The 288358-nt window shown below is 41.1% G+C and overlaps 13 protein-coding genes across 20 annotated transcripts; 7 read left to right on the plus strand and 6 right to left on the minus strand.

Annotated features, from left to right (window-relative positions):
* The first annotated feature begins 5841 nt into the window (after positions 1 to 5841).
* On the plus strand, positions 5842 to 7932 carry pyyb (peptide YYb). Its single transcript, XM_030755073.1, has 4 exons — positions 5842 to 5924; positions 6135 to 6322; positions 7396 to 7476; positions 7734 to 7932. The coding sequence occupies exons 2-4, from the start codon at positions 6135 to 6137 to the stop codon at positions 7756 to 7758; spliced, it is 294 nt and encodes a 97-aa protein (XP_030610933.1). The 5' UTR covers positions 5842 to 5924; the 3' UTR covers positions 7759 to 7932.
* Positions 7933 to 8236: 304 nt separating this feature from the next.
* mpp2b (MAGUK p55 scaffold protein 2b) lies at positions 8237 to 59609 on the plus strand. Of its 3 annotated transcripts, none has more exons than XM_030754789.1 (13): positions 8237 to 8556; positions 21122 to 21201; positions 35093 to 35193; positions 49764 to 49916; positions 50189 to 50344; positions 51036 to 51263; positions 54351 to 54482; positions 54573 to 54675; positions 55714 to 55782; positions 55873 to 56034; positions 56577 to 56779; positions 57105 to 57233; positions 58200 to 59609. In XM_030754789.1, exons 2-13 carry the CDS (start codon positions 21171 to 21173, stop codon positions 58374 to 58376), a joined length of 1644 nt encoding a protein of 547 aa, XP_030610649.1. In that variant the 5' UTR covers positions 8237 to 8556; positions 21122 to 21170; the 3' UTR covers positions 58377 to 59609. The 3 variants fall into 3 exon arrangements, with proteins under 3 accessions (XP_030610649.1, XP_030610650.1, XP_030610651.1); XM_030754790.1 differs by lacking the exon at positions 8237 to 8556 and adding an exon at positions 20878 to 21017; XM_030754791.1 differs by lacking the exon at positions 8237 to 8556 and adding an exon at positions 22596 to 22675 and having other exon boundaries at positions 21135 to 21201.
* Positions 59610 to 66019: 6410 nt separating this feature from the next.
* Positions 66020 to 70541, minus strand: abi3b (ABI family, member 3b). The gene is made up of 8 exons (XM_030755212.1): positions 70194 to 70541; positions 69895 to 70062; positions 69548 to 69727; positions 69318 to 69388; positions 67453 to 68617; positions 66927 to 66969; positions 66602 to 66848; positions 66020 to 66439 (listed from the first exon to the last, which is right to left on the minus strand). The coding sequence occupies exons 1-5, from the start codon at positions 70335 to 70337 to the stop codon at positions 68008 to 68010; spliced, it is 1173 nt and encodes a 390-aa protein (XP_030611072.1). The 5' UTR covers positions 70338 to 70541; the 3' UTR covers positions 66020 to 66439; positions 66602 to 66848; positions 66927 to 66969; positions 67453 to 68007.
* A 10363-nt stretch (positions 70542 to 80904) lies between these two features.
* Positions 80905 to 99690, plus strand: ace (angiotensin I converting enzyme (peptidyl-dipeptidase A) 1). Of its 2 annotated transcripts, none has more exons than XM_030754421.1 (25): positions 80905 to 80954; positions 86378 to 86542; positions 86634 to 86721; positions 87508 to 87651; positions 87781 to 87972; positions 88159 to 88256; positions 88417 to 88586; positions 88685 to 88908; positions 89190 to 89334; positions 89685 to 89783; positions 91465 to 91587; positions 91685 to 91890; positions 91984 to 92120; positions 92410 to 92568; positions 93208 to 93295; positions 93479 to 93622; positions 94980 to 95171; positions 95613 to 95710; positions 95828 to 96000; positions 96700 to 96923; positions 97016 to 97160; positions 97276 to 97374; positions 97555 to 97677; positions 97947 to 98131; positions 99163 to 99690. In XM_030754421.1, the coding sequence occupies exons 2-25, from the start codon at positions 86423 to 86425 to the stop codon at positions 99351 to 99353; spliced, it is 3567 nt and encodes a 1188-aa protein (XP_030610281.1). In that variant the 5' UTR covers positions 80905 to 80954; positions 86378 to 86422; the 3' UTR covers positions 99354 to 99690. The 2 variants fall into 2 exon arrangements, with proteins under 2 accessions (XP_030610281.1, XP_030610280.1); XM_030754420.1 differs by lacking the exon at positions 80905 to 80954 and adding an exon at positions 83145 to 83378.
* A 45-nt stretch (positions 99691 to 99735) lies between these two features.
* On the minus strand, positions 99736 to 133767 carry itga3b (integrin, alpha 3b). Its single transcript, XM_030754422.1, has 26 exons — positions 133474 to 133767; positions 120595 to 120722; positions 112896 to 112978; positions 112049 to 112298; positions 111782 to 111874; positions 111422 to 111626; positions 111127 to 111320; positions 110754 to 110842; positions 110537 to 110670; positions 109265 to 109351; positions 109110 to 109177; positions 108772 to 108917; positions 108460 to 108606; positions 108239 to 108342; positions 107971 to 108139; positions 107681 to 107755; positions 107499 to 107578; positions 107335 to 107412; positions 106668 to 106770; positions 106211 to 106387; positions 103240 to 103380; positions 103006 to 103119; positions 102552 to 102650; positions 102341 to 102466; positions 102091 to 102245; positions 99736 to 101514 (listed from the first exon to the last, which is right to left on the minus strand). The coding sequence occupies exons 1-25, from the start codon at positions 133647 to 133649 to the stop codon at positions 102135 to 102137; spliced, it is 3177 nt and encodes a 1058-aa protein (XP_030610282.1). The 5' UTR covers positions 133650 to 133767; the 3' UTR covers positions 99736 to 101514; positions 102091 to 102134.
* On the minus strand, positions 112988 to 119842 carry LOC115797880 (uncharacterized). Of its 3 annotated transcripts, none has more exons than XR_004021462.1 (2): positions 113548 to 119842; positions 112988 to 113321 (listed from the first exon to the last, which is right to left on the minus strand). XR_004021462.1 is itself a non-coding variant. In XM_030754418.1 (2 exons), the coding sequence occupies exon 2, from the start codon at positions 118609 to 118611 to the stop codon at positions 114010 to 114012; it is 4602 nt and encodes a 1533-aa protein (XP_030610278.1). In that variant the 5' UTR covers positions 118612 to 119287; positions 119514 to 119842; the 3' UTR covers positions 112988 to 114009. The 3 variants fall into 3 exon arrangements, 2 of the variants coding, with proteins under 2 accessions (XP_030610278.1, XP_030610279.1); XM_030754418.1 differs by having other exon boundaries at positions 112988 to 119287; positions 119514 to 119842; XM_030754419.1 differs by having other exon boundaries at positions 112988 to 113605; positions 114898 to 119842.
* Positions 133768 to 151143: 17376 nt separating the features above from the next.
* dlx3b (distal-less homeobox 3b) lies at positions 151144 to 153857 on the plus strand. Its single transcript, XM_030755208.1, has 3 exons — positions 151144 to 151670; positions 152431 to 152615; positions 152931 to 153857. The coding sequence occupies exons 1-3, from the start codon at positions 151328 to 151330 to the stop codon at positions 153243 to 153245; spliced, it is 843 nt and encodes a 280-aa protein (XP_030611068.1). The 5' UTR covers positions 151144 to 151327; the 3' UTR covers positions 153246 to 153857.
* A 5228-nt stretch (positions 153858 to 159085) lies between these two features.
* On the minus strand, positions 159086 to 162700 carry dlx4b (distal-less homeobox 4b). The gene is made up of 3 exons (XM_030755271.1): positions 162115 to 162700; positions 161046 to 161239; positions 159086 to 159636 (listed from the first exon to the last, which is right to left on the minus strand). The coding sequence occupies exons 1-3, from the start codon at positions 162434 to 162436 to the stop codon at positions 159379 to 159381; spliced, it is 774 nt and encodes a 257-aa protein (XP_030611131.1). The 5' UTR covers positions 162437 to 162700; the 3' UTR covers positions 159086 to 159378.
* A 62346-nt stretch (positions 162701 to 225046) lies between these two features.
* On the minus strand, positions 225047 to 231199 carry kat7b (K(lysine) acetyltransferase 7b). Of its 2 annotated transcripts, XR_004021507.1 has the most exons (15): positions 231018 to 231199; positions 229890 to 230040; positions 229552 to 229800; positions 229338 to 229420; positions 228803 to 228886; positions 228532 to 228630; positions 228330 to 228440; positions 227864 to 228055; positions 227681 to 227770; positions 227425 to 227565; positions 227233 to 227326; positions 226954 to 227100; positions 226237 to 226343; positions 225906 to 226082; positions 225047 to 225788 (listed from the first exon to the last, which is right to left on the minus strand). XR_004021507.1 is itself a non-coding variant. In XM_030755820.1 (14 exons), the coding sequence occupies exons 1-14, from the start codon at positions 231033 to 231035 to the stop codon at positions 225981 to 225983; spliced, it is 1668 nt and encodes a 555-aa protein (XP_030611680.1). In that variant the 5' UTR covers positions 231036 to 231199; the 3' UTR covers positions 225047 to 225980. The 2 variants fall into 2 exon arrangements, 1 of the variants encoding a protein (XP_030611680.1); XM_030755820.1 differs by having other exon boundaries at positions 225047 to 226082.
* A 1192-nt stretch (positions 231200 to 232391) lies between these two features.
* ptges3l (prostaglandin E synthase 3 like) lies at positions 232392 to 234349 on the plus strand. Its single transcript, XM_030754375.1, has 7 exons — positions 232392 to 232585; positions 232696 to 232809; positions 232931 to 232997; positions 233106 to 233204; positions 233675 to 233764; positions 233856 to 233918; positions 234075 to 234349. Exons 1-7 carry the CDS (start codon positions 232551 to 232553, stop codon positions 234081 to 234083), a joined length of 477 nt encoding a protein of 158 aa, XP_030610235.1. The 5' UTR covers positions 232392 to 232550; the 3' UTR covers positions 234084 to 234349.
* Positions 234350 to 235328: 979 nt separating this feature from the next.
* On the plus strand, positions 235329 to 238610 carry aarsd1 (alanyl-tRNA synthetase domain containing 1). The gene is made up of 12 exons (XM_030754374.1): positions 235329 to 235453; positions 235871 to 235999; positions 236154 to 236313; positions 236407 to 236464; positions 236545 to 236701; positions 236787 to 236903; positions 236988 to 237118; positions 237204 to 237270; positions 237441 to 237532; positions 237978 to 238032; positions 238106 to 238200; positions 238282 to 238610. The coding sequence occupies exons 1-12, from the start codon at positions 235415 to 235417 to the stop codon at positions 238418 to 238420; spliced, it is 1239 nt and encodes a 412-aa protein (XP_030610234.1). The 5' UTR covers positions 235329 to 235414; the 3' UTR covers positions 238421 to 238610.
* A 147-nt stretch (positions 238611 to 238757) lies between these two features.
* Positions 238758 to 264353, minus strand: LOC115797850 (myoferlin-like). 2 transcript variants are annotated; one of them, XM_030754372.1, is made up of 54 exons: positions 264104 to 264353; positions 263547 to 263602; positions 263201 to 263292; positions 259140 to 259248; positions 258942 to 259035; positions 258662 to 258819; positions 258193 to 258321; positions 257621 to 257683; positions 257491 to 257541; positions 257355 to 257385; positions 256814 to 256929; positions 256547 to 256673; positions 256266 to 256369; positions 256095 to 256163; positions 255966 to 256009; positions 255224 to 255306; positions 254968 to 255006; positions 254579 to 254703; positions 254345 to 254458; positions 253545 to 253722; positions 253335 to 253459; positions 253059 to 253168; positions 252252 to 252444; positions 251874 to 252029; positions 251617 to 251748; positions 251359 to 251522; positions 250450 to 250564; positions 250114 to 250216; positions 249746 to 249882; positions 249123 to 249293; positions 248753 to 248846; positions 248560 to 248637; positions 248246 to 248427; positions 247827 to 247985; positions 247400 to 247501; positions 247109 to 247270; positions 246769 to 246934; positions 245380 to 245453; positions 243605 to 243616; positions 243401 to 243499; positions 243148 to 243276; positions 242911 to 243066; positions 242741 to 242832; positions 242479 to 242649; positions 241768 to 241916; positions 241348 to 241487; positions 241173 to 241261; positions 240990 to 241085; positions 240669 to 240810; positions 240446 to 240545; positions 240173 to 240366; positions 239761 to 239870; positions 239525 to 239672; positions 238758 to 239395 (listed from the first exon to the last, which is right to left on the minus strand). In XM_030754372.1, the coding sequence occupies exons 1-54, from the start codon at positions 264189 to 264191 to the stop codon at positions 239357 to 239359; spliced, it is 6159 nt and encodes a 2052-aa protein (XP_030610232.1). In that variant the 5' UTR covers positions 264192 to 264353; the 3' UTR covers positions 238758 to 239356. The 2 variants fall into 2 exon arrangements, with proteins under 2 accessions (XP_030610232.1, XP_030610233.1); XM_030754373.1 differs by lacking the exon at positions 254968 to 255006.
* Positions 264354 to 265833: 1480 nt separating this feature from the next.
* Positions 265834 to 285978, plus strand: LOC115797781 (WD repeat-containing protein 49-like). Its single transcript, XM_030754277.1, has 19 exons — positions 265834 to 265904; positions 266891 to 267128; positions 267307 to 267453; positions 272272 to 272394; positions 272482 to 272653; positions 272738 to 272784; positions 272857 to 273009; positions 273154 to 273342; positions 274435 to 274626; positions 274782 to 275255; positions 275373 to 275522; positions 278017 to 278201; positions 279094 to 279233; positions 279942 to 280090; positions 280167 to 280378; positions 283040 to 283167; positions 283707 to 283759; positions 283897 to 284026; positions 285793 to 285978. Exons 1-18 carry the CDS (start codon positions 265834 to 265836, stop codon positions 283984 to 283986), a joined length of 2913 nt encoding a protein of 970 aa, XP_030610137.1. The 3' UTR covers positions 283987 to 284026; positions 285793 to 285978.
* Positions 285979 to 288358: the final 2380 nt, after the last annotated feature.

The raw sequence follows: 288358 nt of genomic DNA on the forward strand, positions 1-288358 counted from the left end.
TTTCATCCTCCTGGAACTGCCTGCATATTATTATACACCAGGAGGAACCCAGGACTCACTGCACCAGTGTAGGGTCTTAAAATGGTTTTAAGGATTTCGTCCTGATACCTAATAGCAGTCAGGGTGCTGTTGCCTAGAGGTCTGTGCGTCCCTCCATGGATACACCTCCCCAGACCATCACTGACCCACCACCAAACCGGTCATGCTGAATGATGTTCCATCAGCACAATGTTCTCCACGGCTTCTCCAGACCCTTTCACGTGTGTCACATGTGCTCAGGGTGAACCTGCTCTCATCTGTGAAAAGCACAGGGCACCAGTGGTGGATCTGCCAAATCTGATATTCTATGTTAAATGCCAGTCAGGCTCCATTGTGCCGGGCAGTGAGCACAGGGCACACTAGAGGATGTTGGACCCTCAGGCCACCCTTCTGATTGTTTGGTCAGAGACATTCACACCAGTGGCTGCTGGAGGTCATTTTGTAGCTCTGGCAGTGCTCATCCTGATCCTCCTTGCACAAAGGAGCAGATATCGGTCCTACTGATGCAGGACAGCCCTGTCCAGCTCTCCTAGAGTAACTGCCTCTCCTGGATCCTCCTCCATGCTCTGAGACTGTGCTGGGAGACACAGCAAACCTTCGGGAAATGGCACTTTTTTTTTTTTTGCCATCCTGTAGGGTCCAGGTATTGCCTTATGCTACCAGTAGTGACACTGACACTAGCCAAATGCAAAACTAGTGAAAAAACAGAAATGATGAAGAGGAAAAAAATGTCAGTGGCCTCCACCTGTAAAACCATTCCTGTTTTCAGGGTTGTCTCATTGTTGCCCCTCTAGTGCACCTGTTGTTAATTTCATTAATGCCAAAGCAGCTGAGACTGATTAACAACCCCCTCTGCTGCTTAACTGACCAGATCAATATCCCACAAGTTTAATTGACTTGATGCTAAACTCTGATTAAAAAGGGTTCCTTTAATTTTTCTGAGCTGCGTATTAATTCAACTGAATTCAATAAGGAATATAATCGCTGAGTAAGCTTTACTCTCTAATGGGACAGAAAGTCTTCCCCACAGCTAATGCTCTCATTCTCTCCTCCTTTAAAAAGGTCTGCTCTCTTTTCTTAGAGCTGCATGCATTTTCATACGGGATTTCCAAATAGAAGTTTACATGCTCTTTGGTCACAAGATGTCTTGGATCATTATTTTTTTTATTGCTATTATCCTTTCATCATCATTTCAACTGCTGTAATGAAAGAACTTCCCAAATATTGGATAAAGTATTTCATATCGTATCATATCATCTTGTATTATATTAGGCATTAACTGAGATGTCTGTACTCTCATTTGTCTATTTTCCCAAGACTTTACATTAATTTCTTACTATGGAAAAGGGATGCTTGAGAAAATTTTCTGAGGCAAATGTATGTGATAATTGTCGTTTCCTGACTGCTGTACCAGCAAAGATAACAAACCAAGTCAGTGTATGTGCAAGCAATGCTCATGAGCTCCAGACTGCTCTAAGTGCTCCATTTCAGGCAATTTTTTTCAATTTTTTGTGCTGAATGATGTCATTGAGAGTGGATCTCAGGCAGGGAGCTCGGGCAGTGGCTACAGCACAAAGCCACTATAATAATGTGAGTGAGATTCCTATCACTGTTGTACAATTAAAAAAAACATAGCAAAATGGATCCCCTTTAAGAAACAGCTCAAAAATGATAATTGTAATAATTAATTAATAATACATGAACTAATCAAGGGCTTTTTAAGGCACCCAAGGAACACATGCAACCCCTGTGAACCAACAATGCACGCATTCATAATAAGACAATAATGACTCTGCCATAGCTCGATTAGTTATCGATGGCCAACTGGTTCCACGTAACTCATTTGATGTAATCACTAAAAGAATTGACTTGGGTATGCATTTGTGCGTGCACCGTGTCTGTTAGACTCCAGAGCCCATTCTTCATTGAGAGTCTCCCATTTTTTGAGTAATTGGTAAGTCCACTGGGAAGATATCCCGAATCAATCCCTCAGAGACTCAAAAGTCTCCACAGCTTTTAGGAAATACTTTGCAGTCAGATGAGTCATATGAGCTCATTTTTCTTTACACCTCACATTATAGAGCATGACAGATTTCAGTGGGACAGCTTTGGTACCTAAATAACAAGAAGACTTCCGTAATTTGTTATATATTTGAGGACATTCACTGAATTAAATCATCAGTCCCACTTGAGCTGTCTAGCCTCTGTGTCATCACCCTTCTGACTGCCGCTGCCAGCTCGTTCATAAACACATCCGTTGGCGGGATATTGATGTAACGCGTCAGCTCTGCTTTCCAAAAAGACGAATGGTTACACTGATGCTGCAGCTGGCAGAGGAGCCCCTCGGGGAGAGGAAATAATAGGAGGCGTCACTGGTTTGGAAACTAAATGAGCAAATGTGAAACCCTGACTTGTGCACCTGTTATTTGACCCTGCTGCAATGAAGAAGCTGATTTTGTGCGCGCACATGTGCCGGTAAGTATGTAACATGAAAGAGAAATGTGACTTACGGTTGGTCTACCATCTACAGTGCTTCAGACCGGCCCCTCGTGGACCCGTTTCGAGCCATTTGTCTGCTCTTGAATTATTGCGCTTTGGTGGCGGGCAGCAATCAACCCACCGTTTTGTCTCCCGAGGTGTGCAAACAGACCTGTCTGCATGAAAAGCACTCTGCTCATATTAGCTGCTGCCCCGTTCGAGAGATAAGGCAAAAATAAAAGGGCCTAATCATTTCCCCCTTTCTGTCTGCAATGACAGGAAGGAGTCAGACTTTCTCCCGGGAGATTGCTCTTTCACCAGAGTGGACGAGGCAGCATATGCGCTGCAAATGGAAATGGAGGTGGTTTTACTATCTAAAGTAAAGACAGACATAGAGGGGGGAAAAGCTTTTAGAGATACATTTGGAGAATACAGGCAGATGCCTACAGTAAGTAGATTTGTTTAAGTTATGCTAATCTAAAGAAGTCTTCTTTTTTTGTGGGTGTGTAATGTATTACCTAACAATGTAACAGACATCAGTGGCACCAATATCACTAAAAAAAAAAAGAAAAGTTGGTAAAACTGAACAAGACAAGAGAGAAAAAGTTTTTTAAATCAGCGGTCCCCTGCAGGTGCCATTATCCTGGCCTTGATGGCAATTCAAACACTTCTCCGCTACGCAGGAGCCCAAACTTCTCTTCAGAAGTGCATTAGCCGTGGCTTATTCAGCCGTGAAAACTTCACTGTCTGCCCTTTCTCTTATCAGGGACCTGTTACATTCTTGGTGTTTACTGACAAACACTGCACCGAGCTAATGAGTTTGCCTTGCGCATATTGTTGTTTCTTGCCATTGACTTTTATGGGCTTTTGAGAGAGTGCAGAGAGGTTGACCACTGGAGTAGAAATAACACGATATGGGTGCTTAAAATGAGCAGGGCAAATATCAGTCTTCTTGAATGGAAGACTACTTATTTGTTATTTGATCAGTGTAATTTAAACACCCCCCCTCCCTCCCTCCCAACTTATCAGGTTGTTAAAAGCCAGGAGTTACCAATTGAAATTCCAGTTTTTGCTATTTTGCGTCAATTTGAACATTTCTGGCTGTAAAAATTGCAATTGGCCCGCGCTATCTGTTTGAATTATTGCACAATAATTGCTTAGAAATGGAGGGTGCAATCAGCGGACAATAACGCAATCCGCTTACAGCGTTTATGGCGTGGCCACATACACTTTAATTTCTTGTTTATTGTCCAAAGCTCTGCAGAGGCTGTCAGGTGGAATTTATGCCTGCATCAAGAGCTTAGGGAGAGACAAAAAAAAAAACTTTCTTTTTTACAACTCTATAAAACACATGTGAAAAGCATTTTCATGACTTCCCTTGGGAGCCCAGTAGGACAACACATACGTAAAACATACTCTTATGTCCTGTTCTACTACGACAGCTCCTCTGATTTATCGAACACAAGCCCTTAAAATGTTATCGTAAATGTTGCCTTTTTGATGTGTATTTTTTAGTTGTGCAGTTTTTTTTTCTTTTAAAGATGATTTGAAAACAATCTCTGGAGAATTACCAAATGGAATATTTATGTGGCTTTGTGTCTAATATTCAAAACATATACTTACAACTAACATCGTTTGGAGAAAGTCTTCATTGCATTTCTGCGTCATGTTTGCTCCTAACTGCTAATGCATGAAAAAGAAGGGATTTGCATGATGAATACTACAGAACTAACGCTATATTGAAGGAGATCCGAGTATCCCCTACACTTTCGTTCCCACACAACATATAAACAATGATAAATGCAGAAAAAAGAAAGTGATTTGCCATCTGCACACCTCTGTCTTGTGCAGACACCATCAACATGCATGCAAACCGTAGAAACAGCACCGAGGGGTGCCTTTGGGCATCATGAACTGAACAGCAGACCGTGAAGATCCAAGATACACAGGGGCTGCTTCAAGGCTCACACATGTCGGTATTTACATGACACTCAGCCTGAGCACTCGATACCTGAAGGGAATTTTGTTAACACAGCGTCTTGGACTGAGTATTCATGACATCCAAGCATTATGAGGGCTAATATTTTTTCTGATGTTTGAGTCACCAACACCTCATCAGATCATTCACAGTAACAGTGAGTGTGTCCAAACTTTTGACTGGTACTGTAATTAAGTTATTGAAAATTGCTTCACTGTAAATGATTGGAAGCGCCCCGCTGCCACGTGAGTGCACTGGTTCACACACTCACGTGTGTGTGATCAGGTGTGGCCTATGACCCTCACCTTAACAAAGGTTTTATGGCCATTTGAATAATGCATACTGGGGTGATGATTCAAAGAAAGCTAAGGGTGTTGAGACTAATGATTACACAAGTTAGGACAATTCTGGCAGTCTCTTGTGTTCAGGGCTTCTTAATGTAAAATCAAAAATTCTCTAATGATTTTAAAGTATTACTGAAGATGTCAGTGACTATTCTGTAAGTGCTGTTATGGCCCTAGATGCAAAACAAAAATGAAAACAAACCTTTAAATGTGTGATTTATGGTAAGAAAATTTCAAAACAAAGCATCAGCTATATATATATATATATATATATATATATATATATATATATATATATATATATATATATATATATATATATGAGCGAAACACCACAGAGTCAGCTATTAAAAAAAACAATTTCTCTTTCTTTACTTGTTTCAAAAAACAAACAATTTTTTCAATCAATTGAATCTCTGAATTACTGAAAGCACACCAGTGTTGGTTTACGGAAAAATTATGCAGTACAGAGGCTTGAAGAAATAACACAAACAGTTGAAAATTATGAGTCATGTACTGGTATTTATAAAGATCATCAGAAACCTTCTGATACAATAGATCACAGTCAGTTATTGGGGAAGTTATGCTCGACTCAAAACTTATTTGGGAAAAATAGACAACAATGTGTACAAACTAACAATAATGTACCAGGATTTAGAAAACTCACACTTTATATTAATGATATTCACAATGTTAGTAATGTATACAAAGTGTGAAGGGCAGTTTGCGTTATTTTCTCAGGGCTGGTTCCCTGGTGCGCTGTTCGTGGTGCTGAACTGACATCAGGTCGTCCGGCAGTGAAATCAACGTCTTTTCCATTAAAACAAAAGAACTTCAGGATTCAGATAAAAGCCAAATATCGGAAAATGGGCAATGAAGTTTATTTCCGAGCGTTTCCTTCAGCTTTTGGGCCAATAATGACCCCTTTACGCACCACTGCTAAAGCTAGGGGGTGTGGTTAACTGTTAACTGAGCGCGCATCAGACGTCCATCCAGACCGTATAAAAACCATGAACTGAGAGGAGAGAAACAGGACAGGTGCACTGCCGAGGTGACAGTCACATCATCAGGAGACAAATCAGACAGTAAGTTCTCTCTTACTCTTCTGTTACTCTGTTGCGTCTCGATTTATTTTCCACTTTGTTGACTAACTTATGCGTAACTTCGTGTCACTTCATGCACTTTCACGTAACGTTTTTGAATACTTTATATCTATGCGAAACACAACCTTAGCATATTTTGTTTTTATGCACCCACGGGGTGATCGTTCCTTGCTATTTCTCCTCTCTCTTCAGATGGCCAACATGCTCAGATCCTGGATGACGCTCGCAGTGCTCGTCGTTTGCGTCCTGGTGTGTCTGAGCAGTTTTGCGGACGCCTACCCTCCCAAACCGGAGAGCCCCGGGAGCGACGCCTCACCGGAGGACTGGGCCAAGTACCACGCAGCCGTCAGGCACTATGTCAACCTCATCACCAGGCAGAGGTGAGTCAGGGAAAGTCACTAAAATAAAGTTAAACTGAAACACTTACTAAACCCAGTAGAGAACACGCACAGAGATACCGGGGTGCATTCGTTTTTGTTTTTTACTTTAACCAGCTAATATGTCAGTTAGAAAAGGGTGAGAAAGAATGGCTAAGAGATGCGGGATAAACTTGTAGTGATGTACCTTTTCATGCTCTGGTTGGGTCAGGTACAGCTCCAACTCCTTTGATGTGAGGGATTAAAGTCTTGGGCTCAAGGACGGGTTTGCAAGGATAGCCAAATGGGGCACTGAAGCCCTCCTGTTGTGGCATGACTCAGTCACATAAGGCCTGTTTAACACTTAAAATCAATCGTTTTCAGATGTTAGTTAAGAGTCCAACTCTTTTTCTGTGATCCAGGCAACACTTGTGGGTAATCGTGCTTAATAATGACATTAATAAAGCAGATGAGCCTGGCTTCAGACCAGAGCAAAGGCTGTGATGCTTCTGTTTTTGCTCCAAATCTTCTGATGTGCATTTTTATTAATTTTCCTCATTCCTTGATAGGTAAACATCAAAACTGAATCAAATATTCAAAATTAGATTCTTACATCTTTTGGTGCATCCTGTCAATGGATGCTGAGCAAAGTCAATAATGCAATTAAAGGTAATTAAAAGGTCTGAATCTGCTATTGAACTCAAAGGGCTGTGCAATGCAGCCCCTCATACCTCAAATAAAAGCAGGTTTACTCTTCAATTGCCAGGTATTGATTTTCAGTAAAGAGACTTCGGTACACGTAGTCAGAGCTGATTGGTATGTTTGCCTTGCTGTACAGTGGGCAGTGAACCTGAAAATCCTCCTTTGCACTCAGATAATTACAGAACTGATATGTAGACTGCAGAGACTGAAAAGAGACTCAGCAGGCTGTATTCAGCTGACCTGCCTTGTTCTTAGATTGAAATTCATAGCGAGGCTCACACCAGAGCACTTGTGAAATGCTAACTCTGGAGAGCAGAGCGGGTTATCCTGTGAGTGAAGAACCTCTAGCTGATATTTAGTGGTACTCATTACATGCTGGTGTGGACTTTCTCCAGATATGGGAAGAGATCAACCCCAGAAGAGGCGGTGGCCTGGCTGCTGTATGGAGGAAATTCGAACCAAGACACAGAGCCACGGTGAGTAACATGTCAGGATGCCTAGAACATAATTTTTTATTTTTTTTTGAAAAAGTGAAATAAGGTGTATCAGATTCTCAGATTTAATGAAGTCCCCATTATCAGAAAATACATTCTGTTTAACTCCACCATGATTTGACTACGAGAAATATTTTTGAGCTTTCATGAACCACTTAGTATGATGCAGCAGACAAAAAAACTCAAGTAATCAAGCTGTTATTTATTTATTTATTAAAAACAAATCTCTTTTCTTACAGCTCTGACTATGTTGACCAGTGGTAAAAGAGTCCAATTTCAAGACACACACACTAACACACTACCAGACCATCCAAAAGAAGCAACCTACCCTGGATTTGGTGATGCTATATGTTTAATTATATGATGCGCATGTATACCTATACCCTGTTTGTTTGCTCTTCTAAGTAAATGTAATAATTCTTCTCCCAAATATGTAAATAATTTGTATAGAAATCAGACTTTACAATAAACACCTCTGTGAATTAAAAGTGTTACACTGACAAACATGTGCTTTTGTATTTCTTGATATAATAGGAATACAGTACTGATATTATTAGTAGTAGTAGTAGTAGTAGGAGGAGGAGGAGGAGTCAGAGTAGTTGTACTGTAACTGCACCGACTCTGGTTGCCACTAGATGTCACTATATAACTAGAAAACGTACCGTTGCAAGTTCTGCTCTCCTATTGCTGATCCTGAATGGGTTCATATCGACGGCAGTAGACAGGCTTTAACTTCACACAGGGGTACGAGCCCAAAGCACGCGTTTGTCCTCACAAAGCCTTCTTGGATGTCCTTTGGGGAAAAAGGGATCAGTGCGTAATATACAGCAGTCTGCTGGCTATTAGTCAATGGATCTATTTCCAACAGCACGTCAGCCCTTTTAGGTGATGTCTCGTTAAAGATAGCAGTTTGTGTGGGTAGCTGGTGGTTTAGTGAAAGTCAGTGCACACACAGAGAGAAAAAGGGCTGCTGCTCTGTAAGGCGACCAGTGTTGATATCTCACACCTTCTTCTTGCTGCATCTCCTATCAAGAGAGCGTCCGGATAAAGGTGACCGGGCAGGTGAGCACCCCGTCCTCTGGCTTATTAATTTTTTATTTTTTCGCGGTGTTTAGTTGTTAATGTAGTGGATAGCGTTATTATAACAAAGCAAAAACCTTTTCCAGAGATGTAGTCTTACCTTCGCCGCTCGCCAGGTGACTACTGGTAGGCTACATGCAGTCATTATTACCCCGTTCCCCTCATTAAAGCGTCCCTACCCTCCATAAAGAAGTCCTGCTATTTCATTCCTTGTCTTTATGAGACCTTCTGGGGAGACGAGACCGTGCTGCCGGTACAAATTCCACTTAAAATCCAGGCAATGCCACGGAGTCGTTTCTCGGCTGGGTGTGTGTGTGTGTGTGTGTGTGTGTACGTATGTGTGGGGGAACTAATGCAATTTTCATTGAGCTAGCCTAATTGGCCTGAGGCTACACGCTGTTTGCTCCTGTGTAAAATCATAAGAGGCAAACACAAATGCACTGCGTTACAACATAAGGCATTTTTTTAAACAATAAAATAATTTGTTGGTTACAAAGACTGGATAGACACCGTGCGCTGTCCGCTGCCACTGCGCATGCCCACGTAGTTGTGGATAGGCACAGATTAGTGGTGCGGGATACTACAAATTTTGGTATCGATCCCATACCAAGGAAATACAGGGCCACTATTGCCAATACTAATAACAATACCAATACTTCTAACTTAGAAAGGTAGCTTATGTAAAGGGGAGCAGTGGTTCATCATTTATGACATAAATGAATATGAACACATTTTAATGACCCCTAAATCACTGTGATTTTTTACTTTCCACAATAATTAGTTATCACAACAAAACACACCTCTCAGCTTTCTATGTATTTTGAAACTGTTTTTTTTTTTGTTTCAGAGACCTGGACTGTAAATGTGTCTAAAGCATTTTGGGTCAGCTTCTGTTGTTTAAATGTGCCCACTGAAAATTTAAAAAATGTTTTCAGTGGGCTGAATATACAATTTGAATATAGTCTATAGGTAATCATTCTGCTAAGGTAACAACTATGATGACCAGTAATACTCTAACATTAACTAATACTGAAGAGCCGACATCAGTCATGACTGAAACACTGTTTTCACCACTATATGAGCTACCTGTCTGTTCTTGGCCTCTCTGACAGGACTGTGACAGTGACTGTGCTGAGGGTCTGGGTCCCTCTGGTACAAAGCTCTCTTTTTCACGGTGTTTCATGTCTTTATATAAGTTGGTGGTGTTTCCATAGTAGATAATTTCTTTCCAAAATGCATCACTGTTTGCAGTGTTTTTATTTACAGCTATAAAGTACGTCTACATGATGCTCCGCTTCTCACTCACTACAGCCTGCATGGCTCTGCTCAGTGCAACCAAGTCATGTGAGGACAACTAAACACAGCAGAGCAGGGAGGAGGGGGCGGAGCAAAATATGCCATCTGTGCAGATATGTCGGGAGAAAAGTACCAAACATACAAGAGACAAACTGAAACATCGATATCATCACGCTAGTATTGATCCGATACCAATACCGATAATATCGATATTTGGATAGATACATCCACCGGTAACACACATCTTTGAGCAACTAGCACTAATGCGCCTGACTTGTAAACAGAAACAGTAATAAGAGAGAAGATATACAATCTAGGGTTTATTTGGGCCTGAAAGTAGGCTTTAATATTAATTATTAGTGTTAAATAATAGCCTAACTTTTTAGGCTGACTTGGATTGACTTAATTTTAAATTGCCTTTGTTTCTGATTTAGCTTATACATTATTATTATTCCTTTAAATATAGAGTCCTTTAAATCCCCATTGCCTGTCAGTGTATCTCTCAATTAAAATTTAACAGCTGAAATATTGAAAAAAAAAAAAAAGACAAAACCGTGACAGAAATGTACAACTGCCATATTATTTTTTTGATACTACTACCTTATTCCAGATTACGGCATCAGTGATTGCTGCCCAACAATTTTTAGTTAACAGATTTTGTTTCATTTTTAGAAATGCTTCTAGACATTTTGCAGCAGTAGCATGACTGCAGCTGAGACAGATTTTAGTCACTTAGAACATGATTTTGCTAGTTCAAGATTTTAAGAGAAAGTGCAGTCGGTGAGATGTTTAACTCAGTTCAGTAAAAAATAACTTTGACGATTGTGTCCAAGAAAAATGAATAATTTTGAATAATAATGAAGCAACAAATAAAAGTGTATTGAGTTTCATGTTGTCAAAGATTGTGGTCTTTATAGATTTTTTTATGCTGTATGAAATATTTCTCCCTCTGGAAGAAAGTGTCTTGTTGATGTCTCGTTTACACAACCAGACCATTATAGCCTGTGAATTTTGCTGTTATTTTTGGAAGAGTCTTTTGAAATCAAAGATTTTATCATGATAAGAATTTATTACAATATTCCCTAGAAGCTCCATGCAACTGTTGGATTTTTATATCAAACCACAGTCAAACAGGTCTCATTCAAAGAGCTTTTTACTGGGATTAAAGAAACTTGTGCCTTCTTATCAGCTTCTGTTTTGGAAGTGAGAGGTTTTCCATAAATCTCCCTGCCTCTGGCAGCTTTGGGGATTGGCTACAAGGCCAGCAGGTCTGGTTCCACCTCAACAGAAACATTTCCTAAGCAGTTCTTTAATCATTTAAGAGCTCGGCATCGAACTTATTTTTTTTTTGGTTGGTTTATTTAGACTGAAAATCTGTCCCCATAAAATAGTTGGTTGTGCAACTCACAACCAAATAAAAAGAAGTTATTTTGTACATATAGAATAATCTTAATCAAAACACCTTCAGCGATTTGCAGCCATAACTCTCTTCAGCTTATTGCTTTCACAGGCCTGGTGATGAATTACTGCATGAAACAGGAATTCTAATCAATTGTAGCAGTCTGAAAGAAAGGCCCCATCCACCCTTGATTCCACAGGGAGATTAATGAGTAGAGGTTCACATAGCCTCAGCATCTTTTCCCAACCTCTATTCATAAAAAATGACCCGCTCATTACTCTTTACCTGCCACCTCAGCCCCTTCGGCACCAGGCGGCAACTTACGGAGGTTAAAAAGGAAGCCAGCATGGAAGTGCCAAAACCTGCAGTCACTAGAATTGGCCAGTTGAGGCTGGTTGTAAGAGTCAACCCCCATAGACTCCCATGTTTAAATGCCTAATTTCACAACAGAAATACACATGTTCACAGCCTAGCATAAAAAAGGTGCACTAGTTGTCTGCTAGACCTCTCTTTCAGGGGGTCAAATTTGTAAAGGGTTTACCTATCAGGATATTTAAAAAGTTAAACTGGTCCTTAGCAGGTCTTTAGATTGGGTAAATACAACCTCATAAGAACAACACAAGAAGAACACACCCTTACTGCTTCCACAGGAATTAAGCGAATCAAATGCATTTGATTAACTGATCGTCAGTGAGTGTGAGCACCTCTATAAAAGCAAAGGTTTTTGCAGTTTGCTGGTCTGGAGCATTCAGGTCAGTGCTAATATAATGCCAAGGAAGAACGATATCAGTCATGAGCTCAGAGAAGCAACTGTTGCTGCCCATCAGGGTTATTAGGCCATTTCCAAACAATCTGAAGTCCATCATTCTCCAGTGAGAAAGATTATTCATGCATGGGAAACATTCAAGATAGTTGCATATCTTCCCTAAAGTGAACATCCCAGCAAATTCACTCTGAGTTCAGCTCGTGCAATGCTCAGAGAACCTGGAAAAAGCCAAGAGCTACATCTCAAGACTCTACTGGCCTCAGTTAGCATGTTAAATGTTAAAGTTCATGACAATTTAAGACCTGCTAAGGACCAAAATATTATTATTATTATTTTATCCTGATATCTAAAAACTTAGAACTGGGAAAGGGTGTGCTTTCTTTTTCACATGACTGTACCTACTCAGTGTTTACTAAACCAGTCATTTTTAATGGAAGCCATATGGAGAGACAAACTGAAATGCTACAAAGCTGTATGCATATCATATTCTAAAAGTATCAATATTGTGCTGTAATTTTAATATTTTTACACACGGCACAGTGTGTTATGTTATACTGGATTAATGCCAGTATTTGTAAGGCTAATGTAAGTTACTTAATGTAAGACATTTGAGTTCACTGAAATACTACAGTTATAGTCCATCACGAGAAAAGAAAAAGAGATCCTTTAATGAAATCCAGCCGGGGTGCTGACTGTTAACGCTCCCCTGGGTAGCTCATCGTACTTTGCCTGAGCCCTTTACCCTCTCGCTGATACATAAATGACATTTAGGCCTAATTACAATCTGTGTCAGCAGAGGGAAAAGAAAGACTTGTAACACTTAGATCACAGGCTATTAAATATATAGTTTTTTAAATGATATGCGGTGATGGTAGTAAATACTGGTCATATTGATTTAAAAATACAAAATTGGTTGTTTTTTGAGGGGGGGGCAATGCAGCATACAGAAAAATACAAAGGAAAAGAAAGAGGAGATAATGAACTTAATTGTATGCCATTTGAGAATCACAGAATACCTCATGGCAGAAACAACCACAGGGTCCAAAAGCTATTAGCTGATGGTTAATCATTTGCCATCTACAATTTGATTTTTAAAGCCCTGTTAAGATAAAGTTTCATTATCGGCCTCGGTCTCTCCAATGGAAAACTACATCTGGTGTCCTTTTCCATCTTGTTTCTTCCTGCAGCCAAACGTTTGTGCACTGGATGTATTAATATGCATGTGGGGAGCAGAGCACACTTTTATTTTCAAATCACTCAACCATTCAGTACTCACTGGCTTTAAACTGCTTTTCAGTTTATCTTCTCCTTCAAGAGACCTCCACGCACTGCAGTGACTGTAGGCGATATCGATTCTTTCATTTTTTTTTAAGAAATGGAAGCATGTTTAAATGTATTATTGTTTCCAACAAGGAAACACAAAGAAACTCAATTTTGATCCATCTACCGTTCACATTTCACAGGAATCTCTACTTCTCCTAGAATGTTGATCAAAATTTAATCAAATGGACATACAGTGATCACCTAATGAGTCTTCACCCAAACTGTACTCAAGGTCAAGGTCACATTTGTTGTTTCACAGGTGCCTTATATAGAGTTATTCATAATTAATAATCGGCTTTTTAAATAATTTATTTCTACTTAATATTTTTATACAAAGAGTTGCAATAATGTATATAGTTTAAGGATCACTACACACCCCATATATATATATATATATTTTTTTTTTTGCCACAGCGGCTTTTCTCGGCAGTGGAGAGAGACAGGAAATGGGGGAAAGATATGCGGGCAAATTGGCGGGGACTCGAACCCGCACCGCAACGCAGCATATGTATGTGGTCGCCGGCTTCACCACTAAGTCACCCAGGCATCCTACACCCCATATTTTGATACATACCAATAATTACATATAAGCTTCAGTGTATCTTGTGCAATTCATATCTGTACTGTTGTCTAATATTTATGCTCATACCTGTATCTTAAATGCTTACAGCTCTCTGTTTTATTTTACTTCATTTATTAAATTTACTGGCAGGCCTGCAGCACCTTTTCAAAATTTTCGTATTTAGTGGAGAGCCGAACAAAGCTCCGTCTCGGATACAAATTTGGCTGATCGATAGCCGTTATGTAACATATGTTAAGGGTCACACATGAAACAAATGCAAGCAGGGAACATAACATCGCATTCACAAGGAGATGATAAAATGAGCCAGATGAGCTGCTACGTCACTGACATTCTGCTTTTTAGTTAAACAGACTGCTGTAAATGGTGTTCCAATGCTACAATTACACAGTAATGGAAACACATGGAAGGTTAAAGCTATTCAAGATCACAGCAAGTTGTTGGCAAAGTGTTGCATGTTTTCTTAGTTCCAAAATATGTGATGGTCTTTTTGCCTTTAAAGTGTGATTTGTGAGTTGTGATGCACATACAATACAGCGACTATATGTGGAAAACACAGACACACGTATTGTTGAAAGTGCACCTATTTTTTCTAAAGATATTGGGAGTTTTTCCATCATCTGTTTTGGAAATGAAAGGCCCATTAATGTGAATGTTTCAAGGATGTGCTTGTACTTATTTACACCAAAAGAAAGGGAACATTTTGGAGTTTATTATTAATATTACTATTATTAGCCCATTTGATAAATATAATTTTCATCATGAAAGAAGTGATTAAACTTAACATTTTTTCTTAAACTGCAGTAAGTTACAGGATCTTCTATCACTTAACTGTAAATGAACTGCTGGAAAGAAATACAAATAATTAAGATTAATTAGCTGCTGTAGCCACCTTTACCTCACATATTTTACCTTTCCAAACAAAAGCAGGTCCAGGTGATGAATATAATAAAACAGCTGCATCATACTTGCATTGTTTTCTGGTATGTTTATAATGTAACAGGACATTGACCCTTTTCTCTGTTTCACTCGTCTCCGTAATTTTGCTCAGAACTACTTTGGTCCGTTGCTCATACCGAGGCTTCTGGCTTCTTTACTCATGGTGAGGAGCTTCCACGCTAACGGCATGTTAGCACATGGGTGTGGATGCGACGATTTATGGGAGGCTGACCGGCGGGTCACCTCTCTGGGAAAACCAGCCGATTCCGGTCTCCTGTCAGGCCGATTGGTGCATTTCTTGTGTGAATCCACTTGCCTACATCTTTACTACATTAACGAGGAGCATTTTCTATTTTGTTGACTGCAATAAACCCGAGTCTTCAGTTTACGCTCTGTGCTTGGAGTCCTGCATTTTGGGTCCAGCCCTGCTCACACACAGCCAGATTTATGACACGCATGTGTCAGTGTGACAACATGATTGTCTCATACAGTATGCTACCTTGTTATGCTGGCTCTTTGTACTAATGGATGTTATGGAATTCTTCCATAGATTTATTCATGATTTGTTTTGGCATCTTTGTCACAACCTTAGTTTTGGCTTGTGAGGTCTGTCAAAATGCATTTCCAGGCTGTTGTGTAAATTCTTGTAAAGCTGATTTGAAATAATTTCCACAGGTAAAGAGCAATGCTTTATTGAAGTGTAGCTCAAACACTGTAATAGACCCAATTTTAGCTCCAACTTATTATTATTTTACGCATTTTCCCTTGTTGCCATGGCAAAGCACCGGGGAAAAGACAAAGAGCTGCTCATGGTTTCCTTGGATACGACAGTTTTCCCTTGTAAAGTAATGAGAGGAGCTGAACCTGTGGGAGCACAGGGTTATTTTTAGGCGTGACGCCAGACTGCATGTGTGGATTAAGACTTGTTTGGTTGCTGGTGCTTGTGTGCTCGCATGTGGATCTGTATGTGTGAGCATGCGTGCATGCTTTAATGCAGCCTCGCTGTGAGAACAGCTCAAGGCGTTTTACACTTGGTATACAAACACCTGAGCCGCTGCTTGTGTCACTGCTCCAGGCCAAAGCATCCTGGAGGATCCAATTTCAAAACAAATTGGACACCAGCTTCCTTTGCTGTTGTGTGTCATATGTCTGCAAGCACTACCTTAAAGGAAATAGAGTTAACAATAAATTTACCACAGTGGATGGGGTTCACGTGAATGTGGGCTTATAGGGCTTGCAAAAAAAAAGAATTCCCTTAATGTCGGCTGTGGCACGTATTCCCTTGAACTTCGGAGATATTTTGAGCACCGTAAAGCTTTGACCTTTGCACTTGTTATTCTGGTATTGCGGCAAACTCCAGAATAACATCATTCCATTAGAAATGTTAAAAATTGATTGAAATATTTGTTTACATCGATCGCAAGAATCAAACCTGCAGGTGGCATCTTGTTTCAGTAAACTGACAGTTGATGTAGAGATGATAGCAGGCTGGAAAATGTGATGTCATGACAGCTGTGCTATGAAGCTGCTCTTTTCCTGCAAAACTGTGAGCAAGATGGAGATTTGTGTGAGCATGTGTGTGTGTGAGCTGACTAATGTAGAGCCAGAGGGAAAATCACTCAGAGAGCAGAGATAGTTTAGATGCTGAGATACAGTGTTACAGTAGAGACATACTGACCCACAAGTTGCATTAATGCAGGGTGTTTTCCATCTGTAGTAGGAAGGCCGTTAGTGAGAAATACTAATTTTGAACAATCTTTTAATGTTATTTTTGAGAATACCTTTTTAATCCTTGATTGTAGAGCTTGATTACTGGTTACATATAACAGGCTATTCTCCCTGAAAATGGCACCAATTACCAAGAAAATACCAGCGCTCGTTATGACCGCACCATTATTATCTCTTGAATAATTTTACTCTATTTATATAACAAAAGGCAGAGTAGGAGAGTAAAAAGCTGAAAAGGTTTGACCCTGTCCTTCCCAACCCTCCTGGTGTGTCAGCTCAGCTCATGCACGGCCAAGCTCTGCTGCAATCGGCTTTGACTTCTTAGCTGCCGTGTGGTCTTTGCATACTTTTAACAAGCTCTGTCATTTCGCAGTGCAAACATGGGATGCCTCGCATAAGCCTGGGGGACTGGTATGTGGTATTAAGGACCTGATCCATACAGATCAGAGTTTTACAGAAGCCCTGGGATCTTTAGTATCTAAGAATGTGTTTTACTGTTAACACTGCTAGAAATGCAGCCTGCAGCTTATCCTATCAGAAGTGCAATATATCAAAAGTGAAATTAAACCATTTAAATAGATATATGAATGAAACTTATCCCACACACACACACACACACACACACATATATATATATATATATATATACATATAAAATTAAAAATGAAAAATTAAAGCAACACTCTAAAAACATCAGATTTCATCAGATATCTACACATGAATTGGAATGAAATGAAGCCACATCGTTTGATGAAAACGATCAATCTACAGAGGGCTGAATTCAAAGACACCTTGAAAATTAAAGTGAAAAAATGATGCAGCAGGCTGGTCCATTTTGAATCCACCATCTGGCCGGGGCTTTCTGTGTGGAGTTTGCATGTTCTCCGTGTGTCTGCGTCGGTTCTCTCCCGGTACACAGGTCAGGTTAATTGGTGATTCTAAATTTCCTGTCTTGCGACATATATTATTATCTTATATATAAGAAAATGGTTTCCCTTATTGAGGTTTTGCAGAAATGTGACTGCTAACTATGTGACGTTAGATGTGTGATAATCATAGTGACAATATAGGATCAAGTGAAGATGGCCCCAGTCACACAGGCCTGAGGACGAGACTGGTAGGAAAAACACGTCCCTGTGCTTGCTTTAGTCACTAGGAGGTTGCTGGAGGGGGAGTCAGCATCCAGTCACAGAATAGATAATTGATAAATTGGGGCTTCTTCCTTAATTCTGTCATTACAGTATTAATACAAATAAAAAATCATGCTGTAAATGCAAAATATAACTTTGTGATGTCAAATATTTGAGGCAAATTGAATTGGAGGCTTAATCCTGTGGTATGAACTGAAGACAGTTTATATGGTTATCTAAAGGTAGAAGAATCTCTCCAGTTTTATTTAAACCTGTATGCTTCCAAAAACAATCTGATTTTAAAGGTTTTCAAGCTTTTATAGATTCATGTAGTTTGATGAAGAATTAGATGAAGAAGAGGCATGTTAGCTGAACTCAGAGCCCTGCTGTTAAAGAAATTAAAAGGCCATCAGTTCACTCCAGTGGCTGCAGACCCCATTGGCCTTTCATTAGACAATTCGTAATTTCATTAAAAAAAAATGAAATTTTGAACACACATAGTTACACAAGATTTTCACTTAATTCTGTGCGGATGGAGTCCTTCTCCTGTTATTGTAAAAACACACAAAAACTGTGGAAACCCAGAAGAAGCCAGCTCCTTTTTTGTCTTATTTTCCTATTCAAACTAGAAAATTGGTCCTTGCATGTCCTTCCTAATAGACCGAGCACATTATTAAGTAATTGGTACAATCAGCTCAGATTGATCTCATACCAAAAAAGTAGTTTTTGTACTGTTTGATGATTATTGGGCACCCTTTTTTCAATGGCCTGTCTCGTTTACCTCTTTGACCCAACTCCACAGATCAAATACTGTCCTCCAGTTATAATTAATCCACATAGAGGAACGAGAGGAGGCCTCTGCCCAAGCAATCAAGCCGCTTGATGAGAGTATCTGCCGTCTGTGGTTCATTATTATCTGTGAAAATGCAGTTAAAATAGTCTCCCCCCAGTGATTAGCAGTTCAACCAAACTGACTTTTGTTGGCACACCAGGCATGTCAACCTCAGTTTGTTGGAGCCGTCCTTCTGTCTCCCTCCAACTGAAAAATTGTCTGTATTTTAAATGTAGTTATTCCCTGTGGTTGTACCCTGCATAATTGGAAGCATTTAAATCACATTTCACTTTAAAACCCCGATTATCTGCTTTCTGAGTTTTACCAGAGATAACACAAAGATGGTGCATTACCAGCAATGTTAGGTTTTAATGTTGCTGTGAATTGATGCTTTAAAGCAGATGACATGTTTTGCCAGAATAAGAATATTAAACTAAAACAATTACTAACCTCAAAAACATAATAAAGTTGCATACACTCAAAATGACTGCACACAGAAAAATGTGAAAGCCTTTCTCTAGAGGCAGTTGCATTTTGTTAGGTTTTATTATTCCAGATATATGATGTGACATGTCTGTGGGCTAAGAGAAGTAGATTCATTACATAAGGCAAACATAAATGACCAAAGATCACAGACAGAATCAAAACACGTGGCCCGATGGAGCCAGTCGAACTAACGAAGGCATAATCATATACAGCACTTTGGTATCATTAGTATATCCAAATGAATCATTCTGACACTTGTTCAGATGGAAGACGTAGGTGTGGTGGTAACACAGTAATCCCAAGCTGCCTTTCTTTTGGTAGATCATAGTTTTTATTCCAGCTTATGCCTTCGAAGTAGGCCAAAAAGCACAGTGGGGTCACATTAATAGTTAATAAGCTGAATCTTCAATCGGTGCCCTGGGACATGTTGATAAAATGCTGAGGCACAAGACTGCAGACTATATCTGAGCAAATAGGATTTGGGAATATTTTGATCTCAGTGCAGAGAATGAAATGAGCGAGATTAGACACCACTGGGCTTAAAGACATCTTTATATTTGTGTTTGCTGACAACTGATAAGCTACAAAAAAAAAAAAACTGCCCAGAGTTTCTTTGTTATTGGAAATTTTAACCTAAAAGGGAGTTAAAAACATAATCTGCTCAGTTGTGGTAAAACATAGATGTAATTCTATGAGCGAGGCATCCAACATCCGTCTGTTCGTCCACCCTCACGTCACAAGAATCGCTAATCCTCTTGGGGTGTATTAGTCGCATTTAGTCAAATTTGCAGACCAATGATCACCTAATGGGCCTCCACCCAAATCACGCTTAAGGTCACAGTCACATTTTTGTTTGACATGCAGTAACCTCTGAATTGTGATGATTGTGAGCCACATGCCAGTGGTATTTATTTCCTAGACTGTAAATAGAAGAGAGATGCAGGTTGTCCATTGGTTTGTGGCCATTTTACTGCCTCAGCTTCAGCACAATGTCCACGCCATCTTGGGTTTTGGGAATCAGAATTAGATGACAGTGTGGAGTGCTCCGTAGACTTATGGATGTGTGTCGCAGACACAGATACCTGTTACTAATAAACTAAAATACCACTCAGCAACACTGGAGCGCAGACTTTTCGGATGGACTTTTAGTACAATTAGTCCAATGAGGCTGAAGTGGGGTTTTTTATGTTGCCACACACACAACACACACACACATTTGCACACAGTGACCCTGTGGTGACATTGCTCGGTTTTGACCACTACAGCCATCCTTTGTTCCACCAAGGATAGCTATTGTCATGACAACCAGGAATTAGCATCCTTGGATACTGCTGCCTGTCTCCTATCAGCTATGCTCTCCTCTTCTTCCTCACCATTGTTTGCTCTCGTTCTCTCTTTAACCCCCCCACAGCTCACGACTCAGATGCTTTCTGCCCTTTCTCGTCCTCTTATATTTTCAGTTTCTTCACAGAACCTTTGCCTTTATGCCCCCCCATTCGCTATGTCGTTTATTTACTTTTCACTGTTTGTGTTCCACAAATTCTCCATGACTCGAGGAGCCAATTTTAGATCCCCGAACAATAGATCATTAATCCCCCAGTCTCCTGCCTGTGATGCTTGTTACGTTTTCCTGACGATAAATGGATCAATTAGAGTCAGCAGAGATCCTCACTAAGCCAGTGATAGCTGGCTTCACTGAACCTGGTCACAAAGTCTTTCCAAGAGTTGCTAATAGTATTCCTAACAGACACAATGGCTAAAATTGTTTACATGTTACCAGGGCAACTAGCTGTTCTGTTTTTAGAGCTTAATAAAGTTAAATACCAATTATCCTGTGTGGGAGCTTGTTAGAGTGAATGTTTAGTCCATTGACTCTGCTTGTGCCAGAAAGGGATTTATACCCTAAGACTTCCCATGATCACTGTGTGTTGAGCTTCTAACCTAGCAGCACAGCGTTACCCTCGGTCACTTATTTTATTCTTAATTCTAACCCAGCAGTGTGATAGCTGAAGGTTTTAGTTTTTTAATGTATCTACTTTCTCTTTTTGCACTCTCTTTTTCATTGCAGTTGACCTAACAAGTCTTGTGGAGGATACTGGGAAGAGCCAATTTCTAAAATGCCCGTGGCAACATCCAGCTCTGACTCGGGTAAGTGTCTTGGGCTCGCTGCGATGAGTGCATGTGTGTGCATGTGTGCGTGCGTGTGTGTGTGTGTGTGTGAAAGTGAGAGAGATATTGAGAGAGAGGGTGGAGATACTGAATGGTTAGTGGTTATTCTTGCAGTCAGTACTTGTATCTCATCTCCAGAGTACTAATGTGACTTAATGAGCTGGCTGACGGAGCGCTAAAATGCCAGTCTTAGATCAGTTGTGCCTTGAAGGATTTGCTATTTTGCAGGCCTCTACCCGTGCTTGTCGAGAGTGCATAACTGTACAGGGTTTTGCATGAATCCACATTTAAAACCTTAAGTGACTCTTTTATTAAAGATGGTCACTGAAATAATAGGATGTGGAAGTGAATGTTTGAATTAACTTTTGAGTGTCCTGAAAGGGTCTCAGTTATTTACTTTGGGAATTAACTTTTTTTTTTTCCCCTGTTCAACTTTTTTGAACTCTGTAGGTGTTTCTTTGATGAAGGCTGTTTAATTTATATTCAGCTGATTAAAAGTTAAGTTAGCCTGTGTCTGTCATAATATAATGTACATCCACTAGACACTCCATTAGTTACTAGGGCTGTAGGGCCCCTGTCTGCCTGCAGAATTGCCTTAATTCCTCATGGATTCAACAAGGTCCATGGTGCAAAACTACTCTTCCACCACATCCTGAAGGTCCTCTGTTTGATCATAGTGGCATATTGCATTGTCCTTGCTGGAAGCAGCCATCAGAAAATGGGCACACTGTGGTCATAAAGGGGTGAACATAGTCAGCAACAATACTCTGTGGCTGTGGCTTTTAAGCAATGCTCAACTGGTACTAGGGAGCTTAGAGCATGCTAAGAAAATGTTTCCCACTCCATTATACCACCAACAGCCTGAATCATTGATCAGGGCACGCTGGATCCACTCTATCATGTTGTTTATGCCAAATTCTGACACTACCATCTGAATGTGGCAACAGAAATCAATACTCATCAGATCAGGCAACATTTTTCCAGTCTTCTACTGCCCAATGTTGGTGAGCCCATGCCAAATGTCGCCTCTTTTTGCCTTAGCTGACAGGAGTGGCACCCGGAGAGGTCTTCTGCTGCTGTAGCCCTTCTGCTTCAAGGTTCAGAGATGCTCTTCTGCATAACTTGGTTGTAACAAGTGGTTATTTGAGTTACTGTTGCCTTCCTATCTAGCTGAATGCAGTCTGGCTATTTTCCTCTGACCTCTGGCATCAACAAGGCATTTTTCCTCTTTTTCTGATCATCCTCTATACACCCCAGAGATGGTTGTGTGGGAAAAACCCCAGAAGATCAGCGGTTTCTGAAATACTCAGCCCATCTGGCACCAACAGCCACATTCAGTCACTTAAATCACCTTTCTTCCCTATTCTGCTCAGTTTGAACTTCAAAAGGAGGCCTTGACTATCTCCATGTGGGTTAACAAGCAGTTGAACAGGTGTACCTGAAAGAGTGGCTGGTAAGTGTAGAATTTCTCTGCTCCTCACAGTGCACCATGTCTTGCACTGAATCTTTCTATAGCTATCAAGCTGATCCCAGGATAATAATTTGTGAGTGTTTTTGATTAACATAACAAAAACATGCATTACATCCTGTGCAAATATTTCCACAGAGAAGTGCTGGAAGACAAATTTAGCATCACATGTTTAATCGTCTCTTGTTGACTCCATCAGAGTAAGCTTTTCCATCGAGATTAAAGTAAAACTGTGATATTTTGACAACAGTCAAATTATCTTGCTTAAATGAGAAAATGTGTCTGCATTAAACAATAATCATGCACATAGCCATGCCTCCATGTATTTGCTTTTCACTCAGTGCTGAGGATAGACACTTAAAGGATTTATAGGCTGAGAGGAGACAAATGCATAAAACTCAGTGTAGATTAACAACTGTGTACATAATAATTTGCATGTTCATTGTTCTCATTAGATTTGTGTGTATGATAAACAGGAGAACACACAGCTAAAGGGGGAAACACAGACGCCACCACAACAAAGAAAAACTGAGGGCTTAAATACACACACTAGGTAATCAGGGCAAGTGGAAACAACAGGTAAAACCAATGAAACTAATAACACAGAGGAAGCAAAACTAAACACAAAACACAGGGAACACAGAACTGTCAAAATAAAACAGGAAGTGACCAAACAAGATGCACGCTGACTTAACACAGAGGACTGGCACAAAGAGGGAAACTAAAGACTAAACACAAGGAAACCATGGGAAAGGGGTCAAGACACAGGGAAGAGAAGAACACGGGGAGAAACAAACACAGGAACACAGAGACACAGGAAGACAAGGACCAGAATGAAAAGCAATAACTAAACCCAAATCCAAAGTCAGAATATAAAACTACAACAAACTGAGAACCTAAACAGTGAGAAAAGCTAAGAAACAAAACCCAAAAAACTGAACTATACAAAAAAGGAACTAACACACCGGGCCAACGGCCCAGGATCATGACAACTCAGTCGTTGTGGAATTTTACCCACATGCACCAGCCTTATTGCCAACCCTAACTTTAGCCATGAACACTCCATTATTTTATTGTTTGCAAATAAAAATGCATTTAAGAAAACAGCAAAGAAGGAGCTGATATTCACTGTGCAAAACTGAGACGTTCACCAGAGAAGTGGAGAAACGGAAATGTGATGTGAATCACGAACAAAAGAAAAACTACTGAAGGAAAAAAAAAAGAGGATGGAGACCGAAAGTTCAGAGGAAAAGATTCTGGCAGAGTTAAAAAAAGAAACAGCTGCACTACAAACAAGAGGAAAAAAAAGTGTATCTGAGTTCACATAAGAGAAGCAGACCATTACACAGCTCATTAGAGTACCCAAAACTACCAGTAAAAAAAAAAAATGATAAGCTAAAATTTAGTACTCAAAATCAGATGCAGTGAAGTTTTTAAAAGGTAAAAAATTTCTGGTAAAAAAAAAAACACTCATAAGAAAATTAAGACCTGTGTTCATTGTATCTTGTTTTGAATAATGCGGGTATGCACGGACTGATTATTTTTGGTAGTGTTTGCATGTGTGCCTGTCATTCTGTCTGTGGGGTCATGTTAACAATCCATTAAAATTAGGCTGACATCCTCCGAGGTCTTCAAGGTCAACTTAATGATTTATTCTTTGAAAATTGACAAAAAGCCTTATAACTTAGAAACTATGATTCTTGCACATGTGGTGTGTATTGTCAACATATAGAAAGTACTGTATAACGATTTAAAATATCATGTCACCTTTGACCTCTGACTTCTCCTTCAAGGTCACTACATTGATCTGAAGGTCAAATTGATAATAATACTATATAGAGCTATTTAAAATTAAGTTTCTTCCTGCCATTGCTGGTATTGACAATATATAAGCATAGAGGGCATGATATATGGGGATTCTAAATATCACATTACGTTGGACCTCTGACCTCTTCTTCAAGGTCAAATAAGGTCAAACTTTCATGAAATGTCTTATTTTTAAAACTCTGCTTAAAGTTCTAGTGCCTTTGTTTTTACTGGTAACATTTAGGAAATGATGTCAGTATATGTTGATTCTTAATATCACATTATAGTTTGCACCCAAATATGATGTCACATATGACCTCTGACCTCAAATCTTACATTTCACATCTGCCTTTCTTTCAAGTTGACCCCAAAATGTGTTATAGCTTTAAAGAACGGGTGTTCGAGAGAAAGAGAATGAATCCACATAAATAAAAAATATTAAAAAAATAATTATAAAATTATGTCAGGTATATTAAAATAGGTTTCAACAGAGAGAGTAACAAAAGCCTGCGCTTTGCACATGTTTTTACTGCACTACAAACTTCTTAAAGTACATTTAAAAAGAACACAAAAATAAATATGCACAAAATACAAAACTGTTCCCTTAAAAGTAAATGCTACCCAGAGAGTGAGCTGGCTTAGCGGACTGCTTCCTGTTCATGTGTGCATTTTAGCCGGCAATATATGTGTGGGGAAAAAACACATCTGTGGGTTTTGTGCATACACATCATTCATACATCCGGCCCCACATGCTTGGGAAAGTCATCCCAGTGTATTTTTTTTAACATGGGGCCAAATCTCAAATCCACAGCCTCAAAGTATTTTGTTATATGATAGTAAATTTCAGCAGTCAGCTGCCAGAAAGAGGGAGAGAAAAGCACTTTCTAAGAAGAATGTGTGTGGAATCTTTTTTTTTTGTAATAAGCTGTCAGTCAGTCTTGATTTGTACACTAGCTGAGGGCTGAGACTGGATGAGTGGCATTTTTAGTAACACGCAGTCGATTGTTTCTCTAAACCAATTCATGTCTTTTTTTAAATTTAAAAAGCAGTATTTCCAGCAGGGCTATTTTTTGCTCAGGTTTGTTGAAGGGTAAGAGAAGGGTCAGCTTTTATCTGAAACTCTGAAACTATATTTGCAAAGTTGTCAGTGATTGTTTCTCTGATGTCAGCAATGTAAAGCCATAACAAATGCACAAGCGCGCTCCCTGAGCCTCACCTCTTTGACCACACCTCCTTCCTACAGGCACACAGCCCTCTGCTACTCTTTCAACCACTTGACCCGCACAAGGAAACCTAGAGGGAAAATCTTCCTGCCTCATTCTTCCCTCCCCTCTTTCTTCCCTCACTTCCGCCACCTTATTCCTTTGCACATGCACCCAGCCCTCTCTCGTCTCCATTCATTCATGCTGAGGAGAACACGCTCGGCCAGGCATAGCTTATACACATTCACGTCAAGAGCAGGTGGAGAGGGAGGGAAAGAGCGAGGCGCCGTTAGTGAGGAGTCGTTTTGGCAGAAAGAGGAGAGAATCAGGGAGCGATAAGGAGAGAGAGGGAGAGGAAGATCTCTCAGACTGCTTCTGATACAGTATTGGGTGTGTTACTGAGAGTGTGTGTTCTGTAGTGAGGTGTTGTTCACCATGGCTGGCAGCCTGTTTGGAAGGCTCTCCCTGGAGGAGGGGGATTCAGCCAACTCCCTAGAGGGCCTGGATATCAAGCTGGAAGGAGAAGGTAAGAACACAGGAACTTGCCTGCTGTTAAGGAATATGGGGATTGTTTATATCAGTTCAGGTGTGTGTGCTGTTACTAGTTACGGATGACCTGCTAGAAAAAAGCTTTAATCAGCGACGGATTCAATTTTAAAATAATGGCAACATGTACTTGTGCTGTTTGTATTCATATTGCACCTGCTCCTGATGCGCTGCTTCATATCTCCAGAGTGTGATGAAGATGAGTAGAGACAGAATGGGACCCAGGGCAAATGTGATGTAGATGAATCTGAGGCAGCAGAATACAGAGACATATATTCACTGGAAGAGGATCTTTTTTATTTCTTTTAATGTCATTTACAGAGAGAAGCCTGATTGTGGAAAGAGGTGGATTAGACTGAGGGAGACCACTTTAGATAAACCAAAAAACGAAAAAAAAAACAAACATATGAAGTGATGACAAGAACGGGACTCTGTGTAAGCGCTAATTTGTTGTACTGGATGATAGTGGCCAGACAATGTTTGCACAGCACTGAGTGACAAGTACCACATAACTCATTCATTATAGATGGAATACATTAATATTGGATAAAGTTGCATGCCTCGTAATATGTTGTGAGTTTGTGTCCATATCTATTCATGTGGCTCCTGTGGTCCATGCATTGGCTGCCTGTCTTGGCAAAACAGTGGATACCAGATGAGGGGTATAAGATCTAAAACAAGCATTTGATGCTGTCATGTTAAATTAGAAGCATCATTACATCATTGCCAAGTCTAATTTGTGTCACACGGTGCACTGTATTATAAGATATCCTTTGCTCTGCAATGTATTTTGACACGACAGCAGTGACAGCCATAATGAATCACATTTTTGGTCAAAGCAATTGCATCCTGTCTATCAGTGCAGAGCGCATGAGACACACAGGAGGATAAAGGGAGAGACCTCCAGTGCATTGTACATTCATGGTGCGTAAGTAGGGGGTCATTCATATGCAATGGTGTTCTGATCAGAGACCGCACGCTTGAAAGTGTCAGACTCACAACCTTCAAATAACTCTCTGGCTCTCTCACTTCCACCCTTTCTCCACGCGTGTGCACGTGCGCGCACACACACACACACACACACAAACTCCACACATATGCTTCACAGTACGCAAACTCTCACACTATCAGAGGAATATTCTGTGTGCCTATCGGACTAATGAAGCAGTGTTCAAACACAGATGATGGATCATTGAGTACAGTGTGTTGGTAGGATTAGACTGTCAAAGATAATCGCTAGGTTTCTACAGAAAGGGACAATTTAATACGGTTCTGGCGGAGGGCATTCGATAATGTGGTGACACTGGCAATTATTTCATCCATATCACACACAGATGATCTCAGTTTGCTCTTTCGTTTACTGTTGCCAACGAAAACAGATGTACAGTCTGAGTCAAACTGCATGCCTCCTTGCAATAAGCTAAGTCAATAAAGTTATTGGTGTTAGTTGCAATGAAAACTTCACACAAAATCATCTCTTTGCTGACACTTCCTGTGGCCTTGGGGGAGGTGGAATGGGAGCTGCCGTCCATTTGCAAAATGTCAACAAATATCACAAGTGTTATCTTCAGTGGTGACCTTCATCCAGCTAATAAGGCGATCTGACCTGCATCCATAGCATGCCAGCTTGTAACAAGCATCACCATGGTGATAGGGAGGATACTTTAAAGTCCCTCGTCCTGCTGATTGGCTATCTAGGACTTGGAAAGAGAGAGAAGGTCATGATTACTTCGCCTGGAAGTGTTGCCTTTTATAGGACATTCACACACACTGTTATAGTTGTTAGACCACTTATATATTTTTTTTTGAGTCAGGCAAGGATAACATACAGTCATTATCCAACTGAGAACAATGGCTTATAATGTGGTGCCTTATTTTTATTTTATTTTATTTTGGAGAACTTGTCATGGGAGTTATTACCCATTACTATTTTTAACTGATGAGGTCAGGCAGGAATTTCCATGATGTTCATAGACAACATTGTGATCTGTAGTGAGAGTAGGGAGCAGGTAGAAGAGAGCCTGGAGAGGTGGCGATATGCGCTGGAGAAAAGAGGAGTGAAAGTCAGTTGAACCAAGACAGAATTCTTATGTGAATAAGAGGGAGGCAGGTGGAAAGCTGAAGGTGCAAGGAGTAGAGGTGGTGAAGGTGGATGAGTTTAGATACCTGGGGTCAACCATCCAAAGCAACAGACAGCGCACAAGAGAGGTGAAGAAGAGAGTGCAGGCAGGGTGGAGCGGGTGGAGATGGTGATTTGTGACAGAAGGATAGCAGCAAGAGTGAAAGGGAAAGTTTACAAGGAGGTAGTGAGATCTGCTATGAGACGGTGGTGCTGACAAAAAGGCAGAAAGCAGAGGTGGAGGTGGCAGAGTTGAAGATGCTAAGATTTTCATTGCAAGTGACCAGGATGGACAAGTTTACAAATGAGTACATCAGAGGGACAGTTCAGGTCAAGCAGTTTGGAGACAAAGTTAGAGAGGCAAGGCTGAGATGGTTTGGACATGCGCAGACGAGAGAGAGTGGATATATCAGACAAAGGAAGCTAAATCTGCTAGGCGGGAAGAAAGGAGGACCACCACAGAGAAGGTTCATGATTGTAATGAAGGAGGACAAGCAGACAGTTGGTGTGACAGAAGAGGATGCTCGGGATATGGTGAGATGGAGGCAGAAGATCTGCTGTGGTGACTCTTAAAGAGAGCAGCCAGAAGAAGAAGAAGAAGAATATTTTTTACAGGAACATAATGTAGAAAAACATGCTTTGGGTAATTTAAAGGTGGCGCCTTCATCTGTTTTCTCCAGTGCACCTCCAACTCCATTAGTTAACGCTCAGCACTGCCTGCAGTACATGTAGCAGAATATCATAACAGCTTCATACTATCTTGCTAGTTAGTTTCTGATACATGGCTGGAAAGTTAATAAATTCAGAATGTTTCCTTTTCAGCATGTGTTTTTTTTTTGTGTGTGTGTAAAGAAAATTAGCAGATATATCAAAATCTGAAAAGTTTACTCTTTTAAAATTCTCTCCGAAATCCAGCTGTTTGGCTCTTCATGGCATAAAATTATATTTATGTGAGGGCAGCAACAGGCCACAGTTTTATTATTTGCGGCTGATGAAACCATCCACTCAAATTTTTATACACTTATGTTTTTGTAGAAGAGCCCTTTCTTTTTTCTGTGGTTCTCCACTTAATCTCTCCTCCATCACCAGGTTATGTGGGCATGCACGCACTGTAGCTGACTCACTGTCCTTTTAGGGTGGGAAAATTACATATTAACCGTATGCATGCTGTGTTTACATCATCTTTCATGTCGGCTTCTGAGTCAGAACTGCAAGATGGAATTTTTGACACTTGTTGGAAAAAAAAAAAACAGGCACACTGTCACTGCAGCATTATTTATACAAAGCATCTGAGGCTTCATGCAGTTCCTATTATAAAGTCACTCCACTTTATCTCAGCCTAAGCAGAGGCATTATCAGCAGCAAGTTAAAACACCTGCGGGAAGGTGCAGGTCCTAAAGCTCCCGTACATAGTTCACTATTTTCTCAGTACCTTCATTTCACATCAAGTTGTCTAAGTCCAAAATTTGGAACTGTGTATTAAATTGCAGCTGTGTTACTAGATTTTGTTTTTGTTTTTACAAGGAGATATATTTCTTTGAAGGCAAGTCTATGCAACACACACGCAGTGATCCACTGTACAAGTGCTTTAGTTGTGTTTTGCATGTTCCGCATTGTTGTCTGAATTTGTGAAGGAATCTCATCAGACTGATTGCACTCAGAGGGCCTCGAGCTGCAACGGTGTGTGCTGTTGGAAAGATTCATAAATCCCACGGCTTTGGGATAAATTAGTTGTCTACTTCAGCCTTAAATGATTCATCAGTTCTAGCACGTACGCGCCACATTGGAATACACTCCAGTCCAATATCATTCTCTACCACTGTCTTAAACATTTATCTTCTGCTACCTGAGGGATTGATAGTAATTATATTTAGCTGGAGAGCCGGGAACAGAATCAAATCTAAGAACAACATTAAAATATTTAATTATGTCTTTCAAGGCCAAATAGTATTTTTTTTTTTTTTATAGAGGTGACTTCCAGCAACTTGCAGCGACTTCTAGCTGCATTTCCATGTGAGACAATGAGAATATCAATGAGCTTTTTAAGGAATCTGTCTGTGTTTCACAGGACAAAGCAGGTGTTGTTACCGACTCTGCAAACTGCAAGTCATCAGTGAGGATGACCTTACCCCTAACTCTGTGCTATTAGAATATATTTTGCTTGTTTTCTTTTCCTGGCTCCCAGGGGGACAAAGAAGATGATCATTCTTATCAAAAGCTATTTTTTTTGTCAAAAAAAAAAAAAAAGAAATCCTCCTAAACATAGGGTTGGGGTTAGTTATCACCACTGATGTCTTAGATCTCACTGGGTTAATTATACTAGAAAATATAAAGATGAAATTATTCCAATTATTAAACAGTAACCCACTGGCTTGCTCAGTACGTGCTGATAAACACGCCTCTTTAACTGACTTTTACTCTCCTGGCTCTGCATCCTAAAACACATTGTTTATCCGACGCATATTAAGCCGACCAGACTGTTTTTATAGCTCAAAACAACTGGGAGTAGAGAGTCAGCTGCACACTGTACTCCTCTGTGAGTACTGTAATACCCCGTGAGAATTCAACATAGAGAAACAACAACACAACTGCATCTCCCACATCTTTTCCTTCTTTTTTCCACCCTCCCATAGTTCCTCCATGTAACCTCTCCCTGCTTCCCCAGCTGCTGTTCCACAGCAACAGAATAACCTTCAACAAGAGGTTCTTGCACCCCGCTGTGCTCCAAACACAAACAATAACAGCCCAGATTGTTTTGCTGCTTCCATGACATTGGGTTTAATTGTAACTCTCCTTGGAGGTGAGCAGGCGCTCAGATGAGACTTTAACAGAAAAAAGCACCTTTAATTTAGTTCCCTTTGATTACACGTCCCCTGCCGTAACAAAGGCGGGGAAGCTGTTATTTTGGTAATCTTTGTTGAGAGGTGATGCAGGGAGCCAAGACAGCATGTTATAATTTTCAATTTTGACTGAGTGACACACTGCTAACTAAAATTATTCCCCCCCCCACCCCCTAAAACTACATTTTATCTTTCTTGAGATCTTCAGATTTCCCCATAATTATCTGCTTCCTCTACTGGCGTCTTCTTCAGGAGTTTATCCTTAAATGCAATAGATGTAAAATAGTGAAATCCTCCAAGGAGAAAATCTACTCAAGTGTGAAACTTTTATACTGGAAGAGCAGGTTGAGTAGAGGGCGTGATGTGCTTGTAGCTGGTTAAGTCTGTCGGCACACCTGAGTCCCTCTTTGTGCGTTTAAGCACTCACCTGCTAAATGAAAGCTCTCTAATGGTATCAAGTTACAGTGTGTGGTAGAGGCAATTCAGATTCAGTGAAGCGAAAAATAACTTTTGCCTGAGTTCTCACCTGTAAAGGCTCACAGGACGGCAGGAAGTATATTAATACGCAAATGTCTACACTCAACTTTGGAGCTGAAATGAATCGTGATACCTTCAGTAATAGTCTGCAGCTATATGGGTAGTTTATGCAGGACTGCTGTGACAGTGGTGGTATACAAGATGAACATTCCACCTGAATGCTAAAGAGGAGGTTATTAGAAGCAGAAACTTGCAGCATAAAAAAAGGGAAGTGAATGTTTTATCCTACGCTGGGCACAGACTAAACGGCTGTCAGGCCGGTTGTGAATACAATTTGGACTCGTTGATGGATTGAGAGTCTAATTTATGTGTTTTTTTTTTCTCCTCAAGAAGTCACTGGAGCCTTTATTCACCTCAGCTGCAGCAGTTAGCAGGGCTTTATTTGAAGCAGGCTTTTATTAGACACTGTCTTTAAAATACAACAAACTCACACAATGTCTGTTTCAAACTAAAAGTCCTGCAGCATCGCAGTGCACCGAACCCTTTCATTTCTTAACAAGGGTTTTATTGTGAAACATTTGCTGGAACTCGCATTGTTACAGCAGTATATCGCTGGGTCATCGGCCAGAGGAGCGTCCAATCACTGGGTAAGCACACTTATAGCAGAAAAGCGGGTCATTTTTTTTGAAGACCAGTGGAGAAGAAAATCACAAAACTCAAAAGGAAAAAGAGCAAAAAGGACAACAACAACAAAAAGCCACTGCTGTCATTTTTAAGAAAAAATAGTTTTCACTGGATGGGTAGATGATTCTTCTGGGTGGGTTGTGTTTATCTCTGAAGACAAGCTTCTGTGGCCAAACCCCTGTGCTTTGATGCACACCATGGAAAATAGGGAAAGCAGTGCTTATTATAGTGTATTAAGTGCATAAACCTGGATAGAGAAGAAAGGCAGCGATACCCAAGGAGGACAAGTTGGATTTTTAATAATTTCTCTGAATGATATATGTATTCCAGTCATACTCAGCACTGTGATGGTTATTAATCTTTGGTCCTTTTCACACCTGCTGATGGTTCCTTTGTATCTAAATGTGAATCAAAACCTTTTCCAATTTGTGATTTTTTGTGTGTGTGTGTGTGTTTAAAATCCATGACACACTTTAGAAAGCTGCCTGTTTTATCAGGACTGTTAGACAAGCCTGTGGCCAATGTGTAAATATATTAAAACAACCAGTGACAAAGTTAGATAAGGGCTAGAAAAGAAGATAAAAAAAGTGGAAATTAAACATGAGAAAAAGAAATAAAAATCCTCACACATGTCTACGTGCAGCAGAGATGAGCTGACATTGGGGAAAGTGCCGATGTGACAACAACAATTGCGTACAGTTGCAGTGATTAAGGGGAATTATGCAGGACCTGTAAACCAAGCCTGCTGGTCTGATATTCTCTGCCAGACACAAACCTGGCAACGCTCCTGCTGGAGCAGAGCTGGTGTTAGAGGAAAAGTGGAAGAGGAACCAAAAAAAAAAAAGACTCTACTGCAGAAGACTTGTGAAATTATGAATTTAATTTACTTATGAAAGTACTGTGCGAGAGGATGGATGTACTGTGTAATCACTGAGGTGGATTTCCTGTGGCACCTTTTCTTTTTTTTATGCCTTTTTTTTCTAGATAAAGGCAAAGATGAGAAGAGTTTGCTCTCTTTATGTTTATTAGTATTTCAAGTGTGCATTTAAAAATACTTTCAAAACCCAACAGAAGCAGACCAGAAATAGTGCTGTGGTCACTCTCTAAATATCTGTTGCCTTATCGTAACAAAAGCTGTCACTGATGAATTGTTTGCTTTTTTTTTTTTTTTCCAAATATGGAACAAAGTTCAATGAATAAGCAAACATGCTGAGCTTCATTTCACTAAAATTGAACTAGGACCCCCTAAACGTTTTATGGGATATTAATAATTAATAAAAAGGGTGCAATGAGGGCATCTTCAGAAAGGGGACATAGCAGAAACATATAGAGAGCCAAGGCCTAATTATACAAGAAGAAATCAGTGCACTTTATACCTGTGACAGAAATCAGACAGCAAAAACATGGATGAAAAAGAGCCAAAAATGTTTAGAATATATTTTTAGGCGCTTTCAATGAGCTTTAATTACCGCATCCATTTGTTTTGGTCTTTTTTAGCCCAACCAATAGTTCGGTGGAGCCGATATATCATCTGATCTTAGCTATGGGAGATATATCAGTATCTGCATTTATAACAGCCGGTAAATGAAAGCGATAGATCAGATTTTTAAATCAGCAGACTTAGAAATCAGTTAGGCTCTAGTTTTCTGATTCCTCATAGTAAGAATACATCCAATCATTTATGTTTGCAGGAAACTGGGGCACAGACTTTTCACACAAAAAGAACTGGCAGCTCTCTCATTGGATCAGTCACATCTTATTACTCTACATGAGCTTTTCAGGAGATGAGACCTTTGAAGTCGGTCGTGTTGTATCTGTGCTGGGCCGTTGGTCTGCCAGCATCTCAAACATTAAGAACGGTGTTGTATTTTTAGCTGAGACAAAGGCCTTAGTGTCTGTTTAGTGACTTAGAACAGTTCTGTTCCCTGTTAATAGAAATGCCCACTCTTCTGACAGTCATATCTGCTGTGATTGATGCCTCCTGGTAGGTGATGTCAGCTTGTTTGTTTCCTTGATGACTCATAAGTCCGGAGAGATGCCATGAGGATAGACTGAACCTTCTCTGACCATCATCGAATTGTTGATGTCTCATTGCAGCTGCTGATCGATTGGTTGTGCTGTATCAGTTTGAGTTTACATTACTGAGAAAGAGGAGCATGTATGCATTTAGGGGTTTCTGCTCCATGAGCCAGAAAGTTCATTTCAAAACTCGACTGCTGACTTATGGCATATTAAAATCTATTCTTATCCAAGTTTTAAAACAGTGCACTGATGGAAAAAAAACATGTTTATTCTCTGAGCAACCTCAGCAGCTGCATTATTGTGAAGCTGGAGTGTGTGTGTGTGTGTGTGTGTGTGTGTGCGCGTGCGTGTGTGTGTCTGTGTGAACTTTTGTGTAGGAGAGAAAAGGAGGAAGCTGGGAGTTGTGGGAGAAAGATACTGTTGCTTGTGATAGACTTAAGAGCAGAATAACTGACAGAGGTGAAATTGCTTGGGAAAGGATGTGAGGCTCCTTCTTCTTCCCCTCTCCCTTCTTCCGTTCTCCCTCCTGCTCACTTTTCCTCCAGACTTCTTTCATTTGGGAATGAAGTATGAGCTACTGTATGTACTCTCTATCTCTTTGAGGTGAGCTCTTCAGTCTGTTTCCCATGGGTAACTGTGGAATACAGTAACTGTTTTTTTTTTCTTTTGTGTTTCCTCTATCTTTTTTTTTGTTTTGTTTGTGCAGCCATGCATCAGGCCCTGGACACACTGAGTGACAGCACAAGCTCCACAACTGCCAACGACCTGGACCTCATCTTCCTCAAGGGCATCATGGAGAGCCCAGTGGTGAGAATGACTTCAATGAAATTATACATGTCTGCTGAAATCTGTGTCTGTGTGACGTGCAGTAACAGAGGTGAGATATATGGAGTTAGATGCAAGTTTGTTTCCAGGAACATCAACAGTATTGTATGGATACATATTTATAATTTGTACTAATGGTAAATGGACTGGTTTTTATGGATTTTCTACTCAAGCACTCATCCATTCATGCTCACATTCATGCAGCCACTTTTTTTCTGCATCTAAGTGCTTTCTATTCAACATTCGCACACATTCAAACTTGCCTTCATAACTGCCTAAATTCTTCGTGGCACTTATTCAACAAGGTGCTGGAAACATTCCTCAGAGATTTTGGTCCATATTGACATGATAGCGTCACACAGTTGCTGCAGACTTGTCGGCTGCACATCTGTGATTGGAATCTCCGGTTCCACCACATCCCAAGAGTGCTCACTTGGACTGAGATCTGGTGACTGTAGAAACCGTTTGAGTGCAGTGAACTAATTGTCATGTTTAAGAAAGCAGTTTGAGGTGATTCGAATTTTGTGATGTGATGTGTTATGCTGCTGGAAGCAGCTGTCAGAAGAGGGGTACACGTGGACAGCAACAATACTCAGGTAGGCTGTGTGGTTTAAACAGTACTTAGTTGGTACTAAGGGACCCAAAGTGTGCCAAGAATATATGCCGAACACCATTACACCACCATCAGCCTAAACTGTTGATACAAGGCATGCTAGTTGTTGCAGCAGAAATCGAGACTCATCAGACCAGGAAACATTTATGAATTGTACCCTCAGTCTCCTGTTCTTAGGGAACTGGAGTGGCTCCAGCTGTTGTAGCCCATCCACTTCAAGATTCAATATGTTGTGCATTCAATGATGCTCTACTGCATAGCTTGGTTGTAACGAGCAGTTATTTGAGTTACTGTTGTACTTCTATCAGCTTGAAAGCAGTCTGGACATCCTCGTCCGACCTCTGGCATCAACAAGGCATTTTCTCCCAGAGAGCTGCTCACTGGATATTTTCTCTTTTTTAGACCATTCTCTGTAAGCCCTAGAGATGGCTGTGTGGGAAAATCTCAGTAGATCAGCAGTTTCTGACATGTCTGGCAGCAGCAACCATGCCACGTTTAGAGTCACTTAAATCACCTTTCTTCCACATTCTGAGACTCGGTTTGAACTGCAGCAGGTCGTTCTGAACTCATCTACATGCCTCAATGCATCAATCGGCTAAACTGATAAACTAAGTACTGGCATACTTAATGAAGTGGCCGATGACTGCAAATGCTATGAAAAGCTTTAATACAATTACATTAAAAAAAAGGACATTTTCCCAGAGCTCTTTGGCACATTCTTTCTGGCAGTTTCCTGATCTATCTGCTTTCAATCTTTAAAATACCGTCATGACATTTTTGAGTGACATTTTTTAAATGAATCCACTTGGAGCCATATTTGGTGTTGTAGACGAGAACAACAGGAATTTCTGCGCAACTAAGGTTAAAATAACAAAATTAGTCACATTATTAGCACAGAAAGTGATTCTGAATTGGAAGAGCCCTCACCCACTGAGAGCTGATACAGCATCTTAAACTTAAGAAGCGAATACTCACTGCACCTGTCTTCTCTGATAAATTTGAGGAAAAACTGGAAACCCTTTGTGGACGACTTTAAATACTAAGCTTTAAGCTTTAATTACCATTTTCCACCATTCCCTCGCTAGTCTGAATGTTATCTAAAATGGATTTAATAAAACCTGCTGATTTTATCGTTTTCATGGGAGTTTTAGAAACCTATTGCAGTGAGACTAGAGAAAAACTTTGTATCTGCATGCGTTATTACACGTAGCTCGTTTTGTGTGTTGTCATGCACTTTGAGTTTTGCAACTCAATACAAACATTCTGATGAAAACCAAATTGTAAAGAGGCACTCGTAGTTTCTCCCCTCATTAATATTACTAACATGATTTTTTTTTTTGTAAATTTGACAATGATGATTTCAAAGGTCTTTGAGTAGTTTTACTACTTCTCTCTGTGGTTTGAAGTGTTTTAAATTTATTCTAGAAAGCTGGAATAAGCATTCATATGTTGAGGAATTTACTTTTGAAGTTTAATCTCATTGCGGATAAAGTTAAAGGATAAATCCATTAAAGTTTGCTCGTTTCATCCACCCTGCCGTTAACAGAGGGTGAGCACGGGGATGCAGAGTACTGTACTCTGCATCCTCTCAGCAACTGATATTGGTGATGTTGTGCAAACTTAAACCCAGCTACTGCACACCTCACGAAGAAGTAGAAGTATTAGCATTTCCACTCTTTCAGACCTGTCAGTCATTCATTCTTGACATGTCAGACAACTTGACAAGTGCAGCTGGAGTAGCAAACCTCAGTAAAAACAGGAAGTGATGATTAGCATACGTAAGTGTTTAAATCGATTTATTTATTCCCGAAAGCTGTGTTAGAGATTTAGATAAGGAACTTCACCCTCTTTATAACTATTGCACTGAAAATGACTCACTTGCACATTTTTCATAAGTTTGACAAGTTCTCTGTGCACTATACTTCATGCGTGGTTTTCTCACATGTTTAGATATATTTTTCCACTGTGAAATGTGACAAAATTATTACATCGGAATTGATTGTAACCAGTGTTGGTTTTAGCTGCTCTAAACAACCCATCAGACTTAGTATAAAGGAGGCAGTCATCAGTTTGTAATGAGACTTCTTGAAATCCAAAATGTAAAAGGTGATTAATGACACCAGGCAACTAATGTGTATCTAAAACTCCTACTGGAACTTCCCTTATAGTGATATGATGTGGTGACAAAGGAAATATATACAATCTCTTGAGCCTTGCACTTTAACATTGTAATACACACTGCTTATAGCAGTAAAATATTTACAGTACCAGTAACATAGTAGCCATTAACTCTTCAGTAACTGAATATTGTTCCATTGGCCTGATTTTACTGACGATCAGCTGTTTCTCCACAGTGCCTTAGTGAGGATCCTTACATTTCTTCAGTCATCACGTATGTGGACTACACAGCTGAATAACCAACCTGATTTCTGAAAACCTACAAACTAGTACACTTCGTGCACACGGTGATAGATGCAATTTCTTAGCTGTTCCCATGTAAAATGCTTCATGGGAAACTAGCCCCAAGTCATTCTTATTCAAATGTAGGAGAGTGATGTCGTGCGGAGTATGGCTTTTTGAAGTGAAGGTGAAGAGTGGAAGAGCCGAGCAGTGCCAGGCAGGTTTTTTTTTTTTTTCACAGTTTCAAATCACTGCGTCTTCCCTTCCCACTTCTTGCCAAGAGCAGAATTTCTCATGCCTTTTAAAAATTTGGACTTTTTTCAAAGCAATAGGAAGATATGGAAAAAGTATCCCGCTGTGCGCTGCAAACATGTGCAAGGAAAAAGTATATGTGTAATTTAAAGCATATACAGAAAGTAAATTTTTTTTTCTTATATTTGTGCTGATAAGAGTCATCAGCAGTGACCTGGAAGCTGTTTGTGGATAAGAGGTTTCTCTGTTCAGGCAGATGCATCGGTCTGTAGGCTACTCCTCCACAGAGGTGGGAAGTAACAAAGTACAACTGCTTCGTTACTGTACTTAAGTAGAATTTTCAGGTATCTGTACGTTACTTGAATTTTTATTTTTCAACAACTTTTTACTTTTACTCCCCTACATTTTTACACAAATATCTGTACTTTCCACTCCTTACATTTCCAGAATAGGCTGGCTACTTTAGGTTTAACATCTGAGGAAAGATTTTCTTTCATATCACTGCGCCTTTAAACATCAAACAGATCTGAGCTTAAATGATAACACATGTAAAGACGTAAAAGACAATCCTATTGCTGTGTCCATCATTGGGGATTACTGTATACAAAAACCGACTGTCAGAAGGTCTTTTTGTAATAAATTTTGTTCCAGGAGCGCTCCTGTGTGCGGACTTTCTTCTCCCACAATTGTTGCATACAAACACATGAAAGAGGTGTTGTGTCAAAAAGTGACCGTCTACCAAAAAGTGATTTCTGATGTTTCTATGTGGTTTTGTCTTATGTTGGTAAATCGACTGTAGTCAACAAGAATCATAAAGGGCTTATTCAGTGCAGGATAAACAGGTCAGCTTATTGTACTGTAGTGAATTTACAGTAAAGCTCTGTGTCAGACTGGTGCACAGCGGCTGTGGTGTTCGTGGTCAGTTTGGTTACATCACGTGTAGCAGAGATCAATTTGAATTGAAGGGGATGATGCTTAGATTCAGTCACTGAATTCCACCTTTATACCAACTTTATACTGTAATTATAAAGAAAAAAATATAAACAGTATACTGGTAGTGAATAAGATACTGGGTTACATCTTGTTGAACTCACCACGCACACACCACAGAGCAGCAGCAGCAGCAGCACAGATCAGCTGATCACAGCCTGTACAGAAAGTTGTGATTTTTTTTTTTCCCTCATGCGGAGCCACTACAACCAATCTCAGGGTTCCCCCACCTGCCGAATCCTGCTTTAACACCTGATTATGCTCATTTTTGTGTAGGTGTAGAAGCAGAGTCACCCTCTACAATGTGGGCAGCAGAAAATAGAGCTGTTTTTAAAATTCTCTTTCACTGTTTGTGTCCTACATGTCAGATTCAAGCTGAGTACATTCATTAGAATTATAATTTAGATTGGAATAACATTTGTATTCTCATTTAATATTATTATATTGGTATATTGCACGAGGTCCAGTTAGCTTTGCAAACAAATGTCCTCCAAAGAGCTACTTTTATTTCCTTACTTTGAATATATTTCAGAGCCTGTACTTTTTCACTTTTACTTGAGTAAAAAAAAAAAAGTTGAATCAGTACCAGAGCATTTTTTAAACACAGGGATCTGCACTTTTACTAAAGCAAAGAGTGTCTGTACTTTTGCCACCTCTGCTCCTCAAACTTGGACAGGGCCTGAGGTAAAAAGCTGTGTAGTATTATAGTATCAGTTAGTACTTTCTGTTTACAAAATTTAGACATGGACTGTTCACAAGAAACAACAGGGTGTACTTCATCAAAAGTCTAAAATATTGCTATAAACAGAGCTTCTTCTGTTTCCTTACATCCTTTCTCTCTCTGTTGCTTACTTTTTAATATGCTTTGAGGTGTGTGTGGCGGCGTGCAAGAGCATGACGCTGCTATTTGTGCTGAGTGTCTTAGAGACATGCAGTCCCGGTGTATTGATGACCACGCTCATAAAAGATTCATCTAATGCAAGCTGTGGGCCTTGGTGTAGGGTTTAAGAAGGATTTCCTAGACAATAGTTTCCTTTGACTCGTGGTGGATCTTTAAACACTTAATGAGCTTTTGCTTGATGTGCTGAGAGACCGAGAAAATACTAACAGAGAGACAGGGCAGCAGAGCGAGGGTTCACGTGTGCATGCTTATGGCAAGGTGGCCACAGTTATGCTAATTGCACAGAACAACGCAATCAGCACAACCCACGGTTCTGTAATGATTCAGAATCGTGATTAGACAGACAATTAGCAGATATTGACAAGAGGTGCTAAAATTCAAAAATGCATTTGCAGTGCTTCATTATTATCAGTTATGTGGCACTGACTCAGCACCTGGCTCTATATCTAACAGAGCAATCACAACTATTAAGGCAGCTAGGGCAGCTAAATGAGCTGACGTTTGCTTTGAGACTTTTAGCTTTGTACCCTGTGCTGTTTAATCTAATTTCTAAGCTATCACATTCTGCCTGTTCAGACTGTTAATGAGACTCAAGTGTCTTTGTAAAACAGTGCCGTGTGGCCTCCAAAAAACTGAACCTTGGTACTGCTCAAAATAGCTCGTGCAAAAATATCTTTCTATAATACACCACATTTCATCAGGAGTTCAGCAACCAATCATGGCACACAGGTAGATCGCTTAAGTCCCTGAAGGTTATTATCTATATCACATATTAAGACAACATTTGCTGCCAGGCAACCACATACTAACAGGCAAAACTGACCAATTTTTAGCATCTATGCACCTATAAGAACTTATGAAAGCATCGTATGAGTTTAATTTTATGATAGTAGCATCTAATTTATATCCACAAAACTTGAATATTATGATATATATTCAATTCAATTCTATTTTTATAGTGCCTCAAGGCACTTTTTATTGTAAGGTAAAGACCATGTAATAACACAGAGAAAATCTATAGATGTGATATATTATGATGCAGTCTTGTTGAGTGGCAGCCACCTAACAATAGACTAAAGCAAATAAATAAAATAAATCATAGCATATATAGAATTATAACTGACATTTCAGGCAAAGTCAAGAAAAGTCCATCCATCCATCCATCCATCCATCCATCCATCCATCCATCCATCCAGGGTTAACACAGACAGACAACCATCCACACTCACATTCACATCAATAGTCCATTTAGAATCAATAGTTTCTGACTTATTAGTCCTGACTTATTATGTTGGTGCTTATTATCCTCCCATGCAAAATAAAGCCGGAGGATATTGCCATCATACCATCTGTCTGTCCAGACATCTGTATGGTTTTACTTTTCTGGTCTATAGACTCCAAAACCGCAAGGATTTGAGCCATGAAATCTCGCATACGTGTTCTTTACTCTTCAGCGATGTGCAGCATGATATTCATATTCCTGGATGTGTTTAGTACCCTTTGTACACTTTGGCTGTATTTATTTATCTGAAGTGGAGAGTAAACAGCATGGAGGATTTCACGCTGCTAATGCTATGATAATATATGCTAAGGATATGCAGCGTCTTTCTCATCCCTGACTGGTTTAGTCCAATCATGTGATCATATTGTGTTGTGTGATTGGCTATACCTATTTGACCATTATTGACTGAAATGGAGAAAGTGGGGATTTCCCATATCTAGCAACTGACCTAGGTCATTGAACTGCTGGCAGGAGCTAGATAGTGAGAAATTGAGGAATCCCAAATTTGTAGGTAAAGAGCCAGTCAGTGTATAGTAACATCAGTTCTAGGCTGCAGCCTTATTGATTAGCCTGTGACGCCAACTTCTGATTGGCTGAGAATTGTCTAGCATGTTGGTCAGGGATGGACTCATGGCCATAAATAGTATAGATTATGAGTCATCATTGAACAATATTAAAGTCATACCTACCGCTCAGCAATATTGCTCAAATGTAAACAGCATGGTTGCATTATATTTTGTACATGGGTGCCTTATGATTATAGTGCTGTTGTACATAATGCATTGATACCAGCAGATTATGTAGTTTGGGTGCATTATGTAGTAATATTCCTGTACACACATGAGTATAATATAATGTGAATAGCTTGTATGCATTATGTCTGGCTTATTGTTATAAATTAGATAAATAGAAATACATTATGCAGTATACACCCTTGTACAGGAGTACAGTACGTACTTTCACTAGTTTGTGGGTCTGTTCTAAGACGTGGTTACCAAAAAAGTATTTTTAGAAACATTAAAGATAATCAGAGAATATCAATCTCTTACAGCATACTTAAAGTTTTGATTTAATAAGTATTGTTAAGATTGAAAAGATGTTTGCTGGAATATGTATTATATCTGTACTATTCCCAGGGGTGACTAAAAGTATTTGGATAAAAGTTGAGGGCAAACCCTCCAAATTAAAAAAAAAGTCATTTTGCAGAAGATAATAAGATGTCTGCTGAAGGGTGGATGGAGCTGTAATTGTTTCAGTCTCTTCCTGACTCCTAGGCACGCAGCTGAGCTAGTGGATATGGTTGTGTTGGTGTGCATGTTAAGGTCAGTTAGTGTGGTGGCAGAGAAGACAGTATTAAGCATTGTTTATACCAGAGGGATAAGAAGGTTGTGGTGGCCCCCCTACGGAGAAGAATGCTGCTGTTGCTGCATCTCTGAAACCGCAATATCCAGCTTTTAGGTCAGCTTGAGCTGTCACTCTGAGGGTAATTAACAGCCCTGTTGCTGATTGAGGAAGTGCTAATGATGACGGCTCACTCTGCAAGGTTAGATGCACAGTAGGATGCACACCCTCTTGACACTGTAACACGTGTAAAGTAATTGCAAATAGGTTTTTTTAAATTTTTGGTGAACGTTTTCTAACATTAGGTAATGTTGTTGTCATGGCCGGGGAGGAAACAGGCGAGGAATGGCTGACACGAAGGACTCCAGAAGTCAGCGTAACTTAAAAGGGATTTATTTAAGCGGGGGAAAAACAAATACAAAAATCTTGGAAGGGAGACGACGGGCAAACACAGGGAACACACGGGCACACAACATCAACGACGCGACAGAGAACAAAAGAAAACTGAGGGCTTAAATACACAATGGGTAATCAGGGCAAGAGGAAACAGCAGGGAACAACAGGTGAGGCAAATGAAACTAATTACACAGGGGAAGCAAAGCTAAACACAAAGCACAAGGAAATCACATTGGCAAAATAAAACAGGAAGTGATAAACCAAGGAACACGCAGACAAGTCACAACACTGGGAACATGACAAACATACAGGGAGGACAAACTCAGGAAATAAACTATTAACACAAAATGCTGGGCCAACGGCCCAGGACATGACAGTACCCCCCCCTCAAAGGCCGGCTCCCGACGGCCAAAACCAGAAACAAAACCAGACAAGGGCGGGAGGCGGGGGACCAGGAAGGAGGGCCCGAAACAAAAACAGACAGGGAGCAAACAAAGTCAGGAACAAACCCAAAAACACAAGGAAGCACTGGAGCAAGGGTAGAGCACAAGGGCAAAAAACAATAAGCACAAGGAACCGAACAAAGAAAAGCAATGGCACAAGCTGAATACAGTCCAAAAACCAGAGCAAAAACACGGGGATGAGAAAACAAAAAAAAAAAACAACCGGATTAAAAAAAAAGCGACAGCACAAGGCCGGAGAGCTCCAATGTCCAAAATAGGGGGTCGAAACAAGGAACAGTCCAGGAGCTATGACAAAACAAAAACAGCAGGGGAAAAAACAGTCCACAGTTCAGGGGAGTCAGTGGGAAATCCAAAACAAAAGACACACAGTTCAGGAGGCCGCAGAGGCCAAGGGGCCACAAAGCAAAGTCCCAACGAGGGAGGCCGACCGCGCTCCCAGCGGCGGCGGCGGCGAGGACGAGAAGGAATCACTGGAGGCCGACCGCGCTCCCAGCGGTGACGACGAGGGGGAGTCACTGGAGGCCGACCGCGCTCCCAGCGGTGACGACGAGGGGGAGTCACTGGAGGCCGACCGCGGGGCATGCGGCGGCGGTGACGGGGAGCAGACACTGGAGGCCGACCGCGGGGCATGCGGCGGCGGAGAAGGGCGACCCCGGGCTCTGGTGGGGAACCCTCGGGTGACGTGGAGCGCTCGGACTGAGCAGAGACCCCCACCGGCTCGGACTGAGCGGGACCCCCTGGCTCGGAGCGCTCGGACTGAGCGGAGACCCCCATCGGCTCGGACTGAGCGGGACCCTCGTGCGCGGAGCGCTCGGACTGAGCGGAGACCCCCATCGGCTCGGACTGAGCGGGACCCTCTGGCGCGGAGTGCTCGGACTGAGCGGGACCCCCTGGCTCGGACTGAGCGGAGACCCCCATCGGCTCGGACTGAGCGGGACCCTCTGGCGCGGAGCGCTCGGACTGAGCGGAGACCCCCATCGGCTCGGACTGAGCGGGACCCTCTGGCGCGGAGCGCTCGGACTGAGCGGGACCCTCTGGCGCGGAGCGCTCGGACTGAGCGGAGACCCCCATCGGCTCGGACTGAGCGGGACCCCCTGGCTCGGACTGAGCGGAGACCCCCATCGGCTCGGACTGAGCGGGGCCCTCTGGCGCGGAGTGCTCGGACTGAGCGGAGACCCCCATCGGCTCGGAATGAGCGGAGACCCCCATCGGCTTGGAGTGAGCTGAGCCCATGGGCTGAACGGGGCCTACATAGTGAGGCACCGGATGCGTAGGCTGGGACCGCGGAACAGGGCACACTGCTGCTTTATTGAGCAGCAGGGGCTGCTCGAGGAATAGCAGAGGTGCAGGGGACTGCGTGGAAGCAGGCCGGGAGACGACTGGCTGCGTGGAAGCAGGCCGGGAGACGACTGGCTGCGTGGAAGCAGGCCGGGAGACGACTGGCTGCGTGGAAGCAGGCCGGGAGACGACTGGCTGCGTGGAAGCAGGCCGGGAGACGACTGGCTGCGTGGAAGCAGGCCGGGAGACGACTGGCTGCGTGGAAGCAGGCCGGGAGACGACTGGCTGCGTGGAAGCAGGCCGGGAGACGACTGGCTGCGTGGAAGCAGGCCGGGAGACGACTGGCTGCGTGGAAGCAGGCCGGGAGCCAGAGAGAGCGGGCTGTGAGCTAGGGAGATCTGGCTGCGTGGAAACAGACCGAGAGCTAGGGAGATCTGGCTGCGTGGAAACAGACCGAGAGCTAGGGAGATCTGGCTGCGTGGAGACAGACCGAGAGCTAGGGAGATCTGGCTGCGTGGAGACAGACCGAGAGCTAGGGAGATCTGGCTGCGTGGAGACAGACCGAGAGCTAGGGAGATCTGGCTGCGTGGAGACAGACCGAGAGCTAGGGAGATCTGGCTGCGTGGAGACAGACCGAGAGCCCGCTGACACTGGGGCCTGAGAGGGAGCTGACACTACTGGAGCTACAGAAGGAGCAGGAGCTGAGGGAACTGGGACCAAAACCGAAGGAACTAAGACAGGGGCTGAGGGAACTGACTGAGAGGGCACTGAAACAGCTGACACTGGGGACCGAGGAAGAGTTACTGGAGCTGACTGAAGGCGAGGGAGAGCGACTGGAGCTAGAGCTGACTGAGACCCTGCTGCTGCAGCTAACACAGAAAACCGATGCGAAGGCTTGGACCTGGTTGCCCCCACCCGCGGAACAGGAACGGGTGCAGAGGTCAGCCCGTCCGTGGCTGCCCCCACCCGCGGAACAGGAACGGGTGCAGAGGTCAGCCCGTCCGTGGCTGCCCCCACCCGCGGAACAGGTACGGGGGCAGAGGTCAGCCCGTCCGTGGCTGCCCCCACCCGCGGAACAGGTACGGGTGCAGAGGTCAGCCCGTCCGTGGCTGCCCCCACCCGCGGAACAGGTACGGGTGCAGAGGTCAGCCCGTCCGTGGCTGCCCCCACCCGCGGAACAGGTACGGGTGCAGGGGGAGCTGGAGCCAAGGGAGCGGGAGCAGGGTGAGCAGAGGGAGCTGGAGCTAACTGAGGGGTCTGAGACTGCGACTGAGGAGGAGCTGGAGCTACAGCTGACTGGGAACACTGCGACTGAGGAGGAGCTGGAGCTACAGCTGACTGGGAACACTGCGACTGAGGAGGAGCTGGAGCTACAGCTGACTGGGAACACTGCGACTGAGGAGGAGCTGGAGCTACAGCTGACTGGGAACACTGCGACTGAGGAGGAGCTGGAGCTACAGCTGACTGGGAACACTGCGACTGAGGAGGAGCTGGAGCTACAGCTGACTGGGAACACTGCGACTGAGGAGGAGCTGACACTGGAGGAACTGACACTGGAGGAACTGACAGAGTGCTAGGGTGAACAGACATTAGGGAAACCGACTGAAGGCTAGAGGGGCCTGAGTACGTCAAAACTGGCCGCGTGGAAGCAGGCCGGGAGACAGAAAGAGCAGACTGCGAGCTAGAGAGAGCAGGAGCTAAGGGCGTTAGAGCTGACTGCGAGGAGACTGACTGCGAGGAGACTGACTGCGAGGAGACTGACTGCGAGGAGACTGACTGCGAGGAGACTGACTGCGAGGAGACTGACTGCGAGGAGACTGACTGTGAGCTAGGGAGAGGAGCTGACTGCGTGGAAGCAGCCTGAGGCACAGCTGACTGGGGAGACTGAGACACAGCTGACACCGGGCACTGAGAATGCGCTGACACTGGGGACTGAGAATGAGCTGACACTGGGGACTGCTGTAGGTGAAGGGTGGAGGTTAAGAAATCCTGCACTAACCCATGCAGAGAGCCAAATAACCAAGGGTAATCATCGACTAGCCCTTGCAGCTGGGCCGTGAGCTGTTGCTGTTCCTGCTCACATGGGTCAGCCAGAAGGTCCATAACCAGTGAATCCACCCAACAGATAATGGTCTGCTTTGCCACCTCAGGGAGGGGAAAGGCAGGGGGGTGACGGGAATAATTGTCCGCAGGCATAGTAGCGTTGAAGCCAGTGTTACTCACGGAAACGGAGGATTGGGTGTGAAGTGGTGAAGCGGTCCGCGGCGTTATACCGCTCGGGTCTCGGGGTGCCTTCCGCCGTTGCTGCCGGGAACTCCCTCTCCTCCGCGGCTGCCGAGGAAGGGAGGGATCAGCGAAAGGGGAGGCAGGTGAGTGACGATGACGGGGACTGTTCAAAGACGCCGGGCCCCCCAGCGCTAGACGAGTGCCGTCGAAAAAATTGGAGCCGGAGGGGGTTTTGTAATGGTCGCGTCGTTCTGTCATGGCCGGGGAGGAAACAGGCGAGGAATGGCTGACACGAAGGACTCCAGAAGTCAGCGTAACTTAAAAGGGATTTATTTAAGCGGGGGAAAAACAAATACAAAAATCTTGGAAGGGAGACGACGGTCAAACACAGGGAACACACGGGCACACAACATCAACGACGCGACAGAGAACAAAAGAAAACTGAGGGCTTAAATACACAATGGGTAATCAGGGCAAGAGGAAACAGCAGGGAACAACAGGTGAGGCAAATGAAACTAATTACACAGGGGAAGCAAAGCTAAACACAAAGCACAAGGAAATCACATTGGCAAAATAAAACAGGAAGTGATAAACCAAGGAACACGCAGACAAGTCACAACACTGGGAACATGACAAACATACAGGGAGGACAAACTCAGGAAATAAACTATTAACACAAAATGCTGGGCCAACGGCCCAGGACATGACAGTTGTAGTGTAATCTTCAGATTTGTCTTGTGTATTATGTGTATTATACTTGTGTATTATAATTATGATTGGCTTGCAATTTATAGAATATTGCAGAATCACTGTATAGTGATAGTATTGCATTGTGTGAGTGACTCCTACCTCTACTCTCTACTAATACTATCTTGATCCATAAGGTTATAAAAGAGCTGCATGTTTGTTTGAATGCTTGAAGATAAAACCTTGTATCCCTCTGTGTGTAGTACCGTGTAGTTAAGTACATAGGATGATTTATGTGTTTGACTGAATATCTGTGAATCTGTTTATGTCTAAGTGTACTGTATCTTGTCCCTGGGCAGGGATTCTTCATCTCTTCGTCAGCAAACAAACATTTTAGCTGCCAGGGTAGTAGTCAGTCCCACCAGACAAATACACTGTGGGATTGCCTAACAATGTGACTCTACAAACACAGTGCTGTGGTTAGTGTGCACTTGCCAATAGTGTTACTGTAAATGACTGCATTTGCATTTTATTTTGAAAAACGATTTACACGTAATTAAGCCCTGTAGCAATTGAATGGTTTGTGCAGTATAGTGCAGTATACCATAGAGCGGTATAACCCTGAGTGAAGATTCACACGATAAGGTTGTTCACCGAGTCAGAGGTGTGGAGGTCTCGTTCGCTTCTATCTTTGGCAGCAGGGGAGCAGAAAGTGAAAATGAATGTTCCCTGAAATATTGATGTCTCACATCATACTGTACCTTGAAAAACCTGCAGGGCACGAAATTTTGCTCAACTTCGTAGCTGTTTTTATTTATTTTTTTGGTTTTTGTAACATGGGGTTATGATTTATGAACACAGGCTGTGTGCTTTTCTCTGCAGGAGCTTGGATGATGTTACTATTTTTTTTTTTTTTTGGTTTGTTATTGTGCTCTTTGCTGCTTCTGTAAGTGAAAACAAGCACACAACCTTTTTTTGTATATGAGAAAATTAACTTTTTAAAACAAAATAAATGTTTGTGTAGTTTTACTCCATCAGTTGAAAACACATACTGGAGGGACTGTCATGGGAAGCTGTGCGGCAGGCACAGTTGGACCCCGGGATTCAGGCTCGCAGAAAGAACTGAACTTAAAGGGTGGTTTATTGGAGAATGGTAGAAAATAATAAACAATAAAACTGGGGCTGGACAGATGCCAGAACTAAACTATGAAACAAGATGACACACAGCATGGTAACAAAGATGACAATGTGACAATGTGAGGACTTAAATACAGACACAGGATAACGAGAGGATCGGGAACAGGTGGAGACACAGCTGGGAATAATTAAACAGGACAAGACCAGGAAGTAAACTAAATATAAGGCAGATGAGACTGACAAGAAAACAGGAAACAAGCAGGCATGGGACAGAGATGCAGACTAGTCACAACACTGGGAATAAAACTCATGACAAAAACACATGAGGCCAGGGACATGACAGAGGGACAAAACAGACACTAGAACACAGACATGCAGGGGAGACAGGAGCACAGGGAGCCGGGGATGCAATATAAATAACCATAACTAACAAAATACAGAACACTAAGCAAACTCAGAAACACAATGAAACAGAACCATAAGAGCAAGAACCATAAGAGCAAAATGCCCAGGACCATGAGAGGGACAGGTAATGCACTGGGAGTAACCTGGAGTAACATCTGTTTTATATTAAATAAATCCTAGGCTCATGAGCGGTTTGAGGAACCCAAGCTTGAAGCTGTGCGTGAGAACAATGTGGAATTGGTCCAGGACATCCTTAAGGAGCTGAGCCCACTCGCACACAGGAGCCAGGCAGCTGATGAGCTTCTCCGCATCCTGAAAGAACCCCACTTCCAGGTCTGTAAAACACGGCACATCCCTCACATCAAACTTTAGTTTTAAAGAACCAACTCTTGTCTAGCTTTTCAAGCATCATGATGCTTTTTCTTCTAACATGGATTTCACTGATTTGGAGCTGCAGTACTTCATGTATTTCAGCCTTTGTAGTGTTGGTAGCTCTGACAGCGGGGCCACACAGACGAGGGCATAGACTAGATCATTTTTACAGTTCAACTAATTTGTGTTACCATCTTCACAAGTGATTTAAACACTTCTCATTATGTTCACAGTCCCTCCTGGAGACCCATGATTCTGTGGCATCCAAAAACTATGAGACTCCTCCTCCCAGCCCCTGTTCATTCATGGACGCAGCCCTCAACAACCAGCCTGTTCCTCCAGATGCAGTCAGGATGGTGGGCATCCGTAAGGTGTCTGGTGAGCACCTGGTAAGTCTGCTCAGTAAAAAAAAAAAAAAAAAACCCTGCACAATGTAGTCTTTAAGGCTGGATTGAGCCTGGCTATAAACTGTAAGCAGATAAAGCTCCCCAGAGAAGTGGATGATTTATGCTTTGGGTGGAACATATGCACTCAGTATAATGAGATCTTTCTATAGCATTGTTGAAAAGAGAAAAAAGTCAGATTTAAATGGCCTTGTAGCAGTAAATTGGTGTGATTTATATCCACAGTGAGTGTGCAGATACAAATAACTCAATGATAACTTTGCCACATGCTCTATTGGCTCACTTTCTACCCACAACCTCGCAGTTGTCTGTGAAGTCATTCAGTGGTGGGTCAGAGGTGAGAAGACACAAGTGGAAGATAAAACAGAAAAATAAGGTGCAATAATACTGAATCAATGTTATAGCAAGCAGCCTGAAACACATCTGTATATAAGCCTAAATGTCTTTCTAAGGAAACAGTAGATATTTTTGTATCCACTGGCTTTCATACTAATTTCAGCTTAAGCCATTTTACCACTGGCTTCATCCCTCACAATTAACTTAAACAGTCACCCCCACTTGTCTCATAAACCACTTTGCAGTAGAGGACATTGCCAGGCTGTACCCCTGGGTCTCCTCCTCTAGTTAGCCCACATGAAAAATAATTATTACATTTAGACTGTGTACATGTGTGCAGGGAGTGACTTTTCGAGTGGAGAGCGGCGAGCTGGTGATTGCCAGGATCCTCCATGGTGGCATGATTGACCAGCAAGGTCTTCTTCATGTTGGCGACATCATCAAAGAGGTGAACGGCAAGGAGGTCGGCAATGACCCCAAAGTCCTCCAGGAGATGCTGAAGGAGGCAAGCGGCAGTGTTGTGCTGAAGATCCTGCCCAGCTACCAGGAGCCGCACACACCTAGACAGGTCAGTCATTTCAAGGGTGAGGGGTGTTTACAAAACAGACCCAATTCAGGCTTTGCTTCAGATCATATTAAATCTGTGCAGCTAAAACTTGTTCTGCAAATTCTGCTGCATCATAACTGTTGCTCTTCGATCTTACACGCTTGAAAGATCCCAAACAACCTCAATGGGTGTAAACTAGAGCTGGAAATTAATATAAAAAGAGACTTTAATGGAACTTCCTGTTAAAAATGTGTCGATCTTCCAAATTTGAACCTCTTTTTGTTTAAGCAGAAAACATTCTCGAATAAATATTGCATAAAAAGTTCAATTTGGTTTAAAAATATAGAGTCATTTTCATCAGTAAGCACCACTTAATGTCCTCCCTGGCATCCACCCTGCTATCTGTAACCTTCTATGCTGTGCCAGGAATCATTATGTAATTCCATAACGGGACTTTCTAGATGACACTGCCTATTTAGCTTTAATATGTGCATTACAGATTTGACACTTATCCAAATGCACAGCAGTTTTCTGCCTATGCATAATGGATCCATAATTGAAGTCCTCATGAGCAAGATAGAGAAAGCTCTCACAGACAGCTTATAACGCTGAGGATCCCCTCTGTATATATGTTTTGCCCTTTTTTTTCATGACACCACAGTTGGTTGAATATTAAATGTTTGTGGGAAAATGCATTGTGTAGTTTTTGTGCCAGTCTTCCAGAGGAGTGTTCTCCTCTGGTTATGCTAGCTGATGAGCATTAGCTTTCTGAGAACCAGAATCTGATCACACTGAATCCCAGATACCCAGTTTAGCATGAGGGGAATCTGAAAGGTTATCTTGCCCGGTAATTTTTTTGCCAGTAGGATGCAAGGATGAGAGGATGCAGTGTATACAACTCTGCTACTGACTGGTCTCTGCAGTAGAGAAAAGGGTCCAGTGGAGCTTCAGAAGCTGTGCCAAATAAATTCTTTACATCAGACCAAAATATGCAAGGACATAATGTACAAGAAAATTATATAGATAGACTGGATACATGTATTTGAAGTTTTTCCTTGTGGGTGAGAATAAATTCTAACTTAAAAATTTCAGAAACTCTAAAGACTCTAAAGATGCCATATTCTAAACTGTTGTGGTGTCCACCACTTTGCAAAATTATACTTGGTGCCGATGTCTGTGATGCAGAGAGTATTTTTTAAAATGCTTTAGTACCAGCAAAGCTGTGATTTTGAGTGAGTTGGATTGCCTAATAAATTGGTTCAGACATGCATGGGCTCAGCGGGATTTTAAATTGTTAAATCTTTGGTTAGATTTTCTTCAAGTTTCATCATCAAGACAAAATTTTAGGATTTCTGTTTATGACTAAATACACGCGAAAATTATACCCAATCTTATTCACAGGATATCAGACGTCAAATACAAGCTATCCTTTGGCCTCAGTGCCGTGATGCATCACGTTATGGTAACATGAAGACAGGTGTCTTGCTCCTAACTTGACGCATACGCATGGACGTTTGTAAAGGACTTATTTGCATCACATTTAAACCATAGAGTGTATAAACTGTTGACGTAGCTCCTGGGTTTTGAAAAATGAAGCCAGTGTGGAAGAGCCTTAAGCCTGCATTCTATTTGAAGGCCATTAATTCAGTTCAATTTTATTTATTATTTACAACAAACAGTCGTCTCAAGGCACTTTATATCGTAAAGTAAAAGCCATACAATAATTAGAGAGAAAACCCAACAGTCAAAACGACCCCCTATGAGCAAGCATGTGGCGACAGTGGGAAGGAAAATCTCCCTTTTAACAGGAAGAGCCAGGCTCAGGGGGGGGCAGCCATCTGCACCTTCTCTAAAGTCCGATGCATCAAGGGACTGACCCCTTGTGCGTGTCTTTGCAGTGCCGGCAGAGTCTTACAGAACAGCAGTATTTCACACTATCAGATGATAGCACCATGCAGCAAAGGCAGCATTCAGTCTGGCAAAATTACTGTAAAAGGGCCTTCATGTAAGAAAAATTGACTCCCTTCCATTTCAGCACTTTCAGCTCTTTCATAGATTTCAAAAGATGCAAACTCCTTTGTTAGAGTACATATCTGCTGTATACATTATGGTCTAAAGACCTTAGCTTTGTGAAAGGAGTGTTCAAGTGCTTAGTTTTCCTTTCCTACTTAAATACTTAAGAGAAATCTGTCTGCAGGAGACATTAAAAAATGATTGGTTGTGCTCATATAGTTAAAGAGATGTGTAGGTGGAAGTGCTGTATGTGGTATTGATGCTATGATTAGAGTTGTACCCAAAAAAAGTCCTTTCTCAGTGTAATCCTGCTGGCTGTGTTCCAGGCCTGGAGCTGTAACATTGGTGACTAAACTCAACTGACAGCTTGCTTTGGCTAGAGGAGAATATGTGACTGGATCTGGCAAAATTAGTCGCAAGTCGCACGGACCAATTCTTAGGCAAATACCATATGAATCAGCGCTGTATTGCGGTCATCATTAAAGAACCCAGAAATGACCCGCAACACAGCGTGCAGATTCACATGTTATTTGCCTAAGAATTCGACCCTGCGACTTGCGACTCCTTTTGCCGGATTGGGTCACGCGTGTTTGTCTGTCTGCCTGTTGTTGTTTGCGTGTGTCCGTACGGAGAAGGACACACACACACACACACAAACGCTGTACAGTAAGGGCTGGTGAGGCTCATTTTATGTTCATGCATCAGTTCAGAAAAGAGACGACGTCAAGCGCATGGGGGGGGGAGGGGATGTTGCCATGGTGACAGATTTTGGCTCTCTCTCTCCCTCTTTCTCCCTGTTTTTGTCTCAGTGTGTCTCTCAGACTCCTTGTCCTATCAGTGGGGGTTGGGATAGATGGTTCGGTTTATGAGCTGAATCCTGTAGCCTTGAGTTGTCAGGGAAGTGAGCTGCGAGATAGAGAAGGCTTTAAATGGGCAGGGCTGTTTCATATTGATGGACACTCACTCATCCAGTCCATCTACAGCAGATCACGTACACCACACAAGAAGCATCACAGTTCTATTCAGTATTTAGTATTCAGTGGAAAAAAGGTTTGACTGACATGTTCCCTCTTTCCAACATAAATATTCATTTAGGCCTTTGTGAAGTGTCACTTTGATTACGACCCATCTCATGATAACCTGATTCCATGTAAGGAGGCGGGGCTTAGCTTCAGCAGCGGAGACATTCTGCAGATCTTTAACCAGGAGGACCTCAACTGGTGGCAGGTTAGTACAGCCACATAAGCATATTTCAGCCACATAAGATGCTTTGATTTGTTAGCAGCTTCACTTTGCATGTGCGTTTCCCCTGCATAGGCCTGTCACATAGAGGGAGGCAGCGCAGGTCTAATTCCAAGCCAGCTCCTTGAGGAGAAAAGGAAGGCTTTTGTGAAGAGAGATCTGGAGCTCGCTACCACAGGTACACCTCTTAGCAGCATGCAGCAGAGCAGAGAAGTGCTTCTCATTATGCAGATTCGACACAGGCTCCACGCTGCACAAACACCCTGGCAACAAAGACAACATCTGTTCCTCTCCGTATCATACAAGTGCTTCATCTGGCGCTGGTTGCTCATCCTCCTCTCACCTCTTCAGTTTGCTCCTCAGTCAGAGAGCACTGAACTGGTAATCATTATCGGAGTGACTCAGGTGGCCTGATCCAATCTGTTGGTTATTAAGCTGCAGGGTCTGACATTCAAACACTGCCCTCCTTGAGAGGGATCCTTGATTGAGGAGCGGTGATAAGACAGTCGACCGTAAAACCTGATCAGTAATGATCTCTCCTCTCATGAGACTTGGCGTGAAAAAAAGTCTGTTTCTTTAGATTTGTCTGCTCTGCTCTGCTTAGTGGTAACAAAACAGGTGGTGAGTCATAGCCAGCTGCATGCCCTTCACTTGTAGAGGAGAGGAAGATGACAGTCCAACTGTACTGCCCTTGGAGCTTGGGAAGGACACAGCTGTCTGTCAGCATATTTCCCACATATACCAGCAGTGAGCATGGTTAGAATAAAACATTTTGAAAAGGAGACGCACATGTTTAACGCACATGATCTATCCAGTTGGGACACAATATTTAATAATTAGAACTCTAGCTCTTATAAGCAAAGTCATAATTATTTATTGCCCCAGCTTGACAAGTTGAATTTTGCTGTCAAGATACTACTGAGCTCATGTTTCCATGCATGACTCTCCTTCTAGAAGATATTCTAACCTATGTCATATAATCTGCCACACAGAACAGACGGTCAGCAGATCCTACAGTCACAGGTGTCCCTGGCATCAAATTGGTTGCATATGCTGATCAGTATTGGTGCACAGTGCCATCTAGTGGTAGCGTTTCCCTAAAATCCTCCAATACTTCAATTTTTTCATCAGTGCTTTAAGTTTGATAGTATTTAATTGTGAGAGGGACTTTGTTGAAGTGGTTGAAGGTTTGATGGTGCTTTTCTCTCTGTCTCAGGTCCTCTCTGTACAGGGGTGGTGGGTAAAAAGAAGAAAAAGATGATGTATTTGACCACCAAGAATGCAGGTAATTTTGCATGAGCTTGTGATTTTTTTTTTTTTTTTTTTTTTTTGTGTGTGTGTGTGTGTGTCAGTCTAATTTTTGGTTTCTGATAAGAATTTGATCGCCACGAGTTGCGGATCTACGAGGAGGTTGCCAAAGTGCCGCCCTTCAGGAGGAAGACTCTGGTTCTTATTGGAGCGCAGGGTGTCGGCCGTCGTAGCCTGAAGAACAAACTGCTGGTGTCAGATCCCCAGCGCTATGGCACCACCATCCCCTGTAAGTACAGCCACTCCTCTTCACATGACACCACCTGCACTGATAAAAGCACCATCAGGTGTTGTATTTATTGCATAATTTTGTCATTTTGCATACTGTTAATGCCTTTCTTTGTCATCTTGGTTTAAAAGTTGAGTTCTTTAAATAATTTTCCTTCCTTTTGCAATTTTTGTTCAATTCTTCATTATTTATGTAGTGGCAGCGGTGCAGTGGGTAGGCGCTCGCCTTGCAGCTGGAGGGTTGCAGGTTCGAGCCCCTGTCCCTGCGCTGCGTTGTGACCTTGGGCAAGACACTTAAACCACATTGCCTAACGGTAGCGCCGGTCTCTGGCTGCATGACTGCAGATGCTCATCTCTGGATGAGTGATCTGGAACAATCATTTCGTTGTGTGCACAATGACAATGAGTTGAATCTAACTTTTAATTAAATTAACTTTAATTTAAAAAACCTGTTATTGTTGAACCTTCAGTGCAATATTTGTTAGATCAGTTTAAAAAAAAAAAACTAACGCAAAGCCATTTCTGCTTATTGTAACAACCCAGTCACCTCTAGAAAACCAAAGGTGGATGAGAGAGATGGCCAGATGTACTCCTTCATGAGCCGCAGCGAAATGGAATGTGACATCAAAAACGGCCGTTTCCTGGAGCATGGCGAGTATGACGGGAATCTTTACGGCACCAAGATCAGCTCCATACACGAGGTGATAGAAACAGGAAAGATCTGCATCCTGGATGTTAACCCACAGGTAGAGAAACCATTTTTTTAACCTATTAATATTTGTCAGTTTTATGCTATAAAATTGTCATGTGCGTTTGTTGCTGCAGAGATGGTTTTAGTGTTTTCATCAGTATTTATCCAGAAGGATCTCTTAATGATCTGCTTCCACTCAGCTAATCTTTTTAACACATCTTATTAACTAATTCAGGGGAAAGTGCTGCAGTTGTTTTTTTTTTTTGATGGTATTCTTAGCTTTTGTATGGGATTTGTGTTTGAGCGTTTACACAGGTTTGTTGGGAAGTGATGCAGTGATTTTAACAACACATCTATTCTATATCTGCTCTTCTCTTAAGGCTATTAAAGTCCTGCGAACATCTGAATTCCTGCCCTACGTTGTGTTCATTGAAGCCCCAGACTTTGAGGTCCTCAAAGCTATGAATAGGTCGGCAATTGAGTCAGGAGTTGTGACAAAACAGTTAACAGTAAGTCTGTGTTCTCATTCATTCTCTGCTAAGATAATTTAAGTCATATGTGATTTAAATTGACCAAACTCCCCTTTAAGGTTCTCTTCATTTGCACCTCTGGTGCTGCTGATATATCTGGATTGCTCTTTGGAAGCCAGGTTTTGAACATTTGCACTGTGTGCACTGCAGTTTCACTTTGGACCTCAAACTTGTTCAGAGACGAAACATCAACCTCTGTATCAAAGTGACTCTTCATGTCAGCTGTCATCGGTGGTATTGCCCAGAGACCAAACAGCAGTCTTCTTCTGAGTGTCCAAGCCTGAAGGCGGGTTGCCTGAGATCAGGAGCAACGAGCAGCACGCTTGTCATTTGGTTCAAACAAATTTGTCCTCCAGGGTCACGTCATCAATGCAGAGGAGGTATCTGAAGCCGGACATTCAGCGGAAACCGTGGTTCACACTGTCACACAGCACATTGAAGATTGTTTGTCCACACCAACGCAATCAATTGGTCACTGCCCACTCTACTCCCCAGATTGAGCCACTTGTGATTTTGTCCGCTCGGACAAAATAACATTCCAGTTGAAGAGTCGCTGCTTTCAACACACCTGCTTCACAGACCCACAAGGGCAAATGGTCACAGCAGGATTTCCAGAGAGCACTCTAAAAATAGAAACCATGCTGGAAGCAGCCCAAAGAGTCAACCTTTAAGGGGAAATTAGTCAGATTTAATTCATACAGGTATAGTTGTGAAAACTTTATGATCTTGACTTATTGTTGCAGATTTTAACAAATGGAATAACATATATTTGATTTTTTTCATTGTGGAGTCATGAAAGAAAGCTGCTTTCTCAACATTATGTTAACTCGTAATCAGTCAGTTTACACTTCCACTGCACTGTTTGTCAGCTCATTGCATTATTTCAAATCAGTTCTCTCCTAAAAGACTAAAGTCCTGCTCTTCTCCCCGACACGCTCCTTACAGGACTCAGAACTAAAGCGGACAGTGGATGAGAGTGAGCGCATCAAGAGAGCCTATGGACATTACTTTGACCTTTGCATCATAAACGACGGCCTTGAAGCGGCGTTCCGAAGTCTACGGCTGGCACTGGAGAAACTTTCAACAGAGCACCAGTGGGTGCCTGTCAGCTGGGTTTTCTGAGGGTCACCAAGAGCTCACCAGCAAGGTGCCAAGGTCACAGGCCAAAGGTTGAAGGACGATATAACATTGGTAGCTCCAGAAGGTGGGGTGGAGTGGGTTGTTTCCACATGCAGCTATTGTTAGTGGAGGTGTGAGGTGAAGGAACGGATACAGCGCGGAAGACCAGCCTCATGTAGAGCATTTTTTTTGTACAAAGTTAGTGTTCCTCAAGTTGTATTTTATTTGTCCGAACTGGATTAAAGCTCTATTGATGTTTGTCAAGAAGGATTTAGAGTTGATTATAAGGTTCAGTGCAATAGTGTGAGTGAGTGTGTGAGTGTGTTATCATAAACGTGGATATAGATTTAGAGTAATGCATATGTTTTGCAAGTAACAGTGCTCTGTTGGAGGTTTTCCTTGAAGGACATTAAACATTTTAGCCTTTACAAATTTTAAATACTTTCTGTAGTGCAATGTTTACATTGGATTGGTAGGACAGATTGGTTAAGGATAAAGGATACCAAATGTCACATTTGTATCAAATTCTCTATATTTTGTTTCTCTATATTTGATCATACAGTATGATTGTATGTGTTCAGAACTGTGCGTAATCTCGTTTGTGTCCACAGGTTTGAGAACTGAACAGCAATAGATAATTTTGAATATACATGCAATACACACAGCGCATTCTAGAGTGCACACACACACCGATGTATACGGAAACAGAGTGAGACATTCTGCAGTATTCCCAAAGTCTGTTTTTTTTTGTTTTTTTTAAATTTCCTTTTTAATGTTGATTACGTTGAAAATTTCCTGCCCTGTGCTGGTGAAGCTCTAGTTTGTTTGACAGTTAGAGGATCCAGCGAGTGAATCACAATGTGTCACCTCTGTCTGCTTGATTCTGTTGGACTTGTATTTGTAGCACTGAGAACATATAACTCTATTAAAAAAAAAACAAGAAAGAAAGAAAGAAAAATACCCAATGAAGTAGCCTAAAATATGCACTGATTGTGTAATGAAGGCAAACATATAACTTAACATTACTGGTTGGCTAGTTGATGGAAGTACTTTTCTGTTGTTTTCATGTACAAACAGTAAAAAATATTTATCAGTGGCTTCGATTTCATGCTTACTTTTGCCTTAACATGGTTGAAAAGCCAAGGAAACGCTCTATTTTTTCATCATGGAACATTTCACTTCTATCATTGTACAATGTTACTTAGAAAATAAAAAAAATAATATTCTGGCAACCAACTCATTATTTGTTATTTTTTCCCTCCAACCTATAAGTTCTAAAGAGTGTTTAACAGTGCATAACTGCACTGTACTTTTAACATCCCTATAAAAATCTATTAAAATTGAAATAATTGAGACTATCATTTTGCTGTCTATAGGTATCGGTCTTGCTGAATTGTAGATATTTACCTGGAATTGCATGAACAACCGATATCAACATATACGTAGAATATAATGTCTTCCTTGCCAATGCTGGCAGTAACGGCAAGCACAAATGGCGCCAACATCAACATCTCCAAGTTACATGAACACATGGTTCTACTGGGAAGCTGCCATCTTGGTTCTGTTGCCCATCCACTATCACTATTATAACCATCAGTCCAAAATACTAAATAAGCACCAACACCCATGAATTTACTTCTCAATGGACTCACACAGGTTCCTATCTGTTCTAAGCAGTACTGGCCAACGACACTGCTTGAAAAAACTAAAGGAACACTTTGAAAACACATTTTCAATGGGAAAAACAAATCTTGCTCAATATCTATACTGATATGGATTGGGTGATGTATTAGAAATGAAATGCCACACCATTTGATGGAAATTAAAATGATGTATGGCTCCCACGTGCTTGTATGCATGCCCTGACACTGTCAGGGCATGTTCCTAATGAGATGAAGGATGGTGTTCTGGGGATCTCCTCCAAGATCTTTACCAGGGCATCTGAGGTAAGGCGAGCATGGGGGCCAGTCAATGGTATCAATTCTTTCATCCTCCAGGAAGTGCCTGCATACTCTCGTCACATGAGACCAGGCATTTTTGTGCACAAGGAGGAACCCAGGACCCACTTCACCAGAGCAGGGTCTGAGAAAGGGTCCAAGGATTTCATCCCGGTACCTAATAGCAGTTAGAGTGCCATTGCCTAGCCTGTAGAGGTCTGTGCGTCACTCCCCTAACCATCACTGACCAATGACATGCTGAACAATGTTACAGGCAGCATAACATTCTCCACAGCTTCTCCAGACCTTTTCTTACAGCTGTTGTTGATTTCATTAACAATAAAGCAGCTGAAACCGATTAACAACCCCCTCTGCTACTTAACTGAAAAGATCACTATCCCACAAGTTTAATTGACTTGATGCTGAATTCTGATTAAAAAGGGTTCCTTTAATTTTTTGGACCAGTATAGATTCACCACTCACGTTAGAACCTGACAGAGCTGATGCGAAACCTCACTTGCAACAATGAACAATGATTGACAGTCTGGCTAACCAATAGGAATAGACAGTGGGTGGGATTTAACAAATACTTTTACAAAGACCCTAAAGGCTGTTCACTTTAACTGCTGTTCTGTCATTGATTTCATTTCGTCTCTATTCTAATAAATCTGCAAACTCGGATGTCCTAAAGTCAGAACTGTGGGAACGATAATAAATCTCCTTTACACTCTTAATTTAGAGGAGGTCGATTTTTCAGCATTTAAAAATGAAAGTGTTGCCTGAAGAACTGTTTTTCTCTTAAAGAAATGTAGCCATTTCAAGACAATGTAGGATATGAGTTAAACTGATTTTATGGCTGCACGGAAAGGAAGAAGTCAAAGCAACACATCCTAAACTGAGGTGGAAGCAGATCTCGCATTTATTTATTTTTTCTTTTTCTTTTTTGGTCACTCTTATCATTTGCTTATGGACAAATGTTTCTCTTTAGAGAAATCTGGAACACTTGTTAAAGGTTTTCTTTTATAATTGTTCATAAAGCTCATAAGATAATCATCAATAGCTGTAAAGAAATATTTCCACAGCAAATTTCTGCTAGAAAAATAGTGCAGTAGTTAAGTGCTTGAAAAGGAGGCAACTGGACTTCTTTTTAATATGTGAAGCTGTTTCTCATCTAAGAGGCTACTTCAGTTCTTAAACAACTGATGGAGAGTTGCAGGTATTTCACCTCGGAAGTGGCCTATGGGGTCAATTGAACCACTATTAATCACCTAAATCATTAAGGGTCACATTAGCTTTGTTTTACATCTTAATGACTCAGATGATTAATAATAGGTCAACGACCCTTGGGGCCACCTCCAAGGAGACAGCACTACTGGAGGGTAAATACCTACACACCAGTGAGTATAGTGGTGTGAGATCCACTGGAGGGTGTCTAAAATAATGCATGTCCACTTCTGCCTGAGCCTCCGACGATGAAATTGTGTGGAGTGCTGAAGAATCGATGTAGTCGTGCATCAGTATGGTGATATCAAAATCTGCTCTTTTCTTTTTTGCATGAATATAGAAGCAGAGGAGAACAAGAGCTATGGAGAGCACTAAGACTGGAAACCTGGGAACCACATTTTCACCATTTTAATATTAAATTATCAGCAATTCCCTTCGTGCATGGAGAGATTCTTTCTTGATGAAATAAGATAAACTTACACATTGAAAGATGTTCAGTACCTCTGTCATTGCTGAGTTTGTATCAATCTGCAGGCATTCCTGCAAGAAAGATAGTGCTTCTCTGTGCTTCTTATTGAAATCAACAACAATGCATTTATGTTGAAGACAGTCTTTTAGTGTGATAAATTACATTAAGTGGGATAAATGCTTGAAGTGCCAGTCAAACAATATGTGTCAGATTTATCATAGCATACCACTCTACGTAATAACACAACAATAAGAAGATATTCCTAAAATAAATCCTGAACATACAATTATCAAATAGGAACATATATAAAATATCTATCTATCTATCTATCTATCTATCTATCTATCTATCTATCTATCTATCTATCTATCTATCTATCTATCTATCTATCTATCTATCTATCTATCTATCTATCTATCTATCTATCTATCTATCTATCTATCTATCTATCTATCTATCTCTTTCTCTTGTTTAGCAGTTCAGAGGAGTCCATTTGGATGCTGGGGTCTGCTGGCATCAAATGAACACAACATGTGCCTTGAAATGTGGCACTATTAAATACAGGAAAGGCGAATTGTGACATACCAAGTGATGTCCCATCATGGGGGATGATGGGAGCCATTTATCTTAAATATGTTGTTAGGAAATTAGACTCAAAATTTCCTAGGGGAGCAACAGATGTTTTATAACCTCATTAACCAGAAACCAGTGACATAAACAACATATGATCGCTGATGTTCTCGCCCAGCAGTAGAATAACAGTTGTTGGTGTTCCGCTAAAGTCTCTGGCTTCAGAGACAACTCCTACTTATAAACAAAAAATGTAATGGCAGAAATAATAATAGAGTTATTTGTAAAGCACTATAGAAGAGTTACAAAGTGTTTCATTCAAAGACACAATACACTATATTGCCAAAAGTATTAACTCATCTGCCTTCACATGCATCTGAATTTCCTATTCTTAATCCATAGGGTTTAATATGATCTCAGCTCTCCTTTTGCTGTTATAGCAGCTTCAGCTCTTCTGGGAAGTCTTTCCATAAGGTTTAGGAGGGTTTACAGGAATTTTTGACTATTCTTCCAGAAGTGCACTGGTGAGGTCAGACACTGATGTTGGACGAGAAGGTCTGGCTCGCAATCTCTGCTCTAGTTCATCCCAAAGGTGTTCTATAGGGTTGAGGTCAGGATGCTGTGCAGGCCAGTCAAGTTCTTCCACACCAAACTCGCTCATCCATGTCTTTATGGACCTGCTTTGTGCACTGGTGTGCAGTCATGCTTCCCACAAAGCTGGAAGTATGAAATTGTCCAAAATGTCTTGGTATGATGAAGCATTAGCATTTCAGGGAAAATAAGGGTTCGAGCCCAACTCCTGAAAAACCACCCCACACTATAATCCCCCCTCCACCAAACTTTACACTTGGCACAATGCAGTCAGATGGAAGTGATTGGAACTCCTGAATTCAATGGTTTGGATGGCAGAATGAATACTTTGTGCAATATGTTTATACAACAAAATACAAAAAAAAAAAAAGCAAGTCAAAGTTCTTCAGGCAAGTCATTCCATAACGCAGATGCCCTCACAGCAAACATTCAGTTTGCCTTTAGCTTGTAGGCACGAGGTGGGACTAGTTAGCAGGTTCCTGTCTGAGGAGCCACGCTGTTCACTGATTGCTCACTTTTGTTGGTTCTTGTAAGAAGCCGTCCTGCTAAAAATTTAAGTAATTTAAATGAAGCTAATTGATTTTAGATTAATACCTGTTAAAACACCACTGCAATACTCTGAGAGAAAATCAAAGCATGAATAATAGAGCGTCACTAAAATTCAGTATTGAGTGTATCCTATCAATACTCCTCAAATGGCAGTAGAAGGATGAGGCGACCTTGTTTGTGTGTTCCTCAAGTGAGGTTTGAGTCACGCAGGACACCCAGGTATACTTAGAAGTCATTTCCCATAAGCTGACACAGTCTAATTTCAGAAAATTTGCAGGCATTCATTTCCTAATAACTGCTTAAACAATTTGTGATCTCAGAGGGGTTTGTTGTGTCTGTGTTTTATTTTTTGTTTTTTTAACTGAGAGATGTTTTATCTCTGTATAATTTAGCTAAGTAGTAGCATATAGGACACGTTCTACTGTATACCCCTAAATGACTTTTTACTCTTGAGTGGAGAGCAACACGATCACCAAAAGAAACAAAAAACAGACGATTAGTCAGATAAGAAGTCCCAGAGACACCAAAGAAGAGCTGCAGTCTCCCAATCAAATATGTTTTTGGTTCACTGTATCAAAGGCTGAACTTGATTCTAACATTACAAGTGTGGAAGATAAATTGTGACTCTAGCAAGCACAGGCTCAGTGCTATGATGCTGTCTAAATGTTGCTCTGTCACAACTCTTTGACAACTTGTAGGGAAACTGTTTTGCCACGAAGGGTAGCTTTGACATTGGCCTGTAATTGCTGTATTCTGACTGAGGCCAAATATTTTGCTGACTGGTTGCACACAAGCTGTCTTCAAATATTCTGGAATGCATTCAAAGGACGGAGAACATTTAATTAGTGAAAGCAACCAAGAATCTGCTTTACCTGAAAACAGCATCCAGTGGTGTCCTGTGTGGAGTACAGGATCCCTGCCAGAAGCTGGTGGGTGATGAGCTTGGAATGAGTCCTGTTTTAGGGAGTTGTGAAAGGGCCAGTTTCTCTCCTGGCTACCCTCTGACTGTGTCTGTGCAATTTACACTTCTGCAATGAAGTGTAAATTGCAGCACTCTAAGTTAAACATTGCCAAGACATATTTATTTTCATTTGACTTGATCAGTCACCGATTTTCGTGGAAAAATGTAATCCTACAAACTTATTAAAAATGTCGCATAAAGACTATTAAGAAGCATTTTTAAACCTTTATAAATAGTTTATTGTTACATTTAAGATAAATTACAGCTTTTATCCCAATTCAAAAAACATGGTAAAAAGTTAATGAAAACAGAATGAAATGATTTATTTAATTCACACACAGAAACCAAATCAAATGTTTAAAGTGACAAAATGCATAATTTAAAGAAAAAAAGGTCATTTTGAATTTAATGACAGCAACATGTCTCAAAAAAGTTGGGACAGGGCCATGTTTACCACTGTGCAGCATCCCCTCTTTTAACAACAATCCATAAACATCTGGGAGCTGAGGAGACCAGCTGCCAGACTTTTGGGAGAGGAATGTCCCTTTGCCCCTGATAGAGGATTCCAGCTGCTCAACAGTCCTGGGTTGTCTTTTAATTTTTTTGTTTCAAGCTGCCCATTCCGTAGGCTTTTGAACTGGATGGTCCTCTCCACTTTAGTCCAGATGATGCGGTGTCCATGTTTTCTAAAAAGAATTCCAATTTGGATTTGTTTGACTACAGAACAGTTTTCCACTTTAAATGAGCTTTGGCCCAGAGAGGAAGCAACGAAACCATAAGATATTCTACATTCTTCTTTGCATGATAGAGCTTTGACCTGCATTTGCGGATGGGATGGTGAACTGTGTTCAAATAGTGATTTCTGGAAGTCCTTCTGAGCCCATGGAGTGATTTCCGCAAAAGAATTGTGCCTGCTTTTAATGCAGTGCTGCCTGAGGGCCCGAAGGTCACAGGCATCCAATTTTGATTTTCAACCTCATCCCTTGCACACAGAGATTTGATATTATCTACTGCAAATGAGATTTTCAAAGTTGTCACAATTTTCAGCTGTGGAACATTATTTATAGCAGTTTTAGTTCAGTTGGTCACTCAAGCTTCTGTCCTCCTTTGAAAGAATTCAGGTCAGATTCGCAGTTGCTGTAAATCTGAATTTGCTGCAACTTGTATAAAAGAATCATAATTCAATTCAATTCAATTCAATTCAATTCAATTTTATTCATATAGCATCAAATCACAACAAACAGTCGCCTTAAGATGCTTTGTAATGTAAGACCCTACAGTAATTACATTGTTATTGCAATCAAAACGACCCCCCCCTATGAGCAGCACTTGGTGACAGTGGGAAGGAAAAACTCCCTTTTAACAGGAAGAAACCTTTGGCAGAACCAGGCTCAAGGGCGGGCAGCCATCTGCCATGTCTGGTTGGGGTTGAGGGGGACAAAAAGACATGCTGTGGAAGAGAGACAGATGAACGACAAAACTTGTTACCAAAACATATTTTGCAGTTTGAACTCAACTATGTGAGTAAACGACTCTTCTTCCCACAATGTGGCGTTTTAACATGTAGATTAATCTTGAGCAGATACTGAATGTCCCAAATGAAACTTATGACTACATATATGCACATATCTGGTAACGGATGGAGGAAGGCGTAAATGGCAATATGTTAAGGTGATGATAGTGGAGCGATGTATGGTGGTGGTGGTACTGCTGACTGGCTGATGCAGGACGATGGTGGTGGGTTGAGGTAGGGTGGTGGTTCGAGCTGAAAAAAGAGAAGACATTTGATAAGAGAGAGTGCAATGTGGTTGTTATATTTGATTTTTTTTTGTGTGTATTTGAGTAAGAACACACTCAGAGAACTATGCACGTGAACAACATGAGCATCATCATCATCATGAAATGTCATAAATGCATGAATATGTACCACATATGGAGGCGGTGGGCTGACATCTCCTGGGCTGTACACGGGAGGCTCTCTGCAAGAAGACTGAAAACACAATTCATATATGCGAATGATTTCCTCCTCATCCTCCTGTTGCTCAAATACAGGGATCGTGTATACAGGTAGAGAACTGTTGGAGCTAGATGAACGTAAGTGTCCTGGTTCTCTATTATAAGTCAGGCAACAAAATATGAACACACAGATGGCGACAATCGAGACAGAAATGACCCTGAAAAAAAAAGAGGCAAAAATTAATAAAATGAGGTGTACACAAAGGCATATCAATCTTGCACTGAGAAATACTTACCCAGGCAGCAGCTCACTAAAGGCCATGAGTTTCTTTTTTAAACCTGAGCAAAGTTTAAAAAAAGAGCACTTGTCACTCAAAAAAAAAAAAAGAAAGCAGAAAAAAATTAATCTCATTTTCAACTTCATAAACTTGTCTTTATAATTGTTATGCAGTCAGACATTCATTACATAACGGTTGCCTAACAAAAAGTTCAAAGTTCAGCTGTCAAACTACAGTGGAAAAAAAAAAGAATCTCTTTAAGGTAAACCTAATTAATATTTGCATTAAAACTTTATTTAACACAGTCGCGCACACAGAGTAGACACTTTACATTACGCCTCGGTAAAAAATTAAAGCCGTACAGTATGTGTACTTAATGTATGAACATAGTGAAAGTAGACAGCAAGGAAACACAACTGCAATTTCTTTTTCATTTTAGAAGACACACAATAACAAGCCATGTTTGACCAGGCTTCTCAACAAAATCCATTACAAAGACTAACAGATTAATTTAATACATTTCCATGCTAAAAATTAGGCTTACCTTCAACTATGGGCAGGCTAAGCAGAGGGCTGACTTACAACAGAGAATTTACAGCCTCATGGACTCGTTTAAGGAGCAGAATTCACCTAGATTGGAACCAACGTCAAAGCAATTTATTATCAGTTATGCACAGCATACTGATATCTGTACTGGGCTAAAGTCCACTGCCATTAGAGGTAACAATATGAAGGTGTGATAAAGAAAGGAAATCACATTTGGGGGGGAAATAAGATGACAGCAGAGAGCAAGTACACCTGTTTCAGCTTGTTTTTAAGGAATGTAGTTGAGGTGCTGTTGAAACATGCTGGAGGAATCTGAACAGCGGCTCTCTGTACCAACAGAATTTACTTGCATAATGGGATTTTGTGTGCCTGAAAAAAATGTTTTCAGGCTCACTTGGCCATTCGACATAGGCTGACTTTGAACCACTAGAAGCTCTCAAGCTTTTTTTTCTTTTTAATACCTAATTTTGCTCTCACGTGCTTTTTCAGTCTGTGAGTAACTGCAAGTAATATAAGAAGTTATTGTACCAAGTACAAATCACAAACTGTAATGTTACAGTCGTGGGGGAGGAGGGGGAGGTGGTGGTGCAATAATAGATGAGCCAGTATTGAAAGGTGGTGGAGGAGGAGGAGGAGGGGTCGGGGCTCCTGATCGAAGAGGAGGTGGAGGAGGAGGAGGGGTCGGGGCTCCTGATCGAAGAGGAGGTGGAGGAGGAGGAGGGGTCGGGGCTCCTGATAGAAGAGGAGGTGGAGGAGGAAGAGGGAAGATGCTGTCTGATGAGCTGATAGGTGGTGGAGGGGGAGGTGGGGTTGGGGCACCTGATAGAAGAGGAGGTGGAGGAGGAAGAGGGAAGATGCCGTCTGATGAGCCGATAGGTGGTGGAGGGGGAGGTGGGGTTGGGGCTCCTGATAGAAGAGGAGGTGGAGGAGGAAGAGGGAAGATGCTGTTTGACGGGCTGATAGGTGGTGGAGGGGGAGGTGGGGGGAGATCTGTGGGTGAGGAGAAGGTGGGCGGAGGGGGAAGGTCAGCGGCCATGGAGAGAGAGGGAGGCGGTGGGGGAGCAGGCAGGTTGGGGTCCACATTGGCTGAAGCAGGAGGAGGAGGAGCAAGGCTGGTGCTGGTGGGGACTGAGGGTAATGGCACAGCGATACCGTGACTGAATCTGTATACAAGACAAAAAACACAATAAGAACTCATGAAATCCTGACAGTGAAACGGTTTTCATAATGGAACAGTCCACATTTGAGAAAAATGAATTAGAGGAATATGGAAAAACTTAATGCCACTCATGACTGTAAAGTATAATAGTGGCACTATCTGGCTAAGGGGGTAGCAAATGAATGTGAAGGCCATCCCCACTGTCACAGGGCAAGAGGTGGGGTACACCCTGGACACCAATCAGTACCGTACCCGAGTACCCGAAGACAAATCACAAGGAGAACAAACTCCATACAGAAAAGCCCCGGACTGGATTTGGATCCAGGACCTTCTTGCTGTGAGGTGACAGTGCTATAATCACCCCACCAACATGCAACAAGCATCATAATAATTAATTTCTATAGCAGGGGTGGCCAACTCCAGGCCTTGAGAGCCGGTGTCCTGCAGGTTTTAGATGTGTCCCTGATCCAACACACCTGAATCACATATAGAAGTCATTAGCAGGAATCTGGAGAACTTGACTGCGTACTGAGGAGGTAATTCAACCATTTGATTCAGGTGTGTTGGATCAGGGACACATCTAAAACCTGCAGGACACCGGCTCTCAAGGCCTGGAGTTGGCCACCCCTGTTCTATACTATAGCGTGTTTAATTATGTCAGTGTTACCAGTATACGCCAGCCACAAAGAGGAAGGTCTACGTACAAAGTGGGCTCTGCAGTGGTCTGTACGCTGTCTGTAGTTCCTGCTCTTTTTCTGGGCTGTGGTTCAATGACCTGCGGAGGGAAGATAAATGACAGTCAAAAAAGAAGGCAATAGTATATCGCCACATGGCACTGGAACCCTACTACAGAAGAGAAGGATTTTTTTTTTCTATAAAGCCTTAATCTAATAAGAAAGAAGACTGTTTTCAAACCTATCAGATTTAGCTTTACCTGAAAACTGTGTCCTATGGTGTCCAGTATGGAGTATGATATTGGCTCCCTTGAGTAGAGTTCCTCCGGCTCCCTGCCTTTAGCTGGTGGGGTCATAGACTGGGAATAAGTCCTGTTTTTGGGAGTAGTGAACATGCCAATCTCTCTCCTGGCCACCTTTTCCAAGTGGAAAGCTGCAGCCTACAGAGAACAGCAGAAACGGCTTCAGTTAAGATGCAAAAACTCTGAATGGCATCACTTGTTCCCTTGAGAGCATCATGCTTTCAAGAGAAAATTTACATTACAGCACACTTACTTGCTCCACACATATGCAGCCAGCAGCATTCTAAAAATGTAAGGTTATTTACCAGTGACATCAGGTTGACGGAAGACTCCATGTCTTTAATCTGCTTGGCCTGTAAATCCAGCAGTCTCAGCACAGAGCTGGCCACAGTGTTTATCTGATAGGTCACACTGGCCAATGCCTGGGTGACCAAAGCCTTGGCCGCTTCAACAGCCTTGGTCGAATCCTCTGCCTGCATTATTAAAAAAATAAATGCTTCAAAAGCTTCTGGTTTCCCCCAAAATACAAACCAATCAAAACTTTATTACCTTAAGACCGTTTTGACCCTTTTTTTTTGCTCCTTTTTTTCTGCTCGTTACTCACCTGAACATAATTGTTATCGCAGTAATCTGCCACTCGGAGGAGGTTGCTGTAGTTATCAACAAGATCCTTCCTGGCAGCTGGCGCCTCTTGCAATATCTGAGTAATAAGCTCCGAAAAATTCTTTTGCTCCGTCATTTCTCCCATGGGTGCTGCGAACAAAACCTTGTAAAACCTCAAAGATTTACTTGTCACTGTCTGATGAAGATGGAAAAAGTTTTTTGGAAAGAGTCACTCGAGGAAGGGAAGTGTACGGTCGACGGCGAAGGCGGAAAAATGCTGCAGGCTACAGAATTTAGAGAAGCAGGTCCCAGGGCAGGGCTAACAAGTGAGACCTCGACTAAGACTGCTTTAGTATCATCTGTCAGTCAAGACAAAAAAAAGAAGAAAAAAAAGGCGCACATCATATACTGTTACATATTGTTTTAGACGTCCCATATTCTGCTTGATAAAATCATTTAATATGATTAACATGACACTGCAGGTATGGGCTGGCTCAGGAGCCCAGAGTGAAGCCACTTGCATTATTTGTAAAATCCACTAGAGGTCAGTGCAGTCTAGATAAAATACCTCGGAGTCTGTCGACGTCCTCAGCAATGATGATGGTGGTGGTAGTTGTGAGGGCGATGACCACCGCTCCAGACATTTTGACTCAAGCTGTGGAAAGCAGGTACAATTTTAGGAGAAATCCACCCGAGTATAAGCTAGACAGCCGATGATGATGTTTGCAATTAGGTTGTTACATAATTGCGAAACGCTTAGCCAAGTCTAAACGCTTTGTATTGTTTCAGATATCCTGTTTAAATAGACTGAATTCCCCAACATCCTTCTTTGTGTTCTGGGTAAAACTGACCTCAACTCCAGTTATTTTGAGGTTGATTACAGCAGAGAGAGAGAGCGAGAGAGAGAAAGAGAGAGAGAAAACAAGTCTTCATAATACTGCAACGTATAGTTAAAAACCACACTTTGGAGATCCAGGCCTCATGGCCACCCATTCACCTCTAATTAGTTGGGATGCTTCAGACATATCTTGCAATATTTCCACAGCTACTAGGTGGACTGCCATGACATTTGCAGATGATCTCCCTGAAGTTGCATCATAATGATCCCCAGACTTTCCCCTAGTGCTACCATGAGTTTGACATTTGGATTTTATTTAAATCTCTTAATCATGATTGATTGCCATAGAGTTTGGTACCATTCCCTGACTTATGTGGGCAGCTGGATTCCACCGAGGAAAGCTGCAGGCCAGCTGGTGATTTATTAATCGCAAGCAAATTACAATTAAATGGACAGAAAAAAATCAGGGTGCCATGGCAAGATGTGTCTGTACCAGCAGCAACTGGAGAATGGAAAACAGGCAGCCTGCAGTCTAGTGCTACCATGACAGGGATGTTTCTTGGTATTGAGAGGCGTAATATTTCTTCATGTTTTAAATATATTATACAATTTCAAAAATGAATTTTTTAAAACATAACTAGCAGTCTCCCATTTAGTCTTCCAGCAGTTCCTGCAAGAGCCTTTACAGTCAACAGCTCTGGCCTGATCTAAGTGTCTTGTGGAGAGACCATGACAGATGTAGATAGAAACCCTTTAGGAGGAAATCTGTTTCGGTGAAGCCATTCACTTCATGATCCTGCCACTCCTGGCTCCAGCTTCAAATCCACACACTTGAGTGCAGAAGTGTTCATTGCTCCAAAAAAGTTGCCTTTCTTTACCATTATCCTCACAGTCATCGGTTCATGATTTTTCTGTCTTTTACTGCACATTGGCTTGTAAATGAAGCCATAAACGCTGACCTCAGTGGCCTTTGTGTTTACATCTGAACAATGGCGTCTGAGAGGGATGTCTTTGTTATTTTGTTTTGCACTTGCAGGTCCGTTCAGGATTAATTGTCCCAGAAATATCTCCTTTTTTTAAAATCTGAAAATTGTTTACTTGAGCCTAGATTTCGTCAAGCCCAGGTCTGGTCTGAGCAATACTTACACTGCACTGTAAGATTTTTGCTAGAGTTCAATTCAGTTCAGTTCTATTTATAAAGTGCCAATTCACAACAAACAGTTGCCTTCAGGTGCTTTATATTGTAAGGTAAAGACCCTACAATAATTACAGAGAAAACCCAACAGTCAAAACGACCCCCTATGAGCAAGCATTTGGCGACAGTGGGAAGGAAAAACCTCCAGTATCCGGCAGAACCAGGATCAGGGAGGGGCAGCCATCTGCTGTGACCGGCTGGGGCTGAGGGGAGAGAGACAGGACAAAAGACATGCTGTGGAAGAGAGTCAGAAATTAATAATAATTAGTGACAGTAAACAGAGTAAAAAGAGGTGAATGAAAAGAAACACTCAGTGCATCATAGGAACCCCCCAGCAGCCCAGACCTATTGCATCATAACTAAGGGATGATTCAGGGTCACCTGATCCAGCCCTAACTGTAAGCTCTATCATAAAGGAAAGTTTTAAGCCTAATCTTAAAAATAGAGAGGGTGTCTGTCTCTCTAATCCATATTGGGAGCTGGTTCCACAGAAGAGGGGCCTGAAAGCTGAAGGCTCTGCCTCCCATTCTACTCTTAAGTATCCAAGTAGAGTATGTGCTGTTACCAGTTTGGCCCATATTACAGAATCATTTTGATCCTTGGTGACTGATAAGAGGTTTTTGATAACTTTATTTCTTTATTGGATTCGTTTCACAAGATTAATATTCAGTGCTGTATCAAAGCTATTATATAATTGCTTCATATAATAACTGCATCACATTCTTCTAACTACAATGGAACCACATTATATCATACTCTTATTTCAACTTGAGCCTTGCATGCCCTATTTTTATTGATATAGAAATTGTTTTTATAATTTCCTAGTTTGTTCTTCTGTCTGTGTTTCTGCACTCTAAGAAAGCATGTGTATATAACACAAAAAAATGTGTCATTACACCTGTAACGTGTGAATTTTAATGCGACGTGCAAAAAAAAAAAAAAAAAAGCTTAAATATTAGTTTAAAATTTTCAAAACTGCACGTGTCAGATCTCACGCGGCATGTGTTGCCCCTGAGCTGCTGCTGTTAATATTTAACACATTATGTGTTGTTTTTTAACACATCTGCTCTAACATTGCAGGAAGCACTTTGTAAGGCTGTTTTTGGTAAGTGCTTTGCAAAGAAAATGTATTATTATTATTTTTTCATGTGAGAAAATTATAAATTTATTAGCAAATGCAGTAGAAAACCTACAGCCACGCGTCAGTGCACTTTTTTGGCTTTAGCTCGGTTGAGCAGACTTTACATTTATTTATTTAGATTTTTATTTATTTATTGCACCAGTTCTATATCTTGTGCCTTGTGCTGCAGCAGCAGCTCTTTATCTACAGCAGTAATTCAACACACTATTTCTAGACAAGTTATGGCCTCACCATAACAATACAGCTGAGGAGTGGGAAAACACTCTATACTTACCTTACTGCCCTCTCACTGACCTCAGACATGATGTCACCTGAAATGCACAACTGTGGCGTTTTAGCATGTTCATTATCATGTTGTGACTGTTGCTGTTTAAGTCCTCTGAATCTCAGTACTGGAAAAAAAAAGTGTGAAAAATGTTTGCTAATGAACAAGTTCACTATTTTTAGCCAGAACCGTCTGATAAGAAGTGAACTGTTAGATTTATCAGTGACCCCCCCCCCCCCCCCCCCGAATTAGAGATTATCGGCGTTCAAATCTGTCAGGACAGCATGAAGTGCACCCTGCTGTTTTATGGTCTTGTTTACACCGTCGAACTATCCAAGTGTGAAGTCAGCCGTTTGATTTTAAAATGGGATTGCCTGTAGTGGCTTTAAGCTCAACATACATATTATTCACTAGAGGGTGTGGAAGAAATTATTCTGTCATTCTAATTAAGTATCAAGAAGCCTGGTAGAAGTGAATCACCTTCAGAGCTTTGCTCCATGGAAATCACTGGTACCTCATGTTGTGCAGAGCTGTGCTGGGAATAATATAACATCACCATATCCCCCCAAAATAATATAGTCATATAGTTTAGGTTTCTGAGCTGCTCTTACCTGAATACAAGTACACGTTGAATAAATAAATGTTCTGTTGGCATTTTGTGGGTGTATCCACAAGGATTGAAGAACTTGTTGAAGCCATTTCCTCCCCAATGAAAAGCCAACCTTTAAAAATATTTTCTATCTAGCATTGTTTATATGAAGCAGTCCTCTCCTCCATTGCCTTTGGTTTATTTTTACATTTGTTGGCATGTTACCACCAGCAGCTGCTGAAACCATTGGCTGGATGTTATTCATACTGCACACAACTAATTTTTTGCACAGCATTGCTCCTATTAATGTCCTACTTTGATAGTTCTATGGATCTTAATGAAATATACTTTTGGCTGCTCTCTTATTGCCCGAGGGGCTGCCACTTTTCCACCAGATGCTCTTCCTGACACAATCCTCCCATCTGGGCTTGGGACTGGCACTAGGAGTACACTAGCTTGTGATCCCCCGAGGCTGGTTTTGAGCTTCTTCCTGGTATTGAACTGGAGAGCTTTCACACATAAGGCATATGTATTAACCATGGAGCCACAGCTTTTTGAAAATTTGCTGGCCTTTTTCACAAGACCCTCAAACTGTGGCAGCCTTAGACACTTATCAAAACGTCTAAGCACAGTTTCTTATGTCCCCAGATTACACATGCCAAGTTTGAAGAAGACTGAATGAACTGTTGTTGAGATAAATGAAAGACAGACATACAGAGATTCCTTTTTTTATCAGCATAAGCCAGACAAATGTTGATTAAGCTGGAATAATAATAGACATGTAAATGGAGTCTACATTTTTCTAATCCTAGTTTGGCTTAATATAGTTAAATGTCATCCTATACACTGCAGTAACTACCTGCATACACTGACACATGCAGAGCTCAGCAGCAGGCATTTCCAATAGTGTGCAACATGTAGCTGTTTGTGAAGATTGGATATTTTGGGCTATCACAGTTTCTCCACACTTCACAGACTTCCATTAAAGGAAAAGCCAGATTTAATTATACTTCCAGGGAGTGCGGGAAAACTGCATTGAAGGGACACACCACACACACATGGACACACACAAAAGAGGCAGCAGTTAACACTCTTTCACTGTCTCTCGCTGGGCACACACAACTGAGAACTCATTTCCCATTAGTCTTCAGGCACCTGCGGCTGTTTTCAGTCTATGAGCCAGTGGCCTCTAAAAACTCACCTCAGAGCTTTTCTTTTGATCAATTTCTGTTCTTATTATGGCTGTGACATTATTTCAGGCTAGAAAAGCTTTCTTTACACTTTATATAGATTGTGGTTTTCTTAAGTACTTCAAGGACTCACACCCTCGTGACAAGGTGTCACCACACACGTGTGAGGACATTTTCTAACCTCAGATACTGACTCATACACACTCACCCGTACCTGATTAGATTTTTATCAGCTCAGCTAGGATGCATTGTATAGTCAGGGTCGCTCACATGCTGGACATATGACACGTGTTTCCGAAGAGATCAGCAAGTAATATTTATTATCTCTTTCAAGGTATCAGCTGTGTGGTGTGGTAGATAATCTTGGCATAAACAGGACAGCACAACCTAAACTACTGTCTTGGCTTCTCTCAAAATGTAAAGGAGCCCACCCACCACTTTAATCATACTCTGGATCTTGTCCTGACATATGGCATAGAAACTGAAGACTTAACAGTATTCCCTGAAAGCCCCCTCCTGTCTGATCATTTCTTAGTAACATTTACATTTACTTTAATGGATTACACAGCAGTGGGGAATACGTTTTATTACAGTAGAAGTCTTTCTGAAAGTGCTGTAACTAAGTTTAAGGATCTAATTCCTTCATTGTTATGCTCTTCAGTGCCATGTGCCAACACAGTGCAGAGCAGCTACCTAAACTCTGCTCCCAGTGAGGTCGATTATCTCGTCAATAGTTTTACATCCTCACTGCGTATAACTTTGGATACTGTGGCTCCTCTGAAAAGGAAAGCTTCAAATCAGAAGTGCCTGACTCCGTGGTATAATTCACAAACGCACAGCTTAAAGCAGATAACCCGAAAGCTGGAGAGGAAATGGCGTCTCACTAAATTAGAAGATGCTCATTTAGCCTGGAAAAAGAGTTTGTTGCTCTATAAAAAAGCCCTCCGTAAAGCTAGGACATCTTACTATTCATCATTAATTGAAGAAAATAAGAACAACCCCAGGTTTGTTTTCAGCACTGTAGCCAGGCTGACAAAGAGTCAGAGCTCTGTAGAGCCGAGTATTCCTTTCACGTTAACTAGTAGTGACTTCATGGATTTCTTTACAAATAAAATTTTAGACATTCGAGAAAAAATTATTCATAACCATCTCAAAGATTATTCTTCATGTTCGGCTGCTTTCAGCACTGCTGGTATTTGTTTTGACTCTTTTGCTCCAGTTGATCTTTCAGAGTTAACTTCAATAGTTACTTCCTCCAAACCAGCAACATGTTTGTTAGACCCCATTCCTACTAGACTGTTCAAAGAAGTCTTTCCAATTATTGATGCTTCAATCTTAAAAATGATCAATCAGTCTTTATTAGTTGGCTATGTACCACAGACCTTCAAGGTGGCTGTAATTAAACCTCTGCTTAAAAAGCCATCACTTGACCCAGCTGTCTTAGCTAATTATAGGCCAATCTTCAACCTTCCTTTTCTCTCAAAGATTCTTGAAAGAGTAGTTGTAAAACAGCTAACTGATCATCTGCAGAGGAACGGTTTATTTGAAGAGTTTCAGTCAGGTTTCAGAATTCATCACAGTACAGAAACAGCATTAGTGAAGGTTACAAATGATCTTCTTACAGCCTCTGACAGTGGACTCATCTCTGTTCTTGTCCTGTTGGACCTCAGTGCAGCTTTTGATACTGTTGACCATAACATTTTATTACAGAGATTAGAGCTTGCTATAGGTATTAAAGGTACTGCACTGCAGTGGTTTGAATCATATTTATCTCATAGACTCCAATTTGTTCATGTAAATGGGGAGTCTTCTTCACACACTAAGGTTAATTATGGAGTTCCACAGGGTTCTGTGCTAGGACCATTATTTACATTATACATGCTTCCCTTAGGCAGTATTATTAGAAAGCACTGCATCAATTTTCATTGTTATGCAGATGATACTCAGCTTTACCTATCAATGAAGCCAGATGACACACATCAATTAGTTAAACTGCAGGAATGTCTTAAAGACATTAAGGCCTGGATGACCTCTAATTTCCTGCTTCTAAATTCAGATAAAACTGAAATTCTTGTTCTCGGCCCCACAAATCTTAGAAACATGGTGTCTAACCAGATACTTACTCTGGATGGCATTACTTTGGCCTACAGTAACACTGTGAGAAATCTTGGAGTCATTTTTGACCAGGATATGTCCTTCAATGCACATATTAAACAAATATGTAGGACCGCTTTTTTGCATTTGCGCAATATTTCTAAAATTAGAAACATCCTTTCTCAGAGTGATACTGAAAAGCTCATTCATGCATTTATTACTTCTAGGCTGGATTATTGTAATTCATTATTATCAGGCTGTCCTAAAAGCTCCCTGAAAAGCCTTCAGCTGATCCAAAATGCTGCAGCTAGAGTACTGACAGGGACTAGAAAGAGAGAGCAGATTTCTCCCATATTGGCTTCTCTTCATTGCCTCCCTGTTAAATCTAGAATAGAATTTAAAGTTCTTCTCCTCACATACAAGGTCTTGAATAATCAGGCACCATCTTATCTCAAAGACCTCATAGTACCATATCACCCCAACAGAGCACTTCGCTCTCAGACTGCTGGCTTACTTGTGGTTCCTAGGATACTTAAGAGTAGAATGGGAGGCAGAGCCTTGAGCTTTCAGGCGCCTCTTCTGTGGAACCAGCTTCCAGCTTGGATTCGGGAGACAGACACCCTCTCTATTTTTAAGATTAGGCTTAAAACTTTCCTTTATGATAAAGCTTATAGTTAGGGCTGGATCAGGTGACCCTGAACCATCCCTTAGTTATGCTGCTATAGGCCTAGTCTGCTGGGGGGTTCACATAATGCACTGTTTCTCATTCACCTTATTTACTTTGTTTATACTCCACTCTGCATTTAATCATTAATTGATATTAATCTCTGGCTCTCTTCCACAGCATGTCTTTCTCTCCCCTCAGCCCAACCGGTCGCGGCAGATGACTGCCCCTCCCTGAGCCTGGTTCTGCTGGAGGTTTCTTCCTGTTAAAAGGGAGTTTTTCCTTTCCACTGTCGCCAAGTGCTTGCTCATAGGGGGTCGTTTTGACTGTTGGGTTTTCTCTGTATTATTGTAGGGTCTTTACCCACAATAATACAGAGGCGACAGTTTGTTGTGATTTGGCGCTATATAAATAAAAAAAATTGAATTGAATTGAATTGAATTGTCTCACTGTTGCCCACTCAGATCAACAGATAGAATTGTCCCGATTTAACAGTGGGTTAATTAACTTGACTGGCTATAGTGACCATAATAAGCTGGCCAGGGCTGGCTATAAACTGGTACAAGTTACACAAAGTGCTCAAGAGTTCATTGATCTCAGAAATAAAATGTCAACATCAACTCAATTGCAGCTGTTATCTATTTAAAGGAACAACCTTATCAGCAGTAATGCAATAACTTCCACCAGCAGAGACATGTGGTGAGACATTGATTTGGACTCCACAAACAACGCCTCCCCCACTCCCCACACATGCATAAAATGATTTGACATTATAAAGCGGGCAGCATGGTGGCGTGCGGCTAGCACTGTTGCCTCACAGTGAGAAGGTCCTGGGTTCAAATCTACCTTGGTTGGGACTTTTCTGGGTGGCGTGTGGGTTTTCTCCAGGTACTCCAGTTTCCTCCCACAGACCAAAGACATGCAGTTAGAGGGGTTAGACTAATTGGTGATTCTAAATTGCCCATAAGTGCAAATGGTTGTCTGCCTCTCTGTTACCATTCAACAGGCTAATACAGAGAGGTTTACCCTGCCTCTTGCCACATGACAGCTGGGATAGGCTCCAGCCCCACCGCAACCCTGAAAAGGATAAGAAAATGGATGGATGTATTATAAAGCCCTGTCTATTAATTTACTGTGGTCATAATAAATTCAAGGTTAACAACTTTGACAATAAAAGAGAACTTTATTATCATCATACGTACAACAAAATTAATCGTTAATTGCATTTAACAACTGTTATAAATCAAAGTGCCTGATGCAGCAGGTTGGTATGAAGATGTGTGATATGATCTGCAAGCATAAACCTTGGTATTTGAAAGCTGTGTTTTTCATTTTAAAATGTATCAATAATAATAGTTATGCTTGCTTATCTCAAAGAACAAAAAAATAATCATTGAATAAATGTAAACATGCTGTTTAGTTCAGTACGGCGGAACTAGATTGAAATATAAAAAACATAATATAATGGGTTAAGAAGCAAATAGAAGGAAGCAGATGTGTCCTCTTAACACAAGTCCCAAGTTCTTGTTTAAAGTGTAACCAAAGTGAGGTGAATGATCAGCTGGTTGGCAGCAATAAAACCAGCTGAAGGATTTCAATAATGTTTCAACATGACTTCATGAAACATAAAAGAGTGAATGCAACAACGAGGTAATTCAACTTTCAAGAGGACCATTTTGTTTTTGCTTAGCTAGTGACATAATGAATGCACCTGCTGGTGCAATAAAGTAGGTCACATAGCAACTTTGTAGCTGTGCACAATTTAGGAGGGCAAAAGCAGTGGAGTTGTAGAGATGTGCTTGGTACCATATTGAAGAACAGTGAATACAAACTTTTGCAAAAAATTTGTTGCACATTGTGAGAAATCCAAAGGCACTCATCATCCATATATGCAAAAAAAAAACAAAAAACAAAAAACCACTTCCTTGTTTTTGCATGTTTAAACTTTGTTTTTCAAGCTGCGATAGGTGGCAGTTTTAACCAAAATAATTCAAATAAGTTATAGTGCAAAACAGTAGGGATGCGCCGATCCGATATTCAGTATCGGTATCGGTCCGATCCTGGCCTAAATTACTGGATCGGATATCGGAAAGAAATAAAAAAGCCGATCCGACCCGACCCACATTAGCTACATTACAGTTCTCCGTCGTCTTCTTCGTCTTATGGGTTTGCGGTTAACCAAACCAGCTTAAAGCTGCATTACCGCCCTCTACCGGAATGGAGTGGTGATCAGGAAATAACCCCCTCAGTTCTCCGTCGCTGCGACGGGTTCCGACACACGGGGAGCGACGTCGCTCGCTCTCCATTCATTTCCTATGGAGCTTGTGCGATGAGGCGACAATCGCTTGCCCTCCTCCAGCTAAGCGACCGGCGACGTTCGTGCATGTGAAATTTCGAGCTCGTACACGTAGACGTGCACACGCGACCAGGCGACGCGACACAAGAAAGTTGGAAAATGTTCTACTTTTGTCGCTGTCGCGTGGCACTAAACCAATCAGCGAGAGTTTCATTGACTGACCAATGAGCGGAGAGTATGCTACACGCTGCAGTCTGCAACCACTTTCAGCATGAAGGAAAGCATCGTTTTATCTATGTTTGCTCAGGCAGCCCCCAGTTTTTCAACATAAACACTGATGATGCAACAGCAGCAGTCAGCTGATTTACGTGCAGTCTGTCTGCACAAGAGCAAAGAGGCGGAGCCGGTGAGCTCAGATGGAGCAGAAGAAAGCTTTTCTCCCTGTAAACATTGGGAAACAGCTGGAGGTCCTTCATCAACCACCTGATCAGTAAGTGAAGAAAAGAGAACTTTGTAGTTGCTTCATCCACCCTGTTTGTTTCACACAGGGAAAAACTGCAGTACGGAAGTTAAAATACGCAGATGAACTGTTAATGTGAAAGAAGTATTTCTTATCCAGTTACTCGGGTAATTGATGGTATAATTGATTGAATACTCGATTACTAAATTAAGCAATAGTTGCAACATACCATAAGCCAATGCATCACCTTCCCACATAGGAACAGCAGGATTCAGGTGATAGAGCGATTGTTGTAAGTAAGTAAAGTTTATTTATTTAGTGCTTTTCACAGATAAAAAGTCACAAAGCCCTGTACAATAATTAAAACACAATATCAAAAAACCCCAGATAAAACATCATGTTAAAAACATATTAACATTACCATATTAAAAGAAAAAGAATAAAAATAAAGTCAACAGAAAGCCTGGTTAAACAGAAAGGTTTTCAACTGTTTTTTTAAGACTCCACAGAGACAGCTAAATGGAGCTGGAGTGGTAAACAGTTCCAGAGCTTTGGTGCCACTGCCTGAAAAGCTCTGCCCCTCCCTGGTTCTTAGTCTTGTATGTGGGGCAACTAAAAGATTTTGATTTTGTTGTGTGTGAGACTGTTGATGTGTGTAAAATGTATCCAGGCATTTGAAATCAATAGTTTTTTTTTTTTAAAGATCGGATTTGTATCGGCAGATAAAATATCGGTATTGGACCTAAAAAAGTGGTATCGTGCCATCCCTACAAAACAGCAGTGAGACAATGTTAAAGAATAGAGTGAACAAAGTGGAAGATTGAACTTCTGAAGCTACAGCGATCCAAAGCCCAAAAGGGGAATCCGAGGTTTATATTCATCAGGTGGCAGAGAACATGATTGTTAATGACTATCTGCAGCTGTTAAATGTTAACATAACGGGTTCAGATTCCCATCCTCTCCACCTCCTGTGACTCTTCATTTTCTTCAGTCTTGACTGTCTAATATAATAGACTGTGTGTGTGTGTGTGTGTGTGTGTGTGTGTGTGTGTGTGTGTGTGTGTGTACAGAACATTTTAAAAAATGACAAAAAAATCAAGTGTCAAAGAAAAGAACTTCTAAGGATCATGAAGCCAGGGTTTAGAAAATGGTGTTTATTTTTTTTCTTATGTAATCTACTGTAAACCGCACATAATTTGTAAATTCAGTTTGTTTAGTCAATTATGGCAGGAACATGTACACATGGTTCTTATTTCAGGGTGGAAAAAAAATAGCTCAGTGGAATATTTTCCCCTTTACTGAATTCTCTTCCACTAATATCAATGTGCACAAAGTGCTCTAACAGTTGCTGTGCAACAGCCAATGAAATAAGGCTTATTACATGCTACATTATAGTTGGACTGTACACTTAACTGTAAGTACATCACACATGAAGACAGATTGAAAATGTACTGAGCTGTAAACCTCCTCATTCTTTGAAAGGACATGTCATCTGTTTTTCTAAGTAATCTAAACAGTGATGTTATGACTATGGAAATCAGAATGATGTTACTCACTCACTTTTGTCACTCAGCCCTTTGCTCAGAATCTAATCACTACCCCACTCCAGTTTCATTCCCTTGCTCCCTTTTTTCATTTCCCCATCTTTATAACTCCCCTTCTGGCCTGAGCTAAAGGAGGGAATTGAGAGCAAAATATGTGGAGTCCCTCCCAGACACTCCAGTGCTCGTTAGTGAGGAGTCACTATCCTACAGGGAGGCAAGCAGACAGCTCAGGCAGGGACGCTGCACCAGTGTGTCTTATTCTGTATCTCATCTTGCACCATTATAGAAACTTCTGATCAAAGATAATGTGAGCCATCCGAATCCTGGCAGGCCGGTAAACAAAAACAATAACAGTAACAAAGGAAGGAAGGAAGGGGGGGGGGGGGGGGGTATGGGGTACTTTGTTCAGTGCTGTAAAGTAGTAAGAGGGAAGGCTGCAGAGAAATGTGGGCTGGGTTATGCTGGCACTTAAAAAGAAGCTCGCGTTGGCTCCTGTGCATTTCACCAGCAGCCAGGCTGGAAGGCAAAGAAGGGAACAGTGAAGGAGTAGATGAGACAACAGCTTCGGGCGGAAGGTGTACTCTCACTCCATTGAAGGAAGTGTATTTTTAGCTCTTCCACACAACTCTTTCACTTAACAGTTTTTCTTCCACTGTTTCTTTGGTGGTAGCTAGCCATGGGTACGGGTTTGGACAGGTTTCTATGGTCAGTACTGCTGCTGCTGCCAGTCTTTGGGCTGTCTGAGACTCTGCCAGAAAGCTGGCTGCCTGGGGAATATTCAGACACCATTGCTGATGCACAGAAGTTCCTTAGTGACTACAACCGAACTGCTGAGGAAGTGTTTTTCTATAGTGTCTCTGCCAGCTGGAACTACAACACCAACATAACAGACCACAACTCAAAGCTTCAGGTAGGACGTCTCCTGCAATCTTGCGCTTACAGGATGACTTGTTAACCAGCTCTTTCTCTCATGCTGCTATTTAAGTGTCCAGCATTCTTGCTGTATTAGCATCTCGTCAAACCAAATACATGCATGGTCAGAGGTTTCTGTGGATCTCAGCTCTGCTTGACTTGGAGATTACTACTATTCATCTCTCTCCAGGGTTGCATGCTCAGTTTCCTCCTAGCGCAGCCAACTCTGCTTGTGCTGTAATGGAAAAGAAATGAAATCTGATTGCCTGTGGTGTGACCGTCTCCAGTTTTTAAAAATATAATTCTAATGGGTCTTGCATGCTCTCATGTTTGCCTTTTTTTTTTGTTTAACTGTTTGTTTTATGATATTTCTGCTTGAAATATTTTTGTCCTCATGGTAGCAACTCTCTGCTAAATGCAGCTGTGCACACACCAGCAGACTTTATTGCCCAGTGAGGGAATATTTGCAGAAAATAAAATGCCTCTTTAAAACAATTTCAAAATTTATTTTCTTAAAAGCAAGCTGCCACACAGTTTTTTTTAGAGTTGCACATCACCACATGTCTCAAAAAGAGTTGCATTAAAAGTAGTGAGACAAGCTAAAGCCAATAAGACAGTAGAAAAGTACAGTAAGACAGGAGATTACAGAAAACAGTGAAGCTGCAGAGGTGTGGAAAAGACACACACCCAAATGTTGGACAGCTGTCACAACAGGATTTCAGTAAACTATCCGGGATGTGAACGCTGCTCTCCTCACACACACACCAGGTGTCCCACACTGAACTCATTTAACCGGGTCAGGCTACAGAATGTGTTTTGTTCCGCAGAATGCTTTCGTGATGCAAGGTGAAAGACAAGCAGACTTGCAGATGCCATGTAAGAGCATATTTTTCTTTTTCCTGGGTGGTTTAAAGATGGATCAAAGTGAATCCGAGCACTGAACTCCATCTGATCTGGCAGCCAGGGGCGTGCACGGCAATTCCACTTGACCAAGAAATTTTCTAATGTGGGCGATACCTCTTAAGCTGCACTGTAAGTGTGATGCAGTTAAATAAATTGAAAAGTTATTGTATTTACATACTGATCGTCCACGCTAAGAAAATACATCCACAGAGAATCTGCATTTGACTCTTCATTGCGTTTCTTTGGTTGAGAAAGAGATTGTTCCTGTGGATAAATGGGTGGAGGCTGGCTTGAAGAAAATGACTGAGAAAAATACAGATTGAGAGGAAGAGCACAAAGGTCAGAGTTAATGCTTTAACTCAATGTCATCTTTTTTTTTTCCCCTCCTGCAGGCTGTTATTTCAGGAAAGGCTATGAAAACGGCAGATAAGAAAGACTTAAGTGGAAACATGAAATAGGCTACAGTTCTGTTTTATATAAGCATGTGTGTGGCGCAAGTGGTGACATATAATCACTGACTCATTGCCGTTGGTTGTGTCAATATGTGTGTGCAATTATTTTGTAATTTTTTTTTTCATGTTTGTGCAAGCAAGTATGACACACACACACACACACACACACACACACACACACACACACACACACACACACACACACACACACACACACACACACCAGCCAAAGAATAAAACAGTTGCAAAACCATTAAAGGATTTTTCTTAGAAAGAAAGTCAGAGCTGCTGATGCACAGTTTAACATTCTGAATGGCAAGGGGAGTAAATCAATGTTGAACACATGTTCTATCAGTCCAGCACAGCATCCATTCTTCCAAAGACTTATGCTCATGGCCTATATGAGTCCCATAAAAAGAAGCTCTTGGTACTCAGTGAAGCCATAGATAAGCATGTGCTCTGGAGTAGCAATAGCATTTTTCTTTTTAAAAGAGACATTATCCTTGAGCAAGGGTTATTTTGCTCCTCAGCAGCTGCTCAATAGATAGGTAGAGTGTTTTATTGATTCCACAGAGAAGCTGTGCTGTTACAGCTATTAAGAATCAAGCAATATGAAGACATTCTAGTTAAACAGTTACAGTACTGAGATAGAAGGCTGGAAAAACAAATGGCAAGTGACAGAGATGAGCTTAAATCCTTGCATCAAACTGCATGGTCATCCAACAAGTTGATTTCAAGGAATCCGCAAGTAAGCATAAATGTCTGCACCAAACGCTGCTTTTATTTATATGTTTATTTAACAGGCTGTAAACATGGATATTTCTATTCTGCAGTTGAATATTTTACATGAGAGTCTGTGGGGGAGCTTCTTGCTTTTTGAGTCAGCCTCAAGTGGCCATTGGACAAACTGTACTTGGAGAATTTGTCATTTTCCCAATGGCCCACATGAGATAGCTGCAGAAGGGCACACCAATGAGCTGAACTCAGTTCTAGTGAGTTGGTGGGGCCCTTCACTACAGTATGTCATGTGGGCACTGTGCTTTAAAAGGCACTGTGGTCTGTAATAGCAGCTTGCAAAACTGATCTGTCCTTTCATTTTCTAGAGGACGACAGTCTTCACAAAAAAACTGGCATGAGCAGTAACCGTCTGATAATAGAGTCCAACCCCGTATTGTACAACTGTCTGTTCACTTTGTGCCAACTCTGTCCTGTCCTCAGCCCAACCAGTTGTGGCAGATGACTGCCCCTCCCCAAGCCTGGTCCTGACGGAGGTTTCTTCCTGTTAAAAGGGAGTTTTTCCTTCCCACTGTCGCCAAATGCTTGCTCGTATGGGGTCGTTTTGACTGTCTTAACCTTACAATATAAAGATCCTTGAGGTGACTGTTTGTTGTGATTTGGCACTATACAAATAAAACTGAATTGAATTGAACTGCAAGTAGTTCCTACAGAGAGCTCCACCAAGTTTTTTTTCAGCTGCCCTCTTGTACTTTTGACAGATATCAATATTGAAAAAAAAAACTGACTGGATTATAACAGACATAAACATTTTTAGTTATTAGTATTTTTTTATTACTGCCTCTTGACATGCCTGCAAATGCACAGTTAAAGATATTAAGATATTTCCACCTTGTTTTGTCTTAAGGTGAATGCATCTCTTGAAGAACAGGAATTCGTGGAGGCGTGGGGGATGAAGGCTAAGCAGGTCTTCATTTCCGGAGTTCTCGACTCTCTTCCTAAAGATAAGAAATTGATGGAAAAGATAAAACTACTGGGTGCTGCCAACCTTCCCCCAGAGGAAAGAGAAAAGGTTTGTCTGTGAGATCTTTGTTGAATCAGTAATCATGTTTTTGACACCACTAAACTCTGTTGTATCCTTTTTTTTTTTTTTTTGCCTAAAGTATAACACCATTCTCAGCACCATGGACAGTATTTATTCAACAGCTAAGGTGCACCCACAGCCAAACATAAGCTGGAGTCTGGAACCTGGTGAGTACACTACAATAAATCATCCATTTAAAGATCAAGACGCATATAAATCATATGATGCAAGAGTTTTTAATGAAAGCATTGCCATCAATTGCTATCAATAAATCAACAAAGTCCAGGGGAAGAAGGATACTTTTAAGTGATTAAGATCTTATCAGCTTTTGAAAGGAACAGGATGGGCATATTCATTCCAGGGTGGCCTCCAGAGGACGTGCTGTGGATATGTTGAGTTAATATCAAGAGAAACAACACTTTTAGCTTTTTGGTTTTTAGCTTCATTGGCATGAATTGTGAGCAATAGTCCTTTGTGCTTTGCCAGCAGCAACTTCATAAACTAAAACGACATGCAGCACGACAAGAGAGCAAACGCAGTTCTGCTAGAAGTTTTTGCTGATACAAATAAATAGGCTCTCTGCGGTTGTTAAGCTGCAGCCCCCATAATTATTACTCATCTCTTAATCTTTGAAATATTCCATGGTTACTCCACAGCACATACACTCTCAAAAACATTTCTGCCTTTATAATAACAAAGACTTCCAGGTATTTCTGTGGGTCAGCTCTAACCTTTTCCTAACCTTCATTTCCTCTCTCTGCCATTTTAAAGGAAAATGTTGGTTTAAGAAATTCTCAAGATATCACAGAGTTGTCACAAAGTGGGTAGACTGAAATCAGGAAAACCTGAAGCTTTTGAGTTTTATGCACCAGGTTATCAGTCTACCTCCTTGTATATTACATTTTTTCCACATCGTTTTTTTGTGTGTGTGTGTTTTTTTTTTTTTTTTAAAGAGCTCACAAACATCATGGCTACGTCCAGGAGCTACAAGAAGCTGCTGTATGCCTGGGAAGGCTGGCACAATGCATCGGGTGTACCAATCAAAGAGCACTATCCAAGCTTTGTGGAGCTCAGCAACAAAGCCTCACGAGCTGATGGTAAGTACTTCTTCTTAACGAGATTCCTAATGCTAGAAATGGGGTTTTAATTTGATGAGAATGAAGACGCAAAGCAGAATGAGAATACAGGAGCAGGAAAGACTACCTTAACATTTTCATCCTGTTCAGGATTTCAGGACACTGGAGATGATTGGCGCTCTTGGTATGAGACTGCTACCTTTAGGCAGGATTTAGAGGAACTGTACAGGACTATTGAACCCCTCTACCTGAATCTGCATGCCTTTGTGCGCCGCCAGCTCTACAACCAATACGGTCCCAAGTATATCAACCTTAAAGGACCTATCCCTGCCCACCTGCTCGGTAACATACATGCAATATTTGCCAATATGAGCTACACATACATGCATAACATAAAAGGCTGTGCAAAAATGACTCGGGCCATCGGGCCTGAAAATATGGCAGAAAATTTGCATGTATTTATTTTTTTATTTACAGTCCCTAACATAAAGAGTAATTATTTAAGTCTGTTTTCCTCCTGACCCCCAGGAAATATGTGGGCCCAGACTTGGAACAACATTTATGATATGATGATCCCATTTCCTGACAAACCCAACATTGATGTGACTCAAGAAATGGTCAATCAAGTAAGTATGAGGGAAAGCTCTTATGGAAATTGATTAGTTTGGAGGAGGGGGAAAAAAAATCATTCTTTGGTTCTTCCAGACCATCAAGTGTTCTCTGCAATTAGAATAATTTTGTCAAATAGCATTAATTGCGACTAGTCTGATTGTTTCCACTTCACAGGGCTATAATGCCACACACATGTTTCGTGTAGCTGAGGAGTTCTTCACCTCTCTGGGTTTGGAGAGCATGCCTGAGGAGTTCTGGGAGGGGTCCATGCTGGTTAAGCCTGAAGGTCGAGATGTGGTGTGCCATGCGTCTGCCTGGGACTTTTACAATCGCAAAGACTTCAGGTAAAATGAATTTTGGTTGCGTTTCAGATATTTTTTATTGCTGATCAAACTTAATAAAATATAATTAAGCAACTCTATTCATGTTTAATTCCTTTAAGAATCAAACAGTGCACCACAGTCAACATGGAACAGCTCTTCACCGTGCACCACGAGATGGGACACATTCAGTATTACCTGCAGTACAAGGATCAGCCTGTGGGATTCCGCCGTGGAGCCAACCCTGGTTTTCATGAGGCTGTTGGCGATGTTTTGTCTCTTTCGGTTTCCACGCCCAAGCATCTGAAAACAATTAATCTTCTGAAATCTGTGACCTCCGACATCGGTAATGAGACTAACTTAAATAAAATATATAGAAGCCACCAACCTTCCTTTTGGTGATCCATGGGCTTTAGTGCCATAACTGTCTGAGAGAATAAAAGGGCATCTTTTAGAAGTTAACATGCTTTCTAAACAGCATTTTCTTCCCTAGATTCTGATGCAAGTGTGTATTTTTGCAATAAAACCTTAGTTTTTATAAACTCAGACAGCTGAGGTCAATTCATATGTAGATATCCTATTTTTTATTTGTGTGTTTTTAATAAACGCTGCATTGTGTTCCTCTAGAAACTGATACCAACTACTTGCTGAAAATGGCTCTGGAGAAGATAGCCTTTCTGCCCTTTGGCTACCTGATAGACCTCTGGAGATGGGATGTCTTTAGTGGAAAGACCCCTCCGGAGCGTTACAATGCTGACTGGTGGTACCTCAGGTAGGAGATACTGTAGTTCAAGTTAAAAGAATTGTTTATGAAGTATGTTTGGATAGGATAGGAGGGTTAACAGTAACGGCTACTGTCTAGGGTTTTCCCCTTGATACCTGGTACGACTTAAGAAAGTAATAAACAAGGGCTGTGGCTGTGCTGGCTGGCGTTCAAACTATGAAATATGTCTGTGTTAGTGTGAAATGACATGTTGCTGGAAAATAAGAAAACATACCCAGTTAACATTTCATGGAAACATAAAAATCTAACAATAGAGAATAACTTTCCAGATCACACGTAATAGTTATGCCGCCTAAGCCAGCTTGTTTTAAATTAAGCTGTCTTATTTCTTTTAACAGAACAAAATACCAAGGCATCTGCCCGCCCACCAGGCGCACAGAGGAGCACTTTGATCCTGGGGCAAAGTATCACATCCCTGGAAACACACCATACATCAGGTAGCATCCTGTTCCAGCCTCGGCACTGTGAAGCAGAAGTCATGGCGACAATCAGTTGGTTGATTGATATTTTCAGGACAGCCCCAGCTGTCTGATTAATGTTGTGTTCACACAGAAAGTACTGCACACAAAGTGGAACAAAGGAGAAGACCTTTAAGATTAAAATTCCATAAACTTGAAACTGCCATGAGTGTGTGTATACAGTACTGTGCAAAAGTCTTTATATTTTGCTTCCAAGGAGCCAAATATTCTTGGAATTTTTTAAAAGTGGTCTTGAGCAGAAGGTCTTTCAAAGCTTTTCTTTGGACACCGACTGCCTTTTCATTCCAGTCCCTGTACCTGACCATTTTCAGAGGAATTTTGTTTGCTTGTTGGTTTGTTAATCCACTTAAAATTCACCTATGAATTATTCAAGCATTAAAAAAAAACTCAGCCATCTGTAAAAAAGCAGGGGATGCCCTGTCATGGTCTGGGGCTGCATTGGATGACTGTAGCTGAGGATATAGAGCCAGTCATCTACTAATCAGAAGGCTGGTGGTTCAATCTCTGGCTGTCCCAGTCTGCATGCAAGATACTGAAGCCCAAGGTGCTCCCCGATGCATCTGTTAGAGTGTGAATGTGTGTTAGATAGAAAACACTTAGGTGTAGAAAGAAGTGCTTGTATGAATGTATATGAATGGCCTGAATGAGGCACGTTGTATGAAGTAGAAAAGTGAGTGGTGTTGGAGATCTTGTCAAAACTGGTGGAATTATGAAAACTTCCACCATGCAATAATCTGGAATACATCTGATTGGCAATGGCTCCATTTCCCAAGCATACCTGGATAGAAAAAACACACAGTGGAACACTATTAGTCATGCATTGACCTCCCTAGAGGCCGTGCCTCAACATTATTGAAGCAGTGTGGGAGGACCTTGACATAGAATGGAGAGAAATGCGGCCAACATCCAAAGAAGAGCTTTGGATGTCCTTGAAAAAGCCTGGAGAACTATTCCTGAAGACTACTTAAATAAATAACAAGAAAACTGCCTAAGAGATTTCACGCTGTGTGGAAAAATAAAGGTGTTTTTGCCTTGTATACTACATTTCCATGTGTTCCCATTTTCTAGGCAAAAAAACAAAAAAATGCAGGGTGGCTCAAGACTATTGCACAGTACTGTATTAGTGCCATAATGATAGATACGGTGTGAGGGTAACTCTGTGAATAAAGTAAAGACAGCGAACATGCAAGAATGCCTGACAAGCTGAAAAAGTATGGTTTTGCATGCAGCACTTTATTGTGGTTTTGAAACAATACTATAGCTGTATAATAGCAGGAAGTGTTGCAGATGCTGGGTTGGTATAACAAAACCCTCTGACTCCATCTGGTTTCTTTTAAGAGGTGGAAATAAAAACCCAAGGCACAGTTACTTTAACAGGCAGAGACAGCTTGCATAGATGTGGCCTCATACACATACAACAATTACATAATTCTTATCATCTAAATGTAGAGGTCATTTCTAGTTTTGATAGCCACAGAGTAAAGGCTGAGAACAATTTAGCTTTATTTTCCTTACTGTGTTTAAAAACCTTTCAACAGTCATTAAAAAATTTCAGTCTATGATTTGAAGTTGATTCTATAGCTTGTACAGTATGTGAACTTCATGTGTTGAAGTTAAAGCATTTCCCCCCCCCCTGCAGATATTTTGTCAGCTTCATCCTTCAGTTCCAGTTTCATGAAAAACTTTGCGAGGCAGCCAAACACACCGGCCCCTTGCATACATGTGACATCTACCGCTCTGCAGAAGCAGGAGCCATTTTAAAGTAAGTTGATTATACCTTCATGTTCAATGCACAGATCATAATGAATGGCTTAAGGAAAAAGTAAAGATGTAATGCAATTGCCGTCTTACTCCTCCAGGAAAGTCCTTCAGGCCGGCTCATCTGAAAGTTGGCCAGTTGTGCTCAAGGATGCTATAGGCACCGATAAATTAAATGCCAGCTCGCTAATGAAATACTTTGAGCCTATTATTGAGTGGTTGGAAAAGCAAAATGTGAATGAGACGTTGGGATGGCCAGACTTCACCTGGGTCCCACCAATCCCTGAAGGCTACCCAGAGGATATTGGTAAGTTGTAACTTCAGCCAAATATGATAAAATTCTCAAGACTTAATTAGGTGACTGATTTTTAGCTGACTTTGTTTTTTCCTGTTTACCCAGACAAGAAGACAGATGAGCTTGAAGCAAAGAATCTTCTGGAAGAGTACAACAGTACAGCTGAGGTGGTATGGAATGCATTCACTGAGGCCTCCTGGAAGTACAACACCGACATCACTGAAGCCAATAATCAGGCAATGGTGAGGCCCACTGACTGACCAGCTCAAAGGAGATCACCTTAATACTGTTCAACCATCAGCTCTCCTCATAGTTTTGCTGCATTTCTGCTTCAAGTCAAGAAATCAATAAAAATAATTTGTTTGATCAAACTGTGTCAATGAATCAATAACTGATTAAGTTTATGTGTCACTAATCGATGCATGTTTCTAATTACCTATACACTGGCCCATCCATCCATCCAGCTTTCAGTGACATATAATGTATTAAATTATTAAATAAAAACAAATGCTATTCATTATTCTTCTTTAGCTTGAAAAGAACCTGGAGATGTCAGCACACACCCTGAAGTATGGACTGCGGGCCCGTGAGTACGACACCACTGACTTCCAGGACAGCTCGGTCAAACGAATCATTAAAAAACTCAGCGACATTGAGAGGGCTGCGCTCCCCTCAGCAGAATTGGAAGAGGTGTGAAGGAAATGGTTATATTTAAGATATGTGTGAGATTATTCAGCTGCTCCTGAGGCAAAAATACTTATTAGTGGGTGCACACCTATTTCCAATTAACAGTGAGAGGCAGGATACATGTTACCACAAGCCTATATATTAAATATAATTAAAGAAATGTCCCTTTGTTTCTGCCATGTGAGATCAAAACTCACTCACACCAATGTGAATATGCTGGCTGCATTTTAGAAAGGTGCATACAACCCTAAAGATAATATAGACAAAAATTTAGGGCTTACTTTCAAGCCAGTTTTCCTCATTAGCAAAAAATTTCTCCTGCTTGTCTTGTGCTTTACACTTTCTTAGAAATTGTGTTGTTATATGGAAGGGACACAGATCTCTGCACAAACAAATGCATTTATCTGATCAGGCATTAGCCAGCTCAGGTGTTGGCACGTGTAAAAACAAGTTGCCAGGTGAAGGTATTGGAGGCGTTGTCATTATTTAATTTAAACAGGTTTGTTACTATTTTGAATCATGTGTTTCCTTTATATTCTCAGACATGCTTTCTGCCTCATGAGCAGCTGTAAAAATCATATTTATTTAGTAAACCTGTTGATAGTTTTATGGGAATCTAAAGTAGTCTCTTTACCTTTTCAGTACAATACTCTTCTGTCCAACATGGAGACCAAGTACAGTGTGGCTGAGGTCTGCAGAGAGGATAAAAAATGCCATCCTCTGGATCCAGGTAAGACTGTTGTAAATGTGACTACAGTAATATGACTCAGTTTGACTTCTAGATAAATAATGGGTTGCATAATGGTAGCTGATACATGTAATAATTGTAAATAGTGCAATTATTATCATATTTCTTTAGACAGTATACGGCAAGTAAAGTTTGCATAATAAAATATTTGAAAATGTGTTTCAGATCTCCAGAAGATCATGGCAGAGTCCAGGGATTACGATGAGCTGCTATTTGCCTGGAAAGGATGGCGAGATGCTGCTGGCAAAGTACTTCGTCAGGATTACAAGAGATATGTTGAACTGGCCAACAAAGCTGCCACACTTAATGGTATGACATTAAAATGTAATTTTATACCTACCATGAGATTCTTCTTCAATCTGCTTTGCTGGAAAAATGCTAAATGTTGGGTCTTAAGATATGGAGATTATTTTTGTCAGATGCACAACAGTCAAATACTGTGGTCACAGTTTGATGCTTGAAAAGAATCTGGAGATGTCAGGTTCAGGAAACCAGTCTGAGATTATTTGAGCTTTGCGACATGGCGAGTTATCCTGCTGGAAGCAGCCATCAGAAGATGGGTACACTATGGTCATAAAGGGATGGACATAGTCACTGACAATACTCACGTAGGCTGTGGCATTTAAACGATGCTCAGATGATACTACAGTAAGAGATCCAAAGTGTGACAATAAAATATCCCCCACGCCACCACTGCCAGCTCAAATTATTGAAAACAGGACGGAGCCATGCTTCTTCGTTGTTTACGCCAAATTCTGAGCCAATCATCCAAATGGTGAAGCAGAATTTTTTTTCAATCTTCTATTGTGCAGTTTTGGTGAGCTTTCGTGAACTGTGCCCCAGTTACTTGTTCTTCACAGGAGTGGCATTGTGTGTGGTCTTCTGCTATTGTAGCCCATTTTCTCCAAAGTTTGATGGAGATGCTCTTCTGCACACATTGTTTGTAACGAGTGGTTATTTGAATTACTGTCGCCTGCCTATCAGCTTAAAGCATTCTGGCCATTCTCTTCTGACCTCTGTTAACAACAAGGCATTTTCACCCAGAGACTGAATACCTTCTCTTTTTCGGTCCATTTTCTGTAAACTGTAGAAATGGTTGTGCAGAAAAATCCCAGCAGATCAGCAGATGAAATGCTCAGACAAGCCTGTTTGGTACCAAAAACCATGCCACATTCAAATTCACTTCAGTCACCTTTCTTCCCCATTCTGATGCCCGTCATGTTGATCATGTCTTCATGAATTGCTGCCATGTGATTGGCTAATGTGATTAGACATTTGTGTTGAGTCATTATGTGTATTCCACGTTGCAGTCACTCAACAGGACAACATTATCACAACAGGAAGCCTACTCTATATAGCAATAAAAACGTTTTATGGCACAATAGGTTTACACATTACCCGTCAGTGTTTAGGAACTGATAATCTAATAAAAGGATATCTGCTACACACTCAGCAGATTTGAACTATATATATTGTTAATTATTTACTCCATTATGGTACGTGATGAGTGTACTTTTTATTCTCATATAAACAGCAGCCTTTTTCTGCTGCCCTACTAGTATGAAATCAATCACTTCTAGGGATTAAAAAACTTCTATCTAAGATAAACAGATAAACCTTCCTTCTGATCATTGATTAATGGGTTTCTCTCTGGCACTCGCTGTAGGTCACTCTGATAATGGGGCTTTCTGGAGGTCCCTGTATGAAACACCTACCTTTGAGGAAGATCTGGAGACTCTGTGGAAGGAGCTGGAGCCCCTCTATCTGAATGTGCATGCTTATGTTCGAAGGGCCCTGTACAAGAAGTATGGTCCCAATTATATAAACCCAAAGGGGCCCATTCCTGCACATTTACTGGGTAAGCAATGTGATTTGATTGTGTGAGTGCAATATCACAATATCTGTGACTTTATGCTGCCTTCAGAAGTTTTTAGATTATTGCAAGCTTTCCAGTTTATTTTGAGGTCACAGGATGAAAAAACTTTTCAGCCAGCATTTCACTATGGAATCCAAAGTATTCTAACACTATAGACAAAGCTGTCCTTTTATGTGAGAGCATAGCCCATTGATATTCTGTCGTTGTCTCTAGATGCATTTGGATTTAGGCAAGATTTAATTTGCTTTCAGGGGCATCAAGCGTGAGATTGTGTGTGACGGTTCCACACGGTTAGGGATTGGAGCGGCTCACACTCACAAATCCCACTTGGTTAAACACTGGCACAGCAGATGACTTTCTCCCTGACTTCTTAGACTTAAAAAAGAAAAATGAAATATGACTGCTGTCCTTGTATCCTTTCAGGCAACATGTGGGCACAGACATGGTCTGGCATAATGGATTTGGTCATGCCCTTCCCAGATGCTACACAGGTTGACGCCACCCCAGCCATGGTGGCACAGGTGAATGAATGCATGAACTGGCAACTGGCTTAAAAGCCACTACTGCACATATCAGAATACAATGAGGCACATACAAAAGCATCTGTGCTCACAGTCTTTCACGTTTCTCTCGCTCAGGGCTGGGACCCCATCAGGATGTTTCAGGAATCTGACAAATTTTTCACCTCTCTGGGTCTGGAGCCAATGCCACCGGAATTCTGGAGCAAATCTATGCTGGTGAAGCCATCTGATGGACGCCAGGTGGTGTGCCACGCGTCTGCATGGGATTTCTATAACCGGAAAGACTTCAGGTTAAAAATAGATTTTTTTTTTCTTTTCATTAATCCAGAATCAATTAGCAGGCTATCATGAGATGTGTGGTAGCCTGGAAGTCCTCCCAAAATCTTACAGTGAGACCATTACAGAATATAGGTCAAATCTCAGGATCTTTATGCGATACTCAATAATGGCACTCCCTGAAGAAGCCTGGTAATGAAATGGACTGGCATTTATATAGCACTTTTCTAGTCTTCCTCTTTTCACAAAATTTCAGACAGCACTTTTGTCTGTGCACTTACTGTTAATTTGTATCCACACCAAGTCTGTTTAGAAGTGCCACCTAATCTTCTCTAACCAGTGCTCATTTCTAATGTAATATGCGAACTGTTGGAGTATCATCTCTTCCCCCATTGGGGGCTACACTTCGACCCCAAAGATATTGCACTGAGTCAAATCAGTTTCATAGTACCTGGAGCAGTAATTGGCTCAGAGACGACAAAGACAGGCAGGGCCAGGTAAAAGGGTACTTTTGTATTACTTTGACTAAGATATCTAACCAAGTTCCCAGATATTATGACAACAAATGAACTATATATGTGTACTATGCGCATTATTAACATTATGTGTACTGATGGAAAGAGGATGTGAGGTAGAATCATGAATTTATCCTTAAAACATTATCTGCATAATTTGCTCTAATCATTTTTTTTTTTTTTTTTTTACCTCTTCAGGATCAAGCAGTGCACTGTAGTGACGATGGATGACCTGATCACTGTACACCACGAGATGGGCCACGTTCAGTATTTCTTGCAGTACAAAGACCAGCCTGTGTCCTTCCGCGATGGAGCCAACCCTGGCTTTCACGAGGCCATCGGAGATGTGCTAGCCTTGTCTGTGGCAACACCCAAACATCTGAAGAGCATCGGCCTCCTGGACAAGGTTGAGAACAACTATGGTGAGTGACGACTGCCACAAAAACAAAATCTTTAAAAGCATGTTTTGCTATAATACAGCATATATCCACCTGTGATTGACCCCCTCATCTAGAGAGTGACATCAACTTTCTGATGAGCATGGCACTTGACAAGATCGCCTTCCTACCTTTCGGTTACCTGATGGATCAGTGGAGGTGGAAGGTGTTTGATGGCCGCATCCCGTCCACCGAGTACAATAAAGAATGGTGGAACCTCAGGTAAAGTACAGCAGCAGCTGCAACATTTTTTATAATTTATATCAAAAGTGCACTGATTGATTATATACAACTTGCATTTATAGATGATTTACTTGTCTCTGTTTTTGTATTGCAGACTGAAGTACCAGGGACTGTGTCCGCCTGTAACACGCACCGAGGAGGACTTTGACCCAGGTGCAAAATTCCACATCCCTGCTAACGTTCCCTACGTCAGGTAAGAGTTTCTGATTCTGCAGAATAAAGTTTCATGTGATATTTTATCGCTGATAGGTGATAAATGATTTAATACTCTCCCATTATCTATGATTGATTAGATAAATATGCTGTGAAACATAATGCAATCTTTGTCATGTGACACAGCGCTGACACTTCATGTTTTATCATCTTCAATCAGGTATTTTGTTAGCTTCGTCATCCAGTTTCAGTTCCACAAAGCTCTGTGTAATGCTGCCAAGCATAATGGGTCTTTACATACCTGTGACATCTACCAGTCCAAAGAAGCTGGAAAGTTGCTAGGGTTAGTATACACACACACACACACACACACACACACACACACACACACACACACACACACACACACACAGGACCAGGGTTTCGGTCCCCACACCGTGAGTGTGCTGTCAGATCCTTGTCCCCACAACATAATAAAGACAAACAAACACACACGTACCCACTCATATGTGCAGTATTTTTTCAGTACTGGCAGTTTAATTGTATCTGCAAGACATTCTTACTAGTGATCCTTGTCTTTTCTGACCTTCTGACTTGTATTGCTGTTTGCAGGGATGTGATGAAGCTGGGCTACAGCAAGCCCTGGCCCGAGGCTCTCACTATGATCACGGGCGAGCCCAAAATGAGTGCCCAGCCACTCATGGAGTACTTCCAGCCTCTCATTGAATGGCTCGAGAAAGAGAACACCAAGAACGATGATGTTCGTGGATGGCCAGAATACGACTGGAAACCTTTTGGTATGTGCAGATTTGATATGCTCACAGAAACATATGCATGTATTTGCTGATGTTAAGTTTTCCATTGTCAAGGCCAAATGTTTCTGAACTCCTTCCCAGAAAGAAAAGGCATTCATTTTGCTTGTCTCCTCTGCTGCAGCTTACAGTGAAATCAATCTCAATTTGTTTTACTGATGAAACAATGTATGCTGATATATGCAACAAAGTGAAAGAAATACCCAGGAAGGGATAGTGGGGGGAAAGAGAACACAGCTGTTACTGGAGAGATGAAGCGAGAAAACCAATAATCGCATGCAAAACTGAATAAATCTGTATGGAAATAACACAAACAAGTCATATGATAATCACCTTTTCTTTAAATATTAGGCAGGGCCCTGCATTTGACCTTTTTTGGAATTATTATTTGACAGCACAGAAAGTTTGATAATGCATTGAGAAGGCTATTTTGTGAGTGTCAACCAAAGCTGCAGTTCCAGGCCTGTCAAATCCAAGCTACGAAAGGAACAGTGACAGCAGATTTGATAATTAAGGCGCATCAGCTTGTGCCACCTGTTGGTATGAAGAAGAATAACTCTTGTAAATATGAAGGAAACATTTAAAATCACATTTTTGTGTTTCTTTTTTAAGCTGCTATCCATTATGTGAAGTTTACATAATAACTTTGAAGTGAAACAAAGAGAGAGGGGGCCACACTGTGTACTTTTCAGAGTAGGGATGGAGTACTGAAGTGGGGTCAGAGATTAGATTTTTTTTTTCCTTTATTGGTCCTCTATTGAGTTTTGATAGCTACTGCTGGGCCTCTTGTTAAAATTGCAGCAACTTTTATTATTCTCATACTGCAGGTGGAAAAGTCAAAGTCAAATGTGTCGATGCCTGTCTGTGTTCCTTTCCTATAGCTTTCAAAAATAAGCATGCAAAGAGGCCTCCTGAAAATGACTGCACAGTTACCCTCAGTGTTTTAATTGCTGCGTGAAAAATCATTTCAACTAATCATTTCAACTTGTGTGTATCCCCAACCGGTGTATCTTCAGCAAGTGAAGCTAAAACAGTGGATTTCCTGGGATTAAATGTGAACAGCTCGGCTGCCACAGCTGGCCAGTGGATCCTGCTGGCCATCGGCGTGCTGCTCTTGGTGGCCATCATCCTGCTGGCCTACAAGTACAGGAAGGCAAGAAAGCCTGAAAAGTCTTTATCTACTATGGAGCTTAAGCAAAAAGATTAGCCATCTTTGATGGCTGAAGGGCTAAAGCAAAGCCTGACCTACTGTAGCTGGCACAATACCAACCTCAATGTGAACATCAGTGTTTTTGTGTACTGCGCAACATCTGAACAAATTTGCTCCTCGTGTTTTGTCTGCCTCCCCAGTCTTGTATATTTATTGTATACACAAAGACACAATTTATTATTTGCCTATGCAAAAGAACACATGCAATTTTGTAATTTATTTGTAACATCTGCTATTAAGGGAGGGAGAGTTTTAAAAACAAATCTTTGTAATGTCATTCATTGTGTAAACGTTTTTAAATATTTGATTTTTTTTTTTTTTTATTTGTTGACTCCTCTGCATTTCTACAATAAAGACATTAAATATTTATTCCGAATGGCAAAGGTTGTTAAAAACAATTTCATGGGCGCCCGGGTGGCTTAGTGGTGAAGCTGGCGACCACATACATATGCCGCGTTGTGGTGCGGGCGGCGTGGGTTCGCGTCCCGGCCTGTCGCCAATTTGCCCGCGTGTCTTCCCCTGTATCTTTCCCCCATTTCCTGTCTCTCTCACTGCTAACAAAAGCTGCTGTGGCCAAAAACGCAAAAAAAAACAATTTCATTACAATGAAAATGCACAACGACAACAAAAAGAAGTAACACCACCACAGGAGACAAAAGAGATCGTGAATTGGTTTCGGCCCTTCCCTCTTTACTCACAGAGTCAATATAACTTCTGTAGTGGCTACAGTTACACAACAGAATACTGTACCTGCAGGCTCTCGGGTAACACAGACTGGAACAGTGAAGCAACACTTAGTCCCATCAGATATTGTTAAATAACAGGGTTTTATCAGTATAGCCTATCCTTGGTGTTGCAGGTTTACTTTTACAGAGGCCACAGTCACCTGGAAGCAATCCAAGTGTAGACTTACTGACTTGTAAAAACACAATGCTCAGTGAGGGCAATTCATTAAAACAGTCAATTTTATGTAACTTGTTACTATGTACAATTCATTCGTACCAATCTATGCTGGAGCTTAAAGTCTCCACATAGACATCATGCCATTAACTAATCCAGTGTTGTGACTCCCTGTATGACATTCTTTAGATATGCTTGTTAATGTATTAGCCCAAGAAGGTGTAATAAATAATAGTCAAGTTTACTCCCACGACTAATTCAACATATAGACATGAAGCAACTGGTTTTTAGCCTGCTCCAAGTATGCTTCAACAGCTACTGGTGTGGAATGCAAGAAATTACAGCGTGTCCACTGGGGCTGTTAAAAGCGTTACAACTACAAACCCTGTTTCCTTAAAAACAGGCAAACAATGCATGTACATAACCTGGAAAAATACAATACCACTTTCTGCATTTGAGGCTCCCCCCAAAACCATTGCAATGCAAAGTCAGCGTACACTTGGCATAGACATTCACGTTCGGTCATATGCGAGCGGCTGCTGGTCTTTATATTAAGTGCAGAAAACGATCTCCAGATTTAAAACCCTAGCGGAGTCACTGACCACAAAGCAATGTCTGGGGACAAAACAGGAAAGACCTTTACAATCACGCAGAATAACCACAGACTCAGATTAGATATGGAAATGGGCTGGGTGGAAAGCAACACAACAAACAACCAACAACTTTTCTCAGAGGATTCAGAAAACAAACAAAAAAGATATAAAAATACACATACAGAAAACAATTTCAGTACATTGTGACCTACAACACAATCAAAACCAGTTACTCGTATGTGACTCAGTTTCCAATGTACATGTGCATTCATCACATGCACTTAACAATTTACAGTCTCTGGAACCAAATGTTCAGTGTATTGCACAGAAAAAAAAGTTCATTAGAAAAAAAATCAACTAAAAAAAAAAAAAATGAATGCACTATCCACAGTTGGTCCATGTTGGTCCATGTGGCTCATTCTAGCCCAGGGTTCCTTGTTCGGCCTTTTTTCAAGTCTACAGTGACAGTGAGCAGTTCAGGGTTCAAAGCAAAGGCCTCAGTAGTAGTAAAGCTGCATCTCTGTCCAACTCGTGATCCAATACTTTTTCTGTGGCTCCTCAGGCTGAAATCCCAGATTCAACTGATAACGCTCAGCCCTGCAAATTTTCACCCCCTGGTGCTTTGGCATTATTCTGTAGTAGATGGCCCGCTTGAAGAAGCCAAGCTAGCAGGGAAAAAAAAAGAGAGGAAGAAAGTGATATTAAAAAGCTTGAAACCAGAGGTTATTGATGGCTTAGGAAAATTTAGGAAGCTGAAGAGATTCACGCTGACAGAGACAGAGAAAGACACACTACCCTGCTGAGTAAGGGAGGATTCACATGTATGTGTTGCTCTAAGGCATTGGTCAAGGTATAGTTGCTGGTGCAATCGTCTTAGGAACAACAACCAATCACTCACAAGGTGAGCAAACAAGGTGTCAATGAGAATTTATCAAGCTAGCTGCCTCTTACTGTTGCTGTTCATGCACTACATGGTGATTGGTCACAACAAGCAAAGCCTTCTCCAATTTGATGCCAAATAACAAGCTGCACATGCAACTTCCTTGTGTATACGTGTGAATCCTCCATGAGATGAAAAAGAAGTAGTGAAAAAGTTAGAGTGGTCAAACTGTGCAATGTGCAGTGTTAGCCTGCAAGGAAAGCAGTCAAAGTGGTTAGTTGAATCACATCCCAATCCCAGGACATTGACAGTGTCCACAGACAGTGTCCACAGAAAACCCTTTTAAAAGGGGTGTTTTTACCCAAAAGCCCCAATGGTGTGTGCTGTTTGGAGACACATGGGGCCTCAGTAGTCCTCAGTTAGCCTCTCTGTCTCAGAGGGCTGGATCTTCATCTCAGCCTTCTGGGCCTTGGCCTCATACATCTCCCTCCTGCTGGCTCTCTGGAAGAAGCCACACTGGAGGAAGGCGCATGGGGTGAGGGAGGGGGTAGGTCAAAGGTTAGACTAATGATTCAACAAAGAGGCAATAGCTCAAAAAAACATAATCTCACCTTCCATAGTATAAGAATGATGATTCCTAGCAGTAGAATTCCTGCTACAGCTGCAGAGATGATGATCCATAGGGGAAGCTCATCGGGCGTCTCTGCCCGCTTCTCTGATTCTATATCAACTATGAACTACAAAAAAAGTAGAGAAAGTAAAATTGTTATCATCATCATCATCGTCATGAGCATTATTGTCATTCTTTCCATTATCACGTACCGTGAGAGTCTGACTGTCCATCTTGATTTTTGATTGAGCGCTAATAAGCTTCAGTGTGGCTTGGCCTTTCACGGTAACTCTATCTGCATTGGAATAGTCCTGGAGGCACACACAGATACAACATTAAAATATTTTTACAAAAGTCAGGACCACAACTGTCAAACAGTATTGTTATTTCAATCTGCAGTTATTATATTTGGCAGTATGGCTCTTTTCTGGGATAAACTCCATTCACATGTATACTAGGAAAGTATGCGGTGGATAGAGGGCACCTCCCTGCTCTTCTATCTGCAGACATGGAAATCTTGAGGCAGTGAGAGCAGCAGTAAGGTGTAACACACAGTGATATATGCAGCGACTGTAGGTAAGTTAAAACAGCTTAAACAGCACTGTGTCAAGTGAGGTTTGGGCCTACCTGATCTAACAGTAACTATATATTAGCTGGTGAGCTCACCTCTAACATTGTACCGTTCCATAACCGGGAACGGACATAAATTGTGGCCGTATTCGACATGTTGAGCAGCGGGCAGGAAAACGTCACACATTTTGCTGTCCCCTTGGAACATTCCTTCAACAGACCATAAAAAGACACTATTAGAGAGTGAACAGATATCCTGTTGATACTCATCACATATATATGTCACACATACACATGATTATGCAAGGTGAATATATATCTAGGACTTACCAACAGGTAAGTCCTGTGCTCTTTTTGAGTACCAAGCAGTGTGATTGCTGCCTGTGGCTCATTAATATTTGGCTGGGTCACGCCATACTCATCTTCCACTACAATCTGTCGTTTAGTACGCTTGGGCCTGCTCTCTGACAACTGCAAGACAGGAGAGGGAGTAGGAGAAAAAGCAAAGAGGAAGCAGAGGAGACAGAGACATTACATCAGAGGGCTAATTACTGGTTTTGATAAAGACATTACTAAATTTTCTCAGAATAGCATTGTCATTTCCACGGTCTAAATATAGTCTGCACGCATTATGACTTTCTATTTGGGGCTTTGTGAGGTCTGTATGTGGCGACACAGATGTTTTTTTTTTTTCCCCCTCAATGTATTTCTGAACAGTGGTTTGGCATTTAGACCATTTTGACACCACTTTTTCTAAAACTGACATTTATTCACACTGCTGCGACTGCTTCAGTTCACGCTGACATCAGCGAACCACTCACACACTCACCGTCAGTCAGTTTTAAGTACATTTAAACTTCTTGATGTCCACCTGGCTCAGTGAATCTGTGCTTATAGATTTATCAAAAGTTGATAAAGCAACAAGTCTATGTAGTGTGAGAACTGAATAAGTACTGTATTTAGTGATGAGGCTCAGGGGCTGAAAATTTGTCTCAGAGTTGATGGTTCAGCTGCGCTTTCTGTTTAGTTCTAATGAGTAAAAGTTAGCGTGCTAATGAATGAATAATTGAAATAAACAAGTGCTAAACATCAGCATTTTAGCATATCTGTATGCTGATATTAGCATTTAATTCAAAGCATCTGTCACATGTTTAAACCTATGACTGCTGTTTAGTTCTTTGCATCTTTTAATAGTGCGTCCTCCCTCTGTTTAAATACTGAGGAGTTAACCTCTTTATTTCTGAAACCTGTCAGAATATTCTGCTTAAAACTATGAAACCTGAAACCTGAACCGTGGCTGAATGAAACAGTTCGTGGTGCCAGATGAGACTGCAGGAAAGCAGAACGCAAGTGGTAGAAAGATAAACTATTAAAAGCTTACTATAAAAAAAAACAAAAAAACAAAACAAAACAAAACAAATCTTCAAAGATTTTGGGAAAGCTGTTCTTTTACAGTTTCAATCCTTTTTACATATGCAAAGGATTCTTGAGATATTCCAATCTAGTTTTAATGCTCACGGCACAGAATCAGCACTTTTAAAAGTTTTTAATGATCTTTTATTAGCTACTAGCTCAGTGGATTCTACTATTCTAATGCTTTTAGATTTGACAGCTGCTTTTGACACAGTATCCTCATTTCTCATCTAAAGCACTGTGTGGGGATTAAAGGTACCCCCCCTGTTTTGATAGCTCTACCATCATCCTCAGTGCTGTTTTTATGTGTTTGATTCTGGGTCCAATTTTTTTCTCCGTTTACATTCTCCCCCCCAGGATCCATTTTGAAAAGATATGGCATCTCTTTCCACATTTTTGCTGATAATTCTCAAATTTACCTGCCCCTACAAAGAAATGATAGTAACTGATCAGTTGTTCCTTCTTGTCCTGAAGACAAGACTTAAGAACCGGGGTGGGGGGGAGAGGGTGTCAAACTTTCTCAGCCATAGCCCCTAAACTGTGGAATGAGGTGCATGTTAGGCTGACCCCCAGCCTGCAGATTTTTAAAGTACCTCTTAAAACCCATCTATACTCCTTGGCTTTTAAGCCACAGTGACAGCTGTTCATATAGTTTGGTTGTTTTTGGTTTTGTTGTCTTATTTATGGTTATTTGTGTATGTGTGTGTGTGTGTGTAAACTGCATTTTGTATTTTTATTTTCTTATTGTGTGACATTACTATTATATGTATAGCACTTTGGTCAGCTCTGTTGCTTTGAATGTGCTTTATAAATACACACACACACATTACATAAAAGTTATAAATCGATTTGCATGCCATTGAGTGAAATAAGAAATTGATCCCCTACATATGCATATGTGACACACAGCCTACAATCAAATCAAATTAATTAAAGATACTCCTGATCTCAACTCATTATTTGCATAAAGCACACTTGTCCACAGAATCAATTTCTACCACTCCACCACCATGGGCAAGACCAAAGAGCTGTCAAAGGACATCAGGGACAAGATTGTAGACCTACACAAGGCTGGAATGGACTACAAGACCGCCAGCAAGAAGCTTGGTGAGAAGGTGACAACTTTTGGTGTGATTATTCAGAAATGGAAATGTGGTATCAGCTTGTCCCACAAAAGACAGAAAAAGAAATGCCGAGTATGACTCAAAGAACACCATCTGCAGTCAAGCACAGAGGTGGGAACATTATGGTTTGGGGCTGTTTTTCTGCTAAGGGTACAGGACAACTTCACTGTATTGAGGGGCCAATGGACAGGGCCGTGCACCGTAAAATCTTGGACGAGAAACTCCTTCCCTCAGCCAGAACACTGAAGATGGGTTGTGAACAAGTTTTCCAGCCAAGGCAACAAATGAGTGGCTAAAGAAGAAGCACATTAAGGTCATAGAGTCTCCAGATCACAGTCCTATAGAAAATCTATGGAGGGTGCTGAAGCTTTGAGTTGACAAGCAGCAGTCAAGACACCTAAAGGCTTTAGAGAGTTTCTGTAAAGAGTAGTGGGCCAAAATCCCTCCTGAGATGTGTGCAAACCTGGTGACCAACTACAAGAAACATCTTACGGCTGTGCTCGCCAACAAGGGTTTCTCCACTAAGTCATGTTTTGCTTGGGGATCCAATGCTTATTTCACTCATGTAATGTGTTTTTCTGGATTTTTGTTGACATTAAAGTAAACGTGACAATTTAATTAAACTACCATAAAAATTGGAGACTGTTTATTTCTTTGTAAATGAACAAACCTACAAATTATTTCCCCCCACTGTAGATGCAGACTCGATGAGAACAACTTCATTAGATACGTTTCAAACCCAAAGTTATAAAAAAGGACCTCACAGTTAGGTTAAGCTCGTTGACAACATTTCCTGGCGGTTTACACTCCATTTCTGAGTTCCCCTTGACAACAATCTTCGTCAGGTACAGCAGCCACTTGCCATTTGGTACCTCATGGGGCCACTCAAACTCCACAGCCAGGGTTCCCATGTCTCCCAGTGGTTGTTCCATTGTGTTCACCTAGAGGTAAAAGCAGTCAGCAGCATTAAAAATAGAACTGAAATACAACAGATGGTGTGAAATAACAACATGGTGAGCTTGACTGTAACTCCTAAACAGTATCCACCCCTGCTCACATTTAAACCACAAACCATGGCTGACACAACATTCCACAGCCGACGCAATATTAAACTTCTGAAGTGTTGGCTTCAAAGACAGGGTGGGGATGATGGAAATGTGGGTGAGCAGCACACATATTATAGATACAATGTACAATCTCAGAGTGGTGAAGATGACTCACATTAAAGGTGAACTCCACCAGACTGCCCACGTCACTTGTGTTGACCATAGCCGACTCGCCCCTCACTGTCCCACCAAACTTTGTTTGCACCACCGGATCTGGCCTGGATAAGTTAAAAGATAGAAGTGTTTCACACAGTGCAAGTAAACAAACAATGAGGAGTGTTGCATGATGTGCTGACCATTTTATTTATGTGCTCTTTATGTACAGCAGGAGTTCTCAAATTTTTGATGACTGGGTACCAATTTTGGGAGATGGTTGAGGGCAGCGCAGGAAAAAAAAAAAGCACACATCAAACAAACCTGAAAGGTCCCCTAGCAGCACAGGAGACATTCCTGACCTGACAGACATGTGTTAGTGGTGCAGTTTGACATAATACTTTAGTACTGTAATAAATGCAGGCTGTCTGGATGCCACTTGCTTCCCATCATGCTTGTAGTCTGTGTAGTCAGTAATCAGTTGGCTTATGTATTAAATGCCCGCGTCACTTTTAATTTTTCAACTGTTCAAATGATTGTGGTGTAGGTGCCCGGGGTCAACACCCACATGGATGGATGAAATGTTCAGCAGTTTTTTTTTCCATTCGTGTGCTGGCCCCACAAAAACATTACTGAGAACGGCGACTGTACAACGTGCCATAAAACATTAGCTATTTACAGGGACTTACATGGAGAAGATGGGGCGAATGGTGTTTTCAATCAGCAAGGCCACAGGCACGGGCATTAGGTCACTCTGTTCACTAAGACTGAAGAGATTCCAACATTGTGCATCAGCCTGATTTTTTTAATGTTGAGTACTGAGCAAGAACAAAATACAATATAAAGCCCTTACGTCGACAGAAGCAGCTGACACTCAATCTCTTGTGTGCGTAGGGTGATCCCCGATGTCTCAAACACGAGCAGGAAAGACACCTAAAAATGAAGCAACGCAAGCAAATGAGAACTGTTGCAAACCCATCTGCTCAGTAGGAGAAATTAAAAAAAAAAAAATCACTGTCAATTATTCAGACCTACCGTTTCATTTTCACTAACTGGATTCCCCACATCACAAATGACTGTATCGTGAAGAGAGCACTCAACTTTGTTGTTCTAAACACAGAGGTAATAAACAGGTAATTAACGGTAATAAACATGACCCAACAATACAGCATGTAATCTTTAAGAAGCTTTAAAAAAAAAATTATAATTATCAAAATTAACAAGAACTTACTGTACTTTTGCCCATGAATAAAGAAAAAAAATGAAAAGAAGGATTTAATATATATCTATATATAAAGGCATCTTCTGCCCTCCAGTGGACATACCGTTGATCTGACACCAGAGTATTTCAGAACTTCAGGGATGGTGACATTCAGTATGACTTGGTGGGCGTCCTCAGCCACCTTCCCAGCAGAGGGATAGTTGGTAACTTCTACCATCAGTCCTACTTTCTTCACAGTGCTGTTGAACTGGAGCACTTGATGTTTGCCCTGACTGTACAGAGACAACATGTATTAGTTTTTCATTCAATGATTATTTTGGCAATGGCTTCTATAAATGGAGGAGTCTTGGTCATTCACTATGTAAATTCACCTGGGATAAGGCTTGTCTTCATTATCTTGTTCAACAAACTTTGCTGTCAGCTGCAGGTTACTGGTACATTTGTTGTCTGGCCCACATGCCTTCTGAAAGTGAATCTGCAGGAAATAGAATAAGTAACTTTGTATCATATCTTACAGGAGGACTGTACTGTACAAGCTCTTATTGTTTTCCAAAATGAAGCCTGTGAATGGAGCGCATGCTCCACTCTGTACCTCAGTTCTTTGACTGAGTTTCTGCTCCGTGCTCAGAATTGGGAAGAAGTCCAGGTTCTGTGGGGATTTCTCGGCTTTAGGTGTTGGTTCATGTAATGAAACGTTGACGAGGAAGACCACGGGATCCAGTTTGTCCTTCACAGGTTCCTGTAAATTCATTCCAGAGATTTTGTTGTTGTTGTTTTTGTCTAAACACACAGCTATCAGGTAGCAGCAGCTTGCTGATGAAAACAAACTGTCCACACCAGTTACTCAACAAGAACACAAACACATCAACACAACATTTGCAATATATTTGTGTTGCGTCCTCACCACTACAACCAGATTCAGAGTCTGACACACAGATTTGGAAGATGGCACGCTCATGCTGCCGATGTAAGTGTCAGCATTATTTGTCTGGAAACGAACACGAGGGCTTCCTCTTTTCACCTTGTCGGCTGCCACAGTATACGTCACCGCTTTACGAAGTAGAAACGAGCAGAAAACATTAAAGCAAGTTAATGCAGTAAAGAAATATTTTACATTTCTTGACAACATAAAGAATTCACATCATAATAAATGTATTTGTAAGCTGAAAACATCGCTCATTTGAATATCACGTCGTTTGTAACATGAAACAAAATCAATAATTCATCTAAAGAAGGACTTACTGATACTTCTCTTGAAATCTTTGTTTCCATTGCTTAGAGTGAAAGACATGCACAGAGTGGCTGTAATGCTGTGAAGCACAAAGAGAAGAAGAACTGGTTGGAAAAGCACTGAATAAGCCAGTTGCAGAATTGTGTAAACTTAGGAGATGTCTCACCATAATTTATTTCCAGAGCACAGATCAGCATCCACAATCTTGGGCTCGACAGTGAATTCTTGGGTTAAGTGCACAACTGGTCGAGCTCTGATTAAAAAAAAAAGAAAAAACATAAAAATATAAGAAATAAATGAATCAGAATAAGAAGAACAATAACTCCATTAATACTGAAAAATAACAGATGTAAAAAAAATAGTTTATGTCATAGCTTATGTCACTGTATGAAAAATTGCTACATATTTATACATACACTCACTGGCCACTTTTTTCTTAACTGCTCGTTAATACAAATATCAGCCAATCACATGGCAACAACTCACGCATTTAGGCACATGAGATTTTAGGGGATTTCAGCCAGACAGGTTAATCTGAGTATTTCAGAAACTGCTGATCTGCTGGGATTTTCTCGCACAACCATCTCTAGAGTTTACAGAGAATGGACCAAAAAAAGAGAAAATATCCTGTTAGCAGCAGTTCTTTGCTTGATAAGGTCTTGTTGATGTCAGAGGTCAAAGGAGAATGGCCAGATTGCTTCAAGTTGTTAGGAAGCCAATGGCAACTCAAATAACCACTCGTATGCAGAAGAGCATCTCTGTTGGCGAAGCATGGATCCATCCTGCCTTGTATCAACAGTTCAGGTTGTTGGTGTAACGGTGTAGGGAGGTTTTTTTCTTGGCACACTTTGGGCCCCTTAGTATCAACTAAGCATTGTTTAACTGTATTGTTGCTGACTATGTGCATCCCTTTATGACCACAGCATACCCATCTGCTTTCCTGAGCATAACAGTGAGTTCACTGCACTCAAATGGCCTCAACAGTCACCAAATCTCAATCTAACAGAGCAACTTTGGGATGTGGTGGAACAGCTGACAATACTACAGCAACTGTGTGATGCTGTCATGACAATATGGACCAAAATCCAGCACCCCGCCGAATCTGTGCCACAAAGAATCAAGTCAGTTCTAAAGGCAAAAAGGGGGGTCCAATTTGGTACTAGCAAGGAGTACCTAATAAAGTGTCCAGTGAGTATATATTGAGGGACACATCAGAAAGTAGACTGAACAATGTTTAATGTCCTGCACATAATGTATTGTCTTGTATACTTGTACTCACAGCAATTAATCATCCTTTTAATAAAAAATCTTTGCTTTTAACTTAACACTAATTTATTTTACAGTTATCTTGTGGATTCTGGAGGAGTTTGTAAAACATGTTCACTAATGTTTGATTGTTGAGCGAAATATCTTGTTTAACTTTTGGGACTGTGTCTACCTGAGCAGAGCAATGCGATTATCCAGAGAGCCGACTAAGATATCAGGGTAACCGTTGTCATCCACGTCCATCCCTCCACTGATGGAGTAGCCAAAGGTCTGGAATCCGTTCCCCACTGACTTACCCTTAATGACCTGCAGAGGGCATCATTGACACAGGTTTTCAGTACAGTACTTTGCATGAAGCTGTGAACTGTCCCCACAATATCAGATATTACCTGATGAGGCTCCTTTAACAGTCCCGTTTTACTTCCCATCCATATATAGACCATTCCTGTCTCGTGGAACGGCGCTCCAACAGCAATGTCTGCAGACATTAACAGTGCAGGAAACATGAAAAGGCAAACTGCTGGGGAAAAATAAATAAACTAAACACAGATCTGTGCATGGAAAATATTTGTCCTCTAGGTGGGAGTAGAGTATATTTTCAGGACTAATTTGAAACACAACAGTTTATATGCATCTTTTTTTTTTTTTAACTGCTGAAATTATTAAAATATTCCTTTAGTATACTTTATGCCCACACTACAGTTTACCTGTGGTCTGGTCCACCTCTTTGATGTAACTGTTTTGACAGATTCAGAGTCATACCTTGGAATCCATCTTGGTTGATGTCACCAATGGCAGCCACTGCAAGTCCGAACGCAGAATGGGATGGGCCCTTCAGCACCACTTTGGTGGTCTTCTGGAAAAATCCATTTTCGTTCATGAAAACGTACACTGCTCCTCCCTTGTCATTGATATGGTCAAAGTAAAATGGAGCGCCCACGATGAGGTCATTCCAACTAGAATACACAAGAGAAACATGTGAATACAAAAATACATACATGTGTCTAAATATTCCTAAATATTCCCACAGTTACACTTTCTTGGTGTAGAAACACACCTGTCATTGTTCAGGTCTGTGACTGCCAGGCTGTTTCCAAAGTAGGAACCCACTTGTTCCCCAGGAATGATCTGTGCCAGTGAAATGACTTTTTGAGTCTTATTCCCAAACATCACAGCACCCTTAGAGTCATGTCTGGGAGACCCTGTCACCAATGTGAAGCCATCACTGCTCAGCAGCTTCTGCTCTTCGAGAACTGAATAACCTGTGGATGAAAGTGCTTGAGAATCACTGCTGACAATACGATTTAATCTGACAGTAGGAAGGCTAACACATCTTCAAAGCAGGAGGAGAGTGTACCGTACTAAGTTTTCCAAGGATTTGCTGTTTGAAATGATGCAAAGATGAACAAATACTTGCCTATATAACTGTATCGTGTATTTAGATCTCCAAATGTTATTTCAGAAGATAACAAGGGTTCCACCGGATCTCTCCATATTACATGAATATTTCCTTTAAAACAAATTGAATCAGACAACAATGTAAAAACCAGCTTAACACATAATTCAAAAGGTATCCAAGACAACACCAGAAGTCAACAGACTTGCATAGAGTCGTAATTCTTCCAAATAAAATGTTCCCACTATTTAAGCAGTAGGTAAAACTCATTAACTCAACAGTTCCCACCTTGCCACATGTAGCTTCCTGCAGAGCCTATATAGACATCAGTGTCCGTCATGCCACCTGAGATGCCCATGCTACACATGCCCTCATACTCCATGTCGTAGTAGGGATTGCAGACCTCATAACTGTATGTCTGCCAGTCATCATTTGGGTCATAGGTCAGGTCATTGCTCCTTATGTAACACTTTCCTATCATCCGCCAGTGGTTCTCTGAGCCACGTTGGATAAACTTCACGTAGCGATGTCCACATGCCTGGACACCAGAGAAAATGTTGACGTAGTAATGTGTCACAACAGAAACCCAGCCCGACGGTGCTTAAGCTGAGAGTGACTTGGAAAAGCAGCTTAAATTAAACCCAGTGCATATTAAACCCAAACATCCATATAATAAAACCAGTGGCTCTTTAACTTACACAGTGGGAACAGTGTGAGCAGTTACATGACATGATCCATTTCTCTGAGCCACATATTAATTTTAGTTTTCTTTAAAAAAAAAAAACAAACATTTATTATTCACCATTGAAAGTACAGTAAAATTTGTTGTCCACTATATTATATTTTATATTGATCTGTATGTCAATATTTTCAAAAATATACAAATAATCATCAATTATTCGTATGCAAAAGGGCAAAAAAAAAAATCCCTTCATGAAAATAAAACTTCTTATCCCTAAACATTACACCTTATGGCATTTCCTCCCTGCATGTGTCATCCTCTCTCATTTGCAACAAGTTGAATGTGCCTTCTGTTACATTAAATAATTAAAAAAAAAAAACCTGTCTCACCCTGCTGTGTACATAACACATCACCAGGAGCAGTGACTCAGAATGAAACAGGAAGTCATCTCACCAGCACGCGTCCTGCCGGCTGGCTCCTCTGACTGGCCACTGTCACGCCCAACCACATGCCCTCCACCATCTCAGTGGGATTTGCTGTGGATGTGTCACAGGAGTTAGGTCAGGTGTTAAAGTGAAAGTTTTAAATTGTCAGCAGGCTGGCGTTGAAGGTAAGGTAATTACTTGAACACTGTTGTATAATGTTCCACATTCTTTTATGTGAATACGAAGTTTATAACCAGATTAAACAAAACAAACTAGCATACAGGAAAAAAAGGGTGTTGAATGATTTTACTGAGATGATCTCATTAAGTCCTTAATAGAAAATGAGGAAGCCTGCTTGTTACTCCCGTCAGTCACCACGAGGACAAGTTCTTTATATACAGATGGTTTATTCCAAGCTCACCAACAGGATCACTCAGCGTTGCCATCGTGAGAACTAATAAAATAAAAATTGTATTTAGAAACCTCACAATTCCTAAACAGTAACCATTAATTCCTTTCTTACACATTCAGCAAACTTCAATCATTTAGACATCATGTAACATGCCTTATAATAACACTATGACCAATATAAACCCAGTACATGTTAGGTTTACAGACATAAAATGCCTGTTTCATCACATTTACATGGAAACTCAAATTAACAGACACCTTGAACGCACCTCATTGCCTGCTGTAACCAAACGGGAGAAATACGATCAACTTCGGAGTTGCACTTCACTCTTCTCAATGAGCGGATCAAAAATTGGACTTGACACATAACTTCACCATAACAACTGACATGAGTCCTTTATATACTTAAGAAGATGGCGAGGAGATGCAGAAACCCACGCCCCCATAGTCCTTGTTGCTTGTGTCACACTCTAAAAAGTCCGCACTGAATGTTACTTCCGCTCCACTGAGTTCTGGACCAAACGCATTACTTAAAGGAACATTACAAATATTTGTTACAGACATACAAAGAAGAGCATTGAATAAATTCTGTCAGTAACACTCCCACCAAATCACCTGTGATTTTGCGTTAAATTGAACCATTGTGAATCATAACAAATCACATTTGAGATTAAAGAACAACTAGCGTGAAAAGTACGAAAGGTGTCAAGTGTGAAAGGTGTGAAAATGATTCATCCATCAGCTTCTAGTAAAGTTACTATCTTCTGAATGGGCCTCTCAAGATAGGTGGGTTTTGTGGTCCGCCTTCCCTTATTATCTAAAGTTGAATCGCTGATCAACAGCCTGATGCTTCTCACTTGTCCGTCCTTCCCTGGATACACATCCGTGATCCTTGCCATTTTCCACTGGTTACGTGGTGCAGAATCATCCTTAAGTAGCACAATATCGTTGACCTTTGCATTTCTTCTCACCTTGCTCCATTTTTGCCGGTTCTGAAGATTTAACAAATATTCCTTCTTCCACCGTGCCCAAAAGCTGTTGGCTAGGAACTGTACTCTGCGCCATCGTTTTTGAAGGTACAGATCTTCCTTGATAAACCTTCCAGGAGGGGGAGCAATAACGCTGGACTTCATAGTCAAGATGTGATTAGGCGTCAAAGGTTCTGGACCAGATGGATTGTGCAAATGTTCTGTTGTTAATGGCCTGCTGTTTACAATTGCCATAACCTCGTAGAGGAAAGTTCTTAAAGAACTGCTGTCAAGTCTTTTATCCGACTGGTCAAGGATGGATGAAAGGACATTACGTACCGTTCGTATTTGCCGTTCCCAAAGGCCACCTTGATGACTCGCAGATGGAGTATTCATAATGAACTCACATCCAAATTTTTTGAGTTTCTCTCCATCCATCTCCTTCATAGCTTCAGCAAACTCACGCCTTGCACCCATAAAGTTGCTGCCTTGATCACAGCGAAGTTGTCTGACACTTCCACGCAATGCAATAAATGAGCGCAGAGCATTGATCAATGCATCCGTTGTTAAGTCATTGAGCATCTCGATATGTATGGCTCTGGAGCACATGCATGTCAGTAAAAGTCCGTAACGTTTTAACTCCTTTCTTCCCTCTTTAATATAGATGGGTCCAAAGCAGTCCATCCCACAGTATGTAAAGGGTGGAGTCAACTCTGCACGCTCTTGTGGGAGGTCAGCCATCCGTTGTTCTTCAGTGCTGCGTCTATACTTCCTACACCTTGTGCAGTTGTAAATATGTGACGAGACTGCCTTACTGCATCCAAGAATCCAAACACCATTGGCTCGCAGTTCATTAACAGTCATACCCCGTCCCTGGTGTTGCACCCTTTCATGATAATGCTTGATAAGGAGTGTTGACAAATGGTTTTCCTTGGGAAGGATAGCTGGGTGTTTCACGTGAGGGTGAAGACTGGAGTGGGTTAAACGCCCTCCTACCCTGAGCACACCCTGCTCATCAAGGAATGGGTTTAATTTGTGCAATTTGTTTGTCTTGTCAGTTGCTTTGATTTGTCCATTTTGCTTACGACTCATTGTGTTCTTAGGGAAGTGCATGGCTTGAACCAGTCTTATAAGAAAAACTTCTGCTTCCTTATGTTCTTCCAAGGTTGTGGGTTCATTGGACCTTAGTTTCTGGCCCTTCGCTCTACGTTTCAGTGTGGCTACTGCCCGTACTGCTCTTGTCCAATCTGAAAACCTTTCAAGACGATCAAGCAGCGACCTCTCTTCCCTTGATTGAAGGTTGTGGGCATGAGCCTTTCGTAGTTCTGGGTCATTTTCTGAAATCTCTCCCACCATGATCAACCTACTTGGGAGCTGTAGTTGCCACAGAAAATCTGGGCCTCTAAACCAGTTCGATGTCTTTAGCTGTACAGCTGTCAGTCCCCTAGAAGAGTGGTCAGCAGGGTTGTCCTCTGAGGCAACATAGTTCCATTGGTCAGATGAGATTACTTCTTTGATCTGTGTCCTGCACACATAGTGAACTTCATGGTTGCGACTGGATGGAAGCTGGAGTGATGGTGTCACTTGCCTTGTGATAACTTGATGGCTCACTCCAATAGCGTCTCCACCATCCATGTATGGGCTGGCATATCCAATAATGCTCCATCCTAAGTCTGTTCTCTGTGCAAATGGTTGATTTTCTTCACCAGACACCACTTCTCTAGGAAGAAGAGCTTGTGAACAGTTGTAGCCAATTAGTAAGCCAACTTCACAACTTTGAGGAAGAGCTAACTTATCAGCGATGTGCTCAAGATGAGCCCATGCCCTAGCTGTCTCTGGTGTAGGGATATGATCTCTATTTGCAGGAATGAATTTCCTTGTGTAAGCTGTAGGAAGAGTTATTTTCTTCTCTGAATTGAATCCTCTGACTTGCAAACCAGAGAGCCTTTGGCATGATACAACAGTAGTCTTAGAGGCCATGGTAGATAACTTGAGTTTGACCTGTTCACCCTTTGCCTTTAGAGAACGTGCTGTCTCTTCAAGAATGAAAGTTGTGTCACTCTGTGTATCAAGGAGTGCATAAACAAGTGTTTCTTTGTTAGGCTCTTTCACTGCTGAAACCCACACAGGAATAATTGTGGATGTCTGAGTGCTGGTGTTGTCATGCTGAACTCTGTTAGATGTCACCTCACTTATTTGTCTTGCTCTGGTTTCTTCTACTTGTTCGTTTCTTTTCCTGCAGCTATCGCCTTCCTTTGTTCTTTCAAACTTTCCTGACTTCTGTTCTTCCTTCCGATCCTCATGTAAGCAAGTCGGATGCCTTTTCTGGCATGTACTGCAAGTATTTCTATTCTTACAGTCTCTCGAATGATGTCCAGGTTTGAGACAGCCAAAGCACAGTTTACTTTCTTGAACAAACTTGTGTCGTTCTACTGTTGGTTTTTCCAGAAATCTTCTACACTTGTACAAACTGTGACCTGATCTTTCACAAAATACACAAGTTAAGGTGTCACTCTTCTCATCACTGTTTGTTGATAGAACCTTAGCTGCATGACCCCGCTTTCCTTGTGGTTTGGCCCTTTCCCCATCACATTGTTTCAAAGCATGGAGTGAGGTAACAGGATTGCATGCAATCTTTGCTTCCTTAATAAGAAACTGTACAAACTGGCTAAAGCTTGGAAATCTTCCAGTTTCTTCTTCTATTATTAAGACCTTTCGATTCCACCTTGAAGTCAGCCAGTCAGGAAGCTTGGAGAGGATTTTTTGATTTTCGTTGCAATCATTAAGAATCTCTAATCCATTAATCTGGGTTACCGCAGTTTCACAGCTACGCAGGAAGTCTACAAACTCCTGAAGCTCTAAGCTGTCCTTGGAGCCAATCTTGGGCCATGCATTTAGTTTGTCTCTGAAGGCCTTTGCAATAAGGAAAGAGTTTCCAAATCTTTCCTCTAAAACCTCCCATGCTGTAATGTAAGCAGCCTCTGTGCCTAGCAGGAAATAATTTTCAATGGCCTTCTTAGCTGGTCCACCAACGTACTTGCCTAAATAGTAGATTTTTTCAGATGCCAGTATATTTTTTCTGTCTATCAAAGTTTGAAAGGCAGCTTTCCAATTCTTATACTTCAGAGGGTCACCACTGAATACAGTTGGCTCTGGTATAGGAAGACGACTGGCACTGATAGAATCTGCCAACACCCTAGCAAGTGCTGCTATACTGCCATCATGCAGTGGCTGTGTAACGGTATGTTGTGGAGAAGGAAGCTCTGGTGCGTTAACATTTCGACCCTTGTAGTCAATTCTGTCACTCTCCTTCTCCCTTTCCAATCTGCAATCATGTAGCAACTGCCTAATTTCTTCTTCTGAATTTTCATCTTGCTCATATACTTGCATTGATGCCTTCGCAGCACTTAGCTGTTTGATTGCTTCCAACCGTTCCAGTTCCCTTCGCTTGTCTTCCAAAATTTTCCGCCTGGCAGCATTTTCCACCTCCAGTTTTGCCTTTAGCAGGGCTTCTTCTTCCTCCATCCTTAAACGTCGTCTACAAGCTTCAGCTGTTTGCTCTGCAATCTGTCTTTTATCTTCAGCTTCCAGTCTTAGAAGCTCTGCTTGTTGACACTGCTGTTCATGTATAATTTCCAGAGTTGCTTCAGCTGCAGCAATTTTAGCTGCAGCTTCTTGTCTGCTCATGGATGTTGCACTGGAACACTTAGAGGTGACCCTTGATGATCTTTGTGAGTCTTTGCACACACTAGCGCTCTGTGAGTGCTTGCTGGTGTGATATGACTTCTCAGACATTAAGAAAGATTCATGTCCAATAAACTGTGTGTCAACTGGTTTCTTTCCTCTCAAATAACATTTTGCAGTCTCAATAACATTTTTCGTTATCTCTTCACTGCTGTCAATTCTGCGTCTTGCATTATTATCAGGATTGTCCACCTTACGCCAATTTTCATATGCTGTATTTAGTTCTCTGGATGCACAGGAGATGTTGTTTATTATGGTTTGTAGCTCTTCATCTGAACAGCTGCCAGAAAGTGAATGATGTGCATCCTTTGCTAGAACCTTCCACTTTTCATACTTAATCTTGAAGCTTTGTTCCAACTCTTTAATCCTGGGTTTCAACATTTCTCTTCCCTTCTCAGTTAATGTTCGTGACCGATGGCTTTTGCGAGGTGCTTGTTGTACATCCTGTGTAGTTTGTGGACACTTACTCGTTGATGTCTGAACCTCTAATGTTCCTTGGGTTTCTTGCAGACCATCTATGTTCTGTGGAGGAGAACTGCACAGTGGAGGATATTCCTGGGGTTTGGTATTATTCCTTTCCTCATGTTTATCATAATCTTTAGATGCATTTGTGACTGACATGTTGGATTCAGTTGGGGTGAATGGATGCACTTGGGTTGATTTAGTAAAACCACAAAAATGAACAATGCACACTCAATTTCACATTACTTAAATTAGCACCTCTTAGAGACTGATTATATAAACGTGGTTAAGTTGGATTAATCACAGAAGATGAACTTGCAGAATATCAGCGAACACTTTGAGTAATCTATTCTTACAAACTTAAAGTCCAAGACTTGTGAAACTTAAAGTTTCAGTAGCATGGGTCTGAAATTACCAACAATAATATGAAAGCATAAATAGCTCAACACTTTAAATTATCGTAAACTTGAATGTTCTTGATGCAGATATAATGAAAACACCTTAGGACCTATTTGCTTGCACTTTAAAGCATCCAAACTTGTAGGTGATCTTCAGCTTAAATTTCTGCAGCACACTTGAACCCTTCACTGTGTCTTTCCTTAGTATTGTTAGGACATTCAAACCCGTTCTTGGCTGGTGGCATCTGGTGGAGTCTTGTGCAAGGACATCTCTTGTAGGCGACTTGGGTTGTGTTCACTTCCTTCTCGTCCACTCTCAAGGAGCAGATGAGTTCTCACTGTTACTCCCGTCAGTCACCACGAGGACAAGTTCTTTATATACAGATGGTTTATTCCAAGCTCACCAACAGGATCACTCAGCGTTGCCATCGTGAGAACTAATAAAATAAAAATTGTATTTAGAAACCTCACAATTCCTAAACAGTAACCATTAATTCCTTTCTTACACATTCAGCAAACTTCAATCATTTAGACATCATGTAACATGCCTTATAATAACACTATGACCAATATAAACCCAGTACATGTTAGGTTTACAGACATAAAATGCCTGTTTCATCACATTTACATGGAAACTCAAATTAACAGACACCTTGAACGCACCTCATTGCCTGCTGTAACCAAACGGGAGAAATACGATCAACTTCGGAGTTGCACTTCACTCTTCTCAATGAGCGGATCAAAAATTGGACTTGACACATAACTTCACCATAACAACTGACATGAGTCCTTTATATACTTAAGAAGATGGCGAGGAGATGCAGAAACCCACGCCCCCATAGTCCTTGTTGCTTGTGTCACACTCTAAAAAGTCCGCACTGAATGTTACTTCCGCTCCACTGAGTTCTGGACCAAACGCATTACTTAAAGGAACATTACAAATATTTGTTACAGACATACAAAGAAGAGCATTGAATAAATTCTGTCAGTAACACTGCTGATTGCCATTTAAAGGTCATTATTTTTTTTTGTTCCTCTCATCACTGACATCTATTTGAGGCCCCATACTGTAAAGAGGAAACCCAGAGTTTACTCATTGTGGGGAGCACAGTTCAGCCTGTGACCAGAGCTGTGTGAGTCTTCTGTGGCTCTGTGAAGTAAGCATTATGGAGTGTCATAAATCCAAAAAACAAAGCTTGATGTGATCATGTGGGGGTGATTCATTTGAAGGAGCTCTAAATTTTAATATAGGTTTAACGTTGCTAATTGGGCCTTTACCCCTTATGATATCTCAGCCTTTGCTGTTTCGGTTTGCATCCCTTTGCATTATCAGTTTTAAGCTTTAAGCTTAGGTGCTTACATAAACTATTAGTAAAGATGGTTCATTGCTGGTCATTGAATGTGAAAATGTTGGAAAAACATGGCCTCTACAAGAGCTCAACCCAGCTGAACAACTGTAGGATATTTTGGACTGACTTCAGAGAAACAGCTCTCACTGCCACCATCATCAGAATACCAAATGAGTGAACACCTTTAAGAAGAACAGTGTTCAATATGTGCAGTAGTCCACTGACTGTCATTGACTATTTTCCTTACATTTTTTGCATCAGTGCAAATTAACCATCTTGAGCTCCTTAAAAGCTCTCCATGGACCTGTTCCGAAGCTGCTTTAATATCGCAACTATGCATTTCCTTGTTAAATATCAAAACAGCTCATCACATCAGAGCTTTGCAATGACCTTACTTTCAGTAACCAGGCCCATTCTGGAGCAGTCAGTGGAGTCGGTTGTAATGGGACACGAGTAGACGGCACCGGTTTCATTGACATTTCGTAGAGATGGTGCTTTCTCCTTGGGCGCTCCTACGAGAAGCCTAGGCACAAAGAGACAGAAAGGAAGAGACAAAATATAAATATTAGATCATATCAGAATAGTGTTAGACAAAGTTAAGACACTATCAGCAATGGTTCATCTGATAATCTTCCTAGACTCAACAAATAAAGCACAACCTGCAGCATAATACTCAAAATAATTTGAATATGCACAACTTTTACACACAGCATGGGATAGTTTGTATCAATAGAGTGTGTGAATTATCATTAGACCTGAATCTCAGGTGTGACCAAACACACAAACAAAAAAAGCAGAGTTCACATGAAAAGAAAGAGTCAAGCAGACAAACCATGACCCATGACAAGCCTGGGCAACACACACACACACACACACTGGCTTCTTCGTCACTGAGACACTCCCTGCGTCCGCACCTTTTACCACACCACAGGCCTTTGAAGTAGAGAGATTGCTGCAGTCTAAGGCTCTGTGCTGGAACACACAATTTACTATCAGCACAAGATTTATTAGCACCACTTTGTAGGAGAAAGGCAAGAACATGCTAGTTCACAATGTGTGTGTGAGTGCCATACATATGAAATAAAAGCATATAGTGGTTTAGTCAAAGTCTGTTATTCAAGCACATCACTGTTGTCATTTAAGCTTCCTGAAAATTGATTCAGTGCTGAAAGATAAAGATGAAAATGACTGTATAGAGTTTGTTAGCACTTGTTCTTGGTTAGTCATGTCTGATTAAATATTACTCACAAATTTTGTGGTGGTCTTTCACTCTGCACAAACACAATGAGACTGTGTACCAGGCTCTACCACTCCAGTCTTCTTTATGTATACATACTTTTAAATCATGCCCCTATTCACTCTTACAATCTCAGTGTGATCACATCTCAAGAGCCTAAACAAAATCATCCTCTCTGCTGTCTCACCTGATCACGAAGCGACTCAGACATGCAAATTAATCATGTGAGCCAACTTCCGCTGAGTTTGGATCAAATTATTCTATTAAGTTACTTGAATCATGTCCGCCAGACATAAGCCGACAAAAGTCTGACCTCAGATCAGATGCCGTAGCACACATTATAACTAGTTCCTTTACATTTATCAGACATGTTTATAGGTAATAACAAAAAAAGAAACCCCATCATCACCTTCCTTTTATAAATACAGTATAACATCCATAAGATATTTATTAAACACTAGCATTCAAAGCAATGTTTGCATGCATAAAGGTTTTTCTTCTTTATACTACTTGCTGTGCATGAATCAATTATCTTCCCAGTGTGATGACAACCAGGAAGAGACAAGCTGGCCTCTGAGGGCCAGCGGTTTCCAGTGAAAATTTTCAGAGGAGACCTTGGCTGTGATAATTACTCAGTAATATAGACAGTAAATAAGACAGAAGATACCACAGAGGTTTGCAGCAGTAAATGGGACTAACAGATATGCGGAGAGGATTCCCACTGTCAGTGTGGAATCAGTAGTGTCTCTGTGTACATATATATTTGTGTGTGCTCCCACACTACATTATGTCTAATGAGAAGCAGGCATGTAAAACTGTTGTGTTTTGGAGCTACAGCACACAGTGTCCCAAAGCACTAACTCACAAAGCTAGCAGCTCTTGTTGGAAAACCAAGCCACACAAGGCCTTATGGGGGCTTATCCAAAGCATTCATACAGGAGAACAAGGCCAAGCCAGAGACTGAGCAAACTCTGGGTGCTTAAAACACAGTTTGAACTTTGCTCACTGAATAGAAATTATGAGGAAGTAGGGCTCAGAGTCCAGTATTTAATCACACATGCTTCAGGGGATTAGATAATCTTGGCCTGCAAAGTATACTGACTGCAGCAAACTGGAGGAAAAAAAAAAAAAAGGCTGGTTAATTTAAGCTCACAACATACTCTCACCATCTCACTGTCTCAGCGGCGCCATGTGGGTCACCTGTGTTTGTTGTAGAAATTCAACACTGCCGAGTGATACCATCAGGTTAAAAAGCTGACTTAGGTTCATGTACACGTTACATGAAAATTTTAAGAATGGGCCGACAGTTTGGTTAACTGATAAATGTCAGATAAAAGAATCCCACGATCACATCTGACAAATATGAAGCGAAAACCACCTCTCGCTATCAAAAAATTTAACAAGTTATTTAACTGTAATCAATAAATATATTTTAAATATCATAGGTACTGTCAATACTGGGAGACCTGTATATTAGTGAAACCCCTACTGTTGACTCCTTATATATTAGGCAAACATTTTTCATTAAGAGGAACATTTTACAGATTACAAAAAACAAAAGTTCACGACTGACCAACAAGCCTTTTTGAACACAGTGCTCAGTGGATGCTGTTTACAGATGCACCAGTAAAAATTTTGTAGGACTACACAAATATTGGCTTATAAAAATGAACAAGACTAGACACACAACTAAATGAACCTACACTTGTTTTTAAAAATGGAACAAGATGCCATCTTAGCACAGATGTTCAAAGGATTATCTTCATATTCAATAATTTCAATTTTATTTATATAGCTCCAAAGCACAAGAAACAGTCGCCTCAGGGTGCTTTATATTGTAAACACAGAGAGTGAATAGCAGTGTCACCTGAGCCAGCCCTAACTATAAGCTTGATCAAAAAGGAAATTTTTAAGCCCAATCTTAAAAGCAGAGACGGTGTCTGCCTCCTGAATCCACACTGGGAGCTGCTTCCAGAGAGGTGGAGCCTGAAAGCGGAAGGTGCTGCCTCCTATTCTACTTTCAAATGCCCTAGGAACCACAAAAAAGCCAGGCCGAGAGTGAAACGCAAGGAGGTCTTTAAGATAAGATGGGGCTGATTATTCACAACCTTGTATGTGAAGAGAAGGATTTTAAATTAAATTCTGGATTGGAGAAATATGCTCTCTCAGCATTTTGGATCAGCTCAAGGCTTTTCAGGGAGCTTTTAGGACAGCCGGATAATAATGAATTACAATAGTCCAGTTTAGAAGTAATAAATAAATGAACTAGTTTTCCAGCAGCTCTGAGTCAGGATGTTTCTAATTTTAGGAAATATTGCGCAAATGCAAGAAATCAGTCCTACATATTTGTTTATTGAAGGATATCCTGGTCAAAAATAACTCAATTCAACGAACAAGAAAAAATATTTTTAAACTTCGCACAAGTTACAACAACGAATAACACGTGTTTTAGCTACAGTTTGACTAGTATAGGTTTTCTGAGATGATACCAAAATATGCTCATTTAGAAATCCAATATTCTGATATAAACTAATATATACATTTTTTATCTTTCAGACACACAACACATAAGCAGATCTCCCTAAAAAAATGTTATATGTAGTTTATTTATGATAGATAAATTAGCTGGGCTTTAGATTTAGAGTCTCTCAGCAGCTTTGGACCTTTTGCTTTTTCATCTCTCCCTTTCTCCTCCACCTTTTCGTTTTTTTTCTGCCAATACGTTTTGTTGGTCGACTTAAATCCTGCTGGTGGAAAACCAGGGAAATGCATGCCCTCCAGGTTAAGCTGCATGCACGCACTAATATTCATATTTGGCACATGCAAACAGTCTGATTCTGGTCAGTCAACTTAGCCATGTTTGTTATATTATTGCTGGGCATGGCTGATTGTTTGTGGCAGGCCATAATGACCCTCATGCCACTGGGAAATGTCCCAGTGCACCCAACAGTCAGTCATCCACTGTTAACCTGTAATATATGCACACATAAGAGTAGTATTTTTGTTTCTCACTTACTTTTGGCCAGAAAAGAATGAGCCTATTTCCCAAAATGTCAAAGTATCACTTTAAATTAGGCCCTATCATGGATCATGGATGTATGGAGGATAATAGTAACTGAAAGCTTCCATGCCTAAACTATGCAACACAGAACAGCTAGACTAAACACTGTTACTAGCCTGTCCTTCACATTGCTGTTCTCAAGGGAGCAACGTAATGTCAACTTTTCATAACCTAAGGAAGTTGCTGAACCCTTATAAAAATGATGCAAACCCGAGTAACAGTGACAACACATGTCATATTCCATCCTGCTCCAGGTGTAACAATGTGTGCTCTCCTCCTTATCGCCCTCCCTGCTCATCACCTCCTCATAAACAGGCCATCAAAGGCTCAGGCAAGCTGCATTCCACCTCTGAGGACATGTTGAAATTTGCCCCCTTCTGTCTAACAGTCATCCAAAAGGCTGGCTAAACTAAACATTTACTGTTTGCACCCAGCTAAGGCGAGGCTTAGTAAGGTTGCATTCTCGACAACAGGGCTAAAAAAAAAATTCTCGGAAGAAGACAGTTTGATGGACTACTGTATATTTGTCAGTGATGTTAAGTTAAACAAACAGTGGTTCATTTATCTAGTCCCCGTTAATCAGCACCGCCCACCAAAGCCTCCGACTGAAGCAAGAACAGATAAGCGGGAGCCGCGAGGAAAAGGGCAAAATGGGTGATCGTAAACAAACGTCAGAGTCAACATAAATAACTTCTCTCGTACTTGATTAAAATTAATCCATGCTCTCCCATAATCTTACCCCCCACCTGGCTATTCGCTACTATGATAAAACCAGCAACAGTGAAACCAGGAAATCCAACTTAATTAAACCCTTCTGGATGACATTTCCTTTCCAACTCACAGGATTTTGAGAGATTATCAAGAAGAGACAAAGTGTGAGTTGGTCATGTTTACAGTGAAACTGCCGTCTCATTAAGAGTACATGCATCTTCATGTTGATCAAATATGAGCTGTTGTGAAATACAGGATACAGGTGTTTAACGGGAATTAATTTTATTTATTTATTTTTTTCACTCCTACAGGCCATTATCTTCTATGTAAAATGCTGGAAACATTTAAAAGTGGGTGAGTGAGAGAAAGTGACTTAGATGGGAGAAGGAAATATGAGATTTGATGTGACGCTGTGGCCCTTTGGCCAATTAAAAAAATCTACAGGTTTATTATTAAAAATAACTACAGAACCATTTTTTTTTAGCATGAAAGTGCTTGAAAAATCATTATTTACTCCCATCTTTCTATTGGATTGGATTGGATTGGAATGTAACCCCTGCACATCATACTGCATCACTCTAACTGTAACATAAGGTGTGTCACTAAATTACCAAAACGTACAGGTGAAGGACAAATGCACAAAATATTAATCCTAAAAACACTAAAACATCTGCAAACAGACAACAGACACACATGTATAAAAAACCCAGAAAACCAAAACACACACACACACACACACACACACTGGATCCTCTTTTTTTATTTGATAGTATAAAACTGTAGCACTACGGGCAACTCATGGTGATTTCAGGGAAACATTACTACTCATACTGTAAAAACTAATAAATATAGATAATACTAAATGGAGTGACTCAATTTGCAGACTGAATTAAGCCTGATGATGAGATGAGACTAGGACTGAGATCTTTTTATGATCTTCTAAGGATGTAATGACTTCAGTGAAAGATGAGGAGGTGGCTGATATGACAGGATGTGCTACAGTGGAGTCCACTGTTATTGTGCTGATGGCAAGTGGACATGAAGTTTCCTGTGTGTTGTGTGTGTGTGTTTTTTCAATAACTCACACCCAGTACAATCAGCATTGCATGTACTTATTTATTTCATGTATCTGCCTGTGCATCTTCTGCTGCTAATCCATGTCTTGGTAGTCCAAGCAGAAGTCAAAGTAGAGACACCCAGACCTTCCTCTGCACAGCCACCTACTCTACTAAGGAGTTCCCAATTCACTGGAGTGATATAATCTCTCAAGTGTGCCCAGGGTCTGCCCCAGGGCCTCCTGCTGGTAGGACACACCCAAGACACATCTAGCATGTGTCTAGGAGGCATCCTGCCCAGATGTCCAAACCACCTCAACTGGCTCCTTTCGATGTGGAGCAGTAGCAGCTCTGACTCCCTTCTGAATGACTGAGCTCACACCACTCTTCTAAGTGAGAGCTGAGACACCGTTTGGAGAAAGCTCATTTCCACCTCTTGTACCACCGTCTCATTCTTTTGGTCACTACCCACAGGATAGGAATGTAGATCAATCAGTAAATCAGCAACTTCACTTTCACGCTCAACTCTTTCTTCACCACAACAGACCAATACAGTGTCTACATCACTGCTGACGCTATGCCAATCCATCTGTCAGTCTCCATCTGCATTCTCCCATCACTTGTGAACAAGACCCCAAGAGACTTCCACTCGAGGCAGCAACTCCTCCCCAACCCAGAGTGGGCACTCCACCTTTTTCTGACTGAGAACTATGGCTCAAGCTTGGACGTGCTAATTCTCATTCCAGCTGCTTCACAAGCCAAAAGAACCACATCATCTGCAATGAGCAGAGGGGAGATCCAGAGGCCACTAAAGCAGAAACCCTTCACCAATTGGCTGCACCTGAACCAAATTCTGTCCATAAAAGTTATGAACAGGAACGTCACAAAGGGCAGAGTCCACCAGGAACAGGTCTGGCTTACTGCCATTTATATCACTACTAGCGTTATGTAGAGAGGAGACATTTGAGGAGAAGAGAGTTTTTCAATATTTTTGCAAGAAAGACGAAGAATCTGACTGTAAAGTGCAGACTCCACGCAGGCCAGAAATAATTATCTGCTGGGACTAACACACAGCACCTAAAAATTCAGCATGCTAACATGAGGGTAGCAGAGAGGAAACCCAGACCCAGAAGGATGTTAAATGGGAGAATATGCTGACCCCATCCAATCAGTAAAAGACTGATGAAGCTGCAATAACACTGTAGTCTTTATTCTTACCAGCACCCGTTTCCACTGAACTGTGGACACAACATGTTTCTATGAAGTGCTGTTTGGGTCCATTTTCAACTTTGCTATCAGTTTTGTGTTTTAAAAAAAAAACTTTGTGTATATGAGATATAAGAGATCTGTGCCAGTCATGTGCACAGGAAGCATCTCAGGCCATGCTGAACTTACTTTCTTCGGGGAGTAAGTAATGCAATGCCTTAGAAAATTAACAAATGTGTAATACATTACTTTTTTTTTAAAAGTAAATCCAGGATAAATCCAGGTCACTCTACTTTCAGGAAACATAGAAACTGTGTGGTGGTGAGCACACACTTTGTGTTCATATTAATCACAGTGAGCACGCCTAGTTCTTGACACACCTAATGAATATGTGCCTGCATGTACAGAACAAAGGTGATGAGTCATCTCTGGTCAAACAGTGATGTGAAAGAACAGCATGGGTCATGTAGACCCACCTTCACTTTGCATCTCAGGATATTCACATATGCAGGGCAATTTGGATATGTATATTTATTAATGTACTAGCACAAACAATAACAGCTGACTGCAGCAGCCTAAGCCTTAAAACTATTATAATGTGAAATTCTATACTTTAAATATTTGAAGTCTTCCAATGTGGAACAGACTATGTTAAGATTCTCTCTATGAAGACAAGACTATCACGGTTAAATATTGACACAAAATGACAAAATGTGAGGATGCACAGCAAACCACTTTCACACGCAGCAGTGTAAATTTTAGTCTGTTTTTTTTTAACCAAGGTAAATTTCTAATTTACAACAATCTAATAGAGTTAAAAAAAAAAAAAAAAAATCAACTCTGCACTTGTAGTCAGGCACCCACACTATTGTAACAGTATCTCAGCTGGACAAACATCCTGTTTGAAGACCACCATCTGTCTTTGGTAAAACAGTAACAGGAGACCAAACTAATTTAGAGCCAGCTTGACAAATTAAACATGGCAGGTCATCCTCTGATAATAAACCAACTCACTTTTCAGTGGCCAGCAGGTAAACAGGTAAAACCTTGTCTGAAGAGGACAGACACAGTTCGGCTTGTGGTTTGCATGTTGGTCTGCTGTCACTAGATGAATGATGTCAGGTTGATACTGCAGACGGAGTACTGCTGCAAGGTGACCAACACGCACACACTCCACTGACATGGAGAAAGACACACAAATGTATACATGCAAACAGAAATCCACATACAGCTGGACAAAACCTGGACACATGCTGCTCAGTGACATCATACCTCACCAGTGCACACCATGCAGCCAGAACTCACAAGAAACTAGAGATTAGTACCGATATTTCCAGCAATAATATTTCGTCCCACGCTACATGTGATAGAAACATGGACGGACAGTCAGCCACACAGCTGTGACGGAGCTGACAGCAACTCAGGGTAGCATGGATGGTTAGTGCCAAGTTTCTCTCAGATGTTACTCAGCGCATATAAAAGAAGTGCAGGTGTGCATGAAACATCTGTCTTTGCCTGTTGATGCTTGAAATGTTTCAACACCAGATACCAGAGTTTTTTTGGGGTTTTTTTGTCTTTCTCTGTTACATATCAATTTCATATATGTATCGAGCAGGAAAAAAAATGTATGGATGTATGTATCAATAATAAGCATTGGAACTTCCTACATTTTTATCAGCACATTTTACATTTTAAGGTCACACAACAAGTTAGAACATATACTGTACACACTTCCTCAGACACATACCAAGTGCAACCTAATACTGCAGAATCATTTCCCTCTTCAAAGATGAAAAATGGCATGAAGCGGGAAATTTACTAAAGCATATAGTGTTTCTAGCTGCAGGTAGCCCTGAGTAGCCCGGAGGCCTGCTTCTTTTCCATGCTGTTGAGGGCATTTATACAACCAGGGGAGGAAAAAGGGGGATCGCTTACAGTTTTGTTAAGACAGAAACAGTCCTCACTGCAGGTACTTCCAATGAAAGTGCCACCATAACCGATGTCCACTGTGGAGATTAGCAGGAGGCCCAAGGTCCTGCTGGGATCCATTTCAGCATGTTATTAGAAGCAGGCATTAACTCTGCTGCTACACAAAATGCAACTCATGTCATTACCAGCTGATTGGACACAGTGAATAAATGCCTTAAGATTAGGGCCAGTAACCATGGAAAGGGGGTCTCATACAGACAGCAGTGGCTCAGCTTAAAACCATTTTAACCCCATTCTAACCTACTCCAATTTTTTTGTCTCCATTTTTACGGGGACACAGAAAAAAAACTCCTGCCTTGCACCCCTATAATACTTATGTGAGCATATAGTGGACAACACAGGCTTTTTATCTGAAAGTGCTGCATCAAGACATAAAAATAACCCTCTGATATACCTTCTTCGGTGGCAAAGACCACTAGCATTTGTATAAGAGGGAATACTGGATTATAGCCAAACACACAGCCACCTACATCTTTTCCATTACACTTTGCTTCAGCCTGCAGACTTTTTAGCTGATCAATTCAATGAACCACAGTTCTGCTGAACATATGAGAGCTCACAGGCAATTACACAATTCTGTAGTAGTGTACATAAATGAGTGTAAACTCACTGAGATATGGATAAAGCCATGTTTTGCTGAGAAACAGTGTTAACACTGGAAAGTTAATAGACCAAACTCTTTGCAGACATCATTCAAACCTACCGGGGTAGGTGTCGGATATTTAACGGGCCACTTTTTGAATTTAGAGTATTTTTGTTGCCATATCTATTATAAACTAACAAAGTTGGAATTCAGTAATAAATGATGAGCATTCAAGGCTTCACACACACAAACCTGAATTAAGTATGCACTAAAAAGATTTAATTCAGGAAATAAAAAAATGTTTATTTCTATCAAGAGATATGACGAAAGGGTAGCATGTGCATGTTCTCGGTGAACATCAGATGTGAATACAGCTGGCAGACCAGTTTAATTTGCACCTCGCAGCAGAAAGGGGAAGGCCCCATCAAATTAAATCGTTGACTTTCACGGCCTCTGGCTGCTGCAGTCAGACAGGGATGATCCCTGATCCCAGACGCTTCAACTCCGATTAAATATTCATCAATCAAAAGAATGCATGATTTTCTCGGCTCACATGGGTTTAAATCTATAAAATGAAGCGAGCTTTGATCAGAATGAGTCTAAAATTTGTGGTGTGTATGTGTGCTCTTAAATACTCTCTGGATCATCATTCTCACTCCTGTCTTGTCTCAACCTGAAACCTGGCAGGTTTTAATGGTGCAGAGAAGAGTAATACATTCCAAGAATACCACGGGGTCAGGGGACTGGAAGAGCCAATAGGTGGCCAGCTGACTGCCCAGTCCCCCCCCTCCCTGAAACAACACAGAACAAAAAAAGCCTTCTCAGGAAAAAATTCTCTCTGAGACCTTTAATGGGTGATCCAAACAGAGAGCAGGAGTGTGGAGGCAAATAGCTGGTACAAATTGGCCTGAGGTAGCTTTTGGATTATCCAGGTAAAGCCCACCCCCAACAAGAAGCAATGCTGGTCTACTAATTGGACAGGCAACCCTGTCTTGTTCAAAATATATTGTAGAAATTGTTTCAGCTCAGCCAAGATTCAGCGTAATTGGATAATAGCATACATCTTAGAAAATGCAAGACATATGAACCAGTCACGACATGTACAATGTTTAAAGTTGCTGTTCTTTGTGCATCCATGAGTCAGAAATTTGGAGGGTAACACTCTGTCATAATGTTCCTTCTTCAATACAGGTCACACTGACATGAAGCATAATCTTCTTCTTTCAGTTGCTCCCTTTAGGGGTCACCACAGGGGATCATCTATCTCCATCTCACCCTATCCCAGCATCCTCCTCTGTCACACCAACGCTCTGCACATCCTCCTTCACTACATCCATGAACCTCTTCTGAGGTCTTCCTGTTTTCCTCCTGCCTGACAGCTCCATATTCAAATTTCTTTGTCCAATCTATCCACAATCCCTCCTCTGCACATGTCCAAACCATCTCAGCCTTGCCACTTTAACTTTGTCTCTTTAACCGCTCGACCCGAGCTATCCCTGTGATGTACTCATTTCGAATCCAGTTCATCCCCGTCACCCCCAATTAAAATCTTCAACTCTGCCACCTCCAGCTCCTCCTCCTGTCTTTTTGTCAGTGCCACAGTCTCCAAACCATAAATCACAGCAGTTTCACTACCGTCTTGAGAGCTGTAGCATACAACCAACCAAACTGCTGACATCAATGGTATTGTTTTTTTTTCCTTCTCTGGTCTCGTGTTGAGATTTTGTTAGCTCTAGGCTCTTCTCCTTTCCACTTTTACGCTGAGCTATCTAAGGTTTACAGCAAATACACTTGCAAAAAATAAGATTTTCTATTATTTTAAAGTGTGTAAAGTGTGTCCAAAGTTTTGACTGGTACTGTACATGGGAGTGACATTCAGTCCTGAAATTAAAGAAAATCACAAAATTAGAAGGAAAAAAAGAAAAAGGCTTAAGCCTTTCTTCTAGTGGCAGCTTTTCCCTAAAGTTTATCAGACTCATTACCAGAGCTGTGTGGCTGCAGAGTGACTCCCTCAAATGAAGGCACATTGATCACAGATGTTGCTATGTATGCAACAAACTGCAGAAATCTCTATAATACACATCAGTACACCACTTCACAGAGTTTACATAAATTAACTTTACATTAGATAGACTTCACTGATGACAGCACAGAGGAAGTGAGCCCTGATTTGAGCAGTTTTCTTCCTGCTTTACTCTTCAAAGCAGAACAAGGACACTGATAACGGCATGTTATAAACATGCTGTGTGATCGTGGACGTGGAAGGATGAAGGGGCCACTGTAATTGGCTGAGTGAAATCCTATACTGCACAGTAATACAGTTTGAGGAGTGTTCATTAGATATGCCGCGAAGACAGCAAAGATGTGACTTCCTTGAACATCTACAAAGCATTTCCTTCTTTGCAAGTGCTGGTAACTAGTGTGTTAACATGTTGAGTGTTCCAGGCCAGTGAGGATCTTTATTAGGAAACACAAACCCACTTCTGTCTACCTGATAGCGGTTATAATAATGCCTGGTTCCACACAAATTCCAAATATGGTTGTGTGAATGTGCGAATGTTTTTTCATCACATAGGTTTTATTGCTGAATATAATACAGCCACCAGCATTATTATCACTGAAAGTCAAATCACAGTGTACTGAAATGCACATCAGACTAAAAATGTTCTTCCGGTGCCAGGACTGGCATTCAAACTATTACTGCTGCACTGAATCACTTTGAGGCACAGCTCAGTACACTCCACCGCTGTTTCCACCAAAGCTGGCCCAGACAATGAACCCAATGAAACCTAATGTATGCATTCTAAACAATAAGATTCAGTAATTGCTGTAATCACGAAAAAAAAGTGAGATTGTTAGAAGAGGAAATAACGGACAGGAAAACAAAATCTGAAATGAAATTTGCGTAAACAATAGATAAAAAAGCCGTTTTGCTTTCAAAACAGCTCACATCAGGTCTGATTCAGGTTATGAAACCGCTTTCTACACGTTGACTCAGTGCACGACAGAGACTGGGCTGCTTAATCTGCCGCCGGGTACAACTTCCAAAGACTTAAGCTGGGAGCAAAAAAAAAGAAAAGAAAAAGAGTGCAGAGCACCTGTCTTATATCCTGACTGTACTAAAAGTCTCCCTAATGTTTGGTGTAAATAAATGTGCTATGTACAGCAGGTCGTTGGTGAGAGGTAGGAAAGAGAGTGTAAGTGCGCAAACGGAGCACAGAAACATGCGACAGGTGAAAATAACGCAGCTCCGTCTCGTCGTCTCGGGTTTTTGCGCAGTTAAACGTGCACAATATGAGGTGAATAGAAAATGCTGTTTTTTCCATGTCTGATTGGCTGTCTGCATTTTACCCCTAATTTTTAAAGAAAAGAAGAAAAAAAAAAGATGAAGTGAAGCATTTTTCTGAAAAATGCACATCCGACTATACTTACAGGTATTTTCTGGAGCCCACCGTCTGGTTATGCAAAGCTACTGAGAGTCCAAACAAGCTGCCGCTGGTTTTCCCCTCTTTGATCACAGGAAAGCGTTCATCTATATTAAATCCAGTGCAAGTCAGCGTCCCGTGATACACGGCCAAAACAGCGCAGAGGAAAAGTCTTTGAGACATGTTTCAGTTGCTCTTCTCCCTCCTTAGGTGCACTCAGCTTTCGCGAACTCTGCCGCAATGAGCTCCAACAGGTAGGCTGCTGCTTCACAGAGACCTCCCCATTAACAGCCCCCGCAGAGCAAAGTCACTGCCTAGGTGTCCGTGTTTCCTTTTCTCTCCCTCTCTCTGCTGGCCCTGCCCTTCCTCTCAGATCTCCACACCCATTTGAAGCAAGTGCATTTAGCCTACAACAAATACACTCATGCACACTGTGGTTAGAAGTGCGAAAACCTCGTCTCTCACTATTTCCATCTCACGCTCCGCTGCTCCTGTTTTCTACCGCAAAATTAACTGACACAATAAAAAAAGTCATAACCTCTGAAAAAGACTTCTGAACAGTTAAATATATGATCATTTGTGGCTTTTGATTCGGGGGTTGCATTGAAATGGCACCAGTTTATCGCCATACTGAAATGTGTGCTTTGGCTGCTCTGTAATAAACATGTACACAGCAGGCACGTTCTTGTTGACAGTGTTTGCAGTTGTGTACGTTTTGCTTTAAAAGGAAAAGAAACAAAACTTCTCTTTCCTGAGTTTAGTCTGAAATTAATTAAGAATTTAATAGAGCTAAAATGATTTCCATTAGGCTTTATTTTGGTTTTATGGGCATTACAGCTCACTGTAAATTTGCATCAGACATTTCATTCCATATCAGGCACAAGGAATATTGTGATTTATTCTGAAAATTTTGGTCCCTAACTATTCTTTATACTCATCAACCCTGAGAAAATTTAAAAAATAAAAAGTTAATTTCAATTAAATTATCTCTGTTTCAGTAACTTTAGTTTATATTTTGAGTAGAAGCGACTATGAGAGTCAGAAGCTTGAACTCCTGCAAGGTAGTAGATGCATAGCCCAACCTCACACGCGCACTCTTGTGACAGTCACCCTTTCCCTTGCTCTACTCCCTATTGCTCAAACTCCTGGTATCCAATGGGAAGTTTATTAAACCCTTAATCCCCTTAGAGAGTTCATGGAATGGGCCACCTTTCCTTCTCCATCTCAGTTCCTCTCAGTTCTTTTTGCTTGCTTCCTTTCTGTAGCAAGAAACTGTAGCAACATGTGATATTTCATCTCGTTTACTTTATTGGCTGAAACTTGGCCTAGCTGACCTTCTCTAATTGATGAAGTAAGCTGCCACTCTCCCCCGTCATCCTTTAGGAGATCCTCTCTCCCAAAAGTACTCTCTCCTTCATCCCCAGTGAAATAATGCCCCTCGGGGGGGGGGGGGGGGCATTATTTACTGCAGACACTTTATCTGCTCTTTTATAAAAGAGTGTCCGGGTATTTAGTACAGGATGTTATAGTTCTTGCATACTCTTCATGAATCCTCATCCTCACTGTTTGGGTATACACAACAAAAAGTGTGTTGCAAAACAAAGAGCACAGTGAAATAAGCAGGTTAAGGTGCATTCCACTGTTTTTAGTGTAGCATGAAGTCTGCCCCCAGATCTTTGTTGGAGGTCACGCATCTGACACATATACCATGCAGTCAGTTGTAGTATTGCTACATTTAGTACTCCCGTACTACACAGTTGGAATATAATACACTTTCAGTGTCAGACTGTGCTTTGTGTTTGCATTTTTGCGCTATCTTGCAAATTAATGTTTTTTATTACACAGGTGAGTGCACAAAACACCAGTGTCTATAGTGTCAACATCCTGTTGTGACCTTATCAAGGCATGCATTTGGCACAGTGCTGACGTTAAACAGATACACACATACTTCACTGCTCCAACTCAGGAGAAGACAAATGTCCCGAGTGGAACTTAAAACAACCAAAGAACAAGAGACGAGCAATTTGAGCTCGCCTTTAGTTTTGCTCTATGTCACAGATTCCATAGGTTTTGTAAAAGGGCTGCAAAACATCTGATCCTTAACTCCTTTAGGTCTTAGACCTGACCTTTTATCATCTGAGAAGTGTCCCTCTGGGAAGCTGGCAGATAATGACAAACTCTGTCCCTATGTAATGGCAATGAATGATGCTATAAACTGTGAAACTGCACAGACAGCCAGCTTCAAATCACTTTAACGACCGTGTCTCTATTCATAGTGATTAATGGGCGTTTAAAAAAATATAAAAAGTGTATCTAAATATGTTTTGGAGCAAAAAGTGAGTTCACTTTAAGTCCTTACCCACAGCAGAAAAAAAAGAAAGAAAAAGAGTTCCAGCCTTTAAATGTCTATTCCCCTGACCCAACTGTAAGCCAACACCAGTCTCTGCAAACCACAGAGAAAAAGACCCCAAAACAGTTGCTGCCCCCAGAGTCCCTACTCTGGAACCATTAACCCACAAGACACACATGGAATGTAATTTGCAATTTATCTCCCAGTTTCCTGTTTTTTCCCTTACCAAATCCACCACCATCCCCTCCCCCAACACCATAGTGCTTGACCCACCCAAAAAACTGAATTCACCAATTTCCCTATCTCTCATTACTGCATCAGAATTTCCATTTCATTCATCTGGTTAGGACTGCATACTTATAGCATCTTTATGCTCAGCCTTCCTGCTGCATTGTGATTTGTCACATATACCAAACTGCTTCACAGAGCTCTATGAAGGCCTCCTTTTAAACAGTGCTGAGGGCTGATGGGATGGGGTGGATGCTATGTGGCATTCCTGATGTGAATGTGTGATAATAGAAATGGACTTGCCATTGAAGAGGGCAGTGAAGAGAACAGAGAGAATGCGAGTGTATCATTATCCTCCATAATAGTCCCATTATAATTAATCTTTCTGACAGGACTTTGTACTGCACTCTACTGCTGTGTAAGCATGAAATTACACAGATTTTTTTTTTTTTTAGCGTAACTAGATGGCATCCTCATCTTGAATTTCTATGAATATTAATCCACATTAGCTGGACTGGAGAACATAACGTACAGAGCAGGACATTGGTTAAATATGAAACACAGCACGCTCTCGCACCGAGCCCTCGCTGCACGGTGACGGCCGAGATGCCTGTTGCCATGGAGCTGGGAGTTGCTATGAAGCCAGTATGTTCCGAGTTGTGGTAATGTCTGTGGAGGACACTGTGGTCTGTTTAAACTCCAGCCAGGACTCTTGCTGGGCTCAAATGACCTTTCACAGCACAGAACATAATCTACTCAGAAACCTTTTTTTTTATGGTATTAATGCACACAGATAATATGTGGCTGCATAACAGTTTGGACACAACAACTTCTACACTGTTACTTGTTCCTTGGTGTTTTTGCAAAATATAAATTTAAATTTTGTCCAACCAGGGGAAGCCAAAAGACAGTGAACTCATTTTTTTTTTTTTTTCGTGGTGCAACTTGAGCTGTCTGGCCCCAAAGTAATTTAATTTTAGAACAAAATATGAATAAAACATGAGAATAATCTAATAATATGTCATTTTGTCTCATAAGTCTGCATATTCTAGCCAACTCTCATCCCTTTGTTTTGACAGAAAAAGGTTGCAGCCAGTATTGCACCATTACAGGGGAGTCCATAAAGAGGTCACGGTCACATTATCCATTATACCTCCCACCAAATGTTCACAGCAGCAAGAAACAACCAACAGTGGCTGAGCTACCAGTCAGACTTTGGTATGAAGGGAAGGATGATTCACTGTAAAAAGAAAAAAATAGCATCTCAGTCAACAGTATCAAGACATTTTATCAGCTGAAAACTAATTATTCCACAGCTCTTCAGTTTGAGATTGTGCTTGATGTAACAAAGGCTGGAACATTATGGTGAGCTTTTCATCTCCCTTGTTTCTGAAGTTTGTAAAGTCCGCATTTGGGAGTCGGAGCATGGAGTTCGAAATTTTCCATGCATATGTGTGGTATGTGCATGTGTGTATGTGTGGGTGGAGATATTTGAGTGTATGTATGTCAGAATTCACGTGTGTGCTTTGTAAGTGTTTGGTATGTATATGTGTATGTATGTGTGTGTGTGTGTGTGTGTGTGTGTGTGTGTGTATGTATGTGTGTGTGTGTGTGTGTGTGTGTGACAGGAAGGAAATGCAGCAGGGGTTTGGGACCCACACAGATCCCCACTTCGTGCTGGAATATAGGAATGTATAGCCCGAAGAGAAAGGCGTGGCCCCGAACACTCTCCCCACTGTCCAGAAGCACCTGTTTTTCAGCTTAGCTCTCAGATAGAGAGTTGGGAGACAGCGGGACATAATGACTGCATGACAGCTGCTTCAATTCCACAATTCATAAACTCATTCTTAACAACAACAACAACAACAACAACAAAAATACTTTGCCTGTGCAAAAGTAAGCAGCTCTGGGTGAACTTGAAAGATGCTTTATCCTTTAACAAATTCCCCTGTTGTATGAGCTCAATGAGCTGTGAGCTGTACAAAAGCCACACTGGAAAAATTGAGCTTCAATGTAACTCCCAGCAAGAAGGCACCTGTAAGAAGCTATCTGACCTGGACCAATCACTCTAATGTCAGAAAGTAATAACAACTCACAGTATCAGGTTGTTTTTGAAATGCTGGAGATGATAAGAATGGAATATAAAACCTGCGAGAAATGCACTTAACGCTGAGCAGTTTGTCATCCTCCTCCCATCATCTCTAAAGCAGTGAGACAAATTACTAATAGGGAAAATAAAAAGAACAAATATTAATAATAAATCCCTTTTCCAAATCCTTTCTCCACTTTCTGGAAACATTACATTAACAGTAATAGGAACGTAAGCTAATGAGTCACCAAGGGGCAAAAAAAAAAGAAAAAAAGAAATGAAAACACAGACACCCTCTCGACAGTGTTTAATCATTAAAATGGAGTCACTGAATGCAGCATTCCTTTCTCTGCTCGTAGAGAAACTTTTGTTTGAAAGAACAATTCTGTGCAGAGGAGTCACACGTAGGCTACATAAAGAAAGGCCCGAGGGGAGGCCGGGTTTGATCTGGCTCTATGCCCAGAGGGCCGATAACCTTGGGCATGAGCTCTCAGTCTGAAAGATAGAGAAGGAATACCCACAAGAAAACTGTCTGAAACTATACAGTTATTATTCACGCAGAGCAACAGATTCTTCTTTATGACAGTTAGCTCTTTAAGGGAGCGGCAGATTAAAGGGGTTCTTTCTCAGGGGAATGATACCAGCTTGACCTTTAGTCAGAAATTTGTCATAACAGATTTCCTCTCTGACCGCAGCAGTTATTTGGATTAGTTTTTCAAAAAGCTCAGAAGAATATTTCACCTTAGTCAAGACTTCGCCGACCCCCCCCCCCCCCCCCTCCTCCTCCCATGGGACACATTAACTCAGAACTTGACACTTAACAACCTTGTGAAGCCCACACCCTCACTTGCCTGCAATGTTTACTAAAGGAGCAGCTATCTGTCTGTGGGACCTAAACAAGCCCCTCTTTGACAGGGCGCTGCATTATGTTTATGGGTACGCGGGGCAACACTGGAGATGATCACTGGAGATCAAGTATCATGAAAAGATAGAGAATTGGCTTACAGTTGTCTCTAAAAGTAGCATCGACAACCCCCTAATATATATTTCCATCTACATTCACCCAATCCAGTTGTTAACAGCCTCAATATTCTTCACCCTGGATAATAGGTAGATATATAGGGAATAAATCTGATGCATGTTGCTGTGAGCAGGCGTAATTTTATTCCGTGGACAGACCACTGAGTGATGACACAATCTGTAGGGTAAATGCAGTAAATCCGAACAGCAAACACGGTGTGGTAGCACATTGCTCCTTCTATCTCTCTGCTGCAGTAAAATGAGTTGCTATGATTTACAGCGCTGCTTATAAAGCCTCCTTCCTGTCTGTGCAGCATATACTGTAGGCTGTCTGGTTTCCTGACCTCGACTTCACTGGTTATCCCTTACACTTCCTATAAACACTCGCTGTCTTTTGATCAGCTGTTTGCTGTGGATGCTCTGTGACCACATGGTGCCATTCTGTTTATAGCTCGCATGATCTGCAAATAAATGTTGGAACATGAAAAGATGTGTTTTGTGATTGGAAACATGTGTCGGTTTTTGACGGCCAACGTCCTTCGTTCGTAGCATGCTGAGATCGGCAGATGGTCCGGATTGGATTTGTAGTAAAACTGTGGGAAGGTTATTTAAACTGATTACACAGTAAAGGGAGCTGGGCTTTCTGACAAAGGAACACAGCGGCTACAGCAATTTATCACATAACAAATTTTCATATTAGCAAACTGTGAAAATGTCCTTATCATTGCCTACACTCTCCTCACCCTCACCCACAGCGGAGCCAGCCCCATCACCCACCCCAACCCAGCCTCACATCTACCTCACAGCTGATCAGGTGAGAAGTCAGCTCAGGAAGACAAAGATCAGGAAAGCAGCGGGTCTGGATGGAATCAGCTCCAGACTGCTCAGGGACTGTGCAGACCAGCTCTGTCAGGTGGTCCTGCACATCTTCAAACTGAGCCTGAATCTGGAGAGGGTTCCTGAACTGTGGAAGACTTCCTGCATAGTTCCAGTGCCAAATATCGCACAGCCCAGGGAGTCCAACCACTACAGACCTGTGGCCCTGACTTCTCACCTGATGAAGACCATGGAGAGGCTCATTCTGCACCACCTCCGCCCACTGGTGAGCTCAGCGCTGGACCCCCTGCAGTTTGCCTACCAGCCCGGCATCGGGGTGGACGATGCCGTCATCTACCTGCTGCACAGATCCCTCTCTCACCTAGAGCAGGCGGGGAACACTGTGAGAGTCATGTTCTTTGACTTCTCCAGTGCTTTCAACACCATCCAGCCTGCACTGTTGAGAGGGAAGATGGAGGGAGCCGGAGTAGACAGTCAGCTGACGGCATGGACCATCGACTACCTCACCAACAGGCCACAGTATGTGAGGTGCCATGACTGTGTGTCTGATGTGGTAGTCTGCAGCACGGGGTTCTCAGATGATACAGCCATCATCGGATGTGTATCCGATGGGAATGACGAGGAATACAGGGGGGTCATCAGTGACTTTGTCGGCTGGTGTGAGAACAACGCACTCCAAATCAACGCCAGCAAGACGAAGGAGATGGTCATAGACTTCAGGAGGAAGCCACCCCCTACAGCACCGGTGAACATCCAGGGAAAGGACATTGAGACAGTGGTCTCTTACAAGTACCTGGGTGTTCATCTCAATAACAAGTTGGACTGGACTGCAAACACAGACGTCCTGTATAAGAACGGCCAGAGTCGATTACACCTGCTGAGGAGACTGAGGTCCTTTGGTGTAGGATCAACAAACTGGTGCGGAGGTCTAGCTCTGTGCTGGGATGTCCTCTGGAGTCTGTGATGGTGGTGGGTGAGAGGAGGATGTTAGCAAAGCTGACATCCATCATGAGTCCACTCATGTGGGTGAGCTGAGCAGCTCCTTCAGTCAGAGACTGAAACATCCTCGCTGCAGGAAGAAGCGCTTTCGCAGGTCATTCATCCCAACAGCAGTTAGACTGTATAACGCATCATAATGTCTTGAGTCACTTGGACACTTTACCTCCTCTGCCATCACTTTATCCTTACAGTCCATATACATTTTATTTATTACACTCACCCATATAATGCATACCGTGTATGCTGTGTACCTTACCGGCTACAAATGTATATAATGTTTTGATATCTGTATATAGTGTTTTGATGTGTGTGTATATGTGTGTATATGTACATGTCTGTATTGACATTGATATATATATTTTATGTATATAGTGCTTATGTATATGTATATAGTTTTTTCTATTTTATTTTATTCTATTCTATTTTAGTTCATTTGTTTTTACTCATCCTTTTCATTTTTCTCTGTACTGAGCTGCTATAATGCGCAAATTTCCCCATCGTGGGATCATTAAAGTTTTATCTTGTCTTATCTTAAACCTTGTGCCCACCACTCTTGATACAAAACACTGTGCCTGTATGTGAATCCACTCTTTCCCTCTTTAAATCTGTGTGTGAATGCAGAGCTGCCCTGTGCATTTTCCACTCAATTGAATAGCCTTCTCAGATCATTAAATGTCCATTCATTTGCGAGGGACACTGGGAGGAACTCAGCAGCAAGGCAAATACAGAGAGGCCTGTCTGAGGGGCACTGCACATCACAGTGTGACCTGCAGCAGGATGGGTGGTAATACCACTCCAAAATGGCACCTGAGAAGACCACTATGGTACAGCTGACTCGATATGTAGCTATATATTTTTTAAAATTCAGATTCTACATTCACTTTTAATTAGCTAAGCTACTCTATAGTCTGTGTACAAAACTGCACGCCCCAAGGAACAAGTGCCCCTGGTAGGGAGTTACTGCTTTTTTTCTGGACTAGACTTTGTGTTGTTATTACTTCCCTGAAGGCACCAAATCCTGATCAAATGCCAATACAAGAGGGAGTGGAGGTCGGATACTCATCCCCTGTAGCAAAATATTTATGCTCAGACTTTCACACTGACACACTTGGCTTCAGGCTTGCTTTAGCACCGGACCAACTCAGCGTGCAGCATTTAATTTAAGGGGGCTGAGTTTAAAAGATGAAGATGAGACACCATGGAGTTTGTGTGTACGTATTTGAAAAATGAAATGCGCTGGAATGGGAACTCCCGACTTCTGCCATGCTCAGACATGCCTAGGAAAATCTATGCTGTGTTAACAAGCCCACCAAATAACTAGGTGCTTGTCTTACACAAGACTTTTCTGTGACTTTCCTGCAAACGAACAGTTTCCAGTCAAATGTATCTGAGCACAAGTTAAACTGGGCATTTAAATCTTAGTACTACACAAAGGCGCTTTTTGTGCCTTGAAATGTAGAAGCCTTTGGAATTCCACATTTTATTACTAATAGTTCAAATATTACATAAATCTTAAAAAAAGAGGTTAGACAGTTTCAAAAGGGACTTAAACAGCCGCTGCATAAAATAAAATAAAGGAAGAGGTTTAATCATAATAACAATAAAATAGTGCAACCACTGAGCAGCTATTACATCACTTCAGAGTCCTTTTTTTTTAATGTTACATTTTGACAATGTGTGAGGCCAGCCTAGAAACAGAAACACCACTGCATTTGATTGTGTTGAAAAAGTGGTGTCATCCTGCCTGCAGATTTCTTCTAGATATGCAGCTCGCAGTTTCATCTAGTTCTCCGTGCAATTCATTCTAAGCCTAAATAAACATGCCTGGATCAGGGTGGAGCTTCCTGCTCAAATCCTGGGAGAGGGCATCCCAACCCAAAGAATCAAGGAGAATGTAGATGAGGCTGGATATTCACTCTTTGGGGATGAGTGCCGAAAGAGAATGTGACAAAAGGGTTGAAGGGTCAAGATGGACTGTTGGGGAGTTGGTACCAGGAGTCATGAGAGACAGAGACATGTGCAAATATTATACATACTGTGAATTAATGTTGGTGGGAAGTTCTGCATAGCACGTTGCTGCAGCAGCAGATAGCTTTAAATTACAAATAGCGGCAAGTACAGCCTTGTGAACTCAAGTATAACCTTGTGAATCCACTTGGCTCACAGCCCATTTAGAGAGTGGCCTCAGTGAATGGAAAAGTTTGAGTGGTAGGTGAACAAAGGGGTAGTAATCAAAGAAGTCTCTCTCTTTTGATCACTCCCTGAACAGCTGTTTCTGCAGGCCGCTCTTACTCATCCACTCTTGGCAAAGCGGAGCCAGAGAATAGACGCATTCTTGTCAGGGAAGCCGGGGTTGCCAAGATGGGGACATTTGTACGGATGCATCTGTGCAGCTTCTGGTTTTGGTGCCAGCTGAATGGATAAGGTGGACTAGTAGGAGGTGACAGACTGAGTGGGGAACACAAAAAAAGATCCCATACAGCTAAAAAAATTTTTTAACAAAAATAAACCACAAACAAATCAAAATATCCCAATATAATAGGCAAAGGCTAGAGAAGAGGAAGTGACCAGAGGATGCACTGGATATTGATGTGAACACCTTTTTTTTTTTTTCTTTTTCGGTGTACAAAAAGGAACACACAAACAGCGGGTTGTTAGGCTGCTTATTGTTCAGCTCAATGGAGCTGGCAGTGCTCTCACACACCACTCAATTAGTGCTGTGCAGTGTTTCAAACACTGATTGACATGGAATGCTATACAGGTCACAGGCCTGTTGTCTCCATCCAGGAGCCTGTTTGTTTATGTGCCTGCTCTCAGAACTGTTAAATACTGGATACTTGTTGAAGCGGTGTGTCACCACAGTGGGAGGTCTGATCACAATGGGGGTCACACTGGGCTGGGTGATACGGTTAAAATGAAAATCACCAGCACGTAGCCACGATTTATCTATTACTTTTGGCTATTTCATCTGTGTAGCTATTCAGCGAGTTCAACTTTTGTCTGATTATCCATTAAGATTTAAACTGTTTATCAATCATCTTTAGCCTTTTTAACAATTTATCATTTTTAGGTAACTATTTCACAAGTTTTTTTTTCATTACTTTAAGCTATTATAGCTATTAATACATTGCCTTTAAGCAAATATTTGAATTGTATGTTCCTGACTTTTAGCTAGTTGTTTCAGTGTTGCTAGCAAGCTAGTTGTGGCTGTAAATAAAAGACTGATGTAGCTACAGTGATTCCACCACTGGAAAAAACAAAAATCGAAAGGATACAGCAAGCTGTATTGCTTATCAGGTAAAATACTCCAAAAAGCACCCAAACCACAACTATGAGTGAGAGATATAGTTCACTGACCAACTTAGCTAAGGTGCAGCCTACCAGAGAGCTTCCTCTGCCCCCCCCGATGCATTTAAACTTTAATCAAATTTGAGCGAGTTATAAAACCTTTTTTTTTAAAAATCCTGTTGTGAAGTTGTTATGAAGGTGGAGTTCAGCTTTAGAAACTAAAGCTATTTTGGTACTAGGCTGTAAACATGTTTATTTCTGCTCCAAAGCTCGGCCTTTGACCGTGGTACTCTACGGGGACTATAACTTGCTTTTAGAGCCAGTCTCAAAGGTCCACTCAGTAAACATGTTGGCTTCATTTTTCAGCCCCAGAGGACGTCGCTCTGATTTTAATTTTTCTGAACTCATTACTCATAAAAACAAACAAAAACCCAACAACAACCAAATAGAAGACAAATGACAAAAAATTAGAACTTGTTTTTGGCTCATTGTACTTATGTTTTCCTCACAGTTTGTAGCAACACAGGAACAGAGAAAAGTAAAATAACATTTAAAAAAAACATATAGATAAAGATAAACATATAGATTAAAGATGTCGAATGGGAGGTCGTGCTGGAAGAGCAACAGAGACAAATGTTCAAAGGAAGTGGGTCAACTCCTACCATGACAACAGAGAGACAAGTGTCATTAGTGCTCCATTAAGACAAGCAGATGCCCAATAACTGTGGATCAATTCTGGCTTTTAGCCCACAGTGTGGGTGGAAGACATCCTGCAGGGGAGCATTTAACTTTAGTAGGTATTTTGGACATGTTAACGTGTGTGTGTGTGTGTGTGTGTGTGTGCATTTAGGGAAAGGGGTATGGCCTTTAACATCTGGCCACATATGTCTTCCATTAGCTCCACTGACAGCTGTGGACCCCTGGGAGCACATACCTGGGCTCTTTCCTCTGGTACACTTCAGTATACAACACACGGATGTACACAAACCATATCTGCACAGCACGCTGTTGTGGTGTGAGGCAGCCTGAGAACAGCCTCAATTCCATGTAGCCGAGCCAGCTTACAACACCACTGGGAAGCTGGAACAATCATCCGTTCCAAAAAAGATCCCAGATCAAGTCAAGTATTTTAAGCTCAGGGATGGGAGCGCTGAAACTGTCAGCCAGTTTCAGAGGAAGCTAATCAGTGGGGTAGTTTTCTGATGGCCTTGAGTTTCACTTTGAACTGTTATACTAAGCCATTGCCTAGATAATGTATTTTGCAGATTATGTGTAGTTAACTGGAAACATTTAGAGAAAACACTGACAAGACTTTAATCACACAAAGAAGTAGAAGTAAAAGCTTCAGGTGCTTTTTCTCTGTGAGTGTGCACAGGTCTTAAAGTCCTTGACTTTCTTTTTATCTCTAATCAGAGGGAGAGGGAGAGAGTTAGCATTTAATAGACTTCCAAGTCTCTCACTCATGAGTGTTCTGACTCCCCGAGGGAGCTGACCATGCTGTCAGATCAACACAAACTGGGCACTTCATTATCTCCAGGAGCTCCACGCTGCTGCCTTGAAGTTTTCAAAAGGAGATGAAATTGCATTGATTGTTGCGGGGGCTTAGGAAGCAATAAGTTTGTTTCTTTAGCGACACAGACTCCTAGCAATTAAAGTCTGAACATCCTCCGCAATGTAGGTGTGTGTGTATGTAGGACCATGTGCTCATTACTGATGGGGATCCCTTTGTTTTGTTTATGTGTGTAGATGTTAACTATAGCACTCACAGTTGCTGTAGAAGCCCTAGTGCAGATGTAAGAGTAGGAAGTAAATGCATATGTAAATATGTAATTTCTGCATCAGACATGCAGTTCAGGTATGCTTTCTGAAATGTTAAAGAGCATAAGAAAGAAGGAATGTAAAACATTTGTCTCGAGGGCTTCCTGATTCTGAGGGAGAATATTTTCACTCTGGAGAGATGAAGCTGTTATTCTGAAAATCAAAAAGCAGAGAGGAGGTGGGACAAGATACGCTAGTAACAGTTGTACTTGGAATTAAACTTTGATAACTGCAGTACAGCAATTTTTATCTTATCTAGCTGCCGAGGGAAAAAAAAAGCCAAACTTCCTCTGACACCCCTTCATATGTCATGTGTGAGGATCACTGTCTTTGGTGTTTGTCCTTTTGGCCTGAAGGGCCTCCTTTAATCACACTGATCACTCTGTTTGAGAAGTTTAAGAAGAAGGTGAGAAAATGGCTTTTTTTTTTTTCTGAGGGAAAATTGCTTCATTTGCAATGTACAGTACAAAAGGTACTTTTTTTTAAAGGGTCCACAACAATCAGACTGAACCCAGACGATAATTGCAGGGTTTTCTTCGTGAAAGGTCTGAGCTTTTGTCCTGTATTGGACTAAAGCCAGTTGTTCCACTTTTACACACTGCATTAGAAAAGTACAAAACATGACCCTGAATGCTGTCTCATGTTACTGTGTTCTGAGGGTTTCATCAGCTTACTTCCTGAGAAGTACATTTGACCAAAAGATTCTCAAAAAATTGCACAAAATTTCCTTTTGCGGTTATTTGAGACGTGGGTTTTAGACTGATACACGCATTTATGTCGGGGAGAAATATGTGTAATTGGACACGCAAACCAGAAATTTAAGAGAAGTTCTAGTGGGGAAACCCCTCCACCCAGCTCTATTAAGTAAGAGAACAGTCAGTGTCACATTCAAAAGACAAATGGCTTTTTGTAGTCCAGCATCAGTAGTTCTGCACCTGAAGTCTCTGAAGAGGAAAGTAAATAAAAGAAAATCATTCTTGCACTCCGATTAAAAAGCCCAATATCTAACATGACGCAAAGCTTAGTTTGCAATTTATTAGGTATACCCGATTAAAATTGATGTAGTCTACTAAAACTTTAATAAACCTTTTGAAAACCAAATTCATTTTAAGAGATGTGTTAATTCAGTTGTGTGGTCATTTTTCAGACACCTGGTGCTGCTGAAATATGCAGCAGTTAACCAGCACAGACTTTTAATGTTTTGTCCATTCTGTTAATACCAGTGAATACAAGCTAAGTAGAAGAAACACCCTTCTGACGGGTGTAAAAGAGTTCAACTAGACTCAAAGTTGTCTCAAGAGGAACTTCCAGTTGCCCCTTTTTTTCAAGCTTTTGAGAATATAGTGATCTGGATCACTGAGAATCTACACCAGGGCTCTTCAACTCCAGGCCTCGAGAGCCCCTGTCCTGCAGCTTTTAGATGTGTCCCCGATCCAACACACCTAAATCAAATGGCTGAATTACCTCCTCAGTATGCAGTCAAGTTCTCCAGGGTCCTGCTAATGGCTTCTATATTTGACTCAGGTGTGTTGAAGCAGAGACACATCTAAAACCTGCGGGACAGGGGCTCTCGAGGCCTGGAGTTGAAGAGCCCTGATCTACACAGACATATATCACTCAAAAAATGTATCCTCTAAAATTTCCACACATTCGTAAAGATTGATTGGTCGTGGTTGTTGTTGTTGTAGTATTAGACAGGTATACCTAACACCCTGTCAAATGATCGCTTGTATACTTTTTTTATAGATGTGGGTGTGTCCTGAGATAAAGAAACCTCAAATGAATTTTACAACATTGGCGCCATCTAAGGGTTGTTCTGTAGTATTACAACATTCTACCTATTTCACAACAAAACAGAAACTTTGATATGTCATATTTAGCCTATTTTTAATTTCAGCATTCTGTGTTTTGCCGGATCAGCGTGTGGAGGAGAGTTTTGTATATGTTTTTGTTTAGCCACTAAAGAAATGTGCCTGTATTTTCTTATTCATCTATTCTCATATGATCTCCATTATTTTCTTGCAGTGTTGATTTTTTTCTGCAGTTCAAAATGAGATTGAAGGTCTTACAGCTTGATGGAACAGTAGATTGTGCCTTCAGCAACTTGAATAATGCACACCCTCTCTCAGACATGCTTAAATGTGGAGTTGGGTTTGAATGGCATTTGTCAAAATACCACTGGAGAAAAAAACAACAAGAAGAAAAACACAAGTTATGCTTTCTAAAGGCTAACAAATTAAAAACTTCCAAAGGGGAAGGAGAGCATCTCTGAACACACTTGAAGCAGATGGGCTGCAGCAGCAGAAGACCACACCGGGTGCCACTCCTGTCAGCTAAGAACTAGAAACTGAAGCTACAGTTTGCCCAGGCTCACCAAAACTGGACAGTAGAAGATTGGGAAAATGTTGCCTGGTCTGACAATTCTCCATTTCTGCTGCAATATTCAGATTCAGGTCCAAATCTGACATAAACAACACCTATAACACTTGCATTACACCACTGCCTGCTGCTGGTGGTGTAAATGTATGAGGAATAATTTCTTGGCACACTTTTGACCTCTTCGTACCAGCTGAGCATGATTTATATACCTCCGTATGACCACAGTGTACCCATCTTCTATGGCTGCTTCCAGCACGATAACCTGGCATGCCACAAAGCTCAGATCATCTCAAACTGGTTTCTTGAGCATGACAGTGAGTTCTCAGTATTCAAATGGTCACGGTCATCAGATCTCGAACCAATAGAGCACCTTTGGGATGTGGTGGAACAGGAGATTCACAGATGAGCAGCGAATCTACAGCAGCAGCAGAATTAAAGCAGTTCTGAAGGTAAAACCAGGTCCAGCCTCATACTTATTAAAGTGGCTAGTGTCTATAAATAATGCACATAAGTAGGTGAAAAACATAAATGAACAGACAACCTGAAGATGTCTGAAAGTAATGAAGCTTTTCAGTGGCTGTAGCTCAGGAGGTAGAGCAGCACCTACTAATCAGAAGGTTGGTGGATCCATCCCCAGCTGCTCCAATCTGGGCAAGATGTTGAACCCTAAGTTGCTCTCTGATGAGTTCATTGGAGTGTCAGTGTTAGATAGAAAGCACTTAGGCATGGAAAAACGTGCTGGGTGAGTGAGGCATGTCAGCACATGTTGCGCATTGAGTGCTTGAGCAGAAAAGGGTTACATAAGAACCAGTCCATTTACCATTAAAATAGTACAAAAAGTGCAAGAACACCGAATGACTCATGTAATAAGGTAAGTTGGTGGTTGTACAGTACATGTATGTACACAACCCCAATTTTAAAAAAGCAGAGATGCTGTGTAAAATGTTAAGAGAATGAACCCACATATTATTTGCAATAGAACAGAGAAAACTTATCAAATGTTTAAGATGAGATATTTTACTTTTTCATGAGATATATTAGCTCATTTTAAATTTGATGGCAGCAGGATGTCTCAAAAACGTTGGGATGGGGCAAAAAAAAAAAAAAAAAAAGCTACAAAAGTAAGTCATACTAAAAAGAAGCAGCGGGAATAATATTCCAGGAAAAGAGACCCTCCGGCTTATTATCAGCTCTACATCTCTGCTATATGGGGGGTGCATTAGTGTCTATGGAATTGGCAGTTTGTACATTTGGAAAGGCACCATCAATGCTGAAAGGTATATACAGACTTTACCTGGCTGGGAGACTTTGCGCCCAGCCAGGCATTGTCTTTTTCAAGGAAGGCCTTGCAAATTTCAACAGTATGATGCTAAACTGCAGACTGCAGCTGTTACAGCAGCATGGCTTTGCAGTAGAAGAGAGAGTGCTGAACTGGCCTGCCTGCAGTCGAGACCTTTCACCAACGGAAAACTTTTGGCATATCATGAAACAAAAAACAAACAAACGATACAGCAATGACTGCTCAGCAGCTAGAATCCTCTGTCAGACAGGACTGTGTATTTGGACTTGCACGGTGTCACTTTTAAGCTGCAGGGCAGAAATCTACCAAAAGAGGGCAGCAGTTCATAAGATGTGAGAGTGCATAGAATCGCATCTGATAGCCCATCAAAAGCTTCATTTAAAATATGATTAAAACATGAGACAAATGCTTATTTAAAATGAAGTTATTAGTTGTAATTAACAGAACTGTCTTTTTACGCGTTCAGCTGTCTAACATCCCACTTTCTCATTTTGCAACGAGAAAAATTAAAGATCCATTTACAATCTAACACACCAGGGGGCGCTGTGCACCGTGAATTCATCAGAAGAGAATTAAGATAATAATTTAAAAAAAAGAAAAAAGAAAATTATTTAATCCGTGTAAGTCAGAAGGGAAGGATTTTAATCCTGCAAAAATAAATGCAAAAAAGAAAAAAGAAAACTGATTCAATAAAACCTTCTGCTTCACCTCTAACATTATCTAAAGCAGGGCAGCACAATTCTCAGCCGTCATCTTAAACAATGATGGTGGATTTACATTTACAAAAAACAAAAAACAAACCCCGGACAGTGTAGAGGAATTCACCCGGAGGCATTATCAGTTGAACGAGTCTTTTACCTATCTGCTGCATCTCTTTTACTTAAAGTTCACCGTCCGCCAACACCTTTACATGACAATAGCACTCTGTGGGAGACGGGTAGGTAGCTTTTCAACGTGCTGAGTAAAGTCTGATCTCTTGGCACTGTTACGCAAACATTGCATAAAACATTAAGGAGACGGCCTGGCTGCAAGATTAGTCTTTAGAAAAACTCTCGGCTATTATTGTGTTGAGGCACCACGGTGCCACCGTGCAGCCTGTAGGGCTGAAGTAAAAACTGGGCCTTGGTTGAATTTTGGGCACAGTCTCTACGTGCTCACCAAGTGAACAGGTAAATTCAAATGTAAAGAAAAGAAAAAAAAAGAAGAAGAAAAACTCGGGGGCAATTGGCTATGAGTGCGCATAAGCGCTCTTAGCTGAAGGCTGGGTTTCAACAAGGCTTCGCCCGGAGCGCGAAGGGGGGGGGGGGGGGGGGGCAGCGGAACCAATAGGAAGCCATCTAGCTCAGTTCTTTATAACTCTGTGTCACAGGGACAGAGCAATGCCACAACCAAGTTTCTGCAGCTGGAAGAGTTTCAGTGGACTATAGGCTCGTCAAAGCCGTGCGTTCAAAGAACGCGCACATAGCAGTTCTGCATTGCCAATTTGCTCTGCACGCTCCACAGAAAAGGGATCCACCAGTGGACTTTCTTTATTCTGGAGGGCTGCTTTCACAATGAGCGCCGGACAGACGTATGAGAAGAAGATTGCGAGTATTTTGACCGATCTCCCCGGATCTATGAGTTGCCATCCGAACTCCAAGGACTCCCCTACTCTGCCCGAGTCGTCCGTGACGGACATGGGCTACTACAGTGGACAGACGGCCCACGGCCATCATGAATATTATCAAACTCAGCCGTACGGACAGCCCATGAACTCTTACCATCACCAGTTTAATTTGAACGGAATGGGAGCTGCTGGAGCGTACGCCACCAAATCTGAATACTCATACACGAATGGCTACAGACAGTACGGACATTACAACAGAGATCACCTGCAAGCTTCACCTCCGGGCTCAGGTAAATGAAGAGATAATCACGGGCTATATTTTGTTGTGTTTATCTCCTGTGTAAAGATAATGCGATCCGCGCCAACTTTACCTCAGATTCACCACCGGATCCAGTAACTTGTTGCCCTTTTGTAAAAAGGATTTAGTTGGAGATAAAAACACGTAGTTATACTTTATAACAAGTTATATTTCATTATAAACTTTATTATCTGTTTAAATGTCAAGTCACCACTCATTTGTTTTTAGGATATTTTTGATTTGGTAAGAAATGGTAGGTATAATCTAAATAAAGTAAACAAGTAACAAGAAGTAAAAACGAACACTTATCTATTGGTAGCGTGCTGCATTGTGCTAATGCCGTGTTATAATTCCCTGCCCTGGAATGAAACAGTAATTAATAGGTGTCCATAAAACGATAAAGGCTCAGAGATGGTAATATTCACTCCTCAAAATTTACTGCTACTATAATTTAATCTTTGAAGCGAAATATAAATATATATTTAAAATTGGAATGATTACATTTTGGTTTCCTTAAGTGCCTCAGATGTTCTTACAAAGGCTACATACTTATGTTTGTAACTGCGAAACAAGTTTTTTTCACTTTAAGAAAATATTCTTATGTGTGTTTCTTCGCTGGCTGAATTCCATATCACTAAGCTACCGTACTACCGGAAAACTGCTACCGTGTTTATTTCATAGTGCTTCACGTTTAAGTCTTTGAGGCTGCTTGAAGTTTTATTCACTGGTCAATTTTATGTATTTATTTGTAGTGAAAGAAGAGCCCGAGCCGGAGGTCCGCATGGTGAATGGAAAGCCGAAAAAGATTCGTAAGCCGAGAACGATCTACTCCAGCTACCAGCTCGCTGCTCTGCAGAGGCGCTTCCAGAAGGCACAATACCTCGCCCTGCCCGAAAGAGCGGAGCTGGCGGCGCAGCTCGGCCTCACTCAGACGCAGGTAAGCTGCCTCTTAACACCTGAAAGATTTCAGCTGATCAACGCTTTAGGGTCACGTGAATCAGAGTTTTCCAATATAGTCAATAATGTTAAGGGTCAACTGGTGCGTAATTACGCACAGTATACATGATTTTTGTGTCTCTGTTTGACATACCTAATTTAGGTAAAAGTTAAACAATTCAATGCGCTGTTATCCTTTAAACAAATTCAAACACTCCTTGAATAAAATTTTAATAATCATATACATTTAAAGCACACTATCGTTGATGGATTTTTTTTTTAACATTAAAATTAATGTTGACCCTGTTATTCGTAGGTCAAGATCTGGTTCCAGAACCGGAGATCCAAGTTCAAGAAGCTGTACAAAAATGGTGAGGTTCCTTTGGAGCACAGTCCCAACGCCAGCGACTCCATGGCCTGCAACTCACCGCCCTCTCCCGCAGTCTGGGACAACAACACCGCTCAGAACACCCCGATCAGCAGACCTCAGGTGCCGCAGCCGACGCACAGTTCATCGCCGCCGTACCTGGAGGATTATAATAACCACTGGTACCAGCAAGGATCACACCTACAGCACCCGGGCACCGTGCACCACCCAGTCCCGCAGCAAAGCGTGGGAGCTGTTTATTAACACTGACTCAAGAGTCTTCAGTTTTATTTCAAACGAGGTCTCTCCACAATGACTCTGCAGAGAAAACGATGACTGGACCAGGAGCAGGCCTGCAATGAAACATCGCTGTTTGGTTTTAGATGACCAAGAATGTTTCAGAGCTGGGTTTCCATTCAAAAAGCACATAAGGGATTTCTGATCACTTGTGGCAACATATTTAACGGACATGTGGCGTGTTTTTTTTTAAATTATTTATCACTTCAGTTTTATTTCCTTAACTTCTTTTGTAAATGAATAAATAGTAAATATGCAAGTTTTTTTTTTTAAAGAATTAAATAATAAGTTGCCTATACACAAACCGAATAATAGCAAAACTGTGCGTTTGATCCATGCTACAATCAAATCTTGTGGGTTTGTAGAGAGCGCTCAAAAACTCAGGTCATATTTATATGGATTTGTACAAAATATCGAAGGCTGTAAATATGTGTTTATATGCAGAACCACTATGATCACATTTGTTCAAACGGAACGACTGCACTATGGTGCTTTCAAAACATTTTTTCATATTCATGTAATTAGTCCACTTGTTGCCTTCTTGTCAATTGAATAAAGGTGTTAATTGTACGTCGTGTGTGCAGCCCTTTTATAAAGAACTTGTTGTGAGACGCGCTGGAAACCGTGCACATAAGTCGGTGCATTCATTCTATTTCACCTTAAACAGTTTCCAAAGGTAAAAAGAAAAAGTAGGCGATGAGGTGACGCAGTTCTCAAAGCAGTTTAAACGGGATGAAACTGCACGATTTATCTGCACTGGAAGCAAACATTATACCAGATCCATATATTTATAAAGAACAACAATCATGGCGGCAGGGGCTTATGTTGTTGTTGTTTTTTTTTTTTATTTAAAGTATCTGTTTACAACAAATTTGATGTAACTTGTTTATTTCACCCCCCAAACTAGCAAATGTCTAAGTTCGAGCTAACAGGCATCAGCTGTCACGGTCACAGGTATAGCGCGGTTTTCTGGGGTTTGGTGGCGCGCTTACGTGTAGACTTGTAGACATGTTGGAGTCACTCGGTTTTATTACGATTCTGCTGCCAGATAACAAGAAAGAGTTCAGTGTGTTTGTGTGTTAGTGGTGGAGGAAGGGGGAAGGGGTTAAAGGGAGGGAGGTGAAGCAAGTCTGGGACTGAGGGGGATCTCCCACGCGCGCATGAACGCCAAGAAGAATGGGTAAAAACGCTGCCAAATATCGAAGGCACACTGTGCGCGCGCGCGTTTAACAGTTTTTGAACACACAATGCCCAGCTTTTATGCACCATTTGAACCTGATGAAAGACATATTTTTTAAACACACAAAAGGACTTTCCCAATAAAACAGACTCATTTGTGTATACGTACAAAAGCTGGGGGAAAACGCCGATGCGAATTACCTGAAAGATGCTTGATTAATATGACAGAGACAGTTGTGACAGCTACAATAAAGCTGTCACAGGACAGAAAAAAAAACCCAGACACCCCCCCCCCCCCCCCCCCCACACACACACACACACACACACACACACACTCACACCACCACCACCCAACCCCCACCTTTGCCTCAACTAATAAATAACGACAGTGGACAATAACCTCAGTTTGGCCACATAAACCATGCATTATTAAATATGCGGCTTAAAATTGACAGGACGGAGAACCGCTAATGGCGAGCTTATCCACATGGACCACCAAAGCGCCATTACGCACTGAGAGAAAATATGCCCACGGTGTTGGTGGTTTTATAACCTTTTCTACTTCTTTTAGTAACAGGAACGGCATGCACTCCGGAGTGGAGCTGCTAATAACTTTACTGCAACTTTTATGCCAGTTTTCTCAAAATTTTCTTAAATCGGATCATTTAAATTTTTCACGATTTACCCGAGTCAGGAAAAAAAAATATTTGAATAAGGCTTAATAGTGATATAACCTATTATTTATTCTCGTTTCTCATTAATAAATAGCGTTACGTTATTAAATGAAATATTGGATGATTTGCCTGCATTAGCCAAATGAAACCTCAACGTGCAATAACACAAAAAGAGCATCTTAACGCAATTTACACCAGGAAATGATCTGAAAAACTAAAAGAATAATCACGAATTCGAAAATTTGTAGGGATAAAACAAATTATTAATACTATTTAAAAATATATATTTTACAATTATTATACTGCTATTATATATTATATATTTTAATTGATACTGATTAATCTTTTGTGCTCATAATAACACATATCAAACAAATACACAGATAATGTTGACTCAGATAATGCACCTCTGTGGGATGTTAAAAAATGTGATGGAAACTGTTATATGTGCACAATTTAAGATTTGGGTTACAGGAAGACAGTTTGTTCTCATAATATTTGAATATATTTCCCACATAATTGTGATTAAACTGTAATAAAAACTGTTTTCACATCCTTTTAGTGTGTTTAGAGATTACATTTATCTTAAAAGTTTCTGCCAAACTTCACACACATTCTCTCATGACTTTGCTGTAAACAGTGAAATGTATCACAGCTCCTAATTCTGTTTTCCCAGTGTCTTCTTTGGCTTATATCTTTGAACCCAACACCAGTTGTCTATGGCTTCAGTCATCATGTCAGTGCACTGTGCTGATTTGACAAAAGCACCATGATTACTATTGCCTTTTAATATCAATGAAATCTCATCAAGAGCACATGTGAGCTCCCTTCAGTGGCTCCCTCAGCATGTGTGGCCCTCGGCCGTGGCTGTCAGGGGAAACATTTGTGCGCTTGTGTGTGGGCTGTAGGACATGTCGATATATATATCATACCTAAACATCAACAAGTGTAAGTAGGCACGGAGGTGGAGGTGAACTGTTGAACTTGAATGTGATCCTGCGTGGCACGACATCACAGCACCGTAAATAGAGCTGTTGCCCAGGCCCCTATAACCCTTCTACTTCTTTTTCCCACTGCAACAATCAACAGTGTGGTGTCAGCACTTGTCCCCGGGGTGCAGCAAAATGGGTTGATGCGGAGGTCGGGAACTCAAAAGTATCCATGGAAAGACTCTCAGCAGCTGTCCGGCACTGAGTCCCTGCATGGGCTGGGCCTTGGCTGCATTAGGATCACTCACGGTCTCCATTTTGCGGTAAACTTGGACGAAATGATGGGAGAAAGGCATTCTTGACAGCTGTGGACTTGTGAACCCTCGCTGACCTCAGGCCAGGGCTGGGCCAGGCTGGGATGGGCTGTGTTGATGCTTCACAGCCAGTCATCACAACCTGATAAAGTCACGAGGAGGACTTTGTGCAGCTTCCCTTGACCTACAAACTGAAACTCTGGACTGTCAAATGCTACAAAAGAACAAATTCAAATGTGTTTTTCCCACACTTTACAACTTTCATTTATGAAATCCCAGGCATGCTTGAATTGAAGACTTTGTGAGTCAGTGTACATACCTTTCTTCCTGTATTGTGTTTTAACCCCTCCAGAGTATGTGTGCATCATGCCACTAAGAAAGTCAGGCCTTCCTTCAGACGAAATCAAATCATGCATTCACTCTCTCTAACAGGGAAGCTGCTCACAATTACCCGAGATGTCAGATCACTCAAGTTAATAACAATAATCACCCCAGAGACCTGCTTTGCCATTCACCCATTCAAAGCAAGTGGGATTTAATAACAAGCTATTTTCCCTCTTATTGCTATCCTGCAATTAAAACCCATCAGACAGTTCGTATCTGATAACCCCAACCATCCACATCACTGATACAGTCAGACTTGCCTTTATTATTACCCTTCAACCCACCACCCCAGCTTCCATCCCCCTCCTCTTAGCCTGTCTATTACACCAGGAGTCTTTTCACTTTCTCTTCAATCTGCCTGCATGATAATTGGCCCCCGTTTGAAAGGTCCTACTCTTCTCTGTCCAACTCCACAAGCCCATTATTCTAATCTGGAGATGTGAAATTGCCTATAATTTTCCCTGATGCCCCGTCACTTGCTTCAGCTATGCTCGCCTCTTCTTCCCTGAGTCCGCATGTTTAACAAGGCACATAATCATCAGGAATGAGGAAAAGGGCATGAGGGTGTGTATATATATAAAGAAGGAGATGTTAATGTAACACAATGCGTGTCGTTATGTGAGAAAATCAGCTTCGAGAAGTGAAAACACGGCGCTGTGGTGTGGCTTTGTTCTTCACAGAAACACCACAGAAGGCTTTAGAGCTCCTGAACAAGGCTGAACATCTCTGATTAGGTAAGACGGGGCTGAATGCACGCTGTACAACTGAATGTTCCAGTGACTTGGTGTGGACATGCAGTGAGAATGTTATTTTGTATGTTTTTGTGTGGCTGTTCTGCATTTAAAGACTGTTTTTACCAGGTGCTCAACTAGAAAGATGCATGAAAGGTCATTTAATTTTCTGGCTTTTGTTTAGGATTCTGAAAGGTAACTGCATGCATGCATTTTGCTGTAGGAATCTCTCTGCTTTAGCAAAAAATCCTCACACCACACATGCCAAATTACACCTAAAATATACAAAATTTTAAGCACTTCACTTTCTAGTAATACATGTGAAATACACGTGACTTTAGGAAAAATATTTCCTAAGGCTTCACTTATTTTTCCAAGCCCCGAGTGTGACATCAGAAAAAAGATAGCTAATGTTTGCCAGACAGTCCAAGGCAGCAGAGTGATGAATGAAAAAGACAAAAAGAAGTCACTGGCTGTTTCTCTAAGCTTCATTAAGCAGAAATCAGCTCGCCATTTAATCAAGAGCATCAGCCCAGATTGTTTGCAAAGGTATAAATAGCTAATTCTCTGTGTTTAAACAGTCTAAGCACTGGAATTAGCAAATCAGTTCAAAAGACTATAAATCACCGCAGTTTATTGTAGGGACAGAGCAGCCATTTATCATCTGATTATGATAAGGGGCGTTTGCTTTTTGATCTCACTGAAGAAAAGGAAAATATTGTAAAAATGCTTTCTCGCACGTCATCTCTGCTCTCCCCTTTGATGATAAAAGATGGATGATGGATATTCTCTTGACCGTCTTTAAACGCACACAAACGTGTTTTTAAGAGTAAAAATATTCTCTAAAAAAACACGCATTAAAATGCAGTGTGATGTTATTTATCAATATTTATATCAAACTCCATTTTTGGCCGTAATGCTGGTTTTCAGATTCAAAGAAACATTTGAACGGCACGTGTCGTCAAATCGTTTTGATCCCGTGCGTAAAAGTTGCATTAAAGTCATCCACGGTGCGTAAAAGGTGGCACCTCGCGTCCTTTTGTGCCTCAGCTGGAAAATACTGTTTTCATGTAAGGGACCAGTATTACTTTAGATCTAAAATTTAGCCTAATCATAGTCAATCATTGACGGTAAAATCAGTTTAGGCTGCATAACACCAGAGCTGATATTTGTGTATATATATATATATATTTTTTTTTTTTTCCCTAACAGAAATCAATCCCTAGGTGTTTTGACAATGACTGTCGAAATTCAAGCAGGGTTGCAGGTTTTCGTGAATCGCCGTTTAGGAGTGTTGACTGACAAAAGAGAGCTTCTATTCTCGCACGGCATTATCACAGGCTGAGCTCTACAGTGCTTATAAAGGTCAGAAGAGTTTAATCTTGTGATTGTCAGTCACAGTACCGGCTGTTATCAATCCAAGTTTCTCTAAGAAACCAGCAATTCAATCTTTCTTTTCAAATGATCTGACAGTGAAAAAGTAAATAAAGAAACTACCTAAGCATAGAAAATTAGAACGATGAAGTGACAGCTGGTTAACAACTGGCTAATAAAGCAGACCCACACAGTGTATTTTAAAAAGTTCTTTTATCCAGAGTGTCTTAAACTGCACACACAAACCCACATTTCACTGATGTCAGGCCCTGCAATACAATCTGCAGTGACATAACAAATTTAAAAAAAAAACAAAAACTTTTTTGATGCCTGAATTATTTTTTTGTAGAGAAAATTTAAAATTCAAAACGCACACAAAATACAGTGAATATAAACAAGGTCTCCTAAACACGCACACCTCAGTTCTGCGAGGGGCCTCCGGAGGCACCAGCAAGTTCAGTGCAGCCTGATGGGCGCTTGGTAAAGGCCGAGCAAGTGGCCAAAAAACAATCCACTCACATCATCTGCGGCCTGTGCATCGCGTCCTGATGATGTGGATGGTGATTCGGATACCAGTGACCAAAACTGTTCATGTAACTGTTTGGATGAACTGGGGCTCCTTTGTTCGCCATGGAGACCTCCCAAAGCTGGGGCAACGCGGGCGAGCAGGGAGAGATGGAGCTGGTGCTGTGGAGATGTTCTCCCTCTGATCCGCTGCCATGCTTCATGATCTTTTTGTACTTAGAGCGCTTATTTTGAAACCATATTTTCACCTAAAATGAGAGTGTAAAAGAGAAAATGCGCATAATTGTCACTGTGGTTAACAATCAGCAGCAATATAAAAGAAATATCATTGTCATTGCCTTTTTATTAGCATATTTCCCCCACAATTAAACTCAGTGCTCTTTTCATCGGAATTGCTCTGAACGGAATATTGTGAGCAATAAAAAAGGGAAAACTCGTAATAACTCATCTTTTTGGGGTTGTTTCTGTGAGCTCCGGGCCCAGTATTGGCGCATTGTTAGCTATTCAGCCTTGTTGATGAGTGGCACTTGTTCCCCATTAAAACTAAGCCCTTTTATTGTTTACTGTTTTATAAGTCTAGTGATGCATGAGTGTGACAGCAACAACCCGGTACTAAGAGCACTGTGAAATAAAAGCAGCAGTGGTAAGTCAGCGAAATTTCTGCGGGTTCAATTCAAGATGGCTATTTTTAACACGAGAACAATGGTGTGAATATTCATAAAAAACACACCAAAGAACCCGCAGAATATCTAGGCAACAAGGGCCACAACAACAGGACTGGCAGAATAACTGGGAGATAATTGTCGGGAGAACTGTTGAGGGATTAAGAATAATGTGCAGGAGATGCCAGGGTGGCTTTCATATCATTGTTTATCTCTTACTTTAAAACTCTGACGACTTAATCATTAAACTTAACAACTTAACAGAAGCAAAGAGATCCGAAGGCTCCGTTTTGTCTCGTTTGAGAGGGATTAGTTGACACGTGCACCTGTTTGTCTTCAAAACGCGCGGGCACGTGTAATTATTGCGTCGCGTGTGCGCACATTGTGTCTGCTGTGCGTGTAACCTATAGGTGCGTAAAAGATGTACAACTACACGTAAATAAAAAACAAAATACATAAAAATAATTAAACATATATTTTGTTATTAGGGATTGGTTTAATATCAGATGCAAGGCTCTATAATAAACCAATGCAAAACTGAAAACATCTGGCAAACCTCTGCTTTTGCAGACCTAATGGCATGTTGTTGTTTTTTTTCCTTCGATAATTTGGTTCCTACTCTGTGCACAGAGACCCAGTCAAAGACCGCAACTGACAAAAGAAATACAACCAGATATTATAAGGCATGTATTAAAGTATAGGGTGACAAATCTGCTGTTGTGATCCTCGACAATGCTGCGAATCAGAGGTTTCCTTTTCAAGAATATCCAACGCATATATTTGATTTTGTCTGCTGTAAGCCAGACTGAAACGGTTTTGTTTAAAATATTAACATATACAAGAAATGCTAAATATTGCAAGGGAAGCACTTTCCTGTAAGGCTCCATTGAATATTTCGAGCTTCCGCTACAACCTGCTAAGTAACCTCGTCATTAATAGTTAACACAGTGGATATTTCGCACAGAGCCCCACAAATCGATGCGTTGAAGGCCTACCTGAGTCTGTGTGAGCCCCAGCTTGGCTGCGAGGTCGGCGCGCTCCGGTAAGGCCAGGTACTGGGTTTGCTGGAAGCGCTGGTGCAGAGCTTGCAGCTGCAGACTGGAGTAGATGGTCCGAGGCTTACGAATTTTCTTCCCTTTGCCATTCAGACGAATATCCCTGTTTTCAATCACCGTGGACTTGTCATGGTCTTCAAGACGAAACAGAAAGCAGAGTTTAAGCAACGAGGACGTGGGATTTATGGCTTTTCACGCTGTACGTCAAAACAAGAGTAAAAGTCACATTTGAACAGACTGTGAATGTTGCCTCCGAGCAAAATGTACATTTTCAATCAACACGAGAATACCGAGGAGTAGTTCAGTTTCATGGCCTTAATACAAACAAATTATAGCGTCTGGATACTGCATCTGACCGGCTCTGTACCGCAACACAAAATGCCAGGGCCGAAATCCCCTTAAATTATATTTGAGCATCAGATATTAATTCTACCTTAATCTGGATTGAATATTTTAGTGCGAGCTTCACGCGGTAATGCTTACCACTCTAAGCTTTCTGGATCAGAAGGCCTTAATGCCAACAACAGACGCAGCAAATTATACACACCGGGGATGAAAGGATTGTTTTATTCTGGCACTGCTGTGTTAATGTGCACTAACAATGAGGGTAACGAGTTCCTGGCTCCTGGGGTAGGCCCAGACCATACTTGGAATTACTTACAGAATATTATGTTCAATAAAATTAATGGCACTGCCTGCCTTCCTCATATATTAAGGACAAGAGCGAACGTCACTCCAAGACTTTATCCTTACTTATTTCTGCAATAATAACCAATGACCCGGTGTTAATATACCACTTTACGCCTTGCTTTCACTAAAAGTTGTTTATAGTACATCTTTACAAAAAGAAACAAATATTTTATTTTCATTAAATTACTAAACCTCAAAAAGCACTTTTCCCCCCTCGCCAGGTAAAATGCGAGCCATGTGCGTAATTAGGCTCAAGTACAAAGGCGTATCAGTTTTATAGCCATTAATGATACAACAGTTCAGTGACTTTCTCACGTACCTGTCTGCTCTAATCTGCTGTGGGCCAGACTGCTGCTGTTGCTGTGATTGCTGTGCTGGTAGGGCATGTAAGCAGATGGGGGATGAGAGTTCACCGTGCCTGGGTAGGCGTAGCCCAAAGAGCGGCCATAGGACGCGGTACCAGGAAAAGGGCTTTCGTGCTGGGAATGTCCAGCAGCGTGCAAGCCGTGAACGGGGTAAATGTGAGAGAGTCCGGAGGAGTGCTGCTGGTGCGTCGGGTGTCCGTGGCCAAATTCTAGAAAAGCCGATTTCGAGGGATCTGAGCCATTCAGACTGTCAGGCATAAAACCTACAGACATCATTAGCTAATACGCAAGTCCATAAACCGTCGTTCTGAAGAGGGTTTCATGAGTTTTGTCGGACAGCCTGGAAAAAATCCGCGCGTAAGTCCAATGCATTATTCGCGAAAAAAGACTTCCCCGTCGTTATAAGTCTGCATGTTCAAAACTGTTTTGGAGGCAAAATCAAATAAAAGCGAAAGGACCCTTCTTTACATCACGAACAGAGCACACATGGTTCTTCAGACACCTCCTGCCTGCAGAACCTCAGACTCACACTGGCTTCCATCTGCGAGCCCTCTGATTGGTCTTCAGCAGCCGGCTGTCACCGAAGCTCCGCCATTAACTTCATTAACATAAGATAGGCCTACAGGAACCCTGCAGCCCAGAGGCACCTCCTTCCATAGATTAGCAAATAAATATAATTACCATTTATTCCTCTCTCTTAAGTAAAATAAACAATAATCCCCCGACAATAATCTCCTTTGGAGAATTTAAAAACTAACAGAAAAAAATACGCCCAACCACATTTATCTGGCTTTATTTACTAAATAAAATATTGTCGTGCCTGAAGCTGTTTTGAGGAACGAATTTGAAGTTAAATTGTTAAATGACTAATTCAGGGGGTTTAAGCAATCATATATATATATATATATATATATATATATATATATATATATATATATATATATGCTCATTTTTATCTGATGTTAATCAAGGTTATATTGCGTTTTTTCTTTTGTAAAGTTCGTGGCCCCCCCTATTTTTTAATGTTTTTTAAAAATGTATTTTTCTTTTTTTGTTTGTAAGTATAGCACCAGATGTCAATGTTCATGTAACACGCCTCATATTAACTAGTCTAATGCATGCACAGTAAAACGCAGGCACGTAGAGGCCAGAATATGATATGAAGATTCGGTGACACTTTTTTTTTTTTTTTAAAGTGGTAGGTGAATGCTCTGTGCAGTGATTTCACGTGATGTGACAGCCGATGTGACTATGACACACAAATATTTTCATACCCTAGCAACCAGAACGAGAAATGCACGACAAAGTCTGACATTTGATTTCAGTTTCCTGTAAAACAAAAGCAGAAAATCACTCATATTGTTACTGTACACGCTAAAGTTTATAACATAAGGGACACGTGCCAAAAGAGGGCAGGATTGTAACTGCATGGTCAGCAAAACTCACAAGACGCACGTGGATATAGTGTGCAGAGACAATTATGGCAACAGGCCCAAACGATAACCCTGTTTCTATATTTCAGCCTGTTTCATTCTGGAGCTGCGGAGGAGCCACAGATGGAGAAAGCTACTGCGGCTACCGAGGCTTTACTTTCAATAAAACCATGTTTTACAGTACAGTTTGATACAGATCTCAGATAAATCATATATGCTGCAGTGAAATTATAAACAGAGTGTTTGGTGGGTTGAGTGTGGTGCTGAGCTGCTGTCCAACCCCGTCATTTTGGTCATGTCCTACCCTGCCTGAAACTACTGGGAATCCAGCGGCATTAAAGGGCCTGCTGGGGGCTGGACTGCTTCCCAATTTCCCCACAGGCCTCAGCCATGCAGCCAGCCAGAACAAAGCCACAAATTATTATCGCAGTCAAATTTCAGTCCCCCCGCCCAAAAAAAAAGAGTCAATTTCATATTGTGGGCAACAATTTTCTGACGTTACACATAAGAGCTGTAAATGTTCACTTGGAAATTACAGTCTATTTGCAATTTACGGCAACCTTATTGGTGTTATTGGTGCGATATAGCGATTGGAGGAGGAGGGAACTGATGTTACTTTAGGAGCAGGTGTTTCTTTTATAGCTTATATGGAAAATGCCGTTGTATTCACAAAGTCTCATTGTAAGCTATATATCTCTATCTATCTATCTATCTATCTATCTAAAAACACGGACACTAGTGTTAGGCACTTCCTGGATGTGTGTGTCAGAGCAAAGGGAAAGGAGAAAGCAAGGTGAGGAGGCTCTTTAGGGCTTGTAATTATGCCTGTATTACCGGTAAAGAACAAAGGCAAGCCCTGCAGTCATAGGGCAGGGATGGATCCTCGTCGTTGCTGTATTAATACACGCAAAGGGCCGATGTTAAAAACAGTCACACTCCTGAATGCAGCCCAGACTTACTGGCGTCTAGTTTGCTGCATAGTGCGCATGAGCAAAAATCTGCAGAGGTGTGTTTGACATAGGTGTTCTTTTCCTCTCACACATACACACACACCAATCGAGTTTGTCCATCATGCAGCTCTAATGCAGAGTGACGGTATTCTTTGTGTACACACCAAAAACACACTCCCAGGCAACTGCAGCAGCTGTGATCTTCCCCACTGTGGCACGTCATGTTTTACAAGTAACCCTCTGTTGTTGGAGCTGCGCTGAGGCCTAGATACAGACTGACAGTCCATGACCTCCGCACACCCCGGCAGGATGCAAGTATTTGTTATCATAGGCTCAGCTCACCACATAATAGACGTAAATAAAGGCCCACATGTCCAATATAAGCAGCACAGCGTGATAGCTCTGAAGTTTAGGCGAGCTTTGACCCAATTATCCAACTGGGATTGAATCAGAATCAAAGAGTGAACAAGCTGCGCGAAACCTGAAAACATCTATTATGGAGAACATCTCATTCTTAAAAAAAAAAAAAAAAAGAATCTGGGTGTCAATTTACAGGCGATGTTTTCGTGATTGTTTTTGATGTTTTTGTATTTCGGGTGTTTAGATTGTGCCAATTTCGATCGAGTGCTTCATTGTTTGCCATCATAAAATAAGAATGTGTCCGAACAGGGCGGCTGTGTTTCATCTGTCCTTGTGCATTAACAACCTCCATGCGAACAATGGGACTGACATATTTCTGTTTTCTGCCTCAGGAAAAGAGAGAGAGAAAAGAGAAGGTACCCGAGCAGAGCAGAGGATGAACAGTTTAATCTCTCCTCCAGGCGTAATCAGGAACATTAATATCTGTAACGGCCGGGGCCTCATTCCTTAAGCGCAGCCACGTTGCTGGTGATGAGTTGCCCAGAGAGTTCAGCTGTGTCACATGATCAGCATCATTCCAGTGCCTGGCACATACACATCTAATGTTTACTCATCGGCTCATCCGACTAAAAATGAAACGCACCTGCTTATTGGATTACTTTTTCATCACGCACACGCGCCACATGCTGGTGAACAGCTCACCACTTCAAGTTTATGATTCTATTTTAATTTCATTTTAATCATTTCCTAATTTTAAAATGGGAAAGCTCGCAAATAACGGTTATTATTATTAAAGTTAAATGAAATGAAGACACTTGAGGTACTTCATTTCAATTTTGTTTGTAAATATATAAAATATAAAATACATTTTGCTTAAAGTAGTTTTGTGAAAAGGTTTTCAGTCTAATTTTTCTTCAATTCATTTAATTTATTGATTCTGTAGACATTTTTACTTTTGAGGGTTTTTAAAAAAAAAATTGCCATTGATTTCAGCAAGTTTTGGAGTCAATAAACAAACAAATAAATGAATGAATAAATAAATAAATAGGTCAGTGTGGTAGTAAATAATTAAATGAAAAAGAACTACTACTACTACTACTACTACTACCACTACTATTTACTCAGCAGCTCCAAATAATACAAAAGCAAAGCAGGAACGATCGTATTTATTTGTGTATTTATTTTTTACCAAAAGTAATTAATTAATGTTAATTAATCAATTTCTTGTGAAATATTCCTGTTAAAAATAGTCCAGGGTCCAAAAATATATATTAATAAAAGAAATTATTATTATTAATGTTTAATTTCTTTAGAGGACGCATTTTTGTGTAATTAGAAGGGAAAGAAATTATTTAAATTTTAAACCGACAAATTCAGTCAGCTATTGATCAAAACTCGGCACAAAAACGAAGAGGAGAAGCGAAAACGAGATCGAGGCTATACAATATATAGAGAACACAGGCAGCGTGGACAGGTTAAAGGAAAAAAGACCAACGTACAATTAACTTCGAAAACTAAAGTGACTCGAAGTGAATATTATTGCGTGGGAAATGCCGGAAAGTGTCTGGTTTTCTTGACTCCAGCTTCGAATACATCATTGGCATAATTGTTGCCAGACAGCAGATGACAGCAGCATCGCCCGTTGCCGCTGACGGTTAGACTTAACTGACTGGTTAAATACAGATGCTTTAGCGAGAGAAAAAAAAAGAAAAAGAAAAAAAAAAACCTTGTGGAACCCGTTAATCGCAATACGCACATCAGCGTATGTAGTGCAGCCTGAGCTGGATGGCACACGGGTGCATCTGATTTAATGGCTTCATTTGCAGAGACCAGCGGTCACATATGTAAATTATACATTGCTGATTTTTTTTTCTCCCCCCTAACTTTCGTCATTGGTCTGGTGGCGGCTCAAAATACGCATTTGGTACCATTCTGACTGTGGGCGCTGCCACACACACACACACACACACACACACACAATGAAAATGCCACAGTGTCAGGCACTAACCTGTCGGCATGGATGCAGTGAGAGCCCAGCTGATGGACAGGCAGTGGGACAGCAGTGGGAGTGTATTGAGTTACAGCTCCAGGTTTGGATGGAGCTGCAGTAACATTATGTGCCTACTCCACATCTGGAACAAAGAAACCCGTCTGGGTCTCCCCTCGGTGTTTACAGCTCTGTTGTTTTTTCACACTCCTCACAAAATCTTGCCCAAACACACATTCCAGACTCGCCAGCTCAACATGGGGGAAAAATATACTATATTTTTCCATTGTAAATCTTGCCCCCAGTACCAAAGGGAGGCGGGTAGAACAACAAAAGCTTGAAGCTGGCATCAGTGGGCCGACAAGAGGGTGGCAGCAGCTCAAAAGAGAAAGAGAGATGTCTCTGTGTGAGAATCCTGGTTGGGCAGCTGACACGGCACATGAGTTTAACTGAGGTCAGAGACATCTGAAGGAATGGCATCACGAGCCTATGCCACCTTTTGAAGACACGTGATGCTAGATTCAAGCAGTATTTTTTTTAATTTTTATCAACACTGAATTGCACAGGTAAAATCTTCAGGCCATAAATCTTTTCCTCAAACAATAAAAACATTCACAACACTCATAAAGTCACAAGAAAGGCCCCAAGGTTTAACAAGCTGCAGATGTTTAGATGAGAAAATAATTAAAATGTGCACAGCATTGCAAATTTTTAGTTTATCCCTCACTTGAGAGTAGATGAGCGGATAGAAGATGGAAATGATAAACATATTGGACAATGATTTCCCCAGGGGAACCACAGATGCACACCCAATCAACATACAATGACACAAGGCTCAGGGTTGCCAGGTTTAGACACTAGGTCCTGTTAAAGACCGGTTTACCAGGTCCAAGGATTATCCATCTGAAATTACCTGCCCCTCTGGTAACTTGAACCCCTTTTGTGGTCTGCAGGGCAACTGTGTGCAAGACAAGCATCGGTTTGAAATGCCAGCGGTGACGGGGATGACAAACCGTGGAGGATGGGATACCCGTCTAAGCAGCAGAATGGGTCATATGGGCAGTGGCTCCAGGTTAAGAGGCATAGCTGTCACCTTTATCTCCCATCAGTGAGGATCTTGTGAGAATCTCTGACAAGGAACATGTAAACTAAGTGTCAAAACAAGTTTCCAGTAAAGCAGAAACACCTACAGCAGATCTCCTATTATGTGTGGATATCCTTCGATAAGGGAATTCATATTTGCCCCTGTATGGAGCTTTTACATCTGTGAGGTCAAAGCCTTTTCTTTATAGCTCTTCAGTGGGAACAACTTGACAGGATCAAGTTTAGCTCCTGACAACAAGCCTTGGCTCTGTCAAGTGTTAAGTTCCATTGTAACTCACAACAAGACACAATGGCCCCGCAGCACCCTGTCTCTACCGGGCTGCCTATCAAATGACAACCTCTTTTTGAGAAAAGCTTGGCAAATTGATAGTAAGACATGTGTACTGCATGCATCATGTGGTCCTTTTTAAACTTAAATGTAAAAAAACAAACAAATTGTCTATGAAAAAATAGGACTGGTCCTGTGTACAGTACAGACTCTATCCAGTCCTATGGAAAAACTAAATACACCCTTACTGCTTCCAGCAGCCAGGTGCTGATGATCAAGTGCACCTGATGAACTGATCATCAGTGAGTGTGAGCACCTCTATAAAAAGCAGACGTTTTGAGAGTTTGCTGTTCTGGAGCATTCAGGTGTGTGTTAACACAGTACCACAATCTTTGCAGGAATGGATCTCCCAATAAAAGTGGACCAAAGTGGAGACGTTTGCCCATAGCATACACCAAACACAGCATATTAGCACAAACACCTCATACCAACTGTCAGGCAATGTGGTGGAGGGGTGATGAATTGGGTTTGTTTTGCAGCCACTGAACTGATGCAACCTTGTTAAGAGAAGTGGGCCAAAATTCCTCCACAGTGATGTCAGAGAGTCAAAGTCGTATAGAAAACAATCACTTCAAGTTACTTCAGGTTATTGCTGCAAAAGGTGGTTCTGCAAGCTACTGAATCACAGGGGTGTACTTAGTTTTTCACAGCACTGCACAGAGTCATGTGAAAACTTTGTAAAAGGATCTACAATACATACTTCTTTCAATAAAGAAAAATATTGTTTTTGTTCGTATGACCGTATTAGTCTGATGTTGACAACAATATTGTACCAAGGTACCTCTGTGACAGAAAAAAACCCAGCACCAAATATTAAGCTGACAATGACAAATTTCCCGGCCACACGTTGGTATTATTGCCAAACAGAAACTCTGATAAAGCCTAGAAAAAATAGAAGAAGATCTATACCTGAGAGAAGTGCCTGATTCTGTAACTGCTAAATCCTCCACAGGTAGCATGCAGCAAGTTTTTTTTTTTTTTAACCAGCCAGCAGTGGGAGTGAACCAACCCAATACATTTTGCTGTCTGAAAACCAACAGAGTGAGTTTAAGAAGGTTATAAATCTTAACAGAGCTGAAAGGGACAACATCTGGAGTTCATTCTCTGTAGGGTTGTCACAGCAAGCAACACCCTTCAGTTCAGCTCAGCAGCCGTGTGATCAAGTTTTAATATAAAGATATTGATTAAAGCAGCTTTGACACTGATGGTTTTCCTTGAGAATAAATAGACGAATGGAGGGGAGTCTTTTTGTGTTAAGCAGTCATAAATAAATGAAGAGTCAGACTACTCAGCTGGAACGCTATCCCAAGATTAAAGTTGCTCCCCTGACCTTGGTTTCATTGTGACATTTTGCTGCAGTACTTCAGGTGTTTAACCTTGTCACATTAAAGCGTTTGTAACTGCAGGGCTAGACGACTGGGGCCAGGATGGGGCACGGACTCAAAAAAGGCCTGCGTTCCCAGATCATCAGATTGTCAGTGGCTGCCTGAAGCCTGCCAAGAAACATCAAAGCCTTCGAGACTGGCTCGCTTTATCTTTGAACCTCACCAAAACACGCCTTCTCTGCTCCCTCTCTGCATCCTTATATCACCAGTTTAATTCGATCATTTAAAAAAAAAAAAAAATAGCAACAAATAATTTCTAATAAGGAGAACACAATCAAACCAAGTGGAAACATAAACACAAAAATCCACTGAGGGTTTGTTTGCACACTTGCTGCTTTGTGTAGATGTCTGACATGTCATGCCATCCCTCTGTCGAGGCAAGGAGACAGTCTCAGTCTGAGCAAGCCCGTCCTCAGAGGGAGCAGCCTTCCATCAACTCCTGGCTAAGACTGATGGCTGTGAAAGAGCTACCTGAGGCAGAGATCAAAGTCAGACAGGATACATACGCCTCAGCATTTAACTCTTTCATCCCTCGCCGATTCTCTGTGACTCATTGTGACCCTTCACCTGTCTGTTTGAGCTGGCATCGGCACCGAGTGAACATGAAGTATTTCTTTATTGGACAAAAAAACAAAGCAGAGAGTGTAAAGTTTAAAGAATGGAAATTTCCTGTCTGATGCAGCTCTGACAACAAAACTGAAAGTCGCTTGGATGTGATTCCTGGCTTTTATTACATTTTTGCTCCTCACCGCAATGAGCAGAAGCTCGGTTTTTCAACTTTAGGCTCTCCTCACAGTGGAGGCCAGTTGTGAGGGCTATTTGCATTCCAGCAGCGAGAGTGCGGACAATTAAGCCATTTCCCCTCCAATCTATCTCCCTCCAGCCAGCTATCCCAGCATCCCGGTAGATCAATGGGAAGTGCAGCTGCGCAGCCCATGTGTGCCAGGCTGTGAGACGAGAGAGGAGAAGATTGGGGTTAAAACCCTCCTGGCCCTCAGATTGGCTCCATACCTGAGTCAAAGCACAGACAAATCAACAGCTGTTGCCAGGCAGAGCGGGGAAAAAAGAGGTTCTCACCCCATCTGTAAAAGCATTACATGGTTTCTGGCGTCGGTCCACTGTTTATTTTCTTAATGATATGAGTTCAAGCATCTGCATTTTGTATTCAGCATCTTGCAAAGGAGAGAGCTAATGTAGACACAGGTTAATTTCGCCACCTGTTACACATAAAAGAAGGAGCCTCTGCTTCCATCACAGTACATCATTGTGCTTTTTTTCCCCAGGCACTCAGACTGGCCACTCCAAAATCAATTAGCCAAATCACATATCACAAAAGTAGCTGAGCTCTGCTTTCAGTGGTCAGGCCCCTCAGGTGTCACAGAGTCAGCTTAAAGGTGCAGGCGACGAATCTTGGTTTAAGTTGTGTGGGATTAGACCAAACAAAGAGCCACAGATATCCAGCCGCACCTGTGCAACTTGCTCCTCAAAGAGCGGTAATAGGGAGACGCTTTGGTCCAAAAGGTGGTTTTCTCTGAACTTAATCTCCCATCTCTCGCGGGCTGCTGCAGGTATCTGTTTCTACTGTTCCCAGCAGCAGAAACTGTCCTGAACTTTGACAAAACTGCAGAGCCATCGTGTAACAGGGACTTCCATCTGCGCTGCCCCTGCCAAGTCCAGGTGATCAATCATTTACATGTGCAATTAGGAACGGGTGTCAAAACAGAAACTGTACACTCACTCAGGGACCCTGTGTGCAGTGGACTGACATCAGACTTGGCAAGTTAGAGGGTAAACATGGACAGGGAAAGAGACAGAGAAAAGGAAAAATGAGATGCTGCAAATTTTCTGACACTTTCAACTTCTTACCACCCAAGGGGTGCTCTCCTCTTCATCGTATCAAGTTACATATAGTACCAGTGTGTCCAAACTTTTGACTGGTACTGTAAGACCGTGTGCTTAAATAACACTGTATTTTTCTTTAGTGGTACCATAAATTGATCCCCATAAATTGAATGAAACTCAACATACTTAATCAAATTAATTTGTAAAGGCTTTCATGTCTTATCATGCCAATGTGTCACACTTTTATTACAGTTGCAAAAACTGGGGGAATGGGGAATATGAGTTTCTTGCCCAAAATTAACTGATGCCCTTTACTGAACAAGTTAAATGACTTGTGTTTTCCTCAAGTGACTAAATGAGCTTCTAAGTGCCCAAGCAGTCATGCATTTGAGTTCATAACAAGGGATTACACAGCAACAACAAGCCTAAAACCTCTCTCAGTGTAAGATGATACTTGGAAGACACATGATAAAACAGTAAAGCACCCGAAGGAACACAAACGTCTACCATGACTTTTTTAAAAATCTACAAGTGATCTTATACTGTTTTTTTAAAAAAATACTGTGGCCTCAGATCAAAGTGAGACACAATCTGAACATAATCACCTTCCAGAAATATAAAACTCACTCAACCGTAACAATCTGACAGGAATTTGCAAAAAATAATGGTGACATTTTCCCACGCTCAATGGGCGTGTTTGTAGCTGGACCAGAAAATGCAGAAATACCAATGCCCAATAATCCACTTCTCACCTGAGGGGGATAGGTGTGGTGGTGCTGCAGGGCTGAGGAGGAGATATGTGCAGGCCACCGTGACTTACACGGACTCATCCAGCCACCACCTCACTGCCCAGAGGGTGAATGGGTGTTTAAAGGAGTTTGTCTGGGGCCTAAGTTTAAGGTTTCCCAGTGAAAAGTGGCTCAGCTTTGAAGAGGAAGGTCCAGTAATGAATTAGAGTATTGTCTACTTGGAGGGAGAAGCCTTTGGGTGGGACATCAGATCAAAGGAGGTCTTACTTTATTACTTACTGCATGAGTTCAGGTATGCAACTGGACAGCACAGAGGGCAGACACTGACCCTTAAAAAGGACTGCAAGCAACCTGACATAAATGTTTAGGATAAAACGTTATTACTGCAATCCAAATGAATACATTAATAAATTGTTTATGGAGATTATAGTAGGAGCCCTAAAAATGTCTTTTAATGATTTCACTAATTAAATGATTTTTTACCGTTTCAGGAAAAAGTCACAAACTATGGTTTCATGGTATGCTGGGTGCTGCGAGGTCTGTAGCTCAAATGCGACTGCGAGAAAGATTCTTTCTCTCAGGCATGTGACGACTTCTTGTCCAAGCATCATCGGGCCGCTCAGCCTTTACAGTGGAATGCTCTGACCTCTCCTCTCAGGTGACTCTGCGTTGTCCTGGGGCTTGATCAGCCTCTCGCAGGGTCATTCTCCCATGACACTCTCCTTAGTGTGGAGAGGGAACAACACACCTTTGCTTTGAAGTCAGAAGTGGTCAGGTTTTGGGGATAGGGCAATGATGCGGGAGACACGAGCACCTGGAAGTAGCGTAACTAAACAGGAATGCAGCTTAGATATTAGATGAGCAGATGCCATCAGTAAAGTATAAAACGTAAAAAAAAAAAAAGTCCACTTTTAAGCGCCTTCAGGCGACTGTTGCAATTTGGTGCTATGTAAATAGAATTGAACTGAACTGAATTGGAGAAATTAAAGTGTTTAAAATCACTGTTAATGTTGTTTAGGAAGCCTTTAACCCCAAAATATTACCAGTCAAATGGCATATATGAGCTTAGTAAGGTTAGACTCCTATAGAATAGAATAGAATGCCTTTATTGTCATTATACAGGATGTACAATGAGATTGGAGGGCCACTCCTGTTCAGTGCCATGTAACAGAAAATCAAACTCTCTAAAACAAAAATATTATAAAAATAAAAATATTATAATCTAGTATGATCAATATAATCAAGAGATATACAGAAATAAACAATGTGTAAAATATACAAAAAATAGAATGTATAAAAATATATGTTTGAAATGTAGACACCACAAAGATCTTGTGTATGTGTCTCTAATGAGAGCGCCTAAAGAGTGAATATATTTCAGAGAAGGTAAAGCATACTTAAGGATGTTATCTCCTATCCATGCAGAAGAAAAATGACATAAAAATGCATTGTTGCATTTTTTTGTGTGAATTTCAACATGTGTAAAAAATACATAAACAGCTTAACGCACTTAATATTTTGGGTAGTTTGACACAATTTGTGTTATTTTAAGTATCCAACAACAGCATGAAATAAAACAAGTAGGTCATTAATTATGCGGTGACCCTATTTTCATTTAATTGTATATTTATTGTTGTATATTAATAACATAAACAGAATGAAAACTGAATGAGGGAAATGTCCAGTTACTGTTTTTTTTTTTTTTTTCCACAATCCTCCCATTATCATAATTTTCACCAAATCTTTTAATAGTTTAATTTGGGCTGGCATGTGTTTGGTTTACTACATTTGAAAAGAGATTTATCCTAATCTAATTAATTTATTTTTCAATCGACAGTATGAAATGGCCAATTGTGGGTCCTAACTCTAGGCTCACTATAACTACACAAAGTACCTTCATAATTTAAGGTTCTACAAACAATTACCAAACTGATTGAGTGATTATTGTGATTATTGCCTTACTGAAAAAAATCATCATGTTGCATTGTTGCAATGGCCTTCAAAGAACAATGAAATTCTCACTGAGTCACATAAAAATTCTAGCAAAGTAACATAAAAATGTGCCTTTACAGCTTTCAGCTGCTCGCTCATTTTCCACAGCAGATTGCTCTGCATATTGAGTTTAGCACAAACGCCAGAGGCAACCCTCCCATTAATCCGAGCTTGGGGCCAGCGTGGTACACTGGCTCGTGACCCACGCAAAGTTGGCCACGTGTTCCCTTATAGTTGCAAAACAGGGACTTTATGCTTGTGGAGCAAGTTGACCCCTACACTATGGAAACACACGCTGTAGCTAACTCAGCTGTGCTACAATCTAGTGTATTCTCACTGCCAGTCCCAAGCCCAGATAAATGGCAGGCTTGCATCAAGAAGGGTCTGGCATAGAAATCTGTGCCACACTAAACATTTTATTGCTAAGCCCACAGTACTTAATGTAACTAGGTGAATAAGAAAATTCAAGTTGCCAGAACTCTTGTAAAGTCAACAATAACAGTCACAAGCTGAGAAAATGCAAAAATCTATTGAATCATGTTGCCTTGATATTTTCTCTTTTTTAATCTATTCATTAATCCGTTTTATATGCTGCTTATACAACCAGGGTCGTTGGTTAGGCTGGTGCATCCTTAAAATTTTGCCTTTGTTTCACATGTTGTTCACTTATCTCGAAATCCAATGGTTGACAAAAATCAAACCTATCAGCCAAGTGAAACTGCAAGACTTAAATTGGCTAGGACATGAGGATAAGCAATAAGCTGTCATCAAGAGTACTGAGGACCCAATGTTGTGTGCTGATATTGTGCCTGATATTTATCTCTGCAAATTGCAATTCATGGATGTTTTCCAAAAAAAAAAAAAAAAAAGTTCAGCTGCATTAAATCTTGAACTGAAGTGGATCAAATCCTAGCAGCTCTTCTCAAGTATCCAGCATCACCCAAAAATGAAGAACATAGTCTTTCCATGTGGTGGATTGCTTTCCTGTGGGAACAGTTGCTCTCTGGTTGCCCATTCCTCCCTTCTGTTTCCCACCAGCTGGGACTGCTGCTCAGCCACCCAGCCATAATGTCATAATTGTCCTGTTCCTCTGCTCCTCTTCAGCAAGCGCGACACAATGGAGGGCAGCTTAGGCTCAGTGTGAATAGGGGCCTTGGCATACTGGGTGGGTCTTGCATTATTCCCACACCTGCTGCTCTCACCTGGCACTGTGAAGATCTCGTTGGAGGAGAAGAGCAGGTAAGAGCAGGTACTTTAGGTGGGAGCTGTAATAACCGTGCACAAGCTAGACAAATAGTATCTGATTGAAGGGATATTTAATGCACAAATAATGCCTTAGTCATTGAACAGGAAACCTACTGTACGACAGTGCCAAAGCAGCTAAAAACAAAGTCATCTTTCAGTGGAACTCCCAAGGTCTCAATTAGGCCTGATGACTAACCTAGTGGGAGCTTGTGTTTAAATCAGCGGAGGAAATTATTGCTGGTGAGGTGTTTTAATTGATTTTTGGCCACAGAACCACAAAACAATTACTGATCACTTATTTATTTTTGCCAGCCATGACAACAAGCAGCAGAAGGAGACACACTAAAACTGGTACACAGGGGATCAAACGCACATTGGAAAACCAGTACATGTTTTTGAATATAAAACATCATCCCTTGTGGATCATTTACAATCTTGCTAAAAACAAAACAAAACACAAGCACACGTACAAAACTGGGGACACAAAGGACCAGGGAACAGGTGTCCTGGATATACTGGATTCAGCCTCATCAGGTAATAAAACGAACAAAACCATCTGCCTCAATCCTGTATCCATTCTTATAGGATGGGTGTGTTGAGAGAAATAATGCTTTCCATGTACACACAACTGCGTAACATTTTAACGTTCCCTTTCCAAGATTTCCTTATAAGCTCATTTGTGGCAGACGTGACCGGCGTCGGCAGTGATGCACTTCCCGTTGGTTTGTCCCTCCATCTAGCCCATGGAGAGATCCTATGATAAAGATTTAAACTGGGGCCCGTTTCTCACCAGCTGCCTCCTCTGGTCACGTTAACTTGGACCTCATTAGTCATAATCTGGTCCCCAGGGCCCGCCTTGAAAAACCTCGGCCTGCCTGGCAACTGCATAGAAATGCTCCGAGCAAAACGTTCCTCACATGTGCCTGACCCAGAGACGAAAGAAGCAAAATCTTTTATCTGATGGATGGAGCTTTGGCAGTTTTCCTGTTCGAATGAGGCAGAAAGGAAACGCTTTCTCCAAGAGCTGAACTTCAGATAACAGCCACTTCTTAAAAATCTGGATGTGTGGATAAATAGCTGAGCGGCTGAGTGATTGAACTGTTTCTCTTTAGCGTCCTCCAAAGCAAAACATCAAAAATGATGCTAGTATGTATTTTTTTGTGGTTAACCATTGTTAAAAGGCAGGGACAGAAGCTGAGGAACAAGCAGTGACCTGAGGATAGTAATCTTTGGCTGGGGAATTTAGCTTTAGCAGACGTGATGAACTGGTAGTGATAACAGCAGCAGAGTCACTGATTCTGCTCATACCCAAACATGTAACCCCTTCGTTGGCTGTGCAGGGACTAGCACGTCAAACACATCCATATTTCAGTGACAGAAAGCTTTAGGCTAGAACAACCCATTTAGGTGTGTGTAATCTGTTTTGAACACAGCCCATGACGAGATGTAAGAACAGCCGGGGACAAGCCGTCTGCCTTTTTAAAACTGCCAGAGCTGAAAAACAGGAAAACGGGGAGCGAGGCGTCTTTTGACCAGAGTTTGACCCCATTAGCCCCAGGAAATCCCCCCCCCCCCCATGTACACTAAATGCTCCAACTAGCATAATTAAATGTAATATACTTTAATTTTTTTTACTAACTTAAATATTATAGTTTCTTTGATATTTTGGTTAGTGAATTAAGCACACTATACCTTAAATGAAAGGCCTCATACTGACTGCTCAGTTGAAACATAAGTAAAAAAAAGAAAATATAGAAAGAAAATATTGCAAATATTTAAATCAATCATTTAAATCATATTTATGACAACTGGCAGCACATGATTTAATCTTTTTTTTTTTTTTTTTTTATTAACTTAAGTCAACAGATCAACCCAGCAGATTAGATCACACACAACGCACAATAAGTGGAACTTAACCACTTTCACTTAAATAAAAATAACAAGTTAAGGGAACGAGTTCGTCACTAAAGCAACAAAGCTGAGTGAGAAACATTCACAACTCAAAAACCCTTTTTACAGTGTACCAGTTGTCTGATTTGTGTTACTACATACAATAAAAAAAAAAAAAAAAGTTGAGAAACTCAAAACAGAAAGGCAACATGATTCAATAGCTTTTTGAATTTTCTCAACTTTTAACAGTTTTTGCTGACTTTGCACAATTAGTCAGGAATTCAAGGATTACAATTCAGTGGTTTTTATTTCTTCCTTCAGACAAAAATAAATTCGTGTTGAGTAAACAAAAAATTCTAGTGTCAATAATTTAACACTTTGCTTTTACGTCTTTCAGCTGCTCCCTTATTTCCTGCAGCAGACTGAGCTGCATATTGTCAGCTTCCTAAAATAATTGCCATAATCATTCTTGAACGAAAGCGTTTTTTTTTTTTCTAAATCATATTTTCAATATTTGGTTCAGTTTTTTTGTGTTTTCCAAAAAACCCTTTAAATAATGACTTTGGCTATTATTTTAAGAGGGAGCCAATACTTTGTTTGGCACAGATTTTTACCCTTGATGCAGCCCTCCCATTTATCCAGCAGGGATTTTGCAATAGCTTGTAACCCCTGCACACAAAATTGGCTTTGTGTTTCCTGCCAATTGCAAAAAGGGGACCTTTTACATGTGAGGTGAATGTGTCGCCCCCACAATACGGGAACACACAGTGCTTTAGCAACTTTTAGCTGTGTCCGCTTCATTTGATCTATTCAGCAGTCCAGAGAAGCAATTAAAGCAAAATTAACAAAGATTAATGCATTTTGATATTGTAGGCACATTGTTAGGCATGTTTGCCTATCACATGAAAGTTGCCCAGCTTGCAGCTAGGAGGAAACACAACTCCAACCTCATGTAGGAGGAGATCACAGGCTGGTGTGCTTCCACTGCCTGGATAAATGGCAGGGTTGCATCAGGATGGGGTAAAAATCTGTGCAAAACCAAGTTTATTGTTAAACAAGAAAATTCAAGTTGCCAGAGCTCAATCTTAACAAAGTGCACAACGACAACCAATAACTGAGAAAACTCAAAAAGCTGTTGAATCGAGGTGCCTTGATATTTTGAGTTAACAGTGTGGGTCACTGATGAAACACATTCCACTGGAATTGCATTAAATAGCAGTATAGACTCATTGCAGTGATTTGCCTGGAGATTCTTGGCATATTGTAGCCTCCTATTAATTTTTAAGGGCTGTTTTCTTTGCCTGTATCTTGCCCATCTATGTGCTATAGTCTGCACATGGTTCATTAATATTGTAACACACAGAGTGGCAAATGTTAGGATTAGCAAATCTTGGCTCTGTTACACTGAATTATTATATTTTTTTCCATTTACATTAACACTTCAGCTGCTCAGCTTGTGTTTTATAATGTCAGAATAAGTTTTGACACCACGAGCGAAGTGGCTTGCTAAGTAAATTACTGTTACTGTGTCTCAAAAGATGCATGCAGTGTACTGTTTAGTGTAAAAAGGTAAGATATTTGAAGTAAATTTCAAGCATTTGATTTGGGTAGGCACAATTACTTATGCCTGCACAAAATAAGGGTAATTTAAAAAAAATAAAAAAATAAAGAAACTTGGGTTACAGCTGAATATTTACAGCAGCAGCAGCAGCATAATATAATTAGAGTTTGACGTCTGGACTCTGAGATCACTCCCCGCTGGGATGCTGGGCTGGTGAAGGGGTTGAAAGAGCCGGCAGGTATGCACGGCAGCAGCACTGACATGCCAGCTTAAATAGACTGCCAAATTGGGAGGGTGTGTTCGGTAAATGACGTGAGGAGAGGGAGGTATGTTACTGTTTGTGACGCTTGAGTTGACTGCCTGAATTAGCTCGCCGGCTTCGCTTCATTAACTGAAAATATGTACTTGTGTGATTCAGCTGTAATCAAGTAGTACATATGGCATGCAAGCAAAAATGTTTAAATAATTAGTTAGTAAATAATTTTTAGATTACTCTTTTTTGGCCTGCATACTTTTATTGTAAAGCTAATTTCAGTTTGAAGCCCCGAAAGCCTTAAAGTCCCCAAATGCCTCCAGGGGTCACCTTTTGTTGCTTCCCATCAGATTTCAAATCCATTTGTCTTGTCATCTTTTGCCCTTCCTACTGCTGTTCTCTAACACACAGTAACTGCAGAGCCAGGAGGTATGTTGGAGTAAGTCTGGCCAACAATGACAACAATAAAATTTCACAAAAGCCAAAGGGCCAAATACGACTTAGTCACCGCCCCTAGATATACAATGCCCATACTTGCCTCAATGCTTCACCCTGCCCCTGCATTTCAACCCAATCCTTGCCCCCCCTGCCAGGCCAATAATGCGGAGGGACAGTGACCCTTTCCCCCAGGAGTCCCACCTTGGTTTCTCAGGAAGATTAGGAGGTGGTAGAGGAACTGGGAGTGTCCCTGTGAAGCTCACTGTTGTTCCCAGTTCCAGGACTTTTTGGAGAAGAACCAAGTCTGGAATTCTCCGGTCTTGAATTTCATGCTGCATTGCAACAACCTTGTAGGTTTTTTTTTTTTCACTTCACTGGTTTGGCGATGATTCAAAAATGCAAAACCAATGCAACTGCAACACAGCAGTTTTCTATTACTGAGCCTTCCATTATGAATAACTGAACGCAGCCTCATTAAAGGGGCTTCTCCTCAGTGGCAGCAGACTGTTAGCAAACATAAAAGTGTGATTGCTGATTTTATGGCCTTTGCTTTCAAACTTGGTTTCCCTTGACTTCCATGTTGGCGTTGGAGCGTTGCTCAGAACCAATGTTCCAGCCGTCTGCCAGACTCCCAGGAGAAAAGAACCACAGGGAGCGCCATCAGGTGTGTTCACCGTGCTGAGGCACTCATCAGGTGGCCTGGGGCTCCACAACAGCTGTGTGGGTGGCAACACAGGGCCACCAACTGACGTTACATGAGCCCCGCTGGTTACACAGGGAGCATGAGAGCATATCCTCAGCCCCCATAGACTGTATGCTGAAACATGAAAAAGAGCACACACACACACACACACACACACACACACACACACACACACACACACACACACACACACACACACACACACACGCACACACAGCTTATGTGGACAGTATGCACAGGATAGTCAGTATGTGAGATTGTATGTGTGTTATATATTTCCTTCCCTGTGACTATAAATTTGATATTGTTAAAAGGAGAAAAAAAAATTCTCGTTGTGCGAAAACAGAAAAAAGCCTCAATGTTAAAGAGTAAATAGTGTTGTAATGAAATCTGCTTACATCTGCACGGCACATTTAAGGATTACCTCAACCATATAAAGTCTCACCATGTTACACACTGGCGAAAAGACAAACAACAGCAATAGTGGCAAGAAACGCCTGCGCGAACTCCAGGTTTTAAGATCACTGCGACAGCTGGGTGTTACCTCAGCAAACCAAAGCAGAAAGCAAAACTTCAGAGTTTTCCACAATTAAACTGCAACATCTGAAATTCCAGCGCTGAGATAAAAAAGTAATCCACATCCCTCTGTCCTGATAACATAAGTGTTACCAGACCAGAGAATATGGTCATCTGTTATCGTATCCTTGCACTTTAATTTTTTTCATATCACACTTTCCTCATGTTATTTTCAGTTGGGAGCAGTTTGATCTGAGTGTAAAGATACTCATGCAACTCTTTCATGTGCATGAACACAGTGCATGTAAAAGAAAAAAACATAACTTCAAATGGATACATTTCACCCATCTAATCTTGGCACAGAGCACATTTCAGTGATCAGCTGCAGCAAGGAAGAAGCTCTGACTGGTAATTGTTTAGTAGCAGTGCTGAGGGATTAACTGCAGCTTCCTCAATCTTTCTATCACGCAGCACAGCCTTACACAGTCGAAGTAATCTTGCATTGCTTTACAAGCTAGTGAACAATGTATGTTAAATTATGGAATATCAAATATTCAGATACAACTGCACTTTTTTGCATGTTTAAGGCATAATTATTAATTTTTGATGCTTTTATAAATTAGTTAAATAACTGAAACATATTTCTTTTTTCAACCAATGCATTGTTTTATTTGAAGAATAATTATGTTGCAACTCGTCTTATCATTAATATCATGTGTCATAAATGTCCATGTTAAATAACAATAAGGTGCATCTAGATTTACCAGCATAAAAACATCATACCGGCAACTTATATTCTGTGAAGCATTCACATCTCGTGTGCCAATAAATCAAATCCAAGGGGTAAAATTTTAGGACCAATTAGTTAGAATTCCCAAACAATCAATATAGGTTTTAAATGTTTTTAACTACAAACGATTATGCTGTATTTACTGTGTCAACAAATTAGTGATTCCACAGTGTAAAGCTCATTATGCAAATGAATTGCCAGTCAAAATCAATAATTCCTAAAATTGCCAGATCTTAGCTGCAAAGGCATTTCTTTTTGGATATTGACCATGAACACGAGACGGCTTTTGGCTCAGGAAACTTAACATCATAATAGCTACCTTAAAAAGTTTAAGTAGTGTAATGCATTGCTCTCGAGTGAATATCTATTTTCTCCCAGTAAATGATTAATCTCAGCAGGACATAGCAGGTTTGTTTGCATCTAGGTGAAGTGGAAACCCAATCCATCAGGCCAGGGTGAGGCCGGTGGGCCTGTGCTGTCTGACAAAGTCCAGACTCTTTCCTGACAAATCTGGATTCACAGCTGACGCACGTGTTACTAGCGGCACATACTGAAGGAAAAAAGGGCACCATGAAATGGTCAGGAATCAGAAATGACCCTTAGCTTACTCTGCTTTGTTATGGCTAAAATAAATTAGTAGCTAAATTTTGATTTAGATATTGAAAGACAGAGTATATGTCCCAGCTTCTCACAAATATTTCTTATATACTGATTCTGATTAAGAGCACAAGGGTTTTTTTTTTTAGTGCTAACTTACGTATAGAATTCTAATTTAAAATGTTTGCAGCACCTCTTACTGTCTCTTTGTCCAGGCCCCTCTGCTAATCCACACAACCAGCTTCCTACTGAAATCAAAATTTTGTAAATTTCATCACTTAACCATGTTGGGCTCCTCTGCTGCTTTATCCCAACGTCTCTCTGACCACAAATAGGTCTAAATTAACCCAATTACTTACCACTTCCTTAAATGTATATACATACTTCCCATATATATATATATATATATACACATACACACACCTTTGTTACAAAACCAGCTTATCTTGATGCATTTATCATGAGGACATTGTATTAGGCCACCAACATAGAGGGGCACTTGTGCACATCTTTGAGATGCCAGATGAATTAATCTCTCACACAGTAGCTCTCGAGTTATATTCTTTATGGTGTTTGTAAGATTCCATTTCCCACAAAACTTTCTATTTAAATCATCACTGAAGATATTTTAGCAAGGCATGCTTGCACAAAGTTACACCCTGCCGCGCTACATAAACAGAGGAACCCGAGAGACAGTGAAGGTGACAGATGAGATTCTCCTCTCTGAGTGGGTTAACATATGGTAGCAATCAGAGAAAGTGAGGGTCTGCTGGCCCAACGGTAATTAGCAGACGGCCTCATGTTCATGTTTCTTTTAATAGCTCAACACGGCCCACTGTGGACTAAAAATAAACAGGGCAATTAGAGGCAGCAAGGAAGGCCGTCATTTGAGGGTCTGACCTTTGAACCTGGGTCAGAACCCATATAGAGGTGTCCATGTGGACCACCTGCATCCCCTTGGGTCGCTGGGGAAAGGAGCCATGTAGTGTTTATGTTAAGGGTCAGACACAGAGGTAGGGCATTGCAGGGTAAACTAGATGTGTGAGTAAATACTGTCTATTTATATCATACAAGGAATCTACAAAACCTTGCTGTGCTTTGGATCCAAGATGCAACAGCTGCACCAGCTGTTTGCAAGTTCAAACTTGTCTGAGTTCTTTACTAAGTGAAGATTTATGAATTACTCAATTAAAATATGTCATGCATTAATTAGCTGTCACATGCAGGCTAGCTGTTTCACACAGGTGTAACTGCTGCACAGCCACATGATCCGAATAACTAAGTTAATAGTTAGTCAGGTTGCTCGTAACCCAACAGTAAGAGGATGTGATAAACATTTCTGACCTGACAGCTGATTCTATTGCTCTGTTTTAATAATGTAAAATAGAGCAATAGAATCTCTATTTTACATTATATATATATATATATATATATATATATATATATATATATATATATATATATATATATATATATATATATATATATATATATATATATATATATATGGGTAGGGCCTCCTTTTGCGGCCAATACAGCGTCAGTTCGTCTTAGGAATGACATATACAAGTCCTTCACAGTGGTCAGAGGGATTTTAAGCCATTCTTCTTGCAGGATAGTGGCCAGGTCACGACGTGATGCTGGTGGAGGAAAACGTTTCCTGACTCGCTCCTCCAAAACACCCCAAAGTGGCTCAATAATATTTAGATCTGGTGACTGTGCAGGCCATGGGAGATGTTCAACTTCACTTTGATGTTCATCAAACCAATCTTTCACCAGTCTTGCTGTGTGTATTGGTGCACTGTCATCCTGATACACGACACCGCCTTTAGGATACAATATTTGAACCACTGGATACACATGGTCCTCCAGAATGGTTCGGTAGTCCTTGGCAGTGACGCGCCCATCTAGCACAAGTATTGGGCCAAGGGAATGCCATGATATGGCAGCCCAAACCATCACTGATCCACCCCCATGCTTCACTCTGGGCATGCAACAGTCTGGGTGGTATGTTTCTTTGGGGCTTCTCCACACTCTCCAGGATGTGGGGAAAACAGTAAAGGTGGACTCATCAGAGAACAATACATGTTTCACATCATCCACAGCCCAAGATTTACGCTCCCTGCACCATTGAAACCGACGTTTGGCATCAGCACAAGTGACCAAAGGTTTGGCCATAGCAGCCCGGCCGTGTATACTGACCCTGTGGAGCTCCCGACGGACAGTTTTGGTGGAAACAGGAGAGTTGAAGTGCACATTTAATTCTGCCGTGATTTGGGCAGCCGTGGTTTTATGTTTTTTGGATACAATCCGGATTAGCACCCGAACATCCCTTTCAGACAGCTTCCTCTTGCGTCCACAGTTAATCCTGTTGGATGTGGTTCGTCCTTCTTGGTGGTATGCTGACATTACCCTGGATACCATGGCTCTTGATACATCACAAAGACTTGCTGTCTTGGTCACAGATGCGCCAGCAAGACATGCACCAACAATTTGTCCTCTTTTGAACTCTGGTATGTCACCCATAATGTTGTGTGCATTGCAATATTTTGAGCAGAACTGTGCTTTTACCCTGCTAATTGAACCTTCACACTCTGCTCTTACTGTTGCAATGTGAAGACTGGCCACCAGGCTGGTCCAATTTAGCCATGAAACCTCTCACACTAAAATGACAGGTGTTTCAGTTTCATTGTCCAACCCCTGTATGTATGTATGTATGTATGTATGTATGTATGTATGTATATATAAAAAAATCAGAGTATAACTGCCACAACATACAGAGAAAAGCATCGACTCCTTTCACTTGATTCTTCCATTCACCCTGTGTGCTTGTTTACTGTGTAAGGCTTTATGTTCTGTGATGTGACCTAGACCTGATTTTTCCTATAAAAAGGACAACGATCAGTCATATCAGATGCTTAATAAACTACCAACAGTTGTGTGTATTTTTGGATTGTAGCATAAAGGAGATATGAATGGAAATGAAGCTATATTCTTTGGGTGTTTTCATGAGCCATAGCATGACGCTAAGGCCACTTAAGATGACACTGCAGATATTACAAAAAGGGAGCCTGTTGCTCACGTTGCATGTGGATTGTTGGTAGACTTTGTAGCAGTGTTAATTTTGACGGCAAATTTTTTTTAGTTTTAGTCATAGTCTTTTGACTAAAATGTAATTTAGTTTTAGTCATAATTTAGTCATCTGAATAGTTTTAGTTGTCGACTTATTGTAAGAATATCGACCAAATCTATTTAGTCGACTAAAATATAAAGGCTGTAAAATGTAAATGGTTTTTCTTCAGTTCCCTTGAATTAGTCATTATACACACACAAAATTAAACATTTATTAAAAGTTGGAATATTATTAATAATATTAACATTAGCGTTTCACCTGCTTCCCACACACCTGATCATTAACACCACCTTACTGAGATAATACGAGCGTTTTACAGCAGGACACGCTCTGAAAGGTACAGGGCAGTGTTCAGGACTAAGATTAGGAAAGGCTAATCCACCGTGGTGTGGAGATTTTCTCTAAACACAAACGCTAAACTGGGAAAAACACTTTACCCTGCATGACATTAAAATGCTTACCTTTGCATGGAGATCTGGGTGACTGGTTTGCAGATGTTGTTTAAGATTTTTTGTGTTTTTACCCGAGATAGTCGCCCCACATGGTTTACAAATCGTTTTGTTTGTCACAACGTCAAAGGACAAATGTGTCCATACATCGGCTCTTCTCTTTCTCCCTGCTGACACTGGTTACATAACTCAGTTCTATCGGAAGTAACGACAAATCACAGGCTAGTTTGGTCTTCCCGGGTTTAGAGCAAATTTGTGCAACTGTGCGTTTGATTGGATGTTTTCCTAATTGTCCCGCCCTGTCACAAAATTAAATCAGTTCTGATTGGATGTCGTCCCCGCCAAGCATTTTCGTCTCGTTTTCATTCGTTGACGAAAGTGTCAATTAATTTCATCATTAATTTTATCCTTTTAGGTGGTTTTAATTTAGTTATCGTCTTGTTTTCGTCATGAAAAAAAGGGTCGTTGACGAAAACTATGAGGAAAATATTTCGTCAACGAAATTAACGCTGCTTTGGAGCAAATTTCAGAAGGGGCACTTTGTATGTCAACTAACTGAATGAACAACCAGGCCCAGCTGATGGGCTATTAAACTTCTGTGCAAGAAAAATGTGGTGTATGTGGTGATGATGGTGAGCTTGGGTCAAGTAGTCAACAGAATACAATTCTTTAATACATCTCCTTCCTTTCCTGATGTCCAGACTTTTGGACTAAAGCTGTTTTGCACGTGAACTCAAGGAAATGCTGGTAGAATCAATGCATGACATTGTCAGAAGTTACCCTTTCATACATGCAGCACACAACAGGTGATAGGAAATCTGCGTCAGGTACACTCACACTTCTGGAAATACTCAATTTGGTTTAGGAAAGAGTGTTTCCTGGATGGAACGTACAGCACACGTGACGCCTGCTTGCACACTTTGAATTCGCAAGACACATACCTGCCCTGTTCTCATATGGACTCGATCAGACATTGCATTTGTACTTGGGTGCTGGCACGTTATAGAGAGCCTTGCGTTCAATCCTTCTGCACTGGACATTTGCATTATCACTTGAGAAAAGGGAAATCTCTACAAAAGGTCAGGGCTGCAGTGCATGTGTGGAAACAGTTTGGCAGCCAGGCAAAAGACTTTAAAAACAGACATTCTCGGTTAGAGTGAAGGGACAGAAAATCAGGCAAATATCAGCCAATATGCACAGCTGCAGTACTGGCTATTAGAAAACACACTTGATGTGCAAATGAGAGTATTAGTGCAGTAGTTGAATATTTTTACACATTAAATTATATTTCATGTTAGATATTTATACTTGCCAGATTAAGGATCTATAGAGGGAGTGGAACTTTTTCTCATTTGGCCTGTACTATATGCTTTAGTGTGTATCATTATGTCTGTATCCCTCCAGGATCGGTAAGGACAGTACAAAGCTGACAACAAATCATCTCATTATGCTCACGGCAATTAAACACTGGATTTATTTAATGCTGGCGTACCCCTCTGGAGGAAACACAAAATCCTGTAGCTCACCAAAGGGCTTCTCCATTTAGTTTATTTGATCCCAATGAAGACTACATTGTGTTAAAGTGTGAAAAAGTATTTTGGTGAAGTAATGCAACCCATGGCAAACAGTGCAAAGATGTTTAATTCCCTATACACTTCCCCACCCCTAAGTGTATTTTCTCAAAATTACTGTGTGTTTAAGGGGATTTCAAAGTCTTGAGCTTCCTTCAGTATGACTCTGTTTCTCTGCACTGGCTAGTCTGACACAGATGTTCACAAAGGCCCAAGAACAACAAGAAAAGCTTCTCACACATGGCAACTTTCAAGCAGAACTTGGCACCAGAGAACATACAAGGTTGTCCCAGATCGACCTTTCACCTCTTATGATGTCAATGATCCTCTTGGCCAATTAGATGCTGGAAGCTGCCCTTGGATTTGCCTGCTCCAGACACAAAGACAAATGATTCTATCAGATTAAATGTTTTTTAATGGCAGGCAGAGAGGCCAAATGCGGGTCTTTCACTTGAAGCCATATGTGCATTTCTTGGGTTATCATTCAAAATGAGGCTCATTTGTAACCAATATGTGAATGAAAGGCTAAGCTCTGGCAGACATGTAGAGGAAAATTTCTTGTTTGTTAACTCGGGCAGGGACAGCACACAAAAACAGCAATGCAACAATTTATTTCCTTTGGTCAATATTTCTGCCTCATCTACATGTTCTCAGACTTGATTGACTGTGAGAATAACTGGCAGGCTGCAGTGACACGGAATCATATTATGCAGCTTTGCATATGAGGCAAATTATGGGTAATATGTTCTGACCTCAATCTGCTAAGAGAAACAGTGAGAGCAAGCCACACATCACAGGCCTCTCTATTTTTAAACCCACATTTGGACTCTGCGCTTGGTGCCTACCACAGCAAAGGCTGCTGGAGCCATCATCGAACCCAACACGAAAACATTGTCCCTGAGGCTGGAGCTTCAAAGGACCAGCAAGGTCAAACACTATATTTTTAATTGCTGGTTCTGGGCCTTGCTGTAGGGCCAACTGGACCTCACATTGATTTTCCACATACACAGGCACAGACCTCTGGTCTCTCAGTCATTGCGCTATTTTCAGGGAGCAGGCTTTGGGGTGAAGATGGGGGTGACCTGGTCCTATCGTCCCCTGTTAGTAGATTAGCTGCCCCTGCCCCCAAGAGAAGAAATACCCCTGCACCACTTATGAAGAGTTCTTCCTGTCAGCCTTCAATTGAGGATAATTGTGTCTTTTAGATCTCGAGGGCCTGTGATCTGCCATCCATTGAGCCCAAAAGGAGGTTATGTTTCACCTCAGCATGGGCAGGGTGCCATTGGGAGGTAAAGATTTCAAATTCAGCAAGGAATGCATTGATATTGATCAGAAAACAGATTTAACATCAAAATGGCCAACCTGGATTGGTAAGAGAAAAGCTCACACCTGGCACTAATGATGCAAACATCACACAGGATGTTTGGAATAGAATGATTCATGCAGTTATTGAGGTGGCAGGTCACCGGTATGAAGTAATCTGCACGTTTTTTTTGAGGTTTAGTTTTCTTCCTTTTTATTTTTTGTTTGTTTTATTGTTGCTCAGACACAACAACGTGCTCGCACACACACACAAACAACTTCCTTTCTTGTTCTTCCTCAACCTAGGCATGCAGTAAAATGCTCTGCATAGCAGAACAGCTTCAGTTGAAATTTACATTCCATACCCAGCGCTGCTGACATCAGAGAGGGTTTCCTGCTCTTCCTGCCTTTTCTCTTACACCTGCAGCTGCTTGGGTCACATAATCAACTCCCAATGGCAGTCCTGTAGCAGAACAGCTGTGCTCCACTGTGGGAAATTAGCATAAGCCGAGCCTCTCAAGTCATCTGTGTGTCTGCTCAACACAATAATTTTCAAACTCCAAGTGCAGCCTGGATGTTGCCTCAGCTGTCATCATGCATGCACCCACACTACATATAAACACAACACCCCACCTTTCTCTCCCTATCTATCTCTCCATCTTTCCCTGTCTCTCTCTCTCTCTCACACACACATTATCTGAATTGCGGGTCAGTACCTCATGTGGCGACAATGTGTGCACTGCGCTGTGGTGGTGAAGGCAGCAGCCAGTCTGTAACAAGAGGAAGTGGTGCTGTATACCCCGGAGGAGTAGGGTCCTGGGGAAGAATGTTTATCCTGTCCACCTCCTTTGATCTTTTACTGTTAATCACTTCCTGCACACTGTATATGAACTAACCAGCCACCAGTGACAGGAAGAGGAGGAACAGCCATTTTGGATATTCTCAGCAGAGAACTCATTTGTATACTTCGTTTAAAATATCCAGTACACTATTGCACACCATGTACTTTCTTATGTAGTGTACGAATTTCAACTAAACTCAACTCAAATCAGACACTTTAGTTTTGCACAGCTTTTGACTGGGATTTTCGCTAGCTGCTGAATTTCATGAACATTTGCAACTTGTCGTGTATGACCACACATAATACTAAATCTTCTCTGATAAAATGCACATAAACACTAAACAATTCCACAACTAATGTAACGTTAATTGTACCTGCAATGCCCAAAAAGAAATAGCCCACTGTTAGCTAGCTAGATACACTGTGGACAAAAGTACCGAGCCACCTACTAATTACACACACGGGAGCTGCTCGGCCATGGAAACCCATGCCACGAAGCTCCCAGCGCACAGTTTTTGTGCTGATGTTAATGCCAGAGTAGCTTTGTAACTCTGCACTCGGTGACGCCGCTCTGTAACTTTGTGACTGAGTTGCTGTGGCTCCTAAGCCACTTACAGTTCATCGTGGAGTATCTAGGAGGGAAGAAATCTCACAAACTGACTGAATCCTATTACAGTTCCATGCTCGAATGCAGTGAGCTCTGTAGAGTGACCCATCCTTTCACAAATGTTGGTAAAGGTAGACTGCAATGGGACTGCAAATACTGGAATTCAAAGAAAAAGAGGTGTTGCCCAATACTTTTGTCCATATAGTATAGTGTAGCACTGCCATCGTCATTGGTGCTGAAGCTGAATCTTCCTTCCTTTCAGCTATGTCACCAAGATGACAGCGTTTGAGGGAAAGAAATTTATAGCGTTCCTCTTGTAAAGCACCTAATGTAGTTTTACACATTAGGATGCAGTTAAAATACTGAGCAAAGAAATATGAAGTCTGCAAAACAGCAAAATGGCTAAAGAGTGAAATATTGTTGCAAAAATATGTTGAAGTCCAGAGCTGCCCAGTTGTCTTTTGACATGTAACAGGACTGTACACAGTGTGTGGGACTTCCAGGAAGAGCAACCATGGAGAGTTACAGTAAAGCTGCCGTGCTTGAGACTTGCAAGGGCCTTATGTGCCTCTACCACACCGTGTGGTTTGAATGGTGGTGACAATCTGGGGCAATTACAATCCAAAACCTCTGCCTGTGTTATGGAAGTCTCCAAGCCACTGCCACCGATCACATGAGGAGAGACTCAGACGTTCTCTCATGTACATACTAGTTGTCTGGATTTTGCTTTCCATCTCTGTCTGTTTTTCTCTGCCTTACTGTCTCACAGGACTCTGTGCAGCACACCTAACCCCTGCCCATTTTAACCCCCAAGCATCTGAGAGCATTTATACAGCTTAGGAATTCAGAGGGTCTAAACCCCGCACCTGGCAACTAAAATTAGGATCTGTAACCAAGGACATTCAGACTTAAATAAGACCTTCCTGACCTCCTCCAAAACCACTACTTCGTGTCTGGCTTAAGCTGGGTAGGGTAGAAAAATAAAACACCAGTTTGTGACAGGTTGAACAGCACCCATTGCCTACTATTGCAGTTGCCAGTTGGTTGGCACTTGCCAGTGGGTGGATGCACCGTTGAAAGACAAGGCATGAAAGCCATTGTCAAGTCGTGACCGTTGTGAACTGTAGTTGCTCTGGCAGGCTGTGTGTGTCATGAAATGCTCTGAAAAAATAATCGTCATTTCAAGGAGACAGCAAGCAAGAAATACTGTAGGGATATTTGCTTTTTATTTATTTTGAATTGTATGTTGCAGTGTGTGTAATTATGTTTGTGCTGATGGGCGGGTGTGTCTATGTAAACTGTATCTGTGTGTGTATGTTTGTGTATGGAGCTTTGTTTTAAAGTTCTTTCCTATCAGTCATTCACCAATGCCCTGCAGCCTGTTCTGAAGCATGCTTCTTGGATAGCCCCTCCTTTCTCACACTTTTTGTCTCTCACACATTTACTTGATCTATGCCGCGTGCACAAAGACACTCCACAAGTGAAATCACAGTAGTGGTGTGCCCCTGTTACTGTGTTTCCAGTACATGTGTGAACTAACTGCTCATGCAAATACACAAATCCTAATTATTCCCACGCAGTTCTCAATTGTTCTCTGAGGCTGAAACAACAGGGAAGTTCATAAATACAAAAATCATGGCCACAAAGAATACGAGAATTTCTAAAAATGTCAAATAACCACAAAAGCCACAAATATGGTCTTACACAACATGTGAAACTACCATCCCGAGTTTCTCCTTTGACTCATTTTGTTTAAGTGTGAGGTTTTTGTCTGTGTGTTTTCCTGTGTCTCTGTGAGTGTGCGTGCATGCACCTATCTCTGACAGGGCTTGCGTGACTAGTGAGGGAGTGCGAGCAGAGAGTGGAAAGGTTCCTCTTCTGCCTAAGGGAAATAGCAGTGTGCTGTGCGCATCTAACCCCATTTAATCCCACAGGAACTTTTAAAAGGCCATGTAAAACAGCAAGCCCCTCAGATAGCTGCACGCATTACCATAATGTTAACATGCGTGAACACTACAGTTCCCACAAAGCCTTTGAGTCACCGTGTCAAGTAAGCGTAAGGGCAGTATCGTCCCCGGGTTTATAGACGTAAAAACTCAAAATGCTTAAAATTCTGCAAGTAAAGTTCAACATGCTTAAAGTGAGGGCCTTGCGTGCAGCTCTGTACTCTTCAACAACAGGTTTCAGCAGCTTTCTGCTGCTCGGCACCGCTGCGGTGAGTCAGAGTCATGCTGTGCATGGTGACTCACTGCTTGTCATTTCTCCACCAAAACATTATTTCCTTTCTTTAAATAGTAGTTTAATGAAAATTAATCAAGCATGCTTACTTTTCCTTAGCTGTTACAGGATGACATGATATTCACACCTGGAGGCTGCAGTCTATGTGAAATACAGCTGATGCTGAAAGGTACCATCTATCTTAACAGGGCTGGCTGGGTAATCTATACCTGAAAATATATGAAGTGTTGGTGCTACTATAAAAGTAACATAGAGCTCAGTTTTAAAAGGAGGGGAAACCCCCCCTCCCCCCCCAATATAAAGTGTTTTATTAACATGTTTGGCCACCATGTGTCAAAGGAACAGCTTCAGTGCTCCTCCCCTATTTTCTGGAACTTTCCTGGTGAGATTTAGCACCCTTCTTCCAAAGGTTCCTCATTTGGTATACTATTGGTGGACGGTGGTGGAGATTGTCGTCCAATTCATCAGTCCAAAGTGTTCAAAATTGGGTGTAGACTGCAAAGACCACACAATGTGATTCATATAATTTTCATGCTCATTGTACTATTTGGTGACACCTCATGCCCTTTGGATGGTGTCACTGGCATCCTAGAAAGGACTACTCCCATCACAATAGAAATATTTCACCATGGAGTAAGGTTGTTTTGATTTGCAGTAGCCCCTCCCTGTAAACCAGAGGTTTTCTTTCATTCCCACTTCAGAAGCCAGAAAAGTTCATGCCCCACAGCTCACTAAAAAAAAAAAAAAAAAAAAAAAAATCTCTAATAATGTGCAAATAATGTGTCTATTGATTCATTCCACTTAGTTATTCTCCTGTTCCCAGGTTCATTCATATCCCAACTGCAGTAATTCCATGCAGCACCAGTTGGGCCAGCCCCAAAGTTTGCAGAGAAACAATCCCCACACCGCCACCACCTCCACACATACACACACCTCCCTGCAATTAATACCACCACATTTTAGCCCCTGTTGCGCGAAGTAGCTGTAGAGTTTGTGTTCTGCAGTTACTCAGAGATCACTCGGTAATCAAAGGCTGTGGGCAGAATTGTGGTGTCTTTTTGGGATTTGCTGTTAATGTTGTTTGTGTTTCTTTTATTTGTCTGTCCAAAAGTGGCAGATGTTGCTGCTCACGCTAACTGCACAGATCAAACCACTGCTGTTGCTGGAAAAAGGAAGGGAAATGGTACACTCAGTGAGCAGACTGTGGACAGTTTTGAACAGAAAAAGCAAAAATAGATCTTTGTTTGAATTGCTCTTGCATTTATAACCATGAATGCAACAGCAGACCATAAAATAATAATAAAAGAGCTAAAACACACATTCATGAGAACTACTGAATTAAACGCCTACAGAAGAACAAGTAACTTGTAACAAGTAAATTTATGATAAAAAAAAATGGCTGCACAGCTCCAACAGCCTGAAGCATTTGGCATGGAGGAGATGGGTGGATGGGTGTAACAGAGATGGAGCAGGTAATAGAGGGAGGAAAGGGTGGAGGGAAGCACCCTGCTGGTTCCCAGTCCATGTGACATAGTGACAGGTGGAATTGTATGTGTGTTTGTGTGTGTGTGTGTGTGTGTGTGTGTGTGTGTGTGCGTGTGTGAATGCAACCAAACAAGAGCAGGCAGGGCCTTGGGGATGGGGGCTTACCTTTTCTGCTCATGTCCTGACAGGTAAGACCCCCCCTTCTGCCAGTAACCCCCCCAGCTCAGCTACTGCCAAACCCCACAGTTTCTCTTATTTCTTCTTAGGGTTCAGTCTGTGTCACTGCAGCCCCCCTTATGTTCTGGTTCATGGGCAGATGTTCTGAAGCATGTAGATGGCAGCTTAAGGATTCCCATCTGCTGTCCTTGACTCTGTGCCAGGGGAGTTGGGAATGGCTGTCTCTGCTATGGGAGGTACAGGGAATTGTTTTCTTGCACAGGATCAGCATGAATTTCATGATATCAAAGTTGGAAGCAAATGGAAGTATTGATACAGTATGATTCAGAAAAAAATCAAAATGCTAATTAGATTGTTTGAGATCTGTGATGTGTTTGTGCTTGACTCCATCGAAATAATAAAACCGGACAGTCAAAGTGAATAACACAGACCATTTTGTTTCAATAAAAAGCCTCTAAACATTGTTGCAGACCAATCACACACAGCCTATGGCCTCCCCAAACAGGACAATGTGCACCACCACGTTACCAAAACTACCCAGAAATGGCTTGAAAAAGAGCCCAAACCAGTCACCCAGCATCCAAACTCCCCAGGCCCATGAGATGCACTGGAACAAACCCCATTCAAGAAGGCACCACCACACATGACCCAAAGCCAACTTCCTGGTGCCAGACACCAAAAAAAGTAGATCCCCAGAGGTGCTGTGTCTGTGCCACAGTGGGTCAGAGCTATTTCAGCAGCACGATGGGGACATATTAGACAGATGGTTTTAATGTTTTGTCTAATCTGTCTTCACACACACACACACACACACACACACACACACACACACACACACACACACACATATATATATATATATATATATATATATATATATATATATATATATATATATATATATATATATATATATATATATATATATATATATATATATATATATATATATATATATATATATATATATATATATATATATGTGTGTGTGTATATATATATATATATATATATATATATATATATATTAAAAAAAAAAAAAAAAAGGAGGGAGAAGGTCTGGAAAAGCTGACCCAACCCTTCAGTTTGGATTAATGTCTCTGGGGTTGAAGTTAGATTAAACTTGATATGGTTTGGTTTTGGATGGTTGAAGAGAGGTTCTTCACTTTCTTTGCTTGAAAATGCCACCCTGGTGGAGCTGCTTTTTATATATATCATCATATAAAACACAGGACTTCTATCATCATACAAAAAAATAGAAAACAAAACAAAAAAAACCCAAGATAACCCTTGATGATGTGAAAATATCTTAAACTCTGAATTGTTTTTAATAGATACAAGACTAACAAGCAAATATCCAAATGGACATATAGACATCACGACAAATAACGTGTACTACCCACTGTTATTTTGTCTGTTGTGTTTCTGTGTGTTCCCCCTGCGGGAGACAGGGAAGTGGTCACTTGGTGCCAGTAAACACAGAGCTTTTGTTTGTGGGAATCGGCCTCAGGTGCAGTTGACCCCTGACCTGTAAGCCTGTAGGTTGAACAAAGGACCATTAAGGAGCGCTAGGCATGTCTCCACTCCAAAATGACTGAGACAGAGAGGTTTGCAGAGAGCGTACAAAGGGTCAAGACTTCCGAAAAACAAGTCAAAGACATTTGGAATTTACTTTGTGAGATTGCTAAACACTTGTACAAAAATAATTTGGAAATTCCTTAAGGAAAAGTTTATCAGTTCACTGGCATTTTTGAGGGACAGCCACCCATCAAAGAAATACTGACAGCTGCCATCAACACTTGTGAATCCAGACCAGGACACTTCATCATGATCTGATCTCTAAAACAAGGTTCCCTTGAAAGTATCTCCTTGTCTTCGTGTCACTGTTCTAACAAAGTAGAGACAGAGGCCCTCTTCTTGAGGCTATAGCTGGTGACAGGCAAGTCCCTCAGATTCAACAGACACTCACAATGCCTTTAGTTTCTTGCAGGCCCCGAGGAAACAAAGGGGTCACTTAGTAATAAAAAAGTTTTGTGTGTAGGGCGGCCTGCCCTTACACCAGAAAATGGCAGGTGAGCAATGGCTGAGACGTCATAGAAAAAAGAAAAATAAGAAATCTAAAGTCAATGCTCCCTGTAGCTTTGTTTTAATGTGCTTATCGCTTCTTGTCAACATTTTCATCTCGCCTGTCGAGGACATACTGTACTGTATGCGCATGGAGCCACAGTCCTCCTCTCATCTTTTCCCTCCTCCATCTTTCTCCTCCATTTTGGCTCAACACTGCCACCCAGTGATCCAAACCAGTGGGCTTCAGTTCCAAGGTCTGTGGTTAGGCAGACAACATGACCTCACTGCCAGGGAAATACAGAGGACAGGACAGATTGGGATTTTCCATTTCACCCAGAAGGGAGTATGCTCAGACCCCTCTCAATCCTCAAATGATGAGCTAACACAGACAAGTGCTTGACATGGCCAGAAAAGTCTGCAGTCGACACCTATGAATGTCTGAAAAACTGATTAATGCTGCAGAGCTGCTTTCTGCATTGAAGCTGCTCTGATTTTCCTTCCTATCTGTATATCAGTCTTAGTTTTTTGTTTTTCTTTCATCGCTAAAACCAAAATCAAGGTGAACATCGGCTACAAAAGTTCTCGCCACCCTACTTTCAGATTCATTCGTAGGCGTAGCGGAAGGTTTGTGTCTCTGTGCCAAAGAAATGCATCAGTGGCGCCAGCTCTAGAAAGTTGACTAGCAAGAAACATATATTTACATCTGTCATGCATACAAACAAGACTATCCAGACAAATATGTCATATCTCAGGGATGACTATGCAAGTGACTGTTTCTACCAATGTAGACAGTCCACTAAATCACAACGGCATTGATTAAAGGTTGTCACTAAAACAAAAATACATAACACATTAAGATTTTACTCTGTGCTGAAAGACAATAATGGAAATCTTCACTTTTGAACAGGCCATCAAAGTAACTTGAGAGACATTAACAAACTGTGCCCAAAGAGCTTTAGATTATCATCTTCTGCTATTATCCTAATAGAGAGCATTTCGATAGCAGGTCCTCTGAGAAGACAAGGCATGCCGTCAAAGTGTAGATGTAATTAGTAATGTGGAAACAGGAGCTGAGGGGGGCCATCATACTTCCTGGAGATCCGAGATAGTGTAGGTAAGGATGGTTAAATAATTTAAAGTACAGCCATAAAGCTGCTGCTCCCCATACCTCCACCCACATGTTCAAACATTCATCCGTTAAAGACCCTGAAAGAATAGTGCGTTACACATTATATTAACACTGACAAAATGTGTGGTTAGAAAACTATTCAGAATCCCATTCATGTGCAAAATCCTATTGTCTGAGTTTATTATCGCCACTGCTCACACATTGTTGTTATTGGTTTCAGGAATATTGCATCCAAAAGCCTAGCAGCCGTTTCCTCCCTGTGAGTGTTATTTTCCCACACCTATGCTAAAGAGCCTTTTCGGACTAGAAAATAAATCACACAAAGTCACAAGTACTTCATACTTCACTAGAAAGAAGAAAAGTTTTTGTTTTTTTTTATTTTAACAATTTTTATTTTTTTTTTTGGTTTATTTTTATTTTACTTCCTCAGTTTCTATATGCAATATAGAACAAATCTACAGGCCCTTGCACACATATGTTTGCATGTTTTGAGATGGACGTTTTAAAAACTAAATCCAGAGCAGTGTCATCCTCCTCCTGCTCGACACCTTGTAGGGATCACAGGTGTTGGTTTTCTTTCCACTGTGCAAGAGGAACCAAGGTCCTGCTCCCATGTGCCTGAGGATTTGTATGTATACAAGAGCACTGGAAACCTGATACTACTTAATAATTCATGACAACTGTGAAACCCCTTCACCTCCATCCATTAGTTCCTCTAAGACCTCTGGCCTAACACTACTTTGTAACTTCTTGAAAACAAGAGCGTGTGTCTCTCCGTGGCAGGTGACTAATATCAGCTTTTACTTGCAACTCCGGTTCTGAATGATCAGCTGTGCTACCGCGCAGTGTACATATTCTGTGTTATTTCCAATTAAACATGCACACAGGGGAGTAGAGCAGCAATATAAATTAAGTGTTGTGCTGTCCAGCTACACTTTGTCTCCATTTCCCTAATTAATGTGTGCTTCTTTTTCTTTCCATGGACACCAGAGATATAAATCCTAGCTGGCACTGACAATGTGCATGTGGTGGTGGTGTGCGCTAATAAATAATGCACACAGCATACCTCAGAGTGTGACTAATCCTAAGCTCTTGACACAAGATGGCCCAGGCTTAACTGTGACACCCATTGGCCCGTGCTGGCCTTGGAAGAGCATCTATATGTGCACCTTGTTACAGAGTGAGCCATGCCATGAGTACTCTGTAAACTTTTAGTTCACCTGAGGTAAATAGTTGATTACATTTATCGGCACATTCGTTTAAATCCAGAGTGCCACCCTGTTCTTCCAGCAACACCCTCACCACACCCTAAACAAACACCTTAAGTATTAAATAACATTCTCACATAAAATCAAGTGACCGAAACTCTTTTTACTTTAGTAAAACAACCTTAAACTGAGCAGCAGTTATTTAAATTATCAGGATAATGAGTACAGTCATGACAGTCAGCAGATCCCTGCTCACGCTGCACCTGCTGGAATGCAGGTTTCCCTTGATAATTGGAGCAATTAGAGATTCCCCCTGCTTCACTATCACTGGTCATGGAGGAACTCTGTTATTATTATTACACAACTCAACCAAGGAAGTCTTACCTCAGGGTCTGTAACTAGTTCATCCTAATTATCATATCAGCTTTCATGTTAGACAAATGTAAATTATTGACAAGAGAATGTAGGCCCATTACAGCATAATGAATGCTAAATGAGCTTGAAAATATGTGAAGCACTTTTCTAATTTTAATTGACAAGATATTTTGACTGACTAGATACGGGGACACATTGCATTAAGTTGGTCCAGACTGAATCAGTGTGAATAACTGATTTTTGTAAACTCTCCACTGTTTGGTTTGTCATATTTTTGAACGGCCTAGATTTTTTATTTCTTTCATGTGAATTTCAGCATTTAATTACTTTCACGTTGCTAAAGAAACTGTGGGAAAAAGTCTGTTCCACTCAAAGAAAGCAATGCTCTCACTGTTGCTCACAAAGGCAAAAAGGGACAACTGAACTAAAAAAGAAAGCAGTCTTTAGGTGTGGCTGTACTAGAAATGTAACTATAGGAGTTACTCTGTTCATCTTGTTCTTTGTGACAGCTGATGGCAATCATTTGCTTTTGTTTGTCAAGCAATGCCAGCTATTTCTTGGAGACCCCACAAATTCTCACACACGATAGGGCCTTCCTCTATCTGCCAAAGAGAGATTAATATTCTTCACACACCTTTTCCTCACTTTTGAGGCCCTCTTGTTGTTGCTTGGCTTTGGGAACGCTTTGGAGAAAAGTCTGGAGGATGACATGGGAGAGAAAAAAAACAAGAGGAATATTGTGAGTGATACAGTTATCGTTTCAACACGACCAAAACCAAAAACAAACATGAGATATGTAACGAAAAGCTCAGGCCCAGGTAGCAGACCAGGGGTACCTTTCAGATCCAGAGTCTCCACCAAAGCTCTTGTTTTACAATACACAGTGATGGAGACAGCAGACACAGTAGGTAAGTGTTTGTGTCGGGCAAGGCTAAGCCCCTTAGACTCCAATAGTCCCTTGACGTCTACTCAGGTTCCTCACGTTCTCAGGGTTGGACTTGTGTTCTGTTCCCGTAGCGCTATCATGACACTGGCCCTCAATGGCCACAAGCACAAACAGTAATTGTGATAAAGTCACACAAACAGGCACAGAAGCGCGCATGTACACAAACACACTCAGTGTAACACCCCTCCCTTCGCAAAAAAAAAAGAGCATCCCAGTGGAATGTAGTGGTGTGTGTGTCTGACGCCACGTTAAGCCACCTCAGTCCTGCTGAGGAGTCTACTTTTGCAAGCCTTGTCGTCTGCGTCTGGCCATCACAATCATGAGAAAATCACTAGGTGCCTGCAGGGCACATCTCCCCAGTTACAGGTATGCCTGTTGACACATGCCAAATCCCCCTCTTTCTCCCAGCTTGGTGGTGAACGCGCTGGAACGCCCTGTCTAAACCGCAGACATCACATAGGCCGCTAAAGCAGGGCAGGACATGTTGGGTCACATGATGGAACCACTGCCTGCGTCGATGCCTTGTAAACATGCATGAGTGTAGACCTGCGTGTTGATCTTTACCTGCACGCCAAACACACACACGCACACACACACATGCACATGAGCATTCTAGCTGATTAACCAGGTAAGGTGCTGCTACCCCGAAGGCTCTCTGGGGCCTACAGCGAGCTACAGCTCTGCCTGATCTAGTTGAGGTGCTGATGGATGGGAGTGCTGGCACATTCCTCTGACAGGTGATGGGACCAACTCCTATTTGATCTGCCACTGAGTGCAGAGAGAAGCGGAAGAGGCAGAGAAAATAAAGCTGGTCTGCATGCAAATCTAATGACAAACCTGTTGGGTGGTAGCTTGTTGCTGTTCGGTAGCTGTCAATGCAAGGTGATATGGCGTGAAATACAACCTTGTTTTCAAAAAAGTTGGGACGCTGTATGAAACATCAAGAAAAACAGCGCAGTGATTTGCAGATCATTTAAAATATTCTGCATACTTTAATATACATAGTGCAAAAAGATGGCAAATCCCAAAGCTGAGAATTTTTTTTTTTTTTGGAAAATGTGATGTCCTTTTGAATTTGACAGTGACAGCTTCAAAAAAAAAAAAAAAAAAAAAAAAAAGAAAAGCTGAACAAGGAGCATGTTTCAGAATCAGAATCTTTATTGTCATTGTACACAGAAGTTGCACAACGAAATTTAAAATGCATTCCTTTCTAGGTGCCTCAGACAATAAATAATAAAATAATAAAAATATGAGTGATAAAAATGATTACTAAAATACAGTGCACAATAGTAAATTAAGACGAATCTAGCCCCAATACACACACCAACGCACGCACACAGTCAGCACTACCACCCCACATCACTGTCCAAACCACACAGAGTTCAGTTCAATGATAGCCCTGGCATAAAAGCTGTTCCTCAGTCTGTTTGTTCTGGCCTTCATTGTCCTGAAACGTCTGCCTGATGGCAGTAGCTGAAACAAGGAGTGTCCAGGGTGTGAGGGGTCCTGGAGGACCTGTGAAATACACAGGTTCCAACAGAACCCGTTGGAACCTGTGTATTTCAGTTAACATTAGTGGGGCCTTCAAATATGTGCACCATTGCTGCCCATGCTGTGCCATGCTGGAATCAAATTCAAAACAAGTATTTATTTTTCAGGTAATGTTGTCAAATGCCGGGTTTCCATTAGTGCCCACTCAGCACGGTCGACTCAACTCAGCACGACTCGTCACAGTCTTGTTTTGTTTCCATTGCAATTGCGCACCACCTCAGTGTGGGTGGAGTCGATATAGCAGCATGGGCAGTAGTCACTTGACGCAATTTGTATGCAGCTCAAAACACAACACAATAATAGGCTACATTCACTCTGCAGCCTGAAGTGACCCAATTCCCATTTTTTTTGCCTTTATGCGACCTGTATCCAATTTTTTCAGTCTGAACAACACAGATCTGATTTTTTCAAATGCGACCCAGGCCACTTGGATATGTTGTCCTAAATCTGATACGTGTCTGATTCAATTCAATTCAATTCAATTCAATTCAATTCAATTTTATTTATATAGCGCCAAATCACAACAAACTGTCGCCTCAAGGCGCTTTGTATTGTGGGTAAAGACCCTACAATAATACAGAGAAAACCCAACAGTCAAAACGACCCCCTATGAGCAAGCACTTGGCGACAGTGGGAAGGAAAAACTCCCTTTTAACAGGAAGAAACCTCCAGCAGAACCAGGCTCAGGGAGGGGCAGTCATCTGCCGCGACCGGTTGGGCTGAGGGTGGAGAGAAAGACATGCTGTGGAAGAGAGCCAGAGATCTTTTCAAATGTGACCTGTGTCTGTATGGCCAGGTCACGTTTATCCGACCTGCACGTCATTGATACTCGACAAGCGTCCCGTTACGCGAACGCGGAAGGAAAACAAACTTACTTCCACAAACACTGAGCACGCTCGCTACGTGTGACGTTATCGTGTCCTCTACTATGCATGCGGAACACTTTTAGGTTAGTCTGCAGTTCACACACAGATCAGTTTAATATCATCATCATGCATAAGTCCCCTGTACAATGGATGAAGGTTATCATTGTTAAGTAATATGTGTATGCTGTGTGCACGTTTCAGATGGCTCTCATGTTGCAAAATTCCGCTGCAAACTGGGTCTGGACATTTTCTTGCTGTCAGGTTTTAAAAATGGCATGATTGATTCTGGTGAAGGAGTCGCTCTCATGACTCAACTAGTGACAACACTCCCTGGCCAATCAGTGGTATGCTGTTCTTTCGCATCACATTTTTGGATCGCCTCAGATCGCTTGGAACCCCGGCTGAGTGAGTACTAAAAAGTTTCTGGTACCAGGTACTAATGGAAACACCTTCAAACCTCACCGAGTAGAGACACGCTGAGTAGGTACTAATGGAAACGCGGCTTAATTCTCTGGATTCTGTGACTCTTTTAATATATTATATAATGTAGATAATGGAATGAGAAACACTTTTTTTAAACTGTTGAACTGTATATTTGCCCATGAAACCCATTCCCATCTTTAGCTTCAAAAGACCCCGCCTCTCTCCAAAACTGCTTTTATACCCAACTCATGCTACTAATAAACTTCGTTAACTGTGAGATGTTTCAGTGCGTTTTTTTTTTTTTTTTTTGCTTTTTGGGGCTATTTTATATTAAAAATTCTATCCATCATCTTCCACTTATCCAATTCAAGGTTACGAGGGAGGGAGAAAGACAACATCAACAACTGCATTGTGAATACATCAGCAAGATGACTGACTGGACATAAACACTTCTGAGTATGAAAATTGATCCAACAATTATATTTCCTCATAGCCAGACGTGTGAGTATGATTACAGTCAGCTCATGCTTCATAAAGTCATTTATCAACACAGCCAGTGGCATCTAACATTTCACCACGGCTGTGACATCACAAAATTCTCCCATTTATTGTCAGTTATCCTTGAAACCGCACTGTGTACAGCACAATGCACCCTAAGTCTAATAACCACAAATGCAAGCATTCTGTACACCTTAATGCACTATTGTCGCCGCTCGCAAACCATAACATCCTTTAATGTGGGTAGAAGTTGCCGGTTTTGTGATTGAAATGCTACCTCTAATGCGAGTATTTGTTTTGCCTCCATAGTGACAAAATCCAGGCGTAGGAGGGAACATGAACAAGCATAGAAACAGGAACAAGGAGATTCAAGTGATCAGTTTGGTATTATTTATATATATAAAAAAAAAACAGGATCAAAGTGCATGCTGTACTGTGTGCGTACCTATCAGCACCAGCTCTACTTGTTTGTTTTCCCCTTGCAGGTATCTGTCATTCTAGCACTAGAGACACAACAAGCTCGTTCACACCCCTGGCGCAGTATTACATTTCAAAGCCAGGCTTGACATATAGGCAGGCAAGAGCAAGTCTGAAGTGAAATAAAGTTCAGTGGTGAGAGGGGAAAAAATGTGATTAAAAAGTGTATATCCTCAAAAAACGTATTTTCTTTGACTGCGAGGTGTTTAATTAATTCTACTCTCTTGTGGCATCAGCCTGTTTGGTGTGTGTAGCTGCCTCTATCCCGTGCTATCCTTGTAAACAAGGCGGTCTTGTATTTGCTGTTGCCTGCCTGGCACGCCATCTTTCTGGATCGACTATACCGAGAAACTTGTAAGAGGAGAGGAGGAGATGAAGTCGGTGAGTTTGTGTGTGCATGTGTGCATGTGTGTGTGTGTGTGTGTGTGTGTGTGTGTGTGTGTGTGAGTGTGTGTGTGCTTTCCTAGTAAATGTGCTCACTCGTACGTGTGTTTGGGGAGTGGGCTGGATTGCGGAGGGAAGGTGGTTCAGCCACCGCCCTGACTGACTTCCAGGCTCCCCGGCAGAACCGCAAAGCCCGCTCACCCCCCACCCCACCCCCCCACCCCCCGCTCACCCCTGCAGAGGCCACTGCCAGATTCAACACAGCATCCACGAAACAAACACAAACTCCCACTGTTCTCCTCTACGTGGCTTGCAGTGGTTGTGCAAGACGTTTGGTAGAAAATCCTTGTTTATATCTCAACCATAAAACAGTAGATCTACAAAGAGAACCTCCAGCCCACGCCAGAACCACTCAAAACATTACTGACCACCTTCTAAACACTGAAATTGAGCCTCATTGCAATGTAAAGGTTTGGGGCTATAGAGGTTTGGCTCAGCCTTGTAAAAATTCTGTTCATCTTTTAAATGCGTAAAAGTATTAAGAGGCATATTTTAAATGATGAAGATTTTTTGAGAGGGTTTGTTTGTTAGAAAATCCAAGTCTTTAGGTGTAAGTCACATTTCTGTATGAGAGCGTGGTATTCAAGTCTGTATACATCAGGTTGTAAGAGTCCCAGGAGGGCTGGTCCCCTCACGTCCCCGCTCCTCCATGTCCCCCTCTATAAACCTCCAGCACGCCTCTCAGTCTAAGCACTGCCACTCTGTAATTGTGGGGAAACCACAGCACACAGCCCCATATATAAATACTCTATTCTCCCAGCCTTGTCAAAATAAAGGTTGTGTGGGGAGAAAGAAAAAGGGCTTTTTTGGTGGCCCTCTCCCCCACTTTGGAGCTATTTTGGAGCAAACTAACTCTTTACCTTTGGGTGAAGCGGCATAGATTGAATATGAAGCATGAAGACAAAACTGAGGAAGTCCCTTCCTTGTGAACGTATTTTTAAGCATAGCTCAGCATCAAAAGAGCTAAAAATAAAATCGCGGCCCTCTCCTAGAGTCGTGGAGCTGAATGAGAAAGCATGCACACACACCGCAGAATACTTGTCATGGTGCCTTTATGACAACACACAGGTGAGCTGACATGACTGGTTTATACAACAAAAAAGAGGTATAAACCCTTTGACACAGTGACAAAGAAAGAAATACAGCGATCTGTGAAGCAGGACCTGAACTGTGTACACACGGCAGTCTGTTGACACGCAGCCAGCTTTGATCTGTGTTTTCAGTGCGCGGAGACTTCCTCATTGTCTTTGCGGCCCACTCACCTGTCTGTGTCTACAGCAGGTCTCGTCTCTTCCAAACACTCTCTCAAAACAAAAACCTCTCCAAGAACCTTTTGTTACCTGTCCAATATAGACTCCAACCAGGTGTCTTAAGACTAAAAACACATTGTTTTTCTGCTATGAAGCTCTACAAGTGGGGCCCAAACTCACAGTCACTGTCTGTCACTGGGATACACCAGCAGCAGGGTTCATATTAAGATCAGAAAATTACACGTTAGACTGGCAATACATTATCTTTTAAATACTGCATGACAGGCCGACTCAATATGAATAACTGTTAACTTTGCCTATGAATAAACATACTTTTGAATAAATATGGAGAGTTCAAAAACAAGTTACTGATAAATGGGTAAACTGGGCATAGATAGATTTAAGTACTTTCCTCGTTTTAGTACAAATTTACATGCTTTCAGTAAAATTATAGGGATTCCTAAAAATGAAGAAGATGTAAAATTAATGCTTAGCACAACTGCAGTTCATAACATATCAAATATCAAGATTGTTTATCTTTTTAGCTGCATTTCTGAAATAGGCAGGATGCTCAGAACAGTAAAAGAAAAAAAAAAGGATAAGCAAATAATTTACACCCTTTACTGTAAGGAATATTGTAAAAATAAAGAAGAATTTTGAATTTGATGCCAGCAGCACATCTCAGAAAATTTGGGATGGTGGCATATTTACCACTGTGTTGCATCACCTCCTCTTTTAAAAGCACTCAATAAGCATTCAAGAACTGATGAGACAAAAAGGTGCCCGTTCTTGCTCGATATGGGAATTCTGCTTCTGAAAAGTTCAGGGTTTCCAGTCTCCTGTTTTTCATTCCATCCATCGAGTTTAGTACCCAACTGAGGACTGTTCTTCTCTTTTTGTTGAAATAAGCAAGGCTTCACCTGAAAAGGATGTTATCTGCATGGCAGCTGTGTTACCCCAAAAACCTATAAATGTATATTCATTGGGTCCATGTCTTAATGTTGCTTTTAGTGATAATTTGCAGATAGCATATTCTTTTTTTTTTTTTAGCATAAAATTAAGGTAAAATATTATCACAAAGGCTGATTTAAATATAAAAATGCATATTAATTACAAAAGATTTAAAAAGTGGGTAAAACATGAGAAATTAGAATATATATGCATACAGTATGTAGATTTTAAATAACCTCTCCTGTAACAATGTAACATTTCACATGAAGACTGCCACTGAAAACAAACATAAACGCATGCTGATGGTAACATTATGTGAAAGAGACTTTCAAATGGTAACAGTGTGTCTTTGTCTGCAGACTGCTTAATAAGAAAAGTCCAAGTATGAGAGGATGCTTGAAGCTAAAAAAAATCAGTGTCATGATATTAATAATCTTATTACACAATATATATTACATACACAATGTGTCTGTGTGCGACCCAAGATCTATTTAGAAAACTGTGATACTACAAAATCACATGTTTTCATGCAGCTTTTCTGACTTTTGTCTTTAGCACACAGATTTTCTTCAGCTGAGAGTGAAACTAAAGTCTGCTTTTGCTTTAAACAAGTTTACGAGATAATAGGCTGCTTGTTCTTGTCAAAAAAGAGCTTCACAAGCTACTCATGTAATGTTGCCAAAGACGTTTGTCTGTGCAGTGACTGTTTGATCAAGCTGTTCTTCTCCCTCTCAGCTCAGATATCACCACAGTTACCCCTTGTTGTCACTGATCTGGCCCTGTTTTTGGCTTTGCTGCGCTATCCATGCAACAAAAGATGTAAAACATGCACACATCTTGTGTACATATGTTTATGAACATGCACACATATTGCATCTTTCACACATTCCCTTCCCTTGCTCTCTGTCTTATTCAGATCTACACATACACATACAGGCAGGCAGGCAGCCATGGGAGGAGGGAATGCGAGGAATGCTCCAAACCCCGGGCTGGTGTTCTGACTCGTCCCAGACTTCATGCCGTCACCGCCGGGGTCTGTGGCCAGACCTCCCTGTGCCAGACCCACTGGCTCCAACACCCGCCCAGGCCAGCCGAGCAGCAGCTCGCGACCCATAATTAACCAGCAAGCCGCACTGCAGAGCATATCCCCGCCCCCTCCCCACACTAGTACGCCAAGGGCCCCTTGGAAACTCAGAGGAAGGATATATGGCCACATACTGCAACCTCAAGAAGTGGAGGTATCCATAATGCATATATGTGTGTATTAACATCCTTACACAGCAACAGTCTCAATCATTTGCCTTCGGGTGTCACAAATTCCCTGGTTGTAATTTAGCATCTGCTACTTAACTCATAATTATAGCCAGCAATCTTGGCAAAGATCAAAGTTGCAAAGCTAAATGGTTTTCTGGAGAGTTTACCAACTTGAACCATGAGAAAACAAGAGTATAGTACCTTTTGATACAGAAGAAGTGTGTGTGTATCTTACTGTGTATTAGAGGTAATGCCAGGGTACCTGTAATTCTCCTAGACTGGCATAATTATGGCAGAGACGTCTGGAGGTACACTCGAAGAGTAAGCAGTGATCATCTTCATTCTTGTAAAGGCTGCTCTCTTGTTTAGGCAGGAAAGTCCTTTATTCAGGCTGAGGTTTCTTTAAATCAGGGTTTTATTTAGGAATCTCATGCCAACCAAGTTTGGTATGTATGATCATTTGCAATAAACCGTGACGGAGCTGCTCGATGTGTTTGATTTATCGCTTTATTTTCTTTTGAACCACGAGCCAAACTCAACACTTTTGATTACCTGCTCTAAATCAGATTAATAGACAGTAAAGATATTTGAAAGGCAGCTAGTTAGCTCCATCGAGCGCTAGACATAAAGTCAGAAAACCTCCGTCCGTACCTAATCTTCCCTGTCAGAGGAGTCTCCTTCCCGCCGATGTGGGGTCACGGCTTGTAAATTTAACAGGGCTTCCTCAAGGAATACCTCATCCTTTGAAAAAGAAACAGGAAAATTACACACTAGACAGCCCACTTGGTTTTTCACCCCCTTTCTTGCACTGTAATTTGCTGCTGGAGCGGGTCGGCCTAAAATAACCTTAACCTAATATTCACAACATAAGAAGGCTTTGAGTGATGCTGGAGGTCTCCCCTTGGGTGGCAGTGGACTGTCTTTGTCTTGTGGGCGTTAAGAGATTGTTTACTTGCTTACCTATCTCAGATACATCAAAAGCATGTGGGCAAGGCACTCATTTGAACTCCTGTTTTATTACAAAGAAAAATCAGATGACTTTCCCATTGCTCAATACAACAAGTCATGTTTGCAAGGAGTAGGCGTGATGTGATTTACTGTGAATACAGTAGATCAGATTCTCTGCATCTCGGTGAATGGCTCCAAGGCTCTGTTTCAGCATTATTCCCCGAGTCTCAACCAGAAAACCACTAAACCAAAGTGATGGGCATCAAAAGAGAATGCCCATGATCTCACTTGAACCAAAGTTTCCTACAGGCAGGTTTCTCATTAATCTGAGGCTCCACTCTTCTCCATATCCTCATCGTATTTCCAAGCTCAGCAACCATGACGCCCCAGATGTTTATGCAGGAAAGGTTAGGAAAGGATTGGCTCGGTTGCAGCTCTAGTATTGTCTCTTTAGATATAGTATCCATAAATTTGATAGTGACAGATGATTTGTGATTCATATAATGGCAGCTTGTGGCTCCTATTATGCATGATTATATAATGTGTAGCACGTGCCACATGACTCAATGAAGGTTACTGTTTTGTTTTGTTGCTAATTATCTATTCGCTCCAGGTTATAATTAAGGTGTAAAGTAGACAAGGTGTAAAGTTTCTGATTATAGAATAGTATTGGTTTTTAATGACGCTTTAAATATACATGTGTTTGTATGCTAAGACGCACCACACATGCCAGCACACATAAATGTAAAGCTAGCATTTCCTTATAAAAGTATTCACACACACAGGCACATACAAACTTACCCCGCCACCCTCTTCTATTCCTCAACCTCCAGCACTCACATACACCACAAGCACCACACACACACTGATTCTCATATGGAATATCGTGGGTGGTGCTGGACCGGTAGAGGGCTCTGTAAATAGCTCAGGAGCAACCCCTCCATTTGAGCGACCCAAATTTCCTTTTCTGAGGTCGGCTGCCTGGGCTGGAAGTGCTGTGCAGCAAGCTTCCAGTCGCCACGGGAGACCACAACAGCCACGCTGACAGCACTTCAATGGGACCACGGCATGGCAGGGGTGACCAGATGGCCCTCCGTGTGCATCACATGACGAGGGCGGCCTGAGCCCTCACACACGCACACACACCTTATGCGTGCATATACTCCGTGCTCCAGTGCTTTTAGGCATGCACTCATGCACCTTCAAGTCTAGAAGTACACATGAATTCTAATGTGTTGTTAAGCTTACCAGGAAATATGTGGGACATGCAGATCCATGCACACAAAATATGCAGCTGCATTCTGCCTAAGACACCGTCAAGGAGGGATACAGTGGGTGGGAAGATGGGAGGATGCATGTGGTGCATGTTTGTGTGTTTGGTTTGTATCTGTGAGTGTAGGAGGTGATTAGTTTGCTTTACTTTTTGACTTTAAGTATTTTTGACATTGGTTTGCATTATATATGTGTGTGTTTGTTGGTAGGGCAAATCTCCACAGACGAGATGGAAAAACATTGGAATGGAAGAGGTTCTTTCCACCACCACCGCACATCACTTCAGTTTTACGGTTAGACATTCACACTGCAGGTATGCTGAACGCTGGTAAAGCTGTAACTCAGCTCAATACTGGCACTTAAAATCTTAAGTGGTTTGCAGAAACTAAAGATTGTTTTTTTTTTCTGGTTTTAAATATTACATTTACACTGCTACTTTGATTGCTAAGCTGGTGCTCTGATTTGTTTACCCTCACTGGAGGGAATTCATAGTTTGCATTTACATAACCCTGACAAGCAAAAACACTATTACAGCTTTCTGACCAATGCTGGATAGTCATTTTTCCAGCGATTTCAAACCAGGAATATTTAGATCACTTTTTAAAAGAGGAGCAACATTTAAAGATCTCCTATCCAGATACTGGATCTTCTTCAGCATTTTGATAGCTGAAAACAGCACACTCGCTGCCAGAGCAATGAAGAATCCCTCTTCTGATATTGCCACCAAGATAAAAGCATATAAAAGTGCAGACAGTTGTGTATATTTTTGATCGATGGGCCAATATTGTGAGAGCTAATTAGCTAACCACAAATAGTTATCGAATGTTCATCCATTTTTTAGTTTTTGGTGTCACTGTCAGTGCTCTAGGGTAGTAGTGACAAGGTGGTAATATTACTTACTCCTATAATAATAGGATATGATAATACTTATTTCTTATGTAAGTTTAAATGACTCACCACTGAGATCCTGTATTTCTGTGGAGAAGGAGAGATTTGTGCTAGTATAACAGGGTGTGGAGAGGACTACCTGCATGTAATACAATATGTTACACTTTGCTGTTAATTGTAAATAAACTGATAGGCTTATAAATGTATCTGACGCAACAACTGTTCACTCTTTTGGCTAAATAAATATGGTAAAAATAGATAAATGTGTAGGCTACATCAGTAACCAGCAGGCAGCAAAAGGAAGCCTTGATTTGCCTTCCTGGTAGGTTATCATATAATGAATCAATGTCACGTAAAATTAAACCATAAACACTGCTAACCACAACCAGTTTTGACTGTGCACAGGTTACAGTGGTGTTTGCTGGGGCTGAATGGGAGCTTTGAACTGTTTTCCTCTCTGTTATGAGTGGTACTAAATTGCAATCGCTATGAGAGAGGACTGACACAGGTGTCCTGTTTGTATGGTAAATATCAGTGGTCTTTTTTGCAGCAAGGCAAATAGAGACAATGTTTGTCTTTCTGTAAAAAAAAAAAAATTCATCACAGAATACTCATTTACTGTCTAGAGTGCACCCCACCTCTTGCCCTATGGTAGCCCCCCTGCAACCCTAAAAAGGATAAGCGGAAGAAAATGGATGGACAGATGGATGGATGGACGGATGGATGCTAGCTCAGTTTCCACACAATGCGCAGACTGTAACTGATCTAGGGGTAGTGAAAGCTATGCCAGCAGCAGCACACTAGTCTTTTGTGAGTTTCACGTCAAAGACTAGAGTTTTATCTGCTATGCTGCTGGCCTTTCAGCTTGACAAACTCAATCCTTTGGTAACAGGACACACCCATCAAACAGCCAAACACAATAGATTTCAATCTCTCAGAGTCAATCAGAGTCAAGTCAGAGACATTAGCCAACTGAAGCCACAAGATGGCAGTCATTCAAAAGATGGATACAAACAAGCAAGAATCTTTATGATACAATGATATTTTGCTATGAGAGAGATCATTTTGGTAGGTTTTAATTGATGTCTATATATAGATTTCGCTGGGCAAGCACTGCTTGCCTTGTTTGCCCACAAGTAAAAACATGCAGTATCTTTATTTTTAAGTTAGTTCACTGGCATTTAACAACTGAGACCCTTGATTAGCGAAGCTACATCAGCAGTTGTTCCCAATCACACTTGGCTGTTTATTGTATACATGTACTATTTTTCCAACAGTGCAAAATCTTAAAAAAAAAAAAAAAGATCTATATGGAGTGCAGAGACATAATTTTCTAATAGATGACATTTCCAGGTAATTTAAAATCATTACTATGGCGAGGTGATACTAAACAGTTAGAAGTACCATTCTTTGGGGTTATTAGACCGTATCATGCACAGTATCTCTGCCAGAAAACACACAGCACTTACTTGCAACACAAATGAACTATGAGAAAAAGTAAAACCTAAGAGCTTGGGCAGCAAAAGCAGCAAAAATAACAATGACTACCCCATGTCTGTCCTTCAAAGCCCTTTTGTTTGTAGTGGAGAAACTGAATGTTGCCATTCACCTCGGCCATTTTTACCCGAGACAATATTTTATAAGCCCTTCAGAGAGAACCTTTTTGCTTCCTTTTCCTGTGGTTTGGCCTGGGCTGAGCTGTCGGTAGAGGGGAACAGCCAAACCCAAATGTAGATGCTCAACTTGGCAGGCTCTCCATGGAGTGTCCTGACCAGACAAAAGCAGAGAGAGAAATACAGCCATTTATTTATATTCACTGTGGTTTTGCGTGTTGCGTCCTAGACTTCCAGACCCCGGGTGGATATTCCGTCTGAAGACGAAGACAGATGGATGGCTTTCCATTGACATACTTAAAGGAACCTTCGGGATTAATGTCAGATCCATATGTGTTAATCGAGTGTGAGTATTTGATGTGTGGTCCACCCTCATCCACCAATGCCATCTTTTACTCTCTTTTTTTTTTTCTAAACAGAACGCTGTAGGTCTATCTTTTAGAAGAGGCTATGGCTGACGACTCACTATCTTCTTGTTGTATGATGGTTCTATAATGACAGCATCGCACAAAGTATGAAATTTGAGAATTGTCAGAATCACAGGCTCTTTTTCTATGAGGGATGACTTCATCACTGTCAGCCAATATGGAAGCAATTTAGAGGAGCTCCCCTGAATTGCCTGTGTTCATATTTGTCAAACTCTGGTACATCTGGGCCCACTTCCACTTCAGTTACATGCATGCTTTACTATTGTGGGGACTGTGTGTATGGATTGGGGGATATAACAAAAACTGAAAATTCTTCCAACAGAAACTTTACTCGAGCCTCTCTGACTCACACCTAGGTACTGTGTCTATGTGGGAGAGCCCATAAATGAGTCAACCATGGCTATTTCTATATAGGCTCAGAAGCTGGAAGGGGGATAGGGTATATATGTTCACACACAGACAAACACACACACACACATACACACACACAGTGGCTGCGGCTAGCTAGACCTCTCTGGTCAGGAGTCGATGCCAAGAGCAAGCCGAACAGTGGAACACTGGGAGTCTTGTGACTGATTTTGGAGCCTCTGGCTCTCTCTCGACCTTGCTTCAAAATACACTGCGGCTTCGAGGAACAGCACTCTCAGCAGTAGGGAGGCCAGGCATGGAAAATTTAGACGCAACAAGAAAGACGGAGAGAAAAAAGAGGCCGGCAAAATTTATGTGCTCATTCACATTTGTGGCCACGGGCATTTTCTTAATGCTTTTAACACACTTACTGTAAAGGGACGAGCTCACAGAGGAAATTTCAAATCTGAAAGCGAAAGAATAAAAGTGCACTGTAACAGCAGGCTGGTTTGTGACTTTATCCAAACAATCGTGGGATTCTGTATATGTTGCAATGTGATGACAAGTTTCATAACCAGGCATTTTAAAATGTCATGTTGTATCAATTTTGACATATTTTTAAATGTTTTCTTCTAAAACCAACCAGTTACGCCAGAGAAAAAAATCAACTAATCAAGCTATAAAAATAAAATAGCATGACTTTTCTTTCTGAAAAGATTTACATAGCTGCCTCTTTGTTAACGTGTTTGTATTACTGACTTGTTACTGTCTAAGCCTGCTGATCCAGCAATTGTGAGTGTGACACAGCCCGGCTGCTCTGACATCTCACCTGACACCAGAGGCATAATAACACCTTGTCTTGCTAATAGTGTGTGTTATTGCTGCTGTACCCTGTAATCTCTTCCCTTTCTGACGCTCGTAATGACTTGAAATATCAAACTGGCCTGCAGTGATACAATCCATACAAATACATGTAAACACAAATAGCATGTCATACAGTGTTATAAACACACACACACACACACACACACACACACACACACACACACACACACACACACACACACCACACACACACACACACACACACACACACACACACACACACGCACACACACACACACACACGTGAGAGTTTTAGCAGAAAGTGAGCTCACCTGAGCCAGAAAAGGCCACATATTTTGGTCAACAAGTGACACCTCTTTTGTTTTTTATCCTCAGGCTATAGGAGTATTATTGTTGCAATATTATTCCCAATAGCTGTCTGTGTCACTATTTCTGTCTGTACACAAGCATGTACTTAGATCTGTAAGATCCAATAAAGGTTTAATGTGCATAGAAGCCTTTAAACTTCAAAAGAATAAATTCAAATTTCCATCTCAGATACAATAAGTCTCAGTTGGCTTGCTCATTACACCTTTAAGATATGCAGTCTAAAAATGCAGGCTAAACATTTTTGAGATAATATATTGACAGTTTCTGTTAACAAGTGAATTTCACATTTGTACACTAATTTACAAATCTCATAAATTTGCAAATCTGAATATGCATTTGCAGATTCCTGCCTTCACAAATCTGAGCACATGTCAGACTGTATATAAAAGATGGACATAGCCACCAGGGCACTGCCCATTGTTTTCAGTACATTTTGAAGCCATTTTGTTTCTTTGGAGACCACAGAATAAGTCACCATGTTTAGATCAGGTTACATTAGCAAACTTGATTAGCAAGCTGCATCCATAAACCTGCTAGCTAGTGTTAAATAACAGACTAATAAAATACTAGAAATTCACTCACCAAAACAGTTATCACAGCTGCACTTTAGAAAACAAAACTGTTATTTATTTATTTATTTATCATCGGGCAGTAAACATGTTTATTTCATTGCCTGCTGATTTGGGGTATTTTAACGACTCAATATGGGATTTGGAGGCCTCAAGTGGCAGCTGGGGGAAATGCAGTTTGCCACTTTATACAAATACACAGGCTGAGATACTGTTTATCTAATATGAAAGCTTTTTTTTTTTAAGGCCACATCTACACTTGTTTATTGCCTTTTTTATTATCTCCAACCAGACGAGCATTTCTGAAATAATGCCCATTCATACTAACATGCCTACAAATGCATATGAAAATTACCTATGTCGCTCATGCGAGTGCCAGCATTAACACAAAGAAGAGGTTTGGGGGCTTGTATGAATTGCCTTGGAGGAAGAGCAGCCATGTCAAAACGGAAGACCAGTGAGCGACAATGAGGTGAAACAGTGAGACACGATGGGGTCATGGCTGCAGAAAATAGTGTGGGAGTCACCACAAGCAAAGCAAATGCTGCACAATTTTAGAGCTGAAGTAATTACCAGCACAAGTAAGCCTAGTGATGATGATGCTTAATTTTTGTGAATGATAAGTGCCAAACATGAAGGCAGTGTAGCTATCTGCATTATTGGTTATCAAAATGTCCTAGTGTTGGCTAGGCCTAAACATACTAAAAGTTATGGTGTCTCTTTGATCTCAGCATAGACACTTTAAAAGTCTCTGTCTGTCTGTGTTTTCATGTATGCTTTACATGTTCAAGTTTTCTGTCAATGCTTTGAAAGAGCACAGGTGAGAAGGCAGCCACATAAGAGCAAGCTGGTATAGGTATTAAAAGCACATATCAAAGTCAGTGGAAACTCTTTTTTTTTTTTTTTTAATGCCACAGCGAAGGCTTCTGTTTTCCTTTCATCATTTTATTAGCTTGATTTGGAGAGTCACTGTGTGCGTCTTCTGTTTTCTCTGTGGAACAAACAAAGGCAAGACTACCCCTTTCATTCAACAGAGCATAGCTGACAGGATGTTTGATCATTTCTGTGTGGCCCCATCCTGTCTACCTCAGTGCTAATCCCGTTGCTCCAATACACATATTAGTACACAAACCCCACATTCCTCCAGTGGGAATATAAACAGTTAAATACCTGAAAGCCCAGATCACATTTACTGCGATTTTATTAGGATTTTGTTTTATTAGTCTTTCTCTGTAGGAATTTTACAGTTTTTTTTAATGGCATTGGCTTTGCATTTAATATTACACATCAAAATATAGTGCTTGACATATACGGTATGGTAGCTATGCATGCATGGAAAAAATACTCCTGCTTTCTTTTTATAAAAAGATGAGTAATACCAAAATCAAGCATGTTTTGTCTACTAGTCACTCACAGTTTACACCTCAACACACCTCAACACACCTCAGCACACTTCAACACCAAGTGAGTTATGATGCACAGGCACGCCTGTGGGTGAGGAAGACAGAAAAGGCGAAAGAAGAGGGATGAAAAGAAAAAATGCAGTTTACGAACAGAAACTTGGCCCTGAGAAGAGGCAGAGAAGAGGTGCAGAGGGAGGTGGAATAGGGAAGAGGAAAAGGGGGTGGTGAAGCAGGGAAGACACTGAGGAGTGAGTGAAGAGCTAAACGGGGGTAGGAGAGGATGAAGGGAGGAAGGAGGAGGGGTTGCTTCCTGTCGCCATTCCTGCCTGCCCACATAGAAAGCCCAAGAAAGAGAGAGAGAAAGAGAATAACTGGGCGGACTGCAGGCCACATGACATTCTCTCTGGGTCCCTTGCTTTTCCTCCGCGCCGAGTGATGTGCTCCTTCCCTTCCCGTTCCCTCCCCCTCTCCCTCCCTTCCTCTGCCCTTCAAAGCTTCGACATGTCATCTCCCACCACAAAAACAGAGGTGGGAAGACTCGCTGGCGCTACCGCTGCCTCAGGGTGTCTGGCACTAAAGCTGACTGCAAATACAGCAGGGAGAGGAGGAGGAGGAGTAGGAGGAGTGAAGAGACAGAGAGACAGAAGGAGGGAGGGAAGGAGGAAGAAGGAGATGGAGACAGAAAACAAGAGTTAGACAGAGATTGAAGCAGCAAGCAGGACAGTGTGCATTAAGCTGGACTCATAAAGCCGTGGGCATCAATGTGTGTGTGTGTGTGTGTGTGTGTGTGTGTGTGTGTGTGTGTGTGTGTGTGTGTGTGTGTGTGTGTGTGGAGATGAGCTGTTATTAAGGTGGAGAGACTGACATGAGTCCTGCCTGTTTTATTATTTTTTTAAAGTGACACTGTGACAGCGGCACCAGCTGCCTCTTCTGTCTCACACACAGAGTGAAGTTTAATAAGAAGGATTTAGGGACACATCTCAAACTATTGTGGGGGGGCTGTCAGACACAGAGCTGGGACATTTTTCTAGCTGTGTGGTCTGTCCCACAATCAGAACCGCAAAAGACACAATGATACCCTTAAAGGTTAACAAATGGGATGAATTGCACTAAGGCTAATATAAAATGCATGGCAGGCTTATAATTGAATGTATCTTCTCTAATTCACATGTAATTTTCTCCGGGAAACTGTAATATTTTCTGTGACTCTAAATACATACTATGAGCAGCTGTTCCTTGTGAATAAACGATTCCAGGCCAACTTGCCGCTCGGATACCACGAAATTTGCAGATTGATTTAAGGAGCAATTATGCACTTGGCTTTTGAACCTCTGAGGCTTTGGGAATGAATTGGTGATTGGCTCCCTGACAAAGTAAGCAGATTTGACCAAAAGAGGCTTTGCCATAGGCTGAGAGTGTCAAAGAAGCCACAAGAGCCCAGCAAACAAGAACATCACTAACGGGGTTTATTATGGGCCTCTGGAGACCGGTGGGCACTGACCGACCAACAGATGAATCCTGTAGAGAGGCTGGGAAAAGACAACAAATAATCACACTGAGACAGAGGAATCCAACATATAAAAGACACTTAACCGTAGAGGACGAAAATATAAGGGAAATGTCTGACACTTTGAGAAATTGCTGGATGTTAGACAAGAAGTCTTATGGCGTCTCTGACGCCTTCATGCTGAAAATGAAGCTACATTCTGCATTCAGTTCTTGTCAGAGTAGCGTAATTTCCAGTTTACCCCACTGGTAAACTACTGGGGTTCTAACCAAAGCTACATCAAGAACATCCCCCTTCATTTGTACAAGTAAAACAAGAAAAACATCGATTTTAGATGTTCTGATGGGTAGATTTTGTTGTCTCTGGCTCAAGCAGCAACCTCTGAGGCTCAAAAATCAAGCCAACACATGCCAACCCAAACACCAAAAACTGCAGTTTCTTGAGTGGCTGCTTGGGGCTGATTCCAAAAGAAAGTCAGTCCTCATAGAGTCTCGTGTTAAAATTTTACAGCATTAAAAAGTTAAAATGTTTACAACCCAGTGTGCTTGTTGTTTCTATGGATAGGTTAGCCCTTCATAAGAACTATTCAAAAGTTATTTTCTTTCAGAAGTCAGAACATTTTTTAGAGCTGCTGAGATTTTCTTTCTAGCATGAATTAGCAGGTGTCTGTACACCTGGGTGGCAGCTTGCTACTGAAGTGCGTTTGTGTTAGGTCACAGGAGCTACGTCCCTCTGAACAGAGCCAGGTTAACTGTTTCCCTTATGCTTAGCTCTCAGTTATAGTTGATGTTAAGCCTGCCAGGCTGGTTTGGGGGCGGGGGGGTGATGATTTTGATTTAAAAAGAACAAACAAAACACTCCTGCATCTTACACTCTATTCACACTGTGAATGACAGAGTTTAAATCATTGCTACCTATTGTCACCAAGCAGCTCTAGTGCTCATCCGCTCTCTTCATGAACATGCAAGTGTATGTTTGGTTGAGGGTTCAACATTTCATTGCCCTCCCAAGTTTGATTTCTTTTTTTTTTTTTGTCTGTCCTGTAGTGATAAGCACTGGGTATCAGTTTGTAGCTTCATATTACAATGACAATGCAGCCAGGAACTTCTTCACCAGTAATGTGAACACAGCATTAGAGAGCCTGCCTTCCAGAAAGCTTGGGAGGATAACTTCCTTTAAGTCAGCCAGCTGCTAGCTGCACTTTCAGAGTAAGCATACAGATAAGAGCGTGAGAATAATCTCTTCACAAGGCGCAATTCAAAAAATGTTGGCTTATTCCTTAAGGGAAAAGATGTGTAGTCAAATCTAGTGAACAGGGTATGAAAAACCTTCTTGGATGGAAGCCAAATGAATTGACCTACATATCTGAAGACCTGCAGAGGATACTAATTACAGAATTACCTAGTTGTGATGTTGTGATGGCAAAACTTGCTAAGGTAGCCTGCAGAATAGTTAGTTATGGAACTAGTCTAAACCGGTAACACAACAGTTGCATTCAAGCTATGCAAAGGAAAAACGTTTCCAGAAAAATGCAAGGACTGTAGCAACACTGATGGAAATGTTGATATTTTTATGAACATTTCACGAGGTAACACTGAAGCGCCGACCCTCTCAGTGATTTTGAGGAACTCCAAAGTCAACAATCAGCTGCTTCCAGCACATGCCTCTCGGGGAGAATATGTTGCTGTCTGTCTCTGACACAATATCTCCACCTGACATCACTTCCAAAAAACCATGACCACTGCGATAAGATATACACACGACCTGCTGATGTATGAGGCGATGGAATGCCTTTATCATCTATCAGAGGACACGGCTCTTTATAATCTGTTTACACTGGAGTCTGCTTACGCTGTATGTTACCTGAAATGCTGCCATCAAGCATGGCCAAGCACCTGTATTGTTTTTTTTTTTTTCCTTTTTTCAAGAGGCAGTTGAGATGGTGCTGCTGTAGCTGTTTGTTGGTGTGGTAAAAATCAAACACATTTCATGCTTCTTTTGGTTCAATTCCATGACACCAGATTGTCTCACAGTGCTGAAGAACCACCACGATCAGCCTGAAGCCCCCAGTCTGAACATGCAAAGGCAGACAGTGGTATTTCATTCTCAGAGAGCCTTGAAGAGCCAAATTTATGCCTCTCTAGAGAAACCACAATAAAGTGCCACAGGGCACCAAACGGGAAAAACAACTTAAGGAACAAGAGAGTCAAGAGGCATTCAGACTAACTGCAACAGTGAAAATCTTTTACATTATTTATAGTTACATGTATACTGCTTTGTAATGCCTAACATATGAGTGGACTCAGCTCTCTCAAGGTGATGCTGACAAAACTTGATCTCTCTTAGACCACAGAGATATTTTTATATGTACTTATGTGTTTACTTACTGAGAAACCGAGCCAAATACATAAAATAATTAGCAGAATCACATAATTTCCTAGCCATGCCAGCTCTGAGTCTGAAAGTGTTAAAATGTGTTTCGCATTTATCGACATTGCGGTCTGAGCAGATGCAATCACACAAAGTCACAAGTATTTATTTATGCAAAACGGGTACTTTTGCAGCAGTAAAAGTTTCATCTTTTAATGGATGTGGTTTAATGCCACTTCACAGTGTACAACAACGCACAAGCAGATGTCTTTGTAGTGGTAAAATATTGTTTTCATTAAAAAAAAAAAAAAGAATAAGAAAATAAATAAGAAAAAAGAACCTCAAAAATTAAAGGCAAATCATAACATGTGTGATGATGCCCCTGACCAAAACACTTTTGCCACATTCTTTCATTTTTGAGTATGTCATATAAATAGGCAAAAACAAGTCAATGGTCTCTCCAGGGAAGTAGTGGCGGTCAGGGAACAGCAACGCAAACCGGGGCTTTGAATTTATGTGTTAGACAACAGTGACACCTGCTGGATGAGATGCTCACTGTACATGTACCATCCATTCAGTTTAGAGCTACAAGGTTTTAACATTAGTCATAAAAAAAAATTATATTTTAATTTACAGCACTGTGCAAAAATAAGAAAAAGGTGCAACAATTTTTGAAACGTGCAAACAGGCAGCATATAAGGAAAAGCAGAGTTTGTACAATTCTAATGAGCTGCTTCAATAATGTTGAGGTCCGGGCTCTGGGAAGGCCAATCCATGACTAATAGTGCGTCCGTTGTGTGTTTTTACATCCATGCTTCTACAGTATTGGCAGGATGTTTGGGATCATTGTCATGCTGAAAAAATTGAGATTTCCAGATGGTATTGCATGTTGGATCAAAATCTTATCTGCATACATAATTCCATCAATTTTGACAAGATCTCCACCACCACTGGCTGAAATACAGCCCCAAACCATGACAGAGCCTCCACCATGTTTTACAGATGGCTGTAGACACTCAGTGTTGCACCTCCTCTGCACATATTGACCATGATTTGAACCAAAAAGTTCAAATTTGGATTCATCACTCCATCAGACTTGTTGACACTGATTTTCAGTCCAGGTCTTGTGTAATTTGTCAGACCTCAGCTTTTCCTCCCTGTTTCCCTTCCTTAAGAATTCTTAAGAATGGCTTCTTGACAGCCACCCTTCCATTGAGGCCACTTCTGACAAGGCTTCAGTGAACAGTAGATGGATCAACTGAAGGGTCAGATGCATCCTGCGTCAGGTCTTTTTTTTCCTGTTTCTTAAGGACATGATTTTCAGATATTGTTCATCTGCTGTAGATAGTTTTCAGGCCTGGTTCAATGCTTGAGTTAGGTGCCTTTTTTTATACTTGAATGATTCATAGGTCAGTGTCAAATGGCTTAGCAAACAAACAAACATTTCTCTGAAAATGGTTGGGTGCAAGGATTTGACTGAACATGAATCAAAAAGTAACCAATGGCTAAAGGAAAAACTTTGAAAGACCTTCAGAAAGCCTGGAGAACTACTGCTCCAGACCACTTTTTAAAATGACCAGAAAGTCTGGCTGCTTGGAAGGAAAATATAAAGAAATAAGGGGTGGGTTGTCACATTTCTTTATTCATTCACTGGCCTAAGCAGCTTCAATAAATCCCACTTAGTTCCATGAATGGACCAAGTTGTTAGTATTAAGAGATATGAAAATAGCAACACTAACAACCCTAAAACCACCCTCTCAGGCCAGGGAATGATAGTATCAGTCCTACTGACTAAATCTACCACAGTGAGACATCTTACAATACAACGTCTGTCAACAGGATATTAGGACTCCCAGCTCTTAACTGGTGCTGTTAGGTTGTGCCACCTTGTGCCATGTATTGTCATTCATATATGCGCCTGCATCCTTTTAAAGTCACTTTAAAGCCTGTCAAAATCAGAAGAGTACCATCCCTGTTAAAAGGAGAACATGGTGACATTTTTAACACCATATGAAAGCAGTTATGTAATGGGCTCAACAACAGAAAAGAGTATGGTTTGTGTTAGTTCAGACCGCTGAGAAATCATCTAGAGACAGCATGTTGGTTTCCGTCATGCATAATTTCCCGTCCAGATGCTGATCAGTGTAATACAGTGGATGCGTTTCAGTGATAAAATTAAAAAAAAATTGTTGATTGTCGAACAATGTTTAGTCACATCAAGTCATTGAGATGAAGTGGCTCAAGGGGATTTTCCGGGAAACACTGAATGCACAGTTAAAGGCCTGTGTAAACATGACATCAGTAGCTCTAGAAAGCTCCCACCAGAGCCACAGAAGACATTAAAAACGGTCTTCAGAGGCTGGGTGATACTAACAAGACTGTGTAAAAATGAGTCGAATGCCCTTTTTTAAACATGATGATAAGATGGTGAAATGGATCACAGGTGAAGTTCAGACTCAGCACCCTGCAGTGAATCACTGTCAGCGCAGTGCAGATCCTGAAAAGGCCTCTACCCTGCGTCACATGGAAATGCAGCGTTCTGTCATTAGGGGAGCTCTTTGTGACTCAACCATTTCATATGCAAATGCTGTGCCTCTGATTTCTTTTGATTCGCCACTCCACATTAGCTGTGGCTTAGACTATGTGCACACGAGGGCTGTTCAGGTGTAATTGCCTTTCAGGGATAATTGTCCCGGGCTTGTCTTCCTACAGAAGCACCTGTGTGCGGATCAAAGCATTTGATGTGTGTCAGCTTTGTTTCAAGTGGGTGTCCTTACAGCACACAGATTGTCAAGTAATTGCCCCTCCAGAAATATCTATAGCCAGAGTGTTGGAAAAAAAGAGCTCAGCTTTCATTAAAACAGAGCATTTAAATGGCTAAGTAAGTAAAGATCATGAAAAGGTTTAATAACAGTGTAATTATCTCAGGAGATGGAAAATAAATCACCCTACTGACATGTCGCTTAATGGAAAAGTTAGAAAATATTGACATTGTTAACATTTTCTCTCCATCTGAGGTCACAAATGTCATGTACCACAATTCACACATTCTTCATTGCACTTGAATTTCATCTGTCTGTTTCAGCACTTCATCCATCACCTTGTTGTGAGTGACTTCTGACCATCAGGTGCGTCGCACAACCTTCCAGTCTGTTAAATCTTAATAAGTCAGCTCACATTTATTTCAGTCTATTTGACCGTGGAGGTCACAGCTGCGTTCTGCTGCTTAATAAGCTCAGAACTAAACATTCGCCAAGTCAACTGGCGACCCAATAAAAGCTTCGAGGTAGACGGGTATATTTACAAAGCATCGCTCAAAGACCCGACACGCCGGCGCGCCCTGCCCTCTTCCTCTGCAATATCAAAGAAGCATGTGCACATCACAAGGTCACAAATGAGGAAGAGGAGAATATTTTTAGACCAACGACGATCCAGACATCTAATAAAAATGGAAATGAAAGGTGATCTTCTCAAATGTAAATATTTGATATTGAAGAGGTGTTTTATTTTTTCTCAGAATTGAACCCTGCCTGTAAATCTTTAGATGAAATCTTATAGGTTCAATTGTGACAAATGAAGAATAACTCATTTAATCTTTGATTTAAACTCATTTAATGATTATAAAGTATGAGGGAAATCATTTAAAAGCTTGAACCTTTAGAAATACTGCAATATGACAATTTAGGAACTTGTAATAAATCCAATAACGGCGAGTGCATAATCCTGTTGAGAGGGGAGGGGTTTAGAGGTATAAAGGCACCCTGGATACAGTTGGGACAGACAAAATAATACTGAAGCACATCCTGCCAGCATCGTCTGTAATGTATTATTAGCTTTGTCTGGAAAAATATCTTTGATTAAAGAGACGTAGAAGCAGAAATTTTCCTCCTTGAACACAGAAATGGATAAATGGAAGATTCAGCTGGTTGTTGTGACTTTTTGTGCTTTGGTGCAAACCTATCAGAGATTCTCTTGTAGTGCAGAAGAGCAGAGAGGACTCCTGAAAGAGTGGAAGGTGAGAAGCACTTTTTTTTTTCTTTTTTATTAAATGATGGCTTGATTGGTGGATAAACCTTAAATATCAAGGCACTGAGCTGAGACACTGCAGGTGAAGAGGATTCAAGTTTTACTAATAGATTTTACCCTAAAACTTATTGATCTTACTGATTCCTGACATCAGGATGTTCTTGTTTAAAAGGGCAAATATAGCCTCATATCTAAAAAAACATGCCAGTGCCATAATTTGCCAGAAGCTCAGATAAAGGATGAATCATAAAACACTGTTGAAAGCCATGTTTTCAGAAATAATATGGTCATGGACATTTTAGATTTCACGTTTATATTTTACAGAGGGTTTATGTTTGATTATGCAAATTCATTTCTACTTAGTTTTCATTAGTCTGAAAGAAGACTTACATGGAAAGAAAACAGCCCAAAACGTTCATTGAGCAGTGCATTATAAAATGTTTTTGCCTGTAGTGTAAAAAGTGCATTCTCAATAAAATATCAGTCAAATCAGTGTTTTTTACTTGCAGGATGATTCACTGCAGACGAGTCTGACGAGCCCAGTGGCCAGTCTGATAAAAAGATCTAAAGCTCATCGCTTCTACGGACTCATGGGGAAACGCTCAGGTAGCCGTGAAACTTACCGCTGCTTAGGAACATTTTTATGTTACATAATAAACATCAAAAATCCTGTTTTATGACAATAGATGACTTTATTTCTTCACAGATGCAAAGAAACCATTTCAAGTAAAAAGACGTGAGTAGCCTGACCTTATTGTGGCTGAACTCTTACCATACTGAAGCTGTCTTGGAAAACCAGTCGTGCCTATAATTCAGAACCAATTTTTTAATCATCCCATATTTCTTTCAGGAAATAAAGGAGAGACGTTTGTGGGTCTGATGGGGCGAAGCATTTCCAGCGGTGGTAAGCATAAAAACATCAAGAGACCACGTGTAAATCGCAGATATTTCAAAATATCAAGGCAGCTTTATTGATATTAAAAATATCAAAGTGCTAATACACATTTAACAGCTATGATTCAAAGTACAAGCCAAAGACCGTCCCACTCAAAATGTTTCCTGTTTATTACAGAATCTCTACCCAAAGGAAATCGTTCTGCAAAAACCACTGCGATCCGTGTTTCAGAGAAACCATACAAGCAAGGTATGATTGTATCAGTATAAAAACCTGAGGTTGTTTCATTTCTATGTGCATCCTTATAGTGGTGTCATTTTATTTAATATCCTCAGCAAATTAAAAATCTCTTTTCCTCCCTATTATTTGGCAGGTTCAGCAGAGGAATGGATCAGAATCTTGTATTAATGGAATTAGGGAAAAAAAAAAAAAAGACATGATGACAATCTATACAACTTTATACCAACCAAAGACGATGTTACCGTAAATCATACTAAAAGTACACCCTGCTCATAGTTTCAATTCATGCTAACAGTTACTGTATTAATTCCAAAAAACAACTACCATTGTCAAAAAGCACATTTCTCGTAGTAAATGAAGATAACCTGTAAATGCTGCCAAATGAATCTATTTTAATCTAAGATTAATGTTATCCATCACACCGGACCGTTCGTCGTGTAACATTCAGTACACAAAGGCAGTTTGAAAACAAATCCTCTACAGTCGTGTTTCACAATGTTGCTGACAAAAATCCTTCGACTTGGAACGTACGCTGGTTAGCCTATAAATGAGAGTAAAATATAAAAAGTAAAAAAAGTTTCACATCGAGGACGAGAAGAAACAGACGGTAAAAAGACGAAAGGAAAAAAAAAAAAAAAAAACACTGATCTTTACTGACAGTTCATAGGTCTAGGCTACTTGTGGCTGGTGAGGCTGGAGGCGAGTGTTTTCAGTAGCCTGAGGTTCTTAGTGCTTATGTCCCTTTGGGAGGGGTCCATTTGAGCGAGCTTGGGTCGATAGTTTTGTTGCTATTGCCTCGTTTGATCTCCTTCGCTTTCCACTCATCAATAAGGTCCTGGGACAAGAACGAGAAGATGGAAAGTGGGATGTGGAATAACATGAGTTTGTGCGGCATTATTTATTAACTGCACGCTCTTTTAGAAGTATATTTCAAGAGTATACAAAAAAAATAACAACAAAAAAACCCGGACAGTGAGGAGCCAGCTTACCTGACGCTTCAATACCAAGTGCTTTCCCTTCCAATACTTCAGCATCTGAAGAGACTGCAGAGTGCTCACAATGTCCACCGGATTGACAGCAGTTTCCTGACTGATCTCTGCGCAGCAAATTAATATTAAAACAGTAAATATTTCTTTTGTGTGTTTGTCTAGTTTATTAAATACATCAATCTTCCTGAGTTGGTCTAAGTCTTTTCCATCCTCACGCTTTAAAGCAGACTAATTATGCTCTCCCTTTTATCTGTGAAAGATTTCATCTGAAAAATACTGGATGATCATTCAGTTTTAAATAACAAGGTCAGTGAATGTACAAGTAATCTCTATGAGCCAAAGGCTCAGGCTTCAGACTGCTTTAAACATTTTTTTTCTCCTCTTGGCTCTGTATGTCAGTTAGAGGGGATTTCCTTAACAGGGTCACCTGAGGCGCGCAGCTCTGACTGTGAGCACGGCACTCCTGACCACCTCAAATCTACTATTTCCACGGACAGCCAATGGGAAGAAACATGACTTAAAGGGAGGGTGACCTAAGAGGAAGAAAGCTAAACTGGCCTGTTTTAGAAAGAAAATGATCTCTGGCCAGAATAAGCTAAACTAAGATTAGTTTAAACTGTCAATTGTAAAAAACTACTGCAGAACAGTCCAAGAACAAAAGTACAGAGTAAAGAGCAAACCAAGCAGCCAAATTATAGGGTCTGTGCTTTCACTTACCTTTGATGGAGATCTCCTTGCCTTGAAAGTTGTACATGTATCTAAGTAATACTTCCTTCCAGTAACTCCTGTAACTGATGAGGCCCAGATCAGAGAGAGGTCTCTCTGGTGAGCCCACCTTCTCCTCAACTTTTGACAGCAGGTAACCTAAACAGGACAGTCAAAATACAGGCTTTTAAAAAGAAGAATGACAGATCTGTATTTCATTATGGTCTGCAAAAAAACTAAAACACCATTTAAGTATTAAATTGAGAGAAGAAAGAGTAGATATATACATACTGAAGTCAATGAGCATCTTTCCAAAGCCCTGTCTCATGTACTGTGGCATTGTCAGGATACAGGATACATTGTAGTTAAGGAAGGAATTCTTCTCCTTGAAGTAATAAAAAGGAAAAACACTTTTTAGATGCTTCTGTTTATGAAAGTAAATTCAACCCTTACAAGGATAAAAAGGGTTCTCTTGTTCTTTACCTTGGAAAAATAGCCCACTAAATGGCAGCCGGTGTTGTCAGCTTCAGTCATGACGTAGAAGAGAAAAGGCTCCACGTCATAGTAAAGTGTTTTGTGGTCCAGGAAAAGCTTGGCAAGTAAACACAAGTTTTGGCAGTAGATCTGGGGATGATATGGCAATCGATTACTTTAAAAAAAAACAAAAAAGTGGCTTATTTATTTGAGTCAAAAACAAGAAATGTCAAGTGTCCATACTCCTGCCAACTAGGACTCCTACCTTGTTCTTTTTGCCATCGACTTCAAACACAGATATAGACCCCTTTCTGTACACCTCATCTCCTGGAGGATGCTTCCACACACATTTGGCCTGAAAGACGCATATTACATGTCAGTGTTATTTCCAAAAAACTCAGAATGTAAAGATTTGTCAGTGTGGCCTTGAGATTATAGTCTGTCTCACCATGTGTCGCCTGAGGATGGTCTGGCTCTTCATGTATTTGAGGCAAAATTCGCAGACATACAGACGACCCAGACGTGCATACTCTTCAGGATAGGGTGAGTGGTACCAGGTGTCCAGCTCATAGCGACCAAACAAGATGGTCTTTATCATGTTACTGCCCTCTGTGATCTGACCCTGGATACGCAGCTTCTCCTGCAGGGGATGAAGACAGGATGTGACGAGGTTATAAAGCAAAAAATTGGAATGCTATCACACTTCCACTTTAAAAAAAAAATTTAACAACTGTTTCTAGCATTTTAAAACTATATGAAAGGAAAATGAGTGCAGCATCTATCTGTGGTGTACTTTCCCCCTTTAACTGAAGAATCCAAGGAACTGGTGCCTTTCATTCCCCCTGTTACATTACTTTTTATTTAAATTAAAAAAAAAAGTGTGACACTGATGTTGATATGAAAGTCCTCATTACCAGATCTTCAGATGCTCGGGCCTGTGCTTTCCTGAACAACTCCAGGTCATATTCACTGGTGATGTTCTCCAGCAGAGGCTCTCTGGTGTTGCCATGCGTCTGCCGATGCTCCTGAAGGCCACGAGGAAAGGCAAACAAGAGATGAAGAAACATAGCAGCTATGTGGTGGAATAAGCTTTAGAACAGAGTGCTGGTGATGTACCACATGCTTTTCTTTCTGCTCCTTCTGCAGGCCAGAGTTTCGCCCCTTCCTCATCTCAGCCACTTGTTCTTTGTATCTAATCTGTTTTGATGTTGGTGTCTTTAAAAAAAAAAAAAGGATAAATAACAGATTCACTTTCCCAGCATGAGAAATTACCAACAGTTAAATTAATAAACAGACAATTATCCATATTAATGACCTCATTAAACAACGCTGTAAACAGCTTTACGTAACATTCGATGCAATGCCCATCATTTCTAAAGCAGACTACCTGGTGACGAGTTGTGTGGCGTGAGTTGCTGTCTTCCTGCGTCTTTACCTCCTCTTCTTGTTTCTCACGGCTGATGGCTTTTACCTGGCAACAGAAAATAAAGCATGGATTACAGACTCTGCTCTGTCTCACACTCTCTCTCAGATACAGGGTTTAGATGCAGCTCAAGCTGCCAAATATTTATACCAGCCATTTCAGCCTGCAACATTAGTGACATTAGCGCTGCAACATTAGTTCTGGGCACGTGTCTGCTTAAGTGATGAAGTGTATTACTTATGGCTGTTTTAGAGATAGTAACAGACATTTTCTACTTGTGCTACAGCTGAAAATGTTTGTTATTACGATTAAAGCACGTGCCAAAAACATTCATGAACAGTTGCTGTCAAATGTATCAGGTTTGAGGGTTAAGTACTGTATACATAACAATACATAATATTAGTTACTGATAATGTAAAATATTGTGGACAGCCAGCTTAGGTGTATCATCAGAAATTTAACTAAAAGAAAGAAATATCACAGGTGTTTTAAGACTCACCTTGCACTCATCGGCAGAAAGATTGTGGTAAAGAGGACAGCCTGATACAGCAAAATGGCGTTCATGCTTTCCTGTGAGATGACCTGAGAATTGAGAGAAAAATAAGCAAACTATATTAAATATTATACATACTATAAAATCTGCTGATAAGTTATAATGCATGTGTTTAAGCAATCAGTGATCCTTTTGATGCCTATACAAAAATATATTTTACCAAGGGAATTACACCCCGGGGTTGGACATTTCATGTTGAAATTATAAGTTTCATGGCAACGGCGCCGTTTGGGTCGGTGGGAGAGATCTTTATCCGAGTCTCTGTTGGTTTGGTCCTTGGTCTGGCTCTCATCATGAGAAGCGTTGGGACTGGAGATGTCCAACTCCGATTCAGAGGAAGGCGCATTCCCCGTGGGTGTCAGCGGTGGAGATTCATCATGATCCGCCGCTCGCTTCAAGTCCTGAGTATCTGAGTGAAAAAAAAAAAGCACCATTGTCATTTTATAGCCGATTTAAAGAACACTGTAGAAGCTTTAAATTACAGGCTGTGTATCCAACCCTGGGAGCTTTGGCTAAGGCGAGTAGAGGCTCTGGTGAGGCGCTGTCTCTTGGGCACATTCCCTTCACTTTCTGAGCTATTGGTCTGTTCTCTTTCAGCAGAGGAGTCAGAGTCTTCAGTTCCATCTGAACCACTCCCAGCCATGTGTCTCTGTCACGGGAACAAACCAAAATGAAAGACAAACAATACAAAATACTGTAATCATGGCGCCAAAAAACCCCAAAAAACCTAATATGGATAGCCCTGATGATGACCACAAGCCAAAATGCATCAGTCAAATTAATAAGTTGTTCTAGAGTTTTAACCATTTAACTTCATGTGACAGAAACCTCTGCTGCACTTCTTCTGTAAATCAGACACAACTGCAGCATTCGAACTACAACCATACATTTAATTCATAAGTCCAGAAAGTCAAAAGCATATTTGAAGTAACACTGTAAATGCGCTGTTTGTGGGGTTAATTTCTTTAATCAAGCTAACTCGTGCTTTCTGAAAAGCTACAATCAGCTGATAGCTCGCCATTAGCTTTTTTTGTTTTTAAATTAAAAGGTTAAACAGCTCTTACCAGTTACGTCTTTCTACTACTGAATTAATATATTCCGCCACCGCTAGTACTGAAAATTGGTCAAATACTGTCACAGGTGTAGTAACCAGACTGCTTAGCACATCAACCTGTTATTGTTGTTAGCTTAGTATTGATGGTTAGCTGTGCTCCTGTTTTGTTGGTTTTTTTTCCCATGCAGCCGATGTGGCACAACGCTGCACTAACACACAGAGATTTCAGCTGCACTATTAAATTTGCAGTCGTAGGACAAAGCTGACATACATAGCGCCGTTACATTTCATTTTAGACGTGAGGTAAAAGTTCTAGCTTCTTCTTGGCTGATTTTTGCTGTCCACTGTGGTTAAACGTGCTCGAGCATTAGAGGAAAATGTTGACGAAAGGTAAATGTGACGATGCAGTTAAAAATCAGTATGTTTGACAGACTGATCTACTAACAATAACGCCTTGTTTTAGCGCGTTAAATTGTCACATTATTGAATGGAATATGGTGGAACCTTCTGGTTAATCGTTAGCGCTAACTCGGCTAACGTTACCCTCTTGTGCGACCTACATGTACTCTTACCTGTCTTCTTCGAGGCATGTTCCTCTTGATGGCTACTACTTCACGTTGTAACCCCGAGTAAACGTTAAGTAAAATAAACTGTTAATTGGTTTTATTTTTAAAATTGTATTAGTTTATATGTACACAGCGTTACTAGGTCCCTGGCGCCGCATTCCTCGCTCAGACAGAGCGAAGAAATCAATTTCCGGTCGTCTCCGGGCCAGCAGGGGGCGACTTCCGGCTATAATTATATATATATAGTGGTTATCTGACTAAAAGTCTATCACTAAATTTACTTAAAACCCAAAGTGTGTTTTCTCCCTTTCCTCCAGTGTATTGCTTTCTTTTTTATCTTTTTTGTTTAAAAAATAAGATAGTCACGCAGGTCTCTCTATATATATTCTTTAAACTTTTTCTGTGTAAAAGGCATTTCATTTCAGTATTTTTACCGTCAGTTTATTGATTGTTGGATTGATTGTGTTTTAGGCACGTTGTCACCAGCAGCCTGTCTCAAAAACACATCATTTTCCCTATGTCTTTTGTTAAAGCTATGAAAAATGCCAAAGATAACACAGTTTGACAGGCATAAAATAGAATTTTTGCAACAATGAGGTAATTTCCAAAGAGATATTAGGCACAAACTTGCTGTATCTCAGCATGATGTGCAGTGTGTCCTTAAAATATGTGAGGAAACTGGACAAAAGAAGAAGTATCAAGTATCATGTTTGGTTATATTCAGCTTTAACATATTGTTATACTGTATTTTATTAAGATGTTAACTTACTTGTGTGCGTGTGTGGACAGCTGGGACTGGGCCTATTTCTTGCTGAGCCTTGGCACCTGTGGGACACGGTTGTGGAGGGGCAGGAGTTACCCCTCCCTACCGCTTCACGCTGCTCCCCACTGATCGTCACTGCCACCCCTGCGGTATTTATTGAGATATTCTACTTCATTTTAAACTATTTTGTTTACAGTTGATGTTTTAGCTGCTCTAACACAGGAATTTTATAACTGTTTGGGTAAATAAAGTATAGCTTATCTTTATCATATCTATTTATCACATCTTTCTACGTAGGTAAGTGATTCATGAATTCATCAAAATGAATCTTACAATTATCAGCGTATCCAGATTTTGTCCAAACTGATCAAAGTTTCAGTGCTTTCCCTCACAAAATGTTTTGCCAACATGTGCCTGAGTGCAAAAAAAAATGGGTTACAAAATGGGTTTCAACATTTGTAGGTGTCCCACTGTTTTGTTTCTCTATTTTGATTCTCCCTGCCCCCCACCCCCACCCTCTTAAGCACCCAATTAGGGGAGGGTGAAGTACTGGAGAACCCAGAAAATGCATCTGTTTTCTTGAATGTTCCACTGTCAGACTATAAAGGGCAGGGAAGGGGCTGTGGCAGGCAAGTCTCCCAGCAGCTGATACCAACCCTTCTATATATAGCTTCCAGGGCCTGAACATTGCATTAGAGCACACAGCTAAGCCAAAGGGACACGTGGAATAATAAAGCAACTTCTCATTTAGTTTTTTTTTTTTTTAAAGAACAACAATGAACAAACCCAAAATTGTCAGACCAGAGGAGAGGTAAGTGCTGCCAGACTCTTTAAGCAGTAGTGTTTTTTTTTCCTATTTTTTTGTTGATTGTGAAGAGGTTTCACATCGAACTCATCAGCAGCTTATTTGTGTTTTAACAGCAAGCCAGCACATGCACTGTGGTTTGACAGAAAGAAATATGTCACCGTCAACTTCATGGTTCAGAGACCTAAAGATGTCCAAGTTGATATTCAGCCAGACAAAATGATTTTGTGGTGAGTTTTTAGGGGAATTCTGTTATTAAATTCCCTGCCTTGATGTCTGTGCTTGTCACGTGTCAGTGTAGAAAATATCTGTAAAGGTTTCTCTGACTGCACTGTTACGTCTCTACGACAGCTGCAAAAATGAAACAGATGACGTGTACTACAATGAGCTGCACTTCTACGACAAAGTCCAGATCTATGTAAGCATCCACATTTATGAACATATGAGACAGTTTATATGCTTTATTCTTCAATGTCCAGATGGTTGGGGGTGTTAAATGCTTCTTAATCTTGTCATCACTTTAAAGGACTCCAGAGAAAGAGTCTATGACCGCACCATCAATGTCTTGCTAAGGAAGCTGAAACCTGATTGCGCCTGGCCCCGTCTTCAGAAAGATCCAGCTAAAGTAAGCGTGTGTGTGTGTGTGTGTGTGTGTGTGTGTGTATGTGTGTGTGTGTGTGTGTGTGTGTGTGTGTGTGTGTGTTTAAACTGATCAGTAACAAGGTATTCTCAATCATAAAGTATTTGCTCAGGTTAATTAGAACTGCTTGTCACACGTTCACATTGTTTTTATGAGACTGAAGGTAGCTTGTAATTTATTCTAGAAATAAATGTAATTGTTCCCAATAATAAATGTTCTCACTATACACTAAACAATCAAGCGATTAAAAAAAAAAAAAAGTCTTGGCACACTTTAGCCTTAAATAAGCACCTTGATTTTCCAACATGATATTTGTAAAGATAAGAGATAAGAGTGCCTGAGAGCAGTAAAATTAACCCACCAACAAATGTGTGGAGTAGGATGCTGCTGTATTCCTGCTGAAGTTTACTTTTTGTAAACAATACCTCAAATCATGTTTTCTCTTCATTCCACAGCCTAGTTGGATTTCTGTGGACTTTGATAACTGGAGGGACTGGGAGCATGAAGAAGATGACGGAAAGGAGGAATATGACCAATACGTGGATGTGAGTGAATTCAGTGCTCTCAGTAATAAGATCACCTAAATCCCCAAATTGCTTCCAATCCCATGTACTATGCATGGCTTTCCTTCTACAGATGATCCGAGAGATGGCTACCAGTAACAAAGGAGAAGCTCCAGATATGGGGGATCTTAGTGATGTAAGTGCAGTGAGGAGCATACAATCTAATATTAGGAATTACTTGTGCAATAGTCTATATTTAAATATTCTAAAAGAAATGCAGACTGAAAACACATAACTTAAATTGATCATTTAAATGTGGAGACTGACCATTGATCCATTTTTCTCTCCACAGTCTGACTGATACGTTATCATCTGTGGTGGAGGCTGCTATAAATGTACAGCTCAGGATCTCGAGGACAACACTTTGTTTGCTGCAGCTTGTAATATATGCTAAAAATGAATGTGCTACTGTACAAAATGCTGTTTTTACATTTAAGATATTTTGTATGAGATTATTTACCGCTGTCACTGTACACTGGTGTGTTGGTGTTAATAAAAGTAAGTTTTAGCAGGCAAAAACTGGTGTTATGTCGCTTGTAATAACGCTGGATAAATGAACTGGGGTTAGAGGATGTGGTTGTTTCCGTATCTCCAGAAGATGGCAGTAAGGTAGCATCAAGACCAAAAGTTACCAATTTTTATAATACAATTTTAAAAATTTGTTTGAGTATGTTTGAGACTTGTGTCATACACTATCCTTTAGGTTATGCAATATATCATCTTATACTAACTCATTACAAAAAAAAAAGCAGCAGGATAAAGGTATGCTCCTATGAATAACTACACACTATCATTTATAATTAATATTCACTAATAATGACATTAGTTAAACATCCAGTATTGATTTTCAGCCTGGCACAGATTTCTCCAGATACTTTGAATCTTTTGATGATATTATGCTCTGTAGATAATGAGATATTCAAAGTCTCCACAATTTTACCTTCAGGAACATTATTCTGAAATGTTTCCACAGTTTGTAGAGGCAGATTGGTGAACCTCTGCCCATCTTCACTCCTGAGAAACTCTGCCTCTTTGAGATGCTTTTTCATAACCACTCCTGTTACTGACCTGTTAACAGTTAACATAATTAGTTGCAAAATGTTCCTCAAACTGCTTCTTTTCAGTAACACTTACTTTTCCATTCTTTTGTTGCCCCTCCCAACTTTTTCTGAGACATGTTGCTGCCATCAAATTCAAAATGAGCTAATATTTTTCATAAATCGTATATTTTCTTGGTTTAAATATTCCACATTTTCTCTGTTTTATTGTGAATAAAATATGGGTTTATGAGATTTGCAAATCATTGCGTTCTGTTTTTATTTACATTTTATAGTGTCCCAATTTTTTCGGAATTCAGTTTATATATATAAGGATTTATAGAGCCTATCCTGAAATTTTCCCTGTTTATCCTATTAAAAAAACTGTACTTACAAGAATTCGACAGTTTTTTATTTAAAAAAAAAAGATGCAAAAAAATAATTGTGGGATTTCTTTCACGTTTAATAAAAAAATGTCGAAGTCCTTAAGTTTGGACTATGTTGGTACCCGTTGACGTAAGCTGACAGCTGTGAGTTTCATTTATCTGTGCTCGTGCTACCGGCCGGCGCAGTTTTTCCTCAAAAACAGCACAGAATGGCTTTTCAGTGTCAAAGAGACTGCTATATGAAAGAGGTACGAAGCTGTTTAATGGCGTGCAACAGACCTCCCTTTGCTTAAGGAGCAATTCGGTGCAGAACTGATTAGCAGAACTGCTGCTAAGTGATGCACCAGCTAGCTACCTCTAGCGAGAGCAAAGGCTGCACACGTTTCATAATTCCATATATATATTATTTTCCGCACGCTTCACATCAGCTCATATTAATTTTCTCCTTCAGCGGGGTGAATTCAATCTTTTTTTACTAGTTATAACGTTTTTTTTCATGTACAAAGCCAAACCTTTAGAAAGTTTTGCATAAGACTGAAATCCCACACCCACGTTAACAGCTGCGTGCCGGTTAGCAGGTCGTAGCAGAGTCCTTTTAGAAGCCTATAATGTTTCTGGTTGTAACTTTTATATAACACGATTTAATTCCACTGGTCTCCTTCCAGTTTGTTACCTCTGTGGTTTCCTGCTGCCCTGCGGAACTAAAACAAGAAGTAAATGGAAAGAAAGAAACTACCAAAGGCTTCCATGTCAAGCTCCAAGATACCATCTTATTTCCCGAGGGAGGTGGCCAGGTAAGGTTTTCTTTTTTCTTCTTGAAGTTCTGACACCGTTACTTAAATTTGTGCATCAAACATGCCCTCTCAGAGATTACTGCAAATGTTTATGTTAATGTTGTACTATATGTTTTTTTGCAAAATTTGCATGTTTTACGCTGTCCTCCTGCAGCCAGATGACCATGGATTCATTGGAGATGTTCCAGTTTTAAGGGTGACAAGACAGGGACCAGACGCCCTGCATTTTGTGGCCTCCCCTCTGGAGGTGGGCCAGGAGGTTCACGTAAAGGTAGACTGGGAGAGGAGATTTGATCACATGCAGCAACACTCGGGTAATAACTGCTACACACATGGGAAAGGATACCATCATACATTTATATCACCTATTTCTTCTAAGCCATGATTGCTTTCTTCTTGACCCTTAGGTCAGCATTTGATCACAGCTTTGGCAGACACAATGTTTGGATATAAGACCACATCATGGTACTTCACCACTGCGCACGTTCCTTTCCCTGTAGCCACTAAGCCTTTATAGGCTTACTTCTTTTCTGGGTTTTTATCAGGGAACTGGGTCGTCAAAGAAGCACCATTGAGCTGGACACACCCTGCGTGAAACCTGGCCAGCTTCAGGAACTGGAAGAAACTGTAAATGAGAAGATCATGGCTCGCATTCCTGTCATGGTTCAGCTTCTCTCTATAGATGACCCTGCTGTGGAGAAGGTACCGATGTCACACTTACTGTTTCTAAAACAGACCTCTTGCTGTGTCTTTAGCGTATTACACAATATGTGTTTCTACAAACCAGGTGAGAAGTCGAGGGCTGCCAGAGGACCACGCAGGGCCCATTCGGATCATTGATATAGAGGGCATCGATGCCAACATGTGCTGTGGAACCCATGTGTCTAACCTCAGTCACTTACAGGTATTACTTGAGCATATTCACTGTTATAAGCATGGTTGGTGACATTAATAGTTTTGGTCTAATTAATTTCTGTTTGAATTTTAGGTAATAAAGCTACTGGGAACTGAGAAGGGAAAGAAAAACAAAACCAACCTGATTTTCCTGGCAGGAAACAGGGTACTTAAATACGCAGAGAAAAGCTACAACACAGAGCGTTCGCTGGTGTCACTTCTAAAGTGAGTTAGGAATCTGAATAGTCAAATGAACTTAAAATCATTCAGAAACCTGAAATGAAAAAGTCTTTTGGTTGTTTTTCAACAGGACGGGACCAGATGAGCACGTCGAGGCAGTCGACAAGTTGCAGAAGTCTGTTAAGCTGCTGCAGAAAGTAAGAGGAATTCTTCATTTCTTTCTAGATGAGTGTTTGACAACTTTGCAGGAAATAAAATGGTATAATAATCAATTAGTAATGTTATAATTCTTCATTGTTTTAAATATACTTTGGCATAAGATATTTGTTGTTCATTCACTCATCCACTACAAAACTGTCTTTGGCAGACTAACCTGAGCCTGCTTCGAGATATGGCGGTCCTCATCGCTCAGAGCTTTAAGAATGATCCTCACAAAGGCAGCTTCTTCACCTTGCACAAGTAAGAAGTTCCACTTAGAAATAACATTATATATTATACCGATGTTCCATCTATCCATCCGTTCTCTTCCGTTTATCCGGAGCCGGAGTCACGGGGGCAGCAGCCTAAGCAAAGAAGCCCAGGTTTCCCTCTCTCTAGCCACCTCCACCAGCTCATCCGGAGGGACCCCAAGGCGTTCCCAGGCCAGCCGAGAGATGTAATCTCTCCAGTGTGTCCTGGATCTGCCCCGGGGCCTCCTCCCGGTGGGACATGCCCGAAACACCTCACTCAAGAGGCGCCCAGGAGGCATCCTAGTCAGATGCCCGAGTCACCTCAACTGGCTCCTCTTGATGTTAACTATTTAAAAAAAGACCCCTCAGTAATGACTCATTCTTTACAGCCTGGTCCCATTTTAGCATCAGTGTGAGTATTTCAATAACAAAATGTGTTCTTGTTCTTCCTACAGAAAAGAGGGTGACAATGAGTTTATGAATATCATTGCCAATGAAATAAACACTGAGGTAAGATCATAACATGACTGCTTTACATCTAGTCATTAGCTGTTCAGTATTTTTTACAGTGTTCTGGTTCTAGGAAACGCTGGTTTTCCTGACTGTTGGAGAAGAAAAGGGACCTGGTTTGTTTCTCCTGGCTGGACCCAGTGAACTAGTGACTGAGCTGGGACCACAGTAAGAGCGGAACATCATGTTTATTTAGTTTTTTAGTTAAAATCTAAATGTAGGTAATGTATCTCTCTGTTTGCTTCCTAGGATGTTAGAGTTGCTTCAGGGAAAGGGAGCAGGGAAGAATGGGCGATTCCAAGGCAAAGCCAACAGCCTGGCACGGAGAGGAGACGTGGAGGCTTTACTGAAGCAGCGCTGCAAGAATCCCAGCTCACAGGAAGAATGAATTTTCAGGAGAAAGAATTTTTTTTTTTATATATATATTTCCAAAAAGGGAACATTAAGGTTAGCTTACCTGGCTGCCTTAAATATCCATAATCTGCAGTAACCTCTAAATGGTGTATTAGATTACAAATAGAAAATGTATATAAGTTGACATCTGTCCCAACATGTGCTGTACATATTTGAATATTAAATGTAAAGTACTGGCTTTATTAATTCAAAATCAGAATCTGTGAAATCAGTCTTTGTTGTTCTAAGTGACGGAATGATGAAGCACTCAGTTGAAAGGCAACTCAATCTGTTATTCAGACACGCAGTAAAAATGCTTAGACCCTTTTAGATCCCTGCTGCCACAGTGTTTATTTAACTTAAAATATCTGTGAAATGCAGTATACAAAAGACATCTTTTTGTGGCATTTGGCTTGATTATATTGGGAAATGAGACAGATGGAAACCTCAACCTTGCGATTCTGTCTAATGGAACAGTCAAGTAATAACACTGTGGAAACCTTAAACTATTAATTGTGACCTCGTTTATATACAATGTCCACAAATATGGAAACATCTTAATTAAATGCAATATTCAGTTCAACACATGTAACCCAGAAATATCACCCAAAATGGGCAAAATTAACACCTTTTCCATACAGCGTCTTCAACAAAACTGTCGCAATCTGTGGTATTGGATTATTTTACTGTTGCCTAATGACATGTCTGTCACAGTTCAGTGGTGTAGACGTTCTATTCATATGTTGAAATATGTGCAATTATGCAAGCTCCTCTTCCCGTTAGTTAAAAAAGACCTAAAGGCAGTTAAAAAAAAAAAAGTTTAAGAAAGCCCAACAAAGTTGAGATGATCTGGCAGTATCTGTGCCCACTTTGTGTGATCTGGTGCATTTTTGAAATGTCCTTTATGCTTTTCTTCTGATGTTCCTCCATGTTAATTTAAGGGCTTTACAATCTTCATCGAGATGTAGTTCTGTAAAAGGCGAGACAGAACAATCAACCATACAGCTTCACAGTTTTCCTACAAATAGAAAACCTGATGTGAACGAGCATTTCAGGATATGACATAACTTCGTTTTTCGGTGGGTTTGTCTGCCCTTACCGGTAACGAGTACAGCAGGATGGCGATGAAGAGGACCACTATGATGAGGATAATGAGTCCAATAAAAACCCACTTGAACCTTCTCCACACGATGAACTTCATGGTCTTACATGGGTTGGTGAACCAGAAGAAGGATGTTTCTGGGCGGCTGTTAGTTGTCAGAAAATGGATTTGTTAGTCAGAGCCTGTGTTTTACTAAAATACATCTTTCCAAATCCATCCCAGCAGGTTCTTACTTTGGAGGCTGCAGTTTAGGGTTCATGTTGGGTTCATCCCGCCCTTTTCCTGCAGGGCACTCATCTGCATTTGCTTCACTTATAATCTCAAGTGTCATCTCCACCTTGCCCTAAAAATCCAATGCAAACAACACAATACAACGAGGACTTGTGACGCCTTCGGAATATTCAAGCTGAGGGCAATTTATGTGACAATCTTCTGCAAGTACCCAGCTATATATTTAGGAGTAATCAATATAAAATAAAGAAGTAGTCTAATGTAGTTGATCTTTTCTCCTCATGGCACTTTTATATTAATCTTATATTTTGACCTCACTGCATTTCCAAACATCTTGTGATTCCAACTTATCAAATAAAAACTGAACTTTGGGCTATCGTTTGGATAAATCAGACACGTTCTATTCATACTTACGCCCAGGACCTTCTTCCCATCTTTTTCAATGGCGCAAGGCCACCAGCCTCTAACTGACTGCTGAGCAAACAGAGACTTGATGTGCTCTGTCTTGTGTGGTGCTCCCATTGTTACGTTATCCATCATCTCCAGAGAGCATTTCTCTGGGGTCTTCGCAGGAGCAGCCAGGTCATGCAAATCCAGCTCCAAAGAGCCTGGGATCACAGCACATTATACTCAGGTTTTGTAAAGCTTGTGTTATGGATACTCTGGCTGGACCTGAAAATTTCTTACCCAGATAATCATCCAGTGAGAATTTGTCATTATCCCAAATTTGAACAATCAGCTTGGGAGGAATCCTGAACTCCGTTTTGTCAAGACTCCAAAAGTGTTCCTGTTAAAACCAAATTCAAAATCGCTTTAACTTGATTTCAACAGTACTCATGTTATTTGTTAAAGCAGTATTAAAGTAATCTTTATTCTACAGTATAATAAACCAACAGGCAACAAGCCTCACCTTCTTGGATATGAGGCAGAGTTGCTCCGTCGGCAGGTACTCAAAGCCAAAGACAAATCGCCAGTTAAAGTTGCCATCTCCATCCAGAGACCTGTAGTGGACATCAGTCTTCTGCTTGTCCTCCTCCATGCCTGGCATCCAGCTGGCACAGGAACAACAGGTATGAATAATCATTGACCTCTGACCACAGTAACCCTCTAACGCACACGCCTGCTCAAAAATGAAATTAAACCAGTGCCGCTAACTCCCAAAGAAATATTTTTGAAAAAGTAAAGACAAAAGGTTTGGATAAATAAGCGCACTAGAGCAGAATTAGCACACCCTTTCACATAAATGTCACTCATGTGCTCTCCAGTGATGCTGGTCTCATCCAGAGTCACATCTGTGGTGTTCCAGACGACAGCACGCAGGAAATACCTGAGAATTTGAACACAGTCACTGTTAGCTCTCAGTGACGTCTCATGTTACCAGCGATGAAGTAACGAAGAGAAACACAGCGCTTACTTCTTTGGCTTGCGTGGTGTGATGTCAAAGGGAGGTCCGGGGAGGCCGATGCTTTTGGGAAAAATATCCACCCACATCTGAAGCTTTCCCTAAACCAACACAATATACATGTTTTACAAAATAACTGAGCCTGAGTCATCGTGCCCAGAAACAAGCACAGTATGAGATATCTAACCTGAGAGAGGTTGGGTTGGAAGGTGCTGTAAAGCGTCCTAGTTTCCACATGTTCAGGGACAAGACCCTGTGTCCTGAGCACGTGCAGACAGAGTCGCTCATAAGGTGGACCCAAGTGTTGATGAAGATCCTTGTCGTTCTCTTGATTTTAAAGCGAAAAACAGGAAAAGCATTTGATCACCGCATTGATATTAAAGCAGTCCAATGTTACATGGGTAAAATAATTTAGTCTTTTATAACATTTAAGCATTAAGAGATTCAAATTCACTGATTTATCTTGTGAAGTGCTGTAAGTCTGTGCCAAACATTGAGGGCTTGTAGAGGGATTGTAATTTTTGCTAACTAGTACCAGACAGCCAAATCAAAAGCATGTTATACTTTATTTGTACTCATTTATCCTATGATAATCCTAACCCCTTACCAAATTGAGCCAGTGTATATTCTTTTCCATTGAACATGAGAGAGTTGCCGTTATCTTCAGTCCTGGGTTTGGAAAGTCCTTTTAGACGAGCCAGGTTCTCAAGGATCTGAGATGGCTTCAGCTGGTCCCTCCACTGGTTGATGCCAGAACTAGATGACAGGAGAGTTGGAATTAGCTCTGAATGCATATTTACAATGCTCTCCAAAATGGTTGGAACAAAGACACGATTTTTGTAGTTTTGCAACCACCACGGTGTAAATCAAACAATCAGCATGTGACTAAAGTGCAGACTTTCAGCTTTTTATACATTTTTATACACAGTCCTCCATTTTCAGAGGATTAAAAGTAATGGGACAAACTACCATAAATTTAAGACTCTTTTTGATAGTTTCAATGAAAAACCTTTGTGGCCAATGCATACCACCAAACGTGTTTCCTCCCTTGAGTTGCTCCAGGAGGCTTTTGTGAATCTCTGTGCATTCAGTTTTGTGTTTAATCACTGAAAAGCAGTTCAGCTCTGTCGTGCTGAGATCAGGTGTCTGACTTGGCCATTGAAAAATATCACATTTCTTGACCTTAACTGCTTTTGCAGTTTGCTTTGGGTCGTTATCTGTTTGCATTGTAAAGTGCTGTCTGATCACTTTTGCAGAATCTGAGCAGAGAGTATAGCTCTGTACACCCGCACCCCACCCCACCCATTTGCTTCCTTACATGCAGTAGGTTTGCGGCAGGCCGCAGTAAGAGTTATATCGAGACAGGAAGCGGTTCTCCAGGTCAATCACTGTGTCGCCGACCTTCTCGTCTCGAGTCAGCAGGTCATAGTCATAAACTGAGATCTTCAGGTCCTTGTCCTGGGGCAGGAAACACGTCATCTCAAACATCCTAAACAACAAAAAGGGGTGTTTTGAGAAATCTGGAGGTGTAATGGACTTTCATTTATAATTGTTTGAATTCACTCTTAAATAAGGCTTACCTTCCAAACAGAGGGTTGGTGGTGTTGGGTAAGTAGTTGTCTCTGTCTTCGATCGTATTTTTTCCTAGTGATATCTTTATGTATGGATCGCACTGAGTAGGCAAGAGAAGACAAGTTCAAGCACAAGATATATGCAGCTTTTATTGAAGGTGATATGGATTAACACTCACGCTGCCGTTATTGTCTTTGGGCTGGAGGTCTATGCCCCGAACCACATAAATCCTGACCAGACACTCCTGAGGTCCGCTCTCTGGCAGCTCTCTGAACTGACGCGGTGGAGGAGCCACACCTGGGTCATCCGGCAAGGGGTACACTTTGAATGAGCCCTGTAGGTACAACAATACACCAAACTCTCAGCCAAGCAGATCAAATTCATTTTATTAATCTCCCAAATAATGTCAGACTACCTTAAACTCTCCAGCCACAGTGGGGTCCTCATCACCATCTTCATTCTTGCCGCGCAGCAATTTGAAGGTGTTGCAGAAATCAGTCAGCCCTTTGAATTCTGGGACATCCTCCAGTTCGCAGTCATAGATCTGAAAATAGATTCAAGTAATCTATACCAACAGAGGAGGAACTTTTGCACAGTTAGAAATACAAAAACCAAGATGAATTACTACAGCTTTATGACTACTGTGTGAGCAACCAGAGGGAGCTTACTTTGAGGGTATCGTATCCTTTCTTGAGGTAAGGGCCGCATTTGTCCTGCTGTCCTAGTGAAACGTAGAATTTACTCCACCAATCAATGCTCTCTTTTTCCTAAAGATGGAATTGGACTGCATTTTAATCTCTCGACGTTTGGGAACAGAGCTTGAACTGGTTAGTTTTAGATTTCTGTTTAATCTGGCTAATAAAAATTCTTACCTTCTCTGCAAGCTGTGGCAACAGAAGATGCAACGTGACAAAAACAAAGCAAGAAGAACAAGTCACAAATACATACAGCAGTAACTTAAAAGCAAAAAATACAAACATAAGGTGGAACAAATTTTGACAAGATAGCGGCAAAGTGAGGTGAAGAAAAAAGATGACAAAGTGCTCACAGCTACAATTTCACAAGTGACAGTGATTCTGTGAAACAAGGGCGTAGCAGCCGGTGATGACAATATGCTTTTTTACACAGCAGAAATTTTGACGTCATACCAAAGTGTATCAATTTTATTAAATAGAGAGCCCAATATTCTGCATTGCTGCTTTAATATCTAGTGATAGCTTACTGAGCCAGTATTGATTTTATTATTCAGGTATGCCCATCCTGCTATGGCAGTTTACATTATCTGCTGTGAAAAAGGCAGGTAGCGTGGGCCTGGGGGTGAAGCAGCATCCATGCCCGACATGACTGACATCTGCTTTTAAATTATCACCAGTCGTTAAGAATTATGACTTCTATAATTATAAATCAGAGGAAGTAAGCCTTATTTTGAGTCTTCTGTGAGTTTAATTTCTGGCAAAAACAACAGTTTAATTATTGGTAGAATTAAAAAAAAAATACATAAAAAAAGTTTGGCATTTTGGGAAATACAGTCCTGTCCAAAGGTTTTGACCCACACCTCATTTCTGTATGTTTTGCTTCCACGGAGCCAACAGATCTCCAGGCTTTCTGAAGCTCTTTCAAAGCTTTTCTTTGGACATTGGCTGCTTTTTCACTCGTTTCCAGTCCAGTCTGTTTTCACATGAGTGGGTTTGTTTTTTTTTGTTCAGCTACTTGTCGAAATTGATGGAATTATGAACGCAGAGAAGTGCGGTCAGATTTTGATCCACCATGCAGCACCATCTGGAAAGCATCGAATTGGCAAATGTTTTGTGTATAAAAAAATGAGGGGTGGCTCAGGGCGTTTGCACAATAATGAACATTTATTGTCTTTAATCACAAGAGTCAGACACAAAGAATAATAACAATAACACACACTCATGTCTGTGTGCTACATTTGAGTCACCAGCCAGCTCTGCATAAAGACTGGAAATTGCACATTAAGGTTAGCATTCTTAATATAGTTTAGCACAAAATCCCAGATAAAAACTCAGCATGTTGTTTTTAATCTTCACTTTTTCCAGATTTAATAATGACTAGTGCTGGAATGGTTCAATGAATTATTGATAGCTCTTGGATTGCACCCTTTTCCAACTATTTTGAGTCTTCACGCTGAACTTGGCTATTGGCAGTAGCATCACATTTAAAATATAGTGCAGTCTCAATTTTCAAACTCTATGCAAAAATAAAAACATTGGAGTATTTCCCAAAGTATCAAACTTTCTTTAAGTACAAATCTTCTCAACATGCAGTTGCAACACTGGTTTCCATCTTTTGATGCCTCAATACCTAAATTGCTTACATGATACGTCCATACTATAATAGATTAATGGCTTTGTGATGGCATTCTTAGGTAAAGTGATTGTCAGCCATTCAGCGGCACTGGAGCCAAGCCTTGTGAATGAGAAAGCTATAATAAGTGACCATACATACAAAATGGGAGGTAGGGGAAGCCATTTTGTCGATAGCAGCTGACATGCTGTACATTAACTGCAAGCCAGAATAACCAGAGTAGTTTTTCAAATTTGGCTCGACAGTCAAATTCTGCTCTTAAGTGAACAGAGGAAACTTAGGAGTGTTAGGACAGGGAGAGAGTGGTGCTGGTATTTACCTGAGCTTCTAGCAGTGGTCTTTTCTCATCCATGGTAATCGAGACGTGTTTGTGAGGTGAAGCCATCAGAGCCACTGTCAACATTGAACACTTGGTTTTGTCTCTTTGCATTCGCTGTATCAACATTTGTAGCTAGAGTTTCTCTAAGTGTACCACCGACTGCACGAATGACCCCGGTTACAAAAAAGTTGTGACATTGTGTAAAATGTAAATCAGAATGCAATGTTCTGCCAATCTCATTAACCCACATTTTATTTACAGAACAAAGAAAACATAATTTAAAATGAAAACATTTGTGATTTTAAGAAAAAATGTTGGCTTATTTTGAATTTGATGGCAGCAACATTCTATAATACTGGGGAGCTGAGGGGATACAATCCTGGACTTCTGGGACAGGAATGTTGTCCCATCCATCCATCCATCCATTTATTCTCTTCCGCTTATCTGGGGCCGGGTCACGGGGGCAGGAGCCTAAGCAGAGAAGCCCAGGCTTCCCTCCCTCCAGCCACCTCCACCAGCTCATCCGGAGGGACCCCAAGGCATTCCCAGGGCAGCCGAGAGATATAATCTCCCCAGCGTGTCCTGGGTCTACCCCAGGGCCTCCTCCCAGTGGGACATGCCCAGAACACCTCACTCAAGAGGCGACCAGGAGGCATCCTAATCAGATGCCCGAGCCACCTCAACTGGCTCCTTTCGATGTGGAGGAGCAGCGGCTCTACTCTGAGCCCCTCCCGGATGGCTGCACTCCTCGCCTTATCTCTAAGGGAGAGGCCACCGCCCTTCGAAGTTGGCTGGACAAATGTTTTCTTACTGGTGGAATGTAGTGCCTGCTGGTGCAGACAGGCCAGTTCAACACCCAGACTCTTCTCCTATGAAGTCGTGCTGTTGTAATAGCTGCAGTTTGGCATTGTCTTTGCAGTTATTCTAAAATTGTTCCACAATATGTTGATGCTGGGTTTTACTGGGACATGTTGCTGCCTTTTAATCAAAATGAGCTGATAGTTTTCTTGAAATGGTACATTTCCTCAGTTTAAAGATTTGATGTCTTTTCTCCATTGTGAATAAAATGTGGGTTTATGAGATTTGCACATCATTGCATTTTGTTTTTCTTTACATTTTGCACTTATCGGGAGTTGGTGTTGTACATGGTGGACCAAACCTCCAAATCTGAAGAGAAGCCAATGCAGAAGTGCCTTAAACCGGCATTCAGTCGAATGGCAGGTCCTCTGGTTGCATAGGAGGAGTTAATTGCTAGTATCTCATTAAATAAAACTTGATGTTCACTGCAAGTTATGACCCTTTTTTGTGTGAAACAATTGCTAAAGCAGAGTATGCTTTAGGAAGTGGCTGCTTTTTACTGATGGTTCCTAGTCTATGATCTCTCCTTACTTTTAGATGACATTGCTCCCTCCGTAGTGACGACATATGGGTCACATCTGAACTCCTCCAGAGAACTGATAGTGCACTGGCCTATGACAGGCTTCCTGCCGAACGGACGGCGGTCTATCACCTTCAGCACAATGGGAGGTGTGTACATCTCATCCTTCGGAAGGAGCTGGATGAACAGTGTAGAGAAAATGGAAAAAAAAATTTCGACTTTCAGTGCAAAAAAGTTTAAAATGAGACATTTAGAAATGAAAAGTTCAATTAGTTAAACTATTCTCCCTTCCAGACTAGTAATTTCTTAATTCTCGCACATTGCACAGAGCTTGTGTAATACTGCCATTACCACTTTGAGGAAGAGGACAGAGCTGGGGAAGTTGGGGCTCTTTTTCATGTTCTTGATGACAGCTGACTCCACTCTCTGCCCCCCACATTCCACCACAAGGCTGGGCGAGGATACAGCGGCCAGCTGGTATGGCTTCATGTTCCTCAGACCCCATGCAAGAATCTAAAGTCAAAGAGAAAGGGGTTTAATGACAATATGTGTGTCACTTGAGAGGGGTAGTGATGTTAGGTAAAAATACAACCATAATACAACCAAAAATACATATATAAATATATCTGGTTGTATTTTTACCTCCACAGCAGTAAGCTGCACCACAGGACGGATGCCCTGAGGAACCATGTAGAGGTTCTCGGCTCTCTTTGGTGGTACCAGTGGAAGATCTGACTTACCTGCCTACAGAGACAAAGACATTCATTAGACTTGTCCCCCCCTTCCCCCTGCAAGATTACATTGGGATCATAAATGAATGAGGAAGTGATGTCAAGATATTACACCTAACATTTCATTAAAAAAAAAAAGTCAACAACATTTCAAATAATATCCAATAAAAAATACAGCACACAAAAAGATAAAGACGTTGTTTAAGTTGAGGATTTATTACATGCTCTGTATGTATGTCAGTCTGCATGTGAAAGAGGAAACACAGTTTTTAAGAGGTCTCATAGATCATATTATTTTTAAAAATGCTATAAAACAGACCACTAGCTTCTTTTCAAACCTTGTCTTTAAGAATGAGTTCAGCAGCCACAAGAGCCGCCCCGGCCTCCTTCCCACACTGGATGATGGGATGCCACAACAGTTTTGGTGTCTGATCCATACTCGGATCCAACTTTACTACTGGGGTGCAAATACTGCGGCCCAGCATTTCGTCCTTCCCCTGAAACAGAAACTTTCAAAGTTACCATACATGCATGAATATGCAACAGGAGTTTAACAGAGGATGTTGTATTAAGGAGAGGATTCTTTTAAACAATAAAACTGCAAGAAGAGTAACAGATGAATGTGTTCGTCAGGTATTAAAATTAAAACTGTGTGTATGAAGACATCTAATGCATTTTGATCATTCATGCTGGAAAAGTCAACAATTTCCCTGAGAAATTATCTGCACAAAATCAACAGGCATCTCCTCCAGCCTACCACTTGGTCACTGTCATAGAACTCCAGTACAACATCAGGGGGATGGCAAGCAATTTTCTGGGGGTCTCCATAAACCTCTACGTCATTGAAAATGAGAGTTTGGTCCCAGGTTGGGTTCAGTGTTGCTCTGAGCTTCTCTGTCGTCTTACTGACGTGCAGGAAGGAGACATGTGCATATGGATCTGTGATGGAAAAAGAGGGAGTTTAATGTTCACATATTAAAAAAGTACTTTTCCAGTTATACTCATCTCAGTTGAACTCTTAAGATTCATATTGGAAATTAATCATTAAGTTTCCCCCTGGCTGAATCTTACCAGAGAAACTATCTTTGTCCATGGAGGTCAGGTTCCGTGCCTGATAGACGTAGACACGGAGATGGTACATATATGACCCTAAAAAAAGAACACAACATGGATAATGTAGACATTTATAGGACCTTCTATCTGTAGTATATATATACACAAATGCATGCGGGAGAATCTGCATTCATATGTTCACTTTGCTCACTGTCAAAGGAGCAGGACACAGTAGGTGTGTTAGCACCAAACAGCTTGGTGGCCTCATCCTTGGAACCTTTCTCCTTCTCCTCTGTATCAATGCCCTGCAGAGAAAACCAGACAGCTTTTGCACATCATGCGTCACACACTGCCAGAAAAAAAGAAAAAGAAATCCACTGTAGCTCTCTAGGTGGGGTTAATTCATTAGCAAATATTTGATGATTCAACAGCATCAGATTCACTTACAGGTTTGTATGACAATGCCTTCCTCTCCAACTTATTATTAAACTGTTACTATGCCACTGCCAATCAGATGTAAAAAAAAAAAAAAAAAAAGGTGGTTCACGTCAATATAACAGCATCAATTTTCTTATATTCACCAATGCCCCCTCCAGTTGAAAGATGGCAGCTGCTCCAAGACGATCTTCCGGGGCCATTTTTCGCCTCCAGCGCCTCCGACGAAACGTATCAGACGAACGCTCCTTTCTGTGAAATTTCCAGCCAATCAGAGACGAGAATTCCCAGCCCTCAGGATCACCTTGATCCCACCTCTGTGTGCAAAAAAGGGACATACAGTACAAACATCTCTTTTACCTGTGACTAAAAACTAAATTGAGCATAGCACCAGTTCAGGCAGGCCACCAATTCAAACATAGCCACAGTTCTGGCAGATCACCTGACCGAAGTGCCAGCAACACATTAATCGATGCCTCAGCTGATTTCCTTCTATAGATCTAATTGTAAATTAAATCATACAATTAGAAGTTACTTTAGTCACTACCGCCCTCCACATCCGCTGTGTCTGACTTAATCTATCTGATATTAGTTATCAGTGGTCCCTGCTCGGTTCTGTGGGTTTGGTGCTCTCCCTGCTTTCCACTTTCTCTGTTTGCTCATGGTAGTTCCTATGTATATACCGGCAGTTGTATTTTACAAAATAACAATCCATTACAAAACAAAAGACACAACAGTACATAGTCCTTCCCTACGGTACTGTGCTGACCTCCACAGCTGCTGGAACCGCGCTTCTCTTGCGAGGTCGAATCAGCCTTCTTCTGCGGTGAACGTGGTACACCTTCTCTGCAGGAACCCAGGACTGAGGCTTGTCATTTGGAGGAATGGTCACTCCATATTCCCAGCCTTTAGCCACACACAGACATTTATACCAAAAGATATCCTTTGTTATACTAGTTAAATTCCAGAAAAACACAGAAAAAAACTACAGAAAAATGGGAATATAAAAACTGCAAATCTGAACTAATACATATTAATCATTTCAGTCTCATTTGAACTCTTGTACAGCTTTAAGAAAAGAAAAAAAAAAAAACCCCAGTACTTTCTATCTTTGCACTGTTAGGTGAACGTCTGCACCTTGATCATCCACAGCTCTATTGATGTCCACAGTCCATTCATCCTCCCAGATCCAACCTGGAGGACAATCAAACTCTTGCGGGTTGCGGCTCTTCTCCCCATTCTACACAACAAAAAGCTTGTTAGCTTCCTACATATGTCTTAAAATGTATCTATATTAGTATTAATTATGGGATTATGGGTATTTTAATCCAGGCATTTAGGGGAGTCAGTGAGTAACTGGTGCATTTATTTCTGTTTATCTGTGTTCCATTTAAACTACAGAAAAACGTGTGTGAGTGTGTGCATGCGAGCGATCTGTATCTACACTGCCTATTATATTGATGCTGTTCTCACCACATCAGTGAAGGGTTCAGAGGCAGCCTTCCACTCTCCACCTGGGAAGCGGCTCTCATTCTGGAAAACCTCATCCATGAATTCCGTGTGTCCTGCATCTGCTTCGGTTAGCAGACTGAAAAACAAAGCCAAGCATAACGTATGCAGCAATCTGTGCGTAAAATATGGAAAGAGATATCTGCTATCGAGCAGCAGTATTGAAATAATAGCGTGGCAACATCAGTGCACAACACCGGTTCTGTAAAATGATGTGTGTGCTTGTGTGGGGGTGAGAGACAAGGAAGTGTTTGCATATTTTGTCAAGCACTGTGTTTACATGTTGGGAGTTACCCAACTGGTGGCCTAAGTCTAACAAAAACTGTGCTCATCAAGCTGAAAGGACGAATTGAATTTTAACATTGAATCTTAACACAGATAATTAAGATTTTTCAGATATTGTTATGGTTCATGTAAACTAAGAAGATGACAAATTATTGGAAAAAACACATGCCTAATACCCTGTGTGAAATAATTTGCAGGTGTTTCTACTTTACTCAGCTTTTTCCTATGTTGGCACCTACAAGTTCAGGAATACATTAATGGACAAAAATCTACAGATTATTTTTTTGCATAGAAACCAAACAACCCTTAGAGAGCAGAGTGTGTCTGCTTCTAAGTTGACAGACAGTTTTATGTACAAGATTATGTAAATAACTTCCAGCTCACTAGTTTGATACTTTGCCATTAAATGATGGTCTATGGCACGAGAGGAATATAAACAGGAGGGGGTACACACGGCCCACACGGTTTTGACTGTACAAATTCAGGAAAAATATAAAACAAATCCTGGAAATTAAAGGGCTTGTCTTTTTCAATGATAATAATAAAAAGGAGGAGAGATGCCAGATGATCAGCTCCAATGATACTCACGCTTTCTCTGGATCGATGAACCAATCAGACTCCCACTTCCATCCTCTGGGTGGTATGAAGTACTCTTTTTTTAGCTTCAGTTTCCCTGTTACATCTGAAAACTTATGGCGCCCCACCAGTCCTGTAGTCCCCCACTTCCCAAACACCTGAGCCTGATTTTCGTACTGTAATGCACAGAAGGACATTTTTAGGTTTTTAGGGGCTCAGAACATTTCATGCAATACTTGTCAATCTTAGTCATGCTTGGGAGAAAAATACCAGTTCAGCAAACACGCTGAAGGTTCCCTCAGAGTATGAGTTGAACTTTTTCTCATGTGCAGACAGTCCGAGCCACATGTTGACTCTGATCTGGACTGGGACCTTTAAGCCCTTGTTCTTGTCCATGGGGTACTGCAGAGATGAAAAAATATGAGTATTATGATCTAGATGCAAACTCAAAGGCAGAGAAAGGCAACCGATTACTGAATAACATTCAAACTTTTCCTTTTGTTTAGTTTTTGACAGTTTATATGTACCTGTAAATACACAGTCTGTGTCTTGCCACAATGCTGTCCACAGGCCTGCTCACTGTATGTGGAATAGAGGATCTGGTAAGCTGGGATACGACTGCAGGCCACCCTCTTCTCACCCCGGAGCATCCAGATGATCACATCAGGCATGCTGTTCTGGGGCTGGACACAGTGAGAAAAACCATGTGAACTTCTGCAATACAATGGAAAGACTGTGCAATATGCATTAGAACACATATTTGCCAATTAGTAGGATCAATACCTCACATTGTTTTGACATGCTATCACATGATGTAAGGCTGGTTTTGCATGACACACTGTGCATTAATCATTGCATTACAGATTCCTGCAAATAGTCATGACTAAAAAAAAAAATGTTTTTACCTCTTCAGCCAGCAGTTTGAGTTTGTCTGCCCAGGACTCCAAGTCAGACAGCGTGTCACGGATCTCGCTGGCCTCGTCTCTCATGCGTTGGGCTCCTTCTTTGATGCTGCTCAAAGCGCCGTCTCGCAGCTTCTTGATTTGGATGTCGAGAGACGTCAGGTTCGAGCCGCCTTCCAGTTCAGGTGTTGGGAAACTCAAGGAAAGCAGACAAACTCCCAATCAGTTCAGTGTGGTCGAAGCAGTCAAATAATTAAGCAATTCACTCTTCGTGGTCTTGCTACGCACAGCCACTCTTGGCTAATTCTTTTAAGTGAAACATTTCTTCCTTTCTTTTTCTCTTGGATTCATCTGATGGTAGCAGTCAGACTACTACTTGCAATCCAGTAAACATTACTTATCTCAGCTGTTGTGAATTGCCATTAAATTTAGAATATGTGTTTCATTTTTACTTTATGTACAAATCCTTTACTCCCAATAGTTTGTACTTTGTATATGACTCAGTCTGACCGGCCATTATATGTGCCACTGGGGCAGTAGGTCACACTATAGATAAAAATAAAGCATGCAAAAGTGAAACAATGTGGAGAAAATCTCATACAAAACAGCTGCTATTAGACATATGAGTATTAATTCAAATAAATCCTCATATGTGAGCTGTCTGGTGTGTGACTCAATCTGTTGTTTTATCTGATGTATTTATTTGATTCAGGACCTATTAATCCTATTAATTCACTAATTCACTAGGATGTACTAGTGCTAATTACTAATTACTAAGTACTAATTTGTTTATTTCTCAGCTCCATTTACCTTTCTAGGTCTTCAATCAGCTGATTGAGCAACTTCAGCCACACCTCAACTAACTGGCTGTCTGACACTTTGGCCAGCAGGGCAGTTTTAAATGCCTCCAAGTTAGATTGCTGCAACAACAAAACAGTGGAGAGGATTATGTTCCCACCCCTGGCACAAGCACACACACATACCAAACTTTAGTGCAGCACAGCACCAATACAAATCAGGCAATAAATCCTATTCTTATTTCATTGAAAGCAATCATTGCAGGTTATAGTTATGGTACAGTATTACCAAGCGGTAAGTAATGTAGAGGATGATGTTGACAGAGTCCATGCGGTGACTGATGTCCTCCCAGTATGAGGTAACAGCAACTACTGGCTTAGTGTTTGCCCAGGGCAGGTAGTAATAATTATTACCTAGAAAAATTGCATACCATTAAAAACTACGTGTTCATTTAGTGTGTGAACACATCATGTATTCGGTGCAGATTTCATGACTCACCATCAAAGATAGCACAACTATACTGCGTTGTGGAGGCCAGAGGTTTGCAGGTGGTGTCCAGTTTGTTGCCGTAATTACCGATGCTGACCTCAAACTGGATTGGTTCTCCAGGTTCCTGAATCATGGAGGCGCTGTGGAAGACTGCACAAAGGGAGTATTTTCTCCTCCTCTGGTATTTCTGATTGAGGAAAAGATGCAGAAGAGAGGAAGGGAGGCAGAAAATATTATAGAGTATATATAAAAGATGGCTGTAGTCTCTGGGATTGAAAAGTGAAGTGCCTTAAATCTGCATTATTTCTAATGGAAAGTAGCAAGTGACTCCATTGGCTGCAAAAAGAAACCTGATTCTATGCCTGTGAGATATCTATGAAAAAAATTAGTCAGCCTCTCACATGATTTATTGCCTCATAAAATATTTTATGATTTCAGTAACAAAGTTAAAGTCTTACTGAATACAACACAACACAACACAATGTTTATTTTGTAAATTATGGCCTTATTTAGAATGAAATGGAAGCTAAACCAGGGTGAGTCTTAGCCCAAGACTGACAAGTTGTATATCTCAGTATTAGCCATACATGCATACATCTTTTATATACAGTCTGTGATTTTGACCCACTACAATGAAAGGAAAAGTGAAATGTAAAGGGCAGATTACATAACAAAGGAAACATTCATCCAGTTCCTGTAAAGCTTGAATCCATTCCCACCAACACTTCCGTCCCTTAATGAGTTCTTGTATTGCCAAGTCAAACCACTGCTGCTGTCAAACAGTCAAACACACAATAAATAGTCAATACCTGTGCCACCAGGATGTCATCACTATGGATACTTTCCACTGCTTTGTCTGCTTTCCCCTCTAGCTTAGTGGACAGCTCGACCAGAATCCTGCCTCTGTATGCCACTCCTTCTCCCTTTGCAAAGACAACATAATGAAATGTTGAAAACCACTCAAAGTTTACTGAAGAACTAGGAGAAGAGAAGAGAAAATCATAACTCTTAAGATATAGGAGTCATCATGTCTTCTCCACTACCATGCCAAAATTGAGATCCTCGTAGGGGTCTGGAAGGCCAGTGAACTCTCTGGGGCTGCCATACAAGTTGATATAACAGGGCCCAAACACAGGCAGGAAGCCCACATCAGACTCCCCTGAAGTAGCTGGAGAATAAAAAAAAAAGGCAGTTCTTAGCTTTGCTTGATATATTCAAGGTTTGACGTTATTGGGTGAGTATTGGAGGTGGCAGGTGGAGACAGTGAATGGCAAGCAGGTGGCAGAGACTGTGACGGCAAAACATTTAATACTAGAAGAGAGCAAAGCATTTATATTGGCAACGGGTGCAAAGTTAGGCGTATTTGGCATTTTTAGTATGAGCAACAGGCCTCATGGTTACATTCCATGCAACATGGAGCAAAAAAAGAAACCTTCATAAGATGGCATTTCCCCATGTCCTGGATGTTCCTCTATTCCAGGAGAAGAGAAAGACAAATCGATTACTATTTAGAAGAGACTACAATCAGCCGCATCGGTGTAATGCATTCTTTCACACAGTAATACAACGTCTAGGTCTAAAAAAGAATCTAACATCTTCTCCAGTAGAGTTTTAATTTCAAGCCAAAATGTGATATCTTGGTCCTATTCCTGTTTTCTTGAATATAGTACAAATACATTAATTAATACCTTCTACTTCTCCACCAGAGGATGCTATCTTGGACAGATTCAGGTATGTGGTGCCAACGGCATCATTTCTCGTCAGACGATCCCTGCAATCACACATAATAGCTTCACACATGGACTGCACACACTAACATGTAACTCCACACTTATGTGATTAACTGTAAAGTAACATGCAAATTTCACCGTGCATCCTGCAGTGTTAAGCTCTGCTTTGTCCACTACCACCGTGAAGCCAAACATAAACCAGTGGCTCTCCTTTGTTGCTTTTTTTTGTCTGACGTTTTCTTTTTTCTTTTTCTTTTTTTAACAGGGGAGTTTACTGGCTCTCAGTCTGAAGCGTATTTTCAAAACCTAAGGCGCACACTATTTTTCTAGCCTTGTCCCTCTTATTTCCATTCAGCCTTCCTGGGATTCAGATATCTGTCAATTGCGTTTCTCAGAAACTCACAATGAAAATGAGCCGAGAGGCCGAGCCAGCAGAACATGTTATTCAGGGGAAGGGAGTGGCCTGCACAGTTTGGGTAACACTGCTGCATTATTCTCATGAGACTAGTGTTGGACACACACACACACACACACACACACACACACACACACACACACACACACACACACACACACACACACACACTGACCACAGAACCTTTCTGCTATACGTTTTTAACAAAAAGAAACTTCCTCTTAATTTCCCTTAGTGTCATGTATGTAAAACATCACATTTAAATCGTAATCATATTTAACTTACCAATCAAACACTGTGAGTTTGATGCGCTCGCACATGGAGGGAAACTACAGAACACACACAAAAAAAGCTTGAAGAGCCTGATTTCTGTTATTTGTTCCTATCCAGCTTTTTTATCTCTACGACCGTTACCTTGACTTGAAGGTTCAGCACTTCGTTCCACTCTGGGTTTGCATTTTTCTCAATGATCTGTGTACACAGCTGGAGAGACAGAATTACACAAATCAGGATTTTTCCCCTACAGGACACAAATAAACAAATTTTTGTCATCTGACATTATAGGAAAAAAAAAAAATCAGGAACCTTTTTGCCAGCAAAGCTAGCCTCTAAAAAGGGATCCACCAGGTTCTTCTTGTTTCCTTCTCCTCCAAAAACTTCTTTCAAATTCTGGACAAATGCATCGTCCACTATAGTGAGAAAGCAGTGTAAGAATTAATAATTTAATCTATGCAGCGCAATTAAAACATCAGTTTTAATGATGATAAGGACAAATACATTAATTTCCCCATCCCAAACTTTTATTTTGTGCCTGAAATAATGCCTAAATAAATAGGGAATAGCTACTGATCTGTAGCTTCTCTTACTCTGAGGAATGTCCTCAGCTCTAAACACCTTCAATGACAGCGTGGCCCATCTAAGAGTAACGCCTGCTGGGAGCAGCAGATTACTCTCTATGTCATCCCGGTCGTCATTGGACTCTCTCGTTTCCACCTACAGCATGTGAGACAGTCAGAATAAAGAAATAATGTATGAGAGAAAGTGAGATGCATAACCAGCATATTTTCATGGTGAAAGAGGAAGCAACCAGCTGCAGTGAAAGTCATCTGGGAGCTGCAGCCTGTCAGTTTTACCGGAGGCTCGTCGCCAGTCCCAATGACAAAGAGGCTGACTTTGAGGTATCCTTTAGCCCCAGAGCTGGAGTCATCTGGGTCATTCAAAAGCAGCCACTTCCTCATGACACAATGGGCTGTAATAGGACCATGCACATATGAGCACCGCAAAGGGCAAACAGACATCATCAGATAGAACGCATGTGGAGGTGAAAAAGCACTCTAGACTTTGTAACACTACAAATAGAATCAACTTAAAAAAAAAAGACTAGAAATATTAAAAAAAAATTGCTGTTTTTTTTTTTTTCTAATCAGCTCATTTTAGATGTGGTTACTTAATCTGGCACAAATTGATTTTTGGCCCCTTGTTGGCACCAGCAGCACAGCACTGACTGAGAACTTTTTCACTGAAAACAACAACACAGACAGCAGTAATTAAATAAAAAACAAAACAAAACAAAAAACAGCTGCCCACTTGTATTATGGTCTCCACAAGCTAAACTAAAGTACCTTCTGTGTGGATGCAAATGACACTCAAATCTGTGGTTTGTGACGAACTTACCTGGTTCATCATAAACATAGCCAACGTCCAGCTGTGTGGGAGAACAAGGAGAGATTAACCAGACTTATGTGGAACTCATTCTTTTTGTAGTTTTATATATTTTAGCATTTTGTGTAGAGGGAATTAGACCAGGTACCTTGAATTCCCCCATGAGACTGTCAGCCCTAAGTGAATAGGAATTATACACCTGCAGAGAAGAGTGCAACCATAAGTAGGGTATATACATGCTAACAAAGGATCTCAAGATTTACATTTGAGATACTAACCCGAAAGCTAATGTTCTCATCAAATAGCTCAGATGGTAACATGTTGACATTGTAGAAGAACATCTGCAAAAATGAAAATAAATAAATAAATAATGCAAGGTTCAAATAAAATCTGAATAATAAAATAAAAATTAAAAAAAAATAAAATCATACATTTGGATAGCTTTAACTAACTTTAACTTTAACTAGCTTCCATGGTGGCATGGTGGTTAGCAATACTGTCTCACAGCTGGAAAAATATCAAGAAGGCTTGGGTTCAATTCCACCTTGGCCTGGGTCTCTCACTGTGTGAGCATGTGTCTGTTTTGGCTTCCTCTGGGTACTTCCGGTTTCCTCCCACAATCCAAAGACATGCAGTTATTGGAGTTAGGTTAATTGGTCCGTCTAAATTGCCCATAGGTGTGAACGTGAGTATGAATGGTTGTCTGTCTCTCTGTGTTAGTCCTGCGACAGGCTGGTGACCTGTAAAGGGTGCACCCTGCCTTTCGCCCTATGATAGCTGGGATAGGCTCCAGCAACCCTGAACAGAACAAGCAGAAAAGAATGGATGGATAGTTAGATAGTGGTAGTACCTCATCAAAGTAGGGGTTGTTTCCCCTCTTAATCCTTGTCCTGTGCGTCTGCCCACACACATGAACCTTCACCACTGGTTTGATGTTGTTGCCAGGTAACTGACGGGCTTCGATGAGCCGAACTCGAATCTGGAAGACAGCATCACAGTTGGATGAATATACACCCTCTTTATAAAGGTACAACTTGCTAGTAGCAGGTTGGACCCCTTTTTATCTTCAGAACTGCCTTCATTTTTTGTGGCATAGATTCAACAAGGTGCCGGAAACAGATGGTCCATACTGACACGATATCGGGTCACCAGGTCCCCAGGTCATCTTGTCTACAGGCCTAAATACATTGAGCTGGTGCCATGTGATTGGTTGATTAGATATTTGCATTAACAAGAAGTTGAACAGTGGAAAAGAGTCCTTTATTGTCCTTTCCTGCAGTTTCTTGCAGTTATTGAACTTTAATAACAAGCAAACTGACCTGGAAATCCTGAGGTTTATTTGCAAGTCGATATCGACTCTGTGACCTGGCCATGCCCCGACGAAGCGGCTGACCAGCGGATGAGGAGATCCCTGCAGGGCCACTTTGGTCTCCATCTGGCAGAGTTTCATTAACCGCCTCACCACCACCACCACCTCCTAAACAGCAGAAAGGCAGGATGATCACAGATCAAATAGCTGACTCACCTCTAAACAAATGTAATACTCTCAGTAAACATTTGCTGCATTGCGCGGAATTGCTTGTAATTACATAAACATACCAGCATCCACTGTAGCTTCTCCTGCTTGAGGATCATTGGGGTTTGGCTTAGCACTGGCTGGAGTATCGTAGACAACCGAAAGATTGATTGTTGCCTGGAAGGAAATCATTGGGTTGTCTACAATTTTTTTAAATTTATGAAAATCAATTTTACTTTTTTAAGTAATTTTTAAATCCCCATCAAGAGATTAAAACTTACTCCAATATTTTGTCCACTTTCACTGACCAACGGAACATTTTTACATGGCAGTGACTTTGCTTGGCCTGAAGCAAGGTCTCTCAAAGAGATTTTAGCAGATCCAAGGAATCTATTGAAGAAAAACAGAAACAAATTTGTATCCAGTGTCAGACAGCCTCCTTTTATATGCATATAGCACTCAACTTGGGGGACTGGTGACCATTCTGCTCCAATTGCCTGATTGAATCAGGCAAAACATGTGCTACCATTTTAGTCAGCAAACTCATCAGTAATTAGATTACAAGCTACACAAAAATTAAATGCCGTATGCATGCTGAGTGAAGTCTACATTCATACAAAAGGGCACGGACAACGTCGCCGCCCAGTGCTAACAAACCCTGCCTACTCAGACAAACAAACGCAACCCCATAAGCCACCACTCACGCTACCAGCCCAAGTTTTAAATAGCAACAACATCCTGCACCGAGAAGTGACGTTAATGAACTCTTTCTATTTGGGAGTCATTTATAAAAGTGCGGGTGCTAATGGATGTGTTCAAACTTGGCTTTATACTGTTTTTTTTAAATAATCTTTCACAATTACAAGAAAATGTGAAAGCAGCCATAAACCATAAGCTCTCAAATCTCAAATCTTGCAGCTAAACCTATAAAAGACCAGCTACTTTAAACATATATTTTCTCTGTCTGGAAGAAATCCCACCTCACTGTGTCCAAAGGAATACAACTAAGCCAGCAGAGTGTTATGAACATAATGTAAGTTTTTTTTTTTCCTTTGGGTGGACAGAGTCATTTTTCCTGGCAGAGGGAATTCTTCCAAGATAGAGTCACACACTTACTGCTGACCTTCAGTTTAACCAATACTTAAGGACACTACACAAATACTTAGCAGAGATGTGCAGTCATTAGTCTGGTATATCCCTGAACTCCACATGAGGAAGGAGGCTGGCACTGGGAGTCCCCAGACATTCAGTGACTCATGGAAACGGCATTTAACCTCAAATAAAACTAGCGACCCAACAGCCCTTGTGTGCCTTTTATTACACAAACAGAATTTAAAGCTTTATCAAAAAGTGCCTGTGGGTGGAGTTTTTAACTTGCATAGTTTGGCCAAAATCTCTCTGCAAAAGAAGGGACATTCAGGGAAGAGGTTGGTTGCTTCCCGATTCTAGCACAGGACTTTGCATATCTGCTGTTTTTAGAACATTCAAATATTAAAAGAGATTAAGTTGTGCAGTTTGATTGCATTGCATTATACCAGGACAAGCAGATGCTTGTTTTAGCATCTACAGTAAGTTGTAGAGCCTTGGAGTAAGTGCAGAGTAGGGAAATGAAACCTGGAATGCCAGATTCCCATGTAAACAAGCAGAACAACCAAAACATCCTCTGTGACCACTGTCAAGCCTCGGAGAGTCAGACAGAAGAAATTTTTAATCATGTTCAAAATATTGCTCTCGCTCACATGCAGGGTAAAGTCTAAACTCATACGGAGCTTTTGTTGCATGCAGGGTTTTTTCCACTTTGTCAGAATGCAACATATTTCTATGCAACAGTGACTTGCTAAATTTCCGCTTCCTCTGGCCTGGTGAAGTTCTCACTTATCTCAGTTCAGTCACAGTAATTAACTATAATTAATTATGTGTTAATGGGACTACAAACAGCCTTGAATGTCCTTGGCGAGGTTTTTGTTCAAAAGGTAACACCCTCCCTGTGTCAACATTCATTTCCTTTCATATGACTGTTCGGCTTTTGAAATATTGCAGCTTATCTCAAATTTGTTCGTGGAAAGAGAATGAATATCACCAATCGTGCACTTAAAAAGCTGAAAAATGAGAAAATATTATTCATCAGCAAGTAAAAAGTAGGTAGAAATATCTGCACGGATCCACTCATGCCGGGTTGTTTATAATAGGACAAGAAATTAAACTACTAGGGGGATCTGATATGAAAGAATTCCTCCAGCCATAAACTGCAGTGTAACATCCCCATATTTCTGCATTTCAGATATGGATATTCAAATTATATGTGGTTGCCATTTTATTTTTATTGAAGAGTCATGAACCATTCAGTGATTTCTGGAAGTCTACAGCTCTGGTTAATTTTTAACCCATGAACTGATCTTTTCATTTTGACTGTAGTGGCTGATTGTTTTGACTCTACAAACTGTAACAGGCGCTGTGGACGGCCTTTGTTTTATGTCTGTTGGTCCACTATTTTGATCAAGACTGAAATGTCACAAAAACAGTTAGAATTGTTGGTTTACACTGAAATCATTTATGGTTCCCAACCTTTTCACCTGGCTCCAAAACCAGGCAGTGAAATTCACGACAACCGTTAAACTATTGGAAGGACTGCTTTGAACTATGTTATAGATATTCAGCGTCTGCAGGGCATAAACTGTAGTGACTGCTGATATTCGGACTCTTCCTTCAAAGTACCAAAATTTAGTACTGACTATGATGATTCAGAGTGTAAATATGCCTGCATGCAGCTCTACATTGTTGCAAAATGACAAATTGGGAGTGACCACCCTGTGCCCTCAATGCCATAATCTGCACTGTTAAGGTCCACCGCCAAAGGACACTTTATGAAGAACTGAGCCACACCAGAAGCTTAGAAAAAAATGGCAATATGTGACACCCTGGGAATAAGAATGGGCATGATTGCTGATTCTAAACAATTGCCCACAGGTGTGAATGTGAGTGTGAATGGTTGTCCATCTCTCTGTCTTAGCCCTGCGACAGCCTGGTGAACTGTACAGGGTGTACCCTGCCTCTTGCCCTGTAACAGCTGGGATGGGCTCCAGCCTAAGTGAAGCACATGCGAATCAAACCAAATGAAAAGAAAACACATGAAGATTTTTTTGTCTTCAGTTTCATGGTTAAGACTGTATCATTGTTTGCACTGGGAGGCTCTATCCTACAATCTTCTGATTCCTCCCTGAAATCTAATCCGTTGAGAAGAATGCTTATTTTCTTCCATGTTGTTGCCACAATGACAGGGAATGCCCATAATAGTATCTGGAAAGCTATTTGAGAAGGACAAGTCCTCCTCTGCTTCCACTGTGTAAATCTTTAGAGAGTATGTGTCAGACGGGCCAGCTCAGTGGAAAAGCTTACTGCATTTGGAGAGACATTTCCAAAGCCCCTCCCTTGGTTATGACTGTCCCATGCACAAGGGAAACTTTTACTCAGTGTAGCACATATGTGTGTATATGCACAGAAAATCATCATCATAAGAAACAAGAACTTTGATATCATCCATTTTCTTACCATAAACCAGACCTTGATCGTGATAATTAGTGATGTTGAGGAAACATTCTTTGTGGTCGGTCTGAATTGGTCCCACATGTAACTCTGGCTTTAGCTGGAAGTTTTCTGAAGCAGCTTTAGGCTGTGTGGCATTACAGCACATCTCACTCAGGCAATATTAAAACAGTTCATTCTATAACTGCAACAATCACTCCACATTAGCTTTCATAAATTCCTCTGTTCTCTGTCACAGAGGGCTACACTAATCCCAGAGATGGAAAAAAAAAAAGAAATCCATTGTTGCGCAAGAAAGCATCCCACACAGCCCTGCAAGTCTCAGCATGGCAAGCAGGGCGTGAGGGGGTAGAGAAAACCAGCTGCATAACTCCAGTACTGAGTTACTATGAAAATATAAAATGTATTTTTATTTATATTGGTGTGTCCTTGTTTATGCAGTAATATGTTGATGCTGTCATGTTGTTCTGATTCTGTTTCTAAGCAGTTGGTCATAGCCTGTGTCACTGTGCAAATAGCAGGGAGCCGATGCACAGCTCAAGAGGCAATGGCTGTGGTTTAAGTGAATTATCAGCTCTTTAAAAGATGGCATCAAAGAAAAAGAGACACACATATCTGCCTCTGTTGACTAACCTGCTGCCTGACTAAACAGACTCAATTCCTAAAGGCTCCTTGTTCAGACAAGACCAAGTTTGCATTGTGATTCAAGAAGGTGTGCACACAGCTTTTTCATAGCTGTTGCAAAAACCATAAACCAAAGCTAAGCAGGATCTCAGTCTCCAGCATGCAATGCACTTACTTGTCTTTCCCAATGGTTTCATAGTCTTTCACAATCACGTCTATGTAGGAGCTGGAGTCCAGTACTTTGCCCTTTAGATCAAACTCAAGTAACTACAAGCAAACATGAGAAAAACATGTCAACTGCTGTAATCCTTTAAATAAGCACATTTTATCTAAGATAAATAAAATTATACATATATATGTATATTTGTCATGTACTTGTACAATTGCAGGGAATTATAGGGAAAATTAGCAATAAATCAATTCTTGCTGCGCTCCTGGAAACTGATGTAAACTAGTTAAACAACCAAGAGAAAGTGAGTGAGGCAGAGATATTGCAGTGTTTTTCTGGTTGTGTGATTTACCTCATTCCACACAGGATTCAACTCACTGTCAATCGACTTTGTTTTCTTCTTCTCATCTGAAATTGAGACAATTTTTTCTAATCTCTCATTGTTGCAATTGAACAGTTTAAGTAAATAAAATAAAATATTCACTTCATAACGAGAGCAATGCTGGTGTTGGTGCTGTTATACTGCTCTGCCTTGTGCAGAACTGTCTGATTTTAAGGCTACTTTCAATACAACTTCAAACTTGCTTCTTTTTTCTTTTTCTTTTTTTTTACATTTCTTTTTCCCCCCTTTCCTGGGCTAATTTCATTGTATCCTAACCACTGAACTAGTCACTCCCCAACTGTGCATCTAGAAATTGTTGGCTAAAAAGACACTTAAAGCCTGCACAGTCAATGCACAAATACAGAAGCACTTCTGTTTACTGTCTCCCCGGAGTTGCCACAAGCCAGATAAAAGAATATTAAATTAGGTGCCTTCAAAGTTACTGTTACAAATTATTAGGCTTTTTTTTTTTTTAACTAAACACGAAAACATACCTAAACTTTGGTACGCAGAGAAAAGAGACCTACCTCTAAAAATCACAGTGGTGATTGGGTCAGGAGATCCAAGGGTCCGTTTAGGTAGACCCTTAGCCGACTCTACTGCAACCCGCAACATGACAACTTTTTAAAATGGACAAAAAAAAAAGGGAAAGGAAAAAAATAGACTAAACTGATGAAGTTAAAGAAAGAAAGTCCACGCAAGACCGTCCAGCTCTGGCATACTCACGGCCCCATCACTGAAGCTGACAGGGCAGGGCTGAGAAAGTCTACTTCCAGGATTCAGGAAAACTGAGAAACGAGGGCGGATCATTGGTGTATACAGTAATTATTCTGAGCTACAGCTTGAGCTGCTGCTGCCTTCTGTTGGGGCGAGTGGAGATGAGAAAACGCAGCTGGAGAGGAGATCACTGGGAAATGTTTGTTTTATAGGCCACACAACTGTATACACATTCCTGAAAGCGGAATGGGTAACAACATTTAACGTGAGTTATTACATGTAAAAGTATTTTATTTCCATGTGCAAAAAAGAAAAAAAAAAAATCCAGCTGTTAGAGCGCAGATTAAATATTTAGCCGTGGCTGGCTCCACCTAGTGGTCACACCGGCCTGCAACATGATCGTGGCCAGAGGACAACTAAACGCACAGCTTCAAAGGTCTGACGGTGAAAAAATTAAAGGTCTTACCACAAAATAAACGCAGTGTCAGTGTGTATGATAGCAGCTAACACTGAAAAGGAGTTAAATGTGGCTTAAATTCTGAGTTACAATCAGTAGTTGAATGGGCAAAGAACAAACTATCCTGGACATATTAATAAAATAGTTGTTAAAATGGTATTTCTATAATCAATAATCTAATCAAGATTGCATGCATTCTAAAACATTCTGTCTGTCAGAACTTTTGAGTTTGTTCATTATTTGTCACTTGATCTTTTATCAGATGAATAAAAGATGTGTTTTAGTTGCTTTCTATAAATGATCCTGCAAATCTAAAAGAAAATCAAGTGTAAGGATTTGCTCACCAGGCTGGACAGCACTGGGACTTGAGTGCCTTAATGAAGCATAGTAAGCAGCCGCTCTGGATAGCTCATGCTAAGGAAACAAACTGCTGGTGGTTGCATGGCAATGATTAAACTACATCAGTTAGAGAACGGTAAGGTTAAGGAAATTATGCCACTGTGACATGACTTGCTGTTTTTAACCCTTTTTCATTTTAGAATAAAGATGCTCTAGATTTAATGTGAAGGATTTCTGGGCAGTCCTTATGCCAGACCAGCATAACTATACTCGTATTTCATAGATTCTTGATAGAGTTACCAACCTTAACCTTTCCTGGGTGGAACCTAACTTTGCTTCTTTAAATGATTAACCCACCGAGGGCCTGTCTGTGCGGTTTGTGGTTCTGTTGCCCCCAAAGGCTTTGAAAACTCTCGGGTCTCCTTGACAGTCTCTTCAGTGATGTGCCGACCACCCTTTTTCGCTCTGGTCAAACATTTGTGACGGATATCGTCTGAGGATGTGGACATTCCTTCCTTGTCTGAAGACAACAGGCTTTGTTTGAGGTTTGCATGACAAGACAGACGAGTGGACGGAAACAAAGGCTGTGCAGGGTTAGGCTCAAGGCTCAGCAAGGATCTCAGACTGGACTCAACTCTTTCTTTTTTCCTTTCTCTGCTACGTTCACTATAAAATACAGATGAAAGAATTTAGAGGGATTTAAAGAGGAGTTCAGACTGATAAAGTTAGAATCAGGCTATCACTATGGATACTTTAAGAAACAAAAAAGATTTGTGGACCCTTTATGAGAAAGAGGTGCCCCACAGCAGGTTTTGGTAAGTTTTTTTCCCCCTATATTATCTTTATAAATTTTGCACATTAATATGGATCTCACTTGTCACCTCTGGACATTAGTGCATGCCTACTAATATCTCCTTATGTCAGACTTTCTCCTACATCTTCCTATAAGTTAAAAAAAAAGACTTTCAATTTTTATTGTTTGTACTTCAATCCATTCTTCTGCCTCCCAAGAACATATGAGAAGTTGTACACCGGCATCAAACTTTCAGATGACTTCTTAAATTCACACACTTCTCGATTCATTTCTCTTCCAGCCGCCCCGCACAGTTTTACCTCAAATACAACCGCCTCTTTATTGCTTAATTATTTTATGGTTCCACTGGTTGATTGTGAGTAATGCGCATGATGTAAAGGACCACTCATGCATGCCCCTGATGGACCAGGAAAAGACCTCACAATAGTAAGACATGTGACTTATTGTTAGTCTCCCCTAGCAACAGGCCCCACACAGGAGCTGCTGGTGACGAGGAGCGCTTTTCTTAGACACACATCCCCCCAACTTTACATATCATTCATCTCTTTATTTCTTCTATTTGAAAAGTGTGTTACACCAAAACTACCACAGGGGAGTGCTGCATTCATTCTGCAGTCAGCTTTGTACAACACATCAGCGACATGATGGCCAGAAAAAAAAGGAAAATGCTGGTGAGACACTGAACTTAACGGTTCATTAGTGTGTAAGGAATAATCATGTTTTGACACCCAGTTCACCTGCGGTGCTGCCTTATTGGCTGCAGTAATAAACTCTAAAGATTTGTGTGGATGCTAGAAATAATTTTACAACAATAATACAATTAACCTCACAATATAGAGCAACACCTGCTCCTACATCAGTGAGAAGATGACGGCAAATGAAGGTGAAGATGAATTCAAACCTGTTCACCAGTTGGAAATCTCCTCTACCTCTGTTTCTGCTTCTGCCTTTTCCTTTTTCCAATCACTGATGTGCTGCTCTCTGCAGGGATCCAGCCTGCGGCGTCAGTCCCGCAGAGAAACTGAGCCCAGAGCAGCTACAGCTCCTGAGAAATGCTTTTACCCATTCAAAGGCTGGACTTCAGACACAGGAAAACAAGCCCAAGGGAAGGATTGGAGGTGCAAGTGAAGAACGTGGACTGAAGTTTGAGGAGTTTGGGGACATTCTGAAGTCTGTCATTGGTCCAAATATCGAGGACACGTGGTGCAAGAGATTCTTTGATGAAGTAAAAAGAAAAAAAAATTTTAAGTCTTGATAAAAACTGGACATAGGTTATATTGTAGTCCATGATAAACTACAGTTCATAAAACAGCATCATGTCAGTTTATAATTGGTTTAAATTAACTGTCCTACTAAAAGAAGATGATGAATGATGATTTGATTTTTATATTTTCCATGTCCAGGTAGATATCAGCTGCACTGGACAAGTAAACTGGCAGCAGCTGTGCTCCTACTTGCTTCTGGAGTACACTGAGCGACAGCGGGCCTCTATTCCCCCGGCTGCTCTGCTGGAGGCCCAGCCTCAGCTCAGACACTGCGCTCATAATAAGGTAACTCTGGTGCATCTTGATCAGATGTTCTGATTTTAACACTGTTTTTCTGAATCTCCTACCAGAAATATAGAACTAAATAGAGAAGAGAGAATTAAAATTTTATATATTAAAGAAAAAAGAAGTATAAATATACTGAGGAAGTGCAATCAACCATTTTATGAATTAAAAAATAGTTGTACAATAAAACTATGCATGCATTGTTGTATTTTACTTATACATTAAAATATCACTATCTGATATTTTAATGGAAATTTAAAAAGACAAAAAATATTTATAATGAAGTATTAATCCATCAATAAATAGTTCAAATGGAAAATGGATTTGTGGAAATTAACAATAAACTCAATAAAAAAAACCCTCTTGAACCCTTTTTATAAGACATTTTTTTTTTTTTTTTTTTTTTAAGCCTGTCATGTCTGGTAGATCTTGCAAGCAGAACTGTGATCTGAATGCGTTGTTGTGCCAAACATATTTGCTATTTCAAGATGAGCTCTATAGGTTCTCAATAGGCTCTTCTTGTTGATGTTTTAACCCTTTATTTTATTTATCTGAGTTATTTTTCCACATACTATGTAACAGCCAGAGCTGACAGGCTGAAGAAGAGGAAAATAAAGAGAAGAAAAGGGGAGAGAGAAAGGGAGCAAAAAAAAAAAAAAAAAAAAAAGGGGAAAGAGCACAAGTCTATTAATCAGATAGTTCATCACTTTAACATATAAAAAAATAATATCAATAATTGCAAAAATAAATTTGTGTGTGAAAAACAAAACTAACAAAGCATGTTACGCACACCAACAATTTTGTTGAGTTGTGATTGAGTGGGCGTTTGTGTCTGTGTCATGTTTGTGTCTGTGTCATGGAACGTACTTACCAATGAGGGCAAAACGCTGCAGCTCCACCCATCAGAAGCCAGAGGCAGGTACGGAAATCCCCGGAACCCCAGGCCACCAGCAGCCCACCAAGAGCCAGGAAGACCCCCGGCCACTCAGTCCAAAGACAACCGCACACCTACCCCAGCAGACGGGAGAAGGTGGTCTCAGACGGAGCCCCCCCAGTCGAGGAGCGAGGGCTCCAGGGAACCCAAGGCGATGAGAAGCCAGCCCCCCCCCAGCGGCCAGCCCCCTGCACTGGCCAGCGGCAGGGCCCCCGGGCCCACGGCACCCAAGGACCGCCCGACCCTCCACAGAGCCCCCCCCCACGCCGAAGAAGCCAACGCAGCCCCGCACCGCACCCCCAAGGGGGGCAGGCCAGCACCCACGCCAGAACACCCAGCCCCACCCAGGAACCCCAAGGCACCCCCATCCCAGGGGGGTAGGGGGGAGGAGGCAACCAGCAAGGAGCGGCCAGGAGGCAAGGCACAAGGCCCAGACCCAGGTCCAGCCATACATACAAACACACCCACACACCCGTGTACACATTTATACACAGATACTCATACATGCTCATACATACTTACCCACACACAGATATGCCATACATACACATTCACTCACCCACCCATACTCACGGAGACGGTGACAAATACACAAAGACACACATTCATCCATAGCTACCCACCCTCTGAAGGCGGGGAAAGTGGAAACCACCCCAGGGCCAACAGCGACCCCAGGACGCCACCAGCCCGGTCCCCAAGGAACCACCCGACCCCTACCCCGGGCGAGACGCAAGAAATCGGGGTGTAAGATGACCCATCCACCCCTCCTCCTCCCCAACTTGTAGGTCTATGTGTTAATGTTTGTGAGTGAATGAGGTGTATAGGGTGCAGTTAAAATTGAGGGGACAGTTATGCCACAAGCGCCAACTGTTGGTCGTCAGTGCTTGCCCACACTGCCCCCCCAAAACCCTCCATGTCTAAAGTGCAAATAAAAGTTGGAGACAGACAGTGACGAGGATCCGAGTGGGGCCACCTCAGCGGCCCATCTCATCAACCTCTGAGTAACATGCCTGCCCCAAAGGTCCTATGTGTATCAGGGTGTAAGTGTGTATGTGTTGTGAGTTATAATGACTAAAGTGCAATTAAAACGGAGAGGCAAGTGGTGGTGCAGCTCTCCACGTGGCCTCTCCATCCTACATCTGTGAGTGATGTGTATTCTGTGTGTGTGTGTGTGTGTGTGTGTGTTTGTGTATGGGGAGGGGGAGGGGGGGGGGGGGGGGCATATGACCAGGAAGAATCCTGGAAGAAGAGAGCCAGCTGTCCGCTGGCTCAATAGGCACCCCGACCTCCCACACCCCAGCACAGGGCAGGGGGAGGTGAGCCCGGGGCCGCGGTGACAGCATCCCGGAGCACTGCAGCACCCGAGGTTGGCGCCCTCGCCCCCACTGCAGAGGGCGGCCCGCTCCCCCTAGATGCCCATTCACTCAACAATAGACACAAACAGGCAACAGGACATACTGGCCTGGGCATGGAAATGCAGTGCCCAGTCCCCCCCAACCACCCCACCGCGGCCCCATCCCCCACCCCACCCCCCTGCAATGCAGGCACCCCAGGGCCCCAAAAGCGTAGACCGGACATCCCGACGTCAGGCCAACCCACCCCACCCGGCGGCGCGGCCGGGACAGCAGAGGCCCCCCCCGCGCCAGGGGGGGCCCACCGGGAGCCGGCGTGGCCCCAGTGCCGGGGCCCCAGACCCCAGCCCCCAAGCCATACAGGGAAGACCAGCCAACTGACCGAGGGCCGGCACCACCCCCCCAAGCACCCCGCCCACACCCCAGGACCGAAGGCAGCACCATCCAAGCCCCCACCACCATCAACCAGGACAGGCACACAGACATCACCAGAAGGTCGCCCCAGGACTCCAGTCTCAGGAGGCTACCAGCTACCTAGGCCTCCGGAGTCCCCACCCACCCCCCCACAAAGCACATCAGGAGCAGAGCCCGCAGCCCACCACCCCCACTAAGTAATGGAGCTGAGCAGTGGGAACCAAAGAGAGTCAAATTCCTCCAATTTGTTTTTAGAAGAAGCAGACATTCTCTCTAAACTAACATGATCTACTAATAAATTTCTGTACTGAGTAATACATAGTTTATTTTTTGTCTTCCAGTTCATGAGGATCATCTTCTTAGCGATGCACAAGGCAGTAAGAACTATGTGTGATATATTTAACTCCATAATTAATTCACTGACATCACCTAAGATGCATAGTCTGGGGGAAGTTGGGATACGACAGCTAAACCATGTGGATAGATCTTCACAAATCCTCTGCCAAAATCTCTGAACTGGTACACAAGACCACAGAGCGTGTAGATGATTATCCTCTGAATTGCTTGTACAGTGGGTGCATATGTTTGAGTGTGTAAGGCCCATTTGGAACATCCTTTGTCCAGTGTAGTATGTTCTATGGAGAATCTTATATTGTACAAGTTGTATTTGGGGTCTTTTAGTCATTTTGAAGATATTTAAACATATTTCTGTCCATAAATTTTGATCCAGGTTGACAGAAAGATCACGCTCCCATTTTGTAATTGGGAGGGAAACTGAATCATCAGTTTTTATTAATAATTTATATAATTTTGATAACAATTTTGGGGTACAGAGGTTAAGAAATTCTGTTACCCAAGTAGGCATTTCTAGATTCAATTGATTAAGGTTAAATCTTCCCTGTAGGACGGACTTAACTTAACTTAACTAATAAGACATTTTTGAATTCAGAATTTTACAAAAAGATTTTCAAAAATGTTCTAAAAATAATTAAATTGACTCACAAATCAAATTTGGAATACAGATTCTTTTCCTCCTATTTGAAATTGTCTTTGCTTTTACTTCTCCTTTTACTTTCTCTATTGTAAATATGTATCAGCCTGAAGGACAGTGACAGACTGTAGCATACCCAACATAATATACTGTAAAAAGTGTGTTTGATTAATATAGGCTACTCTAGTGTTAATGGTATATTTATTCCATAAAAAACTAAATTAATTAAAATGAACTGAAATTAATTACATTTCCACATCTATAGATAAACTGGTCTCACTTTGTTTACTTACCGGTGGATGTGTTAATATGTTAGAGTAGAAAAAATGTAGAAAATGCAGCAAAATTTTCAAACATCTTGTGTATTTGCAGGAGGTTACTGTGCATGCTTATTTACAAGCAAATGCAGTAAAACAGATCATTGCTACACTTAACTTACCAAACCTGAATTGACAACTTTGTATTAAATTACTACTTTTAATATGAATTTTATCACTCATACTAATAGAACATAATAATGTTGGAATGTTGTTATTTAGCTAGAAAGATGACTCCAGAGGAAAGTGGTACAGTAGGCTCAAATTTTTAATAGCATTGTTAGCTTGGAGAGTTCTTTTGTGGCCAGAAACGAGTCTTGGGGCTCTCTGTAAAACATTTTGACTGTTCATAGCAGGGAAAAGCATATTATTTTTCAGGTATCAGTGCCTCAGTAATCCATGATGCTAGCAGTGAAGCAGCCAAACAGAACTTGGAAATCGTTATTTTTATTATTTTCACCTGACCTTTGAAGACACTCTTATTTCTTCAAACATTTTCAGTGAAAGCCATCAACAGCACATCATTGGTTGTTCTCCTACTGTAATTTAGCGAGGCTGTTTGCCTAACCTTTTTTAGTAGCTCTAGGGTTCATCAAGGTCTGTTAAATGCAAGCAAAGTAAGTATAAATGACCACATTCAGCTGCTCCTATAAATTATAATGAATAAAGTGTTCCATTACTAAAAAGGATGAAGGATGAAGCATCTTATTTTTTCCATTTTTCAGCTCTAAGTTCTGTGTTATTACTTTCTTTCCCCCAGTAACCTTTCTTTAATTGATTGCACTCATACTCATACTTAATGCTCTGCAGCGGGAGCCAACAGTTCGCTTGGTTGCTGTTTCCCATCCTCCTCCACTCCGCTATATTAGCATCAGTAAGGGGGGTCAGATCACCGTCTGGAACAGCAGCCTACACACCCTCAAAACTTTAGGGGTGAGTGACATCATGTTACTACTTTAATACCCACGTGGAATTACAGCACACTCACACACCCACTCACGTTTTTATATTTAAAACCAGCTTCCTGGAGACCCAACGGAAGAAGTGGCAAACACAAGGAGATTCAGGGGCTGGACCACTGATGCTGTGTACATGAGCAACGTCCATAAGATTGCAATAGCAACTGACTGCAGGGACTTGCATTTTGTTACTATTTCTTCAAACAATTTGTTGGAGGATGTTCACCTATATGGTACACTAAATTGCTAACAACACTCAACTAAACTGCACAAAAATCCTAAATATTGTTAATTCTTTGTCTTATAATTGCTCACAGGGTTCCGTAGTGTGCCAACCTCTCTGTGTTATTGGCATAATGTACAGGTAGGACGACGTTACTGTTGTAGCTGGATATCTTCACTTGGAAAGCACTAAATGCATCACTTTAATCTAAAGGGTTTTTCCTTCAAGAGTCTAGAGCAGCCTCCTCTGCTGCTGCTGGGGGATGAAAAAGGAGGAGTCCACCTGATGTGGTTCCTGAACTCATCTAGGGGACTTTTCAAGAAACCATCAAAGAGAGAAAAAGGCCCACAAAGGATCTTTTTCCCAGTAGGTTTTCCCTTCTGTGCTTACTGAACTCTGTTACAGAATCAGTGAAAAAAAAAAAAACCCTTGACAAGTTGTTGATTATGCTACAATTTTTCCTCAAACATTACTCGAACTCACTGGTTTTATATGTTTGATTCTTCACAGGATCTTGGTGAACATAGCGACATGGTGTCCTACCAGCACATCCCCAACATCCACATGGAACCAATTACCAGAGTAATGTTTGAACCCAGTACCAACATCATCATGACATCGTCAGAAAGTGACACCACATCTGTGGTTTTTATGAGTGTGTCATCGAAGCAGGAGCCTTACATTTGGAAATTTAAGCAGGTAACCAACATCACAAGGTCATTTTAACTGGTAATACACTCACTGATATCTTGCCAGTACCACGTTGGACCACCTTGTGGTCCATGTGCCAAGTATAATTCATTCATGACTACTATAGCAGTGTGCATGCAGTATGTCACCAGCAGTAAAAAATATTTGTCAAAGTTTTAATTTAATTTTAATGTGGCTCATACATGCTAAAGTAAGCCAAGCAGCCCCAAGTCAGCTTAGTTCACTTGTCATCAGGTTTTGGACTATAAGCTCATTAAGAATAATTGCTTTATTTTTATTAGTGGGTTAATGAATGGTTGAACACGTGTACCTAATGAAGCAACCAGTGAGTGTATGTTGAATTACATATATTGATAACTTGTCCTTATATCATATCTTCTGAGTAACACTAGATCTATAAAATAGTGGGCACATGTGCTTGTTTTCAGGACCCCATCATTCAGAAACACACATGCACAGCACAGTCTTGATTAACCTTTTAGTGTTTTTTTTGGCAATTTGTGTCTCAAGTTGTGGGTATTAATTAATTAACTTACTAAAATATCCAGGTTTTTTGCATGAGAACTATATCTGTAGCCATCTGTAAAATTGATTAGCTGTCCTCTTTTGATGTTGATCAAGGTCAGTTAGAGCTGTGGGTCACAGCACTGTGGTCTGGGTGACACTGACCTACGAGGGCAGGTTGATATGTGAAAATATATATATAGCACTGAATGTTCTAGTATGTTCTAGTATAACAATGTTACACCATATTAAATGCTGTTATAACCATCCAGATTTATCTAGAAGAACAAACAGTGTGTGTTAAAATTCACTCCCACTGGCTGCTGAGAAATGAGTAAAACTGGGTGGTGATACTTCCTGTTATTCACAATGGCTTTTTTGAATGGGTACCCTAGGTTTATTCTCCAATTAACTGTCTGAACATTTTAACATTGTAACCACCAGTTAAAAAAAAACAAAACAACCCAGGCCTGAATTTTTCAAAGAAAGAAGCATTCAGCAGCATTACGTTTATATTTTCACCTACATAGAAACATCCATATACCATGCTATACCACTGCTTTTGCCTCATGTCAGGGAGCCAAGTGTTTCGACTACAATGCGTCCCTGCAGTTGATGGTTACAGGAGGCTGTGACCAAAAAGTCAGACTGTGGTCACGATATGTGACCACAAGTCCTGTGGCTACATTGCTGGGCCACCACACCACTGTACTGGATGTTGCAATCTACCAACATGTGGGGCAGATCTTCAGCTACTCCAGAGATGTCGTGAGTTATTAAAAATGAATCTTTCAATAGAATCTGTACAGTCATATTACTCACAATTTACCAGAAATGCACATTTGGAATTTTTGTGTGGCTATAAGGCAGCAGAGCTTGTTTATGTACTAATTAATGTTGCTGTTTTTGTCTTCTTTTGTCAGGAGCTGAGGGTTTGGGACATTTCTACCCATCAGTGCCTGAAAGTTCTTGGCCTGCAGTTTCCCTGTCTGCAACAAGGTCGCATCCCAGAACATGGCAATTTTCCCTTCTTGTTGCTCAGCCCTCCTCTTCCTGATGAGATGCAACCTCATTTATTGGTGGCCTGCAAAGATTACCTGGCAGTGCTCAATCTGGCAGAAAGGAGAAGAGGAGGAGGTGGTTGGTTAACAGATGCAGGAAAGGAATTCGGGACAGAATATAAATGGGGTCCATCCCTCTCCTGTGCTTTGTACAACCCCACCCTGAGGCAGGTGGTGACTGGACACGCTGACTCATCTCTCTTTCTGTGGGATGTCGAGACAGGAAAGAGGCGACTTTACATTTTAAATGCTCATGGAGAAGAGGTGCTCTCCTGCATGGCACTGGACTCCTCTCACAGAAGACTAATCACAGGGGCTCATAATGGCACTATTAAGGTTTAATACCACATCTTGTTACTATCAGTATATACAGAAAAAAAAAATCAAATTTGATGCATTTGCTCATTCCTGTGTAAAATGCATAAACCAGAGTGTTGGCCACTTCCCAAGCAGGTGTGGAATCTACTAAATGGCCTAAACTTGCACAAGTTGGAGCCTATCACCAACTCTGAAGTCACTGGGTTGACCTGTCTCCATGACAACCAGCTACTGGCTGTGGGGTGGAGCCAGCGCATCACTCAGTACAGCATTGCAGGAGACAAGGTAAAATCAGGATCCCTTAAAGTTATAATCAACAGCAGTGCCACATAAATACAGCTGTGAGAGTTACTGAACACCAGGCTGAAAAACAATGTTTTATTTCCCTCTCCGGTTTCAGAAAGAAGAGAGAAAAAAGATGTTTAGGGAGGATTATAGTTTATATTTCTGTCCTAAAATTAAAATTGGTACTCCACGCTTTACTCTCCTTTTCTGCTCTGTTTCTTCTTTAAGTAAAAAAATGCTCTATGAATTGGATTTATTCCTTACAGTCAGTATTTCCGTAGCCATACATCCATCGACTTATGTTTTGAAGAAAAAGTCGAGGCATTGTCATAGCCTTGGCGTTGGCGGTGTCGGTGTTGGCGGTGTCTGTTCTACAAAAACTTTAACATTGGCCATAACTCGAGAACAATGACCCAGGATGTTCAAATTCACATCATAAATGTATCTACACAAAATCTCAGACGGTTTCTCTGTGACCTTGACACTAAGGTAAAGGTCAGCGGTGAAGTTTTCTGAAAATCCTGTGAATGCCGTAACACTATACGCACTTTGACACACACCCCCACCCCACACGTGCTGGGACCAATTCTATTGGGCATAGCATAGCATGCATATTCATTGTTATGCAGATGACACCCAGCTTCATCTATCTATGATCCCAGATGACAGACACCAATTAGTTAAACTGCAGGAATGTCTTCAAGACATAAAGGCCTTGATGACCTCTAATTTCCTGCTTCTAAATTCAGATAAAATTGAGCTTATTGCACTCGGCCTTACAAATCTTCTACTTTTAGGCTGGATTATTGTAATTCACTACTATCAGGCTGTCCTAAAAGCTCCCTGAAAAGCCTTCAGTTGATATAAAAATGCTGCAGCTAGAGTACTGGCAGGGACCAGAAAGAGAGAGGATATTTCTCCCATTTCTCCCCCCCCATTAAATCCCAAATCAGATACCCTTCCTCAGTTTTTCTTATTCACTCACCTCTTTTCACTCTATGAATTTATACACCACTCTGCATTTAATCATTAGTTATTATTAATCTCTGGCTCTTTTCCACAGCATGTGTTTTGTCCTGTTTCCATCCCCTCACCCCCAACTGGTCACGGCAGATGGCTGCTCCTCTCTGAGCCTGGTTCTGCCGGAGGTTACTTCCTGTTAAAAGGGAGTTTTCCTTCCCACTGTTGCCAAATGCTTACTCACAGGGGGGTTGTCTGATTGTTTGGGTTTTCTCTCTATTATTGTAGTGTCTTTACATTACAATATAAAGTGCCTTGAGGTGATTTGGTGCTATAGAAATAACATTTAATTGAATTTAATTAGAATTGAACACCCTGACAGTAGCTGCTGGTTCTCAGATTGGAAAGACAGTGAAAAAAAATCATTAGCTGTGGGTCAAGAAAGAAAAACAGAACAGAAAATCATCGCATTAAATGCATTACATAAACTTTTGATTGACAGGTGATTCTGGGTAATGCAGTCCACCCATTTATACCAAGAAGCCCAGATACATTAAGATGCAATAAAATTAGTATCACACAGTTTTAGCTTTGACATTTTTGCTACAAGTTCTTCCCCAGATGTTAAAAGCAGCATGATGAGTCCTACACAAACAGCTGTCACCATAGTGACTAATCTAGTACAGACTTAAAACAGAGTGTTTTTCTCAAGAATGCCGACAACAACTTGGGCTTTAGAAGACTTTGTTCCAAATTAGGCTCAGAAAATCTTTCCTCCAACAGTAACACTAAACTATATCCAATAATATAAATCAGAACTCGTGTGTTTTCCTGTCAGCAGTGAAGAAAGTCTCCACGGTCTTTTCAGAGCACACATAAAAAAAGCCACATCCACCTACAGCTACACATGCTGCTACACGGGTCTCAGTGCATAAATATATAACAGTCTGGGTTTGCACATTATTCTCAAGCTTCAAATTCTTGTGTTACATTTTACCTCTCTAACTGCCATCTGCTCTGTGGTTGGATTCATCTGTTAAAGCGAACAGTAGTAACACTGAGTATTTATGCTTCTGCAGCAGATTCTTAATGCTGCCCCCCCCACCCCCCACTGTTACATAATGTTTCTCACTGTAAAACTCCTTGCTTAAGCAGACCTTAGTTTGTCTTTTTTTTTTTTTTTTTGTTCAAATTTTTTTTCATTTCCAAAAGCTAGAAAATTTCTTATCAGCAAATTGCAGTTATATATGCATATGTTATACAGTATATGCCTCTGGCAAGATCAAATTCATCTGCACAGTATTCCTTAGATATCGGTTTTAATTCATTTAAGAGAGTGTAGTTCAACTTGAGATGCTCTCTTAATCAGCAACTAGGAGAAGGAAGTAGAGTTGCCACAACACAGACAATTAAATGTTATTTCAGACCATTTATAAACTGTCACAGAGTTGGAAGCATAATTTCATAATTGTCCTCAAAAAAGCTTCTGCAAATTGTAAGGTGTGCTTTATTTTTTCATAAACTCCGCATATAGGACTTGAAGGTGAGAGCAGACACGTCCTGGAAGTCCAGCGGCGTCCACAAATCAGACATCTTGACTGTGTGTCAGTGTCCCGCTCTGAGAGTTGTTGCTACAGCAAGTTATGATGGAGAGGTAGTGATCTGGAGGATGGAGACACAAGGACCAATGCTCCACCTACAGAGAGGGATGCAGGCATGGTAAGGGGATGCAGCTCTGTGTGCCACCTTGCCAAAATTTGTGAGTCAGTCTTTTTACTCTTCTAAACAGATTTTATTAAACTTGATGTATCTTAAGTGCAGCTTTTGACATGAAACAAATCAGCATTCCTCAGCATCTCTGATCACGTGACTTGTCTGTGTTTTTAAGTTGTTCATTCACATCATGATTCTCATATCACAGATCAATTGTTGCTGAGCTGTGACAAATGGGAATGCATTTACGTTTGGAGCCCTGCTGTCTTCACTGATGAGAAAACATGTCAAGAATAACACAATAAAACCGTAGATTAACAATTATTTTACATTTTAAAATAATATGCAGATTATTTTCTAGTTTGTTCAATTATCACATATCTGTGAAATGTCAGAAGAGCATGAATAACGTGTATTGTCATTTCATAAAGCTCACCATGATAAACGCAACCAAATAAAGATATTTCAATTATCATCGCACATGAGCGGTAAAGTTGGGAATATTCACAGCTGAGAAGCTAGAATAAGCCATTAAAGTGATGAAGTGATAATTAAAATAATTGCTCACTAATTGATTAAATGATCATCTGGTTCTTTCAGTTTTACTTGTTTCCGCTGTGATTCTTTACATAAAATTTAAAATGCAAGAGCCCAGGAGACGAGTTATAGAATACCAACACATTAAAATCACATATTCAGGCCAAATGTCATGTTTTACAAGGAAATAAAATGTTACAACTCTTTTACATTTTAATGACTGGTGCCAGAAACCAACCCAGTATTTCCATTGTACAGCCTTGCAATTATGGGTTGTCTAGCATGTTGGAGCCTTAGCTAATAGTAACATATTCATAATATTGGGTTGTTTTATGTTTTCTTTCTGCTTGTGTGTATCCAGTTCAGCTCTCCCTGTGGATTGCCTTTTGTTCCTTCAGCATCGAGCTGGCAGCAAAGAGTTAAGAAACAAGGGGGTTCTGGTGTCATCCCAAGGTGGCTGGCTGAGCTTTTGGAGCATCACTGGCGAGAATCATACTTATGGTGAGTGAGTTGCACAAGAAAAAGTTTACAGAAGGGACTGATGTGAGGCCCTTCAAAAAAAAAATAATAAAACGGATGCTGCACTAGAAAACATTCATCTAAGATAAAACTCTTAATTGTCTGTCACTTCTAATTCTCCTCCTCCCATAAGAAGGATTTACAAACAGCCCGTGCAGGCAGTGACAGTTAGGCTGAACTGTCGACTTGGCTGCCAGCCGGTACCATTCCTGGCAGCCCACAAATATGTCTCTTTCCAAATCCCATCTGTGTTTAGTGGTGTGGGATTCATGCACTGTGACCACTGCATATGGGTACAGGCTTGCATGGGTGTATATGAGTGAACTGTCCGTCTGTATAGATTTATATATGTGTTCGTGCATATTTCCAGCAGGGACGGGAATTTCAAATCATGACATAAGAGGAATACAAGTGATAACAAAAATCTGTTAAAGAGTTGCAGTTTGTCTCAGCAGCACGTTTGTTATTTAAGTGAAAAAAAAAGGAATTCTGGAAATTGGCACAAAATCTGAATATAAATAGATTTGCTTGCATGCAACTTGGAGTGAACCAGGAGACTTTTTAACTGCCTATAAAAATATAAGCAAGCCTATTGTTACCAGCAAATTTATTTTAGATTGTACTTAGTGCTTTATGCTTGGATGAGTTCATGAGTGCATGTCTATTTTTTCTGTTTTTTTTTTTTCCCAGGTCATTTCTACGCTCCAGAGCAGCCAGGTGAGTGTGTGCTTAGCCTGAACTCAGATCAATCTAAAAACACCATTCTGGTCTCAGGTGACACAACAGGCTGCCTTCAGATCTGGGACATTTCTTCCTGTGCACTGGAGATCCAACCTGAGGTGTGCTGGATGTCAGATTGCAATGTGTACTGCACCTTATATCCCCATATACTTGACATATTTTCTTTTCATGCAGGCAGCTTGTGAACGACCTCACCTGCTGCAGCGTTGGAAGGCTCACAAAAGGGCCTTGATATGTGTGGAAGTCCTTGAGGTGGCTGACAGGCTGTTTGTCCTGACGGCATCAGATGATGGTTCAGCTGGCCTATGGACACAGGATGGTGATCATGTGGGGCTTTTTGGCCAAGAAGTGATGTGGAATATCACTGACCCAGGAACTTATCATAGGTAGGTAAACGTGCTTGTTTCCTCAGCACTTTACCTCAAATAACAACAACAGTAACAACAAAAACCTATAAAGAATTACAGAGAGGGTTTTGGGTGTTGTCGGCAGGCTGCTTGGCCTACCGGGAGATGGGTGAGAATGCTCAAGTTGATTTTCTTCTGCACATCCTATTGCCAAATCTCTCAGCTGCAGTCTGAGGTGCTTCAGCCTGTTGGTATTTCTGCAATCTGCTTTGCAACCCACCTCCTCCATTTCATGCTATTCATGCTATGTCTGCTCTTCTAACACTCTAGCTAAAAACTAAAATGGTCCTGACAGAAATGTGTTCAATACACAGGGGGAAAAGGTCAGTAGAGAGAAAATAACATTGAGCCAAAATGTCACTCCTTGTTCATTAGAGGCAATAAATGCTGAAAGCGACTGCACACATAATAATGTGAAGCACAATTATCATACAGGCCAAGTTTCAAGATGAGGCTTGCGAACATGGCAGCGATTTTTATGATTAAGTCATTCTAGAGTATCAACAACTAATAGAGTGGCATGTTAAAGCTGCCAGCATCAAATGGAAGACGAGTCCAAATAAGCGATGATATCAACAGGAAGTGGTTTATAGCCAGTCTAATAAAGAGATGTGCATCATGGTTGAACGTGTCCTCCAAAAGAAACTTCCCTCAAGGTTCCACAAACATTTGAGTCTTTAATAAAAACTTCACTTTGGTTAAAGGTCGTAAACTCTGGCTTGGCCCACATCTTTGCTCTCTGTTTTTCTGTCACATGCTGGGTAACATGGACCATGAAGGAGAGAGCTGTCGGGAATAATTTAATTTCAGGGGATGGAAAAAGTGCAGTTAAAGTTAAAGAGAGAGTCAGCAGACGCTTAGAAATATAAATAAATGTCCGTGTATATGAGCCTCACTGAGGAACATGACAACATTATTGTTTAACTTATGGAGAATGTATATTTAATGTCTGTGTGTTTGAGGAAGAGAGCGACAGAGCCAAAGTGCAAATAGAGTGCTGCAGGGATGTTAGTTAGCAGCACCCTGGTTCCCTCAAGAGAAAAAAAAAAAAAATTTTCCACAGTGTTTTGAATTTTTAATAAGCTCTTTGTGAAATATGAGCTTACAATATTTACAACAAGATCATCTTTATGAATTAATACCAGTATTAGGCTATAAAAAAGCAGGCACCTCTAGGGATGAAAAATGACACCATTCCATCATGGTGGCCACACCCATCTTTTATATACAGTCAATGGCTGTGAAGACGTCAAATGGCACTGATAACATCTATAGCATTATTTTGATACTTGGCAAACAACAGGTTTGGGAAATGTAAAGGTTTTAAATTGTGGGTTATTTTTTAAATGTATTTTATATTAGAAAACAAAATTGGAAAATATCTGAAGATACTAACCACAAACCTTATTTCAGACACAGAAAAAAAAAAAAAAAAGCATTATTAACTTTGAGACAACAGAACCTGGAGTGGAAAATAATCATTCTGAGTTTTAGGACTCGTTCCAGCAGCTTGTTGTCAGTTATACTCTTTGTATGGATGCACTTTAACACTCTCTGCCACTGCCGCTTTGGCGTCTGATTCTGTGGGTGGTTTAATCAGCCACCCACACAGCACTAGACAACACTTGAGTGTCCTTTCACATACTCTAGTGGTAAGGGCAGCTTCACAAAGCTGCTAACATGTTTGTTTACTAGTTTCTGACCAACCAGTATGACCAGGGTTCTTCCATCATTCTAGCCCAACAAGCTCAACAAGGAAGTGAAGCAATACACCGTGCCTCATTCATCCAGGTCATACTGTGATAGAGCAACACAGATCAAGACTTAGGAAACAGTTTTCTTCCATTTCAGCTCTTTCGTTCCAGTCATCATAGAAGACTAAACCATTGTAACACTAATTAGTAGAGCTGGAGTCAAAAAAATATAGCAGCCACCGCAGCAATGATCATAAAAAGGCCCAAAAATGACAACTACCAGTGTAAGCCACCATTCTCTGAACAATCAAATTAAAAAATTAAAACATAGTGTTTTGTGCATTTTTACTACAGCTGCAAATCTTATGCTGGCTCACTAAATTGCCACTTAGTTATTGTAACTTTGAGAATTCCTGTTGTATCTCTGACAAGTGCAAACATCCCGAATGTATGCAATTACATCACAGAAGGTGTCAAACATTCACTTTGAAACTATCTGTAGCCTCATTTTTTTACCACAAAACGTCAACAGAGTATCACAGTAAAAATGCTCTGAGGGCACTTATTAGCTTGTAAATTCGTGAAGTTGAGATCTTGCATATGCTGAAGTCATTATGTCAGTTTTAACTCATCCAGTAAAGCAGTCCTAAAATGCACGCACGCGCACACACGCACACACACACACACACACACACACACACACAGAAGGAGCACACAGAGTACTCAGATGGAGGCCAGCTTCACCACAGAGATGGAGAGCACTAACAGCTCTGGTTTAAATCAAGTCTAACAGCAAACATTCTCACAGATATCGCCCTCTGTGACAAATCATCATCCAAGAGAGATCACTGACCTGAGTCTTGTCTATCAGGAGCTTGACACGCATGAAATTGTGAAACTTGTATCTAAAGTAAACAGTGGTGCTGTTTTGTTATGACACTCGTAGGAAGACACAGAATCTGAGAGAAGAGAGGAGGACTGAGAGTGAAAATATAGAAGCCAGTGAGGTCCAAAGTCAAGTACCTGACCCCACTAACCACGATCAAGCTTCACATCAAGAATGCTGTTCTGAAGGTAACCACACACACACACACACACAATTGGAGCTATTGCCAGTCACATTTGGCTGCCCCTTCCAGTAATTAGCACTTTGATCAGATAACCTTCTGCACACATATGTGGGTTTGCACAGCTGCTGCTGACAGTATTCATAAAAAAGGGGTTAAACAGTACAGTGTTTAACCTGATACTCAGATTCGATCATGTCCAATTTCACCATATTATGAAGAGGAGAGTCAGAGCATTCTTCACATTCTCCTCCTGCAAAGTCTGGAGCTCAGCTCTGGAACATTTGGGCAATGTTCTCCTTTAGACATGCAAGCCAGATTGTTTTTTGTTTTTTTGTTTTTTTTTTAACTGCACAAATACTCAAGGTTGGTGTGTGAGGGTGTGTATCTACAAGACATTTCCTACACTTTCCTCTCACAGTCTGCCGTTGCTCAGAAATTGCCAAAATAAGCGATTAGCTGTGCTTTTTCTGCACCCAAACCCAGGCAGACACACACGTGGATACATTTACTCACATTTCATTGCCTTTTGTCATCCTCTTTCAGCTTCATCCACTGGCCCAGCAGTGAATGACCATGAGCAACCTCAGCAACCCATGGTAACCTGCTAGCACAAAATCAGCAGCTGCTGAGTGCAAACACAATTTTGCCATTTTCATCTCTGTTGTAGCGTTTCCCTCCTTTATGCAAACACACAAATTCATCCTTCATCTGTACCTGGCTTTGTGTGTCTCAGTATCCATGTGAGGACTTCTGCCAGACAGTAGCTTTGTGTTACGAGAGGAGAAGAGTCTTTGAGGATATCGACCACAGCAATCACTGCTGATTGGCTGTTCTTGTCTCTTCAGACTCTTGTGGTCCTGCTGGTGAGATTTGTGCTGATTACTTGATCTTATCCCTTCTCTTCTGCTTCTGCTGGCTTTATGAATACCTCCTTTGATGTTCTGGTGGTGCCTGGTGACTGCAGTAAGAAATAACTAATCTATTTTATCCCTTTTCAATCCACTCTGTCCCAGAAGAATACCAAAAATTCTGCAAATCAAGCTTTACAAGAATAGTTGCACATTTTTGGAAATGCACTTATATGCATTGTTGCCAAATGTTCCGTGAGAAGATTAATATCATCCATGGCTATTCAGAAAATATTAAGCTACAGCAACTAAATAGCAAAAAGCTGAAAGCCTGGCTCTCTTCAAAGGTAACAAAATGGGCCTACTTGAACCTGTAACCTTCACTAGTTACTAGTTAATTAGCTTGGTGACCTTTACTTTGGTTGCTGAATTACTAGAAAACTGTTGTGTAAAATCCATAACTTGGTGATTTTATTTATTTTGCAGTCTTTATGATAAACATAGCTTGCACCATCCAACCATGTCAAATAGTGTTTGTAGTTCTTCACAACAGCCAAATTTTAATGTGGTGTGAAAGGCAGCAGTCATAAACAAGAAAGAAGAAATGATATGGTTTAAATGCTGGAATATTTTAAAACACTCTTGTCTGGAAAACATTCATAGTGTTGCATTTATTTATTTTTTAAAAATGGGATCATGTTCAAAAGAGAGCTAGACAATGATGTTCAAACACTGGCTTCCTGGATTCCAGAGTTATTTGACCATTCAGCAAGCACTTAAAAAGCATGAGGGCCCACCACATGAGTTACTGTTGTCTTCCTATCATCTTGAAGCAGTCTGACCTTTGCTGTGTCCCCTATCTCTCACTTTCCTGTCTCTCTTCACTGTAAACTAAAAAAGTTCAAAAAATATCTTAAAAAAACAAAACAAAAAAAGACTGTATATAATAGATTGACAGCTTCCGGGTCTCAGAAGCGTGGCTAAAGTGGAAGTGACATAAACTTACATTCTTTGGCCAGCAGGGGGCAACTCCTCTTCTTTCTAATTGTCAAAGTTTATGACAAAATGCACCCAGTGTTCAGCTTTTCCTTATTACTTTATGCTTTCATTAGTTTCAGGTTTTAGTCAATATGACGTGTAAATTATGGTCTCATATAAAGTAAAATAGACAATAAAACAGGGTACTAGCTTTGTAGTCTAGGTTTCTGGACAACACAAATATACTGGTCAGTATATGCAGCTATAAAAGGCTCAATCAATTATGGAGGAATGTGGCAGCTCGGTTTCACCTCCTTTTTAACCTCAGTCAGGCTAAGGTTTTCCAAAAAAGCTTGATTGATGGGAAGGGAAAATGAGAGGGAAACAGGAGCAAGAAATGAGTACTGCTGCTCTATTTAGGATGCATCTGGTGAGAATTTTGTCTTTTCTGATTCTCTTGATCTTTCCCTCTGTTGCTCTTCCTCTTCCTCTCTCTCCCTCTCTCTCTCTCTCTTCCTCTTCCTTCTGCCAGCCTTGTCCCTTTTATAAAACTACCACATTGTTCATTTGTGGCGTAGACAATGGAAGAGCTGCCAGTTCGTGTGGATTGACCACTGAGAGGTCAGAAAGAAGGGACCTGCATTGATTAATCTAACATATTTAGTTGTATTTTAAATTAAGAATGTTGAAGAATGTCTTGATCTATGAACCCTCATATTTATAAAAATGTTTTTGGATATTGAAAAGTCTGGTTCTGATTTTCCTTTTGTTTTGTTCTGTTTTTTCACTCATTCCTTTTCCAGGAGATGGCTTTTTTGAAGATTTGCCCACAATTCACTGTATGTTTTATCAGATAGTTGACTGGCAGCACAAAACTCAGCATGCAGCATCTGAAAGAAGAAGTGAGTCAGATGTAGACAAAGATTGAAACATGAACATTGTTCCTTTGCATTTCCTTTTGTGAAGTTGTTTTGAAAGTGCAAATTGAATACGTCCTCTTGAATATGTTATAAAGTCACTGTGCTGGCAGGATTTTCACAGTCACTGAACTGTCTCTTCTGCATTTTGTATTTTTTTTGCCCTTCGTCGCCCGGTTTCAGCTTTCATCTTATTCTGCTTTACTGCTCTCTGATGTTTGGCCCATTCATTGATACATGCTTCTTTTATATGTGTAAAGAAATCATTTTGACATTTTGGGAAATATGAAAATGTCTACACGGCGATGGTGGTGTGCTAGCCTTGCATAGTAGAGTGTAAATGGTGGCTCTGTGCAGCAGTACAGAAATCTGGCTCAGTAGCACCTCTTAAAAGCTTGCACTGTCTAAAAGTGAACCATAACTTTATAGGGGGGTTGTGCTCTGTCCTGTCCTGTGTGTTTTGTTTGTTTGTTTGTTTGCTTGCTTGCTTTTTGATTGGTTGCTACTTGGAGTTGTTTTCCCAGGAAATTACTGTACTGATTATGTTGTACTGATTTCCTATTTTCCTAGAAAAAATATGAAGAAATGAGATGTGGCTTAAGACCTTTGTGCAGCACTGTACATTCCCCAAGAAGTAATGGGTGCATAACATTTTGGAGAAAACTAAGTAAATTGCTAAGCTATAGTATAAAGAATGGATATATAGCTATGCAAAAACAGAGAACTGAACCATTTTGAAATAAAGTTGCAGTTCTTTGTAGATAATTTGAAGCTTCCTGATATGATACTTCTAGGTCATCCAAACAGTCATCTAGACAGACAAACATCAGAACAATTGCACCCCTTTATCTCAACAAAAGCCACCCTGTACTTATCATCACAGCTTGGCTGAATTGCAGAAATTGGTGGCACAAGACTCACTGCCCTATTTTTCTGTTTTCTTCCCACATTTGATTTTTGAAACGTCTTTGCACGTGCCTTCTTGCTTATTCTGAAGAAGTGGGTTAGTTTAAGTACCATACGGATGTTTAAGCGGGGGTGGAAGCAGGCTCAGAGCTTCTTCTCGAGTGTGTTTCCCGGGGATGAATATGAACAGACACAGCTGGGACAAACTGGGCAAGTCATCCAGAGAGCATTTTGCCCCCTCCAGCATCTTCAAGCCAACAGTGCATGAGTGAATTCCACCAAATGTGTTGTGTTGTCAGAAATATCTGGAGTCGGCTCATGAACACAGATGGTTTGATTTTAAGATAACACAACTTCCTGTCTTTTCTTGTGCAGTGGATTGAAAGCAAAAAAGTTTTGAATTTCTTTTTTTTCTTTTTTTTTGCCTTTAAAGCAAAGTACAACCAGTAGAAACTTAGAAAGTTCATTCGGTTGTGAAAAATGTTGGACTTTTTATGCAAATGCATAATATAAAATACAATACTGTGCAAAAGTCACCCCTCATTTCTGTATAATTTGTTTCCAAGGAGCCAAACTTCCTTGTCATTGTTTAAAGTGGTCTTTTATTGTTGTTCTTGTTCTTGTTTCAAGCACAAAAAGGCACCTAACCCAAGGGATGAGCCAGTGTTATATCTACATATAACAGACAATGCCAAACGTAACACAGTTTGATCAGCATAAAATAATATTATTTTACCAACAAGATGATTTCCAAGCATGGTGTGCAGAGTGTTCTCAAAATGTTTGAGAAAACTGGACAAATGGAGGATAGTGACAGTGAGTGTCTACAGCCATCTGTAAAACACGGTGGGGGCTCTGTCATGGTTTGGGGATGTTAAAATTGATGGAATCATGAATGTGGAAAAGTACCATCAGATTTTGGTCCACTTTGCAGTACCATCTGATAGGCAATGGCTTCTTTTTTCAGCATGGCAGTGAACCCAAACACACTGCCAATGCAGTAAAGAAAAGAAAAGACTACTTAAAAACTGACAAGAAAGCTGCCTAAAAGAGTTCAGGCTGTGCTGAAGAATAAAGTCATACCAAATATTGACTTTATAGAATTGTACAAACTGCATTTTTGAGTGATGTGCTGTATTTCCATGTATGTTTGCATATGTTTCAGTAAATCACTGCACCCATTTTCTGAGCAAAATATAAAGAAATGGGTGGTTGTAGAAATGTGGTACAACACTTTGTACAGTACTGGATCTGCTTTTAAACAAAAGCATCCCTTTTTGTTTGTCTAGTAAAAAAACAAAAGAAAAAAAGAAAAGACTGTGGTTTTAGAGGTAAAGCAGAAGCTCTACAGTCTGGCTAATTGGCAGGTTAAAGCTTCCTTTCACTGATTTCCAACATCAGCAACAGCTTCTCTCAGCCTGCTTTCTCTTCTGAGAGGGTAAAACACCCTGGAGAGCTACTCCCAGACATCAACGCGTCGTCTTGCCAGAATTCCACACACACACACACACACACACAAACACACACAGCCAAGCAGACGACAGAT

Source organism: Archocentrus centrarchus, chromosome 19, assembly GCF_007364275.1.
Source record: "Archocentrus centrarchus isolate MPI-CPG fArcCen1 chromosome 19, fArcCen1, whole genome shotgun sequence".
NCBI classification, from domain to species: Eukaryota; Metazoa; Chordata; class Actinopteri; order Cichliformes; family Cichlidae; genus Archocentrus; species Archocentrus centrarchus.

Coding starts and splice junctions, on each gene's coding strand:
- dlx4b (XM_030755271.1), bottom strand. CDS start 162,436: ATGATGTCTGTAGGTTTTATGCCTGACAGTCTGAATGGCTCAGATCCC. Junction 161,240..162,114: donor CAGCAGATTAGAGCAGACAG/GTACGTGAGAAA, acceptor TTCGTCTTGAAG/ACCATGACAAGTCCACGGTG. Junction 159,637..161,045: donor TGGGGCTCACACAGACTCAG/GTAGGCCTTCAA, acceptor CTCTCATTTTAG/GTGAAAATATGGTTTCAAAA.
- mpp2b (XM_030754789.1), top strand. CDS start 21,171: ATGCCCGTGGCAACATCCAGCTCTGACTCGG. Junction 35,194..49,763: donor GCATCATGGAGAGCCCAGTG/GTGAGAATGACT, acceptor AATAAATCCTAG/GCTCATGAGCGGTTTGAGGA. Junction 51,264..54,350: donor AGCCGCACACACCTAGACAG/GTCAGTCATTTC, acceptor ATATTCATTTAG/GCCTTTGTGAAGTGTCACTT.
- LOC115797850 (XM_030754372.1), bottom strand. CDS start 264,191: ATGTTGCGGGTTGCAGTAGAGTCGGCTAAGGGTCTACCTAAACGGACC. Junction 243,067..243,147: donor CTGTGGCTGGAGAGTTTAAG/GTAGTCTGACAT, acceptor TTGTACCTACAG/GGCTCATTCAAAGTGTACCC. Junction 241,917..242,478: donor CTGCCGCAAACCTACTGCAT/GTAAGGAAGCAA, acceptor CCTGTCATCTAG/TTCTGGCATCAACCAGTGGA.
- aarsd1 (XM_030754374.1), top strand. CDS start 235,415: ATGGCTTTTCAGTGTCAAAGAGACTGCTATATGAAAGAG. Junction 236,702..236,786: donor ATGACCCTGCTGTGGAGAAG/GTACCGATGTCA, acceptor TCTACAAACCAG/GTGAGAAGTCGAGGGCTGCC. Junction 237,533..237,977: donor AGCTTCTTCACCTTGCACAA/GTAAGAAGTTCC, acceptor TTCTTCCTACAG/AAAAGAGGGTGACAATGAGT.
- dlx3b (XM_030755208.1), top strand. CDS start 151,328: ATGAGCGCCGGACAGACGTATGAGAAGAAGATTGCGAGTATTTTGACC. Junction 151,671..152,430: donor AGCTTCACCTCCGGGCTCAG/GTAAATGAAGAG, acceptor ATTTATTTGTAG/TGAAAGAAGAGCCCGAGCCG. Junction 152,616..152,930: donor TCGGCCTCACTCAGACGCAG/GTAAGCTGCCTC, acceptor TGTTATTCGTAG/GTCAAGATCTGGTTCCAGAA.
- pyyb (XM_030755073.1), top strand. CDS start 6,135: ATGGCCAACATGCTCAGATCCTGGATGACGCTCGCAGTGCTCGTCGTT. Junction 6,323..7,395: donor AACCTCATCACCAGGCAGAG/GTGAGTCAGGGA, acceptor GACTTTCTCCAG/ATATGGGAAGAGATCAACCC. Junction 7,477..7,733: donor AACCAAGACACAGAGCCACG/GTGAGTAACATG, acceptor CTTTTCTTACAG/CTCTGACTATGTTGACCAGT.
- LOC115797880 (XM_030754418.1), bottom strand. CDS start 118,611: ATGTCAGTCACAAATGCATCTAAAGATTATGATAAACATGAGGAAAGG.
- itga3b (XM_030754422.1), bottom strand. CDS start 133,649: ATGTCTCAAAGACTTTTCCTCTGCGCTGTTTTGGCCGTGTATCACGGG. Junction 108,343..108,459: donor AACTCAGTCAAAGAACTGAG/GTACAGAGTGGA, acceptor TATTTCCTGCAG/ATTCACTTTCAGAAGGCATG. Junction 107,579..107,680: donor CAGTTAGTGAAAATGAAACG/GTAGGTCTGAAT, acceptor CTTCATTTTTAG/GTGTCTTTCCTGCTCGTGTT.
- LOC115797781 (XM_030754277.1), top strand. CDS start 265,834: ATGGATACTTTAAGAAACAAAAAAGATTTGTGGACCCTTTATGAGAAA. Junction 272,395..272,481: donor ACACCCTCAAAACTTTAGGG/GTGAGTGACATC, acceptor ATTTAAAACCAG/CTTCCTGGAGACCCAACGGA. Junction 272,654..272,737: donor GGAGGATGTTCACCTATATG/GTACACTAAATT, acceptor AATTGCTCACAG/GGTTCCGTAGTGTGCCAACC.
- ptges3l (XM_030754375.1), top strand. CDS start 232,551: ATGAACAAACCCAAAATTGTCAGACCAGAGGAGAG. Junction 232,586..232,695: donor ATTGTCAGACCAGAGGAGAG/GTAAGTGCTGCC, acceptor GTGTTTTAACAG/CAAGCCAGCACATGCACTGT. Junction 233,205..233,674: donor TTCAGAAAGATCCAGCTAAA/GTAAGCGTGTGT, acceptor TTCATTCCACAG/CCTAGTTGGATTTCTGTGGA.
- ace (XM_030754420.1), top strand. CDS start 83,145: ATGGGTACGGGTTTGGACAGGTTTCTATGGTCAGTACTGCTGCTGCTG. Junction 88,257..88,416: donor CTCAAGAAATGGTCAATCAA/GTAAGTATGAGG, acceptor TCCACTTCACAG/GGCTATAATGCCACACACAT. Junction 88,909..89,189: donor ATCTGTGACCTCCGACATCG/GTAATGAGACTA, acceptor GTGTTCCTCTAG/AAACTGATACCAACTACTTG.
- kat7b (XM_030755820.1), bottom strand. Junction 228,887..229,337: donor TTTCTGCCGATGAGTGCAAG/GTGAGTCTTAAA, acceptor TTCTGTTGCCAG/GTAAAAGCCATCAGCCGTGA. Junction 228,056..228,329: donor CCCGAGCATCTGAAGATCTG/GTAATGAGGACT, acceptor CATCCCCTGCAG/GAGAAGCTGCGTATCCAGGG.
- abi3b (XM_030755212.1), bottom strand. CDS start 70,337: ATGGGAGAAATGACGGAGCAAAAGAATTTTTCGGAGCTTATTACTCAG. Junction 70,063..70,193: donor GCGATAACAATTATGTTCAG/GTGAGTAACGAG, acceptor TTAATAATGCAG/GCAGAGGATTCGACCAAGGC. Junction 69,728..69,894: donor CCGTCAACCTGATGTCACTG/GTAAATAACCTT, acceptor TGTTCTCTGTAG/GCTGCAGCTTTCCACTTGGA.